This window comes from Lagenorhynchus albirostris, chromosome 2, assembly GCF_949774975.1.
Source record: "Lagenorhynchus albirostris chromosome 2, mLagAlb1.1, whole genome shotgun sequence".
NCBI classification, from domain to species: Eukaryota; Metazoa; Chordata; class Mammalia; order Artiodactyla; family Delphinidae; genus Lagenorhynchus; species Lagenorhynchus albirostris.
Genome location: NC_083096.1, coordinates 77,816,242 through 78,104,599, shown reverse-complemented (window position 1 = coordinate 78,104,599; position 288,358 = coordinate 77,816,242). Strand labels below are relative to the sequence as shown.

Genomic DNA, 288,358 nt, shown 5'->3' with positions numbered 1-288,358 from the left:
ATAACCCCCAAACCTCAACTTCTCTCCCTGTGTAGTCTTCAAATAGTTCCCCTCTGTAGGCTCACCTATGGGCCTTCCTCACTTTTGGCTTTACAATGAACAGCAGTTTTTTTCAGGATTTTAGAATCAGAATCAATCTTATCTATATTCAACTGTTTTACAGAGGCAGAAATAGAAATCCAGAGAGGTTAAATGCCTTGACCAAGGTTACATGTCAATTCTGCCTAGACTGAGTGGGACTAGAACCCAGATACCTTGACTCTTAACCCAGTGTTCTTTCCACTATCCCACGATACTTTCAAAAAGCAACATGCTGGAAGAGAGAGAGAAGGTGCCCATTTTATGTGAATTATATCCTCCAATCTTTACATTATTTAAGAACCAGGGCAAACTGTAAAAGACACTGACTGAGTAAAGGAGGTTAAGTGGGCATTATAGTTTTAGGCAAGCAAATCAGTTTTTCCTTTTGAGGCTTCTCTACACCTGCCATAATGGAAACATGAAGCAGTAGCAGCCCAAGGGACAAAACATTTAAAGCACAGAAAACAGATTCCATTCAATCTATCTTTCCCAACCATGTCAGGTTAGCCTTGGGATGTTAAACCTGTCATATTATTCCCAAGGCCTAGCCTAACCAATTTTGGGATATTCTCTTCCAAAAGTAGAAGTCACATCTCCCCAGTTTTTTGTACAAAAGAAAAAGAGTTTGCAGCATTATCCAATCCTAGTCTCCTATTTCTGAGCCCCTACCTGGGCTACATGAGGGTGTGGAAATCTCAACTTATCCAAAGAAATGAACTCAGAGCCTCTCTTCAGCCCACATTACCTTCTCAGCAGCCCCCAGGAGAATCACAGTCATTTCTGGCTAGCAAGCTGAGAAGATATAACTAGGTGCCCATTCCATCCCTGCCTATGATATACAAAAGTCCAGTGGGTGAGGAAGGGGAGCAGAAGGGGGCCCCGGTTACCCCGCAAGCTTGCTGGTGACGAGTGAGGACTTTCTCTGGGGCAGATCCTGTGGGGTGGGGATGTGGTCACCAGTCACCAGGTTCTTGTCTGGTCCTGCACTTGGCAGCTGCTTATTCTTCATCTTGGCTTTGGCCATGTTGTAGTCTCCTGAGTCAAAGTACTTTTGCTAAGAGATAAGAGGGAGGTTTAGGTGAGTGAGGAGCTCTGGTCTTCCTCAAAAACAAGGAGACTCACATCCACTATAAACCTGCATCCACGCTCAGACCTTTCAAGTCTCTTTTGGATTAGTCTCATGCATACAGAGCTTAGCATTAATTACATTTACTTACGTCTTCTCCCCAGTGTGTTCTGACTTTTTCAGGTATGGAAGCAGTTTCCCAACTAGGGTGTTATTTTTGGAGTTAAGAGATAGCTCCTACATCCTCTGTACCCACATCTTTTGTAGCCCCATGAGTACAGGATGGTTCAACCAAATTACTGACTTTATTCACTAAGTCTTATAAGGACCTATTAGCCTCCAATGGGCTTGGTGCTGGGGAAACAGAAATGAATAAGATACACAGAAGGGTCGATCTGGGGCTATCAGCAGGAGATCAACCTCAAGCTAACAACCTCAAAATTAAAAATTATTCTCTCAGACTATGAATAGAAACTGGGCTTGTTCATGAGAATGTACTTTCCTCTGACTGCAAGCACTCCCACACACGTTCCATGGCTCTGACAGCCTGCCCACGCCTGCCTTGCTTACAGCAAGGTAAACTGCAAATCAGCATCACATCATCATCTGTGACTAAGACTCAGTAACCGGGATTCTCCACAGGAATCTGCTTCCCTCTCCATTTCATCCACATAGAGAAACACACTCCAGGTTAATGACATACAATCCCTCAGTCAGCTTTCAGTACCTCTGAGGACTGAGAAACCTGATCAGGAGCTAGATGGCTATGAAGGTAAGACTCTGCCTTGGGAGAAGGACCATTCTGGACAGGAAAAATAAGTCTCTTCAGGGAGCATAGTAAGTAGTTGGTGCTAACTTCAAGGGTCTAAAGACACCTACTATTCATTTCAAGTTGAGGAAATCTGTAGGACAGATGGGCTGATCTTTTTCTGAAATGACACACCCCAAAATTTAGCTCTAATCCTAAATGTGCAATCCTAAAACTCCCACCATCCAAACAGGCAAATGTCTGGAGGCTGTCAGCATTCCAGACTCTAACATCCTTCCCTCACTCCCCCAACCCCATACCCAAATGCCCCTACATTAAGCCTTAATATCCTACGTGGGAAATCAGAAGATAACCGATACCATTTCAGGGATTTACAATATTTGCCTTGCTTTTTACAAGTTTCTAATTTCTCTCTACTACTGCCCCACAACAAAACCTTCATATTGGTGTTCAGTAGAACTTCCACAGATCTCATCCCTAAGGCCCTATTTGGCTCCGAAGTAAGAGGGTAAGAGATTGTGCCCCGTACCCCTTTCTGGAGTCTCTTCATGAGGAAGTCGGAGCCTCCAGGCTTTTGTCCTAGGCTTGGATATTTGGCCTTTAGCTTTGCCTCCTCGGCTCTCTCAGGGAGCATACCTTCTTTCTCCTGTGTGTCCTGGAGGAAACAAACGGGCCAACAAAATTAAACACTAAGAAGCAACTGCTTCTAATATCTGATAACTTTTATACTATTACCTTTTCCTGGAGGTCTACCCATTAGTAAACATGCTATTTCCACTCTGTTCTTAAATAAAGCTAGACCTTTGTTCAGATCCCTAAAGCTCAAGATGACTGTACTGTGAGAAGAAAAGATAACTTGCTTCTCACACGAAACCCAGGGAACCACCCCAGTGACCTGTGAGTGACCTATACCTAAACCTAAACACAATACTTCACTCAAAGAGCAAGCGATATCTCACTCAGAACAGAAGCTAGGAAAGACAGAGAAAAGAGCCAACAGGGCTTCTGGTGATACAAAATTAGTATGAAAGTTTCCTAGCTGTCCCTAAAACACAGTACAGGTCAAATGGGAAATGAAGGGGGATAACTGCTGAGATGTTCCCTCCTAAGCTAGTCAGCAGATAAGTCTCTCTACGGAGGAGGCTAGCTATGTAGCCATCTCCAGACATCTCCACCTTAGTAATGGGACAGCATTGCTTCCATAAACACTGTAGTAGGAAGGTGACAGGTAAACAGAGATTAAAATGACACTTTTTAACCTCAAGAAAATTAAGGTACAGTAGGTTCACTAGTATTTACCTACCAGCTTTGCCAAAAAATCAACACCTTCCCTAGTGACGGAAGTTTGGGGAACATGCCAAGAGCTCAATTAGCTTGCGGGGGCTCTTACTGTTGCTGTTACTCCCTGCCTGCTTTTTGTAGGCCCTGCTGCACTTTTCTTTACTGACTTTTTAAAAAAGGACATGAAGCCAATTTGTGGCTCTTTTTAGTAGAATTACATTCCCTTCCCTTGAAAACCTGGCACAGACATAACACCGGGTGTATTTCATGAACCCGAATCCAGTACTAAATGTTATAAGTCAAATACAAACCCCCAAAGAGGGTGGCGTGTTTTCATCACAGAATTGCAGGTTAACTAAGTCCCACTACCTTGGAAGTCTGGGGGGAATATGGTGGCGTCTTTCTTGTCACGACTCTGTCGGCGTCTTTTCTAGGTTTAACCTCCATTATTCTGTTTGGAACTCTAGTCCTCTTCAATTTTGTAAGGTCCTCTTTGAAGGTGGGCAACAGACCATCTCCAGCGGTCAAAACAGGTCTCTTTGAGAAAGTTGCCGCCTTAAACTAGCCATGATAATAATTACTCTTCTCCCTTCCCCCAGTGCTGGTCCTTTTTAAACGTCTTTAACTCTACTTGTATCTTTCTGGGGATTTAGAATGCAAGCTCCACCCTAGCGGTTGGGTCATTTTACCCCTACTAACCAGTAACACACATCTCATCCCGGGACCACCAACCCCTTTCATTCACCCAGTCTTTCTAAACACCCGCCCCGCGCCCAGGCTCGGCCAATTATAGCACAACTTCAATGAGTTGAGCGGTAGGTCTACTGGCCAATCAAGAAGAGAACCGCATTGATTGACAATCCATCCAGCTAACCAGCGCCAAAGCAGCAATCCGTACTGAAGCTCACCCTGCATGACACAAGAAGTGGCCAACCCCTGCAGAGCCCGAGACCATGGCGACCAATCCGCACTGGTGGGAGACCGTCTCCCGCCCCATCACGGTCGCCCCCAGCTCGCCCACCGCACCCCCTCCATTTCACCTGCTTCTCCTCGCCAGTCTCCTCCGCAGGGTTCTCGTCCTCTTGTTTCTGGGACATGGCGGGACCGGGACTGTGGAGTGTAGGGGACCCAGGAAGTCACCCGGAGAAGGGAAGGGGGAGGGGAAACGGGATAACCTGCGCTGCTTCTTCAGCTCCTGTCACTAGGGTTGCTCAGTCAAAATGGCGGCTCTTGCCTGTGACGTTGCGGCCGCCCCTTCCTATGGGAGCCAATGGGAGCGGGGTAGATAGGGCAATGACGTAACGACCTACCAATAGTTGCTGGCTAAATGTGGGTTCTATGGAGGCGACGGGCAAGCTGGAAGGCCAACCCGGAAAGAGAGTGACCCACAAGGACCAATTGGAAGCCCTTGGGGGATGTGAGGGGGTGGTGCTGGTAGCTCTGGCATTTTTGCTCCTTTGATGGGGTCAGACTTCCTTCGGCTCCACCGCCCCGCGCCCAGGAGGCTTTGCTGAGCTTCAAATTGGAGAGCGAAATGATGGAAACCTTTTATTTCCAGGTGAAGAGGATTAAGCTTTGCGCAGTGTTAGCAGAAAATTATCAATCACCAGAAAATAATTAAGAGGTCAGACACACTATTCCAATGTGTCACTTGGGGTCTGGAATGGAGAGACTGAGTCATCTTGCGGAACACAAATGGCTTACGTTTCATGATTTAACTCATGTACAGTTTTTTACTTGTTCACAGTCGTCCCATGGAGACTTGATCACTTTGAAACAGTACAGGTCTAGGTACCTGGTAAACATTTAGTAAATACTTGCTAACGTATCCTGAGTCACAGTTCAACAATATTTTTTGAGCGTCTATTTGAAGACGGTACTGTTTTAGTTTTACAGGGGATACATATGTAGTAAGGCAGTCTCTGCCATAGAAAGTTTAGTGGGCTTGTAAAGTTTAGTGGGCTTGTGGGGAGGGTTTTCACAGTGTGCCAGGTGTACCTTAAATCCTCAAGATTAAATAGACACGTCTTCCTAGAGTGTTAGTCAAAAAGCACTACATTTTTATATTAAAACAGTCTAATACTAATAACACTGAAAAATTCATATTAAATTTTAATTTTCCAGGCAGCCTGTTGTGACAGATAGCCTTGGGGCTGTTCATTTTCCTGTATAATTAGGTACACTTCTAATGGAAAAGTTTGAGAAGCATAGAATACACAGATTATTATCATACGAGGCAAAATCTGGTCAGCATTGAAGTAAAAGTGTTAATAAAGTGGTATAGGGGTTCAAATGAAGGTTCATATTCAGTTTAGGGTCCCCCCCACAAAAATAGACTTTGTGATGGAGGTGGGTATTTGAAATCAGCTTTAAAGAATTTAGGAGTTTGCCAGGTAAAGGTGAAGGAAGGGTATTCTAGGTGATGGGGTCAGCATGAAGGCTAGAAAAATAGAACTGAGTCCAGAACATGGAGGACTCTGAATGCCAGGATAAGTAACTAGTGAATAATTTAGTTATCCAGGGGAGACATTTAAGGGTTTTAGGCCAGAGAGTGGCAGATCAGAACTGTTCATTAGGAAGATTAATCTAGTGGTAATGAATAAAAATCATTCAGAATTCCAAGCAGAAAGATAGTGGGGGTGGACAGTCTAGCCAGGAGTCCACTGCAATACTCTGGGTAGGAGATAATTAGGATTTAAACTAGAAACATGATAGTTTAGAATGGAAAACAGTGAACATAATTGAGTCTGTGGCAATGTAATCTACTAGATTAGCAGCTGACTGAATATAGGGAATGAAGAGACCATGTTCCTCAAGGTGACTACTTGTAGAAACAAATTCAAGAAGAGGAGTTGATTTGGAAATGGAATTGGAAGCAGACAGAAAATGAGGTGTTCAGTTTTGAAATCATTGACTTTTTAAAAGCCAGTGAGCCATTTGGTGGAGATATCCAGGCAATGAAGACTTAGGTTAAATGACCTCTGAGATCTCCATAGCTGAAATTTTAGCGTTCTAGGAAATATAGATCTGGAGTTTGGAATAAAAGTAGTAGCCAAATATGAATGAAATTTGGACTTCTTCACATAATTATAAGTAAAGTTGTGGAATTAGATGGGATCAACAAAGGAGAAAGTAGAAAAAAAAAGAAGTCCCAAGACAGAAACCTGGGGAAAAGTTGGCAAGGGACACAGAGACAAATGATCAGAGTGATAAGAAGAGAGAAGTAACAGAGAAGTTAAAGTTGAAGGGGGCAAAAGCTAATTGCAAGTGGTTAAAGAGTGAAGAGGTGGTAGCAATATTTAACAATAAAGCAAAGAAAGGAATGAGGACAATGAACAGAAGAGGAAGCAGCAGAGAACTTTCTTTTTTTGGAGAGTAGGAAAGATTTAAGCAAGTTTTAGAAAAGGGGAAGGGCTAATTGAGAGAAAAACTAAAAATATAATTAACTACTTTAAAGAAGAGATAAATAATTAAAGTCTCATAGAAAACAAACTTACGGTTACCAAAGATGAAAGAGGGGGGAGGGATAAATTAGGAGTTTGGGACTAACATATACACACTACTATGTACAAAATAGATAACCAACTGGGACCTACTGTATAGCACAGGGAACTATACTCAATAGTTTGTAATAACCTATAAGGGAAAAGAATCTGAAAAAGAATATATATATATATATATATATATATATATATACACACACACACACACACACACACACACACACACCACACACACATATGCATAACTGAATCACTGCTGTATACCTGAAACTAACACAACATGGTAAATCAACTATACTTCAATTTAAAAAAAAGTTAAAGTCTCAGAGGAGATCATTAGATCAGGAGAGAGAGAGAGGCAGACAGGTTGGCTTTGGCCACTGAAAAGGAAGAATGGGAAGGGAAATGTACAGAGAGATTCTGAGGTGGCTAAACATTTAGAGAAGTCATATTGAATGGACTTGCTTTTCTGAGGTTAATCTTTTGAGAATAAAAAGGATGATGTGTGGAATAGAGGATCTAGGAAAAATGCGGTAGAAACTGTGCCATAGAAAATGGCAATGATGCAAAACAGCAAGAAAGATCTACCTGAGATTAGATAAGAGTGAATGTGTAGTAGTCCTAATCAGCATGGCTTTGTGACTTTGGTCAGTAATTCCTGGCTGCCTTGGATGGAGAAAACAGACAGCCTGAGTTAATTAACCAGGACGAAGGACTGGTAAAGAAGGAACAGTGGAGGGAGGACAATGAGGAAGTCTAGAATGGTTTGCCAGTTTGTTGAAATAGCTGACTGTGGCATCTAGGCTCTTTAGGAAAGACAGAATGAGATTGATGAACTGGGAGGAGTAGAAAAGAGTTGAAGAACTGGTTATGAGACAGATGAAGCTCAGATTTGGTGGGAATGACTGAGAGGCAGATGAATAGGAAGTTGCAGTGAGAGGGAAATTTCAGTTTGTATCTGGGAAGGTGGAGACATTGTAGGTTATGGTGAGCTCTAGCCTATAATAATTATAATTGGTGCCAGATATGGCTATAGTAGTCACTGTTGATACAATCAAGCAAATGTGCAGTCACAAAATTTGAAGTTCCAGAGCATGATAGGGAAGGTGGTTAGGACAGGGTGTCTGTGACCCATATGTTGGAATGAGCTATAGGTCACCAACACGTGTATTTAAGTATATAAGGTACCACACTCTGTGGAAGTAACTATAATATTAGGTAATGTATGACACTTACCAAATGAGTTGTATTTATAAGTGTTTCAAAGATCATTTCTGGCTGAGCTGGTCAAGGAATGTTTTAGATGTTAGAGAACCTAAACTGGAACTATGAGGATGAGTAGGAAAATTGGAGATTAGCAGGAGGGAGGAGGAAAGGAAGACAGTTTAGAGGACCACCCTATCTTATAAAAGTTTAGAGGGTGACTGACCCCTGACTGAGGAGAAAGTATCTATAGCAAGAGTTTCTAGAGGGAGTGAGATCCTGCTAGCCCAGCAAGACTCCTCTTTCATCCAACAAATTTCATTGAGCACTCATTACGTGTTATGTATTGTGCTGGGCATGTTACCGAACAAAACTTGGGTCTGCTGTGCTTGGGATGCACAGCAAAGCCTATATACTGAAACTGGGTTGTGATGAAGAAAAGTACAGTGTTTATTGCAGGGCACCACACAGGAGAATGTGTAGTTAGTGTTCAAAGGACCCAAACCTCCCTACCCCCCATGGCTTTCAGAGAAGAGTTTTAATGCCAGTGTGAGGGAGAGGGTCATAGGTTGTGTGATCAGCTCCTACACAATTCTCTAATTGGTGATGGTGAGGTAACATGGTGATGTTTTGTGAATCTCAGTCATCAACCTTCTGGTTCCAACTGGTCTGGGGTCTGTGTGCTGGTGGTCAGCATGCAGTTAACTTTCTCTGCCTGGTGGGGATTTTAATATCTGAAAAAGAACTCAAGGATATGGCTCAGGATATTATCTACAGCCCTTGAGGAGGAACTAAAGGTCCTTGACTTTATGGCTAAACTATTATTTTGTCTTGCTTGACTGATTTCCTTTGTTTCTGCATTTCTCACTTTTCTTGATTAAATTTGCTCTTTGGAACTTGGGGAAGGCCTAGGAGGCTAAAGCTTTTCTATAAACAAGAGGTGAGGGACACAGTGAGATCTGTCCCTGAGAAGGCCCTGCAAGTTCCTGCTCGATTTCAGGCACCATGGATGGATGCAAAGATAAAGGTCAGTCCCTGCCTTCAAGCTGTTCACAGATGACTAAGAAGATAAGAGATGAAGACGGTTTACACCGGCAAAGACTATTAAAAGCAGTTTCTTGGAGGAGATGACATTTAAGGAAGTATAGGAATACTCAAGGTAAAAAAAAAGAGAGTGTGGAGAAGACCTTTTCAAGCAGAAGGAGCCTCATGTGAAAAGACATAGAGCCATAAGAAACTCCATGTTCTGGATCCTTGGTTCTCAGACTCGGTTGATTAGAAGTTCCCAGAGAACTTTATAAAAATACAGATTTCCTCAGCCCTCTTTCACCCCAGTTGAATCAGCATCTCTGGGCTGGGGCCTGGAAATCTATACTTTTAAAAAGCTCCCTAAGGAGAGACTGCAAATAAGGCTGATTTGGAACCCCTGTGGAGCAGCAAGACATGACACTGTTCAGGTTGCTGGGGTCCTGGGGAGACTTGTAAGTCATGCTAAAGTGTTGGGGTTTCATGAAGCCAAAGGGGGAACCTCTGATTTCAAGCAGGGAAATGGTATTGTTAGACTTGGGGTTTGGAAAGATATAACTGTGGTAGTGTTGCAGCAAGAAGAGAAATGAGACTTTTCTGATAAACAAAGAAAACAAGAGGGGACTTTCCTGGTGGTCCAGTGGTTGAGAATCTGCCTTCCAGTGCAGGGAACGCGGGTTCGATCCCTGGCCCAGGAACTAAGATCCCACATGCCGTGGAACAACTAAGCCTGTGTGCCGCAACTACTGAGCCTGCTTGCTCTGGGGCCTGCGTGCCACAACAAAGAGCCCGTGCGCCGTAACTAAGACCCGATGCAGCCAGATTAATTAATTAATTAATTAAAAAAAAGAAAACAAGGGAACAGTGAACAGGCTAGAGAAGAAACAAACTGGCCTGAGTCAATCACTCCTAGTTTTATTTTAACTGTTACTAATCTATAGTGTCTGTAACTAGATTTGTACTTCATGAAGCTAACCTATCACTCCTTAACACTATGTGAATTACACCCTGCACTCCCCTGTAGCAAATCACTCCTTGTAGCAGTTGCATTTCAGAAAGAAGGTTGCAGGCAGATAACCCAGAGACAAACGGACCCAATTACCGGGCTTGCCTGAGCCAGCTGTGACTGTTTTGAACGAACTCAGGAAGAAGTATACAAGAGCTTCATTACTAGAGCCTTATCACCTACCATAGACTATGAGCCCTGCCTATATAACCTCTCTCAGTTCCCCAGGGAGGGGGGCACAGTTCTTGAGGCGCTAGCCTGATCTGTCTTCCCTTTGCATGGCAGAGGAATAAAGCCTTCAAAGCCTTATCCTTCAAAATCTCTAACTCCGTATTTCTGTTCAGCATCAGTGCACAGAGAGCCAAGGTTTTTTGACAACAGTAGCCATGTGGAGATTGGACTGAAATGGAGAGGGAGACTCCAGGATTGCAGTAATCCAGGCAAGACTTGAAAGGCCTGATCAAAGGCAGGGCCGTGTGAATGAAGAGAAGCTGAAGAGACAAATGATATTGGATGTAGGGAATGAAGGTGATGGAGAATTAAGGATGAATCCCAAATTGCTGAGTAAATGGTGGTGCCATTTACCAAAAAGCAAATACAGGGAGAAGAGCAGATTGGAGGGGGGAAAGTGAGGAGAGAAGAGGACCTGAACTTCTTGTTTATTCCTAGTCTGTTGGTCTTTTTTCTTGTTTATGTTTGAATTTTTCAGGGGAAGACCTAAATCTTTTCAGAGTATGAGAGATGAGATATCTTGGAATAACACTGTAAAATTCATCAGTGCTTAAGCAAGGTTCTACAGAAGAATGGAATATAAAAAGAATATAAAAAGTGAAACTGGGGACTTCCCTGGTGGTCCACTGGATAAGACTCCATGCTTCCAATGCAGGGGCATGGGTTCCATCCCTCGTCGATCCCTGGTTGGGGAACTAAGATCCCACATGCCGCAGAGCGTGGCCAGAAAACTGCAGAAATATCTGGGTTTAAGACACATGCCATTAGCACTCTCTGATGGGCCAGACTTAGAATACCAGGGAATTAACCAAGCTCAATCCTCTCCTTGTCTCTTTTAGAAATGTATACTCTTAGGGCTGGCCTTAAGTGTAGCCTAAGAAAAGTAGCTAAATGATCAGAATAACACAGTATTAAAGATAATTTTCAAAAAAGTAAAATCATAACTCATACAAATGAGGGAACTAGTAAGATGTTAAACTGGTTCAAAAGAGAATCTGAAGACAGACACATATATAGGCAATTAAGAATGCTGAAATTGCTAATAGATATAAAATTGGCCAATATCTACAGGGCATAAAATATTATGTTTGGAGTTATCTTTCTCACAGGGTGGAAATTGTATCTCACTGGCCAAAATTCATTTGTCTCTCTATGTATAAGAATCATTTGCACTGCCATCAGTTTTCTCAATTTACAAATTGTAAAGTAGTTCAAAGACAATGAAAGCTATAGATCGATTATGCCAAAGACTCCTCTAGACAATACCCAATACTGTTTTTTCCCATTTCAAAGTTTTAAAAATGATTTCCCCCCTGAGAACAGAAAAGCCTCTCATCATAAATATCTCACCTCTGCCGTACACTGCATTGAAGTGGAAGCAGCAGCAGGACACCAATTAGGAGAGATGACAGTGGTTTGGACTAGGAGGTAGTAGCTACAGAGAAGGTTGAAAATGGCTGGATGTGGAGTTTTGAAGGTACAACCAACAGAATTTGCTGCTATGAGAATCCAGGATAACTTCAAAGCTTTTGGCCTGAGCAGCTAGGTGAATGATGGCACCATTTACTAATATGGGGAAATATGAAAGGAGGAGGTTTAGGAGAAGAAATATAGATTTTGTTTTGGACACATTATATTCTCTAAAGACATCATTTAAAATATGGTATTTCTTTTTTTTTAAGAGTTTTTTTTTTTTTTAATATCCACATTGCTTTATTTATTTATTTTTGACACACTGGTGAGGAGAGCACTTTTGTTTTGGAGGCATCACACGGACTGTGGAACTTCCCCGACCAGGGATTGAACCCATGCCCCCTGCAGTGGAAGCATGGAGTCTCAACCACTGGACCACCAGGGAAGTCCAAAAATGTGGTATTTCTATACAGTGTAATATTATTTGCCAATAAAAATAAATGAAGCACTGATACATACTACAACATGGATGAACCTTGAAAACATTATGCTAAGTGAAAGAAGCAGTCACAAAAGACACATATTGTATGATTCCATTTATATGAAATGTCCAGAATAGGCAAATCTGCAGAGACAGAAAGTACATTAGTGTTTGCCTAGGACTGAGGGAAATGGGGAATGACTGCTAATGGGTATGTGTTTTTTTCTAGGGTGATGACATGTTCTAAAATTGATTGTGGTGATAGCATGATGCTGTGAATATACTAAAAAACCATCAAATTATTCACTTTAAGTAGGTATGTTATATGGTATGTGCATTTTATATCAATAAAGCTGTTATAAAAATAATTATCAGGGGCTTCCCTGGTGGCACAGTGGTTGAGAGTCCGCCTGCCGACGCAGGGGACACAGGTTCGTGCCCGGGTCCGGGAAGATCCCACATGCCGCGGAGCGACTGGGCCCGTGAGCCATGGCCACTGAGCCTGCGCGTCCGGGGCCTGTGCTCCGCAATGGGAGAGGCCGCAACAGTAAGAGGCCCAAGTACCGCAAAAAAAAAAAAAAAAAACTTTTCAAAATATGTAGTTATCAAAACATTATGAAGCTATTTTAATAAAGGATTTTAACCTGCTAAAAATAAAAGGAAAATTAAGTGGTCAAGGGTGCTAATCCTTCTCTGTTAACCACAGGAAACCTGCCTATTCAGACTGTCTATGTCAATGCACCATAACCAACGTAGAACAGTTTGCTAATAGCAAGCAAATAGCTTCTTCTTTTTTTTTTTTTTGCGGTACGCGGGCCTCTCACTGTTGTGGCCTCTCCCGTTGCGGAGCACAGGCTCCGGACGCGCAGGCTCAGCGGCCATGGCTCACGGGCCCAGCCGCTCCACGGCATGTGGGATTTTCCCGGACCGGGGCACGAACCCGTGTCCCCTGCATCGGCAGGCGGACTCTCAACCACTGCGCCACTAGGGAAGCCCGCAAATAGCTTCTTGATTGCTGGGCTCCCATAAAGCAATCATTCTTAACGTGTGTGTGTGTGTGTGTGTGTGTGTGTGTGTGTGTGTGTGTGTGTGTGTGTGTGTGTGTGTGTGTGTGTGTGTGTGTGTGTGTGTGTGTGTGTGTGTGTGTGTGTGTGTGTGTGTGTGTGTGTGTGTGAAGGACTGGATTATGATTAGCTTTAGTATACACAGCCACCAGTTTTCCAAAGTGTGTGTGTGTGTGTGTGTGTGTGTGTGTGTGTGAAGGACTGGATTATGATTAGCTTTAGTATACACAGCCACCAGTTTTCCAAAGTATGGAAAATCTGATCTTTGAGAATCTAATACAAGCTGTGTTTCTTCTCTCCTCAAAGTGCATGTATAGACACATGCATACATGCAAAAATATTGTACATATTTTCAGGGTGTACAGAGACCCACTGAAGCCCACCAGAGAAGTTGTTTCCATAAATTAAAGCATTGTCACAGGAATTTACAGTGACCTTCATTTATTCAGATTTGTGTTCAGTTATGTGCCCCAAATTTATGATTTGACAATGTAAAAGCTCTGTAGTATGGTTGGTGGGAGTGTAAATTGGTACAACCATACTTGGGAAAACTGGTGGCACTACATACTAAAGCTAAATGTAATTGAAACCCTATAGTCCAACAATTCCACTCCTAGGTACATATATCCAACTGAAATGCATTCTCATGTTCACCAAAACAAGTATTCACAGCAGCTCTATTTATAATTGCTCCAAACTAGAACCACCCAAATGTTCAAAATAAAATAATCAACCGTCACAAAAAATACATATTGGATGATTTCATTTATATAACGTTCAAAAGCAAAAACAATCTATTGTATTAAAAGTCAGGATTGTAGTTAGCTTGAAGGAGGGATATAGTGACTGGGAGAGGGCATGAAGGGGGCTTTTGGCGAGCTGGTAATGTTTTGTTTCTTGACTTGGGTGCTAGTTACATAGGAATGCTCACTATTCATTACTGAGTCATTCATACATTTTTATTTATTTTGATTTAAGCAATTTTCTCTGGTTATGATTCCATAAAAAGTTTTAAAAGGTATCTAAATGTGAAGAGTAAGATGGAGGAGAGAAATGAAAGACTGAATTAGGTCATCTAATTTTTAAAACATGAACATTTTAAAATAAAAAGTGTTTGTTCAGTCTTTTAAATGTTCATAATGTTAAGAATCTAGTCAACTATTCTGTTACCTTCTCTAGTCTTCCCCTCTTTGATCATAAACATCTCTTCCTCCCTGCTCTCAAATGATAGGAATCCAATTTAGTTTAATATAAATCAGTTTAAACTAAGTTATCTAAGACCCTTCTGGCCTCCACTTAGGAGTTCAAGAAAGGCTGGGGTGACAGAGCTAGGGGAAAAAGTTTTTTTGAAAAATTATTATTAAGGCTAACCCATAAGTATTTTGAGGTGTTGTATTATGGCTTTAAATGTCCAGAAATCTTTGAAGAAGTACTCATCTTTAGATTGGGAGTGGGATCTCAGCATCTCTGAAATATATGAGAAAAACTTTGGCTTTGAATTTTTTCCCATCAAATCAGGAGAATAACATACATCTATTGGGCTTGCATATGGGGCAGAAACATGGCGATTTGGTCAAGCAGTCCTTCTGACGGGGCAGAAGCCTCTAGATTCCTAGCTGAGTTTCTAAAGTAAGTTCAGATAAAATATGCTATTATTCTTGGGAATGTTCACTTAGTTGAGAAAAACAAAGTGGTGGGCAGAGTACTGATATTCAGGGAACAAAAATCTACACAAAACACATCTATTTGAAGAGTTCTTATGGAGTATTTGTTCCCCACCTTCCACCCAAATTGAATCTACTTTTTTACAATCTGGAATGTAAAGAAAAACTAACAGCAGTGAGTGGGGCTGCTAGAAAAAGATTTCTGCCAGGAAGTGACCCTTGCTTTTCTGACTTGCATTCCGTAGAATTTTATTGCTTTCTGGGAGGGATGGCTCCCTTTCTCACTTATCAATAAGAAGTCATGTCTAGTCTGTCTCTTTCCAAATTATGTACACACCTGGAACTCACTGAGGAGAAAAGGAAGGCAGACCAAGGCCTTGAGAAGAACTGGGGACACAGGAACAAAGATTCTTGTACACATGTAATAGGTAATAGGAAAATATAAAAAATCCATTCTACTTAACTTATTTCAGCATTAAAGCAATTATTTTTATTCTTTAGGGAGTAAAACACATTCTTAGAAATTATATGAATATATAATCTGTGCATTTTAGCTGTATGGAAATGGTAAAGAACATTTAAAACATCTTTCAATTAGAATTCTCTTTATAGTTTTGTTAAAAATTTTTAAAATTAATTTATTTTTGGCTGTGTTGGGTCTTCGTTTCTGTGCGAGGGCTTTCTCTAGTTGGGGCAAACGGGGGCCACTCTTCATTGCGGTGTGCGGGCCTCTCACTATCGCAGCCTCTCTTGTTGCAGAGCACAGGCTCCAGACGCGCAGGCTCAGTAGTTGTTGCTCACAGGCCTAGTTGCTCCGCGGCATGTGGGATCTTCCAAGACCAGGGCTCGAACCCGTGTCCCCTGCATTGGCAGGCAGATTCTCAACCACTGCGCCACCAGGGAAGCCCAGTTTTGTTAAAATTTGATATCAGAAAACACTCATGCAAGAAGTGAGTACAGTGAAATATTTAAAGTGTTGGGGACTTCCCTGGTGGTCCAGTGGTTAAGATTCTGCTCTCCCAATGCAGGAGGCCTGGGTTCGATCCCTGGTCAGGGAACTAGATTCTGCATGCCGCAACTAAAAATCCCTCATCTGGCATGCTACAATGAACACCCGGCAGAGCCAAATAAATAAATACATATTTAAAAAAATAAAATAGTATTGTAAAACAAAAACAAAAAAACACCCAGCAATCTAGAATTCTATATCCAGTAAAATTATCCTTCAAAAGCGAAGGATAAATACTTTCTCAGATAAAAACTGAGGGAATTTATGTCCAGCACACTTGCTCTGTAAGAAGTGTTAAAAGAAGTTAAGGGAGAAGGAAAATGATATGCCAGAAAAGTTTTATGTAAGAAAAGCATCAGAGAAGGAATAAATGAAGGTAAACAAAAACAGATAATTTGCTAGTTCCAAAAACCCTTCTTTAGTCTACAACTTGAATATACTCTCTTAGAACAATCTCTTTTGAGAGATAGATATGTGAAAAGCACACACATTCATGAAATTCTAGCGCATAACAAATTACTTTGTACATTCTGTATTTTGTTTCCCTAGCCCAGCATAGCCTTGGCTCTTCCTTTTCAACCTGAGAAGATTCTTCAAGATTGAGCTTAAATGAAGGCAGGAGAGAGTAGTGGTTAAAAGCCTGTGTTTGAACTCAAGCTCTGCACAGTGTCCTTAGGCAAGCCTCACTACCTCTCTGAATTTTCTTTAAAATAATCTTCTATGGTTTTTTAGTGTTGAGGACTAAATGAGAAAATATATGAAGTGGTTAGAATAGTACCTCACAAGAAAAGTACTCAATACATGAAAGCCACTATAATAAATAACCTCTTCTAAGTCTTTCCTAGTGTTCCCAGGAAGAATGCTACTTCTTTGTGCTTCTAAAAGTTAAGTTTGGGCTTCCCTGGTGGCGCAGTGGTTGAGAGTCCGCCTGCTGATGCAGGGGACACAGGTTCGTGCCCCGGTCTGAGAAGATCCCACATGCCGTGGAGTGGCTGGGCCCGTGAGCCATGGCCGCTGAGCCTGCGCGTCCGGAGCATGTGCTCCGCAACGGGAGAGGCCACAACAGTGAGAGGCCTGCGTACCACAAAAAAAAAAAAAAAAAAAAAAAATTAAGTTTCTACTTCCACATGAGCATTTATCACAAAGTATCTTATTTGCCCACTTAAATGTGAGTTCTTGGGGGCCGAAATTGTGTCCTACACAATTTTTTATTGTCACACCTAGCAAGTGCCATTTAATTTGTAAGTACTCAATATTTTTTTGGATGAATGAATTATAGGCAATAAAATATAAAGCAGTGTTCCCAAATTTTAATGTGTAAGCTTATTTTAACGTGTAAGACTATGTTTAAAATGCAGCTTCCTAAGCCCCCAACCCCAGAGACTGATTTACTAGGAACCTGTATTTTGGCAAAGTACTCACTCCCACAAAGGTTATTTTGATGCACCACATTTTGAGAAACGTTACAAAGGATGACTTATGGGAAAACAATATACTTTTTCTGAAATAAAAATAACAAGTATAAACAATCCTAGTAAATACATTTCTTATTGTCCTTTATGCTGTAGACATTATAAAAGTGAAGAACAAGAAGCCAATTACAAGCTCAATTATCTTTCTTTTCACACATTGTTAACTCTGTTATAGTTAGGTATGTTACCTACACTTGCAACCTAAGACTTTCAGCTCTTCAGTAAGTTCACGTGTCACGTGCAAGTAGTTATTAATAGGATAGAATATACTCATTATTTTCATGGTAATAATGGTGTAATTGGGTAACTTATTTTGCTCGAGATGGAGACACTATTCAGACTTTACATTAGCTGGTGTTTGGGTTAGACTTAACATGCCCTGCCCTCCAGTATATATATGTTACAATTGTAATATTTGTGTATGCCTAATTTTCCACACAGGATGAAACAGAGGCTAGTATCCTAGTGTAAACCGGGAGTGTTACTGGCCTTGTGTGAAAAGTTCTCATTTCCAGTTAAAATAACTGAAGTTGTAAAACTGCACAGAGATACCAGAGACAATAATCTTTATTATACAGAAATGTGAAGGCCATATGCATTAAATGAAAAGGTGTTTTGCAATGAACATTATGCAGATTCAAACTGAAGACATCTTCATCTTATCGAGATACAATATAAAAATAAACACTGACCAAGAGTTGCTAGAAAGAACTCAACTTCTACTCTCCCAATCAAGCTGAAACTTTCCACAGGAAAACCTGGTTTCAATTCATGCTGAATTGTTTTCATATGGAAAGAAAAAACTAAGTCAGGTAGAGGCAACCAGGGACTGGTTTTTATACTTTTAGAGAGCCAGACTGAAGCTCTACTCAGCTTCACATTTAAGAATTTGTTTCACTTTAAAATTTATATCTCCAGTCACCTAAGTGATACCTAAAAGTGAAAAAAGAAAGTTAATTGAGTTGGGAATTTTGTGGAGCTAGACAGGTTTAGGGGAGAAGATGAAAGTTACAATCATTCATTTAATTACTTCTGATCAGGAAGATTTGATGTCAGGTCTGGATCATCTGTATTAGCCCTTTGATAGCCCGTTTCTCTGTAGCTGTCAAGAGGCAAGATCCATTAAAAGTATCAGCATAACAAATGCTTGACATTAGCACAGTTTGGTGCCTGTCCTCTTTATATTCCCAAATACTGGACTTTATATCAGGATGCTTTTAAGAACAAATTGCCCTTCTAAACAGGATTTTTCTTAATAAGCTTCTGTTTGCATTCACTACTGAATTAAAAACTGTTTTAGCGATTTGGTTGTGTTGAGACAAGACTAATGACTAGAAGGGTATCTGTGGATTAAATATAGATAAAAGTACCTCAGAACCCTTAAATATAGACAGAATCTATCAATTTATGTAGGAAGCCAAAATAGGGAACAAGAAGATCTAGAGTTTAGATATATTGTCTGGACTCAGGATGCTGCTTACTGCAATTGAAATTTACAACTCCCTAAATTCAATCAGAGCAGGGACATTTAAAGTAGTCAGGAGGAATCAGGATAGTCATGTGCTAAAGAGAGGAAATTCTGATGCCACCTCCCTTTGTAAATTGTATTGCTGACTGCTTGAAGAAGGTGGTTGAGAGATACATTTTTTTCATTTAGACTTCTGTTCTAATGAATGATGGAGTAGGATAATGCTGAGAGAGAGTAGAGAATATATTTCTGGTTCTAGGACTGTGAGAACCAGGTAATCACATTTGGAATATTCTCATTAGGTTAGAAAAGGAAAAATGAGAAAACCACTAGCGGGACACGCATTTATATCCCAGAGACCATATGCTCCGAAAATTAGTTTTGTTTCCATTGCCCCTTATTCAAAGAGATGGTTACTTCAACAAGCTACATTACTTAGCAGAGCCTGAGAGACAGACTGAAAACATATATTTAAAATGGAAAATAAAATTTTAAATATATGATAAATGGTTTGCTCTACATCTCATTCACATTCTGTGGCTAGAGAAATCCAAATCTCACTTAGATATTCCTGCTAATGCAAAAGCACACTAGATGGAAGTAAACCAAGAAATGAGAGAAAATGTTTATTTATTGGGTGTGTGTTGGTTCACCCAGTTTATTCACCTCTGGAGTGGAAGTATAGGGAAAAATAAAGTCTGCTTATAATAGTCAAGGTCTATACAGGAGCCTTGAAGTTGCTCTCCCCAAATAACGAGTTTGATTCAAGAGAAGGAAAAAACATGATGGAAAACATCTCATCACACAAAGCTTGCTGATGGTGTCTCTGACAGTCACTGGCCAGTAAGGGAAAAGGAGAAACCCACCTGCTGGCTTTAGGATTTATTGAAGGCTGCCAGCACAGCCCAGATCATCTCTGTGGCACTGTGCTTTGTCCCCTCTACCTCAGGGTCCAGTTCCACTAGGTCCTTGGCCCGATTCATTGCCACATCATACTTGTCATCTGTCAGAGAGGAGAAGACATTCTCTAGCACGTCAGAGGAGTGGGCTAGCACCAGTAGTGCTAGTGTTCGCTTGTCCATACGCTGAGGGTCATTTACCCACCGCTCTAGGACACTGTCTTGAAGCTTTTTCACTAGTCGCTGCTTCTCTGTTGTATTGGTCACTGGGTGAGTAGTCATGTCAAATAGGAGGAAATTCTGCTTCTCAGTGGTTAGAATACCCTTCTCTACTAGGTTCTTTGCAATTCTCTCTCTTACATTTCTCAGCTGGTACTGTAATTTGAAAGGGTTCCAGGTCTCACCTATGGGAAAAATAAATAGAAGGCTTGAACAACATGATAAACCAACTAGACCTAAGAAGACATCTATAGAATATTCTACCCTATAACAGTAGAATGTACATTCTTCTTAAGTGCACATGAAACATTCTCCAGGATAGACCATATGCCAGGGCATAAAACAAACCTTAATAAATTTAAAAGGACTGAAAACATACAAAGTATGCTATCCAATCACAATGGAATTAAACTAGAAATTAATAACAGAAGGAAATCTGGGAAATTAAAAAATATGTGGAAATTACACAACACAATCTGAAATAACCAATGAGTCAAAGAAGAAATCACAAGGAAAATTTAAAAAATACTCTTGAGTTGAATGAAAGAAACCCCACAACATACCAAAACTTATGGGATGCAGCTTAAAGCAGTACGAAGAGGGAAATTTATGATCCAAATGCTATATTAGAAAAGGAGATGTCAAATCAATAACCTAACATTCTATCTTAAAAAACTAGAAAAAGAAGATCATACTAAACCCAAAGCAAGCAGGAGAAAGGAAATAATAAAGATTAGAGAGGAAACAGAGAAAATCAAATCAAAACTTGGTTTTGAAAAGATAAAAAAAAGGACAAACCTAGAGTGACCAAGGAAAAAAGAAGACTCAAAATTACTAAAATTAGGAATGAAAGAGGAGACATCACTACTGACCTTACAAAAATAAAAAGAATTATAAGGAAATACTATGAAAAACAGGATGCCAACAAATTAGACAACCTAGAAGAATGGACAAATTCTTTGAAATACAGAAATTACCTAAACCAACTCAACAAGAAAGAGAGAGTTTGAATATATAACAAGTAAATAGATTGAATAGTAACTTTAAAACTTCCCACAAAGAAAAGTGTGGTCAAGATGGCTTTACTGGTAATTCTACCAAACATTAATGAAGAATTAATGCCAATCCTTCACAAATGCTTAAAAAAAAAGAAGAGGAAGAGGAGGGAACACTTCCTTAGTCTACACAGTATTACTCTGATAAGGAAATCAGAGTAATTTCTGATTACTCTCACTTAGATATTCCTGCTAATGCAAAAGCACACTAGATGGAAGTAAACCAAGAAATGAGAGAAAATGTTTATTTATTGGGTGTGTGTTGGTTCACCCAGTTTATTCACTGGAGACAGACTTCACAAGAAAACTATAGACCAATACCCCTTATGAATATAGGTACAAAAATGCTCAACAAAATACTAGCAAACAAATCTAGCAACATATAATAAACACTATGTAGGGAATTTCCTGGTGTTCCAGTGGTTAGGACTCTGTGCTTTCACTGCCAAGGGTGTGGGTTCAATCCCTGGTCAGGGAACTAAGATCCTGAAAGCTGTGTGGCGAGGCTGAAGGAAAAAACAAACAAAAAACAAAAAAAATGGGACTTCCCTGGTGATGCAGTGGTTAAGAATCCGCCTGCCAATGCAGGGGACACAGGTTCATGCCCTGGTCTGGGAAAATCCCACATGCTGTGGAGCAACTAAGCCCGTGTGCCGCAACTACTGAGCCTGCACTCTACAGCCTGCGAGCCACAACTACTGAGCCCGTGTGCCACAACTATTGAAGCCCGTGGGCCTAGAGCCCATGCTCCACAAGAGAAGCCACTGCAATGAGAAGCTCGTGTGCCACAACAAAGAGTAGCCCCCACTCCACAACTAAAGAAAGCCTGTGTGCAGCAATGAAGACCAAATGCAGCCAAAAATAAAATAAATAAATTAATTAAAAAATTTTTTTAATTTAAAAAAGAAAACAAACAGCAAAATGGCAGAATTGACTGTCTCCTTATCAGTAATTACTTTAAATATAAATGGATTAAACTACTTAATAGTACGAAAAAATTGGCAGAATGGGTTAAAAAACATAATCCAATTATATGCTGTCTATGAGAGATTCACTTTAGATCAAAGGACACAGATAGGCTGAAAGTGAATGGATAGAAAAAGATATTCCATTCAAATAGTAACCAAAAGACAGCAGGGGTGGCTATACTAATTTTGGACAAAATAGATTTAAAATTATGTAAGGTAAGACAGAGAAAGACATTATATATTAATAAAACGTTCAGTACAACAAGAAGATATAACAAGTATAAATATTTACACTCCTAAGAACAGGCTCAAAATATATGAAGCAAAATGGGCAGAACAGTCAGAAGTAGACAGTTTTATAACACCCCATTTTCAATGAGACTTAGATCAAGTGGACTGAAAATAATTAAAAAATATAAGATTCAACAACATAATAAACTTACTAAGCCTAACAGCCACATACAGAACACTCCACCTAACAGCAGAATACACATTCTTCTCAAGTGTACATGGCACATTCACCAGGACAGACCACTTGTTAGGCCATAAAATAAATCTCAATAGATTTCAAAAGATACATACAAAGTACCTTCTCTGACAACAATGGGATGAAATTAGAAATAAGTAAAAGAAGGAAAATGAAAATTTGCCTATATGTGTAAATTAAACAAGCTTAAACAACCAATGGGTCAAAGAAGAAATTACAAGGGAAATTAGAAAATACTTAGAAATGGATGAAAACACAATGCACCAAAATGTATGGGATATAGTGAAAGCAGTGCTCAGAGGGAAATTTATAGCTGTAAATGCCTAAATTAAAAAAGTAAGTCTCAAATCAATCACCTAACTTTACACTTTAATGGACTAGAAAAAGAAGAGCAAAGTAAACCCAAAGCTAACAGAAGGAACGAAATAAAGATTAGAGAAGAGAAGAACAAAAAGAGAGATCAGAAAAACAACAAAGAAGACCAAAGAAACAAAGAGTTGGTTTTTTGAAAAGATCAACAAAATTCACAAACTTTTAGGTAGACTGCCAAAGAAAAAGAGAAAAGATACAAACAACTAAAATGAGAAATTAAAGTGGGGACATTACAACTAACCTTGCAAAGATTAAAAAAAGGATTATAAGAGAATACTATGAATAATGGTAAGCCAATAAATTATATAACCTAGAAGAAATGGACAAATTCCCTGAAACACTCAAATTATCTAAACTGACTGATGAAGAAATAGAAAATTTCAACAGATTTATAGCAAGTAAAAAGATGAAATCAGGGCTTCCCTGGTGGCGCAGTGGTTGAGAGTCCGCCTGCTGATGCAGGGGACATGGGTTCGTGCCCCGGTCCGGGAAGATCCCACATGCCATGGAGCGGCTAGGCCCATGAGCCATGGCCGCTGAGCCTGCGCGTCCGAAGCCTGTGCTCCGTAACGGGAGAGGCCACAACAGTGAGAGGCCCACGTACCGCAAAAAAAAAAAAAAGATGAAATCAGTAATCAAAAACCTCCCCAAAAAGAAAAGTCCTGGACCAGATGGCTTCATCAGTGAATTCTACCTAACATTTAAACAAGAATTAACACAAATCCTTCTCAAAGTCTTCCAAAAAACTGAAGAGGGAACGCCTCCTAACTCATTCTGTGAGGCAAGGATTATCCTGATACTAAAGCCAGATAAAGACATCACAAGAGGACTTCACTGGTGGCACAGTGGTTAGCAATCTGCCTGTCAATGCAGGGGGACATGGGTTTGAGCCCTGGTCTGGGAAGATTCCATGTGCGGCGGAGCAACTAAGCCCAGCTCGTAAGCCACAACTACCGAGTCCGTGTGCCACAACTACTGAAGCCTGTGTGCCTAGAGCCTGTGCTCCACAACAAGAGAAGGCACTGCAATGAGAAGCCTGTGAATCGCAATGAAGAGTAGCCCCAACTCGACATAACTAGAGAAAGCCCACGCGCAGCAACAAAGACCCAATGCAGCCAAAAAATAATAATAAATTAATAAATTAAAAAAATACATCACAAGAAAAGAAAGTTACAGACTAATAAGTCCTATGAATATAGATGCAAAATTCTTAATAAAATATTAGCAAATTGAATCCAACAGCATAATAAAATGATTATTCACCTTGATCAAGTAAAATTTATCCCAGGAATGTAACAGAAAATCAAATGGGCTGAGGACCTGAATAGATATTTTTCTAAAGAAGACATATAAATGGCCAAAAGACACATGAAAATGCGCTCAACATCACTAATCATCAAGGAAATGCAAATCAAAACCATAGTGTGATATCATTCCACATTTGTTAAGATGGCTAATATTAAAAAGACCAAGAATAACAACTGTTGGTGAGGATATAGAGAAAAGGGAACCCTTGTGTACTGTTAGTGAACATGTAAATTGGCCCAGTCACTACAGAAAACAGTATAGGACTTCCCTGGTGGTGCAGTGGTTGAGAATCCACCTGCCAATGCAGGGGACATGGTTTAATCCCTGGTCTGGGAAGATCCCACATGCTGCGGAGCACCTAAGCCCTTGCGCCACAACTACTGAGCCTGTGCTCTACAGCCCATGAGCCACAATTACTGAGCCCGCATGCCACAACTACTGAAGCCTGCGCGCCTAGAGCCCATGCTCCACAAGAGAAGCCACTGCAATGAGAAGTCCACGCACTGCAATGAAAAGTAGCCCCCACTCACCGCAACTAGAGAAAGCCCACGTGCAACAATGAAGACTCAATGTAGCCAAAAAAATAAATAAAATTAAAAAAAATTTTTTTAATAAAAAAAAGAAAACAGTATAGAGGTTTCTCAAAAACTTAAAATTACAACTATCATATAATCTAGTAATTCTACTTCTGAGTAGAATTGAAAAGATATATGCACCCCATGTTCACTGCAGCATTATTTATAATAGCCAAGACATGGAAGCAACTTAAATATCAATTATGGATGAATGGATAAAGAAAATGTGGTATATGTATATACACACACCACACACATACATATATGCACACATATACATATAACAGAATATTATTCAACCATAAAAAACAGGAAATCTTGCCATTCATGACAACCTGGATGGACCTTGAGGGCATTATGCTAAGTGAAGTAAGTCAGACAGAGGGACTTCCCTGGTGGTACAGTGGTGAAGACTCCGTGCTCCCAACGCAGGGGGCCTGGGTTCAATCCCTGGTCAGGGAACTAGATCCCACATGCATGCCACAACTAAGAGTTACATGCTGCAACTAAGGAGCCCTTGAGCTGCAACTAAGGAGCCTGCCTGCCGCAACTAATGAGCCTGCGAGCCGCAGCTAAGGAGTCCTCCTGCTGCAACTAAGGAGGCTGCGAGCTGCAACTAAGGAGCCTGCCTGCTGCAACAAAGACCCAGCACATGGGCTTCCCTGGTGGCGCAGTGGTTGAGAGTCCGCCTGCCGATGCAGGGGACATGGGTTCGTGCCCCGGTCTGGGAAGATCCCACATGCCGCGGAGCAGCTGGGCCCGTGAGCCACGGCCGCTGAGCCTGCGCGTCCGGAGCCTGTGCTCTGCAACAGGAGAGGCTGCAACAGTGAGAGGCCCGCGTATGGCAAAAAAAAAAAAAAAAAAAAAAAAGACCCGGCACAACCAAATAAATAAATAAATATTTTTTAAAAAATAAAATAAAATAAAATAAAGAAGTGAGGCTGAATGCCCGCATAAATCTATTAAAAAAAAAGACAGAGAAAGACAAATACTATTATGATCTCACTTGTATGTGGAATGTAAAACAAAAACAAAAAATTCCAAAATCATAGATACAGAGAACAGATTGGTAGTTGCTAGGGGCAGGGAGGGGGAGAATGCCAGAATGGGTGAAGGAGATCAAAAGATACAAAATTCTAGTTATAAAATAAATAAATCCTGGGGATGTAATGTACAGCATGGTGACTATAGTTAATAACACTGTATTATATATTTGAAAGTTCCAAGAAAACAGATCTTAAAAGTTCTCAGGACTTCCCTGGTGGTCCAGTGGTTAAGACTCCATGCTCCCAACACAGGGGGCTAGGTTTGATCCCTGGTTGGAGAACTAGATCCCACATGCCACAACTAAGAGCTCACATGCCACAACTAAAGATCCTACTTGCCACAACTAAAAGGTCCCGTATGCCGCAATGAAGATCCTGCATGCAGCAATGAAGATCCCGCGTGCTGCAACTAAGACCTGGTGCAGCCAAATAAATAAATATTTTTTTAAAAAAAGTTCTCGGGCTTCCCTGGTGGCGCAGTGGTTGAGAGTCCGCCTGCCATGCAGGGGACACGGGTTTGTGCCCCGGTTCGGGAAGATGCCACATGCCGTGGAGCGGCTGGGCCCGTGAGCCATGGCCACTGAGCCTGCACGTCCGGAGCCTGTGCTCCGCAATGGGAGAGGCCACAACAGTGAGAGGCCCGCGTACCGCAAAAAAAAAAAAAAAAAAAAAAAAAAAGCATTAAAAAAAAAAGTTCTCACACAAGAAAAAAAAACCTACCTATGTGTGATGATGGATACTAAGTAGAATTATTGTGGTGATCATTTCATAATATGTACAAATATTGAATCAATATGATGTACACCTGAAATTAATATAATGTTTATGCCAATTTTAACTCAATAAAAAGTCAATGTAATACATCATTTAACAGAATGAAAAAAAACCCCACATGATCATCTCACTTGACTCAGAAAAGCAACTTGAGAAAAACAAACACCATTTCATGATAAAAACTTCTAGAAAACTAGGAGTAAAAGAAAAATTCCTCAACATGATAAAGAGTATTTATGAAAACCTCAAAGCTAATCGTAAAAGATCCCCCAAAGGTCAAGGAACAAGAAAGACAAGGATGCCTGCTTTCACCACTGCTATTCAACAATTTACTGGAAGTTGTGGCCAGAGCTAGTAGACAAGAAAGAAAAAATTAAAGGCATCTAAATTGTAAAGGAAAAACTAAAACTATCTCTGTTTGCAGATAGAAAATCCCCCAAAGTACACAAAAAGCTAGTAGAGCTAATAAACTCAGCTAAGTTGCAGGGTACAAGATGAACACAAAAAATCAGTTGTTTCTATATATAAGAAATGAATAATCTGAAAATGAAATTAAGAAAGCAATCTCATTTATAATAGTGTCTAAGAAAATTAAATATTTAGGAATAAGTCTAACCAGGGAGGTGGAAGATTTGTACACTGAAAACTATAAGACACTGCTGAAAGAAATTAAAGAACACATAAATAATGGAAAGACAGACTGAGCTTCTTTTAATGGACAGGAAGACTTAACACTGTTAAAATGGCAATACCACCCGAAGAGATCTACAGGTTCAACACAATCCATATCAAATTCTAACAGCCTTTTCCACAGAAGTGGAAAAGCTGATCCTCATATTCATATGGAATTGCAAGGGACCCAGAACAGCCAAAATAACTTGAAAAAGAAGAATAAAGTTAGTGGACTCATACTTTCCCAACTTCAAAACTTACTACCAAGCTACAGTAAGTAAAACAGTATGGTACTGGCATAAGGACAAACATACAGATTAATGCAATAGAATAGAGAGCCCAGAAATAAACCCTCACAGATATGGTCAACTGATTTTTCAACAAGGCTGCCAACACCATTCAAGGGGGAAAGAATAGTATTTTTAAAAAATGGTTCTGAGAAACTGCATATCCACATGCAAAAGAATGAAGCTGAACCTTTACCTTACATCATATACAAAAATTAAGTAAAAATGGATCAAAGAACCAAATTTAAGAACTAAAACTATAAAACTCTTAGAATAAAGCACTGGGGAAAATCTTTATGACATTAGATTTGGCAAAGATTTCATGGATATGACACCAAAAGTACAGGCAACAAGTAGATAAGTTGGACTTCATCAAAATTAAGAACTTTTGTATATCAAGAGTTATTATCAATAAAATGAAGAAATAACAGAATGAGAGAAAATATTTGCAAATCATATATCTGATAAGGGATTACTATCTAGAATATAGAAAGAGCTTCTAAAACTCAACAACAACAACAGAAGCCAATTCAAAAATGGGCAAAGTACTTGAATAGACATTTCTCCAAAGAAGATATATAAATGGTCCATGAAAAGATGCTCAACATCATTAATCATTAGGGAAATGCAAATCAAAACCACAGTGAGATACCACTTCACACCTACTAGGATGGCTATAATTAAAAACAAAACAAAACAAAACAAAAATTAGAATATAAAAAGTGCTGATGAGGATGTGGAGAAACTACAACCTTCACGCTTGGCTGGTAAGAATGTAAAAGAGTGCAGCCTCTGTAGAAAACAGTTTGGTGGTTTCTCAAAACATTGAACTATCACATACCCAGTAATTCTACTCCAAGATATACATCCAAAAGAATGGAAAGCAGTGACTTGAACAGATATATGTACAAAAATGTTCCCAGGAGCATTATCCACAATAGCCAAAAGATGGACACACCCAAGTGTACATCAATAGATGGAATGAACAAAATGTGGTATACACATACAGTAGAATATTATTCAACCATAAAAAGGAATGAGATTTTGATGTATGCTACAAAATGAATGGATCTTGAAAACATGCTTAGTGAAATAAGCCAGACATAGAAGGAGAATATTATATGATTCCACTTATATGAGTTACTTAGTACAGGCAAATTCATAGAGACAGAAAGTAGATGGAATGAGGGGAGGGAGGAAGAGGGGTGTTTGCAATGATGTGAAAGCTTTGAGTGTAGAGAGAAGTGATGGTTATATAACACTGTGCCTGTATTTAATGTCACTGAATTGTACACTTATGATTAAGATAATAAATATGTATATTTTACCACAATAAAAAGTTAACTATATACCCCCTCAAAGTTAAAACATGTCCACACAAAAACTTGTCTATGAATGTTCATAGCAGCACTATTCATAATAGCCAAAAAGTGGAAATAACTCAAATGTCCATCAACTGATGAATAAGTAATTAAAGTTGTATAACCATACAATGAAATATTATTTGGCAATAAAAAGGAGTCAAATTAAAACGGGAAATTCTTGGGACTTCCCTGGTGGTCCGGTGGTTAAGACTCTGCACTTCCATTGCAGGGGGCACAAGTTTGATCCTTGGTTGGGGAACTAAGATTCTGCATGCTATGCAGTGTGGCCAGAAAAAAAAAAGGGGGGGGGAAATTCTAATAAGATTGGTGGATTGTATCAATTTCAGTATCCTGGTTGTCATATTTTAAAATTTTGAGAAATGTTACCAGTGGGGGATTCTGGACAAAGCATATAAAGGGATCTTTCTATATTATTTCTTGCAACCGCATGTGAATATACAAATGCCTCAATAAAAACTTCAGTTAAAAAAATGGTTCCAGGTCTTCCCTGGTGGCGCAGTGGTTGAGAGTCCGCCTGCCGATGCAGGGGACACGGGTTCGTGCCCCGGTCCGGGAAGATCCCACATGCCGCAGAGCGGCTGGGCCTGTGAGCCATGGCCACTGAGCCTGCGCGTCTGGAGCCTGCGCTCTGCAACAGGAGAGGCCCGCGTACCGCAAAAAAAAAAAAAAAAAAAAAAAATTGTTCCAGAAGGTGACACTGGCTGGGATCTCAAAGTGCCCTGTGGAATATTCTCCTAAAATATTATGCCTTAGGCTTGATTATTCATATTAAAGTTTTTGAACTTGCCCTTGAGAAAAAAAGGAATGAAGTGCTAATACATGCCACAACATGGATGAACCTTGAAAATATTATCCTCAGAAGTTAGTCACAAAAAACCATAAGTTGTATGATTTCATTTATATGGAATGTCCAGAATAGGCAAATCTACAGAGATAGAACGTAGATTAGTGGTTGCCTGTAGCTGGGCAGGAGGGTTGGGGAAATGTGGGGAAAACTGCTAATGAGTATGGGGTTTATTTTGGGGATGATGAAAATGTTCTAAACTTAGGTTGTGATGATGGTTGCACAATTGTGTGAATATACTAAAATCCATTTAATTGTATACTTTAAATGGGTCATCTGTATGGGATGTGAATTATACATCAACATGGTTGTTAAAAAATTTCTTGTGAGCTTATGAGGTGGAAAGAGGTAAGATGAAGCTCTGGAAAACTTTACGTACTGATTAATCATGTCTTTTTTGTCCCTCATTAGTACAGTTAAACAGTGAACCATATATATCTTACGCAGCACCCTGACCTTCTATACTTCTTCTCCCAACCTTAAGAGTAGGATAAAAATTATAAAATGTGGGATTTTTAAATCATTCTGAGTCATCTTACCAGTGAGTAGCTCTATCCATGTTTGGACAGTTTCTGTGGGTTCAGTTGCTTTGATGTGTTTGAGAGTTTCATCCAGTAAAACATCACCCGTTGGGCTGTCTGACTTTAGTAGTACCTTTCAGAAAAGAAGAAACAAGAGACCCTGGTTGATATACTTCATTCAAATTAAAGTTATTCAATATGCTATACATATATTATTGGTTAAGTCATAGGAAATGCAAAGCAGCATAACATATTTTCTCTGTCCTCAGAAATTTAAAATCTAGTATGGGGTGATAATAGGGAGATAAAACAACATTTGAAGCGGGCCCCAATGACAAACTGGATATAAATGATAATGGAGAAAAGATTCAATAACTCTTTGAGCCTGGAAAACCAACTTGTGAAACAATTAATAAAGATAGGAAAGTCAGGAAAAGTTGATGAAATTTGGTTTTAACTGATATGGGATAGCCAAGTTGAAATGTCTGGACAACACTTAACTATGTTCCTGGGGGTGGAAAAAGAAGACAGGCCTAGAAATTTGGGAGTTAATATATCATGGGGGTGATAGATGAAGCTGTAAAAGTAAATGATATCTCCAAAAGTTATACAAAGTGATACAAACTGAGACTTAGATGTTAAGGAATGGAAAAGTAAAGGAAATAGGGTACAGCCAGAGAAGCAAGAGGATGTAATATAACAAAGGTCAAGAACAGATGGGACTTTCCTAGCGGTCCAGTGGTTAAGAATCTACCTTCCAATGCAGGGGATGCAGGTTTGATCCCTGGTCATGGAACTAAGATCCCACATGCTGTGGGGCAATTAAGCCCGTGCACTGAAACTACTGAGCCCACATGCCACAACTAGAGAGAAGCCCATGCGCCACAACTAGAGAAGCCCGCATGGTGCAACGAGGATCCCGCATGCTGCAACTAAGACCCGACGCAGCCAAATAAAAACAAACAAACAAATAAATAAATATTTTTTTAAAAGAACAGAAAGTTTCAAGTAAGAGGTAGTCAAAAGTGTTGAACACCACATATAGGTTAAAAGAGAAAAATAAATGGAAGCCTGAAAATTAGCTGGTGACACCTAAGAATGTAGTTTCAGTAGACTGCTGAGTATGACAGTGAAGTTGTGAGTGGAAAAAATGAGTAGTAAGAAAATGGAGAGAGCGGTATACCTCATAGGCTAGAGAGAACTTGCAAAATACTTGGAAGGAGGGAAATTGAATGGTTATCTGAGGATGACCAGAGTTAAGTAAAGACTGCACCTGACCCACGTTTGCCTCTTCATATACAATACTCTATTTCATAATATTATAGGTACAGATATATAGAGAAAAATAATCAACACCATCCTAAATGTGATTTTTCTACATAAAAATGGAAGACAAAATCATGAATTTCTTATAACTCTTTTGACCATGGATACTTGGATTTCTTTCCCTGCTACAGGATAATCAAACCTGCTAGACAATGGGACAACTGAATAAGTAATATTTATATTGTCTCACTACTCAAATCTTCCTATTCATCCAAAATGGACTGTTGATATCTGCCCTTTCATAAGAGGATGTTCGCAGAGGACACTCTACCTTTCTGTCTAGTAGTCGCTTCTTACGCATGGTGGGGGGTTCTAGATAGATTCGACCTCGCATGGCCAGCTCTATCAGGATGCCCCCTCGCAGGCCAGATGATATGCAGTCATTCCAGAAAGATGTGTAACCCTAGGAAAGGGGAAAAGAGAAGAGAAAGAATGTTCTGAAAGGGATATGGACTTGCGGTAAGCACCCAAAGAATGGTCCATTTTGTTGTGTGATTCATTTCACTTCCCATTACATGAACTCAAGGCAACGTACAAAATAAATGAAAAAAATCTCTTTAAGTCCCTTAATCTAACCCCCCTACCCCAAAGTATGACTTTCTGTCTAACTTCAAGGTCTTCGTGAATTCCTGTGGTTTGGCTGTTAGTTAACAATTGGCATGCCAAATTTTAATTTTTGAGAAGACTTTTGGTTTCTTTGATATCTGTTTCCATGACACTCTAAATTTCAGAGTGGGATACAAATAGGTCAAGTAGAAAAATGTATAAATCATTTGAGCCTTTTATGCCTCCAAGACATGTATTATTTGCAAGCTATTTTGATGGGTGGTGTAGTCAGCTCTGCCACTGACTAGTTAAATGCCGTGGGTATGTTACTTAGCCTTTCTCAAGTGCAATGTCCTCATCTGTAAAATGGGGGCACTGATATCTATCTTCATAAGTTTATTGTGAGGAATAAGTGAGATATATATAAGAAACCATTTAGTATGGTACCTGGCATATCATAGGCACTTAAATGTTAGTTTCTCTTCCCTAGGAACTATAGGGAATACAAAGGTATATAATTAATAGCCACTGTCTTAAGGAGCTGAAAATGTAGCTGGAAAGACCATGCAAACTCCAGGAAAATTTTCTGTGATAATATAAAATTTAAATAAAAGCTCAACCGAAAATGGAGTAGAAGAGACAGGCATAAATCATTATAGGAAATTTGGCTTGTTTGTTTATTTATTTTTAATTAATCAATCTATTTATTTATTTATTGGTGGCATTGGGTCTTCGTTGCTGCACGCAGGCTTTCTCTAGTTGCAGCAAGCGGGGGCTGCTCTTCGTTGTGGTGTGTGGGCTTCTCATTGCAGTGGCTTCTCTTGCTGTGAAGCACGGGCTCTAGGCATGTGGGCTTCAGTAGTTGTGGCACGCAGGCTCAGTAGTTGTGGCTTGTGGGCTCTAGAATGCAGACTCAGTAGTTGTGGCTTGCAGGCTCTAGAGTGCAGACTCAGTAGTTGTGGCGCACGGGTTTAGTTGCTCCAAAGCATGTGGAATCTTCCCTGACCAGGGCTCGAACCCGTGTCCCCTGCACTGGCAGGTGGATTCTTAACCGCTGCACCACCAGGGAAGTCCCGGAAGTTTGGTTTAGATGATAGTTTTTCAAATTATAAATCACTTTTGGGCTAGAGTAGTCAGAAACTCTTATGGGACTTGAGCTGGGGTTTGAAGAATAGGTTGAATTTAGCAGAGAAGGTGGATTTTCCACATGAAGGAAGTCATCCAAATTTTACCTATTCTTCAAAAGGGCATTCCAAGTAAAAGTGTCAAGGAAGGAGACCTCAAATATGTTTACAGATTTAACTCAAGAATTTAAAGAGAACTCATGAGATCAAGTTGGTTGGGCTAGGCTGTGGAAAGCCTTGATGCTCTGAACTTTTTATTGAAAGGCAATATTAAATTCTGAAGGTTCTGAACAAGGAGCTATGATTAACACAAGGAAGACCCATCAGTGTTATCAGAACTGTTTAACACTCTTTAGCTATCTTTGTGTGTAGCGTTCCCTCTCACTGGAGAGAAGGTGGGTGTGATGTTGGCAGATTCTAGCATGGCTTTAAAGCATCACCAAGACTAAGTCACTAGTAATAACAGTAATGTCTAATATTTATTGAACACTTATTATGCAGTAGATTTGTGCTAAGCTTTTTTGCATGCATTATATGATTACATCTTCACAACAATCTTATAAGGGAGGTTATTACTATTATCCACATTTTAAAGTTGAGGAAATTAAGGCTTATGGAGGTTATGTAATATGATAGAGGTCACAAAGCTAAGTGGTGGCAAAGAATTAAAAAACATCTTTTAAAAATTCCAGTTTTCCACTTTATTGATTTGGAAGTTGTACATTCACTTTTCTTTAGGAAGTTATTTTTGAAATTTTAACATGCATGATCATTTAAAATTCATACAAGATCGAATTTATTTTTAAAACAAATCAATATATTAATCACTCTCCTAGTTTGCCAATATTTTATCTTTTTTTTAACCTCACAAATAAGACATCATCATTAGCATCATCGTTATTTTATACAGGTAGCCCTTGTTTAGATTTACTCTATTGCTTACCAAATTCTTTGCTGACCATTCCTTCGTGCATCTCAGACCTCCTTTCTGGTACCATTTTCCTTCCTCCTAAAGTAGAATTTCCTTAAATGAAAGTCTGTTGGAGGCAAACTCTATTTTGTTTATATGAAATGTCTTTATTTTACCATTGTTTTTAAAATACTGCTTCTCTGGACATAAAATTCTAGGTTGATAGTTTTCTCTTTATCACATTGAAGATATTATGCCCTCCTAACTTCCACTGTTACAGTGAGAAATCTATCACTCTTATTGATTGTGGTAGGCGATTTGTCTTTTTTCTTGGTCCTTTAAGGTCTTCTCTCTTGGTGTTTTGCAGTTTGACTACAACAAGACTGTGTGTGAACTTACGCATCCTATTTGGTAATATGCTTCCTGTGTCTGTACGTTCATTTTTTTTTTTTGCGGTATGCGGGCCTCTCACTGTTGTGGCCTCTCCCTTTGCGGAGCACAGGCTCCGGACGCGCAGGCCTAGCGGCCATGGCTCACGGGCCCAGCCGCTCCGCGGCATGTGGGATCGTCCCGGACCGGGGCACAAACCCGTGTCCCCTGCATCGGCAGGCGGACTCTCAACCACTGCGCCACCAGGGAAGCCCTGTACGTTCATTTTTTACTTCTCAAAAATTCTCAATTCTTATCTCTAAGAATTTTGGCTTTCCTTCATTTCCTTTTTTCTTTCTTTCAATCTTTCTTATTCTAACCTCCATGTCTTTTAATCTCTCCTTTATATTTTCCATTTCCTTTGTCTCTAAATTGATTTCACAAGAGTTAGTTCATATCTGGCTTCCAATTTACTCTCTCCATTTATATTTAATATGTTAAACTATCCCTGAGATTTTGATTTCAACTATTTTTCATCTCTAAAAGTTTTATTTAGTTATTTTTCACATTTGCCTGGTCATTTGTGATCATTTCTTCTTGTTCATTTTGTGATTCTTATATTTCTTTAAAAATATCATAGATACTTCATATTGGTTGATCATTTCAGTATCTAAGGTCCTTGAATGACCTATTGTTATTTCTGCTGATTCTTTCTCACGTGTATTTTTCTTTGTATGTTTGATGATATTTGATTAAGAGGTCCATATTTAATTTTTTTTGAATCTACGAGATTCTGGAGGCCTAAATTGAGGATATTTTCCTCTAGAGAGGAAGATCTGCACTTGCTTCTGCTGAGAGTAAGGCATGGTGGACCGGGAGACTGCCACACAACAGGGACCACATTTAAACCTAGCTTCTACATTTTATTTCAACCCAAAAGTTTATTCCTGACCACCTAATTCCTGAATCTCTGTACTGATCTGGTAATTTGCCCCAGAGCAATCTGGTTTTCATGTCTGTTTTTTGCTCAAGTCTAGGATTTTAATTTTGGTGTTTGTTTGGGGGCTCTGAAGATTTCCTTTCCATTCCAAAGGCCCAACAATACATTAAAAATTAAGTCTTACCACTATACTGCCAGAAGTAGAGGTCTTCTAATTCCATTTTTCCCACAGCCAGGATGATCTTTAAGCTCAAAGCTAATCATATGACTCCCTTCCCTTCTGCTTAAAAATCTTTCAAATGCTCCTCCCAGTCAAATCCAAATTTTTTAGTAATAGCTCTTAAATCAGGAGGCTGCTTAGTAGTCTCTCTCTGGCTTCTTTCCCCTAGAACACTATGTCCCAGCTTTCTGGAACCATTTTAAGTACTCTAAATGCATCATTTTTGCCTACTGGCCTTTGCACACACAGTTCTCTCTGTCTAGAAGAACTAATACTCTTCTTTACTCAACTCCTCCTTGTTCTTAAGGATTGAGTACAAGGGTCACATCTTCCACGTCACCTTCTCCAACATTATCTTTCCCTCCACTCCATCCTTTGGGTTAGATTCCTCGCCTGGGTGTATGTGTGTGTGTGTCTACTTCTCCCCTATCATTTATTATATCACACTGCAACCAACTGCTTGTCCTCAGTAGACTATAAATTCCTTAGGGAGAGAGTATATGACTGATATACAGTATTTCTCAATAAATGTTTTTTGAAAGCATAAATTTATGATTGAGAGTAAATATGTTAACCTGGCAAAAGGTCAGCTTGAATCATAAGCATCCCTAGACATATCCAAATTTCCTGAGGGCCTGATCTTAGACTAAAACCTGGGATTAATTCTCTCCACTGCCCGCCTCGTGGCTACTTCAGGAGTAATACTTGTAACTCCTCTTTAAGGAGGGAGTAAGCCTTTTATTTCCCAATTAATACTTGGTTTATACAAGTTAGCTGCCGCATTAAGGTTAAACTATAACTTTATAATATATAACACACTTAGGCATAACTTTTATATAATCCTGATGACTTTATGAATCTCAACAGGTGTGCAAACATTTCAGACAGTATTAAAGCAATTAGAGGAAAGTTTTTCTTGTTTTTTCATTTCTGCCTGACCATACAACTTCTGTTTCAGTAACAATGATGTCAGATTGTCAACAGAACCATAAATGAGAATCCCTGAGCCTGCGTGCCACAACTACTGAAGCCCGCACGCCTAGAGCCTGTGCTCTGCAACAAGAGAAGCCACCACAATGAGAAGCCAGCGCACTGCTAGGAAGAGTAGCCCCCACCTGCTGCAACTAGAGAAAGCCCGTGCGCAGCAGTGAAGACCCAAGGCAGCCAAAAATGAATTAAAAAAAAAAAAAAGAAGCAATGGAGACCAGGATGTATAAACTGTATGTTTTTCAATAACACCCTTTCCCATAATAGTATCTCATATTATATAAAACTCTTCAAATGTTTTTTTAACTTTCTTTTTATTGAATCATATGCCATAATAGAAAAAAGTATAAAAATACACATGAAGAGTTTTAAAAATGATTATAACTGTAAGTCCATTTTGCTCTAAATACATGGAGCTGTCTTGGTAAATTCTCAAACCATCTATAATAAAGATGCTGTGTTAAAGGGCCACTGCTTTAGTATACAGGATGATCTAGCACATGTATACTGAAATTCACCATTCAGTCATTAGATTTAATTACCAAAGGCTATATACATGAGGGAAAAGAGAAAAAGAAAAATTTTAGGATCTACTAAAAATACCAAAATTGCACACTACTTCATGACCAACAGAGACTATTGGAGGATTGGCAAAATGAGATCTTTGGATAGTAGATTTTTTGTCTTGATTATAAACGTAATAGATGATTGTCAAAAAAAAAAAAAAGATATTTTAGAAATGTATAATTTAGAAAGTAAAAGTCTCCTATAATCTTATCACCTCCACATAACAGTTTAGTGGATATCTTCTAGATTTTACATACATAGTCTATTATATATTTGTTAATATTACATACAGAAATAAGATCATATTGAGTGGCAACTTTTCCACTTAGCCATTATTTTGGATATCTTTCCACATCACTAAACACTGAGCTACCTCAATCATTGTTATGACTGCACAGTATTGCATTTTAATTTTTATTTTTTTTAACTTAAATTTTTTTTGCGGTACGCAGGCCTCTCACTGTTGTGGCCTCTCCCGCTGCAGAGCACAGGCTCCGGACGCGCAGGCTCAGCGGCCATGGCTCACGGGCCCAGCCACTCTGCGGCGTGTGGGATCTTCCCAGACCAGGGCACGAACCTATGTCCCCTGCATCGGCAGGCGGACTCTCTATCACTGCGCCACCAGGGAAGCCCAGTACTGCATTTTAGATGCACTATAGTTTTTTGTTTTTGTTTTTTTTAGTAAATTTATTTATTTATTTTTGGCTGCGTTGGGTCTTTGTTGCTGCCTCTGGGCTTTCTCTAGTTGCGGTGAGCGGGGGCTACTCTTCGTTGCGGTGCGTGGGCTTCTCATTGTGGTGGCTTCTCCTGTTGCGGAGCACGGGCTCAAGGCGCACGGACTTCAGCAGTTGTGGCCCGCAGGCTCTAGAGCGCAGGCTCAGCAGTTGTGGCGCACGGGCTTAGTTGCTCCATGGTATGTGGGATCTTCCTGGACCATGGCTCGAAACTGTGTCCCCTGCATTGGCAGGCAGATTCTCAAAAACTGCTCCACGAGGGAAGCCCCTAAATGCACTATAGTTTATCTACCCAAGTCCTTACTGATGTATGTATCGGTTGTTTACAATTTTTTGCCATTATAAAAAAAATGCTATAAAGAAATTCATTTGTATGTATATTTCTGTTGAATAAATTCCTAGAAGAAATTTTTGAGTCAAAGATTATACACATAGAAATTTTTGATAATGCTATTTTATTCTTGTAAAAGGTTGGACAATAAGATTTCAATAAATTCAGACAGTCAACACTTTGCACTGAATTTCTGCCTAGTGAAGTATTCAAACCTCTTTATAGACACACCTTAAAACAACAATGAAGGTTAAAGATCTTAAAATTGCCTGCTTGGGGTAAAAAGAGGAAAGAAAGCAAAGAAACTTAAAGCATCATTAAAAGGAGTTTTTAAAAATATAGTTAGAAAATCCTTATGATAAATTTGAATGAAAAACAGGCAAATACATAATTGTATATTCAGGATTATCATAATTATGTAAAATAATGTCTACAAACCAACCAAAAAAGTGGTTTTCTAATTTTTCCAAATTATCTACACTGAAAAAAAAAACTTTCTCCCCGACCAAATCTGAAGATTCAACATAAAAATTGCTTCACTTTCCATGAGAGAAAGAATTTTACTGTGTCTTCTTGAAGCCTTTTCTATATGCCCAGTTCCAAAGCCCAATGTCTGCATGATGATCTCCAGTGTTATCAAAAATTATACATGAAAAAAAAAGTTTTACAAGCAAAACGGATTTTATTTCATTTTTTTCCTCTAAAAAATTCCTTTAAGAAGAGTTAATTTACTATTTTCCTTTGAAGTGCTCTATAAAAAGAGTGGCTTCCAGGATTTGATCTAAATTCCTCTTTTATAAATTAATGTGATTCATTCTAACTCCAATTAATATTTCTATGTCCACAGAGCCAAAAGAAACATTTTATTTATTTATTTTTATTGGAGTATAGTTGCTTTACAATATTGTATTAGCTTATACTGTTCAGCAAAGTGAATCAGCTATATGTATACATATATCCCCTCTTTTTTTTTTGGATTTCCTTCTCATTTAGGTCACCACAGAGCACTGAGTAGAGTTCCCTGTGCTACACTATATGTCAATCCCAATCTCCCAATTCATTCCCCCACCTTCCACCTTGGTATCCATACATTTGTTCTCTAGGTCTGTGTCTCTATTTCTGCTTTGTAAATAAGATCATCTATACCAATTTTTTCAGATTCCAAATACATGCATTAATATATGATATTTGTTTTCCTCTTTCTGACTTACTTCACTGTGTATGACAGTCACTAGGTCCATCCATGTCAAAAGAGACATTTTAGAAAAGAGATTAAGCATTAATAAAAGCTCACTCTGCTTAATCATAATGGGGAATAAGGAACTGTGACCTGGATGTTATTCTGGTTTAACAGATGATTTCAGCATGATTGGGAAGAATGGATTATAAACCTAGACAAATGGATACAATTTCTCAAGCCGCGAAAGCCAGGAATCCTAATCACTAGGCCATCAGGGAACTCTCCCTGCACCCTTTTTAAAATAAAAACCACTATCAAAAGTTCAGAAAATAAAAACAACATGGAAATGCCTTGTCAGTGAAAAGGAAATACAAAATAAAGGAAAGCAACTGGTAATCTTTGAATATTCCTACATAAGCTTTAAATCTCATTTTGGCCAGTAAAACTGTCCTCAATTTTTTATTCTAAAAAATGTTTAAATGATTGTTAGCACCAAAAACAGTAACAGTAACTTACATGCCTTTCTTTTCCCACAATCTGTTACTTATGAGAAAATGGAATTTTCATTGCTACACACCATCCAAAGAAAGTTGAAAAGGGGGAGTAAAAAATCTGAAAATGTGTCTAAGGTGCTAAATCTACTTCCCTACAACTCCTCAAATGATTTAAAATAGATTTAGAAACACATAAAGGCATTTATGGTATGTTCAAACCTCAGAAGAGCCAAGCTAGGTAAATGCAGATATATCTTTTGTCTTCAAATAGATCTTTTCTCCCTGATTAAAAAGTAATATACATATATTTTAGAAAATATGGAAAGAAAAAAAGAATCATAAAAAATAAAATAAAAATTGCTCATAATTCTATCATCCTATTATCATTTTGGTGTATGTAAAACCAGATTTTTCTTTATATATGCAATACACATATCTTCTCTCATACCCATCAATTTTCCCATCTGCTTCTCCCCCCACCCCAGTTGTGGGGCTTCCCTTCATAGAACAGCTTTGTGTAAATTATGGAACAGAACATATACATTATAAATTTTCATAAAATATTGGGAAGTAGAAGTAAAAGAAACTGTGAGAGAGGTAATTTCTTAATCTTTCATAACAGGGAGTCAATAGGATATTGCCTAAATTGGAATCATGTGGTTTAAGAAAACATGACCCCAACACCATTTTCTAAACACATTTTTGGTTTAACATTTCCAAACATACACAAACTATACAGATTATTAACCTCTATGTATCCATCATCTAGCTTCAATAGCTACCAGTACAATCTTTCATCTATACCTCTCACCCCAACTCCAGATTATTTCAGTGCAAATCCCAGCTGCTGTAACATATCATCCATAAAATATTACAATACTTTCCCCAAGAGATGAAGGAAAAAAAATGCAATACTTCACACCTAAAAAAAATTAATAGGGCCTTCCCTGGTGGTGCAGTGGTTGAGAGTCCGCCTGCCGATGCAGGGGACACGGGTTCGTGCCTCGGTCCGGGAAGATCCCACATGCCGCGGAGCGGCTGGGCCCGTGAGCCATGGCCGCTGAGCCTGCGCGTCTGGGGCCTGTGCTCCGCAATGGGAGAGGCCGCAACAGTGAGAGGCCCATGTACCGCCAAAAAAAAAAAAAAAAAAAAAAAATCCTTAATATTATCAAGTATTCAGTAAGCATTCAAATTCCATCAATTATTTAATGCATTTTTAGAATACCTGGTTTGTTTGAACTAGGAGCCAAACAAGGTCCACACATAGTCTTATTTTTTTCATAAGTTCTTTTTTAACCTTAGTGGGGCCTTTTAGTAAATGATATCTTATTTTGAAGAAAAGCAATATTCAGTTTAACCTCAATTTCCCTTTTATGTCAAATTCAAGTAACATTACACTCAACATTTTTTAAAAATGGAGTAAATCATACTACATGTGCTATTTTTTTTTTTTTTTTTTTTTTTGCGGTACGCAGGCCTCTCACTGTTGTGGCCTCTCCCATTGCGGAGCACAGGTTCCGGACGCGCAGGTTCAGTGGCCATGGCTCACGGGCCCAGCCTCTCTGCGGCATGTGGGATCTTCCCGGACCGGGGCACGAACCCGCGTCTCCTGCATCGGCAGGCGGACTCCCAACCACTGCGCCACCAGGGAAGCCCTACATGTGCTATTTTTAAAGTAAAATGTAATAAATATAATTTTACTTAAATTTAACATAAAAAGAAAATGAACTGAAACTGAAGGAATTACTGAACTTCAAACATTTCCTTATTACATGAGATTTTCCTAAAAGACTCATTTCTAAGGTTAAGAAAATAGATTTAAGAGGTTGAGTTTTTTGTTTAAAGTAAATGTTTCAATATTAGACAACATCTAATTGACTTCTCACTATAAAAAATAAAAGTTAATATTTCTCCTATGCTTTCTTCCATCTTTATTCCTTTACTTCCCAATTTTTAAATTATAAATTTATATGGCTATTATTATTTTTTATTGATATAATTGACATATAACTCTATATTAGTTTCAGGTGTACAACATGATTCTATATATGTATATATTGTGAAATGATCCTCACAATAAATCTACTTAACATCCATCATCAAACATAGTTAATTACAAATTTTTTCTTGTGATGAGAACTTTTAATATCTACTCTCTCAGCAACTTTAATATATACAATACAGTATTATTAACTATAGGTATCATGCCAAAGATTACATCTCCAGGACTTATTTATTTTATAACTGGAAGTTTGTACCTTTTTGATTACCTTCACTCATTTCACCTACCCACCCCCAATCCCTACCTCTGGCAACGATCAATCTGTGCTATGTGTCTATGTGTTTTTTTTTTTCGTTCTTCATATAAGTGAGATCATACAGTATCTTTTGACTGACTTATTTCAATTCAGTTTGGTTATTATTTATTGAGTATTTATATGTGTCAGGCTGATTTAAACATTTTATAGAAGTCATTTAATTCTTACAATAGCACTATGAAGTCAATATTATTATCTCTATAAAATGAGTATAAGGAAATAATGTGGAAACCGAGGCCAAGTCAAATATTTAGTAAGTGGTAGACTTTGCATTTTAATGTAGCTATGTCTGCTTCCAAAGCCTGTGTGTTTGTTTTTTTTTTTAATAAATTTATTTATTTATTTTTGGCCACATTGGGTCTTCGTTGCTGCATGCAGGCTTTCTCTAGTTGCAGCGAGTGGGGGCTACTACTCTTCGTTGTGGTGCGTGGGCTTCTCATTGCAGTTGCTTCTCTTGTTGTGGAGCACGGGCTCCAGGCATGCGGGCTCAGTAGTTGTGGTGTGTGGGTTCAGTAGTTGTGGCTCGTGGGCTCTAGAGCACAGGCTCAGTAGTTGTAGCGCATGGGTTTAGTTGCCCCACGGCATGTGGGATCTTCCCGGACCAGGGCTCGAACCCATGTCCCCTGCACTGGCAGGCGGATTCTTAACCACTGCACCACCAGGGAAGCCCCCAAAGCCTGTGTCTTTAAACACTGCCTATAAGAAAATTAGAAAATGCAGTAACTAAGCACATTGAGATGTATGATAAATGCAAGGGAATTTAGAGAATGCAAAGATCACTGTTTGATTTGTGATAGGCTTTGAAAGGAAATGTAGAATTTAAATTAAAACAAATTATGGGGACGGTAACATGGTAGGAATATATAAAAAACAAATGTGGGGATTCTGGGAAGTTGCAGAGTAGGAAGCACCAGAAATTTGTCTTCCCACCTAGACAACAACTGTATCAGTAGAATCTGTCTGACATAACTATTTCGGAACTCTGGAGGCTATTGAAGGCTTGCAACTTCCAGGGGAAGACGTGGATCATAAATTACAGTTAATTTCAGTCAATTTCAAATCTTAGTTTAGCAGAGGCTACCCATCTCCCATTCCCTCACCCCATGGCAGGCAGCCATGCATGTGTTCTTAGAGCAGCTTACATGCCCCTTACTAGGAGCTAGGGTGGGCAATAAGGACCCTGTCCTCCAAATATCAGATATCAGGGATCTGCATTCTGATCATGGAGGTGCAGACAGAGAGGCCATTATTATAACCTCCCTGGTTTGCTGCAAGCCTTTCCCCTTCTGGTGACTTCCAGGTGATTTAAAGGGCTTATGTCTTTTCCCTCCTCTTCATTTTCCTTTCCCCTCTTTTTGGAGCCAGATACCAAAGACTAGGACATTCAAAAGTAACTACATACACAGGGGAAATTAGAAGGTTATTGTAAATGCCCAAGGAAAGGCACAGGCTCAGAAAAGACTTGAGAAGACCTTAATTTTACACTTTAGGCTGATCCTCAGCACAAAAATAGCCTACAACAATTAAAAAAAAAAAGCATTACACCATACACAAAAATCAACTCAAAATGGATTAAAGACTTGACCGTAACTTCTGAAACAGTAAAACTACAAGAAGAAAACAGAGGGTAAGCTCCTTGACATTGGTCTTGGCAATGTTTTTTTTGGACTTGACACCAAAAGTACAAGCAACAAAAGCAAAAAAATCAACAAGTAGAACTACATCAAACTAAAAAGCTTCTGCACAGCAAAGGAAACCATCAATAAAATGAAAAAGCAACACATGGAATGGGAGAAAATATTTACAAACCACATATCCAATAAGTGATTAATATCTAAAATACACAAGGAACACACATATTAATAACTCAACAGCAAAAAACCAAATACCCAATTTAAAAATGGGCAAAGGACTGGAACAGACATTTTTCCAAAGAAAACATATAAGTGACCAACAGGTATAGGACAAGGTGCTCAACATCACTAATCATCAGGGAAATACAAATCAAAACCACAATAAGATAATGCTTCATACCTGTTAGGATGGTATTATCAAAAAGATAAGAGATAACAAATGCTAGCAAGAATGTGGATAAAAGGGAAACTTTGTACACTTGGTGGGAATGTAAAGTGGTATAGCCACTATGGAAAACAATATGGAGGTTTCTCAAGAAATTAAAAATAGAACTACCATATGATCTAACAACCCCGTTTCTGGGTGTACATCCAAAGGAAAAAAATCATTATTTCAAAGAGATATCTGTATTGTCATGTTTATTGCAGCATTTTTCACAGTAGCCAAAGTATAGAAACAATATAAGTATCCATCAATAGATAAATGGATCAAGGAAAAAAAAAGTTACTCAGTCTTTTTAAGACAGAAATCCTGTCATTTGTGACAACATGGAAGAATCTGGAGGGCATTATGCACTGGAGATATTTCACCTGGAGGTGAAATAAGTCAGAAAGAAAGACAAACATTGCATAGTATCACTTAATGTAAAATCTAAAAAAACTGAGCTCCTAGAAACAGAAAGTAGAAAAATGTTTGCCAGGGACTGGGGGGTGGGGGGAAATAGGGAGAGGTTGGTAAAAGGGTACAAACTTTCAGTTACACGATGAATAAGGTTTGAGGGTCTAATGTACAACGTGGTGACTGTAGTTGATAACACTGTATTGCTACCTACTTTTTTTTTTTTTAAGTAGAGTTGATTTACAATATTGTGTTAGTTTCAGGTATACAACAAAGTGATTCAGTTAGATAGATAGATTGATATAGATATAGATAGATATATTCTTTTTTTCTGATTCTTTCCTATTATAGGTTATTACAGATGCTGAATATAGTTCCCTGCACTGTTACAGTAAATACTTGTTTATTTTATATATGGTGATGTGTATCTGATAACACTGTATTGTACAATTGAAATCTGCTAAGAGAATAGATCATAAATGTTCTCTCTCACACACACACAAAGGTAAATATATGTTAGGTGATGGATGTGTTAATTAACATGATGGGGGGAATCTTATCGCAGTGTACACATATATCAAATCATCATGTTGTATACTTTAAATATTTTATAATTTTGTCAGTTATACCTAAATAAATATGAAAAAAAAAACCCAGCAAACTCTGGGTAAGGGGCATAATCTGATTTCCAGAGTTACCATATCATTAGATTCAAATGTCTAATTTTCAGTCCAAAAAATCATAAGACGGGCTTCCCTGGTGGCGCAGTGGTTGAGAGCCCCCCTGCCGATGCAGAGGACGCGGGTTTGTGCCCCCCGGTTCGGGAGGATCCTGCATGCCACGGAGCAGCTGGGCCTGTGAGCCACGGCCACTGGGCCTGTGTGTCCGGGGCCTGTGCTCCGCAACAGGAGAGGCCACAGTGGTGAGAGGCCCGTGTACCGCAAAAAAAAAAAAAAATCATAAGACATATAAACAGTTCAGTATGCTGACTCAAAGGAAAAAAAAAAAGACAGAAACTGTCCCAGAAAGACCAGATGGCAGACCTAGTAGACAAAGACTTTAAAACAACTATCTTAAAGATTCCCAAAGAACTAAAGGAAGATGTGGAGAAAGTCAGGAAAATGATGTATGAACAAAATGGAAATATCAGTAAAGAGGTTGAAAACTTAGAAATCAAAAAGGAATTCTAGAGCTGAAAGTATAATAACTGAAATTTAAAAATTTACTAGAGGGATTCAAAGGCAGATTTGAGCAGACAAAAGAATTAACAAACTTGGAGACAGGACAAATTGAAATTATTGAGTCTGAGGAACAGAAAGAAAAAAGATTGAAGAATGATGAACAGATCCTAGGGAACTGTGGGATATCAACAAAAGTGAACCAACGTATACATTTTGGGCCTTCCAGAAGAGAAAGCAAAAGGGGCAGAGAGATTATTTGAAGAAATAATGGCCAAAAACTTCCCAAGTTTGATGAAAGATATACATATAAATATCCAAAAGCTCAATGAACTCCAAACAGGATGAACTCAAAGAGACACACACTGAGTCACATTAAAATCAAACTGTTGAAAGTCAAAGACAAAGAGAGACCTTGAAAGCAACAGAAGATAAGCCACTTGTCCCATACAAGAGATGCTCAATAAGATTATCAACAAATTTCTCATCAGAAACGTTGGAGGCCAGAAGACAATGAGCTGATATATTCAAAGTGCTAAAAGAAAAAAAAACAACAAACCTGTCAACCAAGAATTCTATATCTGGCAAAACTATCTTTCAAAAGTGAAGGAGAAATTAAGACATTCCCAGATAAACAAAAGCTCAGGGAGTCTTTACCACTAGGCCTGTCCTGCAAGAAACGCTAAATAGAGTCCTACAGGCAGAAATGAAAGGACACTGGACAGTAACCCAAAGAAGTATGAAGAAATAAAGATGTCAGTAAAGATAAACATATGGGCAATTACAAAAGCTAGTATTATAGTAAAAATGGTTTGTAACTCCATTTTTTGTTTTCTACATGATTTAAGAGACTAATACACTTCATTATTTTTTTTCCCAATGAGGTATATACTTTCTTTTTTTTGAGACTAATACACTTTAAAACATTAGTCTAAAAATTAGTATTAGTATAACTTTGGTTTGTTACTCTACATTCTGTTTTGTACATAATTTAAGAGACTAATGCATCATAATTAGTTTAACTTTCGGGGCACAAAATGTATAAAGATGTAATTCTGTAACATCAAGAACTAAAAGGGGTGGGATAGAGCTATACAGAAGCAGAGTTTTCCTATTTTATTCAAGTTAAGTTGGTATAAATTCAAATTAAAGTGTTATAACTTTAGGATGTTAAATGTAGTCCCCATGGCAACAACAAAGAAAATAGTTACAGAATATATAGAAAAGGAAATGAGAAGAGAATTAAAACATTTCAGTATATTTATGTTTGGTTTGAACATAAATTCCACAATTTGTTGCCAGTTTAACTTTGACTCCCATAAAGGGAGGATAATATTTGCCTTACAGGATCAAGCAAGAGAAAGTGCAAAATGTTTTGAAAACTTTATGTTATACTAATAAAATATGAAGAGGGAGACAAAAGAGATGAAATGGCTCCCATCAAGTTTACAGAGTCAGTGGTTACTGCCAGAAGTCCAAATTTAAGTGGGTGGGTTTTGTCTTAATATCAATACCAGATATTTTAGAAGACAATAGTGTGCCACTGGTGGTTGGGGGAGCATACAGAGAGGCAGGCTCTCAATGAAAACAGCTTAAACTATATTTTCCTACTGTTAAAATAGGACATTGGTCTCCCAGTTTATTTCCTTTTGTACCAATAGTAAATAATTCTTTGTGGTTATATGACTAGATATAATTTTTAAAAAGCAAAACAAAAGTTTTTCTTTTTTAATAACAGCCTGTGTTAATAAAAACCACAAAACCTGACAAACGAGTCTTTCTGATACACTTGCCCTATTCACAATGGCAATACTAGTGACAAGAGATTTATTGTTCATTTTGTGCTATCAGGAAATTAAAAGACCAGGTCGTGACCTAAATTATAAATTACACTTTTAATCTTTTGACTTTAATAAAATGTTTTAGAACTGAGCAACTTTCAAAGAGGAGCAATTTTCTCCCTCTATAGCCATTCATCCACAAGTTGTTTACTGACTTATTGTGACTGATTTTTTTTAACTTACTGATTGTTCACTGAGATTTTTTTACCAGCTTTAAAAATGTTTGCACTTCCAATCTCCCATCGCTAATAAATTACAATGAGTAAATTATAACTGATGAAGGATCATTAGTAAGCTTGAAAAGCTTAGCATTAACATATTTTATAATTTAAAATGAAAGTTTTATTCAGTTTGATTTATCATTTTTATATACGTATGAAGAGTGACATTGTTTGAAAGAACATAATTAGTAAGTACAAGAATATTGTTAGCAGCACTATTCATAATGGACTCCTGAATGTCCATCTACCAGTAGAATGAATGGTCATATATCCATATAATGAAATACTATCTTGCAATAAACTGAATTAAATTATATTCAACAACATGGATGAATTTCAAACATATTGGACAAAAGACTACATGACAGTATTAATCCCAAAACATAAAGTTTAAAAACAGGCAAAACTAAAATATATTGTTTAGGGATATATACACATGTTAAAACTACAGGGAGGTAGGACAGCATGTGATTAGGGAAGGGCACAAGATGATGCCTCCAGGATTCTGATAATGTTCTATTGATGGTGGTTACATGAGTGTTTGCTTTAAAATTGCTTGTTAAATTTTACATATGTATTTTATACACTTTTTTGAATGTGCTATATTTCACAATTTTTGAAAAGTTAAACAATAAAACACACAACTGGATGTCCAGCTCTGGTACTTGTTTCAAAACATCTGAGTTCATTTAAAGGAGATGGGATTTTTTCAAATATTTGTGATTTTTCTAGCTGCAAATCACTGAAATTATTACAAACATCCAGCTCATGTTCTTTTTTCCTAGAAACTGTCTCTCTTCACAGACTAACTCTTGCTTATCTTCAAAATTCAGGTTAAGAGTTATCCCCTCCCAGAAGTCTTTCCCAGTATATCTTCTCCTTCCCTCTCCCACCTACTACTTTCCACAGTACTCAGAACATAGTTATGCATATATCGCACTGTACTCCAACAGTCCACTGACTTTCCTGACCCCCTCCTAACTTCTCCAGCCATTCCCAGGCCACTAGACTATAAGTAATCTCAAAAGCAGGGACTATTGTTTTTGTTCTCTTCTAATATTCAGCACTTGACATATATGAGGCATTCAATAAATTTTTGGTGACTAAACAAATGAATGAAAATATATTTCCCTAATACCAATGAACAATATTTCTTGTCGATTTTTACTCCAGTGACATGAGAAATATGGTGAAAAGCTTTTATGTCACAGTGCTTAGTAAGCACTCAATAAATGGCATTATTAAGCAAGAGCTTTGCAAGGAAGGGAAGAGGGCTAAAAAACACTAACCAAATTTAAAAGATTATGGCCAAAAGTCAAAAGCATTAGTAGGTTCACTCCTCTTACAGGTAACTTAATTATAAAGATTTTCATAAAGAAGTTTTAAATATATTAGTAATTTAATTAAAGCATTAACTGTCCATGAATCAATACAAATATCTATATCAAAACTCTTAACAAAGGCAATAATGACAAATAAACAGGATCTTGATTTCAACAGGAAATAAATCTATTTTATTTTGGTCAGGCTGGTGCTCAAGTTTAATTTTCTCAGTTGAGGTCAGTGTTACTGAACTGAGGTAACATCTAATTTTAAACATATTTGAAAGGTTAGACTCTTCAACATAAAAATTTCTTGATTATTTCACAAGACAATGAAGCTTAATATTTTAAACTAGTCTGTGGCAGCTACTACTCAGAAGACTCTTAAGAAAGGATGACAGTAATATTTCACAAGCAATCTGACTATATGACCTGCTGTCATTTTTTTCTAGGCCTACAATTCTTGAAATATTAGTCTCATTATGTTATTTTCTACATATAGGCTTTTTAAAACATAATTTAAAAAATTATAGCATTAGGTTCTATACTTTAAACTTTATGAAACTCTTCAGCAAAAGTTAACTTTGAGACATTGGGATGCAAAGTTTAACATTTGGCAATTTTTTTTTGACATGTCACAAATAAACCATGAAAAAACAAGAAATTACATATATACCAAAACATATACTCACAAAGAACACAGAGCAAAAATATCCTTCAATTGTATACAAAAATGAAATGGACGTTGCTGTTTTCATCAGGCTGATCCTCTTTTACTTAAAGGAAAGAGTCTAAGTCTTGCCTGGCACTTAAAATCATTCCTACTCTGATCTGAGTCTAATTTGTCAATTCTGAATCTCATGGTTTTCTAAAAACACCATCTACTTCAGTCATACTGGTACTCAATTATCTCCCAAATTCATCAAGCTCATGAAACCTCTGCTCACTCATCCAGAATGTGTTCCCTTCCCTTCTTCCATTTATGTAAATCCTATCCATTCTTACAGGCCCAGCTGGTTTTACTGCCTTCTGTTCTTCCCCAGATTATTTCCACTTATGATGATCTCTCCTTCCTCCAACTTCCTCTGCTCTTACTGTTTTAACTTGGAAACACTTGCTGTTTTTTAGTTGTCGTTTACTTCTTTAAAAATCTTTTGAATTGTGAAATATAATGCACACACAGAAGAGTACACAAAAGTGAAAAAAGCTCAATGATTTATCCCCAAGTGCATATCCATGAAACGTTCCCCAAGTAGAGAAATAGAAAACTGTTAGCACCCAGAAACCCCTTCATGCTCTTGCCTAATCGCTAAAACTCCCCTCCTCCCCTGCTCCTCACTACCCTAAAAACTATGGTAATCCCCTTCTTGCTTTTCTGTATGTTTTACCACCTAAATATGCAATCCCAGATACCATAGTTTAGTTTTTTGAATTTTATATACACATAATCATACAATATGTATTCTTTTGTGTCTGGCTTCCTTTGTTGAACATATATGAGAATCATACATGTTTTGTAACAATGTTCATTTTCATTCTATATAAAAATATATTTATACTCATTTAAATAAATGAACGATTCATTTTTATCCACTCTTCTGTTGATGGAGCTTTGGGTTACTTAATTTTTTTTTTTTTGGGTTACTTAATTTTTAAAAAGACGTATTATTTGTTTTATAGTATATATAGATGTATTATTTGTTTTATAGTATAAAATATTATACTATTTTATATTTACCTTAGTATTTGTATAATGCTAAGCACATTAAACATTGATTAAATAAATCAACAAGTGGTTTGAGAGATAAGAAGAAAATAAGTTGAGCTGGAAATCAATGTAGTATTTTTTAGACAAAGTTATGTAACTGGCATTTTGGAACAACTATTACTACTTTAATAAATCAGAAGGTTTGACCTCTCCTATTTATGTACGTCTAAGGATTTATCATTTCTCATTCTTTCTGAGCCAACTGAAAGCTAAAAACTTAATTTATCAGCTATCTCCAAAAATAAAATTCAAACAATTCAAAAGGTGGATATTATCTGCCCATCTTTATACAGTATTTCACCAATATGTTGAATACACACTACGATCATAGCTCTAAACAAGCTCCTTTATTTTTTTATCCTATTTCCTTAAGTTTATATTAACTATTATAAATTTAGAAACACAAAGACAAGTCCAAAGGCAGTTTTGCTACAGAACAGAAGCAAAAATTCTAGTACCTAGGTTCAGCAGGAAATTAATCATTCCTATTCAAAACTAAAACAAACAAAACAGCTTTTTAGATCTAATATGCTCTTCTGTTTTAGTGATTGAATGTTTCCTAGGCACCGTGTAAACATCTCAAAATAGTATTTATACCACCTAATCTTCAGACCTACTCTGACTTACTCTTAGAGAGTCAGTTTTGCTTTTTCATTTATTTGACGTTTATAAAACTAGACCCTCACCAACTTTCTCAGCAAACAGGAATATATTCTTCCAGGTAAGATTTTATGATATATTTGCATCTTGGCCAAGTACACATGGGAATGTCTCTAACGTTAGTTTTAATAATACACAGGCTATAACAAGTCTTTTAATTTCTGTTCAAGTTGGTAATTTAACATGACAAAAATCAGAGAAGGGAAAAGTGGTAAAGAAAAACTAAACTAAACTAAAATAAGGGTATTCTCAAGTTGAGGAGTCAATGTAGAAAAGAACAGATATTACTGGATGTATGTAACCAATTCATTTCTAAGAACAACAATCAAAGCCACATTTAGTATTTTTTTAATATAAAGTAACATTTTAATTTGATAAGTTTTCAAAACTGAGGCCAATAATAAATATGCCTCTTCTTGTACTCACCAAAGTCTTCTTAACAAGGAAGTAGATTATTTAAAATATTATTTGTATATCCTTTTTTTTTTTGGCTGCACTGCACAGCATGTGAGATCTTAGTTCCCCAACCAGGGATCAAACCTTCACCCCCTGCTTTGGAAGCGCGGAGTCTTAACCGCTGGACCACCAGGGAAGCCCCTATTTGTATATTTTTATAACCTCTTCATTAGCGAAGAAAGTGATGGGAAAACACAATAAAAAGTTAAATTACAAGTGAAGGATAATGTATACTACTAATAGAAAAGCCAAGAAAATATTTGGTTGTATCACAAGATTTGCTATCTCGACTAATTTTATTATAAAATAGATGTTCTGTTAATAAGGGAAAAATTAGAAAAAAGGGAAAGCTGTAATTAATTTTAAAACATTTTCTAAAATAATCCTCATCAATTGTTGATATTTAACTTCTAAAAATCCACAGAATAGAGGGACTTCCCTGGTGGTCCAGTGGTTAAGACTCCTCGCTCCCAGTGCAAGGGGTCCAGGTTCCTGGTCAGGGAACTAGATCCCACAGGCCACAACTAAGGTTTTCATGCTGCAATTAAAGATCCCACGTGCCATCAACTAAAGATCCTGCACGCGGCAACAAAGATCCCACATGCTGCAGCTAAGATCCGGCGCAGCCAAATAAATAAATAAATATTTTTAAAAAAAATAGCTGCTCTGCTTGTCCAAAACCACTAATAAAAATAAAGATACACAGAATAGAATAAAAGTTATTCTTCTGTATTATAAGAAACCAACCCCTGTTTATTTTTGTAAGACAGCTAATCATACATGTTCCTTGTCTTCTCATTTAAAAGACTTTTCTCCCCAAAGCTCAAGAAGACTTCAATGTGTGAGCCCTCTTTCTTAGTTTAATAAGAGGTTATTTCACCATCAATCTCACTTGGGAAACTACAAGTACAAACACTTTATACTGTGTTACATCTTCTAAAATTCTGGAGTAATTTTGTAATTAAATTATACTTCAAGAATTATACTTCTGGATTTTACCCTCCAAGTATCAACCATCCTCCCAAACTCCCCCATCCCCCAGATGGCTGAAGCACAATTCTAAGGCCAATTTAGTATTAATGAAAATATTTTATCAGATTACTTCCTAAAAACATTCCAATATTTAAGTCTTTGAGACAGCATAGCAAATCCAATTGCATTACCTCTTTATCTTTTAGTCCCAGGAGCAATACTTCTTCCATAAGCGTGAGGCGGATATCCTTAGAGTCTTCAGTGTCCTCATTGTCTTGACTTCTGTCTTGATTAGTGTCTTCCTCACTTTCCACCTTCTTTTCAGAGTTCTTCCCTCCTTCTGTACGACGGGCCCGGTGAGTTAAAGTGGTCATTCTTACCTGTCTCTGGAGGGGGTGATGAAAAAATATCTATATGTGTGCTTATGTAAATAAACATCTAGATATTCATAAATGCATACTAAAAATATATATAGGTAAGAAATATTTACAAACTTAAATAAAGAAAGGAAAGAGTAATGACCAGAAAAAATTAGGTGGATAACAATATCTTTTCCAAAGTAAAATAGGTTGAACTCCACTGGAGGCATTGACAAGAAATCAAATCATTAATTCTAAAGACCAGTAGAAAGGACCGACTTTTTTTTTTCTTTTTTTGTGGTACGCGGGCCTCTCACTGTTGTGGCCTCTCCCATTGCGGAGCACAGGCTCCGGACGCACAGGCTCAGCGGCCATGGCTCACGGGCCCAGCCGCTCCGCGGCATGTGGGATCTTCCCGGACCGGGGCACGAACCCGTGTCCCCTGCATCGGCAAGTGGACTCTCAACCACTGCGCCACAAGGGAAGCCCAGGACCGACTTTTAAGCGTGCTGATTTCTTGTGCATAACCTAATCACATAATCATTGTGATTCCTTTCACAAAATGGATTCTCCCCAAGTTAAATAATATGGAACAGCAAAAAATTGTGAGCATCCAGCTCCGAAGAGCATACAGTAATTTATGTGCAATTTCTATAAATATTCAACAGTTCATTATAAAACATACAAAAAAATAGTGAAAAAAATTAAGAAAAACTAAATAGAAATATATGTTCTAATATTTCCTTCCCAAACCCTAATGACTCATTTCATGCATTCACTTTGGAGATTACCAGTCTACAGAATAACACTCAGAAGATCATGTGTAGTAACTTTCATCTCTATCCCTAGGCTAGCCACCTTGCAAATACACAAACAGCTGACAACAGAAAGCACTGGCAAGAGAATGTTAAAAGATTAGCAGATTCTTTCTCAAGTACAAAAAAAATCAGAGCACAAGCCCTTTTATACCATGCACTATAGTTTTTTTAAAATCTACAGTCAAGAGAAATTGCACTACCATGTGTGATAAAGTTTAAAGTTAGCATACTTTAGATATATCTAAATGTCATTTTTAAGATGAAATACAATAAATATTTTAAATCAGCAATTACTGAAAATAGCTTTTTCAAGATCAAAAGAATGCATTCAAGAGACTGGATCCCATTCTATCTTCTAGTAATATCTTCCATTACTCCCAATTATGTACGGTTAAACCATTTCTCAAACATGTCCATGCCTTCCACCTCTCTCCTTTGTACAGGCTGGAGTTCTCTCCCTTTTCCCTTCCTTTCTAAATTCTACACATTCTTCAAAGTCCTATTGAGGACCCACTGTAAAGCCTTCAGTGAATCTGCTTCTCCATTACCCCTATGTCCCATAGCCAGAATAGGTCTCTCCTCAGCTGTACGTTCACACAACTTTATTTATACTTACTTCCTTTAAAGTATTTATTATAGTCTTTCTTTTGGTATGGCTGTCTCTCAACTGTAAACTTCTTGAGGGCAGGGATATTGTCTTCTTGGGTTTTTATATTCTCCATAGCAACTAGCACAATGTCTTTAACGTTGTAACTGCTCGATAAATATATACTGATTAAAATGAATACTCAGAAATACATGTAAACGTTTAAAAAAGAAATACAAATGAAGTGACTTACAAAAGATTCTTTGTACAAGGCTATATTTCAAATAATTCTTGGCGGGAGGTGGGAAGAAGAGTGAAAGAGGAAGAGAAGCATGAAATAAATGCTTAAAGGCACTAAGCCTGTCTGGCACGGTGAATAGAGCTCATATCCTAACCCAATCCAAGAAACTTTAAATCTTCAGGGCAAAAAAATAATGGGGCATCTTCTTTGAAAAATTAATCGCCCTTGGACATTTACTAGTTAAAGACCCTATTTGAAAAAAAAAACCCAAGGGCCCCAAAATTAAATAAATAAAAACCTCCCTCTCCCCACAAAATGAAAAATTTGGAGGTTTTTTTTTTTCGACGTTAGAAAATGTATTGATATTTCCCCCGTTGCTTACCTGACGTTATTTCCTGGGTTACGGCCAAACTCAGGCTGCAGCTTGCGCTCTATTTCAGGGGGACACCTGTCCCCACCCCCACCCCCCCCACCCCCGACCGAGTAGGTGAAAAACTTCTCAGCCACGCAGAGAGAACAAACTTCCTGATCCTTCGATGCACAGAAGGAATAACACATCAGCTTCCTCAGGATCACTAAGCAACCTACCTTGGTTTCTTCATTGGACCAATCAGAAACCTCCAAGGTTGAGTTCAGCCAATCGGAGCTTACGAGGGGAGGCTCTCCCCCCGCCCGGCTACTGCGTTGCGATCCAGACAAACACCACCAAAAGGAGGCAGGTTTGGGCTCAACCTGACAGCTGGTCAATCCAATGAAGGAACCTTGGTAGAGAAAGGAAAGAGGGCTGCGCTCCCCACCCTCCATTAAACCGGCCAATCAAAGCGTTCGGTGAGCTATCACCAGCTGCCGATCTACAAAGGTTTCTGTTGGTCAACCTCAGTGTAGCAGGTGTGTTACTGTAGCAGTGTATACTGTACTGTGACAATTAGGTGAGATGGGTTGGGATCCAATAAAGCTAAGAATACATAAACATTTAAAAATTGGTTGTTTTCGACAGTTAGCCTATCCCTAACTTTCCTGTTCCAGAAAAAACCGATCTGGGTCAGTTTGTGGACGTTTACTTGGTTTACGTTAAACAGAATAGGCACATTTCTACCATAGCATTCATTCTAACATTCGCTATTAGTGCTTGTTACTGGCAAGCCCACGGATAATAATATGTTTTTAGAATATGGCTGCTGAAAATGCAAGAGGCAAACAGACCAAGTTTTAAGCTTTTCTTTTCTAGAGCACAGAAAACAGTCAAGTCTGGAACCGGGTCCCAGGTTTCTCACTAAAAGCACAGTATCTTTCACTACCACTCAAAAGTTCTAGAAGGCGTGCTCAACTCTTGCAAAGTAACATCTACTGAAATGATCTCAAAATTAGTGCCTAAAAATTTTCTGCTATTTAAATAAAAATTAGAAGCCATGAAAGAGTCTAGATGCTGAACAACATTTTATTTATGCTGCCAAAATGGCAGACTTTAAAATCATTTTCTCTTGTAGTAAAAAATGTTAAAAGTTAAAGCACCGATTTTTAATTGTACATTATATATTATCATGTTAATACACTATATCAAAGTACTGAAGAACATTGTTTTAATAACATGACAGACATAGCCAGTTAAATTGTATAGTTTTAACACAAGTAAAAAGTGAATTACTATCAAAATTTAATACCAAAATAAACATTATTTACTTCAAAAATGGCTTTAGAGGACCTTAAACGTTAATATATGTTAAAAGAAAGTGTCCACCAAAATGGAAGATAGATCAATATTGAGTAGATAATTAACATAACAAATTATGACACTGGTACTTTTAATTCAAAAGTTCTCCTGAGTTTGTCTCAGATAAGATTAAGGATCACAATATGATAGTCAGCTAAGGATTAATTTTAGTGTACTAACTTCTTAAGACTACATGTAAGTTTTCAGAGGTAGGGCAAACACACCTTAAAACAGTAATATAATGTCCTTTAAATGTTGTGAAGAACTTTGCAAACATGCAGAAATAAATTTTTTTTTTTTTTTTTTTTTGCTGTGCGTGGGCCTCTCACTGCCGTGGCCTCTCCCGTTGCGGAGCACAGGCTCCGGACGCGCAGGCTCAGCGGCCATGGCTCACGGGCCCAGCCGCTCCGCGGCATGTGGGATCCTCCAGGACCGGGGCACGAACCCGTGTCCCCTGCATCGGCAGGCGGACTCTCAACCACTGTGCCACCAGGGAAGCCCAGAAATAAATTTTTTTATGTATTTTTCTTTGGTTCACTAAGCTTTCTTCTTTTTGGCACTGACTCTTGACTAGAAGAATCAAGGTGATGAAGGACCTGTCAAAAGAAAACAACTACTAAGAATAGATACTTTCCAGTTTAAATGTCTTTAAGTTTTGAGCTTTTTCATGTCTCTGAGGTCCCTTCCTTCCTTCCTTCTTTCCTTTCTTCTTTTAAAAAATTGTAACTAACATACCATTTCCTAAGATAGGATAGCTGGGTTCTCTAAAAGTAGGTAAATTTTATTATTGACATATTTATATATCCTGATGGCTGCTGAAAGTATAGCCTTACAAAGTATAAGGTTTTCATTAGGGATGTTGGAGTAGTTAGAAAGATAGATTTGACATTATGTTCTCAAAATAGTAAAATATTTTGAGGGGAATGAGGGGGGAGAGATTAAAAAATGAGCTGCAAATAGAGAAACATTCCACTTTGGCATCATGTAAGATTTAAATCATGTTTTGTTTTTGTATATGGTGCTTAGCAGTGCCCGATAGATTTTAGAAATTCATTGCACCCTTGAATGAATGGGAGGGTGAATTAGGAAAATTGCTAACAAGATTCTGAGTTATCAAACTTTTATTTTTCTGGTAAAACTCACTAATGATACAAATTGGATTATGATTTTGCAGAAAAAATCAAGGCTTAATACACTGGGGAAAAAATTAAAGAACCTAATATATCAGGTTATTCCATTCCCTTCTTAAGATATATAAATTGAAAACAGTATTAACCAACTAGTATATTTTTGAGATTACCCCTTTAACACTTGATTTCTAAAAAGAATCTTAAGTTTTCAGTTATCTAATTTTAACCTACTACTAATAATAAAAATTCTGGTTGAAAAAGTATAAATATTTATCTCAGAAATGACAAATACATTATCTGATTTGGTAAAATAAGGTTCCAAATATAAGACAACTGTTACAAGATTTAGGTCAGGAAAATTTTCTTTCTTCTAAGGTACTAGGAGGAGATGCTATATTTTTAGAGAACATGTGGATTTGGTAACTTACCTTGTTTCTACTTTCTCTAGAAAGCTCAGATCAAACCTGTGGCCCAATTCTAATTCTATATAAATAAAATGGCCTGAATATTCTTGTACTCTCATTTTCTCATTCTATTCATATTTTTCCTGACATAGATCTTTTAAATTTTTATTTTATTTTTATTTATTTTTGGCTGCATTGGGTCTTTGTTGCTGCGCGTAGGCTTTCTCTAGTTGCGGTGTGCGGGCTTCTCACTGCAGTGGCTTCTCTTGTTGCAGAGCATGGGCTCTAGGCGCGCGGGCTTCAGTAGTTGTGGCACGCGGGCTCTAGAGTGCAGGCTCAGTAGTTGTGGTGCATGGACCTAGTTGGTCCGCGGCATGTGGGATCTTCCTGGACCAGGGATCAAACCTGTGTCCCCTGCATTGGCAGGCGGATTCTTAACCACTGCGCACCAGGGAAGTTCCCTGATGTTGATTTTTATTTTATAAATTCCTCCAACTATTTCAGATCATTCATGGAATAAGACAGTAAATGTTTACATGGAAAAATTAATAAACCACATAGCATATTTTATTTTAAAATCACCCCATTTTTTAGAATCAAATATATTTAAACAAGATTTAGATATCAGAGCTCTGAGGTATATCCAGGAATATAATCATATTTATCATTAAATTTAATCTATAGTAATGATATTCTGATACTTGCTATTTTATTCAGCCTATATATAAGACTTACTGTTTTCGCAGATTCAAGCTGACTTCTCTTCCGATTTTCCTTAGAAGATTTTACTTGTTGATTTCCATTAGCCTCCACAAAGATAGAATAATTACTAATTGGTTATTTCTCAAAGAACAACAAACATGCTTTTTCAACCGCAGGCAGCTATATGCGGTTTTTAAAAGAACAACTTTACTGCGATATAATTCAGATACCATACAATTCATCCATTTAAAAGTGTACAAAATTAAGTGATTTTAAGTATATTCACAGAGTTGTGCAACCATCACCACAGTCAATTTTACAGCACTTTCATCCTCCAAAAAGAAATCCTGTACCCTTATAGCTATCACTCCCCTATTCCCCCATCCTCCCGCCAGCATTAAGACTTTCTGTTTCTATACAAATCCCTATTCTGGGCTTTCATATAAAGGGAACCAATTATATATATATATATATATATATATATATATATATATATATATATATATATATAGTGTGTGTGTGTGTGTGTGTGTGTGTGTGTGTGAGAGAGACTGGGTTCTTTCACTTAAAGAAACGTACTGGTACTTCATTCCTTTTTATGGAATGAATAAATTCCATAAAAAGTCTACTGTATGAATACCACATTTTGGGGCTTCCCTGGTGGCGCAGTGGTTGAGGGTCCGCCTGCCGATGCAGGGGACACGGGTTCGTGCCCCGGTCTGGGAAGATCCCACATGCCACGGAGCGGCTGGGCCCGTGAGCCATGGCCACAGAGCCTGTGCGTCTGGAGCCTGTGCTCCGCAACGGGAGAGGCCACAACAGTGAGAGGCCCGCGTACAGAAAAAAAAAAAAAAAAAAGAATACCACATTTTGTTTATCCATTCATCTGTTACATTTAGGTTTTTTTCCCCACCTTTTGCCTATTGTGAATAATGCTACATATGCGGTTTTTAAAATGAATATTGGATGGTGACAAATTATTAGCTGCTATAGTATTATTCTCTAAAAGTACATACTTATTTTCTGATGCTTGCAATGTCCTTTTCAATGATAACTTCCTTAGTATATATATTATTAAATATTTTCATTTCCTGCCCTTTTCTAACCATAATTCAGTCATTATTCTCAAATACAGGAGTACTTTGGTGGAGTAAAGGATAGTAAAGGATACTCATCCTAAACAGAAGCTGCCTAGGAAGAACATTTTGCTGCTAGAGGTAGTAATTTTTGAAATTCTTTTATCTCTTGCTTTTCTCAGCACACTAGTTTGAACGCTGCCTTCTACCAGTTCTTAACTTCCCATCGAGAATGTGGAAAAAAAGGATGCCTAAAAATGGCACTATCATCAATGGTGTTCTGGTAAATGTTTAACAACCAGTTCTCTGGGAGAAAGAAATCCTGAGTTGAGGCATTTGCTGATTTCCATGCTATGAATACTCTCATCATGTCCAGTTTCAAGCTGTCAACATGATGTCACTGAATAAAGAGTTGGAAACAAATGCTCCAGCGTACCACTGTTAGAGTGTGCTATTTGTTTCCTTACGTTTTACAGAATGCTTTTTCTTCACCTCTGAACCTTTGAGAGTAACTTAAGGGTCTAAATAAAATACAAATTTCTATTCAGTACAACTCATAAAACAGTCATTTTTAATGTCTTATTAACACGATAGTCCATTTACAAGACAGAACATGGGAACAGTTTGGTGTTCTAGGAAATTTCCTTGGGAGTCTGGATGATAGCATCACTTCTCAAAGCCTTTCCTGGATTCCCCTTTCTATTTTTTTAAAATAAATTTATTTATTTTTGGCTGTGTTGGGTCTTCATTGCTGCACGCGGGCTTTCTCTAGTTGGGGCAAGAGGGGGCTACTCTTCGTTGCGACACGCAGGCTTTTCATTAGGGTGGCTTCTCTTGTTGCAGAGCACGGGTTCTAGGCGCGCGGGCTTCAGTAGTTGTGGCACGTAGGCTCTGTAGTTGTGGCTCGCGGGCTGTAGAGCATAGGCTCAGTAGTCGTGGTGCACGGGCTTAGCTGCTCCAGGGCATGTGGGATCTTCCTGGACCAGGGCTTGAACCTGTGTCCCCTGCATTGGCAGGCGGATTCTTAGCCACTGCGCCACCAGGGAAGTCCCTCCCCTCTCTACTGTACCTTCAGTAAAATTAACCATTCTTTCCTTTGTGCCTCTATGTAGCCTATTCAGACTGTTATTATGGCCCTGTATCACTGCTTGTTGACCTCCAATTACTACATTTTCATCTAACAACAAGTTATACCTCCAGCACCTAGTAAAGTACCTGAAACATAGTATGTGCTTACCAAACGTTGGTCCAATAAATGAAGTATTAAAAGCAAAATAAACTCAAATATGGGGGGAAATTACAAGGTTAGAATGGAAAACAAATCTAAAGAGATGCTTTTACCATTTTATTCTGAAAGATTTTTCCACTTCTTGTTTTGCTTTGAGACACATCAAGTTCAGATGTTTTACTGACTAACTGCTCAACCTAGAAAAGAAAATAATTACACAAAACCACATAAAATAATATAATAAAAGTTTTTCGTAACAATAATGGGGGTCAAAAATTCAATCACATAAAATTTAGGGTCTTGCTATGTTGGGTTAATGAAAACCAATAATTTTGTGTTGGTTCTGTCATAAAAAGTGCAAAGGTAAAGATAGTGAAACTGACACTGTACACAATTGGCCATTCACTGAATTCAGAAAGTCCCAAATTATCACTAGGCACCACTCTTCCAGAAGATAAGAACTTCAGCCCACCCCCATTGAAGAATGGCTGCGCGAAGGAAGGCAGACAATCATCAGTCCCATTATTTTCATGTTGATTTTATCTAAATGTTATTTCAGGATTTTACTGTGTGTAGAAAACAAAATTAAACATGTTCTGCTCCAAGGCAACAAAAATGTATTATATAGTCCATTTGTAAATACAAAGGGTTGTGGAGTTAATAATTGCTTAAGATTTTATTTAGCTCTGAAATTCTGAGATTCTCTGAACAGTATTTAGGTTCATTACTAAACAAATCAACCAATAAAATACTTAAAACTTTTCAACGTATAATTCTCGAATTTTATTAATAAGCATTCTTAATACCTAATTTTCTTCTAAAAGACCTAGAATATAAGAAAATCTGAGAAATAACTAAATAAGCATATAAGCATCTGTCTTTTGAAAAAAATAAAATTAGAAGTGAGATAGAACTGTCAAATTTATACCTGAGAATGAGAAATTGAAAGATCTGGACTTTCTTTAGACCTCATAGCTTCATCTTCTTCACAAACTACACCTGGTTCTGTTAAAAAAAAATAGTTAAAATGGTATAAAATTGAATTGGAAGTGAATTAATTTACATTTTCATTAACTCCTTACCTCCAAGTTCAGAAGATCCAGGTTTTTTTTTCTGCTCTTCCATTTTAGTTTCAATGTCAAAATCATTCTACATAATTACATGAAGGAAAAAATGGACATATTTCAAAAAGAAACTAAAACAACTGGGTAAAATATTTATGAACAAATTTGTTTTATGTGAAGGTTAAATATAACATAACACTACAATGACCTTACACTTGCTAGAAATAAAGTGGCCCTATAATGACTATAATAAGGCAACTTATTTATCCAAAGTATAAAATCCTATATTTTTTTTTTACTTTGCAGGGTTGCTTTAAGGCAGATGATAAAAATATACAACTTTCTCAAAAATGTATGATGGTTCTAAGAACACTTAGATCTTACTATTGTTTGAGAACACTGAATTAGACATGGTCACACAACAAGCTACTGCTTCTGTAGCTCTGGAATTTCTGTATAGATATTAGCATAAACTCTGAATATGACCCAACCCTCTTCAGGGAGTTGGGGAAGGATAAGCACAGTTATGGTATGGTAGAAATAGCAAAGGTTTAATGTCTATAATTATTATTCCTTTTGTGACATTTGTCAAAGAGCTTTAAATATTTTAAAGAACGCTTCATAAATCCCAGTCATATTTGTTTATAAGGCAAGACTGGGATTTAGGTTTTAGGAAGAAAATTCCTTATTCTTTGACTGAAATGGTTAAAAACTGAATTTTCTACTTGTAAGGATGTGGCCACAGAACCTAAATCAGAATAGTCAATCTCTATACATAAGAACTGTGGTCATAATTTAGAATAAAATGAGACAAGAGAAGACAACAAAGATGAGATTAAAGAACAATTATATTAATGATGAAAGATTTTCTGGGAGTGAGGCTATAACAAAAAAAGCTTTTTTTATACTTCAATTCATCCATTCATTCAACCAATACTGAGAGTGCATTCCGTAAATCTAAGTGTTAGGGACAGGAGGATTAAAAAGATAAGACACTTTTCCTGCCTTCCAGGAACTTCCAGGCTGCTTCAGGACACTGAATTTCCAGGCCCTGAAGAAATTCAAGCATGAGCACTTAGTAGGGGTGTTGTATGGTAGAAAAGATTCCAGCATTCGTTGGGGGATTAGAGTAGTTCAGTGGTCTTCTTTTTTTTTTGGCCGCGCCGCAGGATCTTAGCTCCCCAACCAGGGACTGAACCCAGGCCCTAGCAGTGAAAGCGCTGAGTCCTAAACACTGCAGCACTAGGGAATTCCGTGATTTTCAAATTACACTCCAGACCAAGGGATTTCCTCAGAGTCCACCATGAGGGTAGGTGAGGTGGTGAGTGGCTCGGCCTCCAGGACCATTCCCTACTTCATTCACAGTAGTTGTGCTTTTAAATTTCTGAGAATAATGTTGTTTGCATCCAGGTAAAAAGTTTTAAAACCACAAACCTTAACCTTCTTTAAGGTCCCTTCCAAACTTGAGTTTATGATTGTAATAAATATTTATAGCTATTAAAGTCCTCAGAATTGAATCAAACATTCATTACTCTTGTTCTTCGTAACTCTTTGAATATACTTACACTTATGTAATGCTCCTGTTCATCTTTGAAATCATCTTTGTCCATAAGAATTTTTTGAAGTGGTGTTCTTAATTGTTTTGGTGTTAATACAGATGAATCAATATTTTCTATTCGTTCTTTGTCAGTGGTCACTTTTACTTTGAAGGTGTGAAAAGGTGTTGGGATTTCTCCCACATTTAAGTACATAGGCTCCCCTTCAAATATCACTCCTTCACAATTACCATCCTTAAAACCAGGAGGCTGGTAACCTGGGGGTGTAACTGCAGAAAAGTAAGTATAAACTGTGCTGTTCATGAAACTGAAGAAAATACATTAATTTTTATTATTATAAAATATATGCAGATTAAAGAAATTTCAAACAGTATAGAAGAACATATAATAAAAAGTAAAAATCACTCTCCTACTATCTCCAAGTTCCTATTTTATTCCTTAAAGGTAAACTTTTTTCCCTACACTTGACTGACTATGTGACCTTGAGGAAACTACTTGTCATCCTTGATTTGGTTTCCTCATCCGTCAAGTGGGGTAAATACTAGTACCTACCTCATAGGGTCACTGTGGTATTAAAGTCTGTAAAATGCTCAGAACAGAACTGGCACAGAGTTAAGTATTCAATAAATGTTAGTTATTATTGTTGATGCTTTATGTTCTTCTAGAAGATACGATGCATGTAAAGTATATATTTTATATATTTATATAATAAATATAATATATAATATTTAAATTATATAATAAATACATGTATATCTCTTTAAAAAACACAAATGAGGTCATACTCTTCTGTACCTAGCTGTTTTTAACATCATCTTTTTTTAAAAAATTTATTTAATTTATTTTTATTTTTGGCTGCGTTGGGTCTTCGTTGCAGTGCGTGGGCTTCTCATTGCAGTGGCTTCTCTTATTGTGGAGCACGGCACGTGGGCTTCAGTAGTTGTAGCGCATGGGCTTAGTTGCTCCGCGGCATGTGGGCCAGGGCTCAAACCCGTGTCCCCTGCATTGGCAGGCGGATTCTTAACCACTGCGCCACCAGGGAAGCCCTTTAACATCACCTTTTAATCTGTTTTTAATATTTTTTGGATAACAATTTATCAGCACATTCTTTTAAATAGCTTGCACAGCACTACTATATAGATGCACCATAATTTATTTACTTAGTCCTCCAATAAACAACTCAAGGTTGTTTCCAGTTTGTTCCTGGTTTAACCAATACATTATGAAAATCCTCATAAACCTATGACCTTGCAAGGTTGTCTAAGTATATTCGCAAGATACTCTTCTAGCTACAGAATTTCTGGATTAAAGAGAATGTGCCAAATTTTGATACTGCCAAACTGTCCTCTTAAAATGTTACATGGCACCTATATACATTCCCTCAAGAGTATACAAAAGTACCTGCTTACTCCCACACCCTTGCCAACAATGATTTTACAAGTTTTACTGATCTGATAACTGAAAAATGGTATCTCATTGCTTCACTTCCTTAGTTATGAATGAGGTTGAACTTCACATGGACATGTTCAGACCACTGGAGAAGTTGTGTATGTTTTTTCAAATACTGATATTAAATATAAATTTTATAATTTCAAAAAATATTTAACAATTTAGGTGCTTACAAACATTTGGGATGGAAACCTTTTCGATGACAAGAAAATATACAGATATCAACTGAAACAGGATGAACTGGAAATAGTACCTTCATCGTAGTAAAAAAGTTTCATGGTCAAACAAACATCATTAGGTAAAGGTCCCAGATTTTGCATTAGAACATAAATCTTGCGAATGAGAAGAATACTTGCTTTCTTGGTGTCAGCAGATGACATACTAGATTCACTGCTTTGGTTTTTACTGGAAGAGAATCACACATTAATTTCTTTTATAGCACCCATAGCTTCTAATAACATAACTTCACATTTTACTACTTGAGATTCTTATTCCCATTAAAGCATTAAGTTGTTAAGTTAAAAATTGTGATATAATGTGTTTTAATGCCACTATTATAAAAATTAATATCACTGTTAATATTATTATTATAAACTAATTTACATATGTTAAATTAATATGCATTTTATACAAGATGTTTAAAGGAAACGAATGATGGACTTTTATTGTATTTCTTTTATTTTAATTTTTAAAAATTTATTTTATTTTATTTATTTTATTTTTGGCTGCACTGGGTCTTAATTGCTGTGCACGGGCTTTTCTCTGGTTGCAGCGAGCAGGGGGCTACTCTTCGTTGCGGTGCGTGGGCTTCTCATTGCGGTGGGTTCTCTTGTGGAACACGGGCTCTAGGCATGCAGGCTTCAGTAGTTGTGGCACGCGGGCTCAGTAGTTGTTGCCCACAGGCTCTAGAAAGCAGGCTCAGTAGTTGTGGCGCATGGGCTTAGTTGCTCCGTGGCACGTGGGATCTTCCTGGACCAGGGATCGAACCTGTGTCCCCTGCATTGTCAGGCGGATTCTTAAGCACTGCGCCACCAGGGAAGCCCTTTACTGTATTTCTAATAACTTAAGCATACAGTGGCTTTCCTACTCTTTGGCTCTGTTTCACAATCAAAACAGTATATAATTAGCCACAGAATTCTGGCTTGCAGCCACTCCAAGAACATTTTGTATCCTTGATGGTTAATTGGGGATGTTTGAGAAGTTTCAGAATTATTCCTGAAGTTTAGCTATATAGTATTAATAAGTGGTAATCTGTAATACAAAAAGAAAACTATAGAACAATACCTTATGAAGTCCATGATTGGTCCATTACTGGTGTACTTGAATTTAAACTGGTAACATTCTGAAATTGTCTTAAATAGAAAATACTGCAGTTATGAATCTGATATACAGTACTGGTGGCCAAGTAGCTATATATAGCTTTTGTATGACTCACCATTTATTTAATAATTTCTTCTGCATGTTAATCCCTATTCGTCCATTGAAACTTTCCAGTCCTAATAGTCAATTCCCAGGGTCTGGGATTCGGGGCTTCAGTGTTGGAGAGATAGTTATTCCTTCGGTCATTGCAATGTATGTTTTACATACCAGAGGGAAGGAACTCCTTAGCAGGCAGGTGAGGGAGGCAGCACATCTCTTCCTCTAACAGAATGACTAAGCACAGGGCTTCAATCCTTGGTAACCACAAGCAAGTCATTTAAGCCCACTAAGTCTCAGTTTCCCCAGCTAATAAAAGGGGTTGAAAATAGTACCTATCTCATTGGTGCCTATGAATATTTATCAAATGGGATAATTTATATAGAGCCCTTAATAAAGTATCTGGCACACTAAGCATTCAATAAATATTAGTGCATCAGCAATGTTGCTCTTTTACTGAAAGAAAAAATGTGCAACTATAAAACATCTTCAGATGTACATTTTCTGTACATTTTCTGAACAGTTAGTTTCTGAGCAATCAAATAATTCATAGCCTTTGCCCATATGATTTCGTCACCATGGGCATATATTAAGCATTAATTGTAGGCTTAATTTGTAGTATCGAAGAAAAGACATTCCTAGCTCTCTTGAAGCTCTAATACTTTTATTGCTTTCTTTATATTCCATTGCTCACTTAGGGATGGGGTTAGCTTTCTCTTTCTTTTTTAAAAATCTGCTTCTCCATGAGTGAAGGAAACACGATATTGTAACAGCTATAGTGTAATGGGTAAGCACTCAGATCATGAACTGGCCTTCTTAGGTCCAAATTCTGGTTCTGCCACTATGACCTTACACAAGAAACCTTGTGTCTAGGTTTCCTCATCTATAGAGTGGAGATGATAATGATATATTACCTCATGATGGTTATAATGAATAAATGAGATAATGCACATGAAACCTCAAAGAACAGAGCCTAGGAATAGTAAGCACTCAGTAGATCTTTCCCCTTTGTTTCTTGTCTTCTGGTTTTCCCTTTCATTTATTATAACCCTTTCTTTCCTTTAACTGTCAGATGAACAGGTAGATGTGACTGGATTGGAGTGAATATTCAAAGATTAAGGATGAGTATCTTATTTTTCTCAAACTCAAACATTTTATAATTTTAAAACAAGAATATAATTAAAAAATATTGCAAAGAACCAGAAGTCAGGAGATTTAGGTTATTTCTAGTGGTTTGTCTTTGTGGCCTAGGCTCAGTCACGTAATCTCTCTTGTAGTAAGTGTATTAATCTGTTTAAATATAACAATACAAGCCCTGTCTTACCTCAAAAAAGTCTTTATGAGGTTCAAATTTTGAAAATATATGTGAAAGTGCATTGATAAAAGCACAGTTAAAAGCACTGGATATTATTATATTTTTATGTTACTTATAGATATTAGAAGCATTATGGGGATTTTTTGGCATTATTTTTTTTTAATAACTTAAGCATACTTACCTGAGGGTCTTCTGGATTACTATATACCTATTTAAAAATAATTTACAATTTAGTAAATTGTAGAGGCTAAGTATTCAAGGAGAACTAAATTGGATGTTTAGACTAAAATATTAAATGAATTCAGTAAAACAAAATACAAAACGACCCCCTCAAAATATTAGCTACTTTTCCATTGAATAGATCAGTAGTTTGTATCAACTGACATGATCAATAGGTGGTTTTAATGTTATTTAATTAAGCAAGGCTGAATTTGACAGTCTTTAAAAAAGAATATACAATTTAAAAATACTTACAGCTAGAACAACCAACCTTAGCTGAAACAAAACAAAGAACAAAAATCTTATTTTTTTTAATTAATTAAATTTTTATTATCATAGTTTAAATATTATATGTTTCAGGTGTACAACATAGTGACTCACAATTTTTAAAGGTTATACTCCATTTATAGTTATTATAAAATATTGGCTATATTCCCTGTGCTATACAATATATCCTTACAGCTTATTTATTTTATACATAGTAGTTTATAAAAATCTTATTTTTATTCTATGAAATATTTGTGCATGATGGACCATAAGAATTCTTTGTCCTTTTTCAACATTTATTCCTAATAAAAATAATCTTACATTAAATAGACTTCATATGATGCATGTAAAGCAATACCTCAGATATCTTTCTCTATTCCCCAAAATATCTATTTCTAGTTGACTTACTGAAAGTTGAAATTCATATCGCTAACTTAAGCAAACGGGCATTACTGCCAGTTACAAGGAAAATATGTATTGTGAAATAACACATTAAATATTACTAATATGAGAACTGATTCTGAAAAGAGAAAAAGAGAGTTCAGAGCCCTGCTCATTTAGTAAAGGGAAGAGGCTTTGGAGACTATAGGAAAAGAGAATCACAGGAAATCATTCACTCAAGTAATCTGCCAAAATCTGAGTCATCCTTGATTTGGATCTTTTCCTTATATTCCAGAACCAATCGTCAACAAGTCCACTCAGTTCTGCCAGATATATCCTGAATCTTCTCATTTTTCTCCTTTGCCATCCTGGTCTAAGCCACCATTATTTTTTATCAGTACTGTAGTAATGGATTAAGTGTCATTCTCCTTAATTCCAATCTTATTCTCCTTCTACAGTACATTCTCTAAATAGCAGTTCAGAGTGATTTTTCTTTTAATTTAGAATATAAATCAAATGATGTTACATTTCTACTCAAAACCTTCAAATGGCTTTTATTTACACCTAAAATAAAATCCAAACTCTTTTTTTTTTAAAGACTTTTTTTTTCTTTTTTTTGATGTGGACCATTTTTAAACTCTTTATTGAATTTGTTACAATATTGCTTCTGTTTTATGTTTTGGTTTTTTGGCCCTGAGGCACGTGGGATCTTAGCTCCCTGATCAGGGATTGAACCCGCACCCGCTGCATTGGAAAGCGAAGTCTTAACCACAACCACTGGACCTCCAGGGAAGTCCCAAAATCCAAACTCTTTACCTACACAGCTCTGAATGCTCTGGCCCTGTCCATCTCCACAGGTTCATCTCCTGCTGCTCTCTTGCACTGCTCACCACACTCTAATCATTCTGGCCTTCTGTTTGTTCCTTGAACTCTCCCAACTCCCCTCCAACTCTTTGCATTTGCTGCTCTGTCAGGAATATTCTCCCAAAATCAGTGCCTAGCTGGTTTCTTCTAATTCAAGTCTCAGCTTAAATATCACCCCCTCAGAGAAGCTCCTCAGACTACCCTATCTAAAGTTACCCCATCTCTCCATTTGCCACATACTTTTTCTTAAAATGTTAATGGCAGTTAACACTATTGGATGTTATCTAATTTCCTTGTTTTATTGACTATTTTCCCATTATAGAAGGGACCCTCTTCGTCTTGTTGACCACTGTTAGCTTACCCAGCTCCTACCTAGAATACGTGCCTAGCACAGAGGAGGCACTCAATATTTAATGAATATTAAATACATTATGTCTTAATGAGGGAGGTTGGTGACCATGGATAAAATTTTATCTTTTTCATAATTTTTTTAGAGTTGGACTTCTTTATATATATTGATACAAACATAAGCTAAGTAACTATACAAAAAGGCTTGTCACAATTTAACCTAGACTACATGTAAATTTATTTCTGAACTCTCATGAAGAAATAACTTATTATTAGTATAAACATGATAATAGAAGGCATGTGAAACTAATGAATAAACTATTTTAAAAGACTTTTTAATTCATTAAGTCTTTGTAAGTTAATATGTGTTATTAATACAAATGAGTGTTAACAACCAAAACTTGGCAAAATTCGTTAAGTACTAATTCTGTTTGCTTTAAATGAGTTGAAAATCAGTCTTTAAAATATTCAAATTTTCAGCTTTGGACTGGCCTATGCCCAAGTTAGTTTAAGTTAATCTTTTACTACATGTAACGGCTGTTACATTTGTAGAATATAAACTGTGGAAAAAAAGGATAAAGAGATACCGACTTACATATTTTTTCTCTAAAGCATCATAGCATCCGGACATCCTAAAAAATAATCAAGGATTCATTTTTAGACTGAATGCACTTCCAGAAAATAGTTCTTTTAATAAGTCTCCATATTATCTCATTACTAAATAATACACGGTTTTATTATTAAAGCTTCCTTCTTATTAACTAGCTTAAAATAATAAAACAAAACAATGTGGCAGAAATATAAAATGTCAATAGTGGATGGAAGGAAAGGAAGATAGAAAATATCTGGCAGCTATTTGTGAGGAACAATAATAGGAAAGTGAAGCCTGCTCACATGGAGCATGAAATAAAGTAAAATTTTAATGCAAAAATCCAAAGACCTGCAAAAATGGTATACAGAGTTAAAGAGGGAATCACTAAAACTGGGTTAAACACTTAAAGGTATCCAAGGCACAAAAAAATGTGATTTAAGAAAAAATAATTTTCTTTCATTAGGTATTTCACTTACCACTTCAATAACTGTGTAGATCCTGGACAATCCTTCTGTTCTCTCAGAATTCTGACACACATATCTAAATGCAAAAATAATGATATAAATATAGAGCTACTTAAGATTAGCAAACAAATAGAAATTTAAATGAAGATTATTTTCTTCAGCTGTGTATTAACAGGTTTATTATTAATGGTAATTAACTTCCAGATGATTGATGTTAATATAATTAAAGGAAGAAAGTTTACATGGAAACAAATAATCTTTTTATCCTTTTTATAAAATTGCATCATAATGATTAGGATGTATGTTGATGGGTAGAAAAATTTTTCCATTTTCAAAGCTATAGAAACTTAGATATAACACTTTCATGCCATTGTCATCCAAGAGTCTTAGCATATTTGCTATGGACTCTTATCCCAGTAAAATACTTGTAAAAGGCCAAGAAGTTAACAGGCTATCAGATAGAGCCCTGCAAGGAAGCAATAAGTAATACAGTGGAAAGGATGAGGTCTCTCAGTCTCAGGTTCCTTATCAGAAAAATAGGAGTAATATCTAACTCATAGGTCTGTAATGTGAACTAACAAGATATCATACATAACATGGTGCTTAACATATTGCCCACAGAGTTGGTGTACAATGTTAGGTATACATTATGTGCTAGGCAATAAGTTATTATTATAGTATAAACTGGCTCTATTTTACTTCTTTAAAATAACACAAGAACATACACTACCACTGTAGGAGGCTATAAATAGGATGTTTTTGCTATTTACTTCATCATTATAAGAATAATGTCAGGTGATATTATACTTGAGAGATTAAGGGAAATTTTTATGATTAAGTGCTTTCAAAGGTATTGAATATACTTAAAAAAATCACTTAGATGTCCACACAAAAACTTGTACAGGAATGTGGCATTATTTATAATAGCCAAAAAGTGGAAACAACCCAATGTTCATCAACTGATGAGTGGATAAATAAAATGTGGTATATTCATATAATGGAATATTATTTGGCCATAAAAAATGAAGTACTAATCCATGCTACAAAATGGATGAACCTTAAAAGCATTATGCCAAGTGAAAGAAGCCAGTCATAAAGGACCACATATTGTATGATTTCATTTATTTGAAATGGTTAGAATAGGCAAATCCATAAAGACAGAAAGCAGATCAGTGGTTGCCTAGGACTGGGAAGTGGGGGAAGTGGAGAGTGACTTAATGGGTATGGGGTTTCCTTTTAAGGTGATGAAATGTTCTATAACTGACTGTGGTGAATATACCCAAAATCAATGAATTGTGCACTTTAAATGAGTGAATTGTTAGATATGCAAATCATATCTCAATAAAGCTGTCATTATAAAAACAAAATCTCTAAGTCAAAAATTATCATTTTAGAGCAAGCCAAAATAAAAATAACATCTTTAAAGAAAGTCTTTAAATAAACATTATATTACCATATAGATATCTTGTTCCATAAGCACATTCTGGGAATATTCCTCTCAAATACGTGATGCAGGATATTGAAACTGCTAGAAGCCTCTTCACTAACACTAAAGACTGCTGCTCAGTTGATATCTTACTGGGAAGTACAAACGTACTCTAAATTCAAGGGAAATTAAAACATTTTATTTAGATTTACTAAAAATACAGTCTTCCTGAACTTAAAAGTAGATCTAATTTTTTGCACAAGCATGGTACTTTCCCAAAGAATTCTTAACCATAGCAGTTAGTAATCCCCCCAAAATCAGAGTGGCTTCTAAAATGTGAGGGTGTTTGCAGGGTAGCAGCCTAAAGGTAACATGCAAAAAGTGCTTAAGAATCGTGTTAGAAATCCCTTGCACATTAACTGTCTGTAACTGCATAATACATGGATAGATAACACTGATTTTTCTCTTTAGTCACTGACTGGGTTTAACACAGGTAACTGTAATGCAAGATCTGTGAAGGGTAAACAATTTTATCTTTGTGGGGCATAAAAATTCATTTTCTAGAAGCGGACTGCTATTAGTGATAATTTCATCAAAGGAACCTAATAGCATTCATTGATACCTAATGTGAACTGAATTTGAACCAGCAATTTAATACAATGCATCAAGCATCCAATAGAATTCTCCATTAATTCAACTTAGTTTAGCAAATATCTTCATTCTTAAAACATTGAGTTTACTGATATCACTAAACCCTCAAAGAGGTGACTCTAACTTTCTAACATAAAAATGGGTGAGACTTCAAGAAACAATAAAATTAGCTAAATTAAAATATATTAAAATACAAGATCATAAAAAAAATACAAGAAATCATACCATGGAGGTTCTGTGCAATTGTGCAGTGGCCATCCTCTGATAAAGTATTTTCTTTCATTCAACCTTGTGACACAAATACAAGCTTTAACTTCAGATCTTATTTTTATCACTAATTTGGTTTACTATATGTAAAGTCAGAAAGAATTTTATGTGACTAAATGACAGGATTTTTTTTAACTTAGAATCTTCGAAAACATATTCATTTTTCTATAGAACTCTTTTGAGTAAAGTGCTAATTTTAAACCATTTGACTAGCAACCCTCACATAAAAGGGTTATTAATAAAGCTCTTTAGAGCTTCCCTGGTGGCACAGTGGTTGAGAGTCCGCCTGCCGATGCAGGGGACCCGGGTTCGGGTCCCGGCCCGCGAAGATCCCACATGCCGTGGAGCGGCTGGGCCCGTGAGCCATGACCACTAAGCCTGCACGTCCGGAGCCTGTGCTCCGCAACGGAGAGGCCACAACAGTGAAATGCCCGCGTACTGCAAAAAAAAAAAAGAAAGCTCTTTAAGAGACCTCTTTTGTGTGTGTGTGGTACGCGGGCCTCTCACCGTTGTGACCTCTCCCGTGGGAGGTGGGAGGTGGGAGGTAACAGGAAAAGACATTAAAAAGTAAAAGAATAAAAGAAAAGGGAAAGAAAGAAAACAAAGAAAACAAAAACGAAACAAACATGTATTACGTAAGGTCTGAGGGTCCGGCGGCAGCGACCAGGAGCGAGGCACGACGTGGCATGCGCTTTGCCCGATGCGCTTGCGCCTTCCTTCTACGGTAGCCGGCAGAGGCGACTCAGTAGGCTTTTGACCTTTGGTCGGGGTCACCTTTCCCGCCAAGAGCAGCGCAAGGTGCGCTGGGAACACCAAGAGCCTGAAGGACTCCTCTCAGCCAGAAAAGCCGCACGTCAGCGGGGGAAGGTTAACAGCATGTGCGAAGAATTCCCGATATACATAGCCGTCTTACAGTGACCAAGGTGTTCCCAACGGCCATTTAATTAGTCAAATTAATTTCTGATTGTTTTCTAACTTTTGATTTTGTTATTGGATCTACCACATACTGCATTCACGCTTTACAGTTCCTGTGTCTTCAGGAAACCAGCTGCCCTAGCAGTCTCCTACCTAGATGTTTCCACTGTGCTATGTCTGTGGGGACAGTGTTAGCTTTACTGTAATTAATGTCTCATTTAAAAGCAAAATAAAACTCAGAGCTGGTAGGTAGTTGGAGAATGTTTAGTAATACAAACTTCTTAGTTTGCAGATTGTTATACATGCAAATAAGTTGTGTTAGTAGTGTAGATATATATTAATTTCTCATAAACTTTGGTATGTCTGCATTACCAGTTAGAAAACAGCCACCCCAGATATGAAAAGATTTTCCCAGAGTCAATTAGGAGAGGAATGAAGACCAGAACCCTGTTTTCAGGGTCAAAAATAGTGAAAATCCCCTGGTCTATTTATTTTGCTTCATATTTCCCTTACACTTAAAGTTTTGTAAATAATTAAACAGAAACCTCAATTAAATAGAGTTGGGAGATCAGAATGGGGAGTTCTCATGCCCTGAGAGGGAGCAGAGTCCAATAGGAAGGACTCCAAAGAGTACTTCCCAGGACTTCTGCTGCCAGTGTCCTTGTCCCCATGGTGAGCCACAGCCACCCTCTGCCTCTGCAGGACAACCCCCAACACTAGCAGGTAGGTATGGTTCAGTCTCCTATGGGGTCACTGCTCCTTCCCCCTGGGTCCTGATGCACACACTACTTTGTGTGTGCCCTCCAAGAGTGGAGTCTCTGTTTCCCCCAGTCTTGTCCAAGTCCTGCAGTCAAATCCCACTAGGCTTCAAAGTCTGATTCTTTAGGAATTCCTCCTCCCATTGCCGGACCCCCAGGTTGGGAAGCCTGACGTGGGGCTCAGAACCTTCACTCCAGTGGGTGGACTTCTGTGGTATAATTGTTCTCCAGTTAGTGAGTCACCCACCCAGTGGTATGGGATTTGATTTTATTGTGATTGCGTCCCTCCTACCGTTTCATTGTGGCTTCTCCTTTGTCTTTGGATGTGGGGATCTTTTTTGGTGAGTTCCAGTGTCTTCCTGTGGATGACTGTTCAGCAGTTAGTTGTGATTCTGGTGTTCTCGCAAGAGGGAGTCTCATATGTTTGGTTTTTTTTTTATATTTAATTTTATTTATTTTTTTATACAGCAGGTTTTTTTAAATTTTAATTTTATTTATTTTTTTTGTACAGCAGGTCCCTATTAGTCATCAATTTTATACACATCAGTGTATACATGTCAATCCCAATCTCCCAATTTATCACACCCCCACCCCCACGCCCCACGGCTTTCCCCCCTTGGGGAAATGTATGGAGTCCATACATTTGTTCTCTACATCTGTGTCTCAATTTCTGCCCTGTAAACCGGTTATCTGTACCATTTTTCTAGGTTCCACATATATGTGTTAATATATGATATTTGTTTTTCTCTTTCTGATTTACTTCACTCGGCATGACAGTCTCTACAAATGACCCAATTTCATTCCTTTTTATGGCTGAGTAATATTCTATTGTATATATGTACCACATCTTCTTTATCCATTCGTCTGTTGATGGGCATTTATGTTGCTTCCATGACCTGGCTATTGTAAATAGTGCTGCAATGAACATTGGGGTGCATGTGTCTTTTTGAATTATGGTTTTCTCTGGGCATATGCCCAGTAGTGGGATTGCTGGATCATATGGTAATTCTATTTTTAGTTTTTTAAGGAACCTCCATACTGTTCTCCACAGTGGCTGTATCAATTTACATTCCCACCAACAGTGCAAGAGGGTACCATTTTCTCCACACCCTCTCCAGCATTTGTTGTTTGTAGATTTTCTGATGATGCCCATTCTAACTGGTGTGAGGTGATACCTCATTTAGTTCTGATTTGCATTTCTCTAATAATTACTGATGTTGAGCAGTTTTCATGTGCTTACTGGACATCTGTATGTCTTCTTTGGAGAAATGTCTATTTAACTCTTCTGCCCATTTTTGGACTGGGTTGTCTGTTTTTTTAATATTGAGCTGCACGAACTGTTTATATATTTTGGAGATTAATCCTTTGTTTATTCGTTTGCAAATATTTTCTCCCATTCTGAGGGTTGTCTTTTCCTCTTGTTTGTAGTTTCCTTTGCTTTGCAAAAGCTTTTAAGTTTCATTAGGTCCCATTTGTTTATTTTTGTTTTTATTTCCATTATTCTAGGAGGTGGATCAAAAAAGATCTTGCTGTGATTTATGTCAAAGAGTGTTCTTCCTATGTTTTCCTCTAAGAGTTTTATAGTGTCTGGTCTTACATTTACATCTTAATCCATTTTGAGTTTATTTTTGTGTATGGTGTTAGGGAGTGTCCTAATTTCATTCTTTTACATGTAGCTGTCCAGTTTCCCCAGCACCACTTATTGAAGAGACTGTCTCTTCTCCATTGTATATCCTTGCCTCCTTTGTCATAGATTAATTGACCATAGGTGCATGGGTTTATCTCTGGGATTTCTATCCTGTTCCATTGATCTATATTTCTGTTTTTGTGCCAGTACCATATTGCCTTGGTTACTGTAGCTTTGTAGTATAGTCTGAAGTCAGGGAGTCTGATTCCTCCAGCTCCTTTTTTTTCCCTCGAGACTGCTTTGGTTATTCGGGGTCTGAATAGCCCCAAAGAGTCGTATATATTTTTAATGGCATTGTCCAGTGGACTCCTAGTTCTGGAATGTTTAAGTCCTCTTGTTTCTTTACCTTTTTTTTTATCCAGTTAAAAGTTTTGTCAACTTCTATGGTGTCTCCCAGACTTGCTCTTTGTTTTTGATTTGTTTGTAATTTTTTTCCTTTATTCACAGTTACAAATTTTGTCCAGAGTTTTAGCACCACACATATACTTGCTGTAGTACCTTCAAGCTAGTATTCTTTTTATTTTCTTCAAATCATCCTATATACAGTTTCCAGAGTAAGACTTTTTTTAATTTCTTTTTTGATTTAACATTTTTATTTTTTGTGTAAACTATTTTATTTTTAAAAAAAGGCTTTTTATTTCTGTAAGTTTGAAATTACTTACGGCTAAAAATTTCTCCTTATATTACACATACAATAAAGATTTTTGTTAAATATTTCATTATTCTACTTACTAGTTCAGAGGTTCTTCACCTGGGATCCACGGATTCCTAAAGGATCCATGGATAGAATTCAGAAAATCTGTGGATTTTTATGGGGAAAACAATAACATCTTTATTTTCATCAACCTCTAACTGAAAGCATTTCCTTCAATTCTGAACATAGTTCATAAAACACAGTAATATTAGCAATACTTGTAATTCTATCACCCAAAGAAAACTCAGATATTTTTGTATCACATTACAGTTTTTTCAGGTATCTTCAAATATCATTTATACTTGTCACTCTTTTAAATTTAAGATAGTTATTAACTCTTGTTATTTAATGCATTTTTAAAGAAGCATGTTTATGGTGAACTTCCTAGGATCCTTCTCAGTGATGTAAGTTGCTGAGCCAAGTGTTATTTTAGCCATGGTTGTGCCTCCGGTTTATGTAAAACACACACACGTCACTTAACCCTGTTTGTATGAAATGTCTATATCTTGAGTATATCAAGAAAAATCAAGGTGAAAGCATTCTTGAAAAAAAAAAGAAACATGTTTATTACTATAGCACAAAGTTATATTTAAAATTTTTAATAACTGTATTTCAATATAATCAGCATCCTTTATAATTCTATGTATTTTATTTTATGGATTTAAAAACATTATTCTGAGAAGGTGTCCATAGGCTTAATGAGACTGACAAAGGTTAAGAACCTATGTTTTTGTTCCATTTACAGTGCTTGAAAAATTGTGGGCAAAATAAAAATTAAAGAATAATCAACTAAACACTTTTTATTTTAATTTTATTTATTTATTTTGTCTGCATTGGGTCTTCGCTGCAGTGCACGGGCTTTCTCTAGTTGTGGCTAGTGGGGGCTACTCTTCGTTGTGGTGTGTGGGCTTCTCATTGCAGTGGCTTCTCTTGTTGCGGGGCATGGGCTGTAGGTGCACGAGCTTCAGTAGTTGCGGCACATGGCCTCAGTAGTTGTGGCACACAGGCTTGGTTGCTCTGCGGCATGTGGGATCTTCCCAGACCAGGGATCGAACCTGTGTGCTCTGCGTTGGCAGGCAGATTCTAAACCACTGTGCCACCAGGGAAGTCCAACTAAATACTTTTTAACTACAATATTTCTCTACACTTTTGATAATATTCATATATTATTACCATGTTTTTATAGTGAGCAATTCTTGTTCTTTAAAATGTACTTTGTGGAAAGGGAACCAAAGATAGTAAAATTAGTTTAAGTTCAGTTTAATATATATTAATGACATCATCCCATACATTTTTCATGTCATAGACATGAACTTATAAAATTTAAAATTCCTGCTACCTCTTCAGAACCTGTCTACTAATCTAGAGCAGCAATCTAATTACTCATAAAAATGTGAGTAATGGAATATTTTTAAAGAAATGCAGTTTGGTTATTTTTTCAGGATGACTAATAATTTGTCCCCAAAAGATACTGGCCCATTGCTAATGACTAGGTAAAAATAATTTGAATTAGTATAATTACTGTTGATCATTAAAATAATTATTACAAAACGCTTGAAAATAGATTGTCGCTTTAGCATGTGTCTACTTTGACATTATTTATTTAAAAACATTTACTGAATCCTTTTATGTGAAAAGATACAATCTCAGGACATGAAGAACCTAATAGTTTCTTCCATTAAACTTGCCATAGTGCGCAGTGGTTAAGAATCCACCTGCCAATGCAGGGGACATGGGTTCAAGCCCTGGGATGGGAAGATCCCACGTGCCACGGAGCAACTAAGCCCGTGTGCCACAACTACTGAGCCTATGTGCCTACAGCCCATGCTCTGCAACAAAGAGAAGCCACCGCAATGGGAAGCCCACGCACCGCAATGAAGAGTAGCCCCCGCTTGCCAAAACTAGAGAAAGCCCGCGTGCAGCAACGAAGACCCAATGCAGTCAAAAATAAATAAATAAATGTATTTTTTAAAAAAAGTTGCCATAGCATGTGATGTATTGCATTGATTGATTTGTGTATATTGAAGAATCCTTGCATCCCTGGGATAAATCTCACTTGATCATGGTATATGATCCTTTTAATGTGTTCTTGGATTCTGTTTGCTAGTATTTTGTTCAGGATTTTTTGCATCTGTGTTCATCAGTTATACTGGTCTATAATTTTCTTTTTTTGTGACGTCTTTTTCTGGTTTTGGTATCAGGGTGATGGTGGCTTTGTAGAATGACTTTGGGAGTGTTTCTCCCTCTGCAATTTTTGGGAAGAGTTTGAGAAGGATCAGTGTTAGCTCTTCTCTAAATATTTGGTAGAATTCGCCTGTGAAGCCATCTGGTCCTGGAATTTTGTTTGTTGGAAGATTTTTAATCACAGTTTCAATTTCGTTACTTGTGATAGGTCTGTTTATATATATATATATATTTTTAAGATATATATATACATTTTTAATGCTTTTCTATTTTTAAAAAATTTCTTTTATTTATTTATTTGGCTGCATTGGCTCTTTGTTGTTGCGCGCAGACCCTCCCCAGTTGTGGCGAGCGGGGGCCATTCCTCCCTGCGGTGGGTGGGCCCCCCATTGCAGTGGCCTCCCCCTTTGCGGAGCACAGACTCCAGGCACATGGGCCTCAGTAGTTGTGTCACGCAGGCTCAGTAGTTGTGGTGCACAGGCCTAGGCGCTCCGCGGCATGTGGGATCTTCCCGGACCAGGGCTCAAACCTGTGTCCCCTGCATTAGCAGGCGGACTCTTAACTACTGCACCACCAGGGAAGCCCTGTTTATATTTTCTAATTTTTCCTGGTTCAGTCTTGGAAAACTGTACCTTTCCGAGAATTTGTCCGTTTCTTCATGGTTGTCCATTTTATTGGCATATAGTTGTTTGTAGTAGTCTCTTATAATCCTTCATATTTCTGCAGTGTCAGCTGTGATTTCTTTTCTTTTTTTTTTTGCGGGGAGAGGGGTACACGGGCCTCTCACTGTTGTGGCCTCTCCCGTTGCGGAGCACAGGCTCCGGACACGCAGGCTCAGCGGTCATGGCTCATGGGCCTAGCCGCTCCGCGGCATGTGGGATCTTCCCGGACTGGGACACGAACCCATGTCCCCTGCATTGGCAGGTGGACTCTCACTGCGCCACCAGGGAAGCCCCTATCCTTGCTGCTTTTAATATTTTTTTTTGAATTTAATTTTTATTAGTTTGATTAATGTGTGTCTTGGTGTGTTTTTCCTAGGGTTTATCCTGTATGGGATTCTCTGTGCTTCCTGGACTTGGGTAACTACTTCCTTTCCCAGGTTAGGGAAGTTTTCGCCTATAATCTCTTGAAATATTTTTCAGACCCTTTCTTTTTCTCTTCTTCTTCTGGGACCTCTATAATTCGAATGTTGGTGCGTTTAGTATTGTCCCAGAGGTCTCTGAGATTGTCTTCAATTCTTTTCATTATTTTTTCTTTATTTTGCTCCTCAGCAGTTATTTCCTCCATTTTGTCTTTCAGCTCACTTATTCATTCTTCTGCCTCAGTTATTCTATTATTGATTCCTTCTAGTGTATTTTTTGTTTCAGTTATTGTGTTGTTCATCTCAGTTTGTTTGTTCTTTAGTTCTTCTAGATGTTTGTTAAACATTTCTTGTATTTTCTCAATCTGTGCCTCCATTTTATTTCCGAGATTCTGGGTCATCTTTACTGTCATTACTCTGAATTCTTTTTCAGGTAGATTGCCTATTTCCTCTTCATTTATTTGGTCTTGTAGGTTTTTACCTTGCTCCTTCATCTGTAACATATATTTTTTTTTGCTCTCTCATTTTTCTTTCTTTCTTTTTTTTTTCTTTTATGAGTGGGATTGTGTTCCTTTCTTCCTGGTTGTTTGGCCTGAGGCTTCCAACATTGGAGTTTGTAAGCTGTTGGGTAGAGCTGGGTCTTGGTGCTGAGGTGAGGACCTCCATGAGACCTCACTCTGATGAATAGTCCCTGGGATCTGAAGTTCTCTGTTAGTCCAGTGTTTCGGACACAGAGCTCTCACCACAGGAGCTTCGGCCCCACCCCCAGCTCATGAACCAAGATCCTGCAAGCCATGTGGGGCGGCAAAAAAAAAAAAAGAGAACAGTACCAAAGTAAAAAATAAAATTAGACTAGGAAACTAACAGATATGTTAGAAACAATATAAAAATAAAAATATAGATGAATCAAAACCCAGAAGGTAAAACAGTACCACAATAGTAAAAAAGAGGAGGAGGGGAAAAAAAAAAAGGTGGGGGGAAGGCTTGGCTGTGGAGGGCAGGGCCTAAGCAAGGGTGAGGTTTGGGTGGTGGGTGGGGCCTATGCTTGGGATCCACAAGGCTGGAAAAGGTGCTGGGGGCTGTGGGGGATAGGGCATAGGCTCAACAGGAACAGAAGGGGCCCAGGTATACCCCCCACCCCTGGTCTCAGAGGGTGGAGGAACCTCACCTGGGAGCCCAGCAGCCTTCCTGGGCTCGAGTGGGCGGGGCAAACACCATCTACTCCTCTCCTGCTCCTCCCAAAGGGCCCCTTCTGCCTGCCTCTCCTGATCTCCTCAGCCTCCCTCTTATGCCCCCAGGACCCATGCGGCCTGGAGGAGGCTGTGGAGGGAAGACCGATATCACTCATGAATATAGATGCAAAAATCCTCAACAAAATACTAACAAACAGAATCCAACAACACATTAAAAGGATCATACACCATGATCAAGTGGGATTTATCCCAGGGATGCAAGGATTCTTCAATATATGCAAATCAATCAATATGATACACCACACTAACAAATTAAGGAATAGAAACCATATGATCATCTCAATGGAGGCAGAAAAAGCTTGTGACAAAATTCAACACGGATTTATGATAAAAACTCTCCAGAAAATGGGCATAGAGGGAACCTACCTCAACATAATAAAGGCCATATATGACAAACCCACAGCAAGCATCATACTCAATGGTGAAAAACTGAAAGCATTTCCACTAAGATCAGGAACAAGACAAGGATGTCCACTCTCGCCACTCTTATTCAGCAGAGTTTTGGAAGTCCTAGCCACGGCAATCAGAGAAGAAAAAGAAATAAAAGGAATACAAATTGGAAAAGAAATAAAACTGTCACTGGTTGCAGATGACATGATACTATACGTAGAAAATCCTAAAGATGCCACCAGAAAACTACTAGAGCTAATCAATGAATTTGGTAAGGTTTCATGATACGAAATTAATGCACAGAAATCTCTTGTATTCCTATACACTAATGATGAAAAATCTGAAAGAGAAATTAAGGAAACAATCCCATTTACCATCGCAACAAAAAGAATAAAATACCTAGGAATAAACCCACCTAAGGAAGTGAAAGACTTGTTCTCAGAAAACTATAAAACACTGATGAAAGAAATCAAAGATGACCTAAACGGATGGAGAAATATACCATGTTCTTGGATTGGAAGAGTCAGTATTGTGAAAATGACTATACTACCCAATGCAATCCCTATCAAACCATGGCATGCTTCACAGAATTCTTTAGTATTCTTCATAGAATTAGAACAAAAAATTTTACAATTCGTATGGGAACACAAAAGACCCCGAATAGCCAAAGCAATCTTGAGAAAGAAAAACAGAATTGGAGGAATCAGGCTCCCCAACTTCAAACTAGACCACAAAGCTACAGTAATCAAGACAGTATGGTACTGGTACAGAAACAGAAATATAGATCAATGGTACAGGATAGAATGTCCAGAGATAAACCCATGCACATGTGGTCACCTAATTTACGACAAAGGAGGCACGAACATACAATGGAGAAAAGATAGCCTCTTCAATAAGTGGTGCTGGGAAAACGGGACAGCTACATGTAAAAGAATGATATTAGAACACTTCCTAACACCATACACAAAAATAAACTCAAAATGGATTAAAGGCCTAAATGTAAGACTGGACACTATAAAACTTAGAGGAAAACATAGAAAAAACACTCTGACATAAATCACAGCAAGATCTTTTTTGACCCACCTCCTAGAGTAATGGAAATAAAAACAAAAAATAAACGAATGGGACCTCATGAAACTTAAAAGCTTTTGCACAGCAAAGGAAACCATAAACAAGACAAAAGACAACCCTCAGAATGGGAGAAAATATTTGCAAATGAAACAACAGACAAAGGATTAATCTCCAAAATATACAAACAGCTCATGGAGCTCAATATCAAAAAAACAAACAATCCAATTAAAAAATGGGTGGAAGTCCTAAATAGACATTTCACCAAGGAAGACATACAGATGGCCAAGAGGCACATGAAAAGATGCTCAGCATCACTAATTATTAGAGAAATGCAATTCAAACCTGCAATGAGGTATCACCTCACGCCAGTCAGATGGCCATTATAAAAAAATCTAGAAACAATAAATGCTGGAAAGGGTGTGGTGAAAAGGGAATCCTCCTGCACTGTTTGTGAGAATGTAAATTGATACAACCGCTATGGAAAACAGTATGAAGCTTCCTTTAAAAACTAAAAATAGAACTACCATATGACCCAGCAATCCCACTACTGGGCATATACCCAGAGAAAACCATAATTCAAAAAGAGACATGCACCCCGATGTTCATTGCAGCACTATTTACAATAGCCAGGACATGGAACTAACCTAAATGTCCATCAACAGATGAATGGATAAAGAAGATGTGGCGCATATATACAATGGAATATTACTCAGCCATAAAAAGAAATGAAATTGAGTTATTTGTAGTGAGGTGGATGGACCTAGAGTCTGTCATACAGAGTGAAGTAAGTCAGAAAGAGAAAAACAAATACCATATGCTAATGCATATATATGGAATATAAAAAAAAAAGGTACTGATGAACCTAGTTGCAGGGCAGGAATAAAGATGTAGACATTGATAATGGAATTGAGGACACGGGGTGGGAGGGGGAAGCTGGGGCGAAGTGAGAGTAGCATTGACATATATGCACTACCAAATGTAAAATAGCTAGTGGGAAGAAGCAGCATAGCACAGGGAGATCAGCTCAGTGCTTTGCAATGTCCTAGAGGAGTGGGATAGGGAGGGTGGGAGGGAGGTTCAAGAGAGTGGGAATATGGGGACATATGTATGCATATGGCTGATTCATTTTGGTGTACAACAGAAACTAACACAGTATTGTGAACCTTTTATACTCCGTTAAAGATCTATTAAAAGAAAAAAAGTTGTCATAGCATATCACCAGCATACTACAATTTATATTCTCATGATAGATTATAATAGTTACCTACGAATAAGAAAAGAATGGTATGTGGTTGATCTTGGGTGGCCTCGGCCTGCAGCAGCTTGATGCAGGGTTTTGGTTCCAGGCCTGTGATTGAGGTCGGGTCGCGGCGGTGAGAGCACCAAATCCTAGGCACTAGATCAGTGGTCAGTGAAAGGTCCGGGCCCTGCGCCGTTGCAGAAAAGGAATTCCCACAAAGATGGAAAGTAGTGAAACAAGTATTTATTTGCAGAAAAAAGTGCAGTACGTGTGGATAGACACACGAGCGGGCTCAGAAAGAGTCGTGCCCTGGTGGCAGTTTAAATCACTTATATGGGGCATTTTTTCCAGGTTTCCTTAGGCCAATCATTTTGATTTGCCTGATTCAAAGTCTGAATTTGGTATAGCTCAGGATTTTCCCATGTGTGCATGCACATCTGTTAGCCAAGATGGATTCTACCGAAGAGGCCTATGGGTAGATTTGGCCACTTGGCATCACTCTCCTTTTGACCTCCAAGGAGCCTTTCTGCGCATGTGTAGTGGGGGGGGGTCTTCTGACTTCAGGAATGAGAAATATGTGGTCTCTTATCTTCTATCTGGGCAGGGCCCAGACTCCTCTCTCAATTGTCCTGTTATTTCCATGTCGGAGTATCAGTCCACAAGGAAAGAACTCAAACTATTTGCCCTGGGGGCCCATCTGTCTCCTGCCTCATGGTAATGATACAAAGTTGAAAAGGCAGTTATTTATTAAGCATCTATATGCCATCGAGGTTCAGTAGGATATCAGGGGACTTAAAAGGACAAATAGAATAAGACAATGAAAAACATGACAGATTATCTCAGGTTGACCAATTTTCATACAGTTATATCTACAGTACATTATTAATTTACTTAGCAAACTTTTCCCCAAGATCTGCAAAGTTAAAAAAGTAGATGAATCAAACTATATTTTCTGTTAGTACAGTAAATATACATTGATCATGACACACATTTCTACTGGTTATAGCAGGTAAAATTAAATTGTGAGAAAGTGTTTCTTCTTTCTCGAATTGTTATAAAACAAAGAGGTCCTCTAGATTTCCGGGTAAGAGGGATAACTAGCAATCCCACAGTGATTTCCACTATTTCTTGCCATCCGTATATATCCTTGGTCACCAAAGTTGAGGCCCCAGCTTTAGAAAAAGAAGTAACACAAAATTACAAATGAATATAATCAAATCACATTATCAACTTTTTATCTCTTAGATTGCTTTTCTCCTAAAGAGATTATATATGAAAAGCTGTAAAACAAAGTTAGAACAAAATAATATAATAATTTCCCCAGGGCTTTTAGGCAGTTTTCAAAGGATGGTTTGGTAGGTTTTAATGCTATATTAATGAATAGATTTAATACCTAAGGAAAACAATATAAGCTCCATCCTAAACCTTTAAATCCTCCTACTTCTGCAGGGAAAGAGTTTTATTATCCTTTCCAAGACCCCATCTTTAAGTGTTTTTGCATAATAGGATCATAGGTGATGATTCCCTGTCAAACTTCAATTTCTTTAGAGAGTGTCAATTAAGAAAGATTTTTGAGAGACCACTATGGAAAAGGCGCAGGGCAGGGGATTCTCAAAAAGAGAGCTCTCAAACACCTTTTTTTTTTTTTTTTTTGCGGTACGCGGGCCTCTCCCTGTTGTGGCCTCTCCCGTTGTGGAGCACAGGCTCCGGACGCGCAAGCTCAGCGGCCGGGCCCAGCCGCTCTGCAGCATGTGGGATCTTCCCGGACGAGGGCACGAACCCATGTCCCCTGCATCTGCAGGCGGATTCTCAACCACTGCACCACCAGGGAAGCCCTCAAACACCTTTTTGACCTGGAAGTGGAGCTGAGATAAGGTAAGACTTGCTCATAGTTAAAGCTGTAAAAAATGGAATATGCTACCTTGGGAAAAGATGAGCTCCGTGGCACTGGAAGTGTTCAATTAGAGATGTACATAATTTGTCAGAGATGTTGCAGGGGGAATTCATGGGTCAGATAAGGGTTAGAGGAGATCAGTGGTTCCTCACTTTTTCATTTCATGGACTTTGAGAATTTCAAAAAATTTTGCAGATTGACATAAAGTTACCAGTTTTTAAGTTAGCAAGTACAGACATTAAAAAAACCAAAACCCTTTATTATCACCATCAAATTGTAAAAGAAAGGACATGTTAACACCAAAACAAAACTTAAGAGGACATAACCTCTAATCTAAGTATAGTCCTTTGAGACAAATAAATTTAGATTTATGAAAGATTTACCAAAATATTCTTTTTTCTCCCTTTTTCACATACTAGTGAAAAAATTGACAAAATTCTTGTAAGAGAAATGACTTGTGAAGTTTTTTATGATTCTGAGATTTTATAATTGTAGGTGTACAAATAATTATAATATGAGGCAGAATTCATATTCTGTATGAATTGTACTATAACTAGTATACAAATAAAAGCATGAAATACTGTGTTGGTATTTGGAGAGCAACAGGAAATTTAGTTGAAGGGAAAACAACATCTTTAGGGGAGTAGTGTGAAAAGAAGATAGAAAGTTGGTTTGGGGCCGTATTGTGCGGAGCTTAGAACAGCAGACTGAGGAACTTGTTTAAGTCCATAGGCAGAGGGAAGCCTTTGCAAACTTTTGCTCAGGACTCAAAGGAAGGTTGTGTTTTTGCATGCAGTGGAGAAACTAAGAAATGCTGGACTATTGGAAGAAGACAAGTGGCATAATTTAAAATAACTGTGCTTCAATAGGCCTTAAATGTTCTATGTATCAGCCATTCACTGGACTCTTCTGGTCTTATTTGTCTCTGTCTTGTACCATTTAACACAGTTGTCTACTCTCACCTCACTTCTCTCTTGGCTTTAAGATACTACTGTGTCCTGATTTTCTCTTCTCTCTATGGTCACTCTTTCTTAAACTCTCTTATGGGCTCCTTCTTTTTCTTTTTTTGGCCGCACCAAGCGTCTTATGGGATTGACCAGCAATTGAACCAGGGCCCTCAGCAGTGAAAGTGCCAAGTTCTAACCACTGGACCTCCAGGGAATTCCCTGGGCTCCTTTTTTTGATTCCTTTCATTTATTGCCACTCCCCTGCTCAAAATCCTTTAATGCCTCACCAACACCTTGAGAATCAAATCCAAACTCCGCTGTCACCTCTCATCAATGGATGTGCAGTGCTTTTTTAGTATCCAGTTTGATAAGCAAAAGCAATAATAAATTCTGGCTAAGCTATTATTATTAATATCAATAGCCACCACTTATTGAGCACTTACTCTGTGCTAAGCAGCTTAACATATATTATCTCATTTAATCATCATCCTGTGAGGTAGGTATTATCTTCTTTTTACTAAAGAGAAAAACTGGCAGAGGTAAAGTGGCTTGCCCAAAGTCACACAGATGGTTAATTGTGAATCAAGCGTTCAAATCTAGGGTTGTTTTATTCCAAAGCCTACTCTAACTTTTATACTCTCTTCCTGTGAGAGAGGTAGTATGGGGAATGAAATTCAAACTAGAACATCCAGGATCTTATATAATTAGTATATTGCTATATCTTACTATATAGTTATTTCACTGCCTAAAAACAAGGTAAAAAATTTTAGATAAGCTGAGTTTAGACTTAAGTTCTGGTAATGAAAGTTGAATTGAGGCTCTTAGGAGTAGTAATATGAACTCAGTCAGTGAGAGCTAGGAGTCCTAGATCCCACTCAGTATCTGGACAAGATCAACTGTCCTAAACTTTGTAGATCCCAGACTTCTTTTTTGGCGGAGTACTGCTAACCCTCCTTTTAAAAATACAGCTGATTAAAAATCTCAAGCTAAAAAAATATTTGAGGACAAATTCTTGTCTTCAGAACTGTTCAAGGTCAGTTCCAAATGCTCATTCCAGTCCTTACCAAATTGTTTATTTTTATCAACTCTATAGCCCTTTCACTCAAACTGTTCAATTCTGGGCAAGTTTCTTAACTCTCTCAGTATCAGGAGTTTCCTATTCTGTATTATGGGGATAAAATGCTATCTCATAGATTACCTTAAAAATTAAATGAGAAAATGTATTTAAAGTGCTTGCACAGTGTCTGTAGTAAATGCTCAACAAGTAGAGGTAGGTATTTTTGTTCTTATCCGAGTATAAGTCCATCTGATTTGACTCAAGTAGAGTCCATCCCCTTTAAAAGTATGTAGTGTTTTTCTAGGGTGACCAACAGTTCCACTTTCCCTAGGATTGTCCTGGTTTTAAAAATAAAGTCCTATGGCCTGGGAAACCCCTTAGTCAGTGACAAAGCAATACGGTTTGTCCCCCTACCTTCTCCCTGCATATTATAGACTACTAACTTATTAGATATTCCTTCTAAAATATATGCCAATTTCCTTTGTAATAAATTGCAGCCTTGAACTTCTTAGGCTGTGCCAGACACTATTCTGGGCGTTAGGATTATGGAAGTAAACAAGGTAGACAAAGTCTTTTTGAAGCCTATGCATTCTATATGGGAAACATATAATAAACAAAGAAATACGTAATATGATATGATATGATATGATAAGTACTATAAAGAAAAATAAAGAGTAAGGGATACAGAGTGTTGGGAATCCGGGCTACATTTTAAAAAATTTTTTTATTTATTTTATTTTATTTTATTATTTGGCCAATGCCGTGTGGCTTGCAGGATCTTAGTTCCCCAACCAGGGATTGAACCAGGGCCCAGCAATGAAAGCGCAGAGTTCAAACCACTGGACCGCTAGGGAAGTCCCCAGGGCTACATTTTAGATGATGTAGTCAGGGGATGCTTATCTGAGGAAATACTTGAGCAAAGACCTAAGTAAACTGAAGGTGCAAGTGATACAAAAATCTGGGAAAAGAGTTGGGAATCAGCTTGGTGTGTCTGGGAAACAACAACAAGGCTAGTGTACCTAAATATCAGTGAGAGAGGGGAAAGCAATTGGAGAGGTGGTTGGAGAGGCAGGCTGAAACCAGATAATGTCCCACTTTTAACAGATGTGGGTCTTATTCTGAGTGTGAAGGAAAGCCATTAGAGGGTTTGGAGTAGGAGAGTAATAACATCTGCTTTCTGATTTTAAAAAGCTCATTCTGGCTACAGTGTAGAGGATTGACTACAGGCAACAAGAGGGAAAGTGATTATCAGTTGGGAGATATACTGCAATAGACAAAGAGAGATGGACAGTGGCTTGAACTAGAGTGGTAACAGTAGAGATACTGAGAAGTGATAAGGTTTGGGATAATTTAACGATGGTAGAAATGACAGGATTTGCTGATGGTTTAGATGTAGGGTATCATATGAAGAAAGAAGAGATGGCTCCAATGTTTTTTGGCCTGGGGTAAGTGCTGTTGGCATTTACTAAGATGGGGAAAATTGGGGCAGTAGCAGGGAGTCAAGAGTTCTATTTTGAACATGTTAAGTTAAAGAGACCTATAGACACACAGCTGGTAGACTGCTGGACATGGAATCTGGAGCTCAGGGGAGAGATTAGGGCTAAAGATACAAAGGTGAGAGTCATCAGCACATACCTGGTGTTTAAAACCATGAGACTAAATGAGATTACTTAAGGAGTGAGCCTAGAGAGAGGGGGAACTGAGGCCTGGGGAAGTCTAATATTTATAAGCAAGAAGTAATAAAAGGAACTAAGGAACTCAGGAGACTGAGAAGTAAGTAGAGCAGGAAGAAAACCAGGAGAATGTGGTCCCCTGAAAGTCGAATAAAGAGTGTTTCCGAAAGGAGAGAGTAATTATATATCAAATGTTAAGAGGACAGGTAAGGTGAGACTTTGAAAACTGTTTAATGAGGCAAGATGGAAGTGAGTGGCAATCTAGGCAAGAGTGATTTCAGTGAAGTGGTGTAATAAATACCTGTTTTGAGTTATAAACCAATATGCACATTCTTAATCTCTTTATAGAGAAATCTCTAAGGAAAACCACTAGGCTATAACTTTTTTCTTTTTACATCATTTTTTCAGCCTTAGATTCCATGGAGAAGAGGCAGTATGTATTAATTTAATATAAATTCCTACAATGTTTAGTATAAAACATTTACCCTAACTCTACTTTAGGATCAGGCTCAGGCTTCCCTGGTGGCACAGTGGTTAAGAATCCACCTGCCAGACTCTGGGAGGGCTCACACCAAGGAGTACTTCCCAGAACTTCTGCTGCCAGTGTCCTTGTCCCTGCGGTGAGCCACAGCCACCCCCTGCCTCTGCAGGAGACCCTCCAACACTAGTAGACTACAGGGCGAGAAGAAGCAAGAAGAACTACAATCCTGCAGCCTGTGGAACAAAAACCACATTCACAGAAAGATAGACAAGATGAAAAGGCAGAAGGCTATGTACCAGATGAAGGAACAAGATAAAACCCCAGAAAAACAACTAAATGAAGTGGAGATAGGAAACCTTCCAGAAAAAGAATTCAGAACAATGATAGTGAAGATGATCCAGGACCTTGGAAACAGAATGGAGGCAAAGATCGAGAAGATGCAAGAAATGTTTAACAAAGACCTAGAAGAATTAAAGAACAAACAAACAGAGATGAACAATGCAATAACTGAAATGAAAACTACACTAGAAGGTATCAATAGCAGAATAACTGAGGCAGAAGAACGGATAAGTGACCTGGAAGACAGAATGGTGGAATTCACTGCTGCGGAACAGAATAAAGAAAAAAGAATGAAAAGAAATGAAGACAGCCTAAGAGACCTCTGGGACAACATTAATTGCAACAACATTCACATTATAGGGGTCCCAGAAGGAGAAGAGAGAGAGAAAGGACCCAAGAAAATATTTGAAGAGATTATAGTCAAAAACTTCCCTAACATGGGAAAGGAAATAGCCACCCAAGCCCAGGAAGCGCAGTGAGTCCCATACAGGATAAACCCAAGGAGAAACACACCGAGACACATAGTAATCAAATTAGCAAAAATTAAAGACAAAGAAAAATTATTGAAAGCAGCAAGGGAAAAACTACAAATAACATACAAGGAAACTCCCATAAGGTTAACAGCTGATTTCTCAGCAGAAACTCTACAAGCCAGAAGGGAGTGGCATTATATACTTAAAGTGATGAAAGGGAAGAACCTACAACCAAGATTACTCTACCCAGCAAGGATCTAATTCAGATTCGATGGAGAAATCAAAAGCTTTACAGACAAGCAAAAGCTAAGAGAATTCAGCGCCACCAAACCAGCTCTATAACAAATGCTAAAGGAACTTCTCTAAGTGGGAAACACAAGAAAAGAAAAAGACCTACAAAAACAAACCCAAAACAATTAAGAAAATGGTCATAGGAACATACCTATCAATAATTACCTTAAACGTGAATGGATTAAATGCTCCAACCAAAAGACACAGGCTTGCTGAATGGATACAAAAACAAGACCCATCTATATGCTGTCTACAAGAGACCCACTTCAGACCTAGGGACACATACAGACTGAAAGTGAAGGGATGGAAAAAGATATTCCATGCAAATGGAAATCAAAAGAAAGCTAGAGTAGCAATACTCATATCAGATAACACAGACTTTAAAATAATGAATGTTACAAGAGACAAGGAAGGACACTACATAATGATCAAGGGATCAATCCAAGAACAAGATATAACAATGATAAATATATATGCACCCAACATAGGAGCACCTCAATACATAAGGCAACTGCTAACAGCTCTAAAAGAGGAAATCAACAGTAACACAATAATAGTGGGGGACTTTAACACCTCACTTACACCAATGGACAGATCATCCAAAATGAAAATAAATAAGGAAACAGAAGCTTTAAATGACACAATAGACCAGGTAGATTTAATTGATATTTATAGGACATTCCATTCAAAAACAGCAGATTACACTTTCTTCTCAAGTGTGCATGGAACATTCTCCAGGATAGATCACATCTTGGGTCACAAATCAAGCCTCAGTAAATTTAAGAAAATTGAAATCATATCAAGCATCTTTTCTGACCACAACACTATGAGATTAGACATGAATTACAGGGAGAAAAATGTAAAAAAACACAAACACATAGAGGCTAAACAATACGTTACTAAATAACCAAGAGATCACTGAAGAAATCAAAGAGGAAATCAAAAAATACCTAGAGACAACTGACAATGAAAACACGATGATCCAAAACCTATGGGATGTGGCAAGAGCAGTTCTAAGAGGAAAGTTTATAGCTATACAAGCCTACCTCAAGAAACAAGAAAAACCTCAAATAATCTAACCTTACACCTAAAGGAACTAGAGAGAGAAGAACAAACAAAACCCAAAGTTAGCAGAAGGAAAGAAATCATAAAGATCAGAGCAGAAATAAATGAAATAGAAACAAAGAACGCAATAGCAAAGATCAATAAAACTAAAAGCTGGTTCTTTGAAAAGATAAACAAAATTGATAAACTATTAGCCAGACTCATCAAGAAAAGAGGGAGAGGACTCAAATCAATAAAATTAGAAATGAAAAAGGAGAAATTACAGCAGACACCACAGAAATACAAAGCATCCTAAGAGACTACTACAAGCAACTCTATGCCAATAAAATGGACAACCTGAAAGAAATGGACAAATTCTTAGAAAGGTATAACCTTCCTAGACTGAACCAGAAGAAACAGAAAATATGAACAGACCAATCACAAGTAATGAAATTGAAACTGTGATTAAAAATCTTCCAACAAAGAAAAGTCCAGGACTAGATGGTTTCACAGGTGAATTCTATCAAACATTTAGAGAAGAGCTAACACCCATCCTTCTCAAACTCTTCCAAAAAATTGCAGAGGAAGGCACACTCCCAAACACATTCTATGAGGCCACCATCACCCTGATACCAAAAGCAGACAAAGATACTACAAAAAAAGAAAATTACAGACCAATATCACTGATGAATATAGATGCAAAAATCCTCAACAAAATACTAGCAAACAGAATCCAACAACACATTGAAAGGATCATACACCATGATCAAGTGGGATTTATCCCAGGGATGCAAGGATTCTTCAATATACACAAATCAATCAATGTGATACCCCATATTAACAAATTGAAGAATAAAAACCATATGATCGGGCTTCCCTGGTGGTGCAGTGGTTGAGAGTCCGCCTGCTCATGCTGGGTACACGGGTTCTGCCCCGGTCCGGGAAGATCCCACATGCCGCAGAGCGGCTGGACCCATGAGCCATGGCCACTGAGTCTGCGCGTCCGGAGCCTGTGCTCTGCAACAGGAGAGGCCGCAACAGTGAGAGGCCCGTGTACCGCAAAAAAAAAAAAAACAACATATGATCATCTCAATAGATGCAGAAAAAGCTTTTGACAAAATTCAACACTGATTTATGAAGAAAACTCTCCAGAAAGTGGGCATAGAGGGAACCTACCCCAACATAATAAAGGGCATATACGACAAACCCACAGCAAACATCATTCTCAATGGTGAAAAACTGAAAGCATTTCCTCTAAGATCAGGAATGAGACAAGGATGTCCACTCTCACCACTATTATTCAACATAGTTTTGGAAGTCCTAGCCACAGCAATCAGAGAAGAAAAAGAAACAAAAGGAATACAACTTGGAAAAGAAGAAGTAAAACTGTCACTGTTTGCAGATGATATGATACTATACATAGAGAATCCTTAAGATGCCACCAGAAAACTACTAGAGCTAATCAATGAATTTGGTAAAGTTGCAGGATGCAAAATTAATGCACAGAAATCTCTTGCATTCCTATACACTAATGATGAAAAATCTGAAAGAGAAATTAAGGAAACACTCCTATTTACCATTGCAACAATAAGAATAAAATACCTAGGAATAAACCTACCTAGGGAGACAAAAGACCTCTATGCAGAAAACTATAAGACACTGATGAAAGAAATTAAAGATGATACCAACAGATGGAGAGATATATACCATGTTCTTGGATTGGAAGAATCAATATTGTGAAAATGACTATATTACCCAAAGCAATCTACAGATTCAATGCAATCCCTATCAAATTACCAATGGCATTTTTTACAGAACTAGAACAAAAAATCTTAAAATTTGTATGGAGACACAAAAGACCCCGAATAGCCAAAGCAATCTTGAGAAAGAAAAATGGAGCTGGAGGAATCAGACTCCCTGACTTCAGACTATACTACAAAGCTACAGTAATCAAGACAATATGGTATTGGCACAAAAACAGAAACATATATCAATGGAACAAGATAGAAAGCCCAGAGATAAACCCATGCACCTATGGTCAATTAATCTATGACAAAGGAGGCAAGGATATACAATGGAGAAAAGACAGTCTCTTCAATAAGTGGTGCTGGGAAAACTGGACAGCTACATGTAAAGAATGAAATTAGGACACTCCCTAACACCATACACAAAAATAAACTCAAAATGGATTAGAGACCTAAATGTAAGACTGGACACTATAAAACTCTTAGAGGAAAACATAGGAAGAACACTCTTTGACATAAATCACAGCAAGATCTTTTTTTGGTCCACCTCCTAGAGTAATGGAAATAAAAACAAAAATAAACAAGTGGGACCTAATGAAACTTAAAAGCTTTTGCACTGGGGCTTCCCTCGTGGCACAGTGGGTGAGAGTCTGCCTGCTAATGCAGGGGACACGGGTTCGAGCCCTGGTCTGGGAGGATCCCACATGCCGCGGAGCAACTAGGCCCGTGAGCCACCACTACTGAGCCTGCGCGTCAGGAGCCTGTGCTCTGCAACAAGAGAGGCTGCGATAGTGGGAGGCCCGCGCACCGCGATGAAGAGTGGCCCCCACTTGCCACAACTAGAGAAAGCCCTCGCACAGAAATGAAGACTGAACACAGCAAATATAAATAAATAAATTAATAAACTCCTACCCACAACATCTTCTTAAAAAAAACAACAACAAAAGAAACAAAAAAACCCTGCTGTGTCCATACAGCGTGATTCACTTTAAAAAAAAAAAGAAAGAAAAAAAGCTTTTGCACAGCAAAGGAAACCATAAACAAGATGAAAAGACAACCCTCAGAATGGGAGAAAATATTTGCAAACGAATCAATGGACAAAGCATTTATCTCCAAAATATATAAACAGTTTGTGCAGCTCAATATTAAAAAACAAATAACCCAATCCAAAAATGGGCAGAAGAGCTAAATAGACATTTCACCAAAGAAGACATACAGATGGCCAAGAAGCACATGAAAAGCTGCTCAACATCACTAATTATTAGAGAAATTCAAATCAAAACTACAATGAGGTATCACCTCACACCAGTTAGAATGGGCATCATCAGAAAATCTACAAACAACAAATGCTGGAGAGGGTGTGGAGAAAAGGGAACCCTCTTGCACTGTTGGTGGGGATGTAAATTGATACAGCCACTCTGGAGAACAGCATGGAGGTTCCTTAAAAAACTAAAAATAGAATTATCATATGATCTAGCAATCTCACTACTGGGCATATACCCAGAGAAAACCATAATTCAAAAAGACACATGCACCCCAATGTTCACTGCAGCACTGTTTACAATAGCCAGGTCATGCAAGCAACCTAGATGCCCATCAACAGATGCATGGATAAAGAAGATGTGGTACCTATATACAATGGAATACTACTCAGCCATAAAAAGGAACGAAATTGAGTCATTTGTTTAGACGTGGATGGATCTAGAGACTGTCATACAGAGTGAAGTAAGTCAGAAAGAGAAAAACAAATACCGTATATTAACGCATGTATGTGTAACCAAGGAAAATGGTACAGATGAACTGGTTTGCAGGGCAGAAGTTGAGACACAGATGTAGAGAACAAACATATGGACACCAAAGGGGGAAAGCGGCAGGGGGTGGTGGTGGTGGTGTGATGAATTGGGCGATTCGGGTTGACATGTATACACTGATGTGTATAAAACTGATGACTAATAAGAACCTGCTGTATAAAAAAATAAATACAATTAAATTTAAAAATTAAGAAAAAAAAAGAATCCACCTGCCAATGCAGGGGACACAGGTTCCAGCCCTGGTCCGGGAAGATCCCACATGCCGCCGAGCAACTAAGCCCGTGCGCCACAACTACTGAGCCTGCGCTCTAGAGCCTGTGAACCACAACTACTGAGCCCACGTGCCGCAACTACTGAAGGCTGCGCACCTAGAGCCCGTGCTCCGCAACAAGAGAAGCCACTGCAATGAGAAGCCCGCTCACCCCAGCGAAGAGTAGCCCCCGCTCGCCACAACTAGAGAAAAGGCCGCGTGCAGCAACAAAGACCCAACACAGCCAAAAAAAAAAAAAAAAAATCAGGCTCTCTTGAAAGATCATTCAACAGTTTTCAGTGAAAGAAAATGGAATATGTTCTTTCTTCTAACTTATATTTTAATAACTTAATGCCACTTATGGATGAAGAAGAGTCATTTCTGTACCCACCCCCAACTCAATCCATCAACTTACCGCATGACCTAGAGGCCCATCTATTTTGCAACTGTTTATTTTAGAGTTCACCAGATATTGCTTAAAGGTGTCCTGGGTGCTTACTTAGTTTTTTGGTGTGTGTGTTTGCATGCATGAATGTGTATTTGTGTTTGCATGCATGCGTGTGTGTGTGTGTGTGTGTGTGAGTTTAAGGTTCTAATGGGCACATAGTTAATACCTTTAATATTTTTTCCTCAGGCCAAAGTTGTCTCATGCCCAGTAACTGTGGAACCTTCATTACTCATTGATCTGTATGTTAAATTAAACTCCTCCCTTTTTTTTGCAAAGATAATCTTGGCCCATCTTGTGGGCAGTCCCTTAGACTGGGGTGGCCTTCTGACCAAGTTTAGGCTCCTAAACTTTTCTAAGTACATAGCAGTTGTATCTCTAGCTCAGCTAGCTTTCTAAATTTATAGATCTGCCCATCAGTGAAACATAGACTATCCAAATACTTAAGGATCTTCTCAGATAGTTTAACCTCAAAATCTCTACTGCCTAATATTTAGGGAGATGTCCCTGAAAAATATGTAGTTCATCGTTCCTCACTTAGATGCTCTAGTTTTATTCCTGAATTAAGTCAAACCATCAGAGGGTTGTATAATAAGGTATTTTGCATTATTTTGGTCCCCATAAAATAATTTTTACTCAGTTATGCTTGGTATTAAATCATTTGCCTATGTGCTAGACATTCTGAAAGCATTCTGTAAAACTTCTAGCTGCACTTATTGTTGGGATATTACTAAGGGCATAGTTTTCTGCATTAGATTGTATTCTCTTTATACAGCTTCAAAGGAGGAATAATAATAAAAATAATAACTATGATTTATTGGACATATTATGTGCCAGACACTATGTGCTAAGTGTTTTACATACATTATCTTGTTAAATCCTTATAGTAATATTGAAACTATTATTCCCATTTTACAAATGGGAAAATTGAAAGTTAAAGATATTAAATAACCTGCCTAAGGTCACATGGACAGTAAAGGAGCTAGGATTCTAAGCAAGTTCTGCCTGGCTTCAAAGTAAATGCTTTTACTTGCTATGCTATACTGTATTATAAAAAGAAGCTAAATACCCATGTCCAGAAAGGGAGAAAAATTCAGGGACATTGGATCACTGTTATATATATGCCAAAAAGATTAAGTGTAAACAAAAGGAAGATAAAAAAGAAGAGGCCAAATAGAGGAAGACTCCACATTCTTTTACTTAAGGTTAACTTGGTAGCACTGGAATGACATAGAATCTAACCTTTTAAGAGATCATTAAGAACAAGTTTGATAATATAAGAGGGTTTTGCTTGAGTCAACCTCTGTGGAGCCTGGAATTCATGACCATATCCAATCTGTCCTTGCTGGGATTTAGTGCCAGGATCGCTGTGGTCGTTCATAATTTATTCCCTTCCTAACCCACGTCTCTCTCTAATAGGCTTCTTATACTACTACCTTTATAAAAGAACATGCAGTTCCCTTAACTCATTTACTTTCTCTCAGTTCTAGACTTTGTCACATTTACCTTCCTCTGTTCTGATTGCCCTTTTTCGTCTGGTTATTTCTTTCTCATCCTTCAAGATTCAATCAAATAATCTGGCTAAAAGGCTCTCCCAGACTCCCCAGGCTATGCCAGGTACTCTTATTCTGTGCTTCCACTGCAATGGATGCATACCTCCATCTTAGCATTTATTACATTCTATTGCAATTGTCTGTACATGCACACACCTGTTTCCTTGACTCTACGTACTAAACTGTGAGTATCTTGAAGGATGATAGGAAGGCTGTATTTTTCATTGCCTAGCACTGTGCTTGGCACATGGTAGGTACTAATATATGTTTGTTGAATCAGTGTATGAACAAAGATACAAAAGAGACTGTTCTACCTTTGAGGAGTTTATATTTTAGTGAATGGAACATGATTTATAGAAATAGCTATAACAGAAGGTACAATTTGTTAAATGCTATAATAGAATTTATAAAGCATTGCTAAAGCTTAAAAGTTAGAGAAACAATTCTGAGTAAATGAATGGGGTATGGAAGAGACAGCATTTGAGGTAGGTATTTTTTTGAAGAATGAATAGGATTTTAATGATATTTTAAGGATTTTTAAGGTTTTTTTCATTTTAAAAGTAATAAGTGGTTTGTTAAAGACAATTTTGAAAATACGTATAGGCAGACAAAGACAACCTTTGTTTTTTTGTTTTGTTTTTTCTTGCTGTGCCGCGGGGCAGGTGGGATCCTAGATTTTTTTTTTTTTTGGCCAAGCTGTGGCATGTGGGATCTTAGTTCCCTGACCAGGGATCAAACCCATGCCCCCTGCAGTGGAAGTGCGGAGTCTTAACCACTGGACTAACAGGGAGGTCCCAAAGACAACCATTATTAACATTTGGTATAATTCCTTCTGGTCCTTTAGTATAACATATATCAGAGAAATGATGTATACTATTTTAAACTTAATACTTATACTGTATATAAATGTTGTATTTATATGTATTTTTTCATTTAAACATATATTCCAAGTATTTTATTAGGTTATTAATAATGGTCTGAATAAATACAATTTCTAACACATGGAATGATTATGTCATAATTTATTTAACACTATTTCTATTGTTAGGCATTTTTGGTTGCTTACTAGTTTTCACTATTAAAGGAGAAGAATGCTATACAATTTACATAAGTCAGGTGTGAAGATTGCCCCAAATTAGGATTATTTTCTTCATATAGATTCCAAGAAATGGAAATAATTGGATGAAGAATATGAACACTTAAAAAGTTCTTGATTCATATTATCAAACTGCTTTCAAGAAGGATTGTAAAACTTTACTCTTCCACCAGAATGTATAAGGGTGCCCATTTTATCACAGACAGTGGGGTTTCTGTAGGCAGCAATGGGCTTTAAGGGCATTTCAGAAAGATGAAACGGCACAAGTAACAAATTAGAAATAGCTAAGTAGGGCTTTCCTGGTGGTGAAATGCCTGTCAATGCAGGGGACACGGGTTCGAGCCCTGGTCTGGGAAGATCCCACATGCCTTGGAGCAACTAAGCCCGTGCGCCACAATTACTGAACCTGTGCTCTAGAGCCCACGAGCCACAACTACTGAGCCCTTGTGCCACAACTACTGAAGCCTGCACCTAGAGTCCATGCTCCACAACAAGAGAAGCCACCACAGTGAGAAGCCCGTGCACCACACAAAGAGCAGCCCCCGCTCGCCGCAACTAGAGAAAGCCCATGCACAGCAACGAAGACCCAATGCAGCCAAAAATTAATTAATTAATTAATTAAAATATCATTAGAAAAAAATAGAAGAAAAAAGAAATAGCTAAGTGTCTCTAAACTTAAAGAATGATGAGAAAGTAGTTTGCTGTGGCCAGAGTGTGAGTATGGGTACATGAGAATACAGTGGAAGAAAAGTGTAAAAGGCTACGTTGGAAGCTACCTAGTGGAGACCCTTGAATGCCTGGCCAGGAGTTTGGACTTTATTTTGATGAAAATGGTAGACTGTTTAGAATTTTGACCTTGGGTTTGGATGATACATATTTTAAGAAGATACTTCCATAGCTGGGTGAGAAGAGAATCTGAATTAATGTCATTAGGAATGGAAAAGAGAAAATACATATAAAGTATGATTCAGAGGCCTAAAGGACAGGGCTGTGTGGGTTTAGGGAGAGAAGGAAGAGCCCAAGATGATACCAAGGCTTTGATGATCTGAAGATGATGATGTATTACTCAAAATAGAGAATAATTTTTCCTTGAACTTACTCTGAAATCATTTTTGTGGATGGGGGATTTAGGGCAAGTTGGGATACAGAGAGGAGGAATTTGATTTTAGATTTGTTGAGTGAGACAGAGAGAGAATGTGTGTGTGTGTGTGTGTGTGAGTGTGTGTGTGTTGTAAGTGGAAGTAGGGCAGGTGGGTGGGGAATTTTGATTTTTAAAGAAGAGCTAAAGTTGGAAGTTGGACATAGAAGTCTGTTGCTTAGTAGAAAGGTAATTTTTAGAAATTGTGAACTGGGTATAATGCACATAATGGTGATAGATGAAGCTCAAGGATCAGAGGAGTTTGCTTTGGCATGGCTAGAGCTAGAGTGTAAGGGACAGGTGGAAGAAAATAACCTAAGAAATGAGGCTAAAGCTGATACAGCAAAACAAGCCAGGAAAGTGATATGTCATAGATATCATAGACATACTACTAAATGCAGTAGAGAGTTTATAAAGCAGAGAAGTCTCTCACATTTCTGTGCCATTGCATATCCTTTTTGGGTCATTGGGCAACTTACTTCCCTCCTCCAACACATGAGCAGTTCCATTCATCTGAAAACTTGGTGCAAGTAGTGCCTTCTCTCTGGAGCTTTAGGCAGTTAGGCATCTCCTCTATGGCCCCATAGCCATTTAGACATATTATACCATGATGTGTTGTATTTTATTGCTTAAAGATATCTAATTCCCAAGTGGACTGTGAGCCCTTACAGGATAGGATGATTTCTCATTAATTTTTGTATTTCCAAGGCCTAGATAATGTCTGTCACATTGTAGATGCCTAGAAAATGCTTGTTAAATTAGTAAGTGCTAAGAAGAGGTTTTGAATTAAAACCCTAAAAGATATATAATCTTCAAGAAGAAACTTCAATAGAGAAGAGGATTTACAATACCTACTGTAGGGAGTAAACAAGATATATATATATATAAGTGAAAGTATTGCTCCATTTTAAAAAGTTATCACCGGTCTAGACCCAAGCTGATCAGTACTGTGAATGGGTTATAAATGAACCAAGATATTAATCACCTCAACTACGTTCCCAATGGGCCATGCAAATATTATCATCTTTGTGGGCCACAACATGAAAAAGATAGGAAAGTACCTTTTTGTTTGTTTATTTATGATTTGTAGACTAGGTACTTCCAGTAAAGATTTGAGGGGGGTTATGGGTTGAAGTATGTCCCTTCCAAATTAATATGTTGGAACCCTAACCCCCAGTACTTCAGAATGTGACCTTATTTGGAAATAGAAGCATTGCAGATATAATTAGCCAAGAACAGGTCATTAGGGTGGGCCCTAATCCAATATGACCAGTCTTATAAAAAGAGAACATTGGACAGAAATACACATGCACCAGGGAGAATGTCATGTGGAAATGAAGGCAGAGATCAGGTGATGCTTCTACAAGCCAAGGAAAGCCAAAGATTGCCAGCAAAACTTCAGAAGCTAGAGGAAAGTCACAGCCCTTCTGACTTCTAGCCTCTAGAGCTGTGAGACAATAAATTTCTGTTGTTTAAGCCACTCAGTTAGTGATATTTTGTTATGGGAGCCCTGGAAAACTAATACAAGGAGAAACTTGGAAACTAATACAAGGAGACACGTTTAAGTCTCAACTCTTCACATTTCCTCTTTTTTTCCCTCTGAAAGCTACATTACTTTTGTTTGTGGGTTTTATGGATGTCAGCTAATTCATGTATTGAGGGGCTGTTAGGTGCCACATACTGTGCTGAGGATTCAAAGACAAGACATAATCTCTGCCCCAAAGGCACATACAGAATAGTGGAGTGACAGTTAGGTGAACATACAATTTAAATATAATGTGTAAAATATTCCAGTATGCATAGGATATTTTAGGAGCATAGAAAAAAAGACATTTTGCCTAGCCTAAGAATTTAGGGAAAACTTTCTGGTATAGATAATGCCTGAGCTGGTTTTGAAGGGAAAGGAGGAATAAACCAAGTGAGGAGAAAGGATGTTTCAGGCAGAGGGGCCAGCATAACCAAGATATGAAGATATTAAAGGTAAAATGATATGTATGGGAACTATAACTGTGTATGTTTCAATATAACTAGAATGAAAAATGTGAGACAAGTGCCAGGAATTGAGGCTGGCAAGACAGGTAGGGACCAGACATAGGCGACTCATCTTTTCTACTAGGGAACATTCATCTCACAATGAATGGTACTAAGTATAAGAGGTATAAGCCCAGACTTATATTTTAGACAAACCAGATTGGAAGCAGTAAAAAAGACAGATTTAAGAGTAAAGGAGGGCTTCCCTGGTGGCGCAGTGGTTGAGAGACCGCCTGCCGATGCAGGGGACACGGGTTTGTGCCCCAGTCCGGGAAGATCCCACATGCCACGGAGCGGCTGGGCCCGTGAACCATGGCCGCTGAGCCTGCGCGTCCGGAGCCTGTGCTCCACAACAGGAGAGGCTACAACAGTGAGAGGCCCGCGTACCGTAAAAAAAAAAACAAACAAAGAGTAAAGGAGACCTGCGTATATATCCAAAACAAAAACAAAAACACTAATTCAAAAAGATACATGCACCCGAATGTTCATAGCAGCATTATTTATAACAGCCAAGATATGGAAACAACATAAGTGTCCATCAACAGATGAATGGATAAAGAAGATGTGGTATATATATAATGGAATACCACTCAGCCATAAAAAAGAATGAAAATTATGCCATTTGCAGCAACGTGGATGGACTTGGAGGACATTATGCTAAATGAAATAAGGCAGACAGAAAAATAAATACTGTATGATATGGCTTATATGTAGAATCTAAAAAATACAATAAACTAGTGAGTATAACATAAAAGAAGCAGACTCATAGATATAGAGAACAAAGTAGTGGTTACCAGTGGCAGGGTGGGGGAGTGGGCAGTACTAAGTATTGGGTGTAAGATAGGCTCAAGGGTGTATTGTACAAGCCAGGGAATATAGCCAATATTTTGTAATAACTGTAAATGGAAAGTAACCTTTAAAAATTGTGTAAAATAATTAAATATTTTTTTAATTAAAAAGAAAAAGAAAGAGTAAAGGAGACCAGTTAGATGGCTACAGGGAGAGTCCAGGCAAGAGATGTCTCACCTAGAGCAATAATAGAAGAAATGGAGAGGGGGCAGAATCAAGGACAGATATGAGGTAAAATTAGTTTGACTTGTTGCTTGATTGGATCTGGAGGATCTAAGACAAATCCATAGTACCTAATTGGGTAACTATGTTGTGTGGTGTTGCCTTTTAGTGAGATGGGAAGTTCTGAGAAGGAACGAAATGGTAGGGAGGGCACTGGGTTCCCTGGACATGCTGAGTTTGGAGAAACTAAGATACGTGGAAGTGCAAGTGTCCAGATAAATAAGTCTGAAGTTCAGGGCAGAGGTCAGAGCTAGAGCTAGAGATTTGAAAGCCATCAGCATATAGTTATAGCTGAAATCATAAGAATGGAATGATTGTATCCAAGAAAGATGTAGAAGAAGAAGAGTAATGGGCAGAGGATGGAGCCCTGGAGGAAAGACCAACAACTGGGGGCTAAGCAGAGGAATGGGTATTCATAAAGGAGACCAACAAGGAATGATCAGAGAAGTATTGTAGAAGATAAATCATGAAAACCAAGAGCTGACTGCAGAATAGGAAGTGAAGAATTCTGAGTAATTTAAAATGTCACTTTATAAGAAGCTATAAATATTCACCATTTTCAGTATCATGATGATGATGATCATAATCACAAGAAAGCATTGGTTGAGGTTCCCTCAAATTCCTGATTTTACTTAAATATACATTAAAGTGTGAGTACCTGTTTTTCACAAGCCAGTAGTCTTTCCCGTTAAGGTTACCATATCCAATCACCAGTACACCATGATTCACAGTCTGAGTACACAAGGGGTCATAGTAGACACCTGAGAATAAAATATGGGTAGAGAACAAGAGGAAGTGATGTGTGGCAATGAAGGACATTTGAAAATGCTATTTTATTAGACTGTTTTGGGTATATGTCAGGAACATATACTCTCACATTTAAACTATTTAGAGTTCATGATTCTTTGCCATCAATGCTGTATTTGTCAGGGTTTTTTTGTTGTTGTTGCTTTGTTTGTCTGTTTGTTTGTTTAGCCAAGTTTGGCATCAGTCTAATCACAGCTCCCTCAGAAATCTTCTTTGATGAACTGCCACCTTTTCCTGATTATTTTTTAACTTATATTGTTGTATTTCTATGTATATATTCCTAAATTGTTTGTTCTATACATTGTCATCCTTTACTAAATTAAATGATCTTTAAGGTGAGGTTTAAAAAAAAAAAAAAGATGATAACCTTCTAGTTTGTCTAATACAATTCTCTACCCTTAGTGGGCGCCCTCCTTGTACACTACTGTGTTGTACCTACACTCCACAGCGGCTACAGCAGCTAGGAGCTCAGGCTCTGGAGTCAGGCAGCACGGTTTCTAATTCCAACTGACCGCTTGCAGACTGTATGACTTTAGGCAAGTTAACCTAAGACTTAATTTTTTCATCTGTAAAATAGGGCTACTGTAAGGATTAAATGAGATAATGCACAGAAAGAATTTAGCATAGTACCTGGCCTGTACTCTTAGTAAATTTTGACAACTGTTACTTTACTAATTAGAACTGGGTATAAAAATATGTATATGAAATGATATGAGGTGGAGGATTCCATTTAACCTAATCTAAGCATCCAGAGACATAGTGATGGGGAAGAAGAATATTCTTTCTTATGGTGCAAGGGCAGTATAGAGCATGAGGATAACATGTCTGGATTTTTACCACTTCTGTAAAGGAAGAAAGAAGAATGGCGTGCATCTACAGCAACAGACACAGGTCCTTTGTTGGCCACAGCTTCTTTTAAGGCATCTTCACTGCCGAAGGGAAGTTCAATATACCTTGAACATGTGGCAGCTCGATTTTTTGCATTATACTGGCACTTTTCATCCTGTGGGAAAAGGATAAATCAGATAAAGAAGTATACTTCAACTTCCTTTATAAATCGACAGTATCCTAAATCTGGATTTCAAATATGCTTTCTTTCCTCATTTAGTCTTTTCAAGTGTCTAAGGCTCCTTCTTCCTTTTAAAGAAAGAAACATAAAATCTTCCAAACCCTAATAGTTCTATGTTTCACCAATAAAAGAGGAAATACAGAACCGTTCTATTGCTTTAAATTGTATACATCTTCATATGTGCAAATTTGCCAGGGTAATGTCTCTCAGACTCTAAGGTGGATTGTTAGGGGCATACTACATCAAGACTCGAGACTAGAGCTTTAAGATCTTTTTTTAAAAATTTTTTTTGGGGGGTACGCGGGCCTCTCACTGTTGTGGTCTCTCCCATTGTGGAGCACAGGCTCTGGACGCGCAGGCTCAGCGGCCATGGCTCACGGGCCTAGCCGCTCCGCGCCATGTGGGATCTTCCCGGACCAGGGCACGAACCCGTGTCCCCTGCATCGGCAGGCGGATTCTCAACCACTGGACCATGGAAGTCCCTGAAAATCTATTTTTAATCATGAACTCTGCTTGCTTGTTTAAAAATCATTGTGCCACTGATAAATTAAGTAGGCTGCTGCATAAGAAAGAGAACTCTTGAGAATTTAGGAATTCTTGATGGAGGTTCAGTCTCTCTCTCTCTCTCTCTCTCTCTCTCATACACACACACACACACACACACACACACACACACACACACACACACACACACACACACACACACACACACACACACACACACACACACACACACACACACACACACACACACCAAGCAGCACTGCTTCTCAAGCAATTGGCTTGGTGATAAGTTTAGTACAGTGAGTTGGAGGGATAGCATGAGGTCAAGGGGCGGCACAAAAAGTTTGTTTGTGGCACACCATGGCTTTGTAGGGATAGGAAGCTTCTGAATCGATGCCGTTGTTATCAATGATATATTGGAAAGCCTCTGTCATGAAGCCACCATTGCAGCCTTTATTCCCATATTTTTCAGTTGAGCAATCCACCAGGTTCTGTGCACTCAGGGACACCAGCTTTCCTGTTTTCAGCTTCACTTGTGCTTCCAGGGCTCCCACAGCACTGAAAGCCCAACAAGCACCACAAGCGCCCTAAAACAGAGACAAAGTCACAAGGGCAATCACAGAGTCAGTAAGGATGACCTCCATAACACAAACTGGGCAACTCCAACACGTCAGCACTTTCAGCAGATCCAGGAAGAGCTCCCCCCACTACAGTTTCCTCTTCCCTTAGGCCATGGCAATGAAGACCAAATACTTGATTGTTCTCTGGGCAAGGTCTAACCTTAATAAATATTTACGAATGGCTGAGCTCAGAGCATAATTGCCATATTCAAATATATTAAGAAACAGTACTTACTGAGCATGTACCAAATCCCAGCTATTTTCACCCCATAGTAAGGGAGATAAATGCTAAAAGTAAAGTGATTTTTGAGAGGAACTGGGATGATTCCCTTGACCTAAAATACTCTTCCTTCTGCCAAATAATGCCTGAAACATAAGGTTAGCATTTTTCAGACATTTTTAGCTATAGAATTTTTTTGGTCATAAGATATTTTACAGGGAAGCATAAACAAACAGAAAAACACAAAGTTGCTTTAGTTTAAAAAGGTGCAGAGTGTTCTAAGCCACGTCATAATTGTTCTCTCTCTCTCCACCTCATCCCACTCTGCTCTCTAGTGGAAGGAAGCAAATTCAATTTGCCTTTGGTCAAAGCAAAATCACCCCCTAAAATGCAAGCACCCAGAGAAAGGATCTCATTAAATTATTTATAGTTAACACTTAGATATGTAGTTTATTGGGTCTTCTTATAGTTTTGTTTTAGGGAAGCTCCAGTAAGAAACCCAAAACTAGTTGAAAGAAAAATTATCTAGGTGGAAAAGAATAAGAGATTAGCAGTATCATTCACTTCTTAATTTTTCTATTCTTCTTTGGTCACAAGCTGGGGCAGCTGCTCAGGACACTGATTCTTTTCCCTTATCCTGACCTCTAAGGTGATACATGTGTTTTATCCTTAGATATCCCTAACTAATTTAGGATTTTGTAGCTTTCTTTCTTTTTTTTTTTACAAGCAAATTAAAGGAAATACAAAAACATAGGAAAATTTATAAAGTCCATATTTCTTATTCTAACAACATAAGCCTAGTCATGAATTAACTTGACCACTACAATTTACAGGCCACCCTTAGCTCTAGTTTTTCCTCTCCTTCAACCCTGAAATTCATAAGTGAGTTGGAGGAATAAACTTCCTGATTGAAATTCTCTCACACACATGATACTATTTCTCAAGGAATCGGCTTGGTGGAGGGTCCAGTGCAGTTGATGGATAGCATGAACGCTAAAGGTCTGTCTTAAAGACCTACTTGCTTAATTTACAGTTTTTTGCTTAGTCTAATATTGATGGCTCTAACCTTTGATGTTCTCAGCACTGTGGGGAATACAAAAAGTATCATATGTGGTCCTGGCCCTTCAGGAGCTCACAATGTAGTTGGGAAGACAAGAATAGCAAACATACTTAGAAAGGAACCTAAGGGACTATGAGATTCACTGCCAGATTATGTAGCTAGACTCAGTATTTAAGGAAGAGAGATCTCTATCTGGGGTACAGAGGCCTGGGATGACAATACTCACCTGGTATTTCACTTCAGTAACACACCCCTTCTCTCTCCAGTCCAGAGAATCAGGCAATTTCTGATTAGGGTTTGACTTGAAAGTGACATTTCTCTGCCATTGGCTGGGAACTCTCAGGGAACTCATCAAAGATATCACTTCTTCACTGGTCTACAAAGATATATACATAGCTCCTTTCACTTATACCCTTCTTTTCAATATCCTGATAACTGTAACTGTGAATATATTTAACAACTGAGAGAAACAAGTGGTAGCTGTGACTAACATAGGTAACTATCTGGTAGGTGAATTATCTGGGTCTCTTTAGTCTTACACTTTGCCATTGGCATCACAGTTAGGCAGTGGGAAGGAGAAGAAGAAAATGATAAAAACTAGGTTACAGAGAGGCAGATTTTTGGTTCAAAGCAAGGCAGAATTTTATAAAAGCGTTGTCTAAAAAGTGGACTAAACTGGTTTTCCTTGTGAGAAAGAATTATAAAAGAGATTCCTGCATTTAATCTACTTAGGGTGTTCCTTTCCAAGGGGTACTATGATTCTTAATTTTGGCCACAGTGAAAAAATTTTGTAGGGTAGAACAGAATCTAATAACTAATGGGAGGTGATTTGTGATACTAAATACCCACACTCCCCCATTAAGAAAGCAAGTGGACCATATTAAATTATAAATTTAGACTTACATAACTATGTTAACTTATTCTAAAATATTTTGAGTAGCCTTTAGGCAATGCTTTCTAGAATTACTAAAAATAAAAGTAACAGTGGTCTGCGAGTTAAAAATACTCCTTTAAAGAAGGGATTTGTTAAGGAAAGTGATCACAGTAGGACCAAAGAAGCAATCTGTACAAATTCTTATGTCCTTGAATTCTGTTTTCTAATTTTATACACATACAGAAAACACTCCTTTGTTGTTTGCCTTCAAATTGCCTTTGGGGAGACAGAAATCCTGTTTATCCAGAGATGAAAATAGGATTATTTATAATTTACCTACCATGTCTCCCAGGTGGTTCATGCCCAGATCATATGAATGCATTCCCATTGAATGCTCTAGATTGTGAAGCATCACAGTTTTTAGATTCTTTTCCCAGATGAGACGCCGTGCTACTTCTTCATTCTAAAATATAAGGAAGAAGAACATAGTTATACTGAATCCTTCAAAAATGTGTTCAATAATGAAAATAAACATATTATGAAGCATTCTATTAAGTGTGGATCTGTTTGGGAGCATACAAATAAATGAATATATCCAATATAACTGGTAAAATTGCACAGTAATCTTAACTCTTCCTCTTAATTGCTCTGATGGTGATTAATATCATTTTAGATATACACAATGAACTTCCTCAATTTGCTAAAAAGTTTTTTTTAGAAGTTGCAGTTTGTTGGAGTATATCCTTTGTAAGTGGTAAACTCACTTAATGATTATAGGTTTTTTAAAAACATTTTCTTGGGCTTCCCTGGTGGCACAGTGGTTGAGAGTCCACCTGTCGATGCAGGAGACACGGGTTCGCGCCCCGGTCCGGGAAGATCCCACATGCCGCGGAGTAGCTGGGCCCGTAAGCCATGGCCGCTGAGCCTGCGCATCCGGAGCCTGTTGCTCCGCAACGGGAGAGGCCATAACAGTGAGAGGCCCGCGTACCGCAAAAAAAAAATATATATATATATATATTTTCTCTTTTACCCTCACTCTTGAAAAATCGTTTAGCTGATTATAAATTCCTAGCTCTTTTTTTTTTTTGCAGTACGCGGGCCTCTCACTGTTGCGGCCTTGCGGAGCACAGGCTCCGGACGCGCAGGCTCAGCGGCCATGGCTCACGGGCCCAGCTGCTCCGCGGCATGTCGGATCTTCCCAGCCCAGGGTACGAACCCGTGTCCCCTGCATCGGCAGGCGGACTCTCAACCACTGTGCCACCAGGGATGCCCAGAAAGCACTTTTGACTGGAGGACTCAGGAACATGTTTTTTCGTATCTGGAAAATTCTCAACCAGTATCTCTTCAAATATTGCTTCTCCACCATTCCATCAGATGGAGCCACAAACTCTCTTTCATCTCTTAACCTGCATTTTCATAGTTTTTCCTTTTTATTTTTGTGTGCTGCCTTCTTGATGAATGCCTCAGTACTATCTTTCAGATTGCTGATTCTATCCAGCTCTTTCCAGTCTGGAGTTTATCCCTTTAATTGAGTTCTTATTTCAATGACTATATTTTTTTCATTTCTGAGATTTCTAATTGGATTTCTAATACATTTCACAATTTCTTGTTCATTCATGCAGATGTTATTCCATTATGCATAGTTTTAAAAATAATTTTGGTCCTATTATCCTAATTTTATCCAGAGTGAATTCATATTCAGACTGTTGATTTTGTTGCCCTCCAGGAGCTTCATTTACATAGAATGCAATGTACATGGTGGCTCCTAGAATCGCCGACCCTCACCTCCACCCCCAAGGCCGGAGTTTACGACAAGCCGTAGCCCAATGAGCAGTCAGCAATAACTCTTTTCTGCCTCATTTCATTGAGTATTAGAACCCAGGCCTAGGCCCTGGCTCTAGGTAGTAAGTCTGGATGCAGTCACTCTGTCTTGGAGCAAGATTTTACTGTTACCCCAGTAATGGACATGTACAGATATACTTCCAAACCACTAGAGGGAAAAAATGAAATAAAGAAAAAATAAATCTAATGAAGTATAGGAAAGAAAAAAAAGAAGAGAACTTTGAGATACATTTTAATGGTAGGATACTAATCAAAAGTCATTTTCATTCCTCCTGATGGACTAGAATCATTAAAAAGTGAGATAATATTCATTTAACCAAATAGTAGTGCTAACTGCACATCTAACTGTAGTCAACGCTGAAATTAGAGGTCTGGTCCTAAAGGGGAGTGGGTGAGGGTGAAATTCATCAGTACTAAGAAAACAACTCAGACCATTTTTATACAAAAACCATACATCAAATAAGTAAATATATAATCCTTGCTTACAAACTCAGAAATATTATACAGTTATAGGACTTAGTTATTTGAAGCACCAGGGTTAAAATCTTAAAATCAATCAAGAAGTATGTTTTGAAATAAAAATAAAAGTAAAAACTGGGAAGTGAGAGTCAAGAAATAATATCTGCCAGTGCTTCTCTATGCCAGGGACTGAAAGAGGCCTTTTTTGCTCCTCAGACATGCACTCCTTCCCTCTTGGCCTGGGACTCTCACTCCAGTTTTCTACTTTGCTTGCTCCCTGGCTTCTATCCATTCTCTGCTCAAATGTCACCTTATATGTGAAGCCTTCCCTGACCATTCTATCATATGTATAAAATAATCACTCCCAACCCCTCACAGCCATCACACAGGACCCTTCCAACTCCCCCATGCCTTGCTTTATTTTTCTCTACTTCTTTCCTGTCTCTCCTTTTAGGATATAAGCTCCATAAAAACGGGAAGTTTAGGACTTCCCTGGTGGCGCAGTGGTTAAGAATCCGCCTGCCAATGCAGAGGTCACAGGTTCGAGCACTGGTCCAGGGAGATCCCACATGCTGCGGAGCAACTAAGCCCGTGCGCCACAACTACTGAGCCTGAGCTCTAGAGCCCGTGACGCACAACTACTGACCCCACATGCCACAACTACTGAAGCCCGTGCGCCTAGAAGCCGTGCTCTGCAACAAGAGAAGCCACCGCAATGAGAAGCCCATGCAACGCAACGAAGAGTAGCCCCCACTCACCACAACTAGAGAAAGCCTGTGCACAGCAACAAAGCCCCAATGCAGCCAAAAAGAAATAAATTTATTTTCAAAAAAAAACAACAGGAACTTATTTTGTTTCCTGTTGTATCTCTAGTACCAAGAACAGAATCTTGCAAGAGAGGAGTGTGTAACATTTATTGAAAACACTGCTTGTCACAATATGTAGGGTACTTGAGTAAAAGCAAATTGCTCAAGTGGCAGCCCATCTACCTGTTCCTTGTATTGTTTCCCATAGGTTTTCTTCCAGAGATCCCAGTGATGATCCAGAGTGGAATCTCTGTGCTGTTGTGCCATCACAGAGGAGCACAGCAGGAGCACCCACACCAGCCATTTCATTCTGTTAAAGGAAAGGTAACATAGGAAGAGTAGCTGTTAGCTGCATCTATTGTGACCATATTTTTTTCACAACAAAAAGTAGGAATGCAGAGTCTGTCAAGGGGACAGAATATTACAAAGCAGAATTATGCAGGAAACTTTCTGGATTATACAGTGACAGGGAGTAACTGCAGATTTTTGTCTGAAATACCACTTCCAATTCTTAGTAGCACTTTAAAAGTGATTTTCAAAAAATTTCCTGATATCTGGTAAGCCAAATTTACATCTAAGTTTGGGGGGATGTGGAAGCAGGGACTTGACAGGATTTGACAACAAATCTAACCAAGGGAAATCCTCTTTCCTCCTTTCCAGAAAAAAAAAATCCTTAAGAAGAAGGCATACCTTTGAAAAATCAGTTTATCTTCATAATTTTTGAATACACAAGCTCCTCTTAACTGGTCTATCCACAACCTTCAGAGATAGTTAAAAGACAACTCCTGTGTATTGCTTTCCCATCCTTGGATCATTTTTACCTTTTAACCTTTCTTTTCCCCTAAAAATCAAAATATCTATTTCAAAAGAAGAGGTTAACTGCTTTTGAAAACACCACTTCTATATTTAATACAAAGAGACTTCAACAGAAATTCAGTGACTAACTCCCTCAAACTGGATTCTACTTTCTTTTCCACTTTTTAAAATTCAAAACAGCTGGATTTTTAACCATGTAAATCTTAAAATTATATTCCAAAGAAAGCTATGTGTCCGCCTCAGGCTTTAGATGTTTAAGCAGACATTAACTTTTCAAAAATAGACTCTTTTTAGTCAAAAAAAGAAGAGGCAAATTGAGCAACAATGATTTTTTTACTTTACTTCCTGTAACAAACGATGTAAAACCTGGCAGGCAGAGTAAGCTAAAAACACAAATGAAGAATTTAAGGACCAAGTAGGAGAAAAAGAACAGACAGTACGTACATGATAGAACCAGCAGGTGCTCCCATACTAAGAATGCTTGATGGTGGGCTCTCTCCAAAGATTTCAAAGGCAGCAAAGAGACTTCAGTTAAAGTGACTTTAAAAAGAAATTGGAACTTGTCACATGAGGTATCCACAATGAGGAAGTGAACTTTCATTTCAGTTTCATTTAAAATCTAACTAGATTTGCTACATCTGGCTCTCTTGCTGCAGTTTTGGAGATAAAGCAGGTGCAGTAAACCATCAAAAAGAGCCCCCAGTAGAGGAGATCAGTAGAAAAAGCTCAGCAAAATAACACCAGTACACATTTACCCTTTAATTTTTCATCATTTTGATTATTCACTTTACCTAGAAACAACAATTTTCAGATGGAAAACTTTAGCTATGAAGAGATTAGGATTAAGTTCCTGAAATCCCAGCTTCCTCCATGATTTCCTAGGAAAATCCACCTTATTCTTTTTAACTCATCCATGATCTACTGTTGTCTAATTCTCACCCAGGTGAGAATTCCCATTTATACATGGGTCAGTTTCTGAGCCCACCGATCTGTTTTTTTAATCTATTGTCCCTTCAATACAGTTTTAATTAAAATAGCTTTGAATATGTCTCGATGTCTAATAGGGTAAGTCACCCCTGCCACTCCTATGTTTGTTCTTCTTTTTCAAAGTTGTCTTAACATTTTGTGCCTGTTAACTTTTCCATATAAGTTTTAAAAATCAGTTTATCAAGCTTCTTGAAAAATTCTGAGTTTTTATTTAAATTGATATATTTATATTAAATTACTATATGTATTATAAATAAAGTTTAATACACACACATATAGATAAATTTGTGGAGACTCAGTATCATTACAATGTTGAATATTCTTACCTGTAGCAGACATTTTCATGTTTGTAGCCATCTAGCTTTTTAAATTTTTATTTATTCATTTATTTTTTTTAAAGATTTTTATTTATTTATTTTGGCTGCACTGGATCTTAGTTGCGGCGCGTGGGATCTTCATTGCGGCATGTGGACTCTTAGTTGAGGCATGCGGACTCTTAGTTGCAACATGCGAACTAAGTTGTGGCATGCATGTGGGATCTAGTTCCCTGACCAAGGATTAAACCCAGGTCCCCTGCATTGGGAGCATGGAGTCTTACCCACTGGACCACCAGGGAAGTCCCCCATCTAGTTTTTTTTTTAAAAGATTTTTATTATGGAAAACAATTTTTTTAACATCTTTATTGGAGTATAATTACTTTACAATGTTGTGTTAGCTTCTGCTGTATAACAAAGTGAATCAGCTATATGTATACATATATCCCCATATCCCCTCCCTCTTGCATCTCCCTCCCACCCCTCTAGGTGGTCACAAAGCACCGAGCTGATCTCCCGGTGCTCTGCGGCTGCTTCCAACTAGCTATCTATTTTACATTTGGTAGTGTATATATGTCCATGCCACGCTCTCACTTCATCCCAGCTTACCCTTCCCCCTCCCCATGTCCTCAAGTCCATTCTCTACATCTACGTCTTTATTCCTGTCCTGCCCCTAGGTTTAGCAGAACCATTTTTTTTTTAGATTCCATATATATGTGTTAGCATACGGTGTTTGTTTTTCTCTTTCTGACTTACTTCACTCTGTATGACAGACTCTAGGTCCATCCACCTCACTACAAATAACTCAATTTCGTTTCTTTTTATGGCTGAGTAATATTCCATTGTATATATGTGCCACATCTTCTATATCCATTCATCTGTCGATGGACATTTAGGTTGGTACCATGTCCTGGCTATTGTAAATAGTGCTGCAATGAACATTGGGGTACATGTCTCTTTTTGAATTATGGTTTTCTCAGGGTGTATGCCCAGTAGTGGGATTGCTGGGTCATATGGTAGTTCTATTTTTAGTTCTTTAAGGAATCTCCATACTGTTCTCCATAGTGGCTGTATCAATTTACATTCCCACCAACAGCGCAAGAAGGTTCCCTTTTCTCCATACCCTCTCCAGCATTTATTGTTTGTAGATTTTTTGATGATGGCCATTCTGACTGGTGTGAGGTGATACCTCATTGTGGTTTTGATTTGCATATCTCTAATGATTAGTGATGTTGAGCATCTTTTCATGTGTTTGTTGGCAATCTGTATATTTCTTTGGAGAAAAGTCTACTTAGGTCTTGCACCAATTTTTTGATTGAGTTGTTTGTTTTTTTTGATATTGAGCTCCATTAGCTGCTTGTATATTTTGGAGATTAATCCTTTGTCAGTTGCTTCGTTTGCAAATATTTTCTCCCATTCTGAGGGTTGTTTTTTCATCTTGTTTATGGTTTCCTTTGCTGTGCAAAAGCTTTTAAGTTTCATTAGGTCCCATTGGTTTATTTTTGGTTTTATTTCCATTTCTCTAGGAGGTGGGTCAAAAAGGATCTTGCTATGATTTATGTCATAGAGTGTTCTACCTATGTTTTCCTCTAATAGTTTTATAGTGTCTGGCCTTACATTTAGGTCTTTAATCCATTTTGAGTTTATTTTTGTGTATGGTGTTAGGAAGTGTTCTAATTTCATTCTTTTACATGTAGCTGTCCAGTTTTCCCAGCACCACTTATTGAAGAGGTTGTCTTTTCTCCATTGTATATTCTTGCCTCCTTTATCAAAGATAAGGTGATCATATGTGCATGGGTTTATCTCTGGGATTTCTATCCTGTTCCATTGATCTATATTTGTTTTTGTGCCAGTACCATATTGTCTTGATTACTGTAGCTTTGTAGTATAGTCTGAAGTCAGGGAGTCTGACTCCTCCAGCTCCGTTTTTCATTCTCAGGATTGCTTTGGCTATTCGGGGTCTTTTGTGTTTCCATACAAATTGTAAAAATTTTTGTTCTAGTTCTGTGAAAAGTGCCATTGGTAGTTTGACAGGGATTGCATTGAATCTTTAGATTGCTTTGGTAGTATAGTCATTTTCACAATGTTGATTCTTCCAATCCAGGAACATGGTATATCTCTCCACCTGTTGGTATCATCTTTAATTTCTTTCATCAGTGTCTTATAGTTTTCTGCATACAGGTCTTTTGTCTTCTTAGGTAGGTTTATTCCTAGGTATTTTATTCTTTTTGTTGTGATGGTAAATGGGAGCAGTAATAGCAAAATGAACACCCTTGAGACCATTATCCTGTTTCAAAAATTATCAATACGTGGCCAGTCTTGCTTTATTTACCCTCCCACTACCCAGATTATTTTGAACCAAATACTAGATATCAGATTCTTTCAGATGTAAATATTCCAGTGTGTATCTCTAAAACATAAAGACGCTGAAATAAATGAAACCCCAATACCATGATTACATCTAAAATAAATTAACAATAATTTCTTAATGTCCTCAAACATGTCAGTATTTACATTTCCCTATCTTATACATTTTAAAAAATGGTTTGTTTGAATTGCGATCCAAATAAGGTCCATACATTGCAAAACCATTGAGTTTTTCTTGTATCATTATGAATTCATGGATTTAACCAAATTTTATGTGCTTCAATTCAATGCAGTTTTATCCTTATTGATATTCATATTGTCCCATCTTTGGTCAGTGAAAACATTCAAATTGGCTTCTGAATCCTGAGTCTCTGTGTTTGGCATGAGATTAGTGCTCTTTAATAGAGTCTTTTCTTTCTAACATGACAACCCATTGCAGGCTTATGTTGAACAGTTCCGGCCTAGAGAGCTCCCTTTGCCTTTCCATCATGTGAGGACACAGCGAAAAGACAGCCATCTGTGAACCAGGAAGAGGGCCTCACCAGACACTGAATCTGCCAGTGTCTTGATCTTAGACTTCCCAGCCTCCACAACTGTGAGAAATAAATTTCTGTCATTTATAAGCCACCCAGTTTACGGTATTTTGTTATAGAAGTCCAAACAGACCAAGACAACTATCCTCACATAAATCTTACACTCAGAGTAGGTAGTTTTCTTCATGTTTCCAGGACATTTATGCTTATTATCCTCTGCACTCTTTACTCACTTTATTATTATAACAGTCCTAGCTAACATTTGTTGGATGCGCCAATTATATGCCAGTGAGCATGCTATACTCTTCATATATTATTATTTAATCTTTACAACACTGTGAGGTAGGACAAATATTATCCTCATTTTACAGAGGGGAAATTAAAGTTCTGAGAGGCTGTATAGTTTGTTCAAGAGGACAGAACTGGTTGCTGACCTGGGATTGAACCCAGTTTTAAAGTAGTACTTTCCCAACAGAATCATTTTGCTTCCCACTGTCTGGAATTTCCTTCCCTCATCGCTGCCTCTTGAGATCCTGCTCCTCCTTCATGGCCCATCTCAAAAGATACCTCTTTCAAAAAAACCTTTCTTTATCCCCAACTTAATGTCTCTTTTTGAGCCTCTACAGTACTTTGAGGCTCTCTTATGGCAAACTCAAAGATTCTGAGACCAGAAAAATCCTCTTAATTCTCTACTTAATTTATGTCTTTGTCATACAAGTCTACCTATTGGCCCCTTAAGTACAGGAGTTATGTATATCTTACTCTTCTTTGTATCCTCCACAGTATAGAATGCAATGATATAGTTAGTAGGTACTCAATAAATATTTACTGACAAGATTTAAATTATTTCAACAGCCTTCAATCCAATCTACCTTGCAATCTCATTCTGTACAACACTTCCAAATTGTTCTCTTAAAACACATTTTTAGGGACTTCGCTGGTGGCGCAGTGGTTAAGAATCCGCCTGCTAATTCAGAGGACACAGGTTCAAGCCCTGGTCTGGGAAGATCCCACATGCTTCAGAGCAACTAAGCCTGTGCGCCACAACTACTGAGCCTGCGTTCTAGAGCCTGCAAGCCACAACTACTGAGCCCATGTGCCACAACTACTGAAGCTCACGCGCCTAGAGCCCATGCTCTGCAACAAAGAGAAGCCACTCAATGAGAAGCCCGCACACCGCAACAAAGAGTAGACCCCACCTGCAGCAACTAGTGCGCAGCAACGAAGACCCAATGCAGCCAAAAATAAATAAATAAAATAAAAAACACCACATTTAATCAAGCTATTTTCTACAAATGCTCTCTGTTGCCTGCTGCATTTCCCCATAATCTGGCCCATCCTTAGGCACTTTATTCAACTTAGAGTAGATTTTTTTAAACTTTCACCCTCTGTTGTAGTCAAGCTGGTCTCATGGGCCCCCACATTGCACGGTCATTCGTGTCTTTCTGAAACGACTCTCTCTATTCCTTGGCCTCTCTACTTTGCAAGTTCTAATTCAAGTATCGCCTTTCCCAGTCTTCTCTGACTACCTCACCATCTTCCATTTCTATATACTTTTTTAAAATTTAATTTTTATTTTATATTAGAGTATATTTGATTTACAGTGTTGTGTTAGTTTCAGGTGTACAGCAAAGTGATTCAGTTATACATACACATATATTCTATATACTTTTTTTTTTTTTTGAGGTATGCGGGCCTCTCACTGTTGTGGCCTCTCCCGCTGCGGAGCACAGGCTCCGGACGCACAGGCTCAGCGGCCATGGCTCACGGGCCCAGCCGCTCCGCGGCGTGTGGGATCTTCCCGGACCAGGGCACGAACCCGTGTCCCCTGCATCGGCAGGCAGACTCTCAACCATTGCGCCACCAGGGAAGCCCATATATTCTATATACTTTTAAGAAACAAATTGTACCATGCAGTTTTGAACTTATTCTCTATTTGCATCACATAAGATGGTTTCATCTCACCAGCTGACTTGAGAATACAGGATCCTGTCTTACTTATCTTTGTATTGTTCTGTTTAATACATGTTTAGGCAAAAACAAATAAATATTTATTGGATTAATTTTCTAATTATAATCTTCTACATGTTTTATCTTCACTTGTGATTCATCACCCATTCGGCCATGGCTTCTAAGGCTTTTAGCCTTAGGTTTCTCTGCTTCTTTTGCTCTCCTCTTCGTATATAAAAGTCTGTAAACAATCATACTACAGCATTTAAAAACATTAGGGGAACACATCATTATATAGTCTATCCTCAGGTACACTTAGTGCATTTCATAAAATTAAAACTCATTCTGCAACATTCTAAACCTGTAAATTGGATTTTTGCACATTAGTTTCCTTTGAAATGGGGCAAACTTGCTGTTGCAAATTTAACTAGAGATTTTTTTTTTTTAAAGAGAGGAAATCTGCAGTAGTACAGTACTTAATCTTCTCTGGAATGCTGCCTCCCTTCCATCACAGATGAGGAAACATTTCCTGAATGATATCAAAAAGGAAAATGAAAGCCAAATAAGGAAGCCTAGTGCCTTCTCCAGGTTTTTTTTTTTTAATTAATTTATTTAATTATTTATTTTTATTTTTGGCTGCATTGGGTCTTCATTGCTGTGCTAGGGCTTTCTTTGGTTACGGCGAGCAGGGGCTACTCTTCCTTGCGGTGTGCGGGCTTCTCATTACGGTGGCTTCTCTTGTTGGGAGCATGGGCTCTAGGTGTTTGGGCTTCAGTAGTTGTGGCATGTGGGCTCAGTAGTTGTGGCTAACGGGCTTAGTTACTCCGCAGCATGTAGGATCTTCCTGGGCCAGGGCTTGAACCCGTGTCCCTTGCACTGGCAGGCAGATTCTTAACCACTGCACCACCAGAGAAATCCCCCTTCTCCAGGGTTTAAAGTCACCATCTCTCAGGCTTATGGACCCTGAAAGTTAGCTGCTTCAAGTTTCTTTGAGGAACTATCTTACTTGGTCTTAAAGAAAAGGACTCTGAATTTTAGGATGAGGCTGATGTTAGTTTTACTCTCTGTTAATTTACCCAAGTGACTAACTTTATGTTGGGAATTTAATAACGTACATTATTTCTATAGTTAAGATACCTCGCTTGTTACTGACCCTTTTGCCCAAGAAGTACACAAATGTGAGATGAAGAACACCCTTAATAGAGTATAGGAGACTAGAAAATTAATTAATTATCTAGTTTACATTTTCTGAAGAAAGAAAATAGGATTCTTGAATCATTGGGAAAGATAGGAATGTTTTAATTGAAAACATACAGTATTTCTAATACTTTCTGTATAGATTATCTGCTTGGTGCATTATTCTGGAGATATTTGATCCCAGTAGACATCCCCCATTATCCTGGGTGCCTCTCTCTGTCATGTGGCAATGTGTGCTCAAAGAAGGAAGGTTAATTTTATTAAGAGATCAAAACAAGACATAACTCAGGAGTACTGGGGTGCCACAGATAAGACCCTTCCCCCAACAAATGTATAACAATTGTGACACACTTGTGTCACAAGGTAACACAAGGTAAGTCACAAGAAATTTGTTAGTAATGATAAAGTGTCAAAATTTGCAAGTGACACATTTAAAAATTAGAGTAGATTAAGGTTATCTCTGTAATAACATCACTTTGATATAAGTACACTTCAATATGCTTTCTGGGAGAGGATAGGGGGGTTTATAGATAGCTACCAGAGACTGACATTATTTTGTGAGTGTATCCATGGAAATGTGTCACAAATGTGAATATCAGTCTTCTCTATAGAGGTGGAGAACACTTGAGCTAAAGCATGTCTTTAAGTGTATATTATTTGCCACCTAGCCTCCATTTCCCCTTCTTGTGGCAATAGCATCCTGATTTTAAAATGGGGAACTCCCCCCCACACACACACACTCATGGGATTAAGAGAGAAGCAACATTCTCCCCTAGTTCCAGTTGTACGTGTAGGTCCCAAGGCTAGCCCATCAGAGCTTTGTATCCTTCTGGCTACAGTGACTAGGAAAAAAATCGTTGGCTGTGGGAACTAGCAGAAGGAATTGAACCAAAGGCTACGAGCTGTCACAGAAACTAGTGCCAAAGAATCCCTAAGCCTAACAGTCTATTGCCTTTCTAGGCTCCCAACTTGTACCACAGCTAAAGTTGAGTAGTCCATCTCCAGAAAAGGCATTTACTCCATGCCCACCTCTGGTATAGCCATGGAGAATAAGGACACGCAAGACCATCTATCTAGCAGGAAAACACCAGGGCCATGGTGGCAGTAAGGAAGATTCCCACAGAGAACAAATTTGGAGGTTCCCAATTGGCTGGCCAAAAAACTCACTCCACCCCCAGGGAGGGAGTCTTCCGTATTCCTGCCTAGATGGTATAATGTACGCTATGGGTCAGTGATAACTGTGAACTATTTTTCATCCATTCTCCCCTTTCCAGAATTAGACTTTCACTGTAGTTATACTATTTCTTCTTCTCCATCATTTTTAAGATAGCTTAGATATAGATAACTTAAGTTTTAGGTTGCCAGGCCTCAAGGGGCCATATCCAAACTTGACGAGGAAGACTATATACATCAGCCAAAAATTCTGGTCTTGGAGCTGAACACAGTAACCAGATAAGACCCTGGGTTGTCTCACTGGGGAGGGAACTTTGGTAAGCACTTTTTAATGTAGGTATGAACATTTTTTAACAACCATTCACCCCTTACTTCCTTTCCAACAGAATTCTAATCTTGTTTAGAGAAATGCTCTCCACAGGGCCATGGGCTAAAATGAAGTCAGAGAGGTAAGCTGGAACCAGATCATACTTGTAGGTCACTTAAGAATTTTGTATTATATTCTAAATTCACTAAAATATAAGCTCCATGAGGTCATGGATTTTTGTCACTGTCCCAGAACAGTCTAGCATGTTAAATAAATGAAAGTATGATGGAAGGGCTTTGCACAGGGGAGTGATATGACCTGCTTGCTGTCCAGAGAATAGACTATAGTGTGCCTACAGTAGAGGAAGTGTAGTGTGGAAGTAGGGAAGTTAGTAGTCCTACCACAGAATCTAGGGGAGAAGTGACGGGGACTTAAACTGGAGGGTGTGGGTTGTGGTGGATGTAAAGTCGTGGCCAGATTCATATTATATTTTGAAGACAGAGGGACGGAATTTTCTAATATAGACTGTAAGAGAAGCGGAAAAGACAGGAATAACAACAAAACAGTTGTTATTAAACATGGAGCAATGTTTAATTCAAAATCACATGGCTAGATAATAAAGCTTTAACTAGTTACTAGAACTTCTCTCTTTGGTTCTTTTTTTTATTGTAGTAAAAAATACATAACAGAAAATTTACCATTTTAGCTATTTTTAAGTATACAATTAAGTGGCATTAAGTACATTCACAATATTGTATAATTATTGCCACAGTCTATTTCCAGAACTTTTTTTTAAAAAAAATAGACTTTATTTTTTAGAATAGTTCTAGGTTCACAGCAAAATTGAGCTGAAAGTACAAAGAGTTCCAATATACTCCTCGACCCCACATACTCATAACCTCCCTCATTTAGAAATTGTTCATCATTCCAAACAGAAAATTTACACCCTTTAAGAAATAACTCCCTATTTTGCCCCCTCCCGAAGCCCCTGGTAATACCTCTAGTCTATTCTACTTTCTGTCTCTATGAATTAGTCTATTTTAAATGCCTCATGTAAGTGGAATCATTTGTCCTTTTGTGTTTGGCTTATTTCACTTATGTTTGCACTGTTCTTCCATGTTGTAGTATGTATCAACACTTCATTCCTTTTTAAGGCTGAATAATATTCCATTGTGTGTATATACCACATTTTGTTAATCCATTCATCTGGTGATGAACACTTTGTTTCTACCTTTTGGCTATTGTGAATTATGCTGCTAAGAACACTGGTGTACAAGTATCTGTCTGAGTCCATGTTTTCAATTCTTTTGGATGTATATCTAGGAGTGAAATTGCTAGATCAATATTGTAATTTTATAGGGAATTCCCTGGCGGTCCAATGGTTAGGACTCCATGCTCTCCTGCCAAAGACCGGGGTTCGATCCCTCCTTGGAGAATTGGATCCCACAAGCCCAGCAGCATGGCAAAAAAAAAAAAAAAGGTAATTCTATGTTTAACTTTGGGGGGAAGCTTCAAAACCACAACAGTTGCACCACTTTATGTTCCCACCAGCAATGTACCAGAGTTCCAATTTTTCCACATCCTTCCCACACTTGCTATTGTTTGCTTTTCTTGTAATAGCCACCATAATGGGTGTGAAGTAATATCTCATCATGGTTTTGATTTGCATTTCTCTAAAGGCTAGTGATGAGCATAGTTTCACGTGCTTATTGACTATTTGTCCATCTTTGGAGAAAAGTCTGTTCAAATCCTTTGCCCATTTTTGCATTGGGTTTTTTGAGTTGTAGCTCTGTATATATTCTGGATATTACTTTTAAAGTCAGATATATGATTTGCAGACATTTTCTCTTATTTTGTGGGTTGTCTTTTGACTCTTTTGAGTCACTTTAAGTGTCTCACTTGAGACACTGTAATGCACAAAAGTTCTAAATTTTGATGAAGTCCAATTTATTTTGTTGCTGCTTGTACTTGTGGTGTCATGTCTAAGACAAGGTCAGGAAGACCCTATGTTTTTTCCTAAGAGTTTTATAGTTTTAGCTCTTATATTTAGTTTTTTTAAACCATTTGGAATTAATTTTTATATATGGTGTGAGGTACCACTCCAACTTCATTCTTTTACATGTTGTCATCCAGTTGTCCCAGCGCCATTTGTTGAAAAGACTATTCCTTTCCCTGTCAAATTGTCTTGGCACCCTTGTTGAAACTTAACTGAACATAAATAAAAGAGTTTATTTCTGTATTCTTAATTCTATTCCATTGATCTATAAATCTATCCTTATGCCAGTAATACATGGTCTTGGTTACTACTGTTGGTTTGTAGTAAGTTTAGAAACTGGGAAGTATATTCTTTTTCAAGAACTTTATTCTTTCAACTCTATTCTTTTTCAAGATTGTTTTGGCTATTCTGGATCCCTTTAATGTTCATATGAATTTTAGGGTCAGCATGTCAATTTCTACAAAGAAGCCAGCTAGGATTTTTTTTTTATCCAATAGTATGCATTTTATGACAATAACAGGAACAGATTGGGCACCCTAGGGCTCTCTTTATATCCTAAAGAAAATGAGCATTTACATTATTCGTGGGCTGTACTGAATTTAAAAAAGATCAGTTGTACACTCACCCCTTAGACAGGATAAACTGTCCTGGGATGTACAGCTTTAACACCTTCATTAAAGTTGTTTGCAAAAGGAACAGAGAACTAAACAAAACAAAACATTTTTCCTTGGGAGTGGAGAGTCATTTGCTATTATAACCAGCAAATACCATTTATTAAGTCAAAAATGGAAGGGGGCAGGGCCACAAACACTATTTGAGCAAGCTGACCAACACACATTACAGTTTTAAAAATGAAGGTTATATACTGTATGTTATAAGTCCCAACAAAGAGTGTCAAAATGACATCTATTTCTTTGCTTGCTTTGTGATCATACCTCTTGGAGGTGTTACGGCTTCTCGTGGCATCTGGCTTCTTCTTCTCTGCAGGCTTTAAAATCTGAAAAGAACACATTAGTGTTTCAACCACACTCATCATGGCACCCGCATCGTCAAACTCTCCACAATAATTGGGTGCAGAAAACAGAGTGACAACTGCCTCTTTGCAAAAAAAATTCATATCCATCTTCAACCACCAAATGGGCTCTACATGTAAGATCTAAATCATGCTTATGGAGAAATTTTGCAACCACTTCTGCACCAAATGTGAAGAACACTCCTCTGTCATTTTCACCCCAGCCTAAGACACCTTTATTGGCATCAGACCACAAAAGATCACAAGGAAGACCTTGATCTGGTACATCAGTTGGTCGAATAATTCTCTGAATCTGCTCCATAGATTGAAGATCTGGTGATAAACCTCCATGACAGCAGAATATTTTCTCATGCACCAAGGCTGCTATCCATAAACAGTTAAAGCAGACTGTGAAAGTTTTCCATAGTTTAATGTTATATCTTCTTCTACATTCATCATAAAATCCATAAATTCTATTGATGCCGGCACATTCATGGTTTCCTCTAAGAAGAAAAAATTCTCGGAATATTTGATTTTGTAAGCCAGTAAGAGGCAGATAGTCTCCAATGAGACTTTCCCCTGTCCACATAGTCCCCAAGAAACAGGTAATTGCTTTCTGGAGGGAAACCACCATACTCAAAAAGGTGAAGCAACTCATAGTATTGCCCATGGATATCACCACATATTTTGAGTGGTGCTTCAAGTTCTAGTAGGATAGGCTGACTGAGAAAGACCTCTCCAGACTTTAAGCACAGTCCTCTGATTTCATTCTCCTGTAGCTACATATTCTTACCAGGCTTGGACCCTCTCACTTTCAGCGGCCGTTGGATGATGCTGTCGATGTTGAGTTTATCTGTATCCGCCATCGCCTTCCCGCCGCCGACCCTGCAGCAGCAGCGCAGCCGCCGGCTCGCGCCCGGGATTCACATCTCCCTTCCCACGCCACGAGCACAGAGATGGTGGTGGCGCAGGTGGCAGAAGCCACGGCTGGATCCGCCCCCTGCGCAATCGCCCCGCTCCCTGCTTCATCTTTATTTCCCCAGAGGAACCACGAGAGCGAAGCCAGCTAGGATTTTGATAGGGATTGTTTTGGACCTATAGATCAATCAATTTGGCGGAGTATTGACATCTTAATATTATCTTGTAGTCCATGAACATGCAATGTCTTTCCATTTTTTTAGGTCTTCTGAATTTCTTTCCAACAGTGTTTTTTAGTTTTCAGAGTATAAGTTTTGCACTTCTTTTTTCTTTCTTTTTTTTTTATTGAGGTATAATTGACATACAACATTACATTAGTTTCAGGTGTACAACGTCATGATTCAACATCTGTATGGATTGCAAAATTATCACCACAATAAATCTAGTTCACATCCATCACCATACACAGTTACATAATTTTTTTTCTAGTGATGAAAACTTTTAAGATCTACTTTCTTAGCAACTTCCAAATATGCAATACAGTATTATTAACTATAGTTGTTATCCTGTACATTACATCCCCATGAGGCAGGAGATAGATGGGCTCCAGGTTAGACATTTACAACTGGCCGCCTATTTATATTTCTTGGGGCGAGAAAAAGACGAGCTTCAGGTCGGACACTCACAACTAGCCTCCTGTTTGCATTTCCTGAGACAGGAGGTAGGTGGGCTCCAGGTTAGGCATTTACAATCAGCCTCCTGTTTGCCCTCCAAAATGGAAGTAACAACAGAAACAGGGTAAATAGCCAGGCTTTGTCTCTTGTGGACACCTTAAGATAACAGTCATGGCACTAACAAAGAGGGGCAAAACCTCGTTTGAGTAAAGGATCAAGAGTCTCAGCTTCCCCCCCTCTCGTTGGGGCAAGGGAGACTCTATACATGCGCAGAAAGGCTCTTTGGGGGGTCAAAAGTCCGGGGACAACGCCAGGCCATAATGAGTTTTGCTTCTCCCAGATGCCTTTTCATCGAGATCCATCTAGGCTGAGAGGTATGTGTGCACCTAGGGGGAGGGTCCTGAAACAAATAAGCCACGGGGGACAAAAGCAAGATGATTGGCCAGAAGGAAGACAAAGACCCCGAAGAACTGCCCTATATAAATGACTTAATAGCCTCTTTACTGCTTAACTTAACTCACAACTTTTACCTTGTGTGTTTTTCTTTAAGTCGACACAGGAAAGAAGACCTTAGGCTATAAGTGTCCAGAGGTGAAGAATTAGATTCTTGAAGTCCGTGGACAAACTTAGCTTGTAAGTATTATGAAGGCTGTCATTGACTCATAAAGGCTTTTCAATGGCATTAGAGCCTAAAGGTTCAGCAAAAAGGATATGTACTGTAAAAAAATAAAATTGCCCAGGAGTATTATAATACCTGTGCCACTAAAAGTTAATGGGCTAGACTTCCCTGGTGGTGCAGTACTTAAGAATCCGCCTGCCAGTGCAGGGGACACGGGTTCAATCTCTGGTCCGGGAAGATCCCACGTGATGCAGAGCAACTAAGCCCGTACGCCACAACTACTGAGCCTGCGCTCTAGAGCCTAAAAGCCACAACTACTGAGCCCACATGCCACAACTACTGAAGCCCGTGTGCCTAGAGCCCATGCTCTGCAACAAGAGAAGCCACTGCAATGAGAAGCCCGCACACCACAACTAGAGAAAGCCCACGCGCAGCAAGGAAGACCAAAAGCAGCCAAAACTAAACAAATAAAATAAAATTAAAAAAAGTTACTGGGCTGTCACTTGTAAGTTTTCATTTACTCCTCACAACATCTATGAAGGATAATGAGAAATAGAGTATATTGTGGTAGCTAAGAGCACTAGGACCTTGGATTCGGAAAGAGCAAGCAATTGGCCAAATCCAGAGCATGAGAGAGTCTACTGGACAAATGACCTGGCTTCTCCATAAAATCAATTACAAGAGAAAAAAAAGTATGTGTGTCTGGGGGGAGTGTAGGGTGAGGAGGTGACTGTCAAAGAATACAGTAGACTTAACAACTAAATGCAGTGTGTAAAACTGTTTGGATACTAATTTGAGTAAACGAACAGTAAAAAGACACCTTAAACAATTGGAGAGGCTTTTAAATGGACTAAATATTAAATGATATTGAGAAATAATTATTAATTTTGTTGGATGTGCTAATGGCATGGTGCTTATATTAAAAAATTTCTGACTCAGAGATGTATAATGAGGGATTACACATAATCCCTCATTATATGAGTAAAGTAGTATCCAGGATTTGCTTTAAAATACTGAAAAAAAAATGAGGCGGGATAGATGAAACAAGACTGGAAAGTGTTGATAATTGTTAACACTGGATGATGGGTACATGGCGCTTCACTCTACTACTCTCTCTCACCTTTCATATATATGTTTAAAATATTCTATAACCAAGTTAAAAATAAAAATAAAAAATAAAATATATAAAAGGAGAGAGAGAAACAAAAAAGACCTGGTCTGCTTCCTGGCTCAGCCTCTTACTAGCTAGATTACCTTGGGGAAGCTATCCGATATCTGTAAAATGGCTATAATAAGGATATGTAAAGCATTTAACACAGTATGGGCTGCACAGTTAAGCTCAATAAATGTTAGCTAATGTTGTTATTATGAAAGAAGTAAAAAATATGTAATAACAGATTTGATTTACAGTAATTTTAAAACTTCTTTGTGTCAAAATATCAATCATTAATTACAGTATAATTTGTAACTGAGAACACTGGAAACAATATAGATGTTCATTTACTGGAGTTTAATTAAATAAATTATATACATTTTTATAAGGGAATTTCATGCATCTATAAAAATAATCATATTTCTAAGTCAAGGCCTATCAATTCTATCACTTAGCATCATTTTGGAGATATTACATAATGCAAACAGACAAGAAAGAAATTAGAGGTAAAAATGAGAAAGAAAAAGGTAAAATTTACCTCTGTAGATGATATGCTTACATACTCAAAAAAAAAAATCAAAAGAATCAACTGAAAAATGTATAAACCAAAAGAGAATTCAAGGTAAGGTAGCTGAGTACAAAAACTAATATAATAGAAATCAATAGCTTTCAAATATACATCCAATTAAAAATTATATTGGAAAAGACCCCATTTAAACTGCAAAAATAATAAAAGATAAACTCCCTAGAAAAGAGGTTAGCAAGAAATGGGCAATATCTATAAGAAGGGCACAAAAGAATACTTGACGAAATATAAAGGCACCTCTTATTCTTAGATAGGAAGGTTCAATAGTATAAAGAGGTCAATTTTCCCTAATTAGAGATATAAATTTAATGTCATCCAAATAAAAATACCAGCAGAATTTTAGACAACTTGACAAGCTAATTCAATAGGTCACATGGAAAAAATAAAAAGCAAGAATCTTCAGGAAAAAAATCTAAAAAAAGAGAGTAATAAGGGGAAGACTAACCTGACTAGATACTAAAACATTATAAATGTGTGATACTGGCCAAGGATAGATATACATATTGATGTACCAGAATAGAAAATCTAGAAATAAACCCAAATACATACAGGAATGAAATAAATTTGTTGCCCACATATCCATACAAAAGGAAGTTCTAAGGGATGTTCTTTAGGCAGAAAGACAAAAAAAAAGAAATCAAAATAATAGAAATGTGTAAATTTGCCTAGTTGGAAGTCAGACATCTCTCAAGCTTGTCTTTGGTCTTTACAAAGCTCAACAAAAACTACTTGCAGATTATCGAATGTGGTCTCTCATGCCTATACATTTCAGTATACTGTTCTTTGTGTCTGAATGCCATTTTACAGCTCCCAATCTGCCAAACCCATACCCAAGCTTCAAAAAAGTTCAGGAGTCATTCTTCCATTAAGTATTCTTTCTTTGAGAAGAAATAGAGTATGTGCAGTGTCTCCTAAATGTTGATTTTCCAATTTCTTGCATCTCCATTTTGTTCTTCATCTGTTATTTGTTCTTTACACCACTGCCAGAGGAATACTGCTAAAATATAGATCTGATAGTGTCTTTCTCCTACTAAAAAATATTTGATGCCCACTAAATGCCTGAGTGTCTATAAAATAAAATATGAACTTCTAGGGACATGAGAGGCTTTCAAGGCCTTCCAGGACTCACCTCCAACCTACTTTCTGTCCTCAGCTCTACCATGTATATGAGTGTGCACCCTATATTTAGAGCCACTGCAGCTCTTACCATTCACACACACAGCTTTCTTGGTGCCTTTGTTCACCCAGATCCTTCAGCCTGATATGCCGCCCTCCCTCCTCTAACCCTACTCCTCACCCCCAACCCAAATCTCTCCAATCCCTCATCCACCCCAATCCCTAATCTTCTCTGCTCACTGAGATTTTTCAAAGCTGTTTTCAATGAAACCACATCTAAAATCGATTAAGAATGACTCATTCCTGAGCTTCCATAATTCATGTTTATTTTATTATGGTTGATATTATTAATAATATTGATATCAGTTGTTTATATGCCTGTCACTAGTCTATAACATTCATAGAAGTCAGGGCCATGTCTTACTAATTTGTTTCATCCTGGTAGCTTTAAATACACTGCTTACCACATGGTAATAAATACTGACACACAAAAATAAATAATTTTTGCACAGCAAGAAATAAAGTAGCGCCTGACACATGGTAAGCATTCAATAAATGTGAACTCTTTCTAGTGGTAATAACAGATGCTCAATAAACGTTCTGTGAAAAATGGCAAAACCAGTTGTGCTGATTTATTATTAGCCAGCTAAGTTCTTTTAGAATTGATACTGCTCGGGAATCATTATAAAGAGTTTCAATCTCCTCTTTTGGTGATAGCAAAATTTTAGGTTCCAGAACCTCAGAAAGGGCCTTAAGATATTTTTCAAGAGATAGGTTCATGTGTCACTTAATCTGGTCCCCATACAGATAGAATTAAATATTGAAATATTTTTATATCCATTTAATCCCTGAAACTTAGTATAATTCTTTTTTTTACACTTTTCTGTTTTTAATAGATGAAAGATTTACAAAATCATAATTAGTCTCCTTCAGCAGCTAGTGTGGCCAAGACAAATCATATCAAAAGTACTTGTCAACTTACTTCCTGTAGACGAGAGGTTAAACAAATCTTTTTTTTTTTAACTTTTTTTTTAACTTTTCAAGATAAATAAAGTATACATTATTAGGACTTTTCACAGCCAAAAGTCAGTTTTTCACTTCCATTCCACGTGGAAATTTTTGCTGTGGCTTATTTGTTTTCACAGCTGTATGATATTCCGTAGCATATCTGTTTCACAATATATTCATCCATTTTTCTCTTGCTGTACATTTAGATTGTTCTAGGTTCTTTTCCTCTTTCAAATAATTCTGCAATGCATTCTTCTGTGTGTCTCCTTATGCACATGTGGGAAAGTCTCTAAAGATGCGTAAGTACTTCATCTTTTTTTTTAAAAAAATATATTTATTTATTTATTTGTTTGTTTAGCTGCTTTGGGTTTTCGTTGCAACGCCCTGGCTTTCTCTATGAGATCAGGCATCTTTTCCTGTATTCATTGGCTTTTTAGATTTCTTCTGTGGATTGCCTGTTTGTGTCTTTTGCCTAATTTTCTATTATTTGTTTTTATCTCATCAATCTGTAGTTTATTTGTTTTTACATATACGTTCTAGATACTAGTCTTCTGTTATTTATAGGCTATGTCTGTTCAGGTCCTCCAAGAAGCAGACACCAAGAGGGAATTAGAAGTGCAAGACAATTACTGGGGGTCAGTGCTTCTGAAGGGTAATGGGAAAAGGAACAGGAGTAGTTGAGAAGAATCTTTAGACCCCAGTGCAGCTCTTGATACTGTCTCATTGCGGCTTCTCCTTTGTCTTTGGATGTGGGGTATCTTTTTTGGTGAGTTCCACTGTCTTCCTGTCGATGATTGTTCAGCAGTTAGTTGTGATTCCGGTGCTCTCGCAAGAGGGAGTGAGCACACGTCCTTCTACTCCACCATCTTGAACCAGTCTCTTAGTACAATTCTTAATACTGACTAAGCACTTTAAAAATGTTGGTTGTAAATGTCCATCAACAGATGAATGGATAAAGAACAAGTGGCACATATATACAATGGAATATTACTCAGCCGTAGAAAGAAATGAAATTGGGTTATTTGTAGTGAGGTGGATGGACCTAGAGTCTGTCAGACAGACTGAAGTCAGAAAGAGAAAAACAAATACCTTAGGCTAACACATATATATGGAACCTAAAAAAAAAAAAATGTTCATCTCACTGATGAACCTGCAGGGCAGGAATAAAAACGTAGACATAGAGAATGGACTTGAGGACACAGCGGGAGAGGGGGAAGCTGGGGTGAAGTGAGAGTAGCATCTACATATATACACTACCAAATGTAAAATAGTTAGCTAGTGAGAAGCAGCAGCATAGGACAGGGAGATCAGCTCGGTGCTTTGCAACGACCTAGAGGGGTGGGATAGGGAGGGTGGGAGGGAGGCTCAAGAGGGAGGGGATATGGGGATATATGTATGCATATGGCTAATTCACTTTGTTGTACAACAGAAACTAACACAGTATTGTGAAGCAATTATACTCCAATAAAGATCTATTAAAAAAATAATAAAAATGTTGAAGGAATGAACAAATAAATGAATTAGGACAAATTGTTTATGCAGCAGAATCTCCAGACAAATTGTGAGCACATCACATATAAGGAATATGTTTTGTTCATCTTTTTGTCTCCAGCACCTAGCATGGTATCTGACACAAAATGAACGTTTACTAAATAGCTATTTATTAAATTAGAGATAATTAGATAATTAGAGATAAGCGATAAATACAGTTTACTTTATAAATGCAAAGAAGGAAAAACAAAACACATTTGTTGTATCATGTAACCTTGTACCAAAGATTCATGAATAGATTTATTAATGGGGTGGAATTTCTACCTTGAAGATATAGAAGTAAATGTGGAGACTGAGAAGTCAGGTCACCTTAGTCCTCTAGAGTGGTTAAAGCTAACTAGTCCCTGTGAATGAGAATCTAGCCTAGCTGAAGATCTCTAGCCTCTATTTACACAGCATTGGCCCCAGGACAACACAGTCAGGGCAGGTTGTGGTCACATCTCTTAGCCTAAGAATGCATACCTGTTAGGGAAATTTCCTATTTCTAATGAAAAAATAAAGACCTTGGGTGGAGAGAAGAAAAGTAGTAGGAGTGTCACTTGAAGCACAAACAAACATGGAAACTGAACAGACAATCTCTGTATCATTACATCTTCTTCAAGAAAGGCACACCAATTCCCTTCCAAGGTATATCAGTATGTTGCACCATTGTGGAAGGAATGGAAGAGCAGGATGGGGTTGCCTGGCTGAAGTCACATCTTGGGGAAGCTGGCCAGGTTGGCAATGCCACAAGCGTTGTTCTTATTCCGGGCCATGAGGATATAGCCTTTGTTCCCCCAGTTTTCTCCCCAGCTGTAGGACCAAGCAAGGAAAATACTTAGTACCCTCAGTTTATTCAATAAAACATTTACTGAGTATTGTACCTGAGTATAGGTACTGATGTTTTACAAAAATGAATGACAGTTTTTACCTTTAAACAGTTTAAAGTCAAGAAATGGAGGCATAGTGCTATAGGAGAAATTGCTTCTGACCAAGGGGATCAAAAAGGGCTTAAGAAAAAGGTGGCATTTGAGCTGAGCCCAAAGGCGGATAGAATTTGGACCTGTGGAAATGGAAGCCAGCAGGGGAGTGTGAAATGAGTAACAGAGGCAGGAAAGCATGGGACATGTGTTAGGATCATGTAGCTGAAAAACAGGGTGCTTGACAGGGTGTAGTGGGAGATCAGGTTGAGTGATCTTTATTGCCAGGCTAAAGAGTTTGACTCTCTGGCCCATGATAGTAGAGGAGACACTGAAGTTTTCTGATTGGGAGAGTAAAATCATTCAACTTGTGTTTTATGAAGACTAATCTTGAAAACGTGAGTCTAGAGCATAAGAAAGAGGCAAGAGAGGCTGAAGCTGGTGATCTTGGTTTCATAGAAGAAATGAATGAAACTATGAGAATTGATGAGATTGCTAAGGAGTCAAGTGGAGGGACTGGAAGATTAGATACAGGTAGACAAAGACAGAGACAGAGACAGACAGAGAGAGGGAAGATTGGTCTATACATCTTCCTAAATTGTTTTCATGAGTTTTTTGTCCTTTTTCCCCAACCAGAAAATTCACCAGTTACCTGGTACATTTTACTTAAGACCTTTACCCTACCGCTGTTCCCTTCTCCAGGGGTCCCCAATGATCCTGATCCTGCCTAGGTGTGTCCTTTATTCTTCCCAGCTCTCTTGGCACTTGATCAAGAAAGGAAAGGGTAAGTGCTTGCGCTGGGAGTCAAGAAAGGGAGAACACAAGACAGAAGCTGTGGGAGAAGGAACATCCTCTTAGAAAGGTGCTCAGGTTCACTCTTAATTGGGACTGTGATATAAAAAGTTGTTTCAGGTTTGAAGCAACTCCCAGCCTTACATTCTATCCTGCCAGCCCTCCAGGCAGCAAATCCAACTTGGTTATACTACTGCATTGGCCTGTGCACTCCCCAGAGTCTAGGACCCCTGCTCTTTGGAGGGCACCAAGGACAGAAAATTTAATCAGGGCTACTGCTAGGCTGGTGTTGACCCATGAGGAAAGAAAAAGAATAACTACCCTAAATCTGCGCCCCTACGAAGTCACAAGGGGCTAAAGAGAAATGGGGAGCCAACTACTAATAATGTGTAGTTTTATTTGTTCCCAATAATAGAGAGGGAAACACTAATTTTTGTTGTTGTTGCTCATATCCACTTTCTGAGAAGCATTTCTCTTCACAGACTTCAAAATCTTTGGCCAGTTCTTATATATGTCTATCCTAAGTGTATCTGGAAGGGCAAAAAGCTGCACAAGAGGATACTAAACTCTTACTTTGTTTATACTGTACCCTAGTGCTTATAGACAGACTGATGATGGAAACCTCTCTAAAAAATCAATCACATTAGAGAGAAAAGAAAGAAAAAATATAATTCCAAAGCTCCTGCTGGTTCTTGGTGCTACTTTATGTTCTCATTTAGCTAGGTCTGTCTTTCTTAGGGGGCAATGAGGTCACTGAAGACAGACATCTGCTCATGTGTTTGTGTATGTGACTAAGTACCTTGAACATATAGCAGCTGCCCAACACATACCTTTAGTACTCTTGTCTGGTCATTAAATGTTATAATTAATAGCCTCTGATTGGGAAGGTAGAATTGCAACATCTGAGAAAACTTTCTCTTGATTTAAGAGAAAGAAAGGAATATTGGGAAGTTGGAGTTGAGGGTGAGTGTTAAGAGGATGACATGTAGTGTTCCCATCATTACCTGTTTTTAATTATCCAGTGCTTGTTTCCCTTCTGGATCCCGTATCCCACTGCCAAAACTGCATGGTTCAGATTATCACTATTGCAGTTTTCATCGTAATACACACCTAGGAAACAAACTATCAAGGTGAAGCTTTCTGCAATCCAAGGGTCGCCCTGTGAGGTCTCCCACTCTAGGAGACCCTCTGTAGAATCCCATTCCAGTCAGGAGGGCTTACAAAAGAGATGCTCTGTGCTGTGGCAGCTGTTTCTCCCTGGCAGACTCAGTCTTTATGGAAACAAGTACTGAAAATGCTCAGTACCCTTCGAGAAGCTGCCCAGCCCACGTCATAAGAGAAGGTTGATTGTGCCCCATAGGAACAGTGCCTTACCTTTTCTGTAAAACTGGAAGGAGGTCAGGCTTGCATCAATGGCCACAGAGACGGGTCCCACTCGGGCCACTGCCCTCTTCAGGGCTTTTTCATTTCCCTCAGGGATCTCTCTGTACCCTCTGCACTTAGCTGCCTTGCCTGTTGGGTTGTACATACAACTTTCATCCTGGAAAAAACAGGTTGAAATAGGACTAGGACTAAGCAACAGGCAGTGAATCAGTGAGTGAGGAATTCTGCCAATGTTTTGGGTGATGTCAGTGCACTAACAGGGGCAGCAGACTAGAGTCTCTAGAAAGGGTCTGTTCTCTCCTCACCATTTTAGAAACTATAAAGAAAAGAATATGAAAAGTGGATACCTTGTACCGTACACAAAAATCAGCTCCAGGTGGTTTTAAAACATAAATGTGAAAGGAAACACTGTAAAACTTAAAAAAGAGAATATTTTTTATTTCTACCTCAGGGTAGAGAAAGATTTCTGAAATAAGATTTTTTTAAAAGCACAAATCATCTTCCGGCAATGTAGTATGTGTGATCCTCGGTAGGCAGGGAGGCAGCAGCTGCTGTGTGGGGAGGAGGCCAAGGCCAAGACCCAGCTAGAGGGAGGACCTTGGCCCCATGCACATATAGCAGGCAAAGAGTTCTGGCTGGACCCTTGTGCTCTCATGAGATAAAAGCACATAACATGACACTAAAACAAATTAATAAGGAACTTAGCAATTCAGCTTGTGAATTTCCAAAGTTATGTTTTGCAGGTCTAGTTAACGATGATATGTTTCATTGTCAAGCCACAATTATGGAATCTAATGGGAACCCACATCAAGGTGGTGTATTCTTTTTGGCAGTTCATTTTCCTACAGACTACCCCTTCAAAACCCTGAAGTTGCATCTACAAGAATACATTGTCTAAATATTAACAATAATGGCAGCAGTTGACATGATATTCTAAGATTACAGTAGTCTCCTGTCTTAATAATTTCTCAAGATTCCTTTATCTGCCATATGATCCAAACCCTTGATGCCTCCTAGTGCCAAATATTGCATAGATCTACAAGTAAAATAAAATATCTAGGGAATGGATTTGGAAGGATACCACGTGATGATACTTTAAAAATAACCTGTATTATGGCTGGAGGGAACTTAAATTACTGTATTATCTGGCTGCTGCCCTATCAGATCTCTTCTTTTCTTAAATTTTGTTTTTCTTTACCTCCTTCCATTCATTTACACGTTCATATAAGATGTTCTTTCAGTTTTGGACAATAACTGCTTCTAAAAACTGTAAAGTAAAAAAGAGAACAGTTGTCCAAGATTCAGAATGTTAAAAATGGAACACATGTTTTATATGGCTAATTCTTCATTTTAATTGATTACGAGACCAAAATCATTGCACATTTCTCTAAAATGCTGACGAGATCATCTGAGGGGGTAGGAGAACAGAGATTATAAGTCAATTGCTCCTTCTATTCCAAAATAGGGTTTCAAATGTTATGTAATTTTCCTTTAAATTATTCAGAGTTTCTGAGTTATTAGTTAAACTGTCTCTCAACAAACTGGTTAATATAGTACTGAATAAATGATGCAAGCTGTCAATGGATAAGTGATCAACTACTAGCTCTAATAATATTTAAGTTATGTTTTTAATATAGTTAGACAACCCTTTAAATTGGTTGCCTGGATTAATCAATACAAAAAAAGTTATAAACATGAATCTGTTTTTTTGTATACACTGTTAGGATTTGTTTAATTTTTTTGATGTCAGGTGACAACAAAAAGTTGTCAGGAGAATATTTGACAGTTTAAAAAAGAATATTTTACCACGCCCAGGTTATCTCACTGACTGGCCTGATGTACTCAGAATTCAAAAGCTAACCTTTTAGGACAGCTTCAGTGTGCTGCGCCTTATGGCAGCAGCCCCAGGGTCAGATATGGACTGGGGACACAGCAGTTCTGAGAACTGTACACAGAGTAAAGAAAAAGCTTTCCACACACAACCTCCAACTTCTCTGACTTATTTACCTGACAGCTAAAAAAACCATAACATGGAACACTAATGGCATGACATTTACGAAATGAAGTAGTTTTGATGTGGCCAATGTCACGATGATGTGCTGAAGTGACATTACTATGTAGGTTGCTGAGTATCCAGTAAAATGGATCTGTTCAGTCATTTACATTAATGAGCATTTTTGTTGCAGGAGATACCATTTCAGATGACTAAACATGAATAAATAAAACTCGTTGTTACTGGATTTTTTAAAGGCACAAATTGCAAAGGAAAAAAATTAATAATTTTTCTACACTAAAATTAAAAACTTTTCTGGATTGAAAGACATCATAAAGAGAATGAAAAGAAAAATAGACTCACAACACACATAGTATTAGTATCCAAATATCTTTTTAAAATTCCTAAAAATCAGTAAAAAGGAGAACACAACCTAAAGATGGGAAAAGATATAAACAGTCAATTCACTGAAGAAGAAATGCAAATGGCCAGATAAGCATACCAATGAAGAGATGAATCAATAGGATTTCTTATACTGTGCAGGTGGGAAATACAAATTTTTCCAAACACTTTGGTAAATAATTTGACATTATCTAGTAAAGAGGAAGATGCACATACCCCAAGACTCAGACAATTCTGTTACTAGATATTATATTCTGGTAAAGAAATTCTTGTACATGTGCATAGAAGACGTGCCCGGGAATGTTTGCAGCAGATAAACAGATCCAATAGATAGATCTTGGCTCTGCTACATAACTAGAGGTGTGAGTTTGAATATGCTATGTTATCTCCTTAAGTGTCAATGTCCTCACCTATAAAGTGAGGATAAGGGTAACTTACAGGGCTTTTATGAGGATTAAATGAGAGCATGCACTAAGTACATGGCTTAGCATATGGTAGCCATCATTTGTATTACTCAGCCTTGTTATCCCTGCTTCAAAGGCTCTTATTGCAAAGGCCCCATATTATATTATCTATCAACCCCATGTATATAAAAAGCCCTCAGATCTTCTTCCTTTTAGATAAGAAAGATCTTCCTATTACTAAAGGACCTTATAGGAGGAAGTGAGTTGATCTCTAAAACTGCAATAAATATGAAGCAACTTGCTTTTTCCCTCATTTTATACATGTTAGCATGTTAACTTACATAATTTGCTTAAATGTTCCCCAAACCCACACTGAGATCATACAAAATAAGGCCAAGTGATTCATGAAATTAGCATGGTGGGCCTGGAGACTTGTGATGGGAGTGGAGGAATTGAGCAGAGTTACAGAGACTGACTCAGAGATCTATGGGATAACCTGTCCTCTGTTTTTTCTTCAGGGCAGAGAGGCAGATAGGAACCATGGTAGCCTAAGCTCCCCAAATTCTCCCAGACTGTGGGAATCTTCTTGGCCTCTGTGTGAAATTATCCCATCAAGAAGGCTGGATAGGGTAACAGAAAACAAGATTTCTGGACTTGTTTCCAGTACAAAATGTCATGCTGGGGAAGGAGGAGCCATTACAGAGCTGTATGACTGCATGGGACAGTCTCACCTGTCCAACATACGGGTAGGCATCTTCAGAGTCAATGCCCCGGTTCTTCTGCACATACTGGAAGGCATTGGTCATGTAGCCCCCTCCACAGCCATCATTCTCAGACACACAGTCCACCAGGTTCTGTGGACTCAGATTTAAGAGTTTGCCAGTTTTCTTCTTGAGTTGGCCCTCCAGGGCACCCACAGAGCTAAAAGCCCAACAGGAACCACACTGACCCTGAGAGGCATAACAGAGAAACTACCAGTCATTGCTGTTCACACTTTTTGTTTCTTCCTTCTACCTGCCTGATGAAATTCCATATGTTTTATAAATTCCAGCACCTGTCCCCTTTGCTGTGAAGTCTTCCTATTTCCCTTCATTTAACCTTTGTTACAGTGTTCTATTGCTATTGTTGCTATTGATAACTGTTGTTACTATTGTTACCATTAGCTGTAGTAAAGCAGAATACAGCTCTTCCTCCAATGAATCCATCATAAATTGAAAATATAGTAAGTCGAAAATGCATTTAATACCCCTAACCTACTGAACATCAAAACTTAGCCTAGCCTACCGTAAATGTGCTCAGTACACTTACGTTAGCCTTCAGTTGGGTAAAACTATCTAACACAAAGCCTATTTTATATTAAAGTGTTGCATATCTCACATAATTTATTGAATACTGTACTGAAAGTGAAAAACAGACTGGTTGTAAGTGTATTGGTTGTTTACCCTCGTGATCATGTGGCTGACTGGGAGCAGCGGCTCTCTCTACCACAGGCCAAGATCAAGAAAAGGTTTCGTACCACATATCCTAGCCTGGGAAAAGATCAAAATTCAAAATTTGAAGTACAGTTTCTATGGAATGCCTATCACTTTCACACCATCATCAAGTCAAAAAATCATAAGGTGAACCATCAGAAGTTGGGGACCATCTGTACTGGTTTTGCAACACACTAGATGTGTAACCTTGGGTAAATTACTAAACCTCTCTGTACCTCACTTTCTTTATGTGTAAATTGTGGATAATTATAATATACTTAATGGAATTATGAGAATTTAAAAAGTTAATTCATGTAAAGGATGAATTATTATGTGTAATAATAATAATCTCTCAAAAAGTGCTAGCTATTATTATTAGTGTTTGTTCAGCTAGATTATACGTTTTTCTTTCTTTCCTGTTCTATTTTTTAAAACTGGGGATTTCTTGAGGACACAGGTTATGTCTTAGTCATCTTGAATCTCTACTGCCTAGCACTATATCTGGTAGGTTCTGAAAAAAATGTGTTTGTTGAATGAATGTTAAATCAAGTGTTTATCTGGTGGATAAAATCAGCCTTGTTAAGGTTGTGGGAAAACTTACATTCTCATGCTGGTAAGAATGTAAGATCATACAAACTTTTTTGGAAAGGATTCTGTGACCTACTGATTCCAATTTTGGGATTTGTTTTGCATAAATATTTGTATATATTCACAAAAATATATGCACACAGGTGCTTACAGCAACACTTTGTAGAAAAGAAAAAACAGAAATAACCTAAATCTACAAAAACAGATGATGAGTTAAATAACAGAATAGACTTTATTCTCTTTGCAGGGGGAGAGGTAACTTAATTCTTTGCCCTCTTTTTCTGATGCCCTCCTACCTTAAGAACAAAGAAGCAGAAGAACAGAGAGGTCATGCCAGTTTCCATACCCACACCCAAGAGGAAGGAGGGTACCTGGTTTTTGACAGGAGTAACATATCCCTTCTTCCGATAATCAATAGAGTCTGGGCTGCCTTCCCAGTCTGGGATATAGAGGGTGTCATTACTGCGGGAATGAGAGGGGGGTATTTTGAGTCCAGTCATCTTCTGAACCACTTCTTCACTGGTCTGGGACAAAGAAGAAAGAGGCCAGGCATAAGCAGGGAACCAAGACAAACAGGGAAGGTAGACCAGGAGCTAAGGATCAACTCACCATATCCCCCAAATGGTTCATGGCCAGTTCATATGTATGGACACCAAGAGAGGCCTCGAGATTATGGATGGAAATATGCTTCAGGTTTTTTTCCCAAATTAAACGCCGAGAGACTTCATCCACCTAAACAGAGCATAGTCAGTATTGGCATAGACTGTGTCCTGTGTACAAAGTTATCTACATAATACTGTGGCGGTTTCTAGAAGAGATTAAATTTACAGTCATAGAGGGTTTACAATCTAGTTGGGGAACTGACCATGGGATTATTAAGAGCGTGCAAAAGAAATATATAAAACAAATAATAGAATGCAAAGCTCTGGAGAGACATATAGGAAAATAATTGCTTACGGATTAATAGCATTAATCTGAGAAGGTTTCCCAAAAGAGAAATGTAAGACAGTTATGAAGAAAAGGAAGGACAGGACTTGATGGAGGGTGAATTGAGGAGTAGTAATGGAAAGTATATGTTAACAGTTAGGGACCAGGGGCAGGTTTGCTTGGTTGTAGTGGTTAAAGTATTGGGGTTGAAGAAGGGAGTCTGGAAGCTAGGATTAGATGTCTCAGGTTCCAACCCTCCCACCATGTTCCCCTCCAGGTTCCCAGGCACCTTGCTGTTATACTGCTTTCTGTAGGTCTTCTTCCATAGCTCCCACTGGGTGTTCAGCATCTCCTCGGGGTACAGAGCAAGGCTCACCACAGGCAGCAGTAGTAGAACCTTGAGCCCCCACATCCTGGAGAAGGGGATAATTAGGGGACACTCTTCTATTTGCCCAGAGGTTCCTAACCTGGCTTGGGATGAGGAAATAGCTGGAACCATATTCTCAGACAGGTGGTTCTTAACCTTTGGGATTCATAGACTCCCACGACAAGCTAATAAAAATTTTCAACCCACTTTAGTCCCAGAAAAATGAATGCACACACAATAATTCTGGGGGGTTCATGAATCCGAAGTTAAGAACGCCTTCCTCTGGACCACGAGGCAGAGGAAAACTAGGCTTTACAAGGAAGGTAGACAGAGATTGAGGATGACTTCCATATGATAAAAACAGTGATAGTCAGGAGGGTTCTGGATTTGGGTGGGACGCTGATACATCTGGTTACAAGTATTTTGACCTAGGGAGATTCAACACACACACACACATACACACACATATACACACACATACACACAGATACACTTGCACAGATAACCAGCAATGGGATAGAAAATGGACAATCAGGATGGGACAACACCTGTCTGCTCCAGTGTCCCCAGCAGACTTGGAGGAGATAAACAAGGTAAGTGCAGGGTGGGATGAGTGGGGTCGGAGAATACACAAAGGAGAGATTTTCAGCTAAGTTTTGCTTCCTGATTATTTCTTCAAGGCATTCTTTTGTTCCTTGCCTAAATTCTGATACTTCTGATCTTGCTAGGAGAGGACAAGGGGAAAGCTCACAGCATTTCCTGTTCTCAAACTATGAGATGTTTACTGTCTCCTCAGTCGTCTTATGCATTTCTTCCTCCTTTCTCTTCCTGTTCCTTCCTCAGGCAGGAAACTGTCCTAATCTCAACCAGCTGCTGTGGGCAGGAAAGTTTCTTTTTTTCTGACCAAAAAGCCCACAAAACCTCTGTGACTGCCTCACAGGACAAAAAGCCTCAGAACCAAAGTTTGTTAGAAGAATGTAAGACAGAAAAGCAATGTTCTGTGATTATTAGATACACAGCTTTTCAGAAGTTTACTCTAGCTTCATTCACTTCTCGCAGTGTCTTGCTAATTTCATGTCCTCCATTTTAAGAGCAAGTTAGTCTGCATCAAGCCACACAGCTTGCATAAATTTTGAATTTATAGTCCATTTTTGTGTAATCTTTGCAAACTGGCAAAATGTCCAGGAGGACGTTTAATATCTGGAGTGTTAAGGGCTTTGGGATGTCTCAAACAGCAGGAAGACCTTACTGAGCTACCACCTCCCTGCACCACTCCTCCCCCCTGCTAGTAAGTTAACCCTTATGGTACCTGCCCACCCACCCCCGCACCTCCCCCCCCCCCAAAAAAAAACCAACCCTGAGAGGTCACTCCTTGAGGGATGGGTAAAGGATGCCCTATATTCTTTGCTTTCACTAATAACCATGTATACATACAAACAAACCGTAAAAGGAGTCCTAAAGATTTCCAGGCAAATTTTACTTAGCCAGGAAATAACCTAAGAAGGGCATCACTGTTTTAATCTGCAAAGCCTATAAAGTTCATTTTGATCCCCAAGTCACTACGTTCCTAATATTCCTTAAAATGGAGAACTGAAAGGAATGAGAAGCTAAAAGATCTAGGAAGTTGAAAATGTTACCTGCTGATGGGGATCTGTTCTCTGGGCTCGTCTCAGCAGAGAAGTGTGGATAATGTGGGCGGATGACTAGGGGTGCTGGATTTATTCCACCAGGATTGCGGAAGTCAACTGTAGCTGTTGGCTGGAAAATTTGGATGGGGAGGGCAGTGGAGATAGAAATGCTGAGAGAGGGGGATTAGGGAGGAGGGAAGGAGGCAGCAGATTTGCATCGTTTCTGTGTGCGCATGTGGAGCATGTGTGCCAGGGCAGAGTTAGGTATTTAGTTTCACGTGGCTGCCTGCCTTTGAGAGCAGACAAAAAAAAATACCTCAATACATATTATCTAAGTTGCGGCTTACCTTCTCTTTCGTGGACAAAATATTATTACACTGGGGGATTACAACTTTCCAGTCCCTTTCCTGTTATTATTCATCTCTCCAACTTTGAAACCTCAGTTTTCCAATATGTCTGACCCTCACATGAGGGATGAGGAAATGAACACAAAAGGCTAGAAAAAAGTATGTAAGGGAAGTCACAGGCTCCAAAATCATTTGTATTTTATAAACTTGTTGACTAAAAGTTGTCATTGCTTCCAGGCAGGGGAATATCTTCCCCACACTAACATGGTTTTGCTGAGGAAGGATACATCAAGAAAAGTCCAGATGAAACCAGTTCTAAAAGTAACCAGAAACAGTATTCCTGGTTATTTATGACAGCACTTGAATCAATGCCATAAGCACTGACAAATTCACATGTGACTTCTTTGTTGCTACAACTCTCAGATGGTGGGATGATGAACATTATCTGTCTCAATTATTAAAATCCCCAATCCAGGTCCAGTCATATGAGCTTCACCAAATGCTTCCCTCAACATCCAGGCATGTGACAGATCATAAGAATCTAGTTCAGTCCCTAAACCACAACCCCAAACATTTTCTTCCATAAACAGATGTGTGCGAAGAGGAAAAGGGGTCCTGGGAACAAAAAGGATAACACATGGGATCTAGAGTCAGTTTCTAGCTGGATTACACACATAGACCCTCAAGAACACAGGCTTATGCTTATGGGTTTTTTAAATTTCCTAATGAAACACACTGTCCTAGAGGGAAACTAGGTCTAGACCTGAATAGTTTAAATTTCCCCATTCTTAATACCTTTAAATCCAGAAGTGCCCTATTGGTCTCAAGTCCCAACTTTCCCCCTCTCCCAAGGACTTGGGCAATCCCCCACCCCCATCCCATGGTCAGATGTTTCTGATGATTTTACTCAGAATGAGTCAAGATCAGGAGGACAACCAAGGAACGCTGAGTGATCAGAGCCCTATGATTTCTGATTCCTGAAATTATAGACATACTGTGCTTTTATGTTTGTATATTTGAAGCGCAAGCTATGGATTCAACTAGTTGTGGGTGTTTGTTGTTTATGAGCTGGGAAGGAATAATAAAGCCGCAATCAAGATCACACAACACAGGAAAGTTTACAAAAGGAAAAAATATTTTGTTTTAAAATCTTTGCTACATGTCATTATTTTTGCCACTGTAAGGCTCAGCACAGATGCCAGCAGTACAGAAATGGCCAACAAGGAAAAAAAAAAACAATCAAAAATAAAACCCTGAAGGAAAAGCAGAAACAAAACCCACAGAGCATCTTCTCCCGCCCCTCCCCTTCCCCAGAAGCCCTATAATAACTGTACAATATTATAGTCCTGATCACATTTAAAAACAGCTGATTATTAAAAAACAAGGATTTCATTGGAAACTCAACTTTTTGGTTTCTTAAACTGTGATATAAATATATATGTATATTGTATGTGTGCACATAGAATAAAAAAATAAACTGTCTCCTTTTCCATTCCACTACCTGGCACCAGATTGGAGACAAAAGGGAGGGAAACCTAATGACATTCTTTCAGCCTCTCCAAGGCCACCTATGTTCCTCAGTCCCCTATGGCTACATTTAGTATGTCTTCTCCTTATTCAATCTTGCACTTAAGATACTGGCCTGAGCCAAACAAATAAACAAAAAAAGGCCGATACACATGGCTGTTACCTGAGGAAGGGAAAGAGTGAGAGTAGTAACCTGTATCCGCGTTTATATGGCTATAGTTAATTGCTAAGTGACCCTGTCGGGATGGGAGTCCAGGTCCCATCTATCACATGGATTTATTACACTTGTACTATAAAGCAAAATCCAATCTCAAGATTGGAAAGGGAGCAAAGAGGAAAGAACTATAGGCCCAGAAGAGACCTAAATCTCCGTTTCTTGCAGACTGGATACTTTGAGAATGGGATGAAAGAGGTTACTTTGCAAGAAGGCTTGGTATTTGGTTTAAACTCCACCAGTGAGGATTTTCACTGGGACTGCTAATCCAAGAAGTTGAGTTTCCATGCATATATAACCTCTACAGAACACACATCATATGTGATTCTGACAGAAAAATGCAGCATTATCATTATGGCCAAGTAGGGGGTTTCTAAAAGTGTTTATCTTGCCAGCCTACTTCTGTAATGTTTACAGATCTTCCATATAAGGTGAGAGCACCAAAAGTAGGAATGACCCATCTTTATCACTATATGTGTTCGATGAGAAACCAACGATTTCAATAGAAGACTTTATATACTTGCTTATAGTTGCCTATTGGCTGGGCATAGATATAAGTGCAGCAAAGACATTTATTTAAATACTCTTTGGCTGCAATACTAAGTGGAAAATACCTGGAAGAGTTAACTCCTTAGGACTCTTTAAAAAACACAAAGAAAGACAAAATCTGGGACAAATTTTGCATAACTCCCCAACAGGGAGAAAGAAACACAGAAACAAACGTGCACGTGCTCATGCACACACATGTGCACATGCATGCATGCATGCACGCACACGCACACACACACACACACACACACACACACACTCTCTCTCTCTCTCTTTCCCTCTCTCTCCCACACTTCCTTACTCATGTTTCTTTCCAGAGGAATTGCTCACAGGCAGCAGAAAAAGCCTATGCTCACTTCCTAAAGCCCCATGTATACCTACCATGCTTCATGGTCCTCAAACATGAGGACATTTCTCCCCTCCTCCACCTTATTGAGAATTTCTTTCCAGAAATAAGCCATAGTATCCAAGACAAATAGTGGATGCCAGGTTCTCTAACCTGCCCCTTGACCCAGCACAAATCATCTCTGCACAAAATTTCTGGTCAGGAGACATAAGGAAAGGCATTCTTAACCTTATCCAGTCTCAGTTTTTCAAAGGGTCCCCAAAGCCTTGAGGATTCAACTCCATTTCTTCTATAAATGTTCTCTCAGAGAGAAACAAGGAAGACAAGGGAAAGGTCAGAAGGAAAAGGGGGTATACATCAGGGGTGAGGGAAGGGAAGGGAGAGGAACTTTTATTCTGTTTATAGTAAGATTTGCTTTTTAAAAACAAATGGTGATCTTTTTTTTCTCCCCCACCCCTTATCCTCACCCCAATAGTTCTATTCTGAAAAGGAGGGAAACATAGTTAGATCAGGAAATTCTTCATTGTTGTAACTGTTGCTCTGGTCTCCCAGCATGGACAGCATCTCCTAATAAGTGAAAAAGAATAAGTTTGGGTCACACACCTTGATCCTTTACATTTATCAAGCTGCCTCCCAACATTCCCCTGAACTGTCATCTCTGGCCCCAGAGAGTTTCTGCTGTGCTGAGTTCTCTTAGCCTTCCTTACTCCCAGCAACAATGACTCCTTTAGATGACAACCTTTTTTCCTAGTTCCTTCTCTGTCTTCCTCCTACAGTTCCACATTTTCCCTCTTTTCTAGACCTCAGTATTTTCAAAAGGAGAAAACTCTGCTTGTCACATTTCATAAAACCCCCCTCTGGATACATATGGAATATCTCTTATCCTATTATGTTTTCCACCAAAACCTTGTTTTGCCTTCTTTCGACCTGTGTTTTAAACTAAGCTCCTCCTTTGTCCCACCTGAGATTACTCCGCTGACTCTTGCAGTCCCCTCAGGATGTATGTAAATAGACCTTTAGAGCTGTATTCAGTATTTTTATACCTAAAGTACTATCAAGCGGGCACACGGTTCTCCGTGAATGGGCCAAAATTACTTTTTTTGATGTCTTCACATGGCGCTTCACATCACTAACGATGGTCTGGTCAAAGGCTGTGCAGCACACTAACTTCACAATCTTTTCAATTAATGACATCTATTTCTATATGTCTTGACTCTTTTCTTCTCTTCTTACTAACCTCAATCAAACACCTGAATCCATGCATGCTTTCTTCTCTGTCTCTCCTCCCTGACTCTCTCCCAGTTTCTGGTTTTCTGAAGTCTGTTCACCCTCTCACCTGGAAGACCTCTGGCTGGCCAGGTTGCTGTGCTGATGGCTGTTGAACATGTTGCTCATTAGAACTTGAACGATGATGAGGCTGCTGGCCCTGCCACTGTGGCCAGACACCCACACCCTCTGCTGTCCGTGTCTGGAATTGTCCTGCAGTCTGTCCAGTCTCAGGAGCTAAAAATACAGCAAGGAAGAATAAACAACTTCAATCTGCTAACTCCACTAGAGAGGAGAAACTAGCATATTATCACATGCAAATAATTAATTTTACCTAGACACTTTCTGCCCTTCTTTCTGCAAATCAATGCCTCTTCTATTTCAAACCCTGGTCTCAGATTCATTTTTCTTCTCTAGGTACCCTTTCCAAAGAGTCCTTTGCTCATTCACACTATACTTGCATATTATTAAATTTATAATACTTTACATGCTTTTTGTTATATGTGCTAAAGTCTTTTTCATGTGGGTATGTTTTATATTCCAAATGGACTGTCACCTTGTTAGGTCAGTACAGCCGTGACAAAAGCAAGCAATTTTAACTACGAAATTCTTTCTCTCTCTTTTTTTTAAAATAAATTTATTTATTTTATTTATTTATTTTTGGCTGCACTGGGTCTTCATTGCTGCACGCGGGCTTTCTCCAGTTGCGACGAGCGGGGGCTACTCTTCCTTGTGGTGCGCGGGCTTCTCATTGCAGTGGCTTCTCTTTGCTGTGCAGCACAGGCTCTAAGCACGCGGGCTCAATAGTTGTGGCTTGCGGGCTCTAGGCGCGCAGGTTTCAGTAGTTGTGGCATGTGGGCTCAGTAGTTGTGGCTCCTGGGCTCTAGAGCGCAGGCTCAGCAGTTGTGGTGCACGGGCTTAGTTGCTCCGCGGCACGTGGGATCTTCCCGGACCAGGGCTGGAACCCGTGTCCCCTGCATTGGCAGGGGGACTCTTAACCACTGCGCCACCAGGGAAGCCCAAAATCCTTTCACTTTAGTGGTGTGATATTTCTCCTTCTAGTCTGAACTCACCAAAGTTGGATCCACGATTGGTGAGACTTGGGTAGGCAGCGGCACCAGGTGATGCAGTGGAAGCTCCAGGGAGGGACATGGGGCTGAAGGAGGAGGGAGTCTGAAAGTTGCCTACACCAAATTGGGAAGAACGAGTCTTGGCTGTAGCCTGGGTAGCCACCTGCTAAAAGAAAGCAAGGGGTAGAGAACAAATGGAACATTAATATTATTGCACAGGCCATTCCTGTGAGAGTTAATGTTACCTCTGTCAATCACTGGATTCTTCTGAGCCAAGCTCATTACTTATATGCCATTGTATATTTCTTCCAATTAACTCCCAATCTCCCTTGACACTATTTTTAGACACGTGATAAATTGCAAAAAACAAAGAACTATGGGATTAGTAACGTTTATTTGGAGTTGTGAGAATTAAACGAAAATGACTTAACCGAAAGCATTTTATAAACTGTAAAGTTATACAAAAACTAGAGGTATTAATAATAGTATAGCATTATATATAGAGAAAAAACACTTTGTATCATTTTATTTAGTCTGTACCACATTTATTTGTTCCTAATGATTTTTTTTTTTGGAAACTAAACATTTTTCTCACTACAATATTAATGCATATGTACTGTGGGATATTTTCAAAAGGAAGGAAAATAAAAAGGAAATAATCATCCATAATTCTACCACCAAAGACCCATGGTTAACATTTTTGGATAACTTCTTCCAGTTTTTATTTTCCTATGCATTTTTTATACAATGAGGTCATACTGCATATAACAATTCTGGAGCTTACTTCTGGTTTTGGCTTTTTTATTTAAGATATTACTTAGCAATATAAGTATATATCAACATATGACAGGACATTAGCTTTAGCCTTAACATATACTTTATATATACACATATATACTATATGAGGATTTTTCAACACAATTTTTCTTATTTTGGTAAATAGATATCACTGTGTATAAATTAGTGATTAATTTTCTCCTTTGTCCCTGTATTTTGTAGCCCTAACCAAAGTGGAAACTTCTCAGAATTTACTCCAAAACAAATCTGAAACTGAAACCTGTTCAAGATGTTTGTGAGCAATTTTTGATTTAAGGTGAATGTGAAAACTATGGACTCTGAGATGTTTGTATTATCTATGGTTTTTAATTATCTAGCTGCTCCCAATAAAGATAAAAATTGGAAGGAAGGGGATGGAGGGGTGGAAAGAAGATGTCTAAGACAGACAGCAATAATTTTACATACGTAGAAAAGCCTAACCAAGCAAACAAAAAATACACAAGGGACAGACAGATGAGAAGGTTTACCTGGGCAGAGAAGCCTGGGCGGGTGCTAGGGGTCCAAGCTGGGGCTGCTCCCTGGGTAGGATTGGAGTGGCGAGAAATCTGGGCCAACATCTGCCCTGCAGAAGCTGATGGCTGGACAATGGTTACAGGAGGGGCCAGACCACTATTTCTAGGAGTGAACAAATAGTGAGGTAAGGATTTAAAAGGTGCATTTATCACAGAATCTAGGAATCACAGGACAATCTAGTGCTATACCTAGATTCCCTTGACTCCCTGGGGTTAAGGAAAACTTGATAACAGAATTTGGAAAAGACGAGAAAGACTGACAGTCACACACTGATCAGGACACACAGAGATGGAACCTAGAACATGGCAACAGGACAGGTGCAAAGAAAAAGGAGGAAGAAAAACAAGCTTGTCTCATCCTAGGCCTACAAGTTCCACTGCTTTGTCTGAAATAACCAGAGAAAGTTAGGGAAGAATAAAACTTGGATTCAGTAACTGAATCCCTCAGTTGCCATGTAAAGTAGCACACACATGTGGGGCTCACCTGAAACTCTCTGCCGGCCGGGAGGTAGGAGGGAATGTGTTGCCCTGGGAGAATAACTGTTGGGTGGCAGGGACAGTGCTGGAGGAGATGCCTTTACTCTGATCTGTGGACCAAAAGGAGTTGGGGGAGGGCCAGTCAAGGGGCTGTAGTATATTAGTTCAGCAAGTTCCTATTTACTCACGAGGTATTAGGATTAAATGGAAATATACTGGGAGACTACTGATTGGGCAATTGTAGGCCCATCAGTAAGTGATGAAAATGAGAATTTAAAATGAGAATAAGGAAGAAACATACCCGTATTGATGTTGGAGTAGATTTCTGAAAATCTTGGATCTCTATCTTGGGCAAATAGACCCTCTGACTTCTCGAGGGGCTTGCTGTGTTCTGGCCCTGTGGTTGTCACAGGCTGAACAGAAACCTGTGGAAATACAATGATAAAAATAACCAAGAAGGTTTAACATGACAACTCAATAACCCTAAAATTCATGTAAAGATACAAATATATTCTAACTGGCTCTCAGGGATACTTCTTAAGGAAATGCTCACCATCCTTCAAAGAAGACACACTAACCTGGGAATGATTGTAGTTGGCTAGTCCATCTCTTCCTTGTACCACATCCAATTCTGTTTGCTGTTGCTGCTGCCTATATGTTAAAGGCAAGTAAAGAGAGAAACGGGAAAAAAGATTTTTAAAAAGAATCTGGGGAAAGGGCTTAAAACAAACAAATAAACAAAAAAGTGGGACTGTATACGGCCGCCAGCCCAGGCTAGTCACTGCTCAATAAATGATTCTCTGACCATTTCTCACCTGGGTGCCAGCTGCCCTGAGCCCATCTCCAGGGATAAATTAGCTGTGGGACCTAGCTGTGGCCTCTGGATTGTGCTGGGCAGTGTAGGCCGTGGTTCCTGGCTAGAGTTCCTAAGAAAATGAAGAGTAGAGAGAACAAAGAAAAAAAAGTATCTGACTCTGTCTGTACATAAGACATTATAGATTCACCTGTACATGGGGTAATCACTGATCAATTCCCCTTTCAAGTCCAATCCTATGATAACCTGTAACTTCAGATTCAGCAAATATTTCACACTACAGAAAACATGGTACAAATAGAAACTATGTCCTATGGAACAAGAGTTCATCCTGTTTGGGCTCTAACTCCTTCCAGGTATTCAATACCTAGTCGCTGTGGATGTGTGTATGTATATGTTGTATATCCATATATTGTGTTTTAAAAAAAGCATAAGTAAAAAACTGAAAGTACACAATGAAACATTAACAAAGACTATTTCTGGATAGTGAGAATTTTTTTCCTTCTCTTTACTATTTTCAATACCTTCCGAATTTTCTACAAAGAGTATTTATTACAAAATAAAATATTAAGAATCAACTAAAACTTATTGTAGTGGGAAAAACTGTAGTATGCAAAAATGGGGAAAGCCATTATTTCCAGAAACAACTTCTTAAAAAGACTTACACATTTCAAAACTTAAGCAAAACAGAAATACAAAACAGTTGTTGTTCTGTAATATAAAGATACAAAATCAAAACCCCAAAAAACTACAATGACCTGAGTCCTAAGCTAATGAAAATTTCTAACTGAATCCACTCAGTTATACTAAAATTAATTAGCAAAGAACTAAACTTTACAAGCCCTAAAAGTTGAATTGGAGGACAGAGACTCAATGTTGTCACCGATATTATTCACACTTGCTAATTATTCATAATCAGATCTTCACACGTGGGTTTAAGGCCAATTCTACACAGATAGATTAAATGGAAAAGAAGTACCTTGACACCCGACACCCACTAGGATGGGTACAATAAAAAAAGACAGCAAGAATATGGAGAAGCTGGAACCCTCATACATTGCTGATGAGAATGTAAAATGGTACAGCAGCTTTGGAAAACAGTTTGGGAGTTCCTCAAAAGATTAAACATAGAGTCACCATGTGACCCAGCAATTCTACTCCTAGGTATATACCAAAGAGAATAAAAACATATCCACACAAAAACTAGTAAACAAATGTTCATAGCAGCAGTCTTAGTAGCCAGAAAGTGTAAACAACTCAATATCCATCAACTGATGAGTGGATAAACAAAATGTGGTATACCAATACAAAGCAATATTATTTGGCAATAAAAAGAAATGAAGTACAGATACATGCTACAACATGGATGATCCTTAAAATATTATACTAGGTGAAAGAGGCCAGTCACAAAAGAACCATATATTATATGTTTCCATTTATAAGAACAGGCAAATTTATAGAGACGCAGAATAGAATAGTTGTTACATACGGCTTGGGGAGGATGACCGTTAATTAGTACCGGATTTCTTTGGAGGTAATAGTTTTTTTGTGTGCGTGGTAATACTTGCACAACCCTGTGACATACTTAAGAAACTGTACACTTTAAATGAGTAAACTGTACGGTATATGAAATCTATTTTAATAAAATTGTTTCTTACAAAGCTGAGAAATTTCAAAGAGAAAAGAATCAAGGAACAGAGAAACAGAAGCTAACAAAAGAGTGAATATAGCTATGCTCTAAAGCAAACTATGGTCTGTGGGCCAAATCCAGTCCGTTGCCTGCTTTTGTAAATAAAAGTTTACTGGAACACAGCCATCTTTATCCATTTCATTTGTCTAGAACTGTTTTCGTGCTGTAACAGCAGAATTGAGAAGCTGCAATAGAGACTGTATGCCCCACAATGCTAAAATATTTAGTATCTGGTCTTTTACAGAAAGTTTGCAGATACCTGCTCTAGAAAAAATTCCTGTCAGACTAGAGTAATAAACTGGTGTATAAAAAACAAAATCCTGGGCTTTCCTGGTGGCGCAGTGGTTGAGAGTCCGCCTGCCGATGCAGGGGACAAGGGTTCATGCCCTGGTCCGGGAAGATCCCACATGCCGCGGAGCTGCTGGGCCCGTGAGCCATGGCCGCTGAGCCTGCGCATCCGGAGCCTGTGCTCCGCAACGGGAGAGGCCACAACAGTGAGAGGCCCGCGTACCGCAAAACAAAACAAAAACAACAACAACAACAAAAAATCCTTTCTAAAAAGGGTTGAAACATAAAGTTGAAATACAGTTGACCCTTGAATAACACGGGGGTTAGGGGAACCGACGCTCTGAGCAGTCGAAAATCTGAGTATAACTTATAGTCGGCCCTCCGTATATGCAGCTCACGTAGTACTGTAGCATTTACTACTGAAAAAAATCTGCATATAAGTGGACCCACACAGTTCAAACTCATGTTGTTCAAAGGTCAACTGACCAAACCTTTCACATTTCAGAATCTAGTCTCTAAGCTACTGTTCGTTAAAATTTTACTCTACCTGTATAAGTCAACTATACTCTAGTAAAAAATTAAATTAAAAAAAAATTTACTCTACCTGGATGAACTACCCCAAATTCTAAGAAGTTGGAAGATGAAGAAATAATGGTGTTTACTACTAGAAAAGTAGAAGAGGAGGTAACCTGATAAGGCTAAGCAGACTTGGCCCGTGAGAAATCCCAACATTGGAAAAGGTCTTTATGGTACATACTTCACATTGGTGTTGGTACAGATGATGTACTCAATTTCATCTGAGTAAGGGTTCTGGAAAGTAAAAGAGCTGGTTCTCATCCAGAGCCATTCTCGGTTCTTAGACCGAAACCGGAACATGACAGATAGCACCTGGCCTTTTAACTTCACCACCTGAAAAAGTTTTCATGCTATCAGTTGAAACCCACAAAAAATTTTCTTTAGACATTTACAACCTTAAGATCCTTGTGTCACTGTCCTTGAAGTAACAGTCTCTTGCAATGTTACTAACAAAACAACATTTTGTTGTTTTGGGGAGTAAAAATAAGTGACTAAACAATAAGGAGGTATATTTATCATGTTTCTTCTCAGAGTCCCAAGCTATCTAACCACTCTTGTCAATATCAAACAGGAGTAACAATTATTCCAGGAGAGAAAAGACTACCTTTCCCCACTTCCTTTAGAAAGTCCCTTAAAGATACACTGATCTAGCAAATTTACTAGGAGTTTATAAGTTTAATGACACTGAACATAGCTTATATGTTGCCCCTCAATCCTAGCTTTTTCTGCCAAGCCTGAGAATTTGTTTTCATAGCACCCATGAAGGTTTCTATAAATGAAACTAAGTTGGCTTTAGTTTTGTTTTGCTTTTATTTTTTAAAAGAAAGCAATTTTAGATCATTTTAGTTTCTAATCTCAAAGAACAGAAAATAATCTTTTGAATCCCCTCCTTAACAGTAAAAAAAATAATATTAGCAGCTAACATTTATTTGGTACTTACTATATGTCAAGCACTAGGCTATGTGTTTTTTTCTTTTTTTAAGAACAACATTTATTTAACATTATAAAAAAGAAATGAGATATGAACATCTACATTTAAACAATAATAAGTAGTCTTTAATACATGCGCTCACTGTATAATATATGCACAACGAACATCATTACATTTGTATACAAACTAAGTACTGGATTTGAAACCTGATTATTACTGTACATATTCATGCCAATGAAGTATAAGCCCAGTAATTCAAAATACCTACACTTTAAATTGCTTTTTAAGAAAAAGTTAAGTGATAACATTTGTGTTTAAGTTGACAAGAGTGTGGCAGTAACCGCTGACATTACAATCTGACTGAGAAATAATTATAACAGAAAACGGGACATACTTCACTTAGCAATAATAAAATGGCACATTTAAAATACATAAATAAAATTTTAAAAAATCAAATGTGAAACAAAGCATGACAAGAACCAAAATGGGAAGAAAAAAAAAGAGAGAAAAACAACCTTCACTAGAAATAGCAACTAAATTTATGTACTGAAAAGCAAAAAGAAATACAAATCCATCTAGACATAAGAAACATCAAAATCTAGGTATCAGCAACTAGTCTGCACATTAAAAAGTACCTTTGCTTCTGTACTCTAGTATCATAGCAGCAACTGATGTCAGAATAAAAAACATGAGATTACAGAGTGTATATATGGCCCATTGCTTTGGAATAAACATTTTTCTAGAAATGATAAAGTGATACTCTGTGGCCCTAAGTGTGAGAATTATGAATTTCATGGATTTAAAATATACTGTACAACATCTCGCACTGCCAGAAGTCCACGTCCTTAGCTTTGAATGGTTTCAACAGAAGTCAGAATAGCTTTTCTAAGACTACACTACAAAAAAAAAAAAAAGACTACCCGTACATGGAATGTGAGTGGATGGAACAGGTGATGCTGAGGAATTAGAGACAGAGAGACTTTTTACTGCCATTGTCTGATTTCCTCTAGAAGTTGGCCTTTGTGCTTTAAATGCTTTATCTTATATACCCATTGTATCAGTAAAAACACTATTGAGGTTTAAAGAGGAAAACTAACCAGTCTAATATAAAGTAAGAGCTACTATCTAAAGCCAAGCCTGTCCTGAAATTAAATTCGCCAGATGTTTTCAGGATCTAGGGCCTGAAATTAAGAGTTTGCTTACAATTAAGAGCCAACTTTCACTTATCTATAAAAGAACCATGAAATGAATTTTTCAACTACTATCCACTGTTCAGTGAAGTGTAGAATATTTTAAATACTTTAAAGACAGCCCCTTGGATATAAGACACTGAGTAGCCAAAGCCAAACAAAAATACCTTGAACATTATCCATAGTTTCAAAGTACTGGTCCTTTTCTGTTTCTTAAAAATACAGGTTAAGTACTAAAGTACATAAAACTGCAGGGCCTGCCACAGTACTAGGTTAATCAGCAGTCAATAAATATTTGTGGAATGAATGTAATAATAGATATTAGATTAAAATACTATTCCAATCCAAACCAGGAAAAAAAGTTACCTGTTGGAAGCTGTCTCTTAGAAGCTGCTGGTCTTCAGGATGACAGAATTCTACAATATTCTTTCCTAAGAGTTCCTAAAAGAGAAAAAGAAGAGTAAAATTGACACTTTTATGATCATCTAACTTTCCTGGGCCATTAGTAGGAGACTTGGAATCATTTCTCTTGCTTTTATCCTAAGATTATGGATAAGAGTGGAGGGGGGAAAAAAAAGACAAACAAAAAAAGATGGAATCTGCTAAACAACTGACCTCTAGAGCATTCTTCTTTTTCAGGATATTGTACATTTATTTTAACTGAATTTTTTACAGATTTGAGGTATAATTTAGATAAACTCACTCATTCTAAATGAATTTTATAATTCTAATTTGATGACCTATAATAAATTTATACAGTTGTACAACCATTACCACAATTCAGTTTTAGAACACGTCCACTGCACCCAAAAGTGCCCTTCTGCCCGTTTGTAGTCAATCCCTGCTCCTAATCCTTTGGCCAACCACTGATCTGCTTCTGCTTCTTCAGTTTTGCCTTTTCTATACAAATGGAATCATACAATAGGTAGTCTTCTGTGTCTGGCTTCTTTCATTTAACACAATATTTTTGAAGTTCATCTCTGTTGTTCCATGTATCAATAGTATATCCCTTCTATTGCTCATAAATATTCTAACATGGATATAACACAGTGTGTATCCATTCACTAGTTAATGGACATTCCACTTTTTGGCTATTATGAATAATACAGATATGAACATCTGTGTATAAATCTTTGTGTGAACATATGTTTTCATTTCTCTTGGGTAAATACTTAGGAGTGGAATTGCTAATTTGTAGGGTAAGTGTATGTTTAACTTTTAAAGAAACTGCCAAAATGGTTTTCCGAAGTAGTTATACCATTTTACTTATCTACTAACAATGTATGAAGGTTCTGTTTCTCCATGTTCCTGCCAGTACTTTTTGATGATAGCCATTCTAATGGGCATATAGTGGTATCTCATTGTGGCTTTAATCTGTACTTTCCTAATGACAAGCAACTATTTATATGCCATTCATATTGCTTCTCTGGTGAAATGTCTATTCAAATCTTGTGCCCCTTTTTTACTGGCTGGTTGTCTTAATGAGTTCTGAGAGTTCTTTAGTCTGGATACAAATCCTTTTTCAGATATATGATTTACAAATATTTTCTCCCAATTTGTGGCTGGTCTTTTCACTTTCTTAATGATGCCCTTTTAAGAGGGCAAATTTTAACTTTTATGAAACCCAACTTACCAAATTTTTTCTTTTGTGAATCATGCTTTTAGGGTCATATAGAAAATCTTTGCCTAGGGAATTCCCTGGCAGTCCAGTCATTAGGACTCGGCACTTTCACTGCTGTGGCCTTGGTTCAATCCCTGGTGGGGGAACTAAGATCCTGCAAGCTGCACAACGTGGCCAAAAAAAAAATCTTTGCCTAACTCAAGATCACAAAGATTTTATCCTATCTTCTTCTAGACGTTTTATAACTTTGGCACTTACACATTTATATCTTCGAGTTGATTTCTGTGTACGGTGTGAGGTAAGAGTCTAAGTTCTTTCTGTTTTGTTTTGCCTATGAGTATACAATTGTTCCGTCACCATCTATTGGAAAAGCTTCTTTTCCCCTTCAATTGTCTTGGCATCTTTGTTGAAAATCAGTTGACCATAAATATGAGAACAGACTCGATTCTCATCTACTGATCTATGTAACTATTCCTACACCAACACCACGCTGTGTTGGTAACAACAGCTTTACAACAGGTGTTGCATCAGGTACTGTAAATGCTCTCTGACTTTGTTCTCCTTTTTCAAGATCTCTTTTGCACCAACCTCTTTACAGAAGTCCCTCCTGGCAGCTATAATTTTGAAAGTTTATGTAATGACTTGTTTCTCAATTCAGACATAGTTACCTGGTCTGCTGAATGAGATATCTAAATAAATCATAATAACTGGTGCTAAATTTGCATACTTTATGGGTTACTATGCAACTAGATGATTATATGAATTATCTAAAGGTGGCCAAATCATTATAACTAGTTTTTGCATCATCATCTGTATTAATATCACTAACAAAAAAGAAATACATTACCTGTACCTGCTGCTCTAGCCTGGTTTCACAAGCCATATTTTTCTAGATCAGATGATAACCTTGGTAGGAAGCTGAAATTATATTTAGCTATCAACAGACTAGGATCATCTCTTTTTCTGAGTTGGGGCTGACATGTTTTGGTTATCTCTGGAATTATACGATTGAATAATCTCAGCATAGCAAAGGGAAAACAGAAGCCTAAATATCAGTGGTGTAATAGCTCCAGCTCCTCACCTGTGGTTGGTAGCCAACGGTAGCCACACAGCGATGATCCACAAAAGTGAAGATTCCCTCAATATTGTGTCGAGAGATGAACTCCGTTGGCTGACAAACATTACTCATGTCTATACAGTTGGGAGAACTAGTTACCTGAAAGAAAAGAGATAAAAATGAGATAAAATGACACCATTCTTTACAGATGTATTTCCCATCAGGTTTCCAATTTTAGGAATTTCTAAACTTTCACAACCCATCCAAAAAGGAAAAAGTGATCATCACAGATAGGGCATGAGGCCTAGCTCCACTCCTACACATGTACTCTTCACGAACTTTGTAAAGAAAGGTAATAATTCATTCAACCTAAAACCCACTTACTTTCATTTAGCTAGGTGGTATTCACTATTCAGATTGGAAAATTATACTCCCAAGTAACCAAGAATCATCTGTTTTTATAAGGAGAATCAAAATAATTCCAATTCTCTACTGTTAGTCATGTAATGAAAAATGAAAAGATCTCTCTTCTATTGTATAGGAGCAAAAGAAATTAGTTGGAAATAGAAAATTCAGCACTGCAAAGCTAAAAGTATGAAAGAGGAAAAGATCTCTCTCTCTCACTCTCTTCAGCTTCTGCTAAATCCAAGAGAAGCAATGTTAACTATGAATACCATATTCCTCAAAATATTCGGAGTTTTTCAGAATTCTTCATTTGTATTCAGAGAGTAAAAGAAAAAATAACATGAACACATCCTGAAGGAGATTTTCTCCCACTGAAAATGGGTGATATAGATGTGAAAAATTCATACTTGCCTGTAGTCTGCCAATAGCCACTAGGCAAAACTTGCTCCCCTGGCCAGCCTCTGGGTCATCATCTGGGAGGGAGACACCTTCAGGAAGGTGAAGTTAAAAGGTTTAACAGGTATCTCAAACTCAATTGCCTTCAAAAGTCAGATATGTAAAGATTTAAAACACATGTAGGTATGAAGAGACTAGGTATGAAACAATACAGACTGCTGAAAGATAAGAAATAAAGGTAAACAACCCAAAGAACTTACCATATATATCAGGTACTATTTTAAGTACTTTTATATATATTAATTCATATATTATACTCACATTAATTATAATAAACTGCAGAGTACAGGTCCCACTCAAAGTATTCTAAAAGACTATGCTGGCCAAACCAAATACATATGAAGACAGCCATTTACTCTGTGACCATATCACAGGCAGAGAACGATGTCTTGCCTAACCTGTGACTTTCAAAGTAAGCAAACAACCAAAAATGAGATTAAACCAAACACCAATAGTTATTTATGTACTTTGGAAAAGAGACAAGCTAGTGTTTCAATGTTTATGTGGAAAGGGAAGAAGGATGCACTTTCCCCCTACTCTTTGCATATTTTTCTTCTTTTTACCAAGAAAAATAGTATTTCTTTAAGAGCTACATAGAAGTATAAAAGATCATGTGTATCTCAAACGCATGGTTTATACAGTATATAAACTAAAAAGTTCAAACTTCATTATGACTTAAAATTAATTTTTCTTAATTACATGTAACTACCATTTATTGGGTGCCTACCATATGCCAGGCACTAGGCTGGGTGCTTTCCTTACATTAAATCTAATTCTCACAATAACTCTATATGGGTTATATTATCTCTAAATTATAGATGAGAAAATTGAGGGTTTTTTTTTCCCATACAAGTCAAGCAACTTACCCTAAGTTATACCACTAATAAATAACAATGCCAGAATCAAACCCAGGTTTTTCCAAATCCAAAGTTTAACCTTTACCAAAATACACCACCTTGCCTCTCTTAGTTTCTATCTCCCTACAACCCCCACTTCCCAGGCACACCTAGCCAGCAGGGAGGTAATAAAATTGCTACGATTTGGAAACTCTGACAAGCCAGGTTAAAAGGCTGATCCTTGTACCCCAACCACTTTTCTCACATTCCCTTTTTGACTTCAAGTTCTAGTAAAATTAATCCGCTCACATCCTGATTTAAAGTCTTTGCAGAGAATATCCCCTTTACAAGTTACTACAATCAAGCCATTTACCCGCTTCTCCATCCAAGTCTTGCTCCTTCTTTAGAAAACTTTCCCAAATCAACTGCATTCAATGTCAACTGCTTCTTTGCACACAAATACTTAGATACAGGTATTCAGTATACATTACTATTTGGACATTTAAAAACTACATTCTGTGACACAGCCATAACCAAGTCATTTTCAAGTCTGAGTAATCCATCTCCCTAACTGGAATATAAGATCCATAAAGGAAGGGAAGGAGTCCACTTTTTCTTTCCTATTACAGTTTATACCAAAGTACATTTCATATACTACAGGTACATGATAAATATTAGCTAACTTTCTTGGACTCTGTGAGGAACTTGCTGCACCCAGGAAGAAGTCACTATTCAACTTTCCTACCTGCTGGGGGCCAGGCCTTGATATAGCCTGTGCAGTGGACCACCACGAAATGAGGTTCCCCATCCTTCACAGAGCCAAGTCCATTCCTAGAAAAATTACAGGTGTGAGGAGAAAACCCTACCCAGTAACATTTAAAAGGCAATGCTGGCTTAGTACCTTTAACTTTAGGCTCTTGGGTGTTTATAAAACAGGACGACTATACTTGGACCTTTCCCACCCAAAAGTGACCAGCATATATTTTACCTTTGCCAAAGTAAAGCAACTGAAAGGTACTGCAGCAGGAAGAAAGTATCAATAGGTAAAGTGGTAGCGTAACTTCCTTAAACAGGATGTGAGCAAAAGCTTTAGAAGTTCAGGAAAATATTGCCAGAAAAAAAGCAACTGGGAAGTGAGGGATGAGGGTGAGGGCTGCTGAAGGAAGTACAATAGTAAAATAGTTGAAAATGTGACGATCTCTAAAGGTACTTGGCCATCCCTTTGGGTTTTTTTTTACAGCTTAGGATCTCACCTGCATCTGTTTCTTATAAAGCTCAGTCTATTCATGGAGACTGGGTCCACAGAGCTACTGCCACACCTGTTTCAATGAACAGAGAGATTAAAAGCAATTAAGTTGCACTATCATTCATACAACTCAACAGAAAAACAAACAACTCAATGGAAAAATGGGCAGAAGACTTAAAGAGACATTTCTCCAAAGAAGAAATACAGACGGCCAATAGGCACATGAAAAGATGCTCAACATCGCTAATTATTAGAGAAATGCAAATCAAAACTACAATGAGGTACCACTTCATGCCAGTCAGAATGGCCATCATTAAAATGTCTACAAATAACAAATGCTGGAGAGGGTATGGAGAAAAGGGAACCCTCCGACACTGTTGGTAGGAATGTAAGTTGGTGCAGCCACTGTGGAAAACAGTATGGAGGTTCCTCAGAAAACTAAAAATAGAATTACCATATGATCTAGCAATCCCACTCCTGGGAATATACCCAGACAAAACTATAATTCAAAAAGGTATTATAGGGCTTCCCTGGTGGCGCAGTGGTTGAGAGTCCACCTGCCGATGCAGAGGACACGGGTTCGTGCCCCAGTCCGGGAGGATCCCACATGCCGCGGAGCAGCTGGGCCCGTGAGCCATGGCCACTGAGCCTGCGCGTCCGGGGCCTGTGCTCCACAATGGGAGAGGCCACAATGGTGAGAGGCCCGTGTACCACAAAAAAAAAAAAAAAAAAAGGTATTATAGGGCTTCCCTGGTGGCGCAGTGGTTGAGAGTCCGCCTGCCGATGCAGGGGACACGGGATCGTGCCCTGGTCCAGGAAGATCCCACATGCCGCAGAGTGGCTGGGCCCGTGAGCCATGGCTGCTGAGCCTGCACGTCCGGAGCCTGTGCTCCGCAATGGGAGAGGCCACAACAGTGAGAGGCCCGCGTACCACCAAAAAAAAAAAAAAAAAATGGGTATTATACATGCACCCCTACGTTCACAGCAGCACCTTTCACGATAGCCAAGACATGGAAACAACCTAAATGTCCACTGAAAGAAGAATGGATAAAGAAGATGTGGTACATATATACAATGGAATACTACGCAGCCACAAAAAAGAACGAAATGCCATTTGTAGCAACATGGATGCAACTAGAGATCATTATATTAAGTGAAGTAAAACAGAAGGAGAAAGACAAATACCATATGATATCACCTATATGTGGAATCTAAAATATGACACAAATGAACCTATCTATGAAACACAAACAGAATCAGGGGCATAGAGAACAGACTGGAGGTTGCCAAGGGGGAGGGAGGTAGGAGAGGACTGGATTGGGAGTCTGGGATTAGCAGATGCAAACTGGTATATGTAGAATGGATAAACAACAAGGTCCTACTGTATAGCACAGGGAACTATATTCAATATCCTGTGATAAACTATAATGGAAAAGAATATGAAAATACATATGTATAACTGAGTCACTTTGCTGCACAGCAGTAATTAACACAACACTGTAATTCAACTATACTTCAATAAAAAAATAAATTAAAAAAAAAGTTGCACTACACTATCAAAGAAGCTTCCATCAGTTAACAGCCAGATAACAGGTTCTGAATACAACTTGACACAGAAAATTGGTAACAATGCCCCTAACAAGGAAGGATAAAGAAGTCAGGTTTGGTATTTCTAAAACTTGTAACTGTCCCAGAATTTTAAGTCAAAATGTTCTACATGCTCTGCAAATGCAGAGATTCTCTACATCAGGGGTTAATATACTTTTTCTGTAAATGACCAGACAGTAAATATTTTCAGCCTTTGTGGGCCATACAATCTGTTGCAACTAGTCAATTCTGCTATTATAGCACAAAAGCAGCTACAGACAGTATGCGAACAAATGGGCATTGCTATGTTCTAATAAAGATTTATTTACAAGCAAAGAGTTGTGGTTTGTTGACTCCAGCACTATGCTGCAACACAATCTATTTGCTACATTTCGTTATTATTTATCTTGTTCCTGCCTATGTCTTTGCATTAGCCATGTCCACATGTTGCAACACTCTCTCCCATCCTCTACTTTCTTTCTTTCACTTCTTTAATAATAAATAAAATTTACACAGAATTTTACATGTGTCATGCACTATTTTAAGCATCTTTACATATATTTATTCATCTAATCCTTATAACAACTTTATGAGGTTGATATAACTCCCTATATTAGATGAAGAAATAAAAACACAAAGCAGGGGGACCCTCCCTCGTGGTCCAGTGGTTAAGAATCTGCCTTCCAATGCAGGAGACGCAGGTTCGATCCCTCGTCAGGGAACTAAGATCCCAGATGCTGTGGAGCAACTAAGCCTGTGAGCCACAACTACTGAGACCACCCGCTCTGGAGCCTGCGCACCACAACCAGAGAGCCCACACGTCACAACTACTGAGTCCATGTGCTCTGGAGCCTGCACACCACAAATAGAGAGAAGCCCATGCACTGCAACAAAGAGCCCATGCGCTGCAACTATGACCCGATCCAGCCAAAAATAAATAAATAAATATTTTTTAAAAAAGCAAACACAAAGCAGTCATTTAATCTGCTCAAGGTCTCAGAAGATAAGTGATAAATCCAGTAGTCTGGGTCCAGAAACTACTCTAAACCACTAAGCCACATAATATTCAATTTTTAAACTCCCCCAGGAAACCTTTCTTAATATCCTATTCATCATTTCTAAGAAGCATCCTCTCGTACAATGCAGTCAATTTCCATTATACAACCTGAATTTATTTTGTGACTTTAAGAAGTATTTTCTCTAGCTGTGAAGAAAAGTATCACTATCCTTTTTTCAGAATCCTAAAATGTATAGTATATAATTTATTAATGTTAAATATTAAGTGAAAGACATAATAAAGTCTTAAATTTCTACAAAAAAAGGAGGGGTGCAGAAATGGTCTGAGTACATGGATGTTGCCTTGTGATATACTGGGAAAAAACATAGGTATTAGCATCCGACTAGTATGGATTAGAATAAAATCCTGTATCAAACATTATCTATGTAATCCTGGGAAGTCAATTTCTTTGAGTCTTTTTTTTTTTTTTAATCAGCAAAATAGTAACCATGAATTCTACCCTATTGGGCAGTTGTGGGAAATGAGATGACAGACATAAAGCACCTATCATAATGTTTGGCATAGGAGGAGTTCAGTAAATGTTAGTTTCCTTAACGCTTTATTCTGTGTTACAACTCACGTGGGTCTTGAGAGCTAAATTTAATCTAACTGGATCTTGGATTTAGAAGTTTAACTCCTCTGATCAGAAATCAAACCCTCAGCTCTTAATTCTTCCTATGGCAAATCACAATCCTCATCCTGACACTCACCTCATACGGCAAATAAAAGATCTCCTTGAGCCCATACACATCCTCATGGAAGACTGTTGACCTTCCTTTTTCACTGTTCCAGTCTTCAGATCAAGGATACGCCCTGAAGAAGGATGTGAAGAACAGTCTGGAGTACATTCTTGTGTGTGGGGAAGAGGGAGAGAGAGATACTGGAGGCAAAGATAAGTAAGTAGCCTATTCATGCTCTCCAATCTCCTTGCTTATAAGAGAATAAGCCAAGCAGGAGATGGATTTTTTTCAAGCCTAAAACACCTCTGTTCCCATCAGTGAATCTTACTTACTCTTCAGTTCAAAGCACTGGAAATAACTTTGTGCAAGGCAAGACAGGAGTAGAAGTAGGTAAAGTTGGCAAGCAAGAGCAAGGCTATATCCTTAGGTCTGATTATTTTTATAAACACACATGCATGTGCGTATGCACGCACACACACACATGGAGTGAATGTCACTGGTTTAATAACAAGTAATTTTATATGCTACAGAAACACCCATCTGTCTCATGCTAAAATTGTTCCTCCCTTTATTATACAGAAACCAGTGGGAACTTTTGGGAAAAAGAAGAATTAGGAAAATGAAACCCATAAAAACATAAATGAAAGCTAAATACCAATATTAATATGACCATAATGGATTTTATTTTAATTACCAGTTTTACTCTGCTTCCACATTAAAATTTTTTCTAGATCGCTTAGGAGCAGATGTGACTTGTTTCCTTCAGCCAAACTAGGGCAGAAGGACTGAATAACATTAAATGGGGGTGTGGAGGTGGGGGCAAAAACAAGGCAGAAAGATAGTATAAATACAAAAAAGAACCAAGAAAACACCTTACACACTGATAATCATCCCCCTCTAAAATAAAAATCTACTATCATAGAACCTAATACCAAGCCAAGGCCAAGCACAACTGGGTAGAAAAAATACCAGGTATTTACCCAACAAATGAGACAGAAAATGGATAATTTCATTCTTCTGGAATGGCTGGAGGGGTGGGGGTGGGGTTATTGTAGGCTTGGCCTTTACTGTGTATTTACACTAATATTAAGATCAAAGTAAACTTTTTATAAGCATTGTCACTAATGAAACATTTTCTAAAGATGAGCTACAAAATATATTACCTGCATGTGGATAAAAAGAACAGATTATATTCATTAAAGGAGAAAATTCTAAAAGTTTTGCCAGATTCAATCAAAAAATTTAAGAGTTAAAATACCTCTTCTATCTCAGAAAAAAAAAGAAGAAAGAATTTGCTATTCATTTTCCATCCATATTAACTCATACCTGTCAGGGCATTTTCCGAAGTGGAAAGCTGCTCACGAAGTTTGTCCACATCATCTGGGTGCACCTGATCATAGAGTGTGCTACCAAACCATTCAGACTGCGGCTGGTTCAAAACAGGGGTCACTGAGTCAGAGACATATACCACCCGGCCTGTCTCACATGAGACAATAAACAGAAAGCCATCTGCTGCCTCCAAGATCAAATGTTTCAGTTCCTGCCCAAGGAAGAGAAATACAAGTTAATACTGAACTCTTCTGAAAAACCAAATATTATTCATGGAAAGAAGTAAGACACTTCAGGCCATATGTATCTCTCCATAAGTAATTGCTGGCTTCTGTCTAATCCACAGGCACAGCTTTGCAACCTAAATGTAACTACCTTCACGGACAAGAGAGTTTTTTCCAATAGGTATTTCCTCAATGTGTCTATGTCACTATCCATCTCCTCCTCTTTACCTCAGAACTCAAGACAGGGAATAAAAAGGCTTACCATTAACAATAATTGAGTTCTTGGGCTTCCCTGGTGGCACAGTGGTTAAGAATCCACCTGCCAATGCAGGGGACACGGGTTCAAGCCCTGGTCCGGGAAGTTCCCACATGCCATGGAGCAATGAAGCCCATGCGCCACAACTACTGAGCCTGCGCTCTAGAGCCCTCTCGCCACAACGACTGAAGCCCCCATGCCTAGAGCCCATGCTCCGCCGCAAGAAAAGCCACCGCAATAAGAAGCCTGCGCACCGCAACGAAAAGTGGCCCCCACTCTCCACAACTAGAGAAAGCCCGCGCACAGCAATGAAGACCCAACACAGCCAAAAATAAATAAATTAAATAAATAAATAAATTTTAAAAAATTACTTTTTAAATAAATAAATAATTGAGTTCTAGATCTCACTCTCTCTGGTCTCTTTTTTGGATCTTGCTCTACAAATATTGGTGTTCTCTCTCTCTCCCCTCAGGTCTTTTTTTTTAAAATAAATTTATTTATTTATTTTTGGCTGCGTTGGGTCTTGGTTGCTGTGCGCGGGCTTTCTCTAGTTGTGGCGAGTGGGGGCCACTCTTCGTTGCAGTGCGCGGGCTTCTCATCGCACTGGCTTCTCTTGTTGCGGAGCACGGGCTCTTGGCACACGGGCTTCAGTCGTTGTGGGTCACGGGCTCTAGAGCGCAGGCTCAGTAGTTGTGGCACATGGGCTTAGTTGCTCCGCCGCATGTGGGATCTTCCTGGACGAGGGCTCAAACCTGTGTCCCCTGCACTGGCAGGTGGATTCTTAAACACTGTGCCACAAGGGAAGTCCCTCCCCTCAGATCTTAAACATGATCAAGTTTTCTCAATTCTATACAAAACTTCCCTCAACTTTGCCCAAATCATCTTTCAGCGCCAAGCTTAAATTAAGAGTAGTGTTACACTCACTGGCTCTACTCTCTTACTTTTCACTTATTTCTCAAACCCACTGCAATCTTCACTCTAAACCACTACATTCATGTTTTTTCAGGTTACTAATGTATTCCTAAATGCCAACTCAAGTCCCCTTTCCTGAGTCCATATCATTTTACTCAATGTCACTGCATATCTGATAGTGTTGTTCACTTTATCCTTTAAATTTTATTTCTCCCTAGCTTCTATGACACTGCACTCCAACTTATACTTCCTTTCCAAATGTACCTTCTCTGCTTCAGGTTCCCTTTCCTTTGTTCAAGTCTCAAGTGTAGGCATTTCCAAGGTTCTATCTTAAGTTCTCTTCTCTATCCCATACTCTCTCCCTGAGAAATCATATCCACTCCTCCACTAAGAAATGATACCCAAATCCATATGCCTAGACTTGCCTAAAATCTATTAAGCATCTCCAAATAGACATTTTACCAGCAATTCAATTTCAACATCTCAAAACCTATCATTTCCCCCTTCGAAAACAATCCTCTGTGCTCTTCTAGCATTCCCTTTCTTGATTAACAGTATTCCCTTCCTCTCAGGATACAGGCCTCAAAACTCTTAACTCCTTTTTCTCACACTCCAGGGATAACTCAGTTTTATCAATTTTATTTTCAAATACAACGTCACTGTCCTAGTCATCTCATGCCAAGACAAATGGTCTTCCCGCTTTCAGTCTCCAATCCATCCTTAAAATGCTACCACATTTTTTATAGCTCCCCATTGCCTAAAAATTAAAATCTAAATTATTTAACATAACACCTAAATATTCCATCATCAGGTCCCAGCCTACTTTCCTATTACCATCTCCCAAGGCATGCTAAACTACCTGATTTTCCTTGAATAACCTGATTATTCTCACTATGCTTTTGATCAAGTTATTTCCAATACTTACAACCCTGTTCCCCTATTCTTTGCTTTCCATATTTGCACTTCTACAGGACTTATTACTGCACCTCTTTCTGATACAGAACTGATTCTGTGTTTATATTATGATTGATTTACTTACATGTCTGTTTCTACCAGTGACTATCTCTTACCATTCTTTACATTTCTAATAGCACAAAGAACCTGGTTAGCTTAAAAATGTGCATTACTGGAGTTTGTTGAATCAATATCTGTATGTGTTCTGTTAGAACAAATTGATTAGCTATTTCATTGTACATATATATAATATCTGTGCTATATGTACTTTCATACAGACCATCCTATTTGGAAAATTCTTATTGCTTTCTTCCAAATTATATTCTTTCTTTCCTTCTAATCCTCTGAATAAAAGCATGGCATCCCAGGTCAATTTTTTCTTCCCTATACTTCCTATATTTTACAAGTTTTTCTGCAATAACCAAGTGTTATTTTTAATAAAACACAACATGGCTTCCTTACTCTTTGAAGTTTTTGCTGACTATTCTCACTCAGGCCTGGCCATTCTATTCACTTTAGCTATCCCTCTAGTGTGTGTGTATATATATATACACACACACACACACACACACACACACACACACACACACACACACACACACACACACACACACACACACACACACACACACACACACATTTAATCCTATATAAATTATTAATAAGTTTTTTAAGGCATTTCTTCTCCGTACCCATTTTCCTATCATTTTTCACTTATGTGTGTATCCTACCACTCACATATCCATATTCAGACTGAGTTCCTGAAAGGCTGGAAATGTTTTTGCCTTCTCTATTTTTCTCATAGTGCATCAAATGTACCAGAGTACATCTCTAAGCAACAACAACTTCCTATTAGACTCCTTGTATCACTAAAACTGGAAGCTGCTTCAAGAATAAAAAATAGTTTCCTTCCATCTTCTATAACCCTAAAGCCAAGGAAAAGAACTGGTTCATGGACACAGTCATTTCTTCTCCCTGTGATTCCACTGTTCTTCATGAGTACAGTTCTAAAGTACCTATAAGTTATGCTAAATAGCTTTCACAATTCTTCTCTACTTCTCACTGCTCCAAAGCTAATAAATGATATAGTCAGGGATCAAAACTCACTCTCCCATGGTCTGAATATTTCCTTCAGAGCGGAATTCTTGTGCTTTAAAGAATCTACAGGGATTTCCCTAGTGGCACAGTGGTTAAGAATCTGCTTGCCAATGCAGGGGACACGGGTTTGAGCCCTGGTCCAGGAAGATCCCATATGCTGCGGAGCAACTAAGCCCATGTGCCACAACTACTGAGCCTGTTCTCTAGAGTCCACAAACCACAACTACTGAGCCCGCAAGCCACAACTACTAAAGCTCGCACGCCTAGAGCCCGTGCTCCACAACAAGAGAAGCCACCACAATGAGAAGCCTGCGCACCACAACTAAGAGTAGTTCCTGCTCACCATAACTAGAAAAAGCCTGCACGCAGCAACGAAGACCCAAAGCAGTCGAAAAATAAATTAAATAAATAAATAAGAAACTACAGACTTAGCTCTGCTCTGACTCCCAATATAATGTGCTATTCAGGATTATGGTCATCTACCCCAAAAGGATCAAAACCTTCAAAAGATTCTAGACTCTCTCAGCTGTGCTTCCCAGAGACCTGATCAGTGAGGAAAGACGGCTTGTAGGTGCCATCAGTGGATGTGTTGCCAGTTCCTCGCAAGGACTTCATGTGAGAAACCGCCATGCGTAAGATGGTTAGCTTGTCTGGTTTTCGAGCCAGGGCACTACAGGTGGGTACCATGTCTGACAGTTCTGTTATGTAGGCTGTCATCTTGTTCCGTCGGCGCCGTTCAATTTCACTATGGTTTTCCCTGCATGGAGAGAGAGAGAGAGGAGAAGCCCCATCCAGGTGGTCACATCTGGCCATTTGGGAGCCGGGAGAGAGATATGAATACCAAGTGAGCTGCTGAAGAAATATGGTATTCAGATTTAGTGATGCTTAAGTCTCAGAAGTTAAAGTAAGGTTTGCCAAACGTCTCATGCAGAGCAAGTATGGAATAGAAACTAATGAGGCAGACAGGGTACAAGCAGATACCAGCAATTCTAACTCCTGGAAACTTCACTTCCTATGTAAATTACCACTCCCTCAGAACAAAATGTGTTTTAAGAAATGACAGTCTTGGGAAGCAGCCACATAGCACAGGGAGATTACCTCAGTGCTTTGTGACCATCTAGAGGGGTGGGATAGGGAGGGTGGGAGGGAGGGAGACACAAGACGGAAGAGATATGGGGATATATGTATATGTACAGCTGATTCACTTTGTTATAAAGCAGAAACTAACACACCATTGTAAAGCAATTATACTCCAATAAAGATGTTAGGAAAAAAAAAGAAATGACAGTCTTAAAAATGCTGAAAGCAGCTTGGCTGATTTCATGCCTACCAATTCAACTTTTTAAAGGCTGAAAACATAAAATGACCAATTTTTTCCAACACAAGTATGTTGCTCAACAGCTGATACAAGAATTGACAGTATAGATTCCCTTGGTCTATAAAATGCTGTTTGTTCTAAGCATCTCTCTTATTCTCAACACTAGACGGCAGAATTGGAAGTTTTACTTGTCCCACTAACGCACAAAGCCCTACCTTCTCTATCTGGGTTTGGTGCCAGTACACTGAGCTCATGAGATTTGTAACATATCATCTACTAGAAGTCCCTTATGGGTGCCCAATTTGGGACAAAGCGAACTGGAGAATAGGAGTGAAGTGGACAGGAAGATGTTTAAAGGCCTGAAAACATACAATCTGGATCTCACCAGGGTAAGTGGAACATATCTCCAATACTGACTTCCTCAAAATCCAACAGAGTATCATTGTTAAAAATAATAATCCAGTAGTTTTCAAACTGGATTTCTGAAAAGACTAATAGTTCCTCAGTGTCTTCTGTGGGACTGCTTCAAGGAAAGACCCAAACAACATGCTACATTTCTGTTTTTACTTGAGCAGCTTTGCTTTTGTCTTTTTTATTGACTTCTATTACCACTTAAGGATTCTACTGGAACAAAAGTTCTCTGCCAAAACAAAAAGAACACAACAAATCTAACATAAATCTTTTTTATGATAAGAGCAAACTAAGGTCAAGCAGTTAACTGACTCTTCTAAGGGCTGCCCTCATTCCCAATGAAGGCAATGTTCTTCCCACCATACCACACCAATCAGTTTTATGAAAGTGAAAGAGTTCGTAGGAGACATAAGTTGAAATGGCAGCAAAATGAGCTTGCGGCCCAGCTGAAAGAGGAAATGGTAGGTAAGAGGGGGGAAGTAATAAAAACTGGTACTGGTATTAGTGATCTACCTCCTACTGAGTATCCCAAATCACAGAGACCAAAAAACAGGAAAATTTGGGCACAACATTTTTTCCACAGTATTTCTACATTATCGACAACAGTCTCCAAAGAGAACTCCATAGAGTCTCCTTTACTGAAAAGGTCTCACAACATAGATTGACATTTAGTTACTTTGCCTGAGAAACATAAAATTCAATACTCAAACATAAAGCACCCATTTTCCTAGTATCTGACAGATTTCTGACACTGAAATCCATAAGGCTGATCTTTTAAACAGCCACATCTAGGCTGCTAAGCTTTTCTGGGAAACACAAAAGATTCAATCACCAAAGCAACACCAGTACTGCTGTGACAAAGTAATCTAGACTGTGAGTCTACACAGGAAAACAAGGGTGAGCCTTCTAGAGAGGTGTGGAGTAAATACTGAGGCCTAAAGACTGGGAACTAATTGCAAACACAGATATATTTACTGGTTTTCTGATAAAGGAGTATTTCCCTGCTAAAGCACCAACTGGCACAGCTGCACTGTTTCTGAAAGCTTTTTATTCTGTGAAACTTAGTGCTAAGATAAAGATAAAAAGAGAAATCTATAAAAACTAATAGCAATTTCTTAAATTCCTAAGTAAAGTTCCTTCAACCACCCACTTTCTGATGGGGGAAGCCAAAGTCCCTGTTACACACAAACTTCTAAAAATCTTGTCCTCTCTTGCCACAGACAAGGAAAAACACGAAGAGAAAGAGGAAGAAAAGAGCAGAATAAGAAAAAGGATAGAAAAAGCAGCATGATCTGCTTCATCATGCCAAAAGACACTGTTCTCCTACCTGGCGAGTCTCTCCTTATCCGCAGAGCTCTGCTCATCATCCGACCTAGAAACAGAATTAACGAACTAAGCTAAAAGTAAAATAAAAAGAAAGAAGGAAGGAAGGAAAGAAGGGAGGGAGGGAGGAAGGGAAGAAGGGAAGAAAGAGGAAGGAAGAAAGGAAGGGAGGGAGGAAGGGAAGGAGAGAGGGAAGGGACAGAGAAAAAAGGGAAGGGAAGGAAAGAAAAGAAATAGAACAAAACAGATGGAGAGAAGAGAGGGGAAAATGGAAATATGGACAAGAACCTTGCCTGTAACTCTAAAAAGCCATCTGTTAGGATTAAGAAAAAGTAACTTACAGGACAAAGGTCAACATAAAAGCAAGGCTAATATTCATTATAAATTAACATAATCTGAGCACAGTAAGCCAATCATTCTCTGTAGAAACCAAGGATATACAGTTGGAACAAGAAACAAACAAGGGAATACCATTCTCACACAATGCTCCCAATCTGAAAAGAAAATGATATCCACATATGCTATTCTATAATGAAAAAAAATCAAAGAGTAAATCATGATAAGAATGTCAAACAAGTGATCACAATCTTTCTATAACACACATATAGCACACATGCACTCACAGACAAAATAACCAAACAGCTTCACTGGAGAAATTACATAAATAAAACTAAGAGCTAAGTTTCTGATATATTCCCTATCAATGATTTGATCCTAAAGTAGTAAATTTCGATTCAGTCACTTTCCCATTTCTCTGCAATAAAGCCATAACATTGCTAGATCCTAGTACCAACTCCCCCTAAATTTCTCTGGATAACTAAAATACTATAAGGGTTGGTGACAGCTGAAGAAACAAGGTGTTGGTAGGCCAGTTTATCAGTAATCAATTCCATCTTAAATATATATATATATATATAAAAATATAAAGAGATTAACAATAAATAGAGTAACAAAAAAAGTCTAAGTATGACATAACAGGCTGAAAGACTAGCTATTAAAAATGACAAGTGTAATGACAAGTGTAATGACAATATACGGGAAAGTTTCTAAAAAATGACCAGCAGGAAAAAAAAAAGAGACAAAAAATAACACAGTAATGATAAGAACCATGTGAAAACTTATGCATACTTACCAGAAGAGAAAGAAAACAGTGATATTAAGTGAAGTTTCATGTACATTGGGTTGTTATAATTCCTTAACTACAAATCATTTTTTCAAAAAGTTGGGAAAATTCATTTAAGCTTCTAAAGACCCTCTAACTGAATTCCGAAGGAGGATATGTGAGGTGAACTAGCTTAACAAATCATATCTTAAAGAAATGAGTTCTGGGAATTCCCTGGAAGTCCAGTGATTAGGACTCCACACTTTCACTGCTGAGGGCACAGGTTCAACCCCTGGTCAGCGAACTAAGATACCACAAGCCACACAGTGTAGCCAAAAAGAAAAAAAAAAAAGAAAAAGAAATGAGTTCTTTTGTTTGAAAGTTAAATATCTAAAATTCCTATTACTACTCCTACCCCTACAGATCCATAATCCCTTACCCACTCTAATATTTCCGAGTGAAATACATGAATGTATAAATATTCACATTAAGCAAGACAAATGAAGTCTAAAACAGTTCAGGTCATGTTTTCATAGCTTTTAGGAATTTCAGTCAAGAGACTATGAACCTGTACCACCACCACTACTATTTGATGGCTTCACTTTCTAATGCAGCTTTTGAAAAACTACTCCCCAAATCCCTATTATTAACTTCTCATTTTAGAGATGGTCCACATCCTAAAATGTTTACAAGTATCTACTTCGATAAACAAATTCTTCAAAAACCTCTTAAATTCACTCCTTTCCTACTGTCATTGCCACCATTCTAGCCCAGGCCCTCATGATTTTATCACTGTCTTATTATTTCAATAGCCTCATATCTACCTCCCTGACTATAGTGCTTCTGTTTAATCAGTCCTATATACTGCTACTAGAGAAAAATCCCATATGCATTTTATATATTAGCATCTCATTCAAAGCTTATGATGGCATCTCACTGCTTCAGAGTAGTTTTAAACTACTCTGACTGATATTTCTTAGCCCTCTACATCAATTGTTCTCAATGTATGGGCCCCAGACCAGCAGTATCAGCAATGAATAAATAGTAAATGCTTATTAGTTAAGCACTGGATTTGGGATTATTCACTTTTCTGAGGTGGCTGCAAACTCGATATTTAAAAAACAAATAACTTACTACTTAATAATATAGAATAAACTTTCTAAAAATAAACCAATATTTGACTTGAGAAGGATCTGTTTAATAAAGCAAATTATTTTTCATCCTCTTGACAGATAAACATATTGTTTTCAATAAAAACTCCAGTCTTCACATAAATCATTTCTTTGCTGTTATTTTTAAAAGAATAAAACCATTATCTATACAGATTTTGTAGATCCACTTAATAATAAATGCAACAAAGAAATTCATATTGTTTGTGTTCCTGTGGACACCCAGCAAGCACACTGTATAGCTATCTAACACATACATAAAAACACTGGGTAAAATATACCATTAGTTTGAAGCCGTAAGTCTGAAGCCCTGTTACCCGAACGTAAACAAGTATAATACTAAATTTCAACAGCTCTCAGAAGAAGAAACAGACTGGATAGAGAAATTAACTCTCACTGAGATAAAATGAAAACTCAGTATTTTTGAATTGCCTGGTCCCACGACAAGGACCAAGATGCTCTACATTACCTGGCAAACCGCTCCTTATCATTAGACATCTGATCGTCATCACACCTGAAGGAGAAAAAAAGGGGCTTAGTCCAAGGCATTACACTTGTTATATCTATTTCACTCTGAAAGGAAAACTAGAAAGGGGTAAAAAATATTCAACCAAAAAAAGCCAATGAAAAGGCATCACAAAACAACAGAGATAATAACAGCATCCCACAGAACTTAAAAACCCATGCCTATTATTTGTCAGGGTTCTAATGTGTCCTTTACTCTTACTTATCAGACACTCCAAAAACAGATGATGATCTCATGAGGGCACAGATGACTACCCTGTCAACACCACTGAGGTTAGGGATTGTTTTGTTTTTGCTTTTCATTAATTATGGCAAAAAACGTGTAACACAAAATTTACCATCTTAACCATTTTTAAGTGTACAATTCAGTAGTGCTAACTACAATATGTTCACACTGTTGTACAAAATATCTCTAGAACTTTTTCACCTTGAAAAACTGAAATTCTATAGCTACTGAACACCATCCTCCCACTCTCCCTGCCCCCATCCCACGCCCAGCTCCTGGCAACCACCATTCTACTTTCTGTCTCTCTGATTTCGGCTGCTTTATTTAGATCCTCATATAAGTGAAATCGTACAGTATTTATCTTTTTGTGACTGGCTCATTTCATTTAGTATAATGTCCTCAAGGTTCATCCACGTTGTAGTATGTGATAGAACTTCCTTCTTTTTTAAGGCTGAATAATATTCCACTAGCTGTATATACCACACTTCTTTATTCATTTGTCAATGGATATTTGGGGTGCTTCCACCTCTCAGCTACTATGAAAAATTGGGCGGTGAACATGAGTGTGCAAATATCTCTCCAAGATCCTGCTTTCAATTCTTTTGGATATATCACCAGAAGTGGCACTGCTGGATCATATGATAATTCTGTTTTTAATGTTCCTCCAAAGTGGCCGCACCATTTTACATTCCCAACCACAGTACACAAGAGTTCCAATTCCCCCATATCCTCACCAACACTTGTTATTTTCCGGGTTTTTTGATGGTGGCCAGCCTAATGGCCTACTCATTGTGGTTTTGATTTACATTTCTCTGATTAGTGATCATGAGCATGTTTCCATATGCTTTTTGGCCATTTGTGTATCTTCTTTGGAGAAATGTCTATTGAAAGTCCTTTGCCCATTTTTTAATCAGGTTTTTTTTTGTTATTGAGTTGCAGGAGTTCTTCAAGTATCATGGAAATTATATATTTTTTTTTTTTTGTGGTACTCGGGCCTCTCACTGTTGTGGCCTCTCCTGTTGCGGAGCACAGGCTCTGGACGCGCAGGCTCAGCGGCCATGGCTCACAGGCCCAGCTGCTCCACAGCACGTGGGATCTTCCCGGACCGGGGCACGAACCCGTGTCCCCTGCATCGGCAGGCGGACTCTCAACCACTGCGCCACCAGGGAAGCCCGCTACAAACTTTTAATGAAAACAGTGATCTAAGCTGAAAAAAGAGACCTATAATTTACATATTAATTTTGTTTGTTTTAATTTACTTTTGGCTGAGTTGGGTCTTCGTTGCCGTGCACAGGCTTTCTCTAGTTGTGGCAAGCAGGGGCTACTTTTCGTTGCCGTGTGTGGGCTTCTCACTGTGGTGGCTTCTCTTGTCACGGAGCACGGACTCTAAGCACACAGGCTTCAGTAGTTGTGGCACATGGGCTCAGTAGCTGCAGTGCACAGGCTTAGTTGCTCCACAGCATGTGGGATTTTCCCGGACCAGGGCTCGAACCCATGTCCCCTGCACTGGCAGGTGGATTCTTAACCACTGCACTACCAGGGAAGTCCTTTCATATTAATTTTGAATCTCAAGAATGAATCTTGCAGATATTTGCTACTCAAAGTGTGGTCAGTGGACCAGAAGCAGCAGCATCACTTAGGAATCTATTAGAATGCAGAATCTTGGGTACTACCACAGACCTAATGAATTATAATCTCTATCTTATCAAGAACCCCTGGTGGATTTGTATATGCATTTGTTTGAATTTGAGAAGCATTCTAGATACTAGCAACTCTAATATTGTACCTAGAATTTCAAAGCCTTTATATTCTTAAAAATTATTTTATGGTCTCTCTCTCTCTCTTTTTCTCTCTTACTCCTCTTCCTCTTCCTCTGTTGTGTGAGGACACAACAAGAAAGCAACCATCTGCAAGCCAAGAAGAGAGCTCTCACCAGAGCCCAACCACGCTGGCACCTTGACCACAGACTTCCAGCCTCTAGAACTGTAAGAAAATAAATTTCTTCTGTTTAAAAAAAAAAATTATTTTATAGATGTTGTCTGGAGAATATAACAAAATGACACTTGGGACTTCACTGGTTGCACAGTGGTTATGAATCCGTCTGCCAACACAGGGGACACAGGTTCGAGCCCTGGTCCCGGAAGATCTCACATGTCACAGAGCAACTAAGCCTGTGCGCCACAACTACCGAGCCTGCACTCTAGAGCCCACGAGCCACAGCTATCAGTAGTTAGTTAGTTAGTAGAGCCCGTGTGCCACAACTACTGAAGCCCGCATGCCTATAGCGTTATATATAGCCTATATCTCTCTGCTGTCTGTGCTCTGCAACGAGAAGCCACTGCAATGAGAAGCATGCGCACCACAATGAAGAGTAGCCCCCGCTCGCCGCAACTAGAGAAAGCCCACGCACAGCAATGAAGACCCAATGCAGCCAAAAGTAAATAAATTTAAAAAATGAATTTTTTAAAAAAATGACACTTGAACAAAGTGATGAAAAGAGGTAATAAATTACAGCTTTCATCCACCAAGGAGATTTAATATTGATTTACAGATACAACGCAAATAAGACTTTCACTCATTGACCAAAGTGGAGAATTCCAATTAAAAAAAAAAAAAAAGTACTGGGAATTCCCTGGCGGTCCAGTGGTTAGGACTCCATGCTTCCACTGCAGGAGACATGGGTTCGATCCCTGGTTGGGGAACTAAGATCCCACAAGCCGCGAGGCCAAAAAAAAAAAGTACCCATGGTCAAATAAAAAAAATTGGTGATGCCTCACTTGGGCATAATGACCTACTTGGTAAGATGAATTATGAAAACCTTTTTTTTATGGTTGAGGAAAAGACAAATAAACCTTTTTAAATTTGCATATAGTCTGTGACTACCAGATTTTGTGGAAATGGAAGCAATGACTCAGGGATAGAGCTAACTGATAGGTATAAATAAGACTAGTGGTTACCCCTATCTCATTCATATGCACAACACAGTTCCACTAACAGTATTTATCATTATAATTAGGGATTCCTAATTGGAGGAATTCCCAATGGAACTGTATGAAAAAAGTCTATTCTTGAACAGAAATTGAAATCTCTACCCCTCTTCACATTTGTTGACACTCATTAAGTCTAAAGAGCTCTCCTGGAGAATTGCTTTCTCCAATATTTTGCAACTATCTCTTTATGGTGGCCAAGCCATGGTTGTTGTTTTCAAGAATATATGGCAGTGTTCCGCAACTAGGCAGTAGCTAGAAACACAAGCTTTCACTTTAAACACTGCAAAAACAACAACGATATTAAAAAAAATACACAGATAGATGTAACTGACTAAGCATTACAAAACTAAACAATGGCAAGCAATTTACAATATGGGCATCCTCTGTGTAAAAACAAAAACTGAGGAGACAGTGTGTGTATGTGCACACATATATGTGCATTTAAATACACTTACATATGCACTGAATATTTCTGGAAGGATACTTAATAAACTGGAAACTATAATTGTCTAAGGGGAAGGATTCTGAAGGTCTGAAGTGAGGGAAGATGTACTTTCATTACATATAACTCTGCACTGTTTAAAAATTTTGCAATATAATGTTTATATTTCTTTTAAGAACTTAGTTAATAAAACAAACAAATAATGAAGCCTGGGCACTCACATGATAAAATAAATTGTTTAAAAAATAGGGCTCCTTTATTTATTTCTCAAATATTTGTTATTCTGCAATGTAGACACTACCTAGGTAATATTTTCAAATTTGAAAAGAAAAAAGGCAGGTTGCAGTCAAGGTTATCTTCCATTCTTTGACTCTTATTGCTTTCCTTACTTAAAAACAAAGCCAAGTGACTGGTCTTAAGCAACAATAAAAATTTCCCTTTTCTGAAAAAACTCCTTCATCAATATACTGAAAAGTCCATTTTCAGTTCTCCAGAAGATTCACTACTCAAAGATACAAATTCCAATTCCTGCTCTGTAGGAGAAGTCAGTGAGTATTAGAGGGCATGAAAGATTAGTACATTAATGACCCCCAAACTAATTACACCTTGCAGTATTCACTACCTGGTATAGCACCATCCTGTACTGAATCAGGACTCAGACATATGACTTGCTTTAGCCAATGGGACAACAGCAAACGTCAATCCAAAGCAATAGCTTGATAAGCATTCAGACTGGGACCTGCCCTTTGGATTGCAGCCATCACCATGTAAAGACACTCAGTCTGCCCTCCTTAAGGATAAAAGACCACAAAGAAAGAGATACCCAGCCTTATCAGCTGAGTCCAGTTCCCAGCTGACAAGGCAGCTGAATGCAGTCTTATGAGCGAGTCTAGGCAAGATCAGCAGAATAACCATCTAACCAATCCACAGAATTGTGAGAAATAATAAATCATTTTTCTTTTTAAGCCACACAACAATAGATAACTGACACAGAGGGTCTTGTAAATTCTCTGCTCTCCCCTCATTGAGCTCTTTCCTCTGGAGCTATTACCAGAATGCTTGAAAATTTTATGGGGTATAATGTAATAGGTAACTTTAGTTTTAGGGTGAAGCACTCTCCTTAGGCCTAAAGACAAAAATATTATGAGTCAGAAATATAAAGATAATGAAATAATTTTTAATATCAGAAATCTAGAGGAAGTTTTTTAAGATCTTACCTCAAAAATTTACTGTTCCCTTCTCCATCATCATCAAAATCCAATCTGGGGAAAGTAAACAAAAAATATTATAAGCCTATTGAAAATGCAGAACATTAAAAAAATTAAAATTCTAAATCTACAAGCTATCTGAACACCCACTCAGATGGAAGAAGGAAAAGAGGAAGTGGAATAAGTAAAGGTATATTACCTCTTCCTGTTGTACCAAACTGGGCAAAGAAATTAGCCAATCAAAAGGGAATACCGGGGCTTCCCTGGTGGCGCAGTGAGAGTCCGCCTGCCGATGCAGGGGACACGGGTTTGTGCCCCGGTCCGGGAAGACCCCACACGCCGCGGAGCGGCTAGGCCTGTGAGCCTATGCTCCGCAACGAGAGAGGCCACGACAGTGAGAGGCCAGCGTACCGCAAAAAGAAAAAAAAAAAAAAAGGAATACCTATTGCTACCTTTCATTTTCCTAGGGTAGCAATCCACCTTTGCCAAAGTTTTATATCACAGTACAACCTCTACAAAAGGAGCAGGATCAACTCAAAAAGACAAGAAAAAATTAATATGAATAATTCAGGACTGTTTTTCATTTCTATAGTCTGCCTTAGGCTATGTTAAGCTCTCTGAAACATCTCTCAAAACAGTGATGTTCCATAGGGAGTGATTTTAAGACCTCTGGAGGTTGGCTGGTTGGTTGGTTGGTTGCTTTTTGGCTGCGCTGCACAGCTTGTGGGATCTTAGTTCCCAAGGGACTGAACCCAGGATTGAACCCGTGTCCTCAGCAGTGAAAGCGCGGAGTTCTAACCACTGAACCAACAGGGAATTCCCCCAAGGTTGTTAAATGATGTTTCTCTCCTTCATTCACCTAATGAACAAGTAATATATGCTACATTCCGGATACTGTGCTAGATGAGGTGAAAACAAAAGACTTGCCCTCAAGGGATTCTTTGCCTAGACAAATAAAATATACAAGTGAGAATGAGAAAGCTTCATATGGAGAGCACAATCAATAAGCTTTAAATGTTTAGTAAAAGCAGAGGTGACTTTCATTTCAAGGGATTAGGCAAGATTATAGGTAACAAGATAGGCCAATCTCCTATTAATCTCTATACTCCATTAAACTAAAACATTACTCATGTTACCACCTTAACCCAATGATCTTGGCATCTCTACTACTGTGATAACCTGATATTATGGGCCTCTAAATGGGTTATATATGAAGTACATAGCATCAACCCTGGAAGTGTCCATTCTTCTTCCTCTCTGTAGCCCCAGATCACCTGTCAAAGTCTACCTATTTACCCAATAACTCCACTTCTAAGAATCTATCCTAAAGAAATAACTCAGAGAAAAAAATTTATATACAAAGATATTCATTAAGCATTATATATAACAGCAAATCTTCAAAACAGTTTAAATGTCCCAAAATAGCAATTAAGTACATCCCCTCTATGTAAGTATTTTAAATTATGTTTCTATAGCATATGTGACAATATGGAAAAAAGGTTATTGTATACAATTAGGTGAAAAGACCAGGCTATATAAACCTACATAATTATATGATTATAACTATTTAAAGAAATCTACATATAGAATAAAGAATGAAGTAATTACACTAAAAAAAACTGATGGGAGATGACTTTGGGTAGTAGGATTATTGCTCTTTAGTCTTTTCTATATTTTCCAATCTTTCTTTTAAAAAATGTATATTTATTTTAATATATTTTCCTGATTATCAATAAAACACACTTCAGAAAATCTAGAAATAACTAAAAACAAGAAAAAATAAATCACCCATAATCCCATCACCCATACATCTGATGAGTATCCTTTCAGTTTTTTTGCTATGCACACATGTTATTTATATATTTTTTTCTGATAGAGTTGGTATATTACATACACTGTAACCTTTTTTATTTCATTTTATTCTTTTTTTAAAATATATTTTATTTGTTTATTTATTGGCTGCGTTGGGTCTTCTGTTGCTGTGTGCCTTTCTCTAGTTGCGGTGAGCGGGGGCTACTCTTCATTGTGGTGCGAGGGCTTCTCATTGTGGTGGCTGCTCTTGTTGCAGAGCACAGGCTCTAGGCGTGCAGGCTTCAGTAGTTGTGGCACACGGGCTTCAGTTGTTGTGGCTCGTGGGCTCTACAGCGCAGGCTAAGTAGTTGTGGCACATGGGCTTAGTTGCTCCGTGGTATGTGGGAGCTTCCGGACCACGGCTTGAACCCGTGTCCCCTGCATTGGCATGCGGATTCTTAACCACTGTGCCACCAGGGAAGCCCCTGTAACCTCTTTTCTCAATATACTGTAAACATTTTTCTGTACCAATACATATTTGTCACTTTTAATAGCTGTACATTTTCAATACAACTTTCTCAATCAATCCCCTAATTTTGATAATACTGCTTCTAATTGTTTGCTATTATATATAACCACAACACTGTGTTTAAGAGAGTAGACAATAAAAGCTAACCTCCCAAGGTTCATATCATAGATCTTCCACTTATTAGCTTCAAAACCTTGGGTAAGTTACTTATTCACCAGATACCTCAGTAAATGAGTTAAAATGTATAAAGCTCTTGGAGACATAGCAAGTCTTAATATGTTACTCATGTTAACACCTTAACCCAGGGATCACTCTTTCATTACTACTGGTAAGAGGAAACTTAAAGACTAGTTATAACACTAGCTACATAATTATTAAAAGCAAAAGAAAGAAAAAGAAATTCAATACTTTAATACTTTAAAAAGTAGGTAAAATACTACCCATTCTTCCAGGCCTTTCTAAAGCAACCTCTTTTCTGAAGCCTTTCCCAATTTCTAACAACCAATGGTGGTATTCCCATACACTGAAACACACAGCAGTGTATCTGTTCCTTTCTTAGCAAACCTGGCATATTCTATCTTGAATTATATTTATGCATGTAGTGATTATCCCTTTCAGAACATAAGCAACTAAAAGACGAAGACTGTGCCTTATTTACCTTTGTATCCTAGTAGCAATCGGCACAATGACTTACACTAATGAGGCATCTAATAAATAATTTTGGAACTGAATGGACTCTAGGTTCCAAGCAAGGCAACATATCAATAACTTAAAGGAGACATATTCTACAGTTCAGCATTCTCTAAATTCAGAAAAGTAAAAAGCCTACCAGGGACTTCCCTGGTGGCACAGTAGTTAAGAATCCACCTGCCAATGCAGGGGACATAGGTTCGATCCCTGGTCTGGGAAGATCCCACATGCCATGGAGCAACTAAGCCCGTGCACCACAACTACTGAGCCTGCGCTCTAGGGCCCGCAAGCCACCACTACGAAGCCTGAGCACCACAACTACTGAAGCCCGCGCGCCCTAGAGCCCTTGTGTCGTGACTATTAAGCCCGTGTGCTGTAACTACTGACGCCTACGCACCTACAGCCCATGCTCCACAACGAGAAGCCACTGCAATGAGAAGCCCATGTACCACTACTAAGAGTAGCCCCTGCCTGCTGCAACTAGAGAAAGCCCACGTGCAGCAGCGAAGACCCAACACAGCCAAGAAAAAAAAAAGGCCTACCAAAAAACTTTTGAGAATGCAGATACAAAGTTTAATGAAAGCAGTGAAATTTTCTCAGCAATGGTGAAATCTTTGGGCTTAGCCAGAGTCCTTTACCTCTTAGAGATTTTTGTTTTAAAAAACAAAATAAAACTGCTTGTAAGAAACTAAGATAAAGACATCAATTCCATACAAAGAAAAATCCAGGGATTAAAGAAAGTTATCTGATAGGAGTGTAGTAAGTAGCCAGAAGAAGTGAGAGGGTTAGGAATAGATGGTTCAGCGACTAACAAAATCAGGCTGGTTTAAAGGAGAGACGTTTGTAACATAGTACACTCAAACTCACCCTGGTCGCCGCTTAATAGCCCTCTGGACAATGGCTCCTCCACCTTGAATCCCAGGCCCAGGGTTTCCAGAGGCAATGGCTGGACCCAGTGATGGTACATCTGATGTCATTTCTGTCAGAGAAGAACAGAAATACAGATTTTAAAAAGATTGTTCTTGCTTATCATCATCATCAAACTGGCTAGAAGAAAGGCTCAAGCTATGGATAAAATCTCAGGAGTTTGCTAGAAAACCCAAATGCTCACGTCCAGGCTGCTTTTCTTGAATTCTTACCCTGAGAAAAGATTTCCCTACACTTCAATTCCCCCAACTTCATACAGTTTGGAAGAGGTAGCACTATATTCTATAGCCTTCTCTTTTAAAAGCTGGTAATAGTGACATAATATTAATCTAAAACACACACACAAATTGGTTTACATATTTCACTAATGCAACAAATATACATAACTTAGCTCCTCTGATTTATTTTTTTTGGAAAATACAAAAAAAACCCAAAATTTAAAAAATCACCTAAATTCCAATACTCAAAAAAAACTATATAGAGTAGGGACTTCCCTGGTGGTCCAGTAGACTGCGCTCCCAATGCAGGGGGCCCGGGTTTGATCCCTGGTCAAGGAACTAGATCCCACGTGCTGCAACGAAGACCCAGTGCAGCCAAATAAATAAACAAATGTGTTTTTTTTTTAAGTTGAGCTCATTTTATTTCTTATTTTTTCCCTCAGATTATATACACCTATCTCTCTGATCAAAAACAGGCACATTTGGTCATGGCTAATTATGTTCCAGAAAGCCTGCTACAATTTTTGCTCCCACTAACAGGATACGAGAGTACCTATTTCTCTCACCAGAACTGCATATTATACTTTTTAATTTCACCAAACCTGACAGGTAAAAATGGTACAGTATTTGTTGTAATTCTTGTATCTTTTTACATTAGTCATCTGAAATCAATGAGTTGACTTTTCATATCTTTAATATTTTTATACTGAATATCTTTTTCTAATGAATTTGTAAGATCTATCAGTATATAAAGGATATTAAAGGATATCAATATATAAAAGATAATATATGCCTGTTATGTATTACAAATATTTTTTCATCACCTATCTTAGCCTTTAAATATATAACATTTCACAATTTTATGCTGTAAAATTTATCAGTGTTTTCCTAAATAATTCCGGGATTTCTGTCTTACTTAGGAAAGCTCCCCACCCTCGAGATTATTTCTATGTTTTCTTATACTACTTTTGTGTTTCACATTTAGATTTTTAATCCATATGGAATTTACTACTTATGCCTACCTGGCATAAGGCAGGACTCTGATTATTTTCTTATACATGGTTAGATAATTATTCTAATATCATTTATGGGATAATCCATCCTTTCCTCACTTATCGGAAATGACTCCTTTACTACTTTACTTTTACTTTACTACTTTACTTACTTTACTTTACTTTTAGGTGTCTACAAATAATTGATCTCTTTCTATACTTTTATTCTGTATTAATATATTTTCCAGCTCCTATGTCAATACTGAACATGTTTGATAACTACAGCTTTATAGTACATTTGAATTATCTAATAGGAAAGTCCTCCATTCTCCATTAATTTATTTTACAAAATTTTCTTATTAAATGTCATATACTACTTCTGCTTCAGCCAAAATTAAATAAATAAAATTTTTAAAATTCTTAAAAATTAAAAAAAAAGTTTAAGAGATGAGTGGGAAATCAACACATTCTCTGATGATGGAAAACTAAGGAGGATTTGTCACCAGCAGACCTATAGCTAAACAGGGACTTCCCTGGTGGTCCAGGGGTTAAGAATCCACCTTCCAATGCAGAGGACGCGGGTTTGATCCCTGGTCAGGGAACTAAGATCCCACATGCTGCAGGGCAACTAAGCCTGCGTGCTGCAACTTCTAAGCATGTGGGCCACAACTAGAGAGCCCACGTGCTGCAAACTACAGAGCCCACGAGCTCTGGAGCCCGCACGCCACAACTATAGAGCCCACACGCTCTGCAACCCACGCGCCACAACTACAGAGAAGCTCGCGCGCCACAACGAGGAGTCCGCACTGCAGGGGAGGATCCGGTATGCCGCCAACAAAGATCCGGCATACCTCAACTAAGAGTCAACACAGCCAAAATAAAATAAATAAGTATTAAAGAGAACTTAAAAGAAAAAAAGAAAATCAGCAAAGATATAGAAGTTCTCAATGATACCTCAATCAACAGGGTCCAATTAACATTTATAAAAACACTACACCCAACAACAGCAGATATACATTCTTTTCAAGTGTCCCCAGAACATATACCAAGATAGACCATATCCTGGGCCTTTAAACAAACCTCAACAAGTATAAAAGAATTGCGGGAATTCCCTGGTGGTCCAGTGGTGAAGAATCCGCCTTCCAATGCAGGGGATGCGGGTTTGATCCCTGGTTGGGGAACTAAGATCCCACATGCCACGAGGCAACCAAAACTGCAAGCCACAACTAGAGAGAAGCCTGCGTGTCACAACTACTGAGCCTGCATGCTCCTGAGCCCACAACTAGAGAGAAACCCACAACAAAGAGCCCGCACGCTGCAAGGAAGACCCAGTGCAGCCAAAAATTTAAAAAACAAATAAATAAAATAATCATAGATTGGATTCTCCAACCACAGTGGAATCAAACTATTTAGAAATCAGTAACAGAAAGATAACAGGAAAATCTCCATTCACTTGGACATTAAATAACACATTTCTAAATAATCAGTCAAAGAGAAAGTCTCAAAGGGAATAAAAAGTACAGTGAACTAAAATTAAAATGAGGGACTTCCCTGGTGGCGCAGTGGTTAAGAATCCGCCTGCCAATGCAGGGGACACAGGTTCAAGCCCTGGTCCGGGAAGATCCCACATGCCGCGGAGCAACTAAGCCCGTGCACCACAACTATTGAGCCTGCACTCTACAGCCCGCAAGCCACAACTACTGAGCCCACCCATGTGCCACAACTAGTGAAGCCCGTGTGCCTAGAGCCCGTGCTCCACAACACGAGAAGCCACTGCAATGAAAAGCTCACGCACTACAACAAAGAGCAGCCCCCACTCGCTGCAACTAGAGAAAGCCCATGCATAGCAACGAAGACCCGTCACAGACAAAAATAAATAAATAAATTTATTTTTTAAAATTTTAATGAAATTACAAGATGGTAAAATTTGTGGGACACCCCAGAAGCTATAGTCATTAAAATGCTATATTAGAAAAGAGGAAAAGTCAAATAAATCATCTAAACTTCCACCTCAAGAACCTAGGATAAATAAATGCAAAGCAAGCAAAAGGAAAGAAATAATGGAAAACACAAAATAATAAAATTTTAAAACAGAAAAACAATTTAAAAATAAAACAAAGAATTCTTTAAATAGATCAATAAAATTGACAAACCTCTAGCAAGACACACAACACACAAACTACCAAAATCAGGAAAAAAAAAAACCAGGGATATCACTAGAGACCCTGAAGAAATCTAAGAGATAATTAGGAATACTAAAACTTACACACATAAATTTGACAACTTAGACCAAAAGGATCAATTCCTTAAAAAATACAAACTAAAACAACTGTTCAAACACAAAATAGTTGATATGAATAGCCTCATACCTATTAGAAAACTGAATTCATAATTTAAGCACTCTCAAAAAAAAAAAAATTTAGGTCTAGCTGATTTAACTGGAGAATGCTACCAAACATTTAAAGAACAGCAATGCTACACAATCTCCTCCAGAAACTATTTGAGGAAGGGGACACTTACCAATTCATCTATTGAAGCTAGTATTACCCTGATACAAAAACCAGACAAAGACAGTAGAAAAACAAAACAAAAACTAGAGATCAATGTTCCTCATGAAAATTGAAGCAAAAATCCTTAATAAAATATTAGTAAATAAAATTTAGCAATTTTAGCAAACAGAATTTAGCAATAGCTAAAGAACTATACAACGTGACCATGTGTTTTATTCAAGGGAAGTAAACTGGTTCAATACTTAAAATCCATCAACATATTAATTGGCTAAGAAGAAAAATAACATGATCATATCAGCCTATGCATAAAAAGTATTTGCTAAAATTCAATATCCATTCTGATAAAAACATAGAAAAATTAAAATAAAGTGAAACGTCCTCACCTTGATAAAAGTATCTACAAAAAGAAAGAAAAAAAAATACTGCTAATATTATACTTAATGGTGAAAGACAATGTTTTCTCCCTAAGATTTGGGAACTAGGAAAAAATGTTCACTCTCATCACTTATTTAAACATAGTGTGGGAAGTTCTAGCCTGTGCAAAAGTGCAGGAAAAGGAAATAGAAGGCATACAGATCAGAAAGGAAAAAATAAAACTGCCCCCATTTGCAGATTACATGATTGTCTTTGCAGAAAATCCTAAGGAATCTACCAAAACAAACAAAAAACCCTCCTAGAACAAATAAGTGAATTCAACGAAGTTGCAGTATACAAAATAAATATACAAAAATCAACTGTGTTTCTATATAGTAGCAATTAACACATGGGCATCAAAATTTAAACTATAAAACCATTCATAACCACTTCAAAAAAGAAAAAATATTTAAGTGTAAATCTATCAAACAGGCACAAGATTTGTATGCTGAAAGAATGCTGATCAAAGAACCAAAGACCTAAATAAATGGAGAGACATACCATGTTCATGGATTGGAAGACTCAACAAAAGATGTTAATTCTCTTCAAACTGATAAACAGGTTTAATGCAATTCCTATCAAAATTCTACCCAGATGTTTCTGAAGATATACACATGACCATTCTAGGGACTTCCCTGGTGACACAGTGGTTAAGAATCCGCCTGCCAATGGAGGGGACACAGGTTCGATCCCTAGACTGGGACGATCCCACATGCCACGGAGCAACTAAGCCTGCAAGCCACAACTACTGAGCCCATGTGCCTCAACTACTGAAGCCCACATGCCTAGAGCCCGTGCTCCACAACAAGAGAAACCACTGCAATGAGAAGCCTGTGCACTGCAATGAAGAGTAGCCCCTGTTCGCCGCAACTAGAGAAAGCCCGCACACAGCAATGAAGACCCAACACAGCCAAAAATAAAAAAAAAATAATGGTAAAAAAAAAAAAACTAAAAAACTAATTGTATTAAAAAAATGTTTTTAACTAAAAAATTTTTTTAAAAAATTAGGGCTTCCCTGGTGGCGCAATGGTTGAGAGTCTGCCTGCCGATGCAGGGGACATGGGTTCGTGCCCCGGTCCGGGAAGATCCCACATGCCGCGGAGCGGCTGGGCCCGTGAGCCATGGCCGCTGAGCCTGCGCGTCCGGAGCCCGTGCTCCGCAACGGGAGAGGCCACAGCAGTGAGAGGCCCGTGTACCAAAAAAAAAAAAAAAAAAAAATTAAACATGGGTCTCCCCTGGTGGCGCAGTGGTTGAGAGTCCGGCTGCCGATGCAGGGGACACAGGTTCATGCCCCGGTCCGGGAAGATCCCACATGCCGCGGAGCAGCTAGGCCCGTGAGCCATGGCCACTGAGCCTGCGCGTCCGGAGCCCGTGCTCCGCAACGGGAGAGGCCACAACAGTGAGAGGCCCGTGTACCACAAAAATAAATAAATAAATAAAAAATTAAACATGACCATTCTAAAATTTATACAGGAAGGTAAGTAAACTATAATAGCTAAAGCAAAGAAAAAGTGGGAGAAAAATCTACCTGAAAGACTTCTAATATAGCTATAGCAATTAAGACTGTGTGGCCCTGGCAAAGGGACAGACACTTAGATCGATGGAACCCAGAAACAGACCCACACAAATATGCCCAAATGATTTTGACAAAAGTGCAAAAGCAATTCAATGGAGGAAAGATAGCCTTTTCAACAAATGGTGCTAGAGCAACTAGACATCTATAGGCCAAAAAATGAACCTTGACCCCTTATACAAAAATTAATCAAAATGGATCATGGACTTATATGTAAAGTGTAAAACTATGTAACTTTTAGAAAAAACCACAGGAGTCGGACTTCCCTGGTGGCGCAGTGGTTAAGAAGCCACCTGCCAGTGCAAGGAACACGGGTTCGATCCCTGGTCTGGGAAGATCCCACATGCCGCAGAGCAATTAAGCCCATGTGCCACAACTACTGAGCCTGCGCTCTAGAGCCCGTGAGCCACAACTACTGAGTCCACGTGCCACAACTACTGAAGCCTGTGCACCTAGAGCCTGTGCTCTGCAACAAGAGAAGCCACCACATAAGAAGCCCGCGCACAGCAACGAAGAGTAGCCCCCGCTCGCCGGAACTAGAGAAAGCCCACACGCAGCAATGAAGACCCAACGCAGCCAAAAATAAATAAATAAAAATAAATTTAAAAAAAAATAGGACAAAATCTGCAGGATCTAGGGGCTAGTCAAAGAGTTCTCAGACTTGGTACCATAAGCATGATCCACGAAAGGAAAAACTGGTAAACTGGACATCACTGAAATGAAAAACTTTTGCTCTATGAAGGACATCACTGAAATGAAAAACTTTTGCTCTGTGAAAAGACTGAGAGAGGATCAAAAGACAAGTTACAGAGTGGGAAAAACATTGCAACAAAGGACAAAGGACTTCTATCTAGAATATAAAAAGAACTCTCAAAACTCAACAGTAAAAAAGCAAACAGTCTTTTTTTTTTTTTTTTTTTTTTTTTTTTTTTGCGGTACGCAGGCCTCTCACTGCTGTGGCCTCTCCCGTTGCGGAGCGCAGGCTCCGGACGCACAGGCTCAGCGGCCATGGCTCACGGGCCCAGCCGCTCCACGGCATGAGGGATCTTCCCGGAACGGGGCATGAACCCATGTCCCCTGCATCAGCAGGCGGACTCTCAACCACTGCGCCACCAGGGAAGCCCTACACTAGTAATTAGTTTCCTTCTCTTACTGCATTATTGCAAGGGTTCTTAATCTGTGTGTCAATGGATAAAATCCACCGGTAAACTTGGATGAAGAACAATTTTCTTTCTTTACTTTCATTAATCTCTAGCTGAAATTTAGCATTTCCTTCAATCATGAAAGTACAGTATAACAGTAGTTTTAGCAGTATCTGTGATTTTGTCATCAATAAAATCAGATATCACATGACAGTTATTACAGATATCTAGAATTACTGTTACATTCAATACTACTTTGAGAATATGGCAATTATTAGACTTGTCACTACATCTTATTTATTGTGTTAGTAAAGAAGAAACATTAATTTTTGTATTACAAATTTGTAATTTTTTATATTCTGATAGCTATATTTTTAATAGAATTGATTTTTCAAAATACTATGTAGTGTTATTTACACTCTGAACAACATTCTCTGGGTTCAACAGGGAGAGCAAGCTGCACGCCAGGGTGATCTGGGGGCCTAGGGACCTGCCCCACCAGCTCACCAGAGTTTCCTCCCATGTGCAAGTCTTTCTGCCCCTCACCAGGGTCTCCAACTTGGCCCAGACCAGAGAAGGTTTTTATTTAGGAGTGGATGCAACACAAAAAGTGTGATAAGAACTTTTGAAGCCTCGAAGCAAAAGTGTTACTCCTTGGCTTTACAGTGAGTGCATAGATAATCAGTGATAATAATGACTAATTTTTTTCTATGTCTTCACTGTGTGCCAGGCACTGTGCTGGGCAACTTGTGTGCCTCTCATTTATTCCCACAATGACCCAATGAGGTTGAAGAAGCGTTCAACAGATGTCACCAGTCATAGGGGTCCACGTGATACAAAAGGTTAAGAATCTCTTTATTTACTCACTCTTTTTTTTTGGCCATGCCATGCAGCTCATGGGATCTTAGTTCCCTGACCAGGGATTGAACTCAGGCCCACGGCAGTGACAGCAAAGCACCAAATCTTAACCACTGGACCGCCCAGGAATTCCCATATTCTGATTTAATAGTCTTTTTTTCTTTAAATCAGGAATGGATTTTTAAAAATCAGAAACAAATGTTTTTATAAAGCATTTATTGATACAATCATTTTTCCCCCTTTAGTTTGTTAACGACCCAAGTATATAGGTTTTCTCAGGGTGACCAATCCTTGAGTTCCTGGAATAAATCTTGCTCAATAAATTGTAGTGGGCTGAAGAGTGTAAAAATGCATGTCCACAGAGATGCAGAATGTGACCTTACTTGGAAATAGGGTCTCTGAAGATATAATTAGTGAAGACGGAGATCATATTGAGTTAGGATGGGCTCTAAATCCAATGACTGCTGTTTTTATAAACGTAATGAGACAGACATTTGGATACAGAGACTGGAGTGATGTGTCTACAACCTAGAAAAGAGGGAGCCTAACCAGCCAATATCTTCATTTCGGACGCTGAGTCTCCAGAGCTGCAAGAGAATAAATTTCTGTTGTTTTAAGCCCTCTAGTTTGTGGTAATTTGTCACTACAGACCTGAGGACCTAATATAATAATGATGTATGATTCTTTTAACATACTCTGGATTTAACTTACTAAGATTAGCTCCTTTTAAATGGAAGAGGAACTCAGTGTGATGTTAAGTGTAGCACAGTTAAGGAGTATTCTTAGTGCACTGAACAAAAGCACCTTCTATTAAAATCATAACTTGACAGAAATTACAGAAAAATAGTAAATATTTTAGTCAACACAGTCTCCCAAATTTATAGAAAAGGTACTTCTCGGGACTTCCCTCATGGTTGAGTGGTTAAGACTCCGCACTCCTAATGCAGGGGGCCCAGGTTCGATCCCTGGTCAGGGAACTACATCCCGCATGCTGCACCTAAAGATCCCGCATGCTGCAAAAAAGATCCTGCACGCGGCAATGAAGATCCCACGTGCTGCAACTAAGACCCAGCACACCCAAATAAATAAATAAATAATTTTTAACTAAATGTGACTTCCTTTCCTGAAATAGGAGAAATAATATAAAACTAAGTCATTGAAAACATGAATGAGGAAAACAGAAATGATAAAGGAAGCATTAAAAGTTGAACAGATAATGAAATGTTCAAAAAGAAATGTTGGTAACAATAATTCATCATATTCCTACCTTGTATAAAATATGAACCACTTTGGATGTGTTTTCTTTTTTTCATAAACCTATTTATTTACTCTTTTTTTTTTTTTTTTTGCGGTACGCGGGCCTCTCACTGTTGTGGCTTCTCCCGTTGCACAGCACAGGCTCTGGACGCGCAGGCTCAGCAGCCATGGCTCATGGGCCCATCCGCTCCGCGGCATGTGGGATCTTCCCAGACAGGGGCACGAACCTGCATCCCCTGCATCGGCAGGCCGACTCTCAACCACTGCGCCACCAGGGAAGCCCTATTTACTCATTTTTATTTTTGGCTGCGTTGTGTCTTTGCTGCTACACGCGGGCCCTCTCCAGTTGTGGGGAGCGGGGACCACTCTTCCCTGTGGTGCACGGGCCTCTCATTGCTGTGGCCTCTCCCGCAGCAGACCACCGGCTCTAGGGGCAAGGGCTCAGTACTTGTGGCTCTCAGGCTCTAGAGCGCAGGCTCAGCAGTCGTGGCACACAGGCCCAGCTGCTCTGCAGCATGTGGGATCCTCCCGGGCCAGGGATCGAACCCATGTACCCTGCACCGGCAGGCAGACTCCCAACCACTGTGCCACCAGAGAAGTCCTGGATGTGTTTTTTAATATTTTACTTATTATTCCTAAAACCTACCTCCAAATCATATTTATAATAAACTGCATCTAAACTCAAAATACAAAACCTCTTTTATGCATGTCTTTTGTTACATGCCCAAGCATTATAACTGCCTTTAATACTGGATAAAGAGAGTACTCAAATACTCACCATTAAAATGTTGATGCATCACAAAGCTACAGTAATCAAAATAGTGTGACACTGGCATAAAGACAGACACATAGACCAACAAAATAGAATACAGAGCCCAGAAATAAAACCTCACATATACAGTCAAATGATTTTCAACAAGAGTGTCACAACCGTTCAATGGGGAAAGGATAATCTTTTCAACAAATGGTGCTGGGAAAACTGGATACCTGCATGTTAAAAAAAATGAAGTTGTATCCTTCCTTACATTACCTCATATACAAAAATTAACTCAAAGTGGATCAAAGATCTAAACGTAAGAGCGAAAAGTATGCAACTCATAGAAGAAAACAGGGAAAAAGCTTCATAACACTGGATGTGGCAATTTCTTTGATATATCAAAAGCACAAGCAACAAAAGTAAAAAATAGATAAATTGGACTTCATCAAAATTAGAAATTTTGTGCATCAAAGAACACTGTATCAACAGAGTAAAAAGGCAACCCACAGAATGGGAGAAAACAGTTGTGATCCATATGTGTGATGAGATTAAAATCCAGAATACATAAAGAACTCCTATGACTCAACAACAACAAAAAAAGACAACCTAATTAAAAAATGGACAAAGGACTTGAAGATACGTTTCTCCAAAGAAAATATACAAATGGCCAATAAGCACATGAAAAGATGCCTAATATCACTAATCATTAGAGAAATGCAAATCAAAACTACACCAAGATATCACCTCACACCCATTAGAATGGACACCATGAAAAATAAAAAAAATAATAATATGTGTTAACAAGGATGTGAGGGAATTGAAACTATTGTACACTTTTGGTAGGAATGTAAAAGTGGCAGCCACTATTGAGAATAGTATGGAAATTCCTCAAAAAATTAAAACTACAATGAATATATAATCCAGCAATTCCACTTCTGGGCATATACTAAAAAGAACTGAAATTTGAAAGTAGGGTCTTGAAAAGACACTTGTACAACACCCAGGTTCAAAGCAGCATTAGTCACAAAAGCCAAGAGGAAGAAGCAACCCAGTGTTGATCAAGATGAATGGATCTTTAAATACATAGCATATACATCCAATGGAATACTATTCAGCCTTTAAAAAGAAGGAAATTCTGCAACATGCTACAACATGGATGAACCTTGAAAATATTATGCTAAGTGAAATAATCCAGTCACAAAAAGACAAATACTGCAGGATTCCACTTATATAAGGTACCTAGAATAGTCAGATTCATAGAGTGTAGAATGGCGGCGTGGGCTGGAGGGACTGGGGAACAGGAAGTAATTGTTTAATAAGTACAGAGTTTTAATTTTGCAAGATGAAAAAGTTCTGGAAGTGGATGGTGGTGATGGCTGCATAACAATGTGACTATACTAATGCCACTGACCTGTACACTTAAAAATAGTTAAAAAGAATATGAAAAATAATGTACATATAATGGTATAACTGAGTCATTTTGCTGTACATCAGTAATTAACACGACATTGTAATTCAGCTACACTTCAATTAAAAATAAATTTTAGGGGCTTCCCTGGTGGTGCAGTGGATAGGAGTCTGCCTGACAATGCAGTAGACACGGGTTTGTTCCCCGGTCCAGAAGGATCCCACATGCCGCAGAGCAACTAAGCCCGTGCACCACAACTACTGAGCTTGCGCTTGAGAGCCCGTGAGCCACAACTACTGAGCCCGTGTGCCTAGAGCCCGGGCTCCACAACAGGAGAGGCCACCGTGATGGATGGCCCGCACACCACAGCAAAGAGTGGCCCCCGCTTGCCGCAACTAGAGAAAGCCTGTGTGCAGCAACGAAGACCCAACACAGCCAAAAAGAAATAAATAAAATAAAAATTGTTTTTAAATTGTTAATAAATTTTTAAAAAGTTAAAAAGGTAAATTTTATGTGTATTCTGCCACAATAAAAAAATTTCAATATATAAAAAAATTTTTGAGGTGGATCTATATGATTGAAATGGAAAGTTATTCACCATATATGATATGGAAAAATAAGCTACAGAAAATTATATATAATATAATCCTTTATAAAGGTTATATGCATAACAAAAGCCTGGAAGAATTCATTTCTATTTAGTGCATGCCTATTATATGCCAGGCATTGTTGCAGGCCCTAGAGATAGAACAATAAATAAAAGAGACAAAAATCCTAACCTTTTTTACATGTTAGTGGAAGAGAAAGATAAATTGAGAAATGATTAAAATATAAAATGGGTTGATAATATGAAACTGACATTTTATTTATTTATTTTTTGCAGTACGCGGGCCTCTCACTGCTGTGGCCTCTTCCACTGCGGAGCACAGGCTCCGGACGCGCAGGCTCAGTGGCCATGGCTCACGGGCCCAGCCGTTCCACAGCACGTGGGATCCTCCTGGACCGGGGCACGAACCCGTGTCCCCTGCATTGGCAGGCGGACTCTCAACCACTGCGCCACCAGGGAAGCCCAAAACTGACATTTTATAGGTAAAAAATGGATAGTCATTTCATTTGGTTTGACCTAACGATATGTTATATAGTGATAAATGTGGAGAAAAATAAACTAGGGGAGTCAACTCAGAAATACATAAAGGTTCCAGCAATTTTAGATGCTGAGGGAAGACCTCACTGAAAAGGTTAACATTTAAGGAAAGGTCAGAAGGAGGTAAAGGAACAAACCATGCAGGTATCTGGGAAAAATGCATTCCAGGCAGAGTGCAAAGACCCAGAGGTGAGAGCATGCCTAAGTTCTAGAAATGGTGTGGATGACATCATGGCTAGAATGGAGTGAGCAAATGTTACACAATAAACTATTAACAGTCGTTATCTATGGGATGGCATTTAGAGACTCCAATATTTGATTTTCTACATATCCATTTCGTTTTCTCTTTTACATTAAACATATATTACTTTTACAATCAGAAAATGCGTGATCCCAATTTTTTAAAAAGAAAATTTATGTGCATGTGTCTATGTGTGTGGCATGCGTTGAAAATCTTAGAGAACACAGCTCAAACTCTAAAGTGAGATAAATCTAGATTCCAATCCTAGGGTTACCACTTACTACGTATGACCTTGGGCAAATTATTTAATCTCTCAGGGTTTATCTGTAAAATGTAGCTAATGACAGTACCTACCTTTGGGGAAGATTAAATTAGATACTGCACGTGAATAGTGCCTGACACATTGTAAAGTACGCCTTGAATAGTAGCTTTGTAAAAATATATCGAACACCAATTTGTTAACTGGTTTTGCCATTACTAATTTTTACATTACAAAAGTAATATATTAAAATATGGATATACAGAAACTCAGATGTAGACGTCTCTAAAAATACTCAATACAGAAGCAAACAGTCAAAAGTAAAATCCTCCACACATATACCCCAGCTTCCCCCATGGGAAACTGCTGTTAACATTTTGATATGAATCCTTCCAGACCTTTTTCTATACACCATATATTACAGGGTTTTAGCAATTTTTACATAACAAAGGAGAGGGACCATATTATATTTATTCTGAAACTTTCATTTTTTTCCAATTAACAATGTATCTTGGAAGGTATATCATGTCAATAAATACTGTTAGCTCATTCTTTTTAAGTTATACAGTATTTCATAGTACAAACGTACACATTTATGACATTCAAACTATCATTATCATAAATAATGTTTCAATGAATATCCTTGTATATCTTTAAGCAAAGATGCCAGTATTACCTACAACTAAAAAATTTCTAAAAATGACTCGCTGGATCTAAAGGAGCATATTTAAAACTGCCCATTACCCTCCAAGAAGGACATACCAATTAAGAACCTCACCAATGGTATGAAATTATCCATACCTCCAACAGCACTGGACCTTAGCAATCTTCAAATTTTTACTAATTTTCCAGGTATAAAATGATTATCATTGTTGGTTTGATGTGGATTTCTCTATCATTAGTAAAACTGAGTTTACTTTATATGTTATTACTATTAACTTTTTCCAGTTAAATTTTAAATAGCTAATATATGTAACTTTCCTAAGAAAAAACAAAATTTTCCCATAAAAAATAAATTCCATACTTTCAATAATAGGTTTTTATGGGATCTAAAGGATAGAGAAATTTAGAGAAAAAAAAGATAATTGAGATGGTTTAAATTAAGGTCTGACACACTCCCTAGCACAGAGAAGGTACTCAACAGGAAGGAAAAACTAAAGGAAATAAAGCTACCAGCCAGCCAGCCAGGAAGTTTCAGAAAAGTTGGTCAAGCTGGACCTCAGAAAAACTAAAGAAGAGGAAAAAGACATTCCACATAGACAAAAGAACATGAGCAAATCATAAAGGGAGGTATGAACATAGCTGTGAGGAGGTGTAGGGAAACAGGCCTATAAAGAGCATAGAGTCTGTATTCAGGAGAAAATATAAGATGTCAAATGCTAGCCAACTGTAAGAAGGCCTTGAATGCCAAGATGAAATCTTAAATCTGATTCAATAAGCAACTGAAAGACAAAATATATTAAGTCAGAGTGACAAGAAGAAAATGTAAGTTAAAAGATTAATTTGACAGATTTAAAATTTGAATAGAAGCAGGGAAAATAGACTAATCAAAAATGAGGTGGGGGGTGTAGAAGGCAGGGCAAATGAAAGTTAAAATAAAAAGGATTAGTTTGATATCTGTTTAAGCAGCAGGTGGATTCCCAGATCCTCTCCCTGTCCCTTCCAGCAGGGAAAATGCCCCTCCACCACCCAGTCAAAAAACTGATTTATTCTCTGAAGAGTGTAAACCAGAGGTCCTCTGGACTGGGGAACACCAGACAAATTTGAAAGTGAGGTTACAATACTGAAAACAGGGAAACTAACAGCAATGTATGCAAAATGGATGTATCCTGTTGTACTGCTTCTTTCCTGTATTCCATGTTTCCTCTTGCTTGGTTTACTCTCGCCTATTGGTAAATCTCATCCCCTAGTAAGTTCCTGAGAAAGAGTATAAGGGAGACCTTGGGTATGTGAAAATATCTTTCTTCCACTTCACTAACTGATAGTTTGCCTAGATATGGAATTCTGAGTTGGAGATTACTTTCCCTCAGAATTTTGAAGGCATTGCTCCATTGTCATCTATCTTCCAGTGTGACTACTGAGAAGCAAAACTAATCTGATTCCTTATTTATTTATTTTTTTTGCGGTACGCGGGCCTCTCACTGTTGTGGCCTCTCCCGCTGCGGTGCACAGGCTCCGGACGCACAGGCTCAGCGGCCATGGCTCACGGGCCCAGCCGCTCCGCGGCATGTGGGATCTTCCCCGACTGGGGCACAAACCCGTGTCCCCTGCATCGGCAGGCAGACTCTCAACCACTGCGCCACCAGGGAAGCCCCCTTCTTATTTTTAACTGACCAATTTTCTTCTCTCTGGAGCTTATAGGATACTCTTTGTATCTGATGTTGAAATTTCATAATAATGTGCCTTGAGTGGGTGAGTTTTTCATTCATTGTTCTGGCTCCTTCAATTTGAAAACTCTTGCCTTTTACTTCTGGGACATTTTATTTAATCAAAATTTAAAAGTTTGGTTAAAAGAAATAAAAATGGATGTCACTGGGGAGAAGAAGCTGAGAGAAGGGGTAGAGGACTGCTGTTTTTATAACAAATCATGTAACACTAAGTCATTAAATATATGCATGGGTAATTTTTATTAAAATAATTTTTAACATATATATGTTTAAATAAATATATTTTAAGAATCACAGATGTAGAAAACAAACTTATGGTTACCAAGGGGGAAAGGGGGAGAGGGATAATTTGGGAGATTGGGATTGACATATACACACTACTATATATAAAACAGATAACTAATTAAGAACCTACTTATATAGCACAGGGAACTATACTCAATACTCTGTAATGACTTATATGGGAAAAGAACCTAAAAAAGAGTAGATATACATATATGTATAACTGATACACTTTGCTGTACAGCAGAAACTAACACAACATTGTAAAGCAACTATAATCCAATAAAAATCAATTTTAAAAAATTAATAAATACATCTATTTTGGGTATATATTTTATATGGTTAAAATGTTTTATATGTTTTAATATCCTTATATGTTTAAAAATGCTTTTTTTAAATGCAAAAAAAAACAAGATGTGATAACAAATCAGATAAATACATAAAAGAATCCAAACACATCTAATTGCTTAACCTGGGGAACTGGAAAAACTGCAATAGTCACAAAAGATACAGAAAAGTTAGGAAGGTCAGCAGATCTGAAGGAAATACTAGTGACTATATATATATATATATATATTTAAAAAAATAACATATTACAGTTATTCAAATAAAGTTTTTTTTTAAATAGATGAAAATACAGGAAAAGAAGCTTATGTGAGAAGACAGGAATAAAAATTTTAGAGAGTCTTCAATATATAAAAGATAAATGAGGGAAGGAGATACAGTAGTTACCAAATAAATGTTTAATTGAGGCAGGTAGGTGGGCAAATAGAAATGAAGGAAGTTGACTGGCTTACTAATTAATTAATCAATTAAGAGTTCCAGTCCCAGGAGTGAGACTAGAAAAGGAGAAGCATAATGAACAAGAAAAAGAAAATGAGCAGGCCTAAGGAACAAAGAAGGAAGAGTCAGTGAGAAAGAACAAGCAATGCAGTGTCTCTGAAGCCAAATTCAAGAAGTTCATCAAAAAGGGACAATTATGGGGTATGAAGAACTAGGAGAAGGATTCCAGTAAGAGTTAAGGATTCCAGTAAAAGTTGTTTAAAGAGGTGAAAAACAACAATGAAGAAAGAATACAAGAAGTTATAGAAAAGATTTTAGGAACTGCAACACTCTTCCAGCAACTTTTTCAGCACCTTGCACTCACTTCTCCATCCAAGCAACTGTGCCATCCTGGCTGTTGGACGCGGTATTTCACCTTCTTCATCTGCTAAAAAAGACAATACCCCACCCTCCTCCTCCTCAAAAAGTATCCATTGTGCCACATTTCTGTAGGAAGTGACTTTAAGTCACAATGGAGAAAGTCTTATAACTTAGTAATTAAGAATACTGTCCAGGGCTTCCCTGGTGGCGCAGTGGTTGAGCGTCCGCCTGCCGATGCAGGGGACACGGGTTTGTGCCCCGGTCCGGGAGGATCCCACATGCCGTGGAGCGGCTGGGCCCGTGAGCCATGGCTGCTGAGCCTGAGCTCTGCAACGGGAAAGGCCACAACAGTGAGAGGCCTGCATATCGCAAAAAAAAAAAAAAAAAAGAATACTGTCTAAAGACCACAAATAATAAATGTTGGTGAGGATGTGGAAAAACAGGAACCCTCAGACACTGTTAGTGGAAATGTAAAACAGCGTAGCCACTGTGCAAAACAGTATGGAGGTTTCCCAAAAAAGACTAAAAATTAAAGTACCATATGACCCAGCAATCCCACTCGGGGGAATTTATCCAAAAAAAACAAAACAAAACACTAATTCAAAAGATACTTGTACTCCAATGTTCATAGCAGCATTATTTACAATTGCCAAGATATGGAAGCAACCTAAGTGTCCATCAACAGACAAATGGATAAAGAAGATGTAGTACATATATACAACGGAATACTACTCAGCCATAAAAATGAAATTTTGCCATTTGCAAAAACATGGATGGACTTGGAGGGTATTATGTTAAGTGAAATAAGTCAAACAGAGAAGGACAAACAGTGTATGATATCACTTACATGTGGAATCTAAAAAATAATACATACTCCTGAACGTAACAAACAAGAAACAGACTCACAGATATAGAACACAAATTAGTGGTTACTAGTAGCGAGAAGGAAGAGGGGAGAGACAAGATAAGGGTAGGGGATTAAGAGCTACAAACTACTATATATAAAATAAATAAGCTACAAGGATCTATAGTACAACAAAGGGCATACAGCCAATATTTAATAATAACTATAAATGGAATATAACCTTTAAAATTGTGAGTCACTATGTTGTACACCTGAAACATATAATATTGTACATCAACTATATTTTAATTTAAAAAAAGAAAAAAAAACTCCTAAAGAAAAAATTTGTGTAGACGGACTGCCAGCAATCAAAATGTCTCTACCCACCCCTCCAAAAAAACTGTCTCTACCCCCTACTAGCTATGTGACTTCAGACAAACTAATTATTCACTCTGTGCCTTAGTTTCCTCATCTGAAAACAAGAATATTAATATATACCTCATAGGAGTCTTGTAAAGATTAAATGAGGAGACTTCCCTGGTGGTCCAACGATTAAGAATCCGCCTTCCAATGCAGGGGACCCAGGTTCGACCCCTGGTCAGGCAACTAAGATCCCACATGCCGCAGGGCAACTAAGTCCGCGCTCCGCGCACCGCAACTACTGAGCCTCTGCACCACAACTAGAGAGTCCACATGCCACAACTATTGAGCCCGTGTGCTCTGGAGTCTGTGCACCACAACTAAGACCAGATGCAGCTAAAATTAAAAAAATAAATAAATAACTTTTTTTAAAGAAAAATATTAAATGAGATAAATATATGAATATTAAGTGAGGTAATATATTTATAACAATATCTGGCATATAATTATTGTTAGCTATTATAAATTAATTCATGATGTTAATGGTTTAATTAGTGTTATCCTTTCAAAGGTATTTTCATATTAACAGTGCATAAAGATATGAACCTCCAATGCCAGGTTTTACAACATTCATTTATTCAACAAACATTTACTGAACTGTAGTCCTACGTACTAGGCACCCCTGGGAGCAGTAGGGTGCTGTGGTGAACAAGGGAGGTAAAGGTCCTACTCTCATGGAACTTAAATTCTAATTAAGTTGCTGAAGTCATAAACTTAGTTTGTCTACTCAACTAGAGAAAATGTGAAGGGACAAATACAAAATGAAGAAATGATGAAAAGAAATGCAAATTTAGAGAATTTATTTGGAAGCTAAGAGATGGTTTCTAACATACAGAATAGCCAACAAAACAGGAAAGTGTAGCCTGGCATATAGTAAGAACTTAATAGATATTTAATAAATGTGCCAGTTCCTCTCTCTAGGTTTGTTTTCTTACATGTAAAATGACAGGAGTTACCTTGAATCCAACTCCAATATTCGTTGATGTCTACTTATTGAAATCATCATGGCATATTAGGCAGCATTCTTCAAAACAGATGGCTGTACAGGCAGGGCCTATCATAGGGTGTGGGTGATGGGCCCAAATAGACTCCACTGAGCTCAGGCCTTGCATATCACAAGAGCTTTAAATGTATTCCTTTACTGTTACATCTAAATAAGATCAGCTATACAACCACAGAGACACTGGATAGCACTGACAGAAATGTCACCCTTGCACCTCTATACAGGACTATACCGCCAGGGAATTAACATTTAAAATAAATATTGTAAATAGCCTGAAGGGGAAAAAAAAAGATGGTTCCAAAGATAGTTTCTACAATTAAGGATTCAAATTTTACTAGTTTTGAAATTAAATATGCCCCAAATGTCATAACCTAAGTAAAATCAAGGAAAAAGTGTTTAGTTTCCTTGAGTGTTGCAATTTAGTTTTTTGAAGATCAACCACCACTTGGTACTGTGGAAATCCCTACTGTTACTGCCTTAGAAGAAAGTCATCCATAGCAGACAACCACAAAAGACTTTCACAAAACATCCATGAAACAACATATTCTCATCTGTTAGTGGATTGTTTGAGTAGAGGAGTAGGGCTGGAATGCAAAAAAGTAAAGTGAGAGACCACTATTTCAAAACAACAAGAAAAGTAGAGTTCCAAGAATACAGAAGTATCTAATTCTTAATTTCTAAAAAAACAGAAAAGATTCAGTTTGGTGCCACAATTCGAACAGCATAAAAAGTATATGGATTAAGGTTCTTTTTCAAAAATGTTAATTGTATTTCAATTGCTGAATTAGTAAACTATATTTAAACACTTTTGAAATAGGTTTTTGCAATAGAATATAATTTTTAAAGTATCTTGGCATTGTAATTTTATACTGCATAAATTCCTATTTTCCTGTATCTGAAAAAGGTTAAGTAAAGGTAATGGGTAAGAATTCTGCTAATTGATGCTTTAAAAACTATAATTTATGAAGGTAAAAATTATGTGAAAAAAAAAAGTTTTCCTAAGTGTCAGCCTTACAAACCCAAACAAGTGTGTTCCTTCCTTTGCCTTCTACCCTTTCTCTACCCACAATAAATGGTACCTAATACCACAAAAAGAGGTCCCTGGGAAAGAGAACACCAGAATCAAGGAAGGAGAAAACTGCACTCCTAAAAATTCATTCACATCTCTGGTTTGAATACTGAATTATAAATCAAATAACTAATCTATTCCCAAACAGTGCCTTAGCCGATGCATTACAAATCACACGTGCAATTTTTTAAATGTTTCTCAAAATGTTTAGTATTATGTAGACAAGAAAGATATAGCCTAAGACTTCATGGACCACCTACCCACTCACTTATCTTGCCACTGCTAAGTAGAATTAGTGAAAAATAATAGAATATGAAGAATTATCAATTACGCAGAAAAAAGCCACCACCACATTAGAACTATTACTTCAACGTAACTCTTAGATTGTGGAGTATAAACTATATCTTACTCTTCTTTTGATCCAGCACCATGTTAAGACATAGAGAAAAATGCAAAGGAACCAGGTCCCCTGCAAGACCCTGAAGGGACACCAACAGTCTCTAAATCAAACTCTAAATCAAACTCTAAATACAACTAAAATGATCATCAAGTATTGTTATTAACACTAAGGATTAACTTAAATGAAGCTTAGAAGAGTTAAATAATTATTACCAAAATTCTTTGCAGACATATGTGAGGACAGAACAAACAAGAACCATAGGGAAACTTAACTAGCAAAATGACAAAGTAGAAAAAACTCAAAGAAATCAGTCTGATGTCCCTAGTCCTTAAAATGACTCTAAGGATTAAAGGTTTGACCATGCAACAAAGAATTCTGACCTGAAAACCATTTACTTTCTTTTCACTGAGCACAGTTCATTCCCACCCTGTGTCCCTACATTTATGGTCCTCATTTCCCAAAATGGAACAGGCTATCAAAACTCCACAATGCAGCTATGATCTCTTCCTTTTGATACAAAGGGGCAAAACAAGAATTGAAGGAAGAAAATGCACTTTCTAATTTAATTATCATGTGTTGAACTTGGGATCAATAACTTGTAAGAGATGGGAGAATTATCCAACATCGAAAAAGAACCCTAGGGCTTCCCTGGTGGCACAGTGGTTGAGAGTCTGCCTGCCAATGCAGGGGACATGGGTTCGTGCCCTGGTCCGGGAAAATCCCACATGCCGAGCGGAGCGGCTAGGCCCGTGAGCCATGGCCGCTGAGCCTGTGCTCCGCAACGGGAAAGGCCACAACAGTGAGAGGCCCGCAAAAAAAGAACCCTAAAAACTGCAGAAGCAGGCTGCCAGGGCAATAAACAAAGTAACTGTTTCATCATAAGCAAGGATTCTGCACAAATGAATGTTATTTTCTGCTTACAGTTTTAAGTTGATATTGATCAGCTAATGAAAATGTGGTCAAGAGATTGTCATTCTGGTTACTGTTGTTTAAAAAACAAAACAAAATAAAGCAACCCAACCCACACTGCTGGGAAAAAAGCTTCTGACATATGCACTAAACTTCTTTACCCAGGCCACCTCTTAATAAGAGAAATGCTTTGCAACTTGACTAGGGTTATATAAGTATTTTGCAATGTGTTATCAGTTTAAAATCTTGTTTATTTACTCCCTAGTTAACAGGTTATTTTACTTCAAGGTCAGGTCTGCCATAATAATAGCATCTTTCCGATTTTATTCCATCACTCAGCACTTCCTGCAATGCAATTTTAGCCATTAACTTTATCTCCTTTTCCTCTTAAAATATTTAAAAGATTTAAAAATGATATTGACATGTGACAAATTAACTTCTTTAAATAGGTCTGTTCCCAGAAACATGGTAGGAAAGACAGTAAATTTCAGTGATTCAATTGTAATAGCAAAAGCTGAGTACTGTAAAATACTACTGCCTTTCAGAGACACGAAAAAAAATCCAGTTTAAGTTTTAACAAGGGAACAGCAGTGAATCCTTCCCACTACCATATTTTCAAGTTATTCACCCCCACCTCTCACTTCTTTTCTAAGGCTATCAAAGATAAAGATTTCTGGGGAATAGCCAAGGTCAGCAAAGTAAACTAGGATCCCTTAAATGAAATACTTCCTAGGGAGAAATAACCGTAATGTACTGGAAAGAGGACTGGGACTAGGAATTTGAAGACCTGATCTGTCTAGACCTGCTGCTGCACTACACCCCATTCCATCTTTTAGACACGACTGACTAGATTTTTAACGTTCAAGCTCCCACTTTAGAAGAGATGTTCATTGAGAAATAGCATGAACTGAACTTTTCTTAAAGAATGGGAACTGCCTTGACCCACCTAACAAGATTTAAATCTGGGTCCTGGATGCTTGCTGTTGGCAAGATCTATCCTGTAACTCAAACATTACACAAACCTCTGCCTTCAGCAGCTAATGACACTAGAGGCACCTCTTAATACATAAACCCAAGTTTCAAAGGATAGCCCTCGGATAGGGAGGGAGGAGGTACAGCTTCTTTTTTTTTAAGAAACTGAGTATGAATTCAAAGATTTTTAAAATTTAAAATCTAAACGTTTGGAAGTAACACCTCAGCTAAACAGCAACGTGATCCTATGAGTCCCAACTACCTTTAAAGTAAAACGAGCCACACTGCCCACAGTTATTCGGCATCAAGCAGGTCCACAGTGGGCAGAAGGCTGAAAGAGGACTACATCGCACACCAGAAAGCCGCCACAAGAGTGGAGGCGGGCCAGCCCCGCACGGACAGCTGCTCAAACAGAACTCGGGGCAAGGAATCCCCAACTCCCACCCGCCTGCTCCCTCCCTCTACCTCGGGTCTCCCCTGTTCCCCAGGGGCGGGCCCCTCCCCCAGGTCACTCCCCTCCCCCACCGCCCCGTAGCCACCCCCACGCGTCTCAGCGCCCTCAGCCCCAACTACGGCCCCTCAGCGCTGGGTCTACCCAGTTGCCAACCCCTTCAGCCCCTCCTCCTTGAGAGGCACCCCAGTCCTCCGTCTCCTCACCGGGATTAGCAGTAGTCGCCGCCATAGCTGTAGATGCCACCGCCGCCGCACCCCCCCCAGTGGGAGGAGCCACCGCCAAGGAACCGGGGGGAGGGGGAGGGGAGAGCCACTCCCCAGACGCTGCGCCGTACTGCTGCCAATGCTACCGCGGAATCCAAGATGGCGGCTGCAGCAACCGCCCCCCGCCCCACCGTCCCCAGCCCCTACGACGGAGAGACCCGCCCCTAGAGGGGGCGGGGTCATCCCCAAGGCCAGCCTCCTCGGGAAAACTGACCAATGGAATCGCAAAACGACCAGAAGCAGGGCTGGCCACGGAGCTGCCAGCCAGTCCAGTGGAGGAGGGAGGGCGAAGAAGAAGTCCAGCTGTCTCTCTAATTCCGCCTCTTCTACCTTAGAGGTCAGCGATCGAGTGACGTCAGTGAAAAATAATTTTACTAAAAAGCTTCGCTGGGTGGTAGATTCGCCTGGTTGGCCACTCTGCAGATGACTTGTTTTGTAAATCTTCTTTAGGTGCCCTACTGCTTAAACTTCACTTCGTGATTTGTAATCCTTTCTAGTTTTTTCCTCTTTTAAGGACCTTTGTCCCTAGTGGGAAAAAGTTCAGCAAGTTTTGAATGCCTGCTATAGAACTGGTAGTGTAAGAGGATCTGGGCGCTTATGTCTGGTAGGAGAGATACCGACAGCCAAAACAGGAGGCAATGTATTTTGATTAAGAGTGGGATAACTTCTTTTGATCAACGATAGGGACATAGTGACAAGTTTTTAGTAGAGAAGTGGTAAGATGATTGCACAGATTTATTTTCTAATAATAGGAAGCATTGAGCACTTCGAGCCGGACACTGTCCACACTGCTTTATAAGTACTTATTTAATCCTCATAACAACACTGTGAGGTAGATTCTATTATTTACATTTTGCAGATAAGGAAACAGAAGCAAAGAGGTTAAGCAAGGGACACCCAGCTGGTAAGTAGTGTTGCGGGAGGCAAACTGAAGAAGGCTGACTCTGGGAATATATTCCACCCATCCCCCTGTTTTAGCACTACAGTGTACTACCTCTTCACACATCTTTCACAAATTGTCTAACATAAATTTATTCTAATTTTAACAGAAATCCCATTATGCTATTGAGCATCTTTGAATTCTTGTCGGTTGTATATGTACTACAAAGATTACACAGATCCATTTCCCTCATTTATCAGTATAGTTTATCTCAACCAAGGTATTTTAACATAATTCATATATTATTGTTTACATTTGTTAAAATTAAATTTTTCTTTGTTACCATTTTGTTGTATTATATTTCCAATTCACCAAAAAGAGAAAAATCATTCACTCAAATGAAGTATATTGAAGCATTAGAAGTAGTGGTGAAAAAAGGTAACAAGTACTTCAATTCAAATTACGTATTAAAGGTAGCTAGCTATTAAACAAGACTGCAGTGCAGATATAGAATATGAATCATTATGTGGCTTTAAATGTGGTAAGTTGATCCAAGCAACAAAAAATAAACAGTAAATAGGAAGTACAGCTATGAAGATCTAAAAATTGGATTTTATTGGGCTAGCATCCATTTGTCCCTTTCCCACTACACCTCGACTGTTTAGGAAATTTTGTCAATGACTTGGAAAACCATCAAAGCCTTCAAGTCAGTTTTGACCTAAATACAATAACCTCATTGCCAAGAAATGTATTTTTCTGGAATAAAAGCAATGTTTTCCAGAAAGAAATAGATGAACTTGTGGATAAAAAAAGATCAAGTTACATCCCTCATTTTTTAAAAAAATGGTAAAGGTCACTTTGTTTCAGAGATAACTTGTGCAACTAGCTACACAGTTAATAATAAATATTTTGCTTGGAGAAAGTATAACAAGCTCTAGGCAAAAATTCCTAATCAAATATCAATATCATACAAAATCATGGTATACAACATGAAAGGGCAGTATCATCCTGTACTTGCTAAACAGACGTTTATCTTATGAGTGGACGCACTGATGTACACAATAGGAATCATTTCACAGTGTATATGTGGTACACAAGGAAAGATGCCCAGAAATTTCCTGTTTGGTTTATCATTAAAAATTCAGCTTATAGAAGAAGACATTTTCATTTAGAAAAATTTTCACTTAAAAGATTATTTTGTGGGCTTCCCTGGTGGAGCAGTGGTTGACAGTCTGCCTGCCGATGCAGGGGACACGGGTTCGTGCCCCGGTCCTGGAGGATCCCACATGCCGCGGAGCGGCTGGGCCCATGAGCCATGGCCGCTGAGCCTGCGCATCCGGAGCCTGTGCTCCGCAACGGGAGAGACCGCAGCGGTGAGAGGCCCGCGTACCCCCGCAAAAAAAACTGATGGGGTTGTAGCTTTGGGTGTACAAAGGATATTATTCCTACAATAAGCAAAATGTCAGTCCACTTCGTGTTTTATTCAGAGAACATTGGTAGTCAAACAATATTTCTCCTGATTCTGATTCAACAAATAACAAAGTAGTGTAAACTGTAAACATATTACTATGTATATAGTAATAGCAGCCAGTAAGCACAATCATTGAGAAGAAACAGGCAAATGTTAGAACACTGCTTTTTCCACAATAAAGTATGGAGGCCAGTAATGGGGAAGGTGCTCTCACAAGTTTCTAAATAAGGGCTGGAATAAAAATCCCTTCTTTACTATACAGATAATGCTAACAAAAACTATTCTAATTTTTCCAAGTAGACTTGTTCAAATGGCTTATCTGAGCAACATTTTCGTTTTTTTATTAACCTGAATTATTACTTCAAATCCTAAATGCCATGATTTTTAATGTTAGGAACAAAGTATCAGGATTTTTCGGGACTTTCCTGGTGGTGCAGTGGTTAAGAATCCGCCTGCCAATGTAGGGGACACAGGTTCAAGCTCTAGTGCGGGAAGATCCCACATACTGTGGAGCAACTAAGCCTGTGTGCCACAGCTACTGAGCCTGCATTCTACAGCCCACAAGCCACAACTACTGAAGCCCATGCGCCTAGAGCCTGTGCTCCGCAACAAGAGAAGCCACCGCAATGAGAAGCCCATGCACCGCAAGGAAGAGTACCACACCCTCTCTGCAACTGGAGAAAGCCTGTGCGCGGCAACAAAGACCCGACGCAGCCAAAAATAAATAAATTAATTTTTTTTAAAAAAACAAAGTATCAGGGTTTTGTAAGAAAACCAGACTTTTATGCAAATGCCTTTACTTCCAGGAGTTTATTATTTCCCAATACATGATAATTTTCTTTCTTATTAAGAGAAAAAAATGGATGACACATTATTCAACATATTTTCAAACACATCCAAATGTTGCAACTGTATGAAAAAATGCTTTTCAGAGCTGAATGCAATCCATGCAATTGAATACAACTCCTACTCTTTCTCAACTTGAAACTTCAATTTTTTAGGTTGCCATATGCTCTTCTACTTAGGATCTAACACTACTAAAAGCTGTCTTCAATTAGAAGCTCCTCATGATGCTAGATCCACGCTAGATTCAACTGTTCGGAATTATCTAGTAGCCACCTAACACTCATTGCAATATCTGACAAGCTCATTGTGCATTTAGATTTTCTAATTTTAGTAGAAATAAAAATTAAGAAGTCAATTGTGAAACCTGCCCTATTGCACGTGTATTCAGCTTGCCAATATTAAACAGTTACCATTACTACTATTAAATTTTTAACTATCACAAGTCTTTTGGTAAGTTCATGGTAAGCCAGTTTTTTTAATTACTTAAAATGGTGGTCTGCAGATACATCAGTTTTACTTAGTCTCTCCAGATAGAGTTGCCAGATTTAGCTAATAAAAATATAAGCTGGCCAGTCAATTTGAATTTCAGATAAACAACAAATAAATTTTTAGTATCAGTGTGTTCTAAATATTGCATGTGACATATTTATAATTAAAAATATTCATCTTTTATCTGGAAATACTACTTCTCAAAGTTAAAATTTTAAGGAACACTGATCCAGGTTATTTTGGGGAGGGGAGAGACTACAAGCAGGAAATCCACTTAGGTGGATTCTACTTTTTCAGAAATCCAGGGGAGAAATTACAAGGACTTGACATAGGTCAATGGAACTGAAAAGAAAATGATTGCCACAAATACTGTTGTGACAGAATAATCAACAAGGCCTACCATGTAATTGTATATGGAATGAAAGGAAGCTGTGATGTCAAAGAAGTCTTTTGGATGATATCAATGACAGAGACAGATGCTAACTGGAAGTTCAGATTTGTTCAGTTGAAGTTCAGTTGTTGGATTGCTTGGTGGGAAAACCAGGTAAAAATGCTTATTAAGCGTATGGAATTACAGGACATCTGTGCAAAAGAGAGGATAGGACCTAGACCTAAATTTGTACATCAGCCACAAGAGACTTGTGGTTGCAGGAATGATAGCACAAAAACTAAAACAGGTAAGAAAAAGGACACAAAGAACACCTCAAGAAATGCCTGTTACAGTCACAAGTAAATCAATGACGTTAGAACACTCCTTCACACCCTACACAAAAATAAACTTAAAATGGCTTAAAGACTTAAATATATTTAATAAGACATGACACCATAAAACTCCTAGAAGAGAACATAGGCAAAACATTCTCTGATGTAAATTGTAGCAACATTTTCTTATGTCAGTCTCCCAAAGCAATAGAAATACAAGCAAAAATAAACAAATGGGACCTAATCAAACTTATAAGCTTTTGCACAGAAAAGGAAACCATAAACAAAATGAAACAACAACCTATGGAATGGTAGAAAATATTTGCAAACAATGCGACCAACAAGGGCTTAATTTCCAAAATATACAAACAGCTCATACAACTCAATAACAAAAAAGAACCCAATCAAAAATGGGCAGAAGGGCTTCCCTGGTGGCGCAGTGGTTGAGAGTCCGCCTGCCGATGCAGGGGATGCAGGTTCGTGCCCCTGTCAGGGAAGATCCCACATGCCGCGGAGCGGCTGGGCCCGTGAGCCATGGCCGCTGGGCCTGCGCGTCCGGAGCCTGTGCTCCGCAACGGGAGAGTCCACAACAGTGAGAGGCCTGCATACCGCAAAAAAAAAAAAAAGAAAGAAAAAGAAAAAAGGGCAGAAGACCTAAATTCACATTTCTCCAAAGAAGACATGCAAATGGCCAACAGACACATGAAAATATCCTCAACTTCGCTAATTATTAGAGAAATGCAAATCAAACCTACAATGAGGTATCACATCACACCAGTCAGAATGACCATCATTAAAAAGTCTACAAATAATAAATGCTGGAGAGGGTGTGGAAAGAAGGAAACCCTCCTACATTGTTGGTGGGAGTGTAAATTGGTACAGCCATTATGGAAAACAGTATGGGGGTTCCTTAAAAAGCTAAAAATAAAGTTGCCATATGATCCAGTAATCCCACTCCTGGGCATATAACCAGACAAAGCTATAATTCGAGAAGATACATGCATCCCAATGTTCATAGCGGCACTATTTACAATAGCCAAGACATGGAAGCAACCTAAATGTCCATCCACAGATGAATGAACAAAGAACATGTGGTATATATATACAATGGAATACTACTCAGTCATTAAAAAAAAGAATGTAATAATACCATTTACAGTAACACGAATGAACCTAGTGGTTATCATACTGAAGTAATTCAGAAAGAGAAAGACAAATATCATATGATAACACATATATGTGGAATCTAAGATGTGATACAAATGAACTTATTTACAAAACAGCAACAGACTCACAGACATAGAAAACAAACTTATGGTTACCAAAGGGGAAAGGGAAGAGAGATAAATTAGGAGTTTGAGAGTAGCAGATACAAACTATTATATATAAAATAAACAACAAGTTCCCACTGTAGATCCCAGGGAACTCTATTCAATATCCTGTAATAAACCATAATGGAAAAGAATATGAGAAAGAATATATATATATGTATGTATAGCAGAATCACTTTGCTGTACATCAGAAACTAATACAACATTGTAAATCAACTGTACTTCAATTAAAAAAAAAAAAGAAATGCCTGTTTCAGGTTATAGAAGAAGGAAGAGGCAACCTGGAAAGAACAGGGCAATGGAAGCCAAAGGAATTTCCAGATAAAAGAGTTTGAGAAACAGCATCATATGTTCAGAGATGAGGATGAACAAACCTAAGGGAAGTAGAAGGAGTGAAACCCATAGTTCAGATGAGTGAGACGTGAATAGAAAGTGGGTAAATACAGGCAGGTTGTTAGCATACACCATTTTCTCAAGAAATACGGCAATTGAGAGAATATAATCAAACATTAGTTTGGGGTGAGGCATAGGGTAGGGGTAGAGATATAAAAATATGTCTACAGACTGAGCTTGTGGAAAGGGGCAAATGAAAAATACAATTTAAAAATGCAATAAAATATATATGCTCAAGAAAACAAGTAAGACTGATCTTAGTAGGGACCAGGAGATAGGTTGGGCTGCGTGCGGAAGTGTTAGTCTCAGAAAAACCAAGGCACCCTTTTACTGAAAATGTATAAACATTTTGAACTAGAAGAAAGAGAAATTGACAACACATGTGCAATGGCTTCAATGCTCAAAGAGAAATAATAGCTGAAACTTCCACTGAGAATAAGAGGTAGAAATGGTGTTGGTTGTAGCTGTACAGCTGTAGGCAATTGGTTAGGAAGTGTATGGATAAAAAAGTATGAATACTTAAGGTAGATAGCTAGTGGGAAGCAGCTGCATAGCACAGGGAGATTAGCTCGGTGCTTTGTGATCGCCTGGAGGGGTGGGATAGGGAGGGTGGGAGGGAGACGCAAGAGGGAAGAGATATGGGAACATATGTATATGTATAACTAATTCACTTTGTTATAGAGCAGAAACTAACACACCATTGTAAAGCAATTATACTCTAATAAAGATGTAAAAAAAAAAAAGTATAATACAAAGATTGTCAAATGCTCTGAGAGCCCAAAGTGAGAAGGCATAAATTTTCGTGGAACTATGGAGCATTGTTATTACTTTCTCTGCCAATACTCAGAAGCCTGAGGAAAGAAAGGAAACAGAGCAATTTACCCAGAATTGGAGAACTGACTGACAAATTAGATCAGTATCTTGGGAATGGAAGATTCTAGAGCTGCAGAAGAAGTATAGTTTACAAGTGTCTGGAAGGGGGTGAGACTGCTCAGGGAAACAAGAGAAGCCAGAAAGAGGTTATTGGGCTGAGAAAAGAGGTTGAATTCTGGAAGCTGATGTTGATAAAGAGCAGATTCAAAAATTAGAGATTGGGACTTCCCTGGTGGCGCAGTGGTTAAGAATCCGCCTGCCAATGCAGGGGACATGGGTTCGAGCCCTGGTCCGGGAAGATCCCACATGCCGCGGAGCAGCTAAGCCCGTGTGCCACAACTACTGAGCCCACGAGCCACAACTACTGAAGCCTGTGCGCCTAGAGCTGCGCTCCGCAACAAGAGAAGCCACTGCAATGAGAAGCCCGAGCACTGCAACAAAGCGATCACCGCAACTAGAGAAAGCCCGCGCGCAGCAATGAAGACCCAAAAACAAATAAATAAATAAATTTATAACACACACAAAAAATATGAGGGATTGGGAGTGGTAGAGGATAGGAACTAGGAAAAGCACAAATCAAAAAAAGTTATAAGTAAAAATATATTTTAATATATATGTATATGTATATATATAAGAATATATAAGAATTCATATATTCTTCAAATCAGTAAGTGAAAGATGAATAGCCCAGTTAAAAGAAGGGAAAGGATAGGTTACAGGAAATCTACAAAAGATGTTCAAACAATAGAGCTTCAAATACCATAGTATTTAGGGAAATGCAAGTTTCTAAGAAACTAAGATATTATTTTTTGCCTGTTGGATGGACAAGTATTTCAGAGATTGAAAGTAATCTATATTGGTGACACCGTTAAAAAAACAAGAATGAAGCACAAATTGCTATAACCATTTTAGTGTGTAATTTGGCAATACCTATTAAAATTCTGGATGTTCATAACCTGTAACTCAGCATTTATATTTCTAATATTTTGAGGAATGCATCCCACAAAATATTTCCACAAGTACCCAGAGATATATGTACAGGATATCCATTGCAATGTTGGTATAATAATAAGAAATTCAAGGGACTTCCCTGGTGACACAGCAGTTAAGAATCCGCCTGCCAATTCAAGGGACACGGGTTCGAGCCCTGGTCTGGGAAGATCCCACAGAGCAAGATGCCACGGAGCAACTAAGCCTGCGCACCACAATTACTGAGCCTGAGCTCTAGAGCCTGTGAGCCACAAGTACTGAAGCCCACGCGCCTAGAGCCCGTGCTCCGCAACAAGAGAAGCCACCGCAATGAGAAGCCCACATACCGCAACGAAGAGTAGCCCCCGCTCACCACAACTAGAGAAAGTCTGTGCGCAGCAACGAAGACCCAATGCAGCCAAAAACAAATTAATTAATTAATTAAAAAAAATTTTTTGAGACAGCCCAAATGCCTATTTATAGAAAAAATGGACCATGGGATATCTATGTAATGGAGTACCTGCGTGCTCAGCAGCCATTAAAAAGAATGAAATGGATTTATATGTATTAAAATGGAAAGATGTCCAAGATATACTGTTAAATGAAAAAGCATAAAATAAGTATTATTTTGTAAATAATAATAAATTATGGTAAATATAGAAATTGAAGCTGGAGAAATCCACCAAACTGTTAACAGTATATCTCTAGAGAGTGGGATTAATAGGAGATTTCTACCTTTTGGTGTGTATGTCTGTAATGTTTGAATGTACTATGACTTTACATTACACTTATAATTATGCAAAACAGAAAGATATAACAATTTTGTTTTAAGGTCCATCACTAAATAGATGGTACCTATTATAGTGAGTGGTTTTGTTTCAGGCTTTAGTTTTTCCTGGAAAGAAAGAGATAATACCCTTACCTTCCCTCAGTTCCTTCACACAATTTGAAATGGTACGGGCAAGTTCAAAAGAAATTTGGAAACTGAAAATATTTTTTAATTGCTATAATTAGTGTTCTGGGAAAATAAAAGTTTGAGGGCTGGGACTACACTTCGTTCTCCATTCTGTCCTCAGGATCCAGCACAGTGACTGACACACAGTAGGCATTCAGTAAATATTTATTAAATATAGCACATCTTTCAGGATAGTTACTTTTTTAAGGTGTGATGATAGTTTAAATTTTTGTCTAATTGAAACAAATTAATTTTGACTAGATAATATGCCCATGGTACAATATAAGCCACCCAATTCTCACCTTGAAGCCCTAGAGTGCGTCCCTCCAGAAATATTCTGTATACTTATAAGCATACACACACTCTCTCTCTCACACACAAACACACACACACACACACACGCACAGGCACACATCCTATGGAAGTTTTTTAAATGAACCAAATAAAACCTAAGAGGAAATAGCAGTAAATTTTGCATTTGAAGTGTATGTACATGTATAATAACTAATGCTAAGTGAAATAGTTTTGACTTTTCTGATCCAAATGTCCTAAGTAAATTCTTTTTGAGGAAAAGGGGAGATTTTAGAGCTTCACTGATCTTGTTGGCAAGTAATTCTCAAACTTGAGCATACATTGCAGGTAACCAGAAGGGCTGGTTAAAACACAGGTGCCGACACCTCCAAAGTTCCTGATTCATTAAAGCTGGAATAGGGGTTCAATAATTCACATTTCTAACAATTTCTCAGGTGATGCTACTAGTGCAGAGAATCATCGCAGAGATCAAAAAAGCTGGCTACTGACCCAACTTCTACCACCCATGTGATCCTACTTAAAAGGTATTACTTGAGCCATTAACCTTGGCTGCCCCAGCCCTAGCAGAGCTGTGGAAATATACTTCTACTGATCTAGGCTCCAATTTAATCTAGTGGGATCATTTTCTCACCCACTATGGGAGTGTCTGAAACTTGATCCTGTTTTAGTTGAACTATTCATGACGCTTCTGAGTTCAGTGTGGGAGTGGGGAAGGGAGAGAGCCACCAACCACTCTCCTTTTGTAAGAAGGGGTTGATGAAAAGAGGAGAGGCTGCCAAGAGATGTGCTTGAGTAGGAGGAGACTGCCCTACCAACAGCCAGCCTTGGATATCACTCTCTCAAAAGGTAAATAACTACCTGTATTACCTTCCTGGTAAAGTTTTTATGGGAATAATTCCAACAATTCTTCTGAATTTAATAACACCTTTCTACAAGCTTGGGGAATACTAGGGATACGACTGAGGGAAGTAAAGAGGTTTTTTTCCTTAGAGAATTTTTGAAAAGCGAAATTTTCATTTGAGAGGGGATATCTTGGGCACAGTCGTGTTTGAGGCAAATTAGGTGGAACTTCTGTTAGTCCTATTAGCTAGAGGAAGTCTTCGATTTTAGGGATTATTGTTAAGAAATCTTCATTATTGTAGTTCTTCACCATCACCTCTCCCTTCAGACTAAACTTATGGCCACGAAAGAATCTGGGTCTTTTTAAGTTTTGGGATTTTTGGTTTTTGGGGTTTTTTAATAAGAAATATAGCAAGAGGGAAGAGATATGGGAACATATGTATATGTATAACTGATTCACTTTGTTATAAAGCAGAAACTAACACACCATTGTAAAGCAATTATACTCCAATAAAAATGTTTAAAAACAGAAAAGAAATATAGGGCACTACAGATGGGAAAAATTAAGTGACTTGGGAAGAGAACACAAGGAAAGGAGAAGGTGATTGATCTTTCTGGAAAGTGTTAAGTGAAAGAGGGACTGACATTGCTATAGATTTGTAAGTAAGTACGGTTATTCTGTTTCTTATTTTAGCAAGACCAAATTTTACATAAACCAATAGATTCAGGCCCTACCTCTTTTTCCCTATGCTAGTCCCGAGCAGTGCTGCTATTCAACCAAAACAAAACAGGAACTTAAGTGCTACTTTAAAAAATTCTAGGGCAGTTCTTCTCTTTGGAAAACAGATCTTGAATTTACCACTTTATCTGTCATTTGTATCTGTCAAGAAAAGCTATTTTATCTAAGAGTTTTCAGAAGAATGGAAACTGAATATCCAAGTCTCCAATAATTTATTGTGATTTTTTCCCATTCTAAAAACTTTAAACCTAATTTTGTATTAAAAATCTTTTTTTTTCTTAAAGAGAAACCTCCAACTTGTATAAACTTCAGACCCTATAAAACCTGGATCAGATCCATACATTTGAAAATAAAAGCCAAGAACATACATGTCATACTTGAAACCAAAACAACATCATCCTTTCTCTTTTCTCTTCTCAATAAGAATGTGTTTTACTTTTTAAGGGAGAGGAAAGATAGCCTAACAGGGGCAAAATTAGTTTGTTGAAATTTGGCAGCTATGAATGAGAAGTTTGAATAAGTAAACTAGAGACCTTTGATTCAAAGTTCAGGAATTCAGATGTAATTAGAGGAGAAGGAGAATCAAAGATAACTTGATGTTTTCAAATTTCCAGACATTGAAGGTTGTCCGTGCCTCTCTAGCATACAAGGCTGTTTGCAAACCGCCCCCTCCCTGAAATTCTCCCATCTCTTCTAGTTTTCCTACTTGTAACTATTCCATCTGTGGTTCCTTGACCTCTTTCCTCCACCATAAATGCAGACATTCACTTGTTTCTAATTCTCCTTTGACCATCTCATCTACTCCTGTGATTCAACTATCCTGTCCTTGGGTGACTATCAGCTCTAAAGATCTCGCTCTTCTTTACGCCTAAACTTCAGTCCCATGTTTTTGCCACCTGAGCATATGCCACACCAGTACCTTTAAATTCACCCTACCCGCAGGGGCTTTGCAGGAATGATTAGAAGGCTGATGCGACAAGATTACTTTTAAAGGTTCCTTCCAACTCTGAGATTCTGTGATTTTATACCTTTCATTTTCATGTATTGTCAGCTCCAACATACTGAATTAAGCAGTATTTCCCCAAAAGTTCCCATGCTTCCTTGTCTCTATCACTGTTCCTTCATTTGGAGTGTACTTTCCTTCCTCCAGATTGAGCTTGACCATCACCTGTAGAAAGACTTCTATGACTAATCCTACCCCAGCTGAGTTTGTTAATCAGACAAGGGTCATCCTGTCCATTCTCATCACCCAAGAGGAGCAAAGTGTTCCTTCTGACACTGGAGTCTCTACATCAACAAACATTTCCTACTAGGTGTGGGCACTGTGTTAATATATGTTGCGAGAAGTAACAAAAAGAAAAACTTTGAGATTTTTGCCCTCTAGAAGCTCATATTAATGGAAGAATTTCAGGTTAATTGTTGTCTCGTGCACCCTCCATATTCCTGTCAGTCTAATATTTCTAAAACCACCATCTAATGGTATAATTTCCATGCTTAAAAGCTTTTAATGGCTCCCCACTGATTGCAAAGTTGAGTCCAGAGTCTTTAAAGTGACATATAAGGCCCCTAGGATACTGCTTCTGCCCATTCGGTGGGAGAATACATCTCAAATACTTACTGAACACTTACTGTTTCTCAAACAGACTATGCTGTCCTCCCTTAAACTTTCATGTTTGTACTTGAACTATCTTCTCTCCTGCTTCTCCCCTTTCCCACGTTTATCAGCTTGGTAAACTCCTACTCATTCTCAGGCCTCAATTCAATTCAGGTATTTGCCTCTTCAGTGAAACATTCCTGATTCTTCCCTTTGGGTTCCTTTCACACTTTTATCAGCGATTGCTTTGGAATTATTTATTTTCATTCAGGAGGTATATATTTTTATTTATTTTTCTCTTTAACTTTATAAAATGGAGATGGTTTACATAGTATATAAAATCATAGCTAGAAATCTGTAGTAAGGAGAATAAATGATAGAAACACAAGTCTCTTGAAATGCAATAATGGAGAGAAGTTGGAAAATTAATGAACTATCCAGACTGTAAAGGGTCTAGTGAGATATGTAAGTACCAGGGTAAAATAATATGACCTTTTTGAGGGACTGTAATGATGAATAAAGAGAAAGTACATGCCTGCAAGTGTAATGAGATATTAAAGAAATATATCTAGAAAGTGACATCTGAGGTATATACAAATGGATAAAGACACAGGCATGGTATTAAAACTGCAATGAAATTGCTTTTCTCACTACAACTCAATTATCAGCAAGTACATATTGAATACCTAGTAAGCACCAGGATGCATTTCCCATTCCAGTTACAAAAATTCAAGAGAAGCGCTTTGGCCCAGCTTGGATGTCTACCCCAGACTGTTGAACTGTGGCAGCCAGCATGGTGGAACCATGTCAGAACACGGCAGCTCTCACAATAGCCATATGGATGGACGGGAGGGGAAGTGTGGGCCAGACAATTTCATAGAGGCCCACTACCTTCTGTTCTGGCATTTATCATTTTAATACCGCTGTCATAGTTGTATGGATATGTCATCTCCCATACCAGACTGTAAGTTTCCTAAAGACAGAAATCGGGCCTTGCTATATATCTTTTTATGCCCACAGAACCTAGTTTTTGTGCTTTACTTATTAAATGGTAAGTGGTGCATTGAAAGTAAATTGAAAGTTGATAGAGTTCATATAGTAATAGAGACGGATCTGTTTGCAATCTCTAGTTCCCAAACCACACAAGTCTGTAGGTAAAATAAAGTGACAAGAGCAACGATAAAGGAGAATTTCTTGACTCTCCCATACCCTAGGACTGAGGTTTGAGTGAACTCAGAAGAGGTGGGTCAAAAAACACTTTACCTCATAGAGACTGTATTGTCAGAATACAGTCAATAATACAGACTGTATTGTCAGAATACAGTCAATACAATATTACCTCTGCTCTGACTCTAGCTAAACCCACAACCTAGACTATCTTTTCCCGTAGGATGAATTTTTCACCAGGGAAATTTCTAATTAGAAATAAACCAAATGTCTGGAAGACCAATTCCCAACCATCATAAAGACTTGTTTTTTTTGTTTGTTTTAAAGGTTTAATTTTATTTATTTTTGGCTATGTTGGGTTTTCGTTGCTGCGCATGGGCTTTCTCTAGTTTGTGGCGAGCAGGGGCTACTCTTCGTTGCCACGCACGGGCTTCTCCTTGTGGTGGCTTCTCGTTACGATCACGGGCTCTAGGTGCACGGGCTTCAGTAGCTGTGGCACGTGGGTTCAGTAGTTGTGGCTCGCGGGCTGTAGAGCGCAGGCTCAGTAGTTGTGGTGCACAGGCTTATTTGCTCCGCAGCATGTGGGATCTTCCCAGAACAGGGCTCAAAGCCGCGTTCCCTGCATTAGCAGGTGGATTCTTATCCACTGCACCACCAGGGAAGTCCCAAGGCTTGTTTTGACACTTAAATTCTGGGACACACACAGGCTAAGCTTAAACTGGAATCCTTTCTTCAAGTCGTATCATACATTGAATATCTATTACATTTCTAGCACCAAATGAACTGTATGTAACCCAGAGTAGTTGTCAGCACTTTGAACTGTGGAACTTCTTAGCCTCCCCTCTCTGCTGCTGTTACACACTATCAATACTGCACAACTGTGATATGGGAAGAGTTTGCTCTAGAACTCCACTTGAATGAAAAAGTAAAACAGCATTGACTTCCAGACACTCCATAGCAAGAGAAAAGGTGCAAGAAATGAGGAACATAGTAAACCCAGGGAGGATAATAATAGCAAACACTTATATAGCAGTTGTTAAGTGCCAGGCACTGTTCTGTGTTCTACATACACTAATTTATTTAATGTCAACATCTGCATCATAGGATTATTGTATTATTATCCCCATTTTACAGATGAGGAAACCAAGGCTCTAAAAAGTTAAGTAACTTGCTCAGGATCACCAAGCTTTATTAGAGCCAGGATCCAAATCCAGAGGGACTGACTACAGAATTCATGCTCTCCACTACCATGTTATATTTCATGACTGCCATTGAATTGTTCTCATTGGGGGTTGACTTACCTGGAAGGAAAGCCCTTTGCCCCTCTGAAACAAAGAATTGCATGGACAAGCAAGAGTTTCCAATGAGCTCTCTCTAAGCTGTTCCCTCTTCGGCTCTTCAGAGGACACCCCCACGAACACATAGTGATCTCTGGAGCCAATGAGTTCTGTATGCCAAAGAACTTTGGATTTCTGATAATATACTTGCAGTGCAGGAAAAATTGTTCTTTTCCCTGCCTTCTTCAAGCCTAATACTTTTAAAAATATTTATTTACTTATTTTGGCTGTGCCGGGTCTTAGTTGCTGCACACAAGATCTTCGTTGTGGCATGCAGGATCCTTAGTTGTGGCATGTGGGCTTCTTAGTTGCAGCATGCAGGATCTAGTTCCCCGACCAGGAATCAAACCCATGACCCTTCCGTTGGGAGTGGGGAGTTTTTACCCACTGGGCCACCAGGGAAGTCCCTTGATACATTCAAAAGAAGATATGTAACATATTAGTTATGAAACATAGTAATAAATGAACTATTATGAATCCATTACCCAGTTTAAAACATATAGCATTACCATTTCAGTGCATCTACCTGTGTGTTCTTTCCTTTAAATCATCTTCCTGCCTCCTTCCCAGAAGTGATCATTATCCTGAATTTTCTATATCACTCCTTTGCTTTTTGTTTTTTTTTGGCTGCGCACCCGGGCCACAGCAGTGAAAGTGCCAAGTCTCAACCACTGGACTGCCAGGGAATTCCCTCCTTTGCTTTTTCAAAAATAGATTTATCACATAGGTATGCATCCCTAAATAGTGTATTGTTATTGTAAATAGTGTTTTATTTTGAGATTTATAAAAATAATATAATAATGTATGCAATCTTCTGTAATTTGCTTCTTTCACTCACTAATATGTTTCTAAGAGTCACCCATATTATTGGATGCAACTCTAGTTCGTTCACTCATTCTTTTCACTACTTTATAATATGTGATTGTGACTATGCCATAATTTTTGTGATAATTCTCCAGGCTGTGGTCGTTTGAGTTGTTTGGTTTTTGCTTGTATGTACAATGCCACAATAGCATTCTTTTATATTTCTCCTGGTATATATACGGGAGTGGAATTGTTGGTTTGTGGAGAATATGTATATTCAACTTTAAGAGGTAATGATAGATGGTTTTCTACAGGGGATTTTTATCAATTTGTACTTTGATACCACTGATCAGCAGTGTATAAGAACTTTGGATGAGTTGCATCCTTGCCAACACTTTGTATTATCAGACTTCTTAATGTCTACCAATCTAGTTGATAAAAAATTAACATCTGTATTTCAATGATTACTAGTGAACTTGAACACCTTTTCATATATTTTTGTACCTTTCATGTTTCTTTTTTTTTAATGCCAGTTCATGTCTTTTGCTAATTTTCCTATTATTTGTCCTTTACTTATTCAGTTGGAGGAGTTATTTTTCTAACTTTGGATACTAATCCTTTTTTAGAAATATGTTTCTCCGAGTTTGTGACTTGTATTTTTACTTACTTTATCATGTCTGTGGTGATCAGGAGTTCTTAACTCTGAAGTTAAACTTATCCATCTTTTAAAATATATGTTGTACCATTTGTGTCTGGTTTAAGAGATCTTTTCCTATTCTGAGGTCAAAAAAACATTTTGTATTTTCTTCTAAACGTTTTAAAGTTTGCTCTTGACCATAGATGTGTTTTTTTAAATGGATATCCTATTTTCCAGTATCACTTATTAAATAGTCCATTCTTTTTCTGCAGTCAAAAATGCCCATTCTGTTATAACTTAAGTTTCCCTAAATGTGCAATTTGTTTCTGGGCTTTCTAGTCTGCTCAAATAGTCTATTATCTACACATGTACATATACCCCATGTCAAAAATACTATAGCTCTGTAATAAACCTTAATAACTGATATGGGAAATCTCCCCACCCTATTCTTTTTCTTTAGAATGTCTTTTTAATTCTTGGGCCTGTGAGCTCCCATATACAATTAAGAAAATCAGTTTGTCAGTTTTCTCTAAAAACCCTGATGGGATTTTGGTGGAGTTACACTGCCTCTAAAGGTTAGTTTGGGGAGAGTTGGAATTAAAGCTCTACCATGTTGAATCCATAAATATGGCATATCTCTCTATTTACTTAGGTGTTTTTAATGACTTTCAGTAAAGTTTGATAATTTCTTCCAAACAGGTCCTGCTCAACTTTTCTTAGATTTATTTTTAAATACCTTATATATTCTTATGCTATTGTAAATAATGAGTTGTTTTGGTTTTGGTTTTTTTTGACCACGGCACATGGCTTGCAAGATCTTAGTTCCTCAACCAGGGATTGAACCTGGGCCACGGCAGTGAAAGTGCTGAGTCCTAACCACTGGACCACCAGGGAATTCCCAGCGGTGTCTTTTTTAAATTACATTTGCTTATTGTTTTGTTTTGTTTTGTTTTTCGGGGATCGATTTTATTTGGGCTTCTCACAGTGGTTAGAGCCACTCCATCTTCAGAACAATCACAGCACAGGAAATGTGCCACCGAGACTGCCCAGAAAAGTCTGACCAACTGAATCTTATTGCTTAAAATACACATATTCACAATAACTGACAAAAGGTGATGTGCCTCACAGGGGAGTGTGTTAGCATTTGCAAATCTTCCGACTGTAGCACCAAACCCTCGACCAACCCCTTTCTTCTCGTTCACCTGGAACACAAGACTCCCTCACATCTCCCCGGCCCCCTCCCAAGTCCTTCAGCTCCCTACTTCCGTCTTCCGTCATGCAGGGCAGCCTCACGTAGCAGGGGCCAGACTGTGACGCTGGACTCGAGCCCAGCTCCACCAGTTGCGTTTTCTTCTTCTCATGCCTTTTGGGTTGGATGCTGCAGTGAACCCAGCAGTAAACACGTGGACCAGTTCCCCACTCTGACTGGAGAAGGAATCCTGAGAGGGCCAGAATCCATCCCTTCGACCAGTTAACTCAAGCAGGGTTCATTTTGGTAAAACTTGATCTCCTTTGAGACACTTCAGTGAGTTGTTTGAGACAAAAACAAAAACCAAAAACCAAAAGGTGGCAGGAAAGGCATCTGAGGGCTGTGGCACATTTCTGCCCACTTTCACCACACATCAGCCACGCGCTGGACCTCAGCAGAGGGAGGTAAGCCTACGGCACTGTGGTGGCCGCCAAACCCTCCTGGCAATTCTGGGCAGGGCTGACGTCTGGGTCACAGCCAGTCCAAGCTGGACACTGAAGATCCAGTCCAGCTTCTGTCGGAGGTTCCACCCTGGCCTTCTGTCCCAAGCGGTTGTGGATACCCCCGGGGGCTGAGGCCGAGGGCCAGGAGCAGCTGAGGGAGGCAAACAGGCTCAGAGCACGTTTCCGTTTACAGGGAGCAGAACACAGGCCTCTGAGTGTCCACGGAGCAATGTGCAAATTGCAGTGATGGGTAAAGTAAAACCTCTACTTGGAGCACAGGATCTCTGGCAAACGTGGGGACTGCCGCCGACAGCGCTGCTGAGTACACCCAAGCGCACAGTCAGACATTTGCTCAGTAAACAGTAAATGCGTAAAACAAATTAACTTGAGAAGGCTGCGCCTGCTCCAAACGCGTGGGTAACGTGAGCAGAGTGGCTGCCGTTCAAAGTGTCATCACAGGAAAACAGGGCTGGGGGCTCACACACAACAGACACACACAGGTTATCCAAAAAGTCACTGTATACAGACTGCACTTTGTTCAACATGGATTTTGGTTTTGTGGACTCCAAACTCAGACACTCGTTCACCTCACAGCCTTGGATTTGTCTATTTTGTGTGTGTGTGTGTGTGTGTGTGTGTGTGTGTGTGTACACATATATACACACATACACATATATACGTGTGTATTCATATATATACATATATATACCTTCCTTTCTTACCATAACATCAATGCCTAGTCTGAATGTCATCGTTCAAGAGTGGGGGAAGAACCAAACTCTTCATATGAACAGGGCTGGACAGGGAATGTTAGTTTCAGCAGTTTGCTTTCTCCATTCAGATTATTCCTATCAAAACTCAACTGGTTTTTGAAGCCAAACTACAATAATAAGGATCCTGTGGTCCTTCAGGATGGCTGCCTTCACCCTCCTACCTGGGCCACTTAGACACTTTACATAGGCTATGAAATTAGTTACCCCACTCAAGGCGGGGCGGAGCAGGGAAAGGACACGAAAACCACAGATAACCAAGGCATTTTTTCCAAATGGTCAGTTTGAAAAAACAAACAAATAAACAAAACAACTTACTCAGAATCAAGAGAAAATACTGTGTGAGAGTCAGGCTGTGGGACCGCCCTTTCTCAGGTCCCACAGCCTCCTCATTTGTTCCTAGAGAACAGTGAGACGTGAAGGCCGGCAGACGTGTGCTTGGGATGGGGGAGGGTACTGATCACCTGTGGGCACAGATGAAAAGGGGAGAGATGCGGTAAGCTGCACCTCTATCCACTGCCACAGTGCAGGGCCTTCTGCTCACCCGCAGAAGTTCCAGAGGTAGCCCCCAGCCAAGCCTGCACACAAAACTTCTCCTTCTGGCTCGACTGTAGCCAGGACTCTTTGAAGGCCAAGTTGGGAAAAAGCCACAAATTTCCCTTTTCCAAAACAGAATTCTTGCCTGCCCACTGGTCAAGTTCTTATTTTCAGCTCACTTCTGACTTCTGTTGTTGTTTTTTTAAAAAAGAAAAAAAACAAAGAGAAGGCAGGTGTAATCTTCCACACTTGAACCAGTCCGCGGACCTGATGGGAAGGGGCCCCTCCAGGATGCATCGTGCCACCTCGATCTCGTCACCTGGAATTTGAGAGCACAAGCCCTTTACCAACCCTCCACGCTACTGCTGGTCAGCTCTCATCCTCCCACAGGAGGGGCCCAACTCCGGCTCCAGAGACACTGGCAGCGAGGGGCGACAATCCCCGGACCACTGGGGCTTCACCCAGGGCTGAGACCTGCCACCTCTCTCAGACTGAGACGCGGCGAGTTTCTCATCAACTCACACCAGGACATGAATCCACTCCATCACCAAGAGTCACCTCAGGGCAGAGTCTCATCCTCTCCTTGGGGGCCTCTGAAACGCACATCTCTCTGACCCAAGCAGGTAGTGACATGTGACTTGAAAAGAGGTAAAGGGGGACAGGGTGGGGTATGAGGAATGAGTCACAGGACAACTTCTCGGCCCTCCGTGACACTGTACCTATGGGGGGCGAGGCACCCACACCCCAAACTGTACCGGGAGATGCAGGAAAACGCAGGAGCAGAGGGAAAAAAAAAAAAGGAACACAGTCACTTAATGCTCCTCTCATGGTTCTCCCCTACCCTTGTTGTGTCGCCAAGTTCTCGGGCGCAGGCAGGGCCTGCTCTAGCTTGGGGAGCTGCTGCTCCGGGAGTTTGGGGAGTCCTGCTCGTTGATGGTGTTCAGCAGCAGGCAGGCAGGCAGCTGCGGCAGGTGAGGGTGCCCGGGCTCCCGGGCCTGCTCCTCGGAGGGCTGGCGGAGCCCTTCCTCCTCGTCGCCAGGGGGCCGCACGTGGCAGCTATCGCAGAAGTCCAGGGGCCCGTCCAGAGCATCGTCGATGAGCGCCCTGAACTCCTTGAGGTCGTCATCATGGTGGCCCCGGTTACACACACACCTCGATGCCCGAGTCACCTGTGAAGCGGCGACGTCTGCCGGGCGTCTTGTCTTTGCTGTCAGGGAGGGCGCCGCCCTGCTTGGAGCTGTACTCTTTCAGCAGCTCCTCCCTTACATTCGGAATCCTTGTCCAGGAAGGCCCCAGGGTCCACCTCCCCCAGGCCGGCCACAGAGCCGCTGGGCTCCATCCCAGGGGCTTTGGCGGCTGCTGGGTCTGCTGGCATGTTGGAGGGCTCAGGGTCAGTGATGCTCGGGGGTAGAGTGCTGCTTCTGCTGGGCCCAGGCGAGGGGCTGCTCTGAGCCCCCTAGGAGCCCCTGGTGGGGTCGGCGCCCCGGGGGCTGCCGCCTGTAGGGCCACACTGTGCAGGCAGCTGCTGCTGGAGCTGGAAGGCACTGTATGGTGCGGCAGGAGTCGGAGGTCGGTTTACCACTTCCTCATAAAGAGGAAGTAAATAGTTTGGCAAAAACCTGAAATAAAATGGCAGCGCTGAGTAATTGTGGGCTTCCCGGTAGGCAATCAGGTGGATTTCGTGTTGCCGCTGCTGGGCCTGAAGGCGGTGCTTGGCTCGGCGGTGGTGGCACACGCAGCAGCAGCTCAGGAGGATGATGATGGTCCACACGGGCCAGAACCACCAGAATTCATAGTAGTAGCTGCAGCACTGAGACCGTCCACAGCAGTGTCCTGTGTCACAGATGTAGCTTTGATTGTTGGGACCCACGCAGGTTTCCTTATCCTGGTAAAGTGCTTGTCATCTGGCCAGTGGAGGCTAAAGGAGACTAGGGTTGAGGGCCCCTGAGTTTCTCATTTCGCAATCAAGGAATCTTGAAGGTGGGCATGGTCGGCCAGACATGGGATGGGGACAGCCAGCCTAGGCCCTGGAGAGCCTGTAATCCCACAGTCCCCAGTTCCACTTCTAGGAATCTAGCAAACTGGCCATTGCTCCTCCTGGTCCTCATGGTACCTCAAACGTCAGTCCAGCAACCACAGCACCCACAGAGTAGCCAGCTTGTGCCCAGCACCCACAGATGAGGGGCATCCTGGACCTGGAAGAGAGAGCTGTCCTCCAGACACAGCTCTGGTGAAGTCCAGGACCCTCAGCTTCCCTCGTGGTGACCTGAGAACATCTAACGGTTTCTGCAGGCTGAGCGTGTGTGAGAACAAACTAACGTTCGTGAGGCCGGAAATGAGAGGAGAGCCAAGATCTGCGGGGGTTCAGCCCTGGTTGACAGGGGGCTGGGCAGCGCCTGGGGGAGCAGGAGCGCCACGCCACCCAGGAGCCTTCTCTTCTCCATCCCCCTCCCCCTCCTCCACCACGCTCTACCACCTCCCTCCTCCTCCTCCCTCTTCTTCCTTCTGCTTATTGTTTGTTACTGGCATTTAGAAATGCAATTGGCTTATGTATCTCATCCAGACACCTTGCTAAATTGCCTATTTCTCATATTTTCTATAGACTATTCTGAAGGAAATGAACATCTGTGAATAACGAACATTTTTGTTTTTTCCTTTTAAATCTTTGTTTTTCCTTTTTTTCTTTCTTTATCTTATTTTACTGCACTGGCTAGAACGTCCAGAATGATGTTGAATAAAGTGAAGCTAGTGAACATCTTTGTCTTGTTCCCAATTTTAAAAGGAAAATCTTTCAACTTTTGACCATTAAGTAGGATGTTTGCTATACATTTTTTGTTGTTGGTACCTTTATTGGGTTAAAGGTGTTCCCTTCTACCCCTATTTTGCTAAGAATATTAATATGGGTGTTTTATATTAGTATTGAAATGTATCAAATGCTTTTTCTGCAACAACTGAGGTATTCATATGGTTTACATATATATATATGCTACACTTCTACTTCTGGGATAAACTCAGCTTGGTATCTATATCCATCAAGGCTTACTTGCAGAGAACAGAAACCATTCTAGCTATTCTAAGCAGAACGGGATTTAATACATGGAATTAGGATGTTTTTAGTTTCAAATTACCAAAAAAAATCCCAAAGCCAACTCAAATGTGATTAAACAATATGTGGAAAAGTATGAGTTTGCTCAGTGTTGAATGCATGGTTCTATAAATCAAGCTTGTTAATTGTATTAATGAAATATTCTGTATCTTCACTGATTTCTGTCTAGTTGACCTATCAATGATTGAGAAGAATGTGTTTATTATCCACTACAATTTTTATCAATTTCTCCCTATAGTCCTATTGTTTTCTTATTTCTCTTGAGACTATTTTATTAGGTGCATACAATTTAGAACTGTTACATTTTCCTACTGAATTTTGCCCTTCATCATAATGTTATTCCTCTGTATCCCTAATAATGCTTCTGGTCTTAAGGTCTATTTTGTCTGACATTAATATAGCACCTCAGTTTTCTTTTGGTGAGTATTTACTTAGCATACATTTTACTTTCAATGTTTTTATGCCTTTAAATCTTAAGTGAGTCTCTTATAAACAGCATATAGTTGGATTGGGGCCAAGACCGAAAAATAGATGTTTGTCATTTTTTGTCTGCTTAACATCCAAAACCTCGTCTTACTTGAGGGAAATCTTCCTTTATGTGAGTCTGTGAGAGGCAGAACATCATTTTCACTACAGTGCCTAGAGATACCAAATATTCCCTCTTCCACCCTGTGGTGGCCAAGTCCTGGGGCATGACTCAGCCTTGACCAGTCGGATGCTCCAGCCAGGGTCTGGAATATTGAATGACACAAAGATGACACAATTTATAATTCAGGCATGGCAGAGGCAGCAGTATCCAATGACGGTAGCAGCAGTGCTCAGCAGCAGCAGTGTCCAATTGTGGTAGTGTCCAGTGCCGACAGTGCCCTAACCAGACTTTTCCTGTGTTGACCTTGGCTGTGGTTCCCAATGCCTGGCCTCTCTTGGTTTCTGCTTGTTTTATAGGACCAGTTCTCCTTCTGCTTGATTCTGGAAGCCACCTGATCTCTTTATAATAAATACCCTTTTTTGCTTAAGTAAAGGAAACCCTGTTCCTATCGCTTGCAAACAAGAATCCTGACGGATATAAAAGTGTTCTTTCTTCCTCTGGAATTGATGAAGAGGAGATAATATGAAAGGGGAATATGTGAGGTCTGGATTTTCTGGAGGCATTCTTGTTACAACAGGGAAGCCAGCCTGGGTATAAAATCAACATAGAAGAAAGGTAGACATATAAATGCAGAACCCTGATAACGCCTTGAATCTCTGGATCCAACCATACCTAAAGTTATCCTTACTCTGGACTTCAGTCTTATAAGTCAATAAATTTCATGTATTATTTAATCTCACTTAAGTGGACTTCTCTGTCTCTTGCAACCAAAAACATCCTACCTGATACCTTTCCATTCTGCCTTTGAAAAGGAATCCCTCGTTTGATTCTGCAATAGGCTTTTAGCTGCTATTCTTTCTTTCCTAGATGAACTCCTCATAAACGATTTAAAATCTTGGTGTCTTTATTTCCTCACTGCCCTTTCCTGCTTAATCCACTAAAGTCTGGATTCCTTCTTTACCACTCTGCTAACACTATCCTTTTACATCAGCAACAGTCTTCTCCTTTCTTAATTCAGTGCCACATTCTCAAAGTCATTCATTCATTCAATGAGCATCTTTACAAAGTGTAGTGCTACTGTCATTCATTGAACAGATACTTACTGAACATCTAATGTATGCCAGACTTTTAGATAAAAAAACAAATTATAGGGCTTCCCTGGTGGCACAGTGGTTGAGAATCCGCCTGCCGATGCAGGGGACACGGGTTCGTGCCCCGGTCCGGGAAGGTCCCACATGCCGCGGAGCATCTGGGTCCGTGAGCCATGGCCGCTGAGCCTGCGCGTCCGGAGCCTGTGCTCCACAACAGGAGAGGCCACAACAGTGAGAGGCCCGCGTTCCGCAAAAAAAAAAAAAAATTATATAGGTCCTTAGTCTCATGTAGGATTACTATTTTATCAGAGAAGACAGAAACTAACTATAATAAACTATAGTGAATGTTACTAGAATATCTCCCTAGGAAATTAACATTTAAGCTAAGGCCTAAAAGTTGAATATAGAAGGATGGGAGTAATGCCAAGATAATGTTAATAGAAAAGGGATGGAGGCAAAGGAGGATCATGCAAAACTCATGGAACTGTGAGAAGCCCAGCATTGCTGGGTAAAAAAGTACAAAGAAGAGAGTGGCAGGAAACAAGATGAGACCAAATCGTGGACAGCCTTGAAACCCCATCAAGAAGTTTGAAGACAGTGGGAAGCTGCTGAAGGATTTTAATCTGCAGACTGATTGATTTACATTTGTTAAAGATTGCTTTGTGGTTTGGAGGAGAATAAGAGTGTTTTCAGGAGATCAGAGAGTATTTGCAGGTGTCTGGCATTTGATGGCCTAGAGCACAGGGGTGGCCATAAGGGATAAAGAAAAGGGAATTGATCTGAGACATATTTGGGAAGTAGGCCCGAAAGGATATTAACAGAGGAAGAGAGTGATGAGCCACTGAAATGTGGAATGCAAAAATACACATGACTCTGCACTGTAGAAAGGATAAGGCACATAAAGAATGTAATACATACGTAAATGAGATACATATCTTAAAGACGGTACAAATATCTACCAATCTTCCCCCATTTTCCAGCTACCAGACTAGTTTTTCTCTCATCTTCAGTTTAGGAACACTTCCTTACAATTCTCTGCCAAGGTACAACTCTGCCCATTATGAATGCAATTCTTGATATTGTTTCACAGAGCAATTTATCTCCTCACCATCCCAATTAATCTTTTATAAAACAATATTTTAGTTTTCTCTGTGTGTCACCAAAAGACCCATTAAACCATTTTTGGTGTCTTTATTTCCTCACTGCCCTTTCCTGCTTAATCCACTAAAGTCTGGATTCCTTCTTTACCACAAACAAATCTATTGGCATTTTTTCTCTCTAGGCTTGGATGATGTTCAGGACTCTTTCGCTCATGATGTGCTTTTCGTGAGCTCCCCAGAAATTCCCTCACTAGGGTTATCTAACTGCAGATCCCTCCAGGTCAATGTTTCTCCTCTGACTGGTCGTTACAATGCTGAATCCGAGTTCACCTCCAGCCATTTTCTATTAAGGTAACCATCATCTTAGCAAGAAGCTCTGTTGGGCTAGATCCTCTTTTATGTGACCCCCAGGCTGGTCCCTATCTGTGGTCCATATCTGGTCCTCAAGAAAAAAAAAAATCCCCCTTGATCAATTCAATCTCAACACTGCCTTCTTCTCTACTGCCACAGGCTGCTTCAGCCAACCTCTTTTCTTTCTTTCTTTTTTCAAATTTTGTTTTACTATGGTAAGAACACTTAACATGAGATATACCTTAACAAATTTTTAAGTGTATGATACATTATCATTTACTACACGTGCAATGTCATACAGCAGATCTCTAGAGCTTATCCATCTTGCTTCACTGAAACTTTATGCCTGTTGATTAGCGTAATTCCCCATGACTAATGATGTTGAGCATTTTTTCATGTACTTATAGGCCATTTGTATATCTTCCTTAGAGAAATATCTATTCACATCCTTTGCCCAATTTTTAATTGGGTTGTGTTATTATTTAGTTGTAAGAATACTTTAGATATTCTAGATACAAATCCCTTATCAGATATAAGATTTGCTAACATTTTCTTCCATTGTGTGGGTTTTTTCACTTTCTTGATAGTGTCTTTTGAAGCTCAAAAGTTTTAAATTTTGAAGAAGTCCAATTTATCTATTTTTTTCTTTTGTTGCCTGTGATTTTGATGTCATATCTAAAAATTCTTTGCCAAATCCAAAGTTATGAAAATTTACCCCTTTGTTTTCTTCTGCGTTTTATAGTTTTAGTTCTTACATTTGGGTCTTTGATCTATTTTGAGTTAATATTTATATATGGTGTGAAGAAAGGGTCCAACTTCATTCTTTGGCATATGGCTATTCAGTTGTCCAAGCACCATTTGTTTTCTTTCCTCATTGAATGGTGTTGGCACCCTTCTCAAAAATCAGTTGACAATACATATATGAGTTTATTTCTGTACTCTCAATTCTATTCCATTGATCTATATGTCTATCCTTATGCCAATACGACACTATCTCAATAACTGTAGCTTTATGGTGAGTTTTGAAATTGAGAAGAGGGAGTCCTCTGACTTTGTTCTTTTCAGTATTGTTTTGGTGGATTAAGCTGTCTTTTGTTTTTTGGGGTTTTTTTGCTGCACCACACGGCATGTAGGATCTTAGTTCCCTGACCAGGGATCGAACCCACACCACGTGCATTGGAAGCTCAGTTTCTTAACCACTGGACCACCAGGGAAGTCCGATTAAGTTTTAATAACTGAAACTGATCACTTCTGTGACATACCTGATTTTTAATTAAGACATGGGAATGACAGCACATAGTGATTAGAAAAAATAAAACAATTTTATGTTCATAGCTACTAAGTTAAGACCCTACAACAAATTACTTAAAGTACTCAGAATTTGAATAAATATTAGAGAACGATTTGGACTTAACACAGAACTGGGGTGTTCAAGACAATTTTACCTGGATTTAACAGAGCAAGGAAGCCCCAGTTGATTTCTGAGATACACATAATTGCTCATGTTTTGCTTTGGAGTATTTCTTCCGCTTTTGCATATGTGTATTTCTTGAAGGTCACCTATACTAATGTTATCAGTTTCACAAGTGCCTCAAATAAATCATGCTAATTTTTTTTGAAAACCCTCTGGTTTCAGCATAGCATTATTAAGAAAATATATATATACATATACAAACCAGTAAACCTGTTTTATCCTCTTTTGTCTAGGAATATGACAAATCTGAAGACATTCCTGAGGAAGTAGCTACAGCTGGACAAGGGTAAAGAGGTGTGTGTTCTCATGGATGATTCAAGCCTGTCCAGCAGTGTTGATGTAGACAAAGGCTTTGCCATTGCCTTTGTTGTTCTTCTTTTTTTGTTCCTAATGGTGATGATTTTTCGGTGTGCCAAGTTGGTGAAGAATCCCTATAAGACCAGCTCCACAGCCACAGAATCATCTCTGAGCTGAACTATGAAAAAGCCTGGTAGACCTTCCTTCACAGGAGATATGAAATCTTTTATACAGACGTTTATGAAACAGACTTTTTATTCTTTCACCTCTCTGTTTCTCAGCCTTCTCACTCTTGCATTCCACAATAGGCACATGAGGTTGAGTTGAGAATAATAACAAGGATGAAACACAAGCCAGTCTGTGTTGTTCCTATTCAGGAAAATAGTTACCAAAGTGGGACAGAGACAGGTTGAACTTATTGATTAAAATAAGGCCATGATGGGCTTCCCTGGTGGCGCAGTGGTTGAGAGTCCGCCTGCCGATGCAGGGGACATGGGTTCATGCCCCGGTCCGGGAAGATCCCACATGCCACGGAGCGGCTGGGCCCGTGAGCCATGGCCGCTGAGCCTGCACGTCCAGAGCCTGTGCTCCGCAACGGGAGAGGCCACAACAGTGAGAGGCCCGCGTACAGCAAAAAAAAAAAAAAAAATAAGGCCATGGGTTTCAATCCTCCAGTATCTAATATTCTTAAGATAAGAAAGTTGGCCATAATTTTAGGAGGTAATGGAATATAATATCATGATGCTTGGTAAGGTGCATCTAAAACTAGAAGCCCTCCTAGAGGTGGCCCTAGGAAGTACCTTTAGCTATGCAAATATAAGGGCAGCAGGAACCTTATAAGATAAAGAGTCTTACAGGACCTTTTTAGTGTGTGAGGTTTTATAAAACGTGATGACCCGGGGCTTCCCTGGTGGCACAGTGGTTGAGAATCTGCCTGCCAGTGCAGGGGACACGGGTTCAAGCCCTGGTCCGGGAAGATCCCACATGCCGGGGAGCAACTAAGCCACGCGCCACAACTACTGAGCCTGCACTCTAGAGCCCGCAAGCCACAACTACTGAACCCGCAAGCCACAACTACTGAAGCCCGTGCGCCTAGAGCCCCAGCTCCTCAACAAGAGAAGCCACCACAATGAGAAGCCCGCGCACTGCAATGGAGAGTAGCCTCCACTTGCCGCAACTAGAGAAAGCCCGTGCGCAGCAACGAAGACCCAACGCAGCCAAAAAAAGAAAAAAAAAAAGCTGATGCCCTTCTCAAGCAGGCAGAGCTCTGTGGTAGAGGGGAACAAATTTGCCTTGCGTGAGTCCCTTAATCTCCCTCAGCCTACATTTACTCATTTACTCATTTATAAAATAACATCTAGTGGGTTGAAAAGAGGCCCTCAAAATGATATGTCCATGTCCTTACTCCTGAAATCTATGAATGTGACCTTATTTGGATAAAGGGTCTTTGCAAATGGAAAGTTAAGGACCTCAAGATGAACTCAACCTGGATTAGTGGGGTGAGCCCTAAATCCAATGACAAGTGTCCTTATAAAAGACAGAAGAGAAGACACAGAGAGAGGGAGATGAAAAGGTCATGTGAAGATGAGTGCAGAGATTGGAGTTCTGCAACCACATCTAAAGAATCCTTGGTGGGAGCCATCAGAAGCTGGAAGAGGCAAGGATGTATTCTCCCCAGAGCCTTTGGAGGGAGTGCAGCCCTGCCAACACCTTGATTTTGGACTTCTAGGCTCCAGAACTCTGAGACAAAATTCTATTGTTTTAAGCCACCTAGTTTGTCTCAACTCTGAGACAAAATTCTATTGTTTTAAGCCATAATTTGTTATGGCAGTCACAGGAAGTTCATATATAATACATCAGGATGATGATGATGAGTGTCACAATCAGCATCCCAGGGACCTTTTAAGAGAAAAAAGAAGGAAATCATAATGCCTACTCTCCAAAGTCTGAAGTTAATGGAAATTTGGTAGAGTGAACTAGGGCTAACCGGCAGGAAAGTCTGTAAGAGAATTCATTAGAAGGAAAGGAGGTATCTAGGCCACTGACCAAGGCTTAACACAGGTTTGGCCGAAGAGAATTGGTTCTAGCACAGTAAATAATAGAGACTAAAGCTCTCAAGTCCAGCCAGGCTGGCCAAATGTTCTAGGCAACAGTGACCTCGCATGGGAATGTGAACTAAGAGAGTTGTAACCCTGGAATCTAAGTGTGGGGCATCACTTGGGCTTGTGCAGGGACTTGTACCAGCATGTAGTCACTTCAGAGGAGACTTGTATCCTTGGGACCATGCTGGACCAGGCTTTAGCAGCAATACGAAATGGTATGGAGACATAACTCTAGCCATGCACTGTTAGCAGAGACTTGATAATTGTCTGTGTTCCTGATTCCTGGAAGCAGGACTGCCACCCTGCTTGGCATGAGTAAATGCTCAGGATTATTTGAAAATGGAGGCAGGGAAACTGGAGCCTTCCACTGGAGATACTAGACTTTGCCTTCAGCAGAACAGATGGTGCTGTATTGGTTAAACTGGAGAAAGAGAGCAAGAGGTGATTGTACCCTTATTGGCTGAAAAGAAATTCAGGACAAGGTGCAGGTCAGGGTAAAATGAAAGCAGATTAAGATTGAAGCAGTACTTGAGGGTTACATGTGTTTCCCTCCAGAAGCTCAGAAATTAACCTTTTCTCCACCTTATAAAATAAAATGCAAGACAAACACATGGTTAATGAGAGCATCCATATATAGTCACTAGAGAGTGACAGGTTTGACTGTTATCCTACTTTCTCCAGTAACCTATCCAAGGAAAAAAAAAAAGTGCGTCAGTCAGAAGAAACGGATCATATGTGGAAGCAGAGAAAGAGTAGCAACCCAAGGCAAACTCACACAGGGCCAGAGTGAATGCTGTTCAGGAAAGAAGGCAATTAGCCATTGGACAGCTGATTATTTCTAGGCTCAGTAGCCAGATAGTCCTTGGTGCGGAGATTCAGGGAGCTGCAGCCCACAGACCTTGGGTCTGTCTGGTTTTATTGCCCACATTACCTCTGTTAATCTGGTGTCCTTAAACATTCCTTTCACTTACCTTAAACTGGCGATTTAGAAATCCAGTGGGTCTGCAAAGAAGTTTTATTGGGCCAGACCCCCTCCAGTGTAATCTACAAAGCGTGTGTGGTTATGTGTTGGGTTTTATATTTGCTTTTTGAGTTGACATTTTAAAATTATTATTGTAAAAGTAACAAATGCACATAATAAAAAAAATTTTTTTTCAATCATTACCTAAGGATAAAAATGCAGAAAGTTCCTAGACATTGCCTTGTTTCCCAATCCTTCCTTCTAGAGGTAACTGCAATTAAGGTAGTTTGTTTTTGCATATATGTGTATCTTTCCAGACATTCTTCTTTTCTTTTTATTTTTAAAGTAATATTTTTGAATAAACTATCTATTTTCATGTTTCAAAATTCAAAAGGTATAAAATGGTGTACTGTAAAAACTCTTACTCTCACTCTTGTCCCCCACCCTTCCATTTGCCCTCTTCAGAGACAACCAGTGTTAATTTCTTAGGTATCCATCCAGTGATATTTTATGTATATGTATAAAAATGTATATTTTTACTATTATTTAACAACTAATAGCATGGTGTATACCATGTTCTGCACTTGTTTTTCTCATTTAATAAAGTGTCTTGAAAATCACTTCATATTAATACACAAAAAGATTCCTTAGCCTTTTTTAAAAAACACAGCTGAAAAGTATGCCCCTGTTTCGGTGTGCCATAGTTTGTTTAACCAACCCTTGCTGATGAAAATTTATTTTGCTTCTAAATATTTTGTTATTTCAAACAATGTTGTAGAAGATAATTTAGCACTGTATGTCATTTCAAAGGTATGTATTTTAATTCCTAGAATTTGAATTGCTGATTCAGAGTATTGCAGAATTAACAAAATTTTTGAATTAGTTGTCAATATTCAAAACTCAGAAGCTTTCATAAAAAAAAATACGGGTTTTTAAGTTCACTTGAAAAATTGGAGATCTGGCAGCATGATATGTGTGACACAGGACAAACATTAGCTAAACCTAAATATCATCAACTGCTACCTGTAGGTGAGACACGTATTTCCCAGGTGACCACAGTCCTCACTCACCCCATTTTGCTTCTGTACAATACTTTCCTGATTCCTGAAACCCTCTGAGTTTTTAATCCCTATGTTCCTTTGTTTTGATTCTGAGATCACACAGTAACCTTCAGATTATGATCTAATTTCCCCCAAGTCTGTCTCCAAGGAAAGGATTATTTGGCATTCCAAGGTTCTGGACCCCATACTATGATTTCTCATGATCAAGTACTAAGTAGCATATGGTTGTGATTTTTCAACATATCACAATAGATTACAGGAGTGAATATGCTGAGCACACCAACATGAGCATTCCAATTGGTGTATCAGTTATTTATTACTTCATATTATTAAGCTGACAATAAGCTGTCTACTTCAATAATTTGTAAAATTTAATAATGTGAGTCATTTATATCAGGGCCTCATCATCTCTGACTACAGTTAGTCTTCAGTACTTAAAAAAAAACGAAGCCAGAGCTTGGCTCCCTAATATTGCCCTGAAAAGGATTATACAGCTCAAACCTGCCTTTCCTATAGTGCTTCTCAAATTTTAGTGAGCAAATTACTTAGACGTCTTATTAAAATTCAGATTCTGATTCAGTACATCCGGAGTGGGGCCAGAGATTTAGGTTCTCTAGCAGGCTCCCTGATTGCATGTTTAGCAACAAGTCCTTAGAAGACACTTCCCTGAGTCCCACTGCTGATCTACTGAACTGATCACTTCACCTCCTCAGGGCAATGAAGAAATCAGACTGGAATGTGATGCTCCAAATAGCTCCTGTTTCTCTTCAACATCCCCATTCCTCATTTCCACCCCCAGCCCACCCACACACACATCAGAAAGCTGAACGAATCTAACTAATAGAAACATAATCAGGGCAGAGCAAAGATTTCCCTTTAATCATCACACATTACAGAGCACGGCATGTACAGGGCAATATGTCAGTTGCTAGGGGAAACAAAGATGATTAATATAGGAACTCAGCATTGAGATGATCTCAAACCAGCAGAGGAAACACACATACACAGATAACAGACAAGTGGAAAGGAACTAAGGTAACAGAAGAACAGAGGCAAGAGTTAATTCTGCAGGGGGTAAATGATGGTCTAGAACAATGATTCTTTTTTTTTTTTTTTGGCTGTGTTGGGGCTTTGTTGCTGCGCATAGGCTTTCTCTAATTGCAGTGATCAGGGCCTACTCTTCCTTGTGGTGCGTGCGCTTCTCATTGCGGTGGCTTCTTTTGTTGCGGAGTAGGGGCTCCATGCGTGCGGGCTTCAGTAGTTGTGGCTCGCAGCCTCAGTAGTTGTGGCATGTGGGCTCTAGAACGCAGGCTCAGTAGTTGTGGAGCACAGGCTTAGTTGCTCTGTGGCATGTGGGATCTTCCCAGACCAGGGATTGAACCCGTGTCTCCTGCGTTGGCAGGCAGATTCTTAACCACTGTGCCACCAGGGAAGTCCCTAGAACAATGATTCTTAAACTCTGGTCCCAGTACCAATGGCATGGGCATCAACTGGGAAAATTTTAGACATGCAAATTCTCAGACTCCACCCAGACCTACTCCAAGTGTGGTGTGGGGACAGCAATCTGTGGTTTAACAAGCCCTCCAGGTGATTCTGATACATACTAAAGTTTGACAACTGCTGGTCTATGAAAACTTCACAGAGAAGACATTGAGTTGGGCCTTAGAGAATTAATATTTCACCAACAGAAAGGGAAGGGTCATTCCAGGAGATAGATCACAGTAAACAAAAGTATGAAGATATAAAAGTGAAATGCATAAAATTGTTGTGTAAATAGCATATAATCAGGAGTGTGAAAGGAGAAATGGGAAACATGGCCAGAGAGGTAAATTGGGGCCAAATTATGAAGAGCCTCAAATTTTATACTGTAAAGTTTAAACATAAAGAAAACAGTTTTAAAGCAGGGGAGTGACATGATCAGAGCTACTGACAGAACTGATCTACAGTAAGGCCTATCAATTAGGAGACTCTTTTGTCCTGGCAAGAAATAAGATCTAGGGGACTTCCCTGGTGGTCCAGTGGTTAAGACTCTAGGCTTCCAATGCAGGGGGAGCAAGTTCAATCCCTGGTTGGGGAACTAAGATCCCACATGCTGCGTGGTGTGGCCAAAAAAAATAGAAAGAAAGAAGAAAAAAATAAAGGCAGTAGAATAGGAAAAGAAAGGAGGGAAAAGATATATAAAAGCATTCATAAGCTAGGATAAACAAGCTGTATTGTATAAAGGTTTAAAACCACAAGCTGTAAGGCCAAACTGCTATGCTCTGATACTTTTTAACTTTGTGGTTTGGGAAATTTATTTAATTCTGTACCTCAGTTTTCTCATCCATAAAAAAAGAGACAATAATATATACAATGGAATGTTATTCACCCATAAAAATGGATGAAATCTTGCCATTTGAGACAATATGAATGGACCTGAGGGCATAATGCTAACTGAAGTAATTCAGACAGAGAAAGACAAATACTGTATAATCTCATTTATATGTGGAATCTTAAAAAAAAATAAAGACCACCAAAAATCAATTTGTACAGAGAACAAATTGATGGTTTCCAGAGATGGCAGGGGGTGGGGGGGTGGTTAGGTGAAATGGGTGAAGGGAGTTGAAAGGTACAAACTTCTAGTTATAAAATAAAGAAGTCAGGGTGATGTAATATACAGCATGGCTACTATAGTTAATAATACTGTATTGCATATTTGAAAGTTGCTAAGAAAAAAATCATAAAATTTCTCATCACAAGAAAAAATTATGTATGGTAGCATGTTAACTAGAATTATTGTGGTGATCATTTTGCAATATAGACAAATATCAAAAAAATTGTTTGATACACCTGGAACTAACATAATGTTGTAAGTCAGTTATACCTCAGTTTAAAAATTTTAATTTAAAAAAGGAGACAATAATAATAGTTCCTACCTCATAGGATTATTGTGAGGATTAAATTAATGACTGTAAAGTGCTTAGAACAGTGCCTGGTATGAAGTAAACACTCAATAGATATCGTGTGTGTGTGTGTGTGTGTGTGTGTTTTATAAGGAGTAATATGTCTAAAATTTCTAGCTCAGGTTACAAAATAATACGATCATGAGGTGAGTCTGGAATATTCTGAATTTCAAATATCTAGAGGAAACAATTTACTTCTCCGTACCTCAATTCCTGGTGTCTTAACAATTAGAAATAGGCAGTTAGCGTGGTCCCAGGAAACTGGTGGGCAGGTGATATGAGCATAGGTGAAAGTGTGGTTACCAGGAGAGGATTTTAAAAACTTTGATGATCCTGGATGCTCAGGCCCTATTTCCAGTCTTACAGAGCAGGTTCTGGGGACTTCCTTGGTGGTCCAGTGGTTAACACTCCAGGCTTCCAATGCTGGGGGCACGGGTTCCATCCCTAGTTGGGGAACTAAGATCCCACATGCATGCGGCACGGTCAAAAAAAAAAAAAGGAGGTTCTGGTTTATACTTTTTAAATGAAGTTAGATGCAGTTAGTGTAAATATAGCTGAACAAATTAAAGCAATAATGAGAGTCTGTGGTAGTCAATAGTGCTGATTCATCAAATACATCTGCTTCTCCCTCCTTCCAGAGATGAGATGTGACTGTTCTTCTTGGCCCCCTTGTGTTTGGGTAGGGCCTTATGACTCATTCAAGCCAATGAGTTGAAAAGTAGTGTCCTGAGTCACTGTAATTGCCAACGTGAGACCCTCTAGTGTTCTCTCCTTTTGGCAGGGCAGCTCATCAGCCTGGGTTTCTGAGTAGCTATCATGAGCAGAGCTCCACTGTCAACTTTCTAGAGATGATTATGCGGTGTGAGCAAGTAATATGTGTTTTTGTTTTAAGCTTTTGGAGTTGTTTCTGCACATAGCACAGTCTGTCCTGATACAGATACTATTTAAACACATATCAAATTCTTAAAAACTAAACAGTTACCAGAGACTTCCCTGGTGATGCAGTGGATAGGACTCTGTGCTCCCAGTGCAGGGAGCCTGGGTTCAATCCCTGGTCAGGGAGCTAGATCCCACATGCATGCAGCAACTAAGAGTTCGCATGCCACAGCTAAGGAGCCCACCTGCCGCAACTAAGACCTGGTGCAACCAAGTAAATAAATAAATTAATTTAATAAATAAATAGTTAACAAATAGTCCTAATGAGGGTGTGGGGAAAAGAGATACTTTCACAGATTTGCTAGTGGAAGTAAAAATTGTTTCAACCTTTTGAAAAGTAATTTGACAGCAGATCCTAATAAAAATGGGAGAAAGTACATTATTTTTTTACTCAGATTCCATTTTGGGGAATCTCTTTCACAGAAATTAAAGTACTACTGCAAACGGATGTTAATGTTTATTGTTGAGTTATTCGTAGTGCCTAAAAATTGAAAACAATCTAAATTCCTAAATATGGTTTAGCCATATTATGAAATATTATGCAACTGTTAAAAAGACAACTTTTATCCTTTTTATTGACTTCATGTTATGTCCACATGTTAAATGAAAACAAAACATAACAAAAAAATCCACATGTTTGACCTGTACACCCAGGCCTAGAAAAGTAAGCTGTTTTATCTCAAAGGAGCAGGGATGGTTAAGTGATGGGGTGGAGAGGAAATTTTCATATTTTTCTTATTACAACTTAATATTCGACTTGTTACAATTTGTACAACTTACGTAATAAAACAAACTCAAGTAAAAGTGAGAAACAATTCTAAACCTAAGAGTGTTTGCCAACAGAGCCTTTACACAATAAACAGTATTGCTGTCACCAGTTGGGGGTGGTGGAAGAGGCGGAGCTTCTGTAATATACTCTAGGCCACGCCCACTGAGGTCCCACGCCCACTGAGGTGCCGTTCCGGTCGTTTCTCACGTGTGCCCTGGAAGGCTCTGCCTCGACGCATGCGTACTCGCCTGAGTTTGCCCAGCCTTTGAGGGTTACCCTACACCTTTGGGTTTGACCCCGTCAGGCTACCGTCGCGGCGACCGGAACGGCACCTCAGGTTTGCTTCCGGCGTCTTTTTTTTTTTTTTTTCCTTCCCCTTCCCTCCCTCACGCTTCTTCCCCTCCCCCTGCTCCCTTTTCCGTTTGGTTTCGTTCTTTCCTACAGAGGCCGACCCCTGAGTCGTGAGTCTGGTTGGTAAGAAAGAGCCCTCATAGCTGGAAGCTGGGAGGTGTGGGAAATACTGTTAATTGAGGTATTTGGAGACCAAGGGCTTGTATGGAATGTTTTGTTTGTGGTAGGAGGTCGGGCGAGAGTGGAAAGGAGGTCTTCCCCGGGAGACTAGCGGGGGCGGGGTTGAGCTGGGTTTGCGGGTGGGTGGGACGCACCCCTAAAATGGATAGCGCGGGGGTGGGGCGGTGTGTGGGCCAAAGAAAAATGGAGGCAGTGAGAACTGGCGCTGGGGTCGCACGGCATTATGGCATCAGTTTTGCTTTAACTGTTTGATAAAAAAAGCAGTTAACACCAATGTGAGTTGTATGTGAGAGTATTTGAATTGTCGATTTTAGGTAGCCACGGTTTATTCCCAAATTGCTTTATTTCCTTTTACTTTGGGGAAACCTCTTTGCTGCAAGCTTTTCTGTCCTTAAGTATTATACTTTTCAAACAGAAAATTTCCACACAAAAGCAAAGTAATGTAAAGGGAAAAGTAATTAAAGAGAAAACAACGAATTAGGGAGTTGTAGACCAAACCCTCCCCTCCAGGTGGGGAGTATTTGTTCAAATTAGGCAGAGCGTGCAAACAAAGATTTATCTCATTAGTCAATTAAAGAACACAGGCCACAGAAATATCTTCCTCAATAAACTGGTTCTCTTCAGTTTCCTAAAACATTGTTTTCGGTAGCTCCCTGTTGCATAATATATGTCTTCCGTGCCCTCTCAAACTTTTGCATTTTATTCAGGCCTATAGTCTGTAGCCTACAGGAGATGAGAACTCTACAAAATCTCAGCATCAGATACTGGAGAATGGGGAAAGAGAACTAACTACGTATATTTGAGTAACAAGTAGCAGAGTAGGAATGAGTTTTATTAGGGGACTGAAATTGTCTATTGCAGTCATAATAACTCCAAAAGTAATTCTAGTTTCCTGCTCCATGTAGAGGACAACAGTATGTCCTCCCTCCCTGGGTGCATTGGTTTGGATGCAGCAACAGCTGCAGTGGAGTCTGAAGAGATTGCAGAGCTGCAACAAGCAGTGGTTGAGGAGCTGGGTATATCTATGGAGGAACTTCGGCAGTTCATTGATGAAGAACTGGAAAAGATGGACTGTATACAGCAGCGCAAGAAGCAACTAGCAGAGTTGGAGACATGGGTAATACAGAAGGAATCTGAGGTGGCCCATGTTGACCAGCTGTTTGATGATGCATCCAGGTAAGAACCACATAGGAAATAGGAGGAAATCTACCTATTGGCAGACATTTTTAAAGTAGTATAATTGTTCATGACATTGTACACTTTGTACTTTAGAAGGTACAGATATGTAGAATCTTACTCTTCCTCAAGGGTGAAGGGCCATAATCTGACCTCACAACCACCCATATAATATAATATTCATCTATCAGAGGCTAATATGCTCAACAGTAGGGGAGTCCAAGTCTTGACTCCCTTCCCCTTCTTTATACGTCACTCTACTTCAGAGCAATTGTTTTGTTTTCTTAGTAGAATCATCTAGGGAGTGCATATTATAAAAACTTGCTGTTTTATGTAACTGCGAAGTTTTAATAAGTTCTAGAGCCCTGTTTCTACTCCTAAACTCCCAGAAGATTTGTTTCTCCTGCCCTAGTTGTCACTTAGAACATATTTTCAAATAACAACAAGGTAAATAATGAGGTAAGGTTGAAAGGACCATGCTTTGGGCTTATTTTGGATTTTTGAAGAACTAGTCTGGAAACCACTATTTAAACATTTTTCTATGGGATAAGCATTTAAAATTCAAAACAGAGACACTTTGGAATATGGCCTGTTTAAATAGAGGTCAGTGTATACTGAAATATATATAAATTCTAATAGCTTTTACACCTGTTTCTGCTGGCTTTGACCTTTTCTACGTGTGTTCCAATATTAGGGCAGTGACTAATTGTGAGTCTTTGGTGAAGGACTTTTACTCCAAACTGGGACTACAGTACCGGGACAGTAGTTCTGAAGATGAAGCTTCCCGGCCTACAGAAATAATTGAGATTCCTGATGAAGACGATGATGTCCTCAGTATTGATTCAGGTAAGAGATGAGGCTATGGACAGGAAAATCTCAGGATTAAAATTGAAATGTGGGAAGATGAGCAAATAGAAGATAAAAGAGAGGAGAAACCATTCTTACTAATTCCATATTCCTAACTGTTGGACTTGTCTGTTACAGAAAAAAAAAAGAAGATTGTTAGTATTGATATCATAGATTTTCACTTCTTGCTACTTCCTGATTGAATTATTCTCCTTTCCCCATTCTATGTAACCTGTATTCTGAATTCCCTTGTTTTTCTTTATAGGTGGCATTAGCACCTATGTATATATCTCAAAACAGATTATTTGGTTTTGTCTATTCTTTAACAGTTTTTTGTTTGTTTTTAGTTTATTAATTTATTTTTGGCTGTGTTGGGTCTTCGTTGCTGCGCACAGGCTTTCTCTAGTTGCGGCGAGTGGGAGCTACTCTTTGTTGCGGTGTGCGGGCTTCTCATTGTGGTGGCTTTTCTGTGTTGTGGAGCACAGGCTCTAGGTACACGGGCTTCAGTAGTTGTGTCTCGCAGGCTGTAGAGCGCAGGCTCAGTAGTTGTGGCGCACGGGCTTGGTTGCCCCGTGGCACTTGGGATCTTCCCAGACCAGGGATCAAACCCGTGTCTCCTGCATTGGCAGGTGGATTCTTAACCACTGCGCCACCAGGGAAGTCCCTGGTGTGTAAGTCTTAATGTCCACATTATGTTTCAGGTCTGTTGGATACTCCACCTAGGAGTGGAATTGGTAAGTCTTAGGTAAGTGTATGTTTGAGTTTTTAAGAAATCGCTATTGTGTTTTCCAAAGTGGCCATATCATTTTACATTTCCCCTAGCAAAGTGGAATTGTAGCTTTTTTTTTTTTTTTTGGCCATGCTGCGTGGCTTGTGGGATCTCTGTTCTCCAACCAGGGACTGAACCCAGGCCACAGCAGTGAAAGCCGGAATCCTAACCGTTAGGCCACTAGGGGACTCCCTCACATTGTGATTGTAGTTTGCATGTTCCTAAAGACATTGAGCATCTTTTCACATACTTATCTGCCATTTATGTATGTTCTTTGAGGAAATAGCTATTCAAATAGTTTTGCCTTTTTTAAAAAATTGGATTGTCTTTTTATTATTGACTTTTCTAAGTCAATATATATAAGTCTTCTGACTTATTATACTTTAGGTACAATTCATTTATCAGACCTATTTTACAAACATTTTCCCAGATGTGGTCTTTTCGTTTTCTTAATGGTGTCTTTTGAAGAATAAAAATTCTTAACGTAAGAGCTGAGGGTAGTTGGTTGGTTTGTTTTGCTTATGGCTATCCAGTTGTTCCACCACCATTGGTTGAAAAGACTATTCTTTTGGTATCCTTGTCAAAAATCAGCTGGCTATATGTTGTAGTTGAGGGTCACATTGAACTAAATGTTTATTTTTATACCAGCACCACACTGTCTTAATTACTGTAGCTTTACAGTAAGTATTAAAATCACTTAGTGAAAGTCCTCCAAATTCATTTGTATTTCATATATAATCCAAATAAATTTTAGCATCAGCTTATCAGTTTCCTAGAATTTTTTTGTGGCTCCCTTAGGATTTTCTATACATTAGACCATGTTGTCTGCAAATAGTCATTTTACTTCTTCCTTTCTAATCTAGATGTCTTGTGTTTTTCCCGTGCCTTATTATGCTTGCTAGAACCTCCAGTATGATGTTAAAAAAAGAGCAGACATCCTTTCCTTGTTCCTGATTTTATCAGGGAAGCATTTTATGTTTAGTCATTAATTATGATGTGAGCTGTAGGTATCCTTTATCAGGTTCAGAGAAGTTGCTTCTATTCCTAGTTTGCTGAGAGTTTTTATAATAGCTGGATTCGATTTCAGATTTTGTCAGCTACTTTTTCTCTGTTGTCCTCAGGTGATCATATGGCTTTTGTCCTTTATCCTATTAATAGGATGTATTACAATAATTATTTTTTATATGTTAAACCAATCTTTTGTTCCTGGAATAACTCTCCCATCCCCACCCCCCACTTTGTCTTAGTGTATAATCCTTTTTATATGTTGCTGTATTGGATTTGCAAATGTTTTAACAATTTTTGCACATATGTTTGAGGGCTATTGGTTTGTAGTTTTATTGTGATGTCTTTGGCATTGGTAGCAGGGTAATATTGGCCTTATAAGATGAGTTGGGAGGTGTTCCTTCCTCTGAGTTGTGTGGAATGGTATTATTTCTTCCTTAAATGTTTGATAAATTAAGCAATGAGACCATCTTGGCCTGGACTTTTCTTTGTGGAAAGATATTTTTTAAGTAAGCTTTTTAGTTTGGAATCATTTTAGATTTATGGAAAAATTGCAAAGGTAATAGAGAGTTCCTGCATACCTTTCACCAGTTTCTTCTAATGTTAATGTTACCATGGTATATATTGGTCAAAACTAAGAAACAAACATTGGTACATTACTTTTATCTAAACTCCAGACTTTATTCAATTTCTGGACTTCTTCTGTTCCAGGATCCAATCCAGGATATCACATTGAATTTATCGTGGGAAGATAAATCATTAATCCATTTTCTTTACCTGATATATCTATTTTAATATAATCACTTATCTATTTTCTTTACCTGAAATATCTATTTAGATTTTCGGTTTCTTCTCAAGTTGATTTTGTTCATTTGTGTCTTTCTAGGAATTTGTTCACTTTATCAAAGTTGTCTAAATTATTGCCATAAAGTTGTTCATAGTATTCCCTTATGATCCTTTTTAATTTCTGTAGGTTCTATAGTGATGTCCCTTTCATTCCTGATATTGGTTATTTAGATCTCCTCTTTTTTTTCTTGATTAGTCTAGATACAGGTTTATCAATTTTTGTTCTTTTACAAGGAACCAGTATTGGGGATTCATTGATTTATTTTTGCTACTGTTTCTCTGTTTTCTATTTCATCGATTTCTACTCTGATCTCTATTTTCTTCCTTCCACTTTTTTTGGGTTTGATTTGCTCTTCTTTTTCTAGTTTCTTAAAGTCAAAGCTGAGACTATTGACTTTAGACCTTTCTTTCTTTCTAATATAAACATTTAAAGCTATAAATTTCCCTCTGAGCATGCTTTGCTGCATCTCATAAATTTTTATGTTGAATTTTCATTTTCATGTAACTCATAAATTTTAATTTCCTTTGTGATTTTTTTCTTTGACCTTGGGTTTCCTTTTTAACCAGGCACTCTTGGGTCCTCTTTGCATATGCATATTTTAGCAGTCACCCAAAAATGTATAGAGAATTTATCTAAGCCTGTCTGTGACTCTCTCATTTTCAGAATCTCCTGGTTAAATTTACTGGTTTGCCGCTTACCCTAAACAAGAGCTACAACCTCAAATTAGCAAATCTGCTTGTTATGGCTAGCACCTCAGTGATAAAGCTACAGTTTTTGCCCACCAAGCTAGAGGTGGAGCAGGGATGGGAGCTGCCCCAGGCAAGAGATCCATAGACTCCCACCTTTGTTACCAGAAGATCTAGCAGTTTTTCAGGGATACTTATCAATCTATTGTTTGCCTTTGGTCAAATTTCCAGTGTCCTAAAATGATTTTTTTTTAATTTTTTGGCTGCATTGGGTCTTCGTTGCTGCACAGACTTTCTCTAGTTGCAGCGAGCTGGGGCTCCTCTTCATTGCAGTGCATGGGCTTCTCACTGTGGTGGCTTCTCTTGTTGCAGAGCACGGGCGCTAGGCGCACAGGCTTCAGTAGTTGCAGTGCATGGGCTCAGTAGTTGTGGCTTGCGGGCTCTAGAGCTCAGGCTCAGTAGTTGTGGTGCATGGGCTTAGTTGCTCTGCGGCATGTGGGATCGTCCCGGACCAGGGATCAGTCCCATGCATTGGGAAGGGGATTCTTAACCACTGCACCACCAGGGAAGTCCTGAAATGATTGCTTTTGACAATTTTGTCCAGTTTTATAGTTGATTTCTGCATAGGGGGATTGTCCAATCTTGTCACATCACTATTACCAGAAGTGCTGTAGTTTTGCCTGTTTTTGAACTGTATAAATGGAATCTTAGACACTGTATGCATTCTTCCATGACATCTTCAACATCATGCTGATGTGTGATGCTTGGTTCAGTTGCTACTGCAGTATGGTGTTGTTCCATTATGTGAATATGCCACAGTTTATCTAGTCTCCGAACAGTTGACATTTCATTTGTTTTCAGTTTTTTTGCAATTGTAAATAATGCCCTAAATATTCTTGTAAATGATTCTTGATGCACATGTGCAAGAATCTTTTTAGGATATCCTAGGGTACTGTAAGAGTGGAGTTGCTAGTTCTTAGGATATAGAATTTTCAACCTTGCTGGATAATTAGTGACCAAACAGCTTTCCAAAGTGGTTGTGCCAATTTATATTTATACCACCAGTGGCTGAGAGTGACCTGTGTTCCACATCCTTGACAACACTTAGCACTCTCATTTTAAAATTTGATTTCCCTGTCTACAGATGAACTTGGGAATCTTTTCATGTGTTTGTGAGTCATCTGTAGGTTTTCTTTGTTATGTCTGTTCATGTATCTTGCTCATTTGCTCAACTGTTTTTTTTAATTCATAGGAAGTCTACCTATTATTCCTATAATTATAATTACTAATCCTTTGCAGTTATAAAATGCACATATCACTCCAACCTTATGTCTTGTCTTTACTTTTTATGTTATTTGTTAATAAACAGAAGTTCTAACGTTAACATTTTCTTTTATGGTCATTGCTTTTTATATCCTTACTGCCCTGAGTCTATAAAGATCTTCTTTTACATTGCCTTTGAAAGTTTCATAGTTTTATCTTTCACATTTAAGTCTTAATTCCAAATGGAATTTATTTTTTTCTTTTTTTCATATTGTTCTTAAACAATTTTCCAGCACCATTATTGAAATGTGTCCCCTCCTATTGATTTACATTGCCTACTCTATCATAAATTATTTCCATATATTTGTGTGGGTTTGTTTCTGGACTTTCTGTTCTGTTTCACTGGTCTGTCATTTCCTCCTGTTTCAACTCTATAGAGCCTATCACTGTGGCTTTATAATATCTTTTAACTCTAGTAACCTCAGTTTCTTGTTCTTCTTCACAGATGTCTTGGTTCTTTTTCACCTGTTGTGCTTATATTTATATTGAGAGTTAGCTTGTCATGTTCCCCACTTCCCCCCCACCAATAAAAACCCCCAAACCATTGACGTTATCACAAGATTAATTTAGGAATAGTTGATAATTTCATGGTATTTGACTCTCCTATACAACGATCATTTATGTAGTCCTTAACATTTTTCAGGAGGGTTGATTAATTTTCTCCACGGAAAGCTTGCACGTCTTCTGTCAGATTTATTCCCAACTACCATTTTCAGTAGCCACAAAAAATATCTTTTTTAAGAAAATACATTTCCAGGGGCTTCCCTGGTGGTGCAGTGGTTGAGAGTCTGCCTGCTAATGCAGGGAACACGGGTTCGAGCCCTGGTCTGGGAGGATCCCACATGCCGCGGAGCGACTAGGCCCGTGAGCCACAACTACTGAGCCTGCGCGTCTGCAGCCTGTGCTTCACAACAAGAGAGGCCGCAATAGTGAGAGGCCCACGCACCGCAATGAAGAGTGGCTCCTGCTTGCCACAACTAGAGAAAGCCCTCGCACAGAAACGAAGACCCAACACAGCAAAAATAAATAAATTAATATCCTTCTTTTAAAAAAAAAAGAAAATACATTTCCAACTAGTTGCTGCTGGTATATAGACATGCAGCTGACTTTTGCATATAGATTTTTGTATCTGACAATCTTATTAAATTTTTATTTCTATGATTTCATTTAAGTTTTCTATGTAGACTGTCATCTGAAAATAATTGCAGTTTTTCCTCCTTTCCTATACTTATGGCAGATAAGTCTTGTTTTTCTTGTCATATTTCACCAGCTAAGACCTTTATTATAATGTTAAATGGGAGTAATGATGATGACAAGGACTTCCTTGTCTTGTGGCTTGTTTGGTGGTTATTTTTGGTTGTTTCGTTTTTGATAGGTAAGAAGTGGATTTATTTAGAGAGAAACACACTCCACAGACAGTGTGGGCCATCTCAGAAGGCGAGAGCGGCCCTTGTGGCTTGTTTTAAAGGGCATGTTTTCATCTTATACTATTTTTTTTTTTTCATCTTATACTATTAAGGCTGATTGCTTGTTACAGGTTTTCGAAGATGTCATTTGTCAGGTGATAGAACTTGTCTCATATTTTTAGTTTGCTGGGAGTTTTTATCATGAGTAGATGTTGATTTTATTGGACATACTTTATATATTTAGTAAAATTATTATGTGAATATTTTTCTTTAAATCACTAAGTTTTCCAACCTTATAGTCCTTGGATGACTCCAACTAAATATATCGTTTTTAAACATTTCTGGATTTGTTGTGCTGATATTTAGGATTTTTGCATCTTCTCTTTTATAACAGAGATAGGCCTATAATTTTTTTTTTTGGTACTACCCTTCTGTGATTTTAATATTGAGATTTTGATGGCCTTGTAGAATGGAATAGGCAGTATTTCTTCTTTTAATTCTTGGGAAGTGTTTGCAAAATTGGAATTATGTACCCCTTGAGCGTTTGATAGAATTTGCCTATGAAGCCATCTAGGTATCTATTTACTTTGTGCAAAGCTTTTCTATTTCTTTGAGTCAGATTTGGTAACTTGTAATTTTCTGGTAATTTATATTTTTTCTTAAGTATTCAATTTATTGGTATAAAGTTTCTGCTTATATTTTTAGCAAAGCTGGACATTTAATTCAGACCTTTCGTACAGGTGACTATACTCCCTCATGCTCCCTCTGTCCTGTTCCTCATGTCTTAACTTGGTGACTTAGAGTTCTGGAGATGACTGATGGTAATGGTTGCACAGTGACATGAATGTACTTAATACCACTGAACTGTACACTTAAAAATGGTTAAGATGGTAAATTCTGTGTTATGTATATTTTGCCACAATAAAAAAATTGGGGGAAAAAAGAATCAGATTTGTAGGTCCTGATGGGGAATACTTTCCTAGTAATTTTAAGCGTGGAGATAAAAAGCAACATAAAAACTGCATGAAGGGGACTTCCCTGGTGGTCCAGTGGTTAAGAATACGCCTTCCAATGCAGGGGATGCAGGTTCAATCCCTGGTTGGGGAACTAAGATCTCACATGCTGTGGGGCAGCTAAGCCTGTGCGCCTCAACCAGAGAGCCTGCGTGCCGCAAACTACAGAGCCCACGAGCTCTAGAGCATGCACACTCTGGAGCCTGTGCACCACAACTAGAGAATCCCGTGTGCCACAACGAAGAGCCCACGCACCATAACTAAAGATCCTGCATGCCACAACAAAGATCCCGTGTGCTGCAACTACGACCCAATGCAGCCAAAAATAAAAACAAAAAAACTGCATGTTGGGACTTCCCTGGTGGCACAGTGGTTAAGAATCTGCCTGCCAATGCAGAGGACACAGGTTCGAGCCCTGGTCCAGGAAGATCCCACATGCCATGGAGCAACTAAGCGCATGTGCCACAACTGCTGAGCCTGTGCTCTAGAGCCCGCGATCCACAACTACTGAGCCTGTGTGCCACAACTATTGAAGCCCGCACACCTAGAGCCCATGCTCCACAACAAGAGAAGTCATTGCAATGAGAAACCCGTGCACTGCAACGAAGAGTAGCCCCCGCTTGCCACAAATAGAGAAAGCCTGTGCACAGCAACGAAGACCCAGTGCAGGCAGACATACATACATACATACATACATACATAAATTTATTTTAAAAAAAACGTGCGGGCTTCCCTGGTGGTGCAGTGGTTGAGAGTCCGCCTGCCAATGCAGGGGACACGGTTTCGTGCCCCGGTCTGGGAAGATCCCACATGCCGTGGAGCGGCTGGGTCCGTGAGCCATGGCCTCTGAGCCTGTGAGTCCGGAGCCTGTGCTCCACAACGGGAGAGGCCACAACAGTGAGAGGCCCACGTACCGCAAAAAAAAAAAAAAAAAAAAAACCTGCATGTTGAGTGTGAGTAAAAGGATGAAGGCAGGATAGAATACATATGTAACTTTGCAGAATATCTTTGGCTGCAAAAGATACTGTTAATATTGGTTATTTCTGAGGCAAGTAACGAGAAGCAGGGGCAGGAGGGAGACTTATTTTTGATTGTGTGTCCTTTTATAATGTTTGAATTTTTTACCACATGAATGTATCTAAATATATTTTAAAGGTAAAAATCCCTGCAAGATTAATAACCGTCCGTCCTTAATTTGTCCTCAAATATAGAACATGTGTTTTGAAGCCTTTTACAGTTGTGGAGTTCTAAGATAACAGATATTAATCATATGCCATAGTCACAGTTCTTTGAGGAATGTGTGCACATGCACAGGTGTGTCTGTGTATTCTCTCCAAGGTTGAGTTCATATCAAATAAATAATTTTGTATCCTAACTTTTAAAACTTAATATATATCATTAGCATTGCCTCGTGTTATTGAAGATTCTTTATGAACCTCATTTAGATATGTTGTAGTTTATTTAACTATTTTTGTTATTTTCAGAAATGTACATTGCTTTCCATTTTTGTTTTTATTTATTTAGTTATTTTTGCTACTTTCCCCCCCCCAGTTTTATTGAGATATAATTGACAAATAATATAGTATTAGTTTAAGGTATAAGACATAATGATTTGATATGTATGTTTATTGCAAAATGATTACCACCATTGCCTTTTTTAATTTTAATTTATTATTTGGCTGCGTCAGGTCTTAGTTGTGGCTTGTGGGATCTTCATTGCAGCATACGGGATCTTTTGGCGCAGCATGCGGGCTTCTCTCTAGTTGTGGTGCGCGGGCTACAGAGCGCACGGGCTCAGTAGTTGCAGTGTGCAGGTTTAGTTGCTCCACAGCATGTGGGATCTTAGTTCCCCGACCAGGATCAAACCAGCGTCCCCTGCGTTGGAAGGTGGATTCTTAACCATTGGACCACCAAGGAAGTCCCCCCATTTTTAAATATACGTTATAAATATCTAAAATTTCACTGTACGATACAGTAGCCACTATCCACATGTGGCTATTTAAATTATGTGAAATGTGGGAATTCCCTAGCAGTCCAGTGGTTAGAACTCCACACTTTCACTGCCAAGGGCCCAGGTTCAATCCCTGGTCAGGGAACTAAGATCCCGCAAGCCATGTGGTGTGACCAAAAATAAAAAAATATGTGAAATGTGAAGCCTAGTATTTTCCAGAGTGTATAAAGAACTCTTACAACTCAAGAATAAAAAGACAAATGACCCAATTAAAAATGGGCAAAAGATTTGAATAGATATTTCTTCAGAGAAGATGTGAAAATGACCAATAAGTATATGAAAAGATGTTCAACATCATTAGTTGTTAAGGAAATGCAAGTCAAAACTACTTTATACTTACTAGGATAGCTGTAGTTAAAAAGATAGACAGTAATAAGTGTTGACAAGGATGTGGAGAAATTGGAATCCTCTAAATTGCTGGTGGGAATGTAAAATGGTACAGCCAGTTTGGACAAATCTTTCAGTTCCTCAAAAGGTTAAACCTTATGGCCTAGCAATTCCACTCCTAGCCATATACCCAAGAGAAATGAGAACATATGCCCACATAAAAACTGATATTCAAATGTGCCTGTCAACATTATTCATAACAGCCAAAAAGCGGAAACAACCCAAATGTCCATCAACTGATGAATGGATAAATAAAATATGGCATAGCCATACAATGGAATATTATTCAATCATATAAAGGAAGTGCTGATAAATGTTGCAACATAGATGAATCTGATATGATGCACCACATATAATATGACTCCGTTTATATGAAATATCCAGAATAGGCAAATCCATAGAGACACAAAGTAGATTAATGTTTGCTGGGGGTTGTGGGAAGGGTGGAATGGGGAGTGAGTGCTAATGGGTATTTTCATCACTCCGGAAAGAAACCCCATACTCATTAGTGGGGTTTCTTTTCAGGGTGATGAAAATGTTCTAGAATTAGATAGTGGTGGTGGTTGTACAACCTTGTGAATACACTAAAAACCACTGAATTAAACATTTTAAATGGGTAAATTTCTTGGTATGTGAATTATACCTGATTTTAAAAGAATTTTTAGTAAAATTTAAAGTTCATTTCATGTGCTTAGTAGCCAAATTTTAACATATTAGACAGTGTAGATACAGAACATGTTTATCATAGCAGGAAGTTCTGTTGGACAGCACTACTCAAGAAGAAACATTTTTGCTTAATTCACTGACTATATTTCACTTTTCAAATCATTCAAATAACCCATAAATTATTGTTATAAGAATTCAAATATTTGGGCTTCCCTGGTGGCACCATGGTTAAGAATCCGCCTGCCAATGCAGGGGACACGGGTTTGAGCCCTGGTCTGGGAAGATCCCACATGCCATGGAGCAACTAAGCCCACGTGCCACAACTGCTGAGCCTGTGCTCTAGAGCCCGCGAGCCACAACTGCTGAGTCCGTGTGTCACAACTACTGAAGCCCAAGCGCCTAGAGCCTGTGCTCCTCAACAAGAGAAGCCACCACAATGAGAAGCCCATGCACCGCAACGAAGAGTAGCCCCCGCTCGCCGCAACTAGAGAAAGGCCACGCACAGCAACAAAGACCCAATGCAGCCAAAAAATAAAAATAAACAAATTTAAAAAGAGAGAATTCAAATATTTGAAAATGCCACAGAATATCACCTGTCCCAGTACTTTATCCCCAGGTAAGCACTGTTACCTATTTGCTGTGTATCTTTCTAAATGCTTTTGGTACTTTCACATAGATATGTATATCTATATCTAGTTTTCAGTTGTTATCAATAATGTTTCCATGGTAATCCTGTTAAGTAGCTTAGTTCTTGATTTCTTGGAAATTCTAATGTGTAAGTCCCTTACACTCAGAGTTTTTCTCATCTGTAGGTGATGCTGGGAGCAGAACTCCAAAAGACCAGAAGGTAAGTTGGGATGGGTAAGAGAAGGGTGAGAGATAAGAATATGAAAATGGGAGAAACTTTTGGCCTGACCATTCGGTCAGTTCAGCTATCAGCATATAATCGTTCACCCTGCATAATCAGCCCTATGGGTTGCAGTTCTCTAATAGGTGTTAAAAGAATGCAAAAGTTTCTTATAGATGCATGCACTGAGTGCTGTATGAATGTAGAATTTGGCAGTTAAATTAGTCAAGGATAGCTTCCTAAAGCTGATTTCTGAACCAGATTTGTAAGAAAGGGCAGGTTTTGCCTGATAAAGTAACTATAAGCTTCTAAACATAACTCATTCTATTTTGCTTTTTAAAAGACAAGTTCTTATGCTGGAGAACTGGTGCTACATATATACAATGGAATATTACTCAGCCATAAAAAGAAATGAAATTGAGTTATTTGTAATGAGGTGGACCTAGAGTCTGTCATACAGAGTGAAGTAAGTGAGAAAGAGAAAAACAAATACTGTATGCCAACACATATATATGGAATCTAAAAAAAAAAACAAAAGGTTCTGATGAACCTAGGGGCAGGACAGGAATAAAGATGCAGATGTAGAGAATGGATGTGAGGACACAGGGAGGGGGAAGGGTAAACTGGGATGAAGTGAGAGAGTAGCATTGACATACATACACTACCAAATGTAAAATAGATGGCTAGTGGGAAGCAGCTGCATAGCACAGGGAGATCAGCTCGGTGCTTTGTGACCACCTGGTGGGGGGGATAGGGAGGGTGGGAGGGAGAGGATATGGCGATATATGTATACATATAGCTGATTCACTTTGTTGTACAGCAGAAACTAGCACAACATTGTAAAGCAATTATATTCCAATAAAGATGTTAAAAAAGAACCGGTGCTACTATTTTAAAACTTGATTCCCTCATCCCTTTCCTTACAGCTCCGTGAAGCTATGGCTGCCTTAAGAAAGTCAGCTCAAGATGTCCAGAAGTTCATGGATGCTGTCAACAAGAAGAGCAGTTCCCAGGATCTACACAAAGGTTAGAGTCAGGAGGCACCTCGGTATAGGTGCGGGCATGAAATCCTACAAAGAGATTTCATGGATAACTGGCTTTGTTTTAGCATTTCAGAATCCTTCTTCACCTCTGTTTGGTTCTTTTAACACCACAGATTTTCCTTGCTGTCTGCTTGTCGTTTCTCCCCCTGCTGAACAGCTTACGGGATCTTAGTTCCCCAACCACGTATTGAACCTAGGCCCACGGCAGTGAAAATGCAGAGTCCTAACCACTGGACCACCGGGGAAGTCCCTTGGCTTAAGTCTTTTGTCTGCTAGTTTTCTACTGTGTGATGGCTTTGTCCAAATACCTTTTTAGCTCCATGTTCGTGATTTCTTCTTCCAGATGAAGGTTAAAGAGAAGAGAGTAACTCAAACCCTTAAAAAGAGGTCTGAGGGAAGCTTTGTAGAGTGTGGCTGTTAAGAGATCCCTCCCAGGAATATGTTTTATAAAATGCTATGTGGCATTTAATGAGTGGTAATTAATGTTATTAATAAGGAGTTGGAAATATTTGGTTAAAGTGAGATGGTCTTGAGTTACATGTGAATTTCAATTCAAGTTTTTCCTGTTAGCATAAACAGTTGATTCGACTGTGTCTTATATTTCTGCCCTTGGCCAACAGAGCAGTAAAAGTGGCTAAGGATCAAAAGATTACCCCACTTGCCCCAATAACCCAGTACTCTCTTTATTTTTCCATTCTTTCCCCAGTCTATGCCATATCTCTTTATGCTTTCTTCCTAGGAACCTTGAGTCAAATGTCTGGAGAATTGAGTAAAGATGGTGACCTGGTGGTTAGCATGCGCATTCTGGGCAAGAAGAGAACTAAGACGTGGCACAAAGGCACCCTTATTGCCATCCAGACGGTTGGTATGTTCAAGCTAGAGGAAGAGCTAATGAAAGACAACCTGCAGGTCTCCAATGCTGATTGTTTCTTTTCCCCATAGCCTTGCCTTTTGTCTCTCATGTAGCAACCAGGATTCACACAGAAACTGATGGTTTTTAAAATTTTTTGTTTATCTTTCCCTTTTACTCAGGGCCAGGGAAGAAGTACAAGGTGAAATTTGACAACAAAGGAAAGAGTCTTCTGTCAGGGAACCATATTGCCTATGATTACCACCCTCCTGCTGACAAGCTGTATGTGGGCAGTCGAGTAGTGGCCAAATACAAAGATGGGAATCAGGTCTGGCTCTACGCTGGCATTGTAGCTGAGACACCAAACGTCAAAAACAAGCTCAGGTACCTGGACAGAGGATTGTAAAGAGAGTGGGAGCCGGGAGCACAGCACCTGCCCTGTTCAAGCCACAGTCCAGATCTCACAATTAGCTTTTGTGTTCTTAGTCCCCAGTGGCCAGAAACTCTTTCTTTGCCATGGAGTCATGTGGATGATTCTTTCTCGCCACCCCCCCACACACACCCTTTTTTCTCCTTTTCTCAAGGAGAAAACTGGGTAGGGGAGAATAATTCAGATTGATTAATGGTTAGGTGGAATAGAGAATTCATATAGAAGGAAGAAATGGAGACTAAATGTTTTTCAGCAGTTTAGGAATCTGACAGTATAATGAGAATAAATAGCTTTTGGCAAAGTGGGGATATGTTGGTTAGATTAAGGGAGAATTCTAATATTCTTTTCCATTATGGTTTATCACAAGATATTAAATATAGTTCCCTGTACCATACAGTAGGACCTTATTGTTTATCCATTCTGTATGTAATAGTTTGCATCTGCTAACCTAAGGGAGAATTCTTAACTCTTGGGGTGGGAAGAGAGAATAGTAGGAAGAAAGTAGTGCACCAAACATCTTCCCTGGAGTGTGTCCTGTTTGTGATCCAGAGGCGTGGAAGCTATGATAAGATAATTTCTGTCGGTCGAGTTAAATATCATAACCCCCAATCATTCTACCGTCACTCTTTCCTTACAGGTTTCTCATTTTCTTTGATGACGGCTACGCTTCCTATGTTACACAGTCTGAACTGTATCCCATTTGCCGGCCACGTGAGTGTCCCTCCTTTCTTCCTTAGTTCTATCCATTTCCTCCTCTACCTTGTATTTCTTCTTAACACAACCAATTAAAAGGCCCTAATGTTTTTGGTGCTTTAGTCTCAAAGAGGATAAGTTTCATTAATGTCCTTTGAGAGTTACAGTTTAATTTTCTCATCTCTAGTGCTGGGTCTTTGCAGCCAAAGAGTCAGACACTAGAAGAGCATGACTTACCTTGAGTGGATGCTCATATTGTAGATGTCTTTTGATTTCATTTCTGAGTGATTTAGGTTTGAGAAGATATTACTTCTTTCCTAGTCTCATGCTTAATCTAACATTTGTATAAATCTGTAGTCTGCATAGTGCTTTCATAGCACTTTCTCATGGTGCTTTCTACAGAAGCTGTATTAGATGGGGGCTTCATAGTGTCCTCTGTACTTGTGACTCTGGCTTGGGAGAGACTCTTAACAGAAGCAACTGTTTTTAATTGCAGAAGAGTCAACTAACATGGCTGTGTTTCCACATAACATGGCAGTAAATACATTCAGGGTCCCTTAAAAGCCTGATGGAGCATGAGAAGGAAGGACAGGTTTTTTTAAATCAGTTTCATGGTGCCACCTATTGTTTTTGATTTACCTTTAGACTTACCAAGTTAGCAAGAATTTCCACTTGACTTTTCCTAAGAAGAAACAAACATTTTTATGAAATGAGTGCCTCACCTATGTTTTCATATTGCTTATTTAGTATTTACTTGATTTGAGTGTACATTTACACATTAGGTTCAATACTTTTAGGTGATCTTGGTTTTGCTTCCCTTGAGGTTATGATTTCTTCGTTTATTTTTTCTCTCCCTCCCAACCTGAAAAATACCAAATGTCTCCTTGCCAACCATTTTCCCCTATCAAGACATGCCCTACCTGCCCTCTCTCAGCCCTACTTCTTCCTTGGGACAGTGAAAAAGACTTGGGAGGACATAGAAGACATCTCCTGCCGAGACTTCATAGAGGAGTATATCACTGCTTACCCCAACCGCCCCATGGTTTTGCTCAAGAGTGGACAGCTTATCAAGACTGAGTGGGAAGGCACGTGGTGGAAGTCCCGAGTTGAGGAGGTGGACGGCAGCCTAGTCAGGATCCTCTTCCTGGTACTCTTCTTCCCTAGAGTTTTAGAGGCAGGGATTTGGGTGAGATGGGGGAGCATAAGAGGCGATAATGATGATGATTTTGTAGAAATGCCGTAGTTTTCCTCTTTCTTATCCTCTTACCTATTCTTGCCGTTTTGGGTCAAATTTTACTTTATCTTCTTTTTGGTTCCTGTATGAGTGGTTATTAAAAATAAATTGCCTGAATTTAATTATGACACTAATCTGCATGACACTGTTTTTGTTTTTCTCCAGGAGTATCCACAATGCATGTAGGTACAGAGAAGGCGGCTAGTTCTGTTTGCCAGGGTTAGGGCTTTGATAGCATAGTGGGACAAAAAAGAAGGATCCGTGAATTCGAGGTCTTGATGATCTTTCAAGGCCCAGTTTAACTCTTAGATCTTCTATACCTATCCTTTTCTTCTGTCTCATGCCTTTCTTAGAATTATATTTCTTCTCTGAACTATTTCAGCCCTTTGATCCTAAGGCCTTATGATCCTTTTTACACTTCTTATACTCAGTATAAACATCTATCTCTCTTATAATTTTTCACACAAGGAATATATGTGTTTTTGTTTTGGGGTTTTTTTTTTGTTTGTTTTTGTTGTTGTTGAATTCCTGATGCCTGTCATGGAGCCTGGCACATAAGTTTATTGAATAGATAGGGAATTCAGGGCTCATCAGGGAGATTGCGCCCAAGGGAGGCACATTGTATATATTCTTCACAAGCGGTGGTGTAGATTCTAGCCTTTAACTCATTCCCCCCGCCACCTTTCCTTCCTCCCAATCCCCCAGGATGACAAAAGATGTGAATGGATCTATCGAGGCTCTACACGGCTGGAGCCCATGTTCAGCATGAAGACATCCTCAGCCTCTACGCTAGAGAAGAAGCAAGGCGGACAGCTCAGGACACGTCCAAATATGGGTATGTCCTGAAAGATACCCTGGGAGAAGGAAGAAATGGACAAACCAGCAAAGGGGTTTATGTACAATGGCTATATCCTTTGTTTGCCAGGATTACACTACTGACTCATAGAAAACAGGATATGTGCCCTGAATTGTTTCCAGTAGTGGTGATGGATTTGTGATGCTGCCTGCACATTCTATGGCTCTGATTTGTTCTAAAAAACACATAAAAATCTGAAACAACTGGCTTAGGTTAGGGGTATTGTTGGTAGTAATTACCTGTTATCCACGTGAAGATTATATGCTTTGTGTGTTATCTGTGGTCAGTTTTTTTAAAGCCCAAACCAGTTTTGTTTTTGTTTTTATATATTCCTGGCATACTTTCTGGTTAATTTTTCCTGACAACATTAGTTGATCAAAGAATGCGTTTTTGAAAAATTTTACCAAAGTATGAGATAATTACTAATGTAAATCGTCTGAGGCAGGAAGATGAAATCTTGTTATTTAAGTAAAAGTCAGCCTGTGCCAGTATTCCCACTCATTGGTGTAAATAGTGAGATCTGACAGTCTTAGCACTTAGTCAAAATGTTTCCATTGTTGCTTTTTTAGATTATATAAATTGAGGATTAGATGTGTGCATGAATATAAATGACACAGTTCTCATCTTCTCAATGGTCAATTTCCTTTTTCCTATAGGTGCTGTGAGGAGCAAAGGTCCCGTGGTCCAGTACACTCAGGATCTGACCAGTACTGGAACCCAGTTCAAGCCAGTGGAGCCCCCTCAGCCTACAGCTCCACCTGCCCCACTTGCCCCACCTGCCCCACCTGGTCCACCTCTGTCCCCCCAGGCAGGTGACAGTGAGTGAGTGCTATTCCTTCTTTTTCGCTGGTTTCTTTCATATTGTATTTTCTGTATCCCTTATTATATGATCTCTAATCTCCTAGAAGCTTGGAAAGCCAGCTTGCCCAATCTCGGAAGCAGGTAGCCAAAAAAAGCACATCCTTCCGGCCAGGATCTGTGGGCTCTGGTCATTCCTCCCCTACATCGCCTGCACTCAGTGAAAATGCTCCTGGTGGGAAACCTGGGATCAGTCAGACACATAGGTGAGAAAATCTCAGGCTCTCTTTTGGGGGTGTTGGCAGTGTGGACTGAATGGTCACTGTATAGGGAGGTTCCTTAGCCACAAGGGGTCTAGTTAAGATTATGATGGTGAGAAGTTTGAACTTGAAAAGGAAGCTTTAAACTTGGACGTTTCCAGAAACAGAATGTAAAAATAATTGAATTAGAAACTAGGCGCCTAAAAATACAATCACCAGAAAGTCATTTGTTAAGATTGCTTATTGAATATGGTGTCATCATTGGTACAATAGAAAGGGAACTCTGTAGCCTCTTTCCTTGAATCGTGGGAGTCAGTAAGGGCATTTATAGGACACATAGCAGGAAAAACTAGCATTGGTAGAAGACTGGACTCTACTTCCATAAGTCGCAGGCCAAAAAAATTTTAGGAAAATATATGCTGTTGAAATAGAGATATTATCAGTCACTGAAGAGTAACCAGAGCATGTCATTGTCCAGGTTTAGTAAGGCAAGGGGAAATTTGACTTTCTTGTATCATCTTTAGCTTTAAGAGGACAGCTATTTGAAAGGTTAGAGAAGTGGTTGAGCCAGCTGATGGGCTACGTGTACACTAGAGAGGTGCTATTGCTTTCTCATCTGAATTCTTGCATCTCATTTGCAGATCACCTTTAGGATCCACAACCTCTGCTCCAGCACCCCCAGCACCCCCAGCTCCCCCAGCACCCCCAGCCTTCCATGGCATGCTGGAGCGGGCCCCGGCAGAGCCCTCCTACCGCGCCCCTATGGAGAAGCTTTTCTACTTACCTCATGTCTGCAGCTATACTTGTCTGTCTCGAGTCAGACCTATGAGAAATGAGCAGTATCGGGGCAAGAACCCTCTCCTAGTCCCACTACTGTATGACTTCCGGCGGATGACAGCCCGGCGCCGAGTTAACCGCAAGATGGGCTTTCATGTTATCTATAAGACACCCTGTGGCCTCTGCCTTCGGACAATGCAAGAGATTGAGCGCTACCTTTTTGAGACAGGCTGTGACTTCCTCTTCCTGGAGATGTTCTGTTTGGATCCATATGTTCTTGTGGACCGAAAGTTTCAGCCCTATAAGCCTTTTTACTATATTTTGGACATCACCTATGGGAAGGAAGATGTTCCTCTGTCCTGTGTCAATGAGATTGACACAACTCCCCCACCTCAGGTGGCCTACAGCAAGGAACGAATCCCGGGCAAGGGTGTTTTCATTAACACAGGCGCTGAATTTCTGGTTGGCTGTGACTGCAAAGATGGGTGCCGGGACAAGTGAGTTGGTTAGGGAATTGCTGGCCCTGCCTCCAACTTTGTTGTGATTGTCTTTCTTTCCACTTCTTTGCCTTATACTGCACTCCTCCTTTCCTCACCTCCCTTTACCTTCTTAGCTGGAGCTCCTGCCATAAGGCCTCCATGAAAACTATGAGACTGAGAGGCTGGGTCCCCATAGCTTAACCCTGGGTGCATGTGTCTTATGTTCGTTTCTCTGAGTCTCCTTTTCCTTTGCTTCCCTCCATTATGCTTTTGGTTGCCACTTGTTTTGTTCTCTGTCTCTTTATCTTATTCTCACTCTGTCATATTCTGTCTTTAACGTTCTCATTTATATGTATGCAAGAAGAAAAATTTCACTACTCTATCACCATCCTTTTATCAGTAGTAACTTCTTGCCTCTAAAGAAAGTCTCACAGCTGTAGCTGTTGTACCCTTCTGTTTTATGCAGGTCCAAGTGTACCTGCCATCAGCTAACTGTCCAGGCTACAGCCTGCACCCCAGGCGGCCAAATCAACTCTAACTCTGGCTACCAGTACAAGAGACTAGAAGAGTGTCTTCCCACAGGGTAAGTAGTCAGGGGAAAGTGAAGCACCTCAGAGACTGAATTCTTGTTTTTCTGTGCTTGTAACAACCATCAGAATTCTAAAAATTGGAGCCAAAAATAGGATAACTGAAACAGACATTTTATCAATTAAGCCTCAGTTACTGAATTCCCAGCCCATGTTTCTTCCTTGAGCTTTCCTCGAAATGAATACATAAAATGATTGAATACTATCTAGCAATTTTCTGTTGCAGTAAAAGATCACCTTGATTTCAGAGCTGTACGATTATTCTAACAGATTGTGGTTTACTCTGGCACGCGAGATGTGTTCAGAGAGGAGAGCTGATTATATAGGACTTTGTAAATCAGAATAAAAATTAGAGTCAAATTCATGATGTGATGGGAAGCTGTTAGGGAATTTGAAGCAGGCAAATGATGTGATCTGCCTTTTAAAGATTCCTCTGACTTCTCTATGAAAAATAAGTCTTTAGGGCAGCAAAAGTAGAATTTGGTAGACCAATTAGATACTTTCAGGAACATAGGTAGGAAGTGGTGGTTGCTGGGGCTTGTACTAGAATGAAGGTGGCAGTAGAGATGAAAGCGGATACACTTGGGGATGCACTTGGAGGTAGAGCTGCAGAACTTCATAGATTGCGGAATGGGAGGGAAAGAACAGATCAAGGACAAGTCCTAAATTTTATACTTGAGCAACTAAGTGGATGCTGGTGCTTTTTACCGAGATGGAAGACTAGAGCTAGAGTTGCAGGTCTGAGTAAAAGTCAGCTTCTGTTCTGGCCATGTTAAGTCTGAGATGCCTGTTAGGCAACCCAAGTGGAAATGTCAAGAAGGTGTTGAGGACTTCCCTGGTGGCGCAGTGGTTAAGAATCCGGCTGCAAGTGCAGGGGACACAGGTTCGAGCCCTGCTCCAGGAAGATCCCACATGCCACAGAGCAACTAAGCCCATGCGCCACAACTACTGAGCCGGCGCTCTAGAGCCCACGAGCCACAACTACTGAGCCCATGTGCCACAACTACTGAAACCCGCGAGCCTAGAGCCCGTGCTCAGCAACAAGAGAAGCCACCACAATGAGAAGCCCGCGCACCACAACAAAGAGTAGCCCCCACTCGCTGCAACTAGAGAAAGCCTGCGCGCAGCAACGAAGACCCAACGCAGCCAAATAAATAAATTAATTTAATTTTTTTTTTTTTTTAAGAAAAAAGGGCATTGAGACTTCTGAAGAGAAGTGTAAGGATTGGGCATAAAGAATTAGGAGTCATCAGCTCAGGAGTGATAGTTAAAGCCTGGACGAGTTCATCTAGAGAGAATATCGATAATAGAAAAGAGAAGGGGCCCAGAGTAAGCCCTGGGCTATCCAACTAGAAATTGAGCAGAGGAGGTGGAGCCAGCATGTGAGATTGAGAAGGACAGGTCAGGGAAAGAGGAGGACAGTGAAAAAAGTGGGATATAATGTGGTAAGCTGGGTGTATATGAATATGTGAACTAATTAGCCTAATACTCAAGATACATAATTAACAGAGAGGATGAAAAAGGAAAGAATCATCAGTGAAGTAATTCAGATGCTTTCCCATAATGGAAGGAACTGTATTTCCAAAGTGAAAAGGCCAGTCAGGTCCTAGCATAACGGATGAAAATAGATCCCCACTAAAACACATGATGATAAAATGTGATCATTGTGTCCACAGAACACTGAGGACAAAAAGAAAATACTAAAACCTTCTAGAGAAGAGAAAGAGACCACAAAAGAAACAAGAATTCAAAAAAAAAAAAAAATTCAAAGTGACTTCGGCCTTCTCAAAATAACATTGGAAGCTAGATGGCAATTAAGGAATCTGTTCAGAATTCTAAGGAAAATTATTTCTAACCTAGAGTTCTAAACCCAGGAAAACTATCAGTTGTTGGTTAAAGTAGGCTAAAGCCGCTTTTTTTTTTTTTTTTAACTTATTTGGTTTTGGCTGCATTGGGTCTTCATTGCTGCACACAGGCTTTCTCTAGTGTGGCAAGCGGGGGCTACTCTTCATTGTGTTGCGCAGGCTTCTCTTGTTGCGGAGCGTGGGCTCTACACTTGCGGGCTTCAATAGTTGCAGCACGCAGGCTCAGTAGTTGTGGCACGTGGGCCCTAGAGCACGTAGGCTTAGGTAGTTGGGGTGCGTGGGCTCTAGGGCTCATGGGCTTCAGTAGTTGTGGCACGCGGGCTCAATAGTTGTGGCTTGTGGGCTCTAGAGCGCAGGCTCAGTAGTTGTGGCACATGGGCTTAGTTGCTCCGTGGCATGTGGGATCTTCCCGGACCAGGGATCAAACCCTGTCTCCTGCATTGGCAGGCAGATTGTTAACCACTGCGCCACCAGGGGAGTCCCTAAAGACATTTTTTAGACATGAAACACCTCAAAATTTTCCATTATTTTCCCTCTCAGAAAATTACTGGAAATGTTTACTAAAATGGGGGGGAAAAGACAAGAGAGAAGAAGGCATATACTGATCCAGGAAACAGAGGCTCCAGCTCAAAAGAGGAGTGAGGGGAATCCCACATGATAGTGAAGTCAAGGGGGCTTCCAGGCTGACAGCTGTGCACCAAATGTAGAGAACAGCCAGTGTCAGAGCAGGTCAGATTTGGCTGCAGGAGAGACTTTTGGGAAAAGGAGTTTGATAGAAAACCTGATGGTTTTGAGTATCTTCAGAGGAGATTGAGACTACTGGGGAAATCAGGACATAAATTTGAGCTGAGTGCATATTGAAAACTAAGCAAAGGAAAAGACACCTGTTAGCTGCATTGTATCATTTATGTTTTAATTATAAACAAAAAAAATTGAATCTTGTAACAACATTTAGATTTGATAATGCTGAGTAGTAGGTGCCTGTTCATTATATCTTTTTTACATGTTTGAAATGTTTCATAGGAATATTTTCAAATAACCACAAATATGTCACTCCCCTGCTTAAAACTCTTTAAAAGCTTTCCACTGCACTTTGGATATTATTCTAACTCTTAATCTTGGATCACAAGACAATGTACTATCTGGCTCCTTCCTATCTCTCTACTTCCAAAACTGTTCCAACCACACTGATATTCTTCAGTGCCTGGATCCAGTTCACCCAGTGTTTGCCAGCCTACCTCAAGAGGCTTTGTACGTACTGTGCCCTCTTCTTGGCATCCTTCCACTGTTGTTTGCATGATTATCTTCTTTAACCTTGAGCTCTCAGCTTTAATCTCATCTCCTCAGAGAGACCTTTCCTGGTCACTCTAAAACTAGGTCATTTTCACTCCCTTCATTCTCTCATTGAGAGAGTGTCCTTTAGTATCTGTGACAACTTTATTTGTTGACTTGTTTTTGTTCTCTTTTCCGTTAGAAGGTAATCTCGATGAGGGCAGGAACCTTGTCTGTCTTGCTCACCATTGTATCACCAGCAGCTAATTTACCCAGTGCATGGCACATAGTAACCATTCAAATTTCGTTGAATGAATGAATGAATGATACTCAGTATAGCTACTCTGAAAATCTCATGTGTTGGTGATTAGACCTGAGTTCAAATTCTGACCTTGTTGCTTCCAAGCTGATCCTGTTTTATCAGCTGTAAACAGAGTATATGAGCGCTAATACTTTCCCAACCCCGGTGGGGTTTTAAGGGACCTAACAAAGATGCTTCGTTTCTTTTTTTTTTTTAAGATTTATTTATTTTTGGCTGTGTCGGGTCTTAGTTGCAGCACATGGGCTCTTTGTAGCAGCACATGGACTTCTCTCTAGTTGTGGCGTGCAGGGTTTTTTTCTTTCTCTAGTTGTGGCACACAGGCTCCAGGGCGCGTGGGCTCTGTAGTTGGTGGCACACGAGCTCTAGTTGAGGTGCGCGAGCTTAGTAGTTGTGGCGCGCAGGCTTAGTTGCCCCGCAGCATGTGGGATCTTAGTTCCCTAACCAGGGATCGAAGTAAGGCGGATTCTTAACCACTGGACCACCAGGGAAGTCCCTTAAGTATCTTTATTTTATGTATCTATTTCTACAAATTGACTTATTTTAATGTCTCTGAATCCATATTCACCTCATAGTTTGCTTAGCTTTTCTCCAGTCGTTAGGCATTCTGTTATTCACTGTTACTATGTGTAGTGCTATAAACATCTGTATCAGTCACTTTTCCCCCTTCTGAGTTATTTCTTTGGGCTATATTCCCAAGTGAATCAAAGAGCATAGACAGTTCAGTAAATCTGCTCATTTAGATCATTACCTGATAAATGATGACACCTTAAAAATTATAAAAGTTCTGTGGATGTAATGGATGCTCTAGTGATCGTGTTATGATTGATTTTATTGTGGCCTCCTCCCAGAGTTTATGAGTGTAACAAACGCTGCAATTGTGACCCAAACATGTGCACAAACCGGTTGGTGCAGCATGGACTGCAGGTTCGACTGCAGCTCTTCAAGACCCAGAACAAGGGCTGGGGTATCCGCTGCTTGGATGACATTGCCAAAGGCTCCTTTGTCTGTATCTATGCAGGTTGGTGATGAAATGAAAGGGTTGCTTTCTGGGGTTAGGACACGGTGGGACATTGAACCATAGACAAGTTGAACTTAAGAATGCTTAACATGTGAACTGGGGGAAAGGGGAAGCCAGAATTTTCTTCTATAAAGAACATGAGTGATGTGCCTGTCTGGGTGGATCAAGAAGGGACAGAAGTGCTTCAGGAGTACGAGAACAAAAAGGGATGAAGGAGTGGGATAGGGAGGGCGGGAGGGAGGGAGACACAAGAGGGAAGAGATATGGGAACATATGTATATGTATAACTGATTCACTTTGTTATAAAGCAGAAACTAACACACCATTGTAAAGCAATTATACTCCAATAAAGATGTTTAAAAAAAAAAAAAGGGATGAAATTGTGGACATGATGTTTCAGCAGAGAGACATGATAGTAGAGTCCAGTGTTTCATTTTTTCCCCCATCACTCCACTCCACCCAGAGATTTAGCATAACTGAAGAACTCCCTTTTGGTAAACAAAGTAAAGGGGAAGAATGGGATGGCAGAAAGGGCAAGATTTAAAACTATAGTAAGTTCCGCTTATTCTCATAGTTAAGACGCTAAGAAGGAGGTATCATCAAAGAGAAATGAGACACCATAATGGAGGCGATTTGACTCTCTTTGCTGGTGGGCTGGATATTGATGGAATGAACTTTATTCTTTCTAAAAGCACCTCATAACCCTGGAAGGCCTTTCTCTTCATTCCCAGGCAAAATCCTGACAGATGACTTTGCCGACAAGGAGGGCCTGGAAATGGGTGATGAATATTTTGCCAATCTGGACCATATCGAGAGCGTGGAGAACTTCAAGGAAGGTTATGAGAGTGATGTCCCCTGTTCCTCTGACAGCAGTGGTGTAGACTTGAAGGACCAGGAAGATGGCAACAGCGGTACAGAGGACCCCGAAGAGTCCAATGACGATAGCTCAGATGATAACTTCTGTAAGGATGAGGACTTCAGCACCAGCTCGGTGTGGCGCAGCTATGCTACCCGGCGGCAGACCCGGGGCCAGAAGGAGAATGGATTGTCTGAGATGCCTTCCAAGGACTCTCGCCCCCCAGACCTTGGGCCCCCACGTGTTCCTGTCCCTCCGTCAATCCCTGTAGGTGGCTGCAATCCACCTTCCTCTGAAGAGACACCCAAGAACAAAGTGGCCTCGTGGTTGAGCTGCAATAGTGTCAGTGAAGGTGGCTTTGCTGACTCTGATAGCCGTTCATCCTTCAAAACTAGTGAAGGTGGGGAAGGTCACGCTGGGGGAGGCAGAGGGGAGGCTGAGAAGGCTTCCACCTCAGGGCTGGGCTTCAAGGATGAGGGTGACATCAAGCAGCCCAAGAAAGAGGTAAGCAGTGGCAGGAAACTCTTGAGAATTGTGGCTTTTGTATAACTTTTTTGTGGTAACAAACAATGTGGTCTCACCATGAGTCTTTTTTTTTTTTTTTTTTTTGGCCGTGCCACGCAGCTTGTGGGATCTTAGTTCCCTGACCAGATATCAAACCTGTGCCCCCTGCAGTGGAAGCGTGGAATTCTAACCACTGGACTGCCAGGGAATTCCCTCATGAGTCTTCACATACAGATTATTTACTTGATGGATATTTCTGTGGCAAATCTGATTAACCTACCCCTAATACATTCCTAGTGTTGGTTTAAAGAACCAAATTATTTTAAAGTCAGCCTGCTGGGGGGAAAGTATCTGATTTATTCCAAAGTGAAGGGTTTATAAGTAATTTTTTTTAATTGCTGTTTCAAGTTATCTACATCATTGCTTTCTTTTATTATAGTAGAATGATCTTACAAGAATTGATCTTACGTGTATTTTTAATGATGTTGAAACTTAGCACATTACAGGTGGTGAACTGTCCCTTGTCCTCGTAAGATTCTGCCCATGGTGTTTTCCGTGTACATTTTTTAATGCCCTATTGTTGGGAAGGGTTAAAGACCCCTCCCAGGGGGGCTTCCTGATGAGAATGATTGTTACTCTTAACTTGCAGAGGAATTTCTTCACACACACTCCACTTTAGATAGTGTACCTGTTACTGGCTAATGTCTTTGGAGGTCATTTGAGGTGAAGTCTGTAATCGTTGGATTTGTTATCCAGGACCATGAAAACATTTAACCCTTCACTTGCTCTCTTTTCCAGGACCCTGATGACCGGAACAAGATGTCAGTGTGAGTGCCTCTCTCTTTGACCTTTTTCCAAGTCTACCTTCTCTAAAGCCTACAAAAGTAGCCTAAGAAACATCCAGTAACCTGACCCCTCTCATGTCTTCCTCTCTCATCAGAGTTACTGAAAGCTCTCGAAATTATGGTTACAATCCTTCTCCCGTGAAGACTGAAGGACTTCGCCGCCCACCAAGTAAGACTAGCATGCATCAGAGCCGACGACTCATGGCCTCTGCTCAGTCAAACCCTGACGTAAGTGACCTTTCTCAAGCTGCACCTTACCCAGCTTTCTGTTTTATTCATAGTCTGAGTAAAGGAACATTCTCACCTCATCAAGTCTGTCACCATAATTACTGTTACATATCTTATTTCTCTGGCCTTGACTTCCTGCCTCATTTTCCTTCACCCAGCATCTAATCTTGCTATAGTCTGAGCTCCTTCCTGCGTAACCACAGGTAAAAGCAGGGATTCAAAAGCGCCCTCTCCATTTACCCTTATTACTTCTTTTCACCCTTCCGCTTCCCCAGGACATCCTGACACTGTCCAGCAGCACAGAAAGTGAGGGGGAAAGCGGGACCAGCCGAAAGCCCACTGCTGGTCAGACTTCAGCCACAGCCGTTGACAGTGATGATATCCAGACCATCTCCTCTGGCTCTGAAGGGGATGACTTTGAGGACAAGAAGAACATGTCTGGTAGTCTGGAAGAATTTGGGGGGTAGTAGGAAAGAACCAGTTGGAGGGAAAATTCAGATCCTGAGGGTTGAAGCATCTCTGGGAGGGCTCCCTGACTCCCAGCTAAACTGTTAATATCAATGTTTGACACATCCCTTCCCTCTCTTCTTCCCAGTTCCCTACTCTTTTCCCTCAGCCCCTTTATCCAGCAGATCTAATCCTGCTTGAAAAAAATGCCACCTAGGCTCTTTGCCTCAGAGTCCCAGCTTATTGGTATTCCTGAGCTGCCCTGGGTGGGATAAAAATGGAAGTAAAATATCCAGTCATGAGGTAGGACAGGCCTAACCCCATTCTTCCTGTCCAGGTCCAATGAAGCGCCAAGTGGCAGTAAAATCAACCCGGGGTTTTGCTCTTAAATCAACCCATGGGATTGCCATTAAATCAACCAACATGGCATCCGTGGAAAAGGGAGAGAGTGCACCTGTTCGAAAGAACACACGCCAATTCTACGATGGGGAGGAGTCTTGCTACATCATCGATGCCAAGCTTGAAGGCAACCTGGGCCGCTACCTCAATGTGAGACCCCTTTCCCTCACCTGTATGTGCTGATTATCCCATGGTCCTCACATTTCTAGTACTTTTAACACAACTATGTAAACCCACCTTTTCTTGTTATAAATTCTTGATCTCAAAGGATCTTTCAAAACTTCTCTGTTGTGATGGGGAGGATCAAATGGCATTGTTTTCATCCAACTCTCACTCACCCCACAAAGCCAGATTCTGTTTCCTTAGTTCTTACTTGAATCTGTCCTTAACCCTATAGCACAGCTGCAGCCCCAACCTGTTTGTCCAGAATGTCTTCGTGGATACTCATGATCTTCGCTTCCCGTGGGTGGCCTTCTTTGCCAGCAAGTAAGAGGGAGTCAGGAAAGGGGATGGTTGGGGAGGGGCAAGGGCTACAGAAATTTGAAGGGTCGCTCCTCCATCTGTGATCCAGCGCCACCTGCATGCCCAGTCACCCCAGGTGCCTGGGTTATCTGCCGTTTCACCACGCTCCTTCCTTTTCTTCCTCTTCAGGAGAATCCGGGCTGGGACAGAACTCACCTGGGACTACAACTACGAGGTGGGCAGCGTGGAGGGCAAGGAGCTGCTTTGCTGCTGTGGGGCCATCGAATGCAGAGGGCGTCTTCTTTAGAGGACAGCCTTCTTCCTAACCTTCCGAACCCTTCCTGAACTGCCCTTTCCTCAGGAACTGGGTCTTCCTGACTGTTGAATTCTGACCCCCAGGTCTCTAGTCTGGCTACTCCCCCAGCTCCTAGTAGATAGAAATGGGGGTTCTGGATCAGGAGATCCCTTCCACTGTGGTGCTAGCAGGCAGGGCCCCTCCCCCACCTCCTGAGGCATAGAGGTGGGAGAGGTCACCACTCTAACCTAGGCCTGACATCCCTTCAGTCCTCCTGTTGCTCACCCCTCCCATCCTACATTTGTTCAGGTGTTCATGCTTCTAACAGACTTTATTCCTAGAATGAGGGCTGTGTATTTTATTATCCCTGGTTTGTATTGTTTCTTGAAAGTCTTTTAACAAGATGTTAAAACTAAGATTGTGATTTGATTTCTCTCCCTCAACTCCCAATTTGGGGTCTTTTGATGAGAGAGCTGTTTTCCCCCATCCTTCCCAGTGGGCAGCTGTCATTAATCTTGACCTTTCTCTACTTTTGCTTTTTCTTACTTGCCATCTGAAATTTTTAAATGTTATGTAACCATGAGGAAGGCATGAGGAAGACTACCTTAGTTTATTTAGTTGATCCCTCTTCTCAGTTCTTAAGAGTCTCAAACACTTGTTGCCGTGTTTTACTTAATCTTTAATATATTTTAATTAAAAAAACCATTAACAGTACGTTTTGGTCTGAAGTGGTCCCTCTGCTGAAACGCCAGGCGCTAGCTGTAATTCTGGCTTTAAAACCAAAACCCCCAATGTTTAATAAATAAAAATTAGAACTAGTTGCCATTCTACTCCAAACCAGCTAGCCTAGGGAAAGAGGCCAGAGAAAGGAGGCAGTAACATCTTGGACCTGTGACTACAGGGACAGCTGGCAGAGAAATAACAAAAGACTGTCTGAGCAGTCCCCATTGTGGCCCCCACTTTTTGGCAGAGGTAGGATAAGGGTCATGTGCACCCTCCTACACTCAATTCATTTGTATCTTAGGAGGAAAAAAGTTAAAAGCTCAGCTTTGGTTTCTGGTCCAAGTTAGGGAGATTAGAAAGGTGAGCCTTGGTCCAACTTTGGCAGAATGAGGCCCACGGGTGGGACAGTAAGGCACGACCCTGGCTCTGGAGGTCCAGGAGTCAAAGGCAGAGAGCTAGGGCCAGATTCTGAAGAATAAGGAATGTGAGTTGTGAGCCCCACCCCCGGAGCTGAGGAAAGGTCTCGAAAGCAATAGAAAGGACAACTTGGAAAGTAGAGAGGAAAATAAGACCATCCCCCGCTCTAACAAGGATATAACCAACCTCCCCTTCCCTGGGGATAGGCTGGTTAGAATTTGGTTTAAAGGCAACTGGGTGAAAAAGCAGCAGGGGTGGGGACACAGAGAAGAACACCGTCCTCTCGCTTTCTCCTTTCTCCCCAGAGCTTCAAGCGACCCTGTGGGGAGAGTGGGGTAGTTCCTTGGCTTTATGCATTAATCTGAGGGGCAGCAGGGACAACGGTTCAGTCATTCTTACGATGGTTGTTATTGAGGATGGGGTGGCCGTTGGCTAGGGGCCGGCTCTTTGCTCCTCCCCCAGCTGCAGCCTCCTCCCCCTCTGAGCTCTCTGTTTCTTCCCGGTCACTGCGTTCATCTTCTACCAGCTGTGGAAAGGGATGAGAAGGGTTACAAACCCCTAAGGACTGCCTCTCTCTGTAGGCTTTTTCCAGCTACACCCAGGGCCCCCCAGTAGTTTTTAGAGGGTTGCTGATATGGGAAGGGAATTTGGGCAGTACTAGAGTTGAGGGGAGTAGGGCCTACACAATGGGGACAGAAGCTTCACCTTTCCAGTTATGAACTTGTGGGCCATGCGCAAAATGAGGTAGGCCCAGAAGATATGCAGCAGCTGTAGCACTCCCATCATGAAATTGAAGAAGTAATAGCCAAAGAAGGCAGGATAGAGCTCCAGTGGGTACACCAGGGTGCAGTGCAGGATCCTTGGGATGAAAAGGGAGAGACAAGAACTGTGAACACAGAAAAGAAGGGGTTAAGATGGAGGACTGAAAATGTGGGTGCGGAGCAGGGAGACTCCTGATTTCTTGAAAACAGGAGTATAGTGTCGCCTCCTACTCACCAGAAGGGCAGGATGACCAGTCGGGTGATGATGAAGACAATGGCGAAGACGATGAAGATGTTGTTGCAGGTGTTTTTCCATCCCGCATAGTTAAACATCTTGGCTGACTGTGTAGATAGCCCCCACCCATCATGAGCTCCCTACTCTCCCGTATACGTTCCTATGTACGCCCCAGTTACCACACTGGCTCTGTGCCCCCAGCTCCTTGGTCCCAGGAACATCCACCACCACCACTACCCCACCACCACCACCCCACCGAAAATGGATAGAGGGACAGAAGAACCTGCACCAGGGTCTCTAGGCTTGAAGAAATGCCCAGAAATCCTAACCTCCAGCAGGTAGTCAGAAGAGTCATGCAGAGCCATGATAAGAGTCCCTGCTCGGACGTAACTGGCAAACCAGGAGAAGCTAATGAGGATGATGGTGGCCACGTGGTGGATGATCTGTTCCTTGAAATCCTGTAGAAAAGATGCAGCCTCCAGAGGACCTTTTCCTGGTCCCTAGCCTCCATTCTTCCTCCCCCTCACCTTTAATTCCACTTATCCCACAACTCCATCCAAAGCACCCAGAAGTCACAGGGGAGGCTATTCATCCCAGGGCTTCATTTTGGCTCCTAGGCTTAATGGCACAGCCCCTTGACCCACCTTTCGCTTGACATCAGAAGCAATGCTGAAGAGCAGGGACCAGTAGAAAGACAGTTCAATCATGTAGTACCAGTACTGGGAAGGGATGACGCTCTGGGAGAGGGGAGAGAAAAGAGGAAGGTAAGGGACCCCAGAGCAACTGGACTCAAGGGTCTCACCTCTCCAAACCCAGCCCTCCCAGAACATGAGGTTATGTTTAGCACCATGACTCCAGTCCTTTCTGTCACATATTCCGAGATCATCTCTTCACAAGAATGTGTATGTCCTAATCCTATCCTACACTGGTTCTCTTAATCACCCCATGTAAGGAATCAGGACCCATCTCGTACCTGTATGGGATATCCCTCCCAAACTTTCCTCATGTCATAGAACCAGGGTTTCTGCAGAGAGATGGTGAGAGGTTAAAGGAGAAGGGACCCAAATTCTGTGGCCTCATCCCACCTTGCCAGAGAATCTACTCCCACCTCCCAGTAATCCCCACTCACGTCTACAATGACAGCCATGCCGGCAATGAAAGCAATCAGGTAAAACGTGAATCTCCAGCTGGAAGAGGAAGCAGAAATAGCTAGGAGAGTGGGGTGGGAGAATGGCACAGCCCTCCAACCAACCCCCAAGTACCTCCCTCCAGATAGCCTCTCACGGATATTAATAACCGAATTTCCCTCCTCAGCTGGGTATAATCTCCCTGCATACAGCTATGACCCACCCCTCCCACCAAAATACATCAGACCTTCCTCTGCCGTCCAGTTTCTATCGTTCCAACCTCCCCTACCTTGCTTCTCGGAACTTCTTGAGGAGACTGGGCCGGTCCTGGTTGCGGCGGCGGCGGAACCAGCGCTCTACCTGGCGGCCAGAGAGCCCGCTCTGCCGTGACAGAAGCTCTACCTCTGCCTGAGTGTAGTGAAGAAGCCCATTACACTCCGCTTCAGAACTCAGCAGCACCCCACCCTCTACCAGTAATGACCCAAGTTGGCCCCACTGCTTTCCCATCTCTTCCGCCACCAGAGCTGGCATTCCAACCCTATCTCCTCCTTACTCCCCACCAGAACTCTTAACTCCCAGAACAGGGTCTGCAGCTCATACCTGTTTGGGCTGCTTGCCACTGGTCAGGTAGAAATGCTCCAAAGTGGGGTTGAGAGGTGCCCGCAGCCGAGTTTTCTCTTTTACATTCAGGAGGGCAGCCAGTGGTGTAGCCACGTAACTGGGGAAGGGATATGAGTGAGGACCGTCTGGCTCTCTTGAAGCACCTCAGTCTCCTGGTAGCCCCTAAGCTAGGGGGCTGGCGGGGCAGGGCTGCAAGCTCAGACAACTTTATCCTGGGCCTCAGTTTCCCGGCAACCCCCTCTCTGGCTGCCTTGGGCTGCCCATAGCTGACAAAGCTGCCTGTGTTCACTAGCGACCAGGCGGGTGGAGGGTGAGAACAAATAACCATTGAAGGAAAGGGCCTGGGGGTGCTGAGCCCTCAGAAAGACAATGCTGCCTTCAGTAGGGGGCACACAGTAGGCAGGGACCTGGGTGGTGAGAACACCAGGGTCCAGGACCAATTAAACAGCAAGAGACAAACTTGAAGTACAAGAAACTGTGGCTGGCAGCCAGGGAAGGCATAGGGGTATGTTGGTATGCTCACAGCTCAAAGAAGTATCGAATGATGAGAAAGAGCAAGGCCAGGGGTAGTGTGATATAGAGGTCTGAGGCTTTGGCGTAGACACGTCCATCTCGGTCTTCTAGATCAGCCCAGGTTAAGTTCACAGGGAGCCACAGCCGTTCCCACCAGAAGTAGTCATATAAGGTCTGGAGCATCCTGAGTGAGGAAGGGGAAGGTAGAGGGCATCAAAGCAGGCAGCAGTGTAAGAAGAGACAGATGAAAATTTTCACAGTGTTAACAGAAAGAGCAGGGGCAGAGACTCAAGCCCTGGGTTTTGGTCCTGGCCATGTGGACAAATCAGTTTCCCCATCTGAAATATGGTGGCTTTCCAGCTCTAACATTTACTATGCACATCAACCAAAGGTGATGCTAACACCCCGTAGAAGTCCTGATTCCCTAGACTTAAGAATCTTGGGGTCTCTCCATCATTTTGCTATCCTCAAGTGGAGGACAGGCAGGATCTGGCCCTAGAAGCTGTAGCCAACAATCTTAACTAAAGTGAGAGGCATCCTCCCTTCCCCGCACTCTCCAGCCTCCCCCTAGTGCCCCCAAGCAACCCATAACTGGAAGCTTCCTTGCCAGGGAAGCCCAAGAAAGGATTGCAGGGTTGGGGCAAACCCTTCCTCCTCCTTCCTTCTAAGCCACTGAGGCAGCAGGTCCTAGGGAAAATTAAGAGGCCTGAGTAAAGCAAAATTATGCTCCCAAAGAATGCTGAGCTCCAGGACAACCAATGGACATCAAAATATTGCACACAAGATTAATACCCCATGCCAGGCCATCCAGTTCCTAAACATAAGGCAGAAGAACCCTATCTGAAGCCTATCCTCAGAAACAAAATGAAGACAAGGCTTCAGGGAGTCAGGGATTGGGGGACAGAGAGTCGAGAGAGCAGACTAAGACATCTGGTAGAATTAGGAGCTATTTCTTGTTAAGGCTCATCTAGAAAATAAAGTACTAGTCTGCGTGGGGAACACCCATCACAAATACCCTCAGCTAGGAAAGAGCTGCTGCTTTCCCCCGCCTCCCCCCTTTCCTTCACTGAAAGAGAAAGGATCTACAGGGTGTTAGTGACTACCTGAATACCTGAATGAGGAAGGGAATGATCTGGGGCCCAAGCGGGGACAGCAGCTGCTTGGAGTTGAGAGAAGCAGCAAGATGATCCTTAAGAGACAGTGATGCTGGGACCACACAACACCTGGCAGTCCTGGGACTGAGCAGTGAACCCAGAAGGATGACAAGGGCAAATCTGCCAGGCTCCTGACCCCTCGTTCTCCCAGGAGGGAGGCTCGGTGGGTGGTATCCAGGCTGGCCTTGAGACTAAAAGCTGACACAGAAGGAAGGTAGTCCCCTCCCAGCCAGGGAGGAAGGAGAGTTGGGAGATTGTTCTCCGCTGTGAACTGGAGACCAAATGGTGCCGCTCTACAGCTGAAGGCTGATCGTATCACAGCTGTGCTGGGCTGCTCCTCCGACGGCTCCGCCCCCACCCACCACAGAAGCACTTGCGAAATCCCTCTCAGCCTGTCACGGGTCTGTATTCCAGCTCAAGGACTTTACCCTCTTGTCCCCACTCCTGGTCACTGCTCTCTCAGAGGTCAGCACTGACAGTAAAGGAGCTTCAGCTCCACCCGCCCCCAGCAACACACACACACACACACACACACACACACACACACACACACACACACACACACACACACACACACACACACACACACACACACACACACACACACACACACACACACACACACACACACACACACACTCCAGGCCTCAGCTCCTGAGGGTACTGCCACTTCCCCCTCCACCTCAGCCAGAAGAAATACTTAATTAGTTAAAAGAGATGGAAGCCTTTTGAACTAAACAAAATTAAAACACAATTATCCACAGTAGAACTCTCCCCACGCAACCAGGCGCATACACACACACTTTTTTCCTGGAGAGAAGTTGTAGAAAATTTAGTAGAGAACGGACAAGGCAGAATGCCTAGATGTGGTGGCACACCTCTGGCTCTTCCTTTCCAACTTTTTTGCTTAGCTTGATTGGAGGTGAGGAAATAGAACTGACCCAGTCACCTCACTGCTATACCTCTTGGAGCCCAACTTCTCCTCCATTGAGGTTTAAAGCCAAGGGCACTGTCAGGCCTAGAAATTGGGTCCCATCCCTGACCCAGCTTCCGGTCAGTGGAAACCGGCAGGGAAGTTTCTCTTGTCACAGATATTGTGAGGATTAAAGATTCAGAGGGCTGGCTGGGGTCCTGGAGGGTATGAGTGGAGCCCCTCTCCCTGATTCCTGGGGTCCAGGAATGTCTTATGCCAGTCTGATCCTGACAAAGAAGATGAGAAGCTGGGGGAGTAGGCAGAGGGTCAGAGAGAGGTCAAGGGCAAGCGCCTGGACAAGATCTCAACCCCAGGACAAGACAGCACCTGTCCCCTTCCTGCTCCAAGCAGGGAGAGTGGAAGATGGTGTGAGCAGGACAGCATGATGTGTCAGGAGTCCAGAGAGGCAGATTCTGAACTAGGGCTCTCTCACACCTGGGTTTCAGGCTTTCTGTGACCATAGCCCTCCCTTGCCACCCAGTACTTCCATTAGCAGAGAAGCAACTGCCCCAGCCCTGCCCGTCACCCCCCAGGGCCTAGCCCAGCAGGGAGAGGCACCAGATTTAGCAGGGTCAGGACTTCTGACTCCATGTGACGGGGAAGGGAGGACAACAGGGGCTCCCAGCCGGCCTCATTTACACTTCCCCACAGAACCAATCAGTCTGCTCCCAGTGGCATCCCTGGCACACCCAGCCAAGTAAAGGGATCCCACAAACAAAAAGCTGGGTCAAGAAAAGGGGATGTTCCCTCAGGATAGGGAGACAACCCTGCTTTTCTGGGTCACGTTACTTAATCTCCTGGTGGAGAAAATCACACCTATAAATATTTTTCCACTTATAGAATTTACTCCCCCACACACATGACAAGACAATAGTGTGTGTGTGTGTGTGTGTGTGTGTGTGTGTGTGTCTCTGTCTCTCTCTCTCTCTCTCTCACAGACACACATCCTCACCCAGAGACCCAGACACCACTTTCTGAGGCACAGGCTGGAGAGGGGCCAGCAGAGCGGGGATTTCGTGGGCACTGGATTACCAGCAACATGAACAGGGCTCCGCCCAGCCCCCAACTTTTGCCCCAACTCTGACTGACCTGTCCCAGACCCTCACCGATGGACGAAAAGGGGCAGAAAGTCCCCATGGGGGCTTGTAGACCCAGCTGGCTAGGAGGGCAGAAGTTTGAGTCTGGGACGAAGAGATCTCACAGACTCAATGGGATAACGGTCCCAGCAGCTCTCAGTTTGGAGGAATAATTAAGGAAAATATAACAGGATCAGTAAGTAAGGGAAGAGAGAGTGACAAAGAGAGGGTCCCACAGACTCCCAGCTTCCACTGAAGCCTGAGGGACTACAAAAAAGAAGTGGAAGAGGACCTGAATAGTCCTCCTTGTTGAAAACTTTTTCAGGGAGCAACAGCAGGTCATGAACTAGAAGGCAGCGAGCAATGGATGAAGCCAAGAAGAGGTGTGTCATTGCTCCAGGCTGCAGTATAGGTCCCCAAATTTTCATTTTTCTGGGCTGCCCCACCAGAGGTCCCAACACACCCGAATACTGCATGAGACTACAGCCCCCATGGGCAGGTGGAAGAGGAAGATGGGGGGCAGGAGGGGGTGTGTGCAGAAGGCACAGTAAAGGATCAGCCAGCCTGTGGCCAGTGACAGGGGAAAGTGGAAGCCCTCCTCCCCAGGGGGAAAGCTGGCCAGAGGCCCCAGTGAAGGGAGTGGATTGTGGGGCATCACGGCAGACAAGGAACTCTCTCTCTTCAGAACAGAGGGTGTGCAGGTCACTGTATGGTTAGGGCCAGGCGCAGTGGGAAGAGGCTGCAGACAAGTCCTTACCCTTAGGAGTCCCATCACAAGCACTATCGGCCACCCACATGGGGCCCAGTCACCTCGACTCTGGTACGGGACAGCAACCCTTCCAACACAGATGTGGGAGGGCGTGATCACCTGCTGGAAGCCTTCCCTGATTCAATTCTCTGGAAAGAGGGGCTCAATCCATTGCTCAGGATCCTCAGAACCCCCTGCTTCCTGGACCTGTCTACTCAGGTGACAGACCAGATTTTGATGCCAAGAACCTGGCTTGGGAAGTGAACCCCTAAGCTGAGGCCAAAGACTATAATCACACACATGCAATTAACCTACTCTCCAGAGAGCCTCCGGGCCAAAAATTAGCCAGGAGGGGAGGCCCAGAAAACCCGTTTCACCAGAAGCTCCCCCCGACCGCAGCCCCACACACCCCATAACGGTACAAGAGCCTTAGCCTTGGGGAGCCGGGATAGACACTTAGAGCCGCACCTTCCTGTTTCCCGTTAAGCACATGGACGCTCTGACCTCCCTCCCGGAGTGGGCACAGTGAACCGGTAAGAAAAAGCAAGACCCTCCACTCTCCTCCCACTCTATAGCCACGGGACCCTCCGGGCCAGGGGCCACGACGCGGGCCCGCAGCCGGGCAGGGGGCTCTCATGCAAGTGGTCACCGGAGCTGCCTACTCCCCGACAAAGGGGCGCCTGGGGCTCAGCTGTCCGCGAGCAGCCCCGCGTCCCCACCTCCCGGTCCCTACCTGTTGCCCAGGAAGGCTCCTCCGGGCTCGGGGCGGCGCGCCCAGGGACGCCCAGGCGCACGGCCAGCCTGCCCTCGGACGGCGCTGGGGGCCCGGCCGCTCCCGCGAGGCGCTCCGGCCCGCCCTCCCCCAGGCCCGCCGCCATGAGCGCACCCGGCAGAGGCCCCGAGCCAGCTGCGGCGCCCCGCGCCCGGGCCCCTCTCCCCTCCTCGGCCCGCTGCCTTCCCCGCCGGCCCTGTCCGTGGAGCCGCGTCCTCACGGGACCCCAGTTCTCCCAACTTTTCCGCGCCGCGTCCCGCCCCACCCCTGCGCGCGGCGCCTCGGGCTCTCGGGAGGCCGTCCCGACTCACTCGGCGGCGGCGGCAGCGGCGTCGCGGAGCTGGCCGGGCCGGGAGCCGCTGCTCCGTCTCTCCTCTCGTCCGAGCTCCGGGCCCCCTCCGGACTGGCTTCGCTCACTCCTCTCCTCCCCCTTCCGCCCGCCTGCCCTCCCGACCGCCTGCCAGCTCCCTCCCTCCTCCCCCTTCCGCCCGCCCGCCTGCCCGTTCCCTCCCTCTCCCTCCTCCTCCTGCCGCCCGCCGAGCCCAGCCGAGCTGAGAGCGAGCCCAGGCAGCCCGGGAAAGAAAGGCCGCGAGCAACACAGGAGCCGGGAGACTGGGCGTGGGCCTGCGGCCCGGCGACGAAAAGGGAAAGGAGGGCGGGCGGCGGGGCCGGGGCCTCGGCGCGGGGCAGCCGCGCCCAGCTACCGCCGCCTGCCACCGCCCCCTTCCCGGCCCGCGGCCCGGGGCGAGCGGCGGAGACCGAGGCGAGGACCCGCGCCCTCGCGGCGCCCGGCCGGCGGCCTAGCCAAGTGGAATCACCGCACTGGGGGAGAAGTCCCCGATGAGGGCTGGCAGTGTGGGGACTCTCCCAGTCTCTCCGTTAGAGGTGCGCTGTAGTCCCGGGCACCCTGGGACAGACCCGCGAGGTCCCCGGGGATCGGGGCGCGGAGCGGTCGGGCCCCTGCACCACTCCGCCCGCCCCCAACTGAGGTCCTCGACCTCCGCCCGGCTGCGGCCCCCAGTTATCTTTGCCCGGCCAATTGCCACACTTACCCCCTCCAGACCCACTGGGCAGCGGAGGGAGGGTGGCTCCCCGGCTCCCGGCCGGCGCAGCCTCTACGAGTCCATCCCAAGTGCCGCGCGCCGAGGCCGAGCACTTCCAGGGCCGACCCAGGCAGCGGACCCTCGAGATTCGGCTGCCCTTCCCAGCGCAGAGCCTGCGACCCCTAGGGCGTCCCCCACCCAAGACCTGCCTTAAAACTCACAGCGTTTCCACCCAAGTGCTGTAAAACCTACCCCCAGTGGCACACATAACCTACAGTAGCAGACTCTGAAGGAGCCAAACCCCAACTTTTGTTGTGTAAAATGTATTTGAGTTTTAAATCTAGACCACGTTTATCCGTATTCAAGTTCATATTTTAAAATGTTTTTCCCTTGGACTGGTAAAATTGATGTTTCAGGAAGAGGCAACATGTTTATCCTAGAAAACTGGCCTTGATTCCTAATGAGGACAGAGTGTGACTAAGATGTGTTTGAGGGTTTATTTAGAGAGAGAGCCCGCCTAGTAGAGGTAACTTAATTTTTTACCTTAATGAAATGGCGTTTTTATACTGTCACCGTTAGAACCTCTGACAGTAGCTTGTTTCATGGTTTATCTAGACAAGTTCAGGTGCTTTGACAGTTCTCTTAGGAAAGAATGTGACCTCCCACTAATCCAGTTTGAGAGCTTGGCCCTCACTTAAGACGCTATCTGGAGAGGTAGAGAGGCAGAGGCTGACTGACTTACAAACTTTTCCTTTGCTCTTTGCAGTGGGACCCCTGGCCCAGGCCTACATTGGGGAAATGAGACTTGGTCCACCCCCTGGCCCCTGGCCCCTCACCCCCTGAACCGGTACCCAGGGGACTCTCCAGCCTTTTTTTAGCCCCAGACTTGCCTGATTTTCCAGTTCCCAGCAACCCCTCCAGCCCTTAATTTCTTTGCCCCAGGCTGAACTTTATTAGCATATCATATCTTTCTACCCCTTTGTTTCTCCCCCTTCCTCTGCCTTCCAAGTCCTAAGTCCCCTCTGTCTGTCTTGAGTGCCCTCCCCAGATTCCCTTTTCCAGCAGGGTTCCAGTGTCTCCTCTTTGGGCCCCAGCTAAACTTTGGGTACCCCTCTTCTCCCTCCCCATCTCTGTCCTACTTGGCTCCCCTCCTTTAGTTTCTGAACCCTTTTCTCGGGCAGTTTTCCTAGACTTTCCCAAGTCCTCACCAGACCTTTTAAATGATTCCTCAGAGAACTGAAGACCAGTTAACTTTCTTTTAAGATAGCAGTGGGAGGGGAAGTTTGGGGCAGAAGCTGAATAGACAAGGCCTGAAAAATAAAGATAAGAGGGTGTACCCCTCCCCCAGGAGACAAAGGAGAAGGTGGATGGAGAAAGGGAAACTGGGCCTCAGGCAGCATTAGAATGATGCTACCAGTTTAGAAACACACACACACTCTCTCTCTCTCTCTCTCTCTGCCTGTTTCGGACCAAGAGATTTTGATCACTGTGACCCATCCCCCACCACCCTGGGCTGGCATGGCCACGCCCACAGTGCCCCAAGCTGCCCGCCTTGTTGTGACTCACTTCCTCTGTATGGGCTGCTGAGGTGTCCGGAGGTGAGGCTGAGGACACAACTAGGCCTTTGGCCTGGGATTTAGGTATCTGGGACAGGCAAAGACATGGACCCCAGTTGTGGAAAGTGGATCTTGGTCTTCCCAGGTCAGGCTGGCTTGTGCAACACAGAAACCTATTTGGATAAAAGAGTAGAGCTTGGCTAGTACGTGAGCAGAGGGATTGAGGTGCCAGGAATTCTGGGGAGAAAAAGTTTTATAACAAGAGGAAATATGGCCAGGAGGAGTTTCTATGTATTCTGAAACCATGCAATGCAAAGTATTTGCAGAAAAGCAATATGGACTTAGAGTTGAACAAGTTTTCATGAGTCAACAGCTAAGACTCTGTATGTTACTGCTTATCCTCCTGCATTCCACTAAGAGGGACCCCAAGTCAGCTATGCCCTTGTGAATGAAAAAATGTTGCCTGCCATATCAGTAAACAAAGGATGTTGCAGCCAGCAAGACATCATATTACAGGGACTTCCCTGGTGGTCCAGTGGCTAAGACTCTGAGCTCCCAATGCAGGCGGCCTGGGTTCAATCCCTGGCCAGGAAACTGGATCCCACCTACCGCAACGAAGATCCCGCATGCCTCAACTAAGACCTGACACAGCCAAATAAATAAATAAATATTTTTTTAAAAAGAAAAGGCATCACATTACAGCTCCCCTGACAGTGAATCCTGAGAGAACTCAGGACGGAAATGGGATGCCCACCATCAAGCTATCAGCCACTGCAGCCACACACACACCCCCAACAATGCACCCTGAGGAGACTCAGGATGGGAAAACACAGGATACTGGCCCCAGATAGCTGAGATACATATCAAAGGAATGATTTCAGTGAGCCTAGACTTTTGCATCTTTCCATACATAGAAAAGCACTGAATTCGTTAACTTGACATGTCTTATTTTCTTTAATGAACAGTAATCTTTTGATATTCTTTTTTTTAATAAATTTAATTAATTAATTATTTATTTGTCTGCATTGGGTCTTCGTTGCGGTGCGCAGGCTTCTCCTTGCGGTGGCTTCTCTTGCTGCAGAGCGCAGGCTCTAGGCACGTGGGCTTCAGTAGTTGTGGCACGTGGGCTCAGTAGCTGTGGCTCGCAGGCTCTAGAGTGCAGGCTCAGTAGTTGTGGCGCACGGGCTTAGTTGCTCCGTGGCATGTGGGATCTTCCCAGACCAGGACTCGAACCCATGTCCCCTGCATTGGCAGGCGGATTCTTAACCACTGTGCCACCAGGGAAGTCCCTCTTTTGATATCCTGACTGCCTGGTTCTTGTTACAAAACTCCTATATATCCTGCTCTTCCCTCACCTCTTCAGAGCAGTCCCTCAGAGCTGTCTGAGAGACTGCGTCCCAGGCTTAAGCCCTCAGTATTGTCTGCCAAATAAAACGTAATTCTCAACTTTTACGTTGTGTGTTTTTTTTCAGTCGACACCCTCATCTGAGTGATGAGGAAAACACTGAGAAGTTAGGAGACCTGGATTCTGGTTCTAACACTACGGCCTCTGGAAGTCACTCAGCCTCCTTGAGTCAGTAACAAGAGGGTGGTAGACCAGGTCATCGCTAAGATCTCCTCCAACTCTGAAATTCTAAAATTTAGAGCATGGGGTTGGAGGGTGATTTAGTAAATCTGAAAACAACCTCAATCTGGCCCTGGAGTTGAACAAAACAAAACCCAGGGACAAAAGGAGTGAGATTCCACCAGCTTCAGGCGAGCATTTGTAAACACATCACACACACACTCCTAGGCAACCAGGACCACTCTTCTGCCTCCAAATTCAGGATTCAGCCTTGCAGGTCAGCCAGCAGTACCTTGCAGAGGTTTGGACTGGGGAAACAGGAGCCCTCTCTCACCCTTCATTTCCCCCTAAGCCTGCTTGGAACGCGTGCCCAAAAGAGGTTCTGAAGGGTACAGAAAACCAAAGGCACAGGGACCCTGGCTGTGGAGCCGCTGTACTAGGGTAACCCAGCCTAGAAGTCTCCTGCACGTGTCCTGAGGTCTGTCTCAGTAGGGTCGCTTGCGTAGATGTCTACCTGAGGCTCTTCCCCGACTCTGCCTGCCCACCAAGTTCACCTAGGAAACTGATGTCCTCGGGAGACTGGGCCAAGAGAGCCCCTGGATATCTGTGGCTGGAGCCAGAGCCTCAGAGACCTCAAGTGGCCGCCAGGGGTCTCGAGGCTCTCTCTCAGTGGGTTTCGATGGCCTCTTGTGGCCAGATTGGGGATTGGCAAGAAAGAAGTTACAGAAGAGAGCCAAGGTTGGAATTCTTAGGGAGATGCTAATAACAGTTATCGTTATAAAATAACATAACAATATTAATTATTACATATTAGTTAACATTTTGACATGTGTACTTACCATTCTGTGCCCAGCTCTCTTCTAAAGTGCTTTACATGTATTAATTTACTTAATTCTCACAATAGCCTATAATATAAACACTGTTATTATCTCCATTTTGACAAGGAGGAAACTGAGCACAGAAAGGTTAAGGTGGTTGCCAAGGTCACACAGCAGACCAGAATTCTAAGTCTAAGGAATCTGGCTTCAGAACCTTTGCTTTTAATCACCATGCTGAAACTGCATCCCATTTTTCAGGTTGCCAGGTAAAATATAGGATGCTCAGTTAAATTACAATTTCAGACAAACAGCAAATAATTTATTAATATAGTATATCCTACGAAATATATGGGTCATACTTAATACTAACAAATTATGTGCTGTATTTACTAAATCCGGCAACCCTAATTTACAAGGCACTTTTCTCTGCCAAGTGCCATCACACATATTACCTCATTTAATCCTCCCAGGAAGTCTATTCTCAGGTGCCCCAGGATTCCCCCTCCCCACCACCACCCCCCACACACAGTTCATCTTCTCCCAATATTCCCCTTTTTTTTT

General features: G+C 39.6%; 9 protein-coding genes, 1 non-coding gene and 2 pseudogenes across 23 annotated transcripts in view; 3 read left to right on the top strand and 9 right to left on the bottom strand.

Annotated features, from left to right (window-relative positions):
* Nucleotides 1-4,425, bottom strand: part of ENSA (endosulfine alpha) — a 6,460-nt gene extending 2,035 nt beyond the window's left edge. Inside the window, exons 1-3 of the mRNA XM_060139022.1 lie at nucleotides 4,238-4,425; nucleotides 2,446-2,571; nucleotides 969-1,135 (exon numbers count right to left, since the gene is read on the bottom strand). Coding sequence (XP_059995005.1) covers nucleotides 969-1,135; nucleotides 2,446-2,571; nucleotides 4,238-4,294 — 350 coding nt within the window. The 5' untranslated portion in view covers nucleotides 4,295-4,425. The remainder of the gene's footprint in view (nucleotides 1-968; nucleotides 1,136-2,445; nucleotides 2,572-4,237) is intronic.
* A 13,393-nt stretch (nucleotides 4,426-17,818) lies between these two features.
* On the bottom strand, nucleotides 17,819-55,543 carry GOLPH3L (golgi phosphoprotein 3 like). 3 transcript variants are annotated; one of them, XM_060142371.1, is made up of 5 exons: nucleotides 55,472-55,543; nucleotides 53,277-53,471; nucleotides 31,747-31,878; nucleotides 30,168-30,282; nucleotides 17,819-20,040 (listed from the first exon to the last, which is right to left on the bottom strand). In XM_060142371.1, exons 2-5 carry the CDS (start codon nucleotides 53,457-53,459, stop codon nucleotides 19,613-19,615), a joined length of 858 nt encoding a protein of 285 aa, XP_059998354.1. In that variant the 5' UTR covers nucleotides 53,460-53,471; nucleotides 55,472-55,543; the 3' UTR covers nucleotides 17,819-19,612. The 3 variants fall into 3 exon arrangements, with proteins under 3 accessions (XP_059998354.1, XP_059998355.1, XP_059998353.1); XM_060142372.1 differs by lacking the exon at nucleotides 31,747-31,878 and adding an exon at nucleotides 54,879-55,015 and having other exon boundaries at nucleotides 55,472-55,504; XM_060142370.1 differs by lacking the exon at nucleotides 55,472-55,543 and adding an exon at nucleotides 54,879-55,015.
* Nucleotides 55,544-57,049: 1,506 nt separating this feature from the next.
* Nucleotides 57,050-73,610, bottom strand: HORMAD1 (HORMA domain containing 1). Of its 2 annotated transcripts, XM_060142367.1 has the most exons (14): nucleotides 73,578-73,610; nucleotides 72,729-72,873; nucleotides 71,288-71,351; nucleotides 70,815-70,851; nucleotides 68,615-68,635; nucleotides 68,322-68,348; nucleotides 66,694-66,761; nucleotides 65,663-65,814; nucleotides 63,970-64,229; nucleotides 62,423-62,489; nucleotides 62,269-62,345; nucleotides 61,454-61,537; nucleotides 59,070-59,141; nucleotides 57,050-57,396 (listed from the first exon to the last, which is right to left on the bottom strand). In XM_060142367.1, the coding sequence occupies exons 1-14, from the start codon at nucleotides 73,608-73,610 to the stop codon at nucleotides 57,316-57,318; spliced, it is 1,188 nt and encodes a 395-aa protein (XP_059998350.1). In that variant the 3' UTR covers nucleotides 57,050-57,315. The 2 variants fall into 2 exon arrangements, with proteins under 2 accessions (XP_059998350.1, XP_059998352.1); XM_060142369.1 differs by lacking the exon at nucleotides 68,615-68,635.
* Nucleotides 73,611-85,620: 12,010 nt separating this feature from the next.
* CTSS (cathepsin S) lies at nucleotides 85,621-126,072 on the bottom strand. The gene is made up of 10 exons (XM_060139021.1): nucleotides 125,938-126,072; nucleotides 125,068-125,129; nucleotides 113,753-113,848; nucleotides 112,676-112,802; nucleotides 109,726-109,848; nucleotides 108,738-108,887; nucleotides 106,971-107,198; nucleotides 105,879-106,041; nucleotides 104,890-104,992; nucleotides 85,621-86,064 (listed from the first exon to the last, which is right to left on the bottom strand). The coding sequence occupies exons 3-10, from the start codon at nucleotides 113,776-113,778 to the stop codon at nucleotides 85,965-85,967; spliced, it is 1,020 nt and encodes a 339-aa protein (XP_059995004.1). The 5' UTR covers nucleotides 113,779-113,848; nucleotides 125,068-125,129; nucleotides 125,938-126,072; the 3' UTR covers nucleotides 85,621-85,964.
* Nucleotides 124,623-126,010, bottom strand: LOC132514390 (serine/threonine-protein phosphatase PP1-gamma catalytic subunit-like; annotated as a pseudogene).
* A 5,471-nt stretch (nucleotides 126,073-131,543) lies between the features above and the next one.
* CTSK (cathepsin K) lies at nucleotides 131,544-144,788 on the bottom strand. 3 transcript variants are annotated; one of them, XM_060139035.1, is made up of 8 exons: nucleotides 143,634-144,788; nucleotides 141,919-142,042; nucleotides 141,312-141,434; nucleotides 141,074-141,226; nucleotides 139,374-139,592; nucleotides 135,835-136,000; nucleotides 135,465-135,570; nucleotides 131,544-133,561 (listed from the first exon to the last, which is right to left on the bottom strand). In XM_060139035.1, exons 2-8 carry the CDS (start codon nucleotides 142,039-142,041, stop codon nucleotides 133,462-133,464), a joined length of 990 nt encoding a protein of 329 aa, XP_059995018.1. In that variant the 5' UTR covers nucleotide 142,042; nucleotides 143,634-144,788; the 3' UTR covers nucleotides 131,544-133,461. The 3 variants fall into 3 exon arrangements, with proteins under 3 accessions (XP_059995018.1, XP_059995016.1, XP_059995017.1); XM_060139033.1 differs by lacking the exon at nucleotides 143,634-144,788 and having other exon boundaries at nucleotides 141,919-143,226; XM_060139034.1 differs by lacking the exons at nucleotides 135,465-135,570; nucleotides 143,634-144,788 and having other exon boundaries at nucleotides 141,919-143,232.
* Nucleotides 144,789-145,088: 300 nt separating this feature from the next.
* On the bottom strand, nucleotides 145,089-207,639 carry ARNT (aryl hydrocarbon receptor nuclear translocator). Of its 2 annotated transcripts, none has more exons than XM_060139031.1 (22): nucleotides 207,487-207,639; nucleotides 184,568-184,679; nucleotides 180,700-180,744; nucleotides 175,769-175,813; nucleotides 173,033-173,077; nucleotides 170,520-170,733; nucleotides 166,530-166,743; nucleotides 165,234-165,336; nucleotides 161,887-161,952; nucleotides 161,379-161,464; nucleotides 159,753-159,829; nucleotides 158,961-159,095; nucleotides 156,625-156,699; nucleotides 154,319-154,470; nucleotides 151,585-151,695; nucleotides 151,348-151,420; nucleotides 151,071-151,194; nucleotides 150,777-150,879; nucleotides 150,248-150,395; nucleotides 148,947-149,109; nucleotides 147,944-148,110; nucleotides 145,089-147,174 (listed from the first exon to the last, which is right to left on the bottom strand). In XM_060139031.1, exons 1-22 carry the CDS (start codon nucleotides 207,509-207,511, stop codon nucleotides 147,085-147,087), a joined length of 2,373 nt encoding a protein of 790 aa, XP_059995014.1. In that variant the 5' UTR covers nucleotides 207,512-207,639; the 3' UTR covers nucleotides 145,089-147,084. The 2 variants fall into 2 exon arrangements, with proteins under 2 accessions (XP_059995014.1, XP_059995015.1); XM_060139032.1 differs by having other exon boundaries at nucleotides 148,947-149,106.
* On the top strand, nucleotides 193,239-193,311 carry TRNAR-CCU (transfer RNA arginine (anticodon CCU)). The gene has a single exon. It is a non-coding gene; the product is annotated as a tRNA-Arg (tRNA).
* Nucleotides 207,640-227,768: 20,129 nt separating the features above from the next.
* LOC132515985 (WW domain binding protein 1-like) lies at nucleotides 227,769-229,328 on the bottom strand (annotated as a pseudogene).
* Nucleotides 229,329-234,901: 5,573 nt separating this feature from the next.
* Nucleotides 234,902-235,069, top strand: CTXND2 (cortexin domain containing 2). Its single transcript, XM_060142366.1, has one exon. It carries the CDS (start codon nucleotides 234,902-234,904, stop codon nucleotides 235,067-235,069), a length of 168 nt encoding a protein of 55 aa, XP_059998349.1.
* An 8,914-nt stretch (nucleotides 235,070-243,983) lies between these two features.
* Nucleotides 243,984-274,112, top strand: SETDB1 (SET domain bifurcated histone lysine methyltransferase 1). Of its 5 annotated transcripts, none has more exons than XM_060139012.1 (22): nucleotides 243,984-244,000; nucleotides 245,100-245,370; nucleotides 246,065-246,216; nucleotides 257,142-257,176; nucleotides 258,103-258,202; nucleotides 258,959-259,084; nucleotides 259,252-259,453; nucleotides 260,137-260,210; nucleotides 261,149-261,339; nucleotides 262,132-262,261; nucleotides 262,939-263,104; nucleotides 263,188-263,346; nucleotides 263,982-264,614; nucleotides 265,063-265,179; nucleotides 269,491-269,660; nucleotides 270,392-271,020; nucleotides 271,819-271,847; nucleotides 271,961-272,093; nucleotides 272,369-272,534; nucleotides 272,878-273,089; nucleotides 273,337-273,425; nucleotides 273,591-274,112. In XM_060139012.1, exons 2-22 carry the CDS (start codon nucleotides 245,111-245,113, stop codon nucleotides 273,706-273,708), a joined length of 3,891 nt encoding a protein of 1,296 aa, XP_059994995.1. In that variant the 5' UTR covers nucleotides 243,984-244,000; nucleotides 245,100-245,110; the 3' UTR covers nucleotides 273,709-274,112. The 5 variants fall into 5 exon arrangements, with proteins under 5 accessions (XP_059994995.1, XP_059994996.1, XP_059994994.1 ...); XM_060139013.1 differs by lacking the exon at nucleotides 243,984-244,000 and adding an exon at nucleotides 244,049-244,137 and having other exon boundaries at nucleotides 263,191-263,346; XM_060139011.1 differs by lacking the exon at nucleotides 243,984-244,000 and adding an exon at nucleotides 244,049-244,137.
* A 239-nt stretch (nucleotides 274,113-274,351) lies between these two features.
* On the bottom strand, nucleotides 274,352-283,264 carry CERS2 (ceramide synthase 2). Of its 4 annotated transcripts, XM_060139016.1 has the most exons (11): nucleotides 283,128-283,264; nucleotides 278,104-278,277; nucleotides 277,560-277,677; nucleotides 277,249-277,367; nucleotides 276,962-277,019; nucleotides 276,806-276,856; nucleotides 276,477-276,569; nucleotides 276,162-276,290; nucleotides 275,833-275,939; nucleotides 275,542-275,695; nucleotides 274,352-275,362 (listed from the first exon to the last, which is right to left on the bottom strand). In XM_060139016.1, exons 2-11 carry the CDS (start codon nucleotides 278,274-278,276, stop codon nucleotides 275,222-275,224), a joined length of 1,143 nt encoding a protein of 380 aa, XP_059994999.1. In that variant the 5' UTR covers nucleotide 278,277; nucleotides 283,128-283,264; the 3' UTR covers nucleotides 274,352-275,221. The 4 variants fall into 4 exon arrangements, with proteins under 4 accessions (XP_059994999.1, XP_059995001.1, XP_059995000.1 ...); XM_060139018.1 differs by lacking the exon at nucleotides 276,162-276,290; XM_060139017.1 differs by lacking the exon at nucleotides 276,806-276,856.
* Between the last annotated feature and the right edge of the window lie 5,094 nt (nucleotides 283,265-288,358).

Coding starts and splice junctions, on each gene's coding strand:
- SETDB1 (XM_060139012.1), top strand. CDS start 245,111: ATGTCCTCCCTCCCTGGGTGCATTGGTTTGGATGCAGCAACAGCTGCA. Junction 257,177..258,102: donor GAACTCCAAAAGACCAGAAG/GTAAGTTGGGAT, acceptor CTTTCCTTACAG/CTCCGTGAAGCTATGGCTGC. Junction 269,661..270,391: donor CTTTGTCTGTATCTATGCAG/GTTGGTGATGAA, acceptor CTTCATTCCCAG/GCAAAATCCTGACAGATGAC.
- CTSS (XM_060139021.1), bottom strand. CDS start 113,778: ATGGGAGCACCTGCTGGTTCTATCAT. Junction 112,803..113,752: donor GCACCTGCTGGTTCTATCAT/GTACGTACTGTC, acceptor TTCCTTTAACAG/AATGAAATGGCTGGTGTGGG. Junction 107,199..108,737: donor TTACTGAAGTGAAATACCAG/GTGAGTATTGTC, acceptor TCTCTGTTTTAG/GGCGCTTGTGGTGCTTGTTG.
- GOLPH3L (XM_060142371.1), bottom strand. CDS start 53,459: ATGACCACTTTAACTCACCGGGCCCGTCGTACAGAAGGAGGGAAGAAC. Junction 31,879..53,276: donor TGGGACTAAAAGATAAAGAG/GTAATGCAATTG, acceptor CCCCTTTCCTAG/GGTTACACATCTTTCTGGAA. Junction 30,283..31,746: donor AGCGACTACTAGACAGAAAG/GTAGAGTGTCCT, acceptor CTTTTCTGAAAG/GTACTACTAAAGTCAGACAG.
- HORMAD1 (XM_060142367.1), bottom strand. CDS start 73,610: ATGGCCACTGCACAATTGCACAGAACCTCCATG. Junction 68,636..70,814: donor ATGCTTTAGAGAAAAAATAT/GTAAGTCGGTAT, acceptor GTTTTGTTTCAG/CTAAGGTTGGTTGTTCTAGC. Junction 62,346..62,422: donor TGGATCTTCTGAACTTGGAG/GTAAGGAGTTAA, acceptor TTTTTTTAACAG/AACCAGGTGTAGTTTGTGAA.
- CERS2 (XM_060139016.1), bottom strand. CDS start 278,276: ATGCTCCAGACCTTATATGACTACTTCTGGTGGGAACGGCTGTGGCTC. Junction 277,678..278,103: donor ATTCGATACTTCTTTGAGCT/GTGAGCATACCA, acceptor TCCCTTCCCCAG/TTACGTGGCTACACCACTGG. Junction 276,570..276,805: donor GGGAGGGATATCCCATACAG/GTACGAGATGGG, acceptor CCCCTCTCCCAG/AGCGTCATCCCTTCCCAGTA.
- CTXND2 (XM_060142366.1), top strand. CDS start 234,902: ATGGATGATTCAAGCCTGTCCAGCAGTGTTGATGTAGACAAAGGCTTT.
- ARNT (XM_060139031.1), bottom strand. CDS start 207,511: ATGGCGGCGACTACTGCTAATCCCG. Junction 165,337..166,529: donor TTCGGAAAATGCCCTGACAG/GTATGAGTTAAT, acceptor ATCCTTCTTCAG/GGCGTATCCTTGATCTGAAG. Junction 149,110..150,247: donor GCCCAGGCTTCTCTGCCCAG/GTAAACCTTCTC, acceptor GCTTTCTTTTAG/CAGGTGGCTACCCAGGCTAC.
- CTSK (XM_060139034.1), bottom strand. CDS start 142,128: ATGGTTCCAGCTATTTCCTCATCCCAAGCCAGGTTAGGAACCTCTGGG. Junction 141,435..141,918: donor GAAAGCAGTATAACAGCAAG/GTGCCTGGGAAC, acceptor TGCTCTGTTTAG/GTGGATGAAGTCTCTCGGCG. Junction 139,593..141,073: donor TTACTCCTGTCAAAAACCAG/GTACCCTCCTTC, acceptor TATGCCTCTCAG/GGTCAGTGTGGTTCCTGTTG.